General features: G+C 43.0%; 1 protein-coding gene across 2 annotated transcripts; it reads right to left on the bottom strand.

Moving 5' to 3' along the window:
- Positions 1-64,675: 64,675 nt before the first annotated feature.
- LOC126412218 (protein kibra) lies at positions 64,676-269,819 on the bottom strand. 2 transcript variants are annotated; one of them, XM_050081703.1, is made up of 19 exons: positions 269,193-269,819; positions 165,168-165,277; positions 135,848-135,942; positions 85,380-85,488; positions 83,756-83,915; positions 80,148-80,406; positions 79,692-79,840; positions 79,033-79,197; positions 77,242-77,995; positions 76,067-76,257; positions 75,882-75,968; positions 75,602-75,794; positions 75,085-75,352; positions 72,405-72,586; positions 72,063-72,260; positions 70,103-70,263; positions 69,811-70,003; positions 66,846-66,979; positions 64,676-66,637 (listed from the first exon to the last, which is right to left on the bottom strand). In XM_050081703.1, exons 1-19 carry the CDS (start codon positions 269,318-269,320, stop codon positions 66,385-66,387), a joined length of 3,789 nt encoding a protein of 1,262 aa, XP_049937660.1. In that variant the 5' UTR covers positions 269,321-269,819; the 3' UTR covers positions 64,676-66,384. The 2 variants fall into 2 exon arrangements, with proteins under 2 accessions (XP_049937660.1, XP_049937662.1); XM_050081705.1 differs by lacking the exons at positions 135,848-135,942; positions 165,168-165,277; positions 269,193-269,819 and adding an exon at positions 85,592-85,702.
- Positions 269,820-286,562: the final 16,743 nt, after the last annotated feature.

The raw sequence follows: 286,562 nt of genomic DNA, 5'->3' as shown, positions 1-286,562 counted from the left end.
GACTTCAAACAATACCTATGTAACATTTTGCATTCGTAGCATTGTTTTCTACCCAGAAAAAAAAAATTGTGAATTATTTTCTGGGCAACACTCGTACATTGGACACCACAAGATCCTGAATAAGATTCCATCAGATGGATCAAAACGTGGATTGTTTGAAGAAATAAGATGTGGCCCAACAACCCAGGAGATTTTAGTTTCAGTGACAACAGCCAAGGAAGCCTGCAGACTTGCAGATCTCTTATTTTGTAGCTCATGACAGACTGATGCTACAATGCAGATGCACTGTATCAAATAAGTCTGAGAAGGCCGTGTGTAGAACTGCAGTTTGGTAGAGGGTCTAAGTGCTTGGTTCCTATTTAGGCTAGGAACATGGGTTAGAATGTTTTTGGTTCAGCCCAGACCAGCGGCCATTTGTACAGCCATTGGAATATCTGTCTTACTGTAGCTATGTTACAGTATACTAAGCAGTATTTGAACGACAACTAACTGGAGCTGGTGCCCTAGCAAATCATGCAAATCAATTAAATCCTTTTGCAAAAGACATTAATTGGGCTGAAATTAATGCTCAGCTAATGTCACCATTTGTATCTTCACCTTTCGAAGTTTACATGCAAATACATCCAAAAAAGCATGTTTATTTGGGAGTTTTTTGAAGGGCACCATTGTTATACTTTAAACTTACGTGAAATGGTTCAAATTTGGCACTAAGGTATTCATCCATCAAGGGAATCCAGAATCACAACGATTTTTAACTGTTATTGATATAGATACTGACAAGATATCCATCCCAGGAATTCCAAGGCTGTATCAAAATCTCCACAGCATTACTCATGCTAGACCAGACATACAAGAAGAAGCCAGCATGCAACTTCAGTTTATATATGTAGACATAAAAGATTTAATAAAATATTTTTTTTTATATTTACTTACCAAAACATGATTATAATTTACATACCGTACTGCGTTTGCGTGCAGTAAAGTTAATCTATTGTGCTTTTGACAGATGATGACTGTAATGTATGTTCTAATGCCGAAAGATATTTTTAATGTGATTTAATTACAATTTAACAATTTTCAGAGTTTTTTTACTTTACTTGTATTGTGAGCCTAGCTTCTTGCAAAATTTCGTGATTCTACATCAGTGAGAAGAACCCTCTAGGTTTTGATGAGTATATGACATAAATGGCCAAATCCTTTGATTGCATTGAATTAGAATCCCAAATTTTTCCAAGGAACCATATACTTTAGTAAGTACCATAAATTTGAATTTGATGCACCAACCTGTTAAGAGAAAAAAAGGGTCATAACAGACGGACAGACAAAGACAGTAGGATGAAGAATGACAAAATAATATTTATGCATGTTATATAATTAAAGATTCCCAATTTTCGGATTGTTTCCTGTATGGGTGCTTTTAAACCTTTCTTCGTCCCAAATTTAATGATTCCAGATCAATGGGAAGTTTTGGTGATGAGTTGTTTTGGGAGTTTCAAAATATGTGACATAAATGGTCGAATCTTTTGGCTGAATTGACTTGGAAGCTTAACTATGTTAGATTGCCAAGGGGTCATAGACTTCAGTATCTGATATAAATATGAACCTGATACATCAACTTGTTCAAGAAGAAAAAGGTTTTCAATAGACAAACAGAAAGAGAAATTCAGTCTGCTTTCACAGGAACAACCTGGGGCAGAAGGTAAAAGAACAGAATGCGCCATTAGAAACAGTACGACGAGAATCATCGGGTGTCATGTTGGCCCTCACAAAAGGACTTAGCTTCGCACCTTCTCCAAGAAGCATCCCTTTCGTTGACATCATAAGTGTTCTGGAGCAAGCAGTTCGTAAGTTTCCCTGTGAAACTGCAGAAGAAGTCCGTCATGAAACGAGCCACATTCTTTCAAAATCCAAGCCACCAATCTCAGACTTTACAAGAGCTGAGCGTAATGGTCTTAACAATTTTCGCAACGATCCTCTCATCGTAGTTTTACCAGCAGACAAGGGCAATGCAGCCATCATTACGGAACGATCTGACTATGACTTAAATATCCCATTCATGCTGGAGGAGGAGATGTATTAAAAACTTTCAAGGGACCCAACATCCAGAATAATGAGGAAGATGTTGGAGCTTTTAAAGCGGTCTTCACTGGAATAGAATGTCGTTAAAAAGCTCAACCCTCGGGCACCTTGTGCACCTACTTTGTATGACCTTCCCAAGTTTCACAAGGAGCCCACTCTACGCCACATCGTAAATACCGTTGGATCACCTACATACAGACTAGCTAAACATCTGGCCAGCCTTCTTACTTGGTCATTGAGAGCATCACATCAAGAATACGACTGACTTCTTCAGTCAAATTAAATGCTTGCGTGTCGGAGAAGAAGATATGACGGTTATCTTTGATGTGGTGTCATTACTCACACAGTTTCCCATCAAAGAATCCGTAGATTTGCTCTCCCAGTTATTTACCAACACTGTTATGGAATTATTTAAACACTCTCTTACATCATCGTATTTTTGGTATGATGAAGAGTATTTTAACCAGATGGACAGCATTATTGCCAACCTCATCTTGGAGTACTTTGTGAAAATCGCTCTGGACATGGATCCTGCAAAGCCTTGTCACTTTTATCGTTATGCCAATGACTCATTAATTGTCTGGCCTCATGGGCGTGCAAAGCTGGGAGAATTTTTCAACCCCATCAACAGCATCATGGTAGCAGTAGAGACAGATGGTTCCTTGCCTTTTCTAGACATTTTCATCTGCCGGGAAGAAAATGGGTGTCTCTGCCACAGTGTTTATCAAACACCCACCCACACAGACTGATATCTGCATGCTACCAGCTATCTCCACCCTTCAGAGAAAAGTTCTGTCCTGAGGACATTGGTGCATCGAGCGGAAGCCATTTCAGATGCTGAAAGCATTCCAAAGGAACTGAGCCACTTGTAGAAAGTCTTCAAAGAAAAAGGCTACGACAACCGCCAGATTTCACAAGCCATCTTGCCGAAGAAACATAAGCAGAAGACCTCTAAAGAGGACATGAAGAAGTTTGCGTTCTTGCCATTCTGTGGGTCAATAACAGGAAAGATTAGCCAGTTTATAAAGAAGCATAAAATCGATACGGTTTTTAGGGCACTGGCTAAAATTGGACAGCTAATGAGGCCTGTGAAAGACGATGTTGAAATCAGAACACCAGGAGTATATAGAATACCATGTGGGTGTGGACAGTTCTATATCCGACAGACTCTACATACTATTGAACAGCGTCATATGGAACATGAGAGATGTTTTCGCCTACAGTATCCTGAGAAATCAGCAGTGGCAGAATATGCTGTAGAAATGGACACCATACTGCGTTTGCCGAGACATCTGTTGTTAAGGAACTACTGGCTTTTAGGATAGTGTTATAAAAGAAACGGTAGAGTTAAAAATTTCTGACAACATCCTCAATGAAGATGGCGGCCTGTATTTGAGCATAGCTTGGAATCCGGTCATTGGAAAGTTGAAGTGGGTGCGGCAAGTGCCCAAAGAAAACATAACCATATATGGCACAATAACGAGCACCAGTGATGTAACTGAAGACAGTGCGGCTACATAATGACAGCAGCAGCAATCATTCAACAGTTGCCTCTTGACAATGGCCGAGGAGAACTCAGCCGAAAGCTCATGGTTTTTAAAGCACTTGACACTGCTGGAAGCCTGAGAAAAAGCATTCGTATGTAACAGGCAAGCAGAAAGATAAAAAATAACAAAAAACGTTTTGGCTTTATATAATTACAAATTAACTATTTCTGGATTTCTTCCTTTCCTTGTGCTGTGAAACCATGCTTATTGCCAAATTTCATTATTTTTTAAGTTTTTGAGCATGAAAATGCGTAACATAAATGGCCGAGATACGATGGTTTAAAGTCGACGTAAATGCAACAAGAAAAAAACGTTCTTACTTGAACTGAATGCACGGAAATGATTTAGTGTTTCAGATAAATAAAAAAGAATGCATTCTTATGATAAAATTGAAAACTTGCTTTCAAAAATCTAGCTTCATTCGGATTTTACGTGCAAAAAATATGTTTTTTGTGAGTGTTTTCACGCATGCCACTTGGGTTTCACATGTACGCGAATCAGTTCAAATTTTGTAAGTAAGTAGACAAATACATGTATGTGATGCTCGTCCTGTTGTTTTGTGAAAGCTTTATCTGTTACCACGATATAAGCAACATGGTAAGAAAGACAATAAAAAAAGCTATGCTGGGTCTGTCATTGCCCAAGTCAACAGAACACTACATCACCTGTAGTGGTTTAATTCAAAAATCATGGTAGAGTATAAGTTGGGAACCAGAATTAAATATGCTCCTATCATATCCTGGGGAGATTTAGGGGTGTAGAAGAAGGGATCTAGCTTTTTGACGTACCTGGCCACTTCAAAGACATTTACAAGGGCTGTTCTATAAGTGATGAAACACAGTTTTTCTCAGCCATTATTGGTTGAAAAAAAAACGTGGAGTTTGTTGTGGGACATCGTGGAATAATCCCGCTTCAAACCCTTTAGTTTTATGAAGTTCTGATAGATGGTAACGCCATACATAGCCTTCAAAATGGTGTCTGAATCGGATGTATATTTCAAGCAGAGAGCTGTCATTGAGTTTCGGCGTAAAACCATATCTGCGGATATTCGTAGGCGCTTGCAGAATGTCTGCGGAGACCTGGTACTGAACAAAAGCATGATGACTCGTTGGCAAAGTATCTGTCATCACCGTAACAAGGTCGTGAAAACCTGTCCGATCTCCTGTGTGCCAGCCAGCCACACACAGCTATGCCTCCTCCAGTATCGGAACATGCAGACACTCCGTCTGAGGTGGTTGATCGATCACATCGTGAAGGGGCTCCGACATCAACCAGTAGAGTGGTACCATGAGGCCACACAGGCCCTCCCAGTGAGCTAGTGTAACGCCATCACATTGAACGGAGGTTATGTTGAAAAAGTGGCTTTTATAGCCAAAAGAGTGAGGAATAATATGGGTTATTGGAATCCTGAAAAAACTGCTTTTATAAAAAAAATATATTGCATTACTTATTGAAAGCCCCTCGTAAATCAAAATACGTTGAATTTTTATTAGTTAACGCTACTCTCCCAGCGCAGCAAACTCTCTCAGCTGTGAGGTGTTGACTGCCAGCATCTTGTGGTGTGTAGGCTAAAGTCCCTGATCTTGAGCCTAAAACCCATAAAATTCACTAGCCATGGTCAATAGTGTGTAATATCAAATGGCTGACGAGCATATAAATAACAGCTAAAGAAGTATTTCCGGTGGCTAACATTTCTGAGGGTGAATTTATTCCTGGGTGGTGACATTATATATCATGTTACATTACTTGATACGATGCATTATATTACATGACATGGTTACTAAAACTAACAGGTAAAAAAGCACAAATACTTCGAGATGTTTAGATTTATATGTCCTTGAAGCTGCCATGTAAGTCAAAAAGCTACACACATCAAAAAAAGTTTTGCATCACCTCGGTTCCAGAAGTTCTGGAATCTGTACAGAAAATTGGAATAAAAATCAACACAAACATAATTTCCGCCCTTTTTATTGCTCATGAAAACCACACATTGCATATTGTGCCACCGTACAGCGAGACCTTCAGAGGTGATGGTCCAGATTGCAGGGGAGCGGCCCCACTCTCCATTGTTGCCAGATGTAACCAAGACGATGGCAATGATGTCATCCAATATGGCGGTCTGTAGACTTGGCAACAGCGTATGACTTCATCCAAGATGGCGGCCATGACGTCAGCTGATGACGCAAGTACCATTATCCAAGATGGTGGGAAAGAGCCACGTCCCCTGCCACGCTCCCCTGGTGGGAAGTTCAAATTAGATCAGGATAATGAAACTTCTACTAACCTAAGAAAAATGACGGGGAGGAAAGGGCAGTTGGGCTACCTCCACTAACCCAAGTCATCTGACCACTACCTCTTCCTAGGAATTGGCGAGAAATTTGAATTTTGGCGGTAAATAAAGGTCACTTGGGCTATCTATACTAACCTAACAAAATGTCAGGAAAGAAAGGTCACCTCACTAACATAACCCCCCACCCCTCCCCTCCACAAGAAAAATGGTGGGAAACTCAAATTCCAACAGGATAATGCATCACACCACGGTTATCTCTACTAAACTAAGAAAATCACGGGAAGATAGGTCACTTGGTCTACCTTCACTAACCTAAGTCATCCGAACACCACCTCTTCCTAGGAACTGGCGCCAAGTTTGAATTTCGGTGGTAAAGAAAGGTCAATTGGGCTATCCCTACTAACCTAAGAAAATGGCGGGAAAGAAAGGTCACTTCCACTAACCTAAGCCACCCGACCACCACCTCCTCCTATTTATTGGTGGCATAGTACTTGACCTGTGCTGGACATATATTATTTTGCATGCAGTATTTGATTTAAACAATTAGAGTCACTACCACCATCAAGTGTGGTTGTCTCAGGGAACCACAGAAGGGGCGTCCATCAGAAAGTGGGCAGGTAAAACACAGTAAGGTAGTTGTAGAAACGATTGGTATTGTAGTTGTAAATTGTCGTAGCTGTGTTGGGAAAGAACCTGAGCTCCAAGCCCTAATAGAAAACACTGAAGCTCAAATAGTTGTAGGTACAGAGAGCTGGCTAAAGCTGGAAATAAGTTCAGACGAAATTTTTTCAAACGATCTAACAGTGTTCAGAAAGGATAGATAAAATACAGTTGGTGGTGGAGTATTCATTGCTGTTAGAGGTAGTTTGCCTTAAAGCGAAATTGAAGTAGATAGTTCATGTGAAATAGTATGGGTAGAGGTTATACCTGACAATCAGACTAAACTATTAATTGGATCGTTTTACCGACCCCCCTGACTCAGGAGACATAGTTGGTGAACAGTTAAAAGAAAACTTGAGTCTCATTTCAAATAAGTAGCCCGGTCATACAATTATACTCGGTGGTGACTTCGATCTACCCTCGATATGCTGGAAATATACGTTTAAAGCCGGTGGCAGGCATAAAACATCATCCGAAATTGTACTGAATACTTTCTCAGAAAATTATTTTGAACAATTAGTTCATGAGCCCACTCGAAGCGTAAATGGTTGCGAAGGCATACTTGACCTTTTAGCAACAAATAATCCTGAACAAACAGTGAGTGTTGTGACGAATACAGGGTTGGCGACCACAAGGCAGTTGCTGCTAGGCTGAATAGCGTAACACCTACAATCATCAAAAAGAAACGCAAAGTATTTTAATTTAAAAAATCTGATAAAAATACTCTTAATGTCTTTTTAAGAGACAGTCTTCCCTCCTTCCGATCTGATAATGTAAGGAGTAAAACAGTTGTGGAATGTTTTCAAAGAGATAGTATCAACAGCAACTGAGAGATATATACCACATAAATTAATAAGTGATGGTAGTGATTCCCCATGGTACACAAATAGGTCAGATCGTTGTTGCAAAAGCAACGAAAAAAGCATGCCAAATTTAGAAGAACGCAAAATCCTCAAGATTGGCAAAGTTTTACAGAAGTTCGAAATATGGCACGTACTTCAATGCGAGATGCTTTCCTTAATTTCCACAACGAAATTCTGTCTCGAAATCTGGCAGAAAACCCAAAGAGATTCTGGTCACACATAAAGCACACCAGTGGCAAGACGCAATCAATACCTTCACTGTGCGATAACAACGGTGAAGTCACTAATGACAGTGCCACTAAAGCAGAGTTATTAAACACGGTTTTCCGAAACTCCTTCACCAAAGAAGACGAAGTAAATATTCCTGAATTCCAATCAAGAACAACTGCCAAGATGAGAAACATAGAAGTAGATATCCTCGGTGTAACAAAGCAGCTTAAATCACTTAATAAAGGCAAGGCCTCTGTTCCAGATTGTATACCAGTCACGTTCCTCTCAGAGTATGCTGATAAAATAGCTCCATATTTAGCAATTATATACAACCACTTGCTCACAGAAGGATACGTACCTAAAGACTGGAAGATTGCTCAACTCACAGCAATACCCAAATAGGGAAGTTCGAGTAATCTGGTTAATTACAGGCCTATATCACTAAAGTCGATTTGCAGTAGGGTTTTAGAACATATACTGTATTCGAACATTATGAAGTACCTCGAGGAAAACGATTTATTGACACATTGCCGGCCGCGGTGGTCTCGCGGTTCTAGGCGCGCAGTCCGGAACCGCGCGACTGCTACGGTCGCAGGTTCGAATCCTGCCTCGGGCATGGCTGTGTGTGATGTCCTTAGGTTAGTTAGGTTTAAGTAGTTCTAAGTTCTAGGGGACTGATGACCGCAGCTGTTAAGTCCCATAGTGCTCAGAGCCATTTGAACCATTTTTTTGACACATTGTCAGCATGGATTCAGAAAATATCGTTCTTGTAAAACACAACTAGCTCTTAACACTCATGAAGTAATAAGTGCTCTCGACAGGGGGTGTCCAATTGATTCCATATTTTTAGATTTCCAGAAGGCTTTCGACACCATTCCTCACAAGCGTCTTCTAAGCAAACCGCGTGCTTACAGAGTATTGCCTCAGTTGCGCGACTGGATTTGTGATTTCCTGTCAGAAAGGTCACAGTTCATAGTAATAGATGGAAAGTCATCGAGTAAAACAGAATCAATATCCGGCATTCCCCAAGGAAGTGTGATAGGCCCTCTATTGTTCCTGATCTATATTAACGACATAGGAGGCAATCTGAGTAGCCATCTTAGGTTGTTTGCAGATGATGCTGTCATTTACCATCTTGTAAAGTCATCAGATGATCAAAACAACTTGCAAAATGATTTAGATAAGATATCTATATGGTGCGAAAAGTGGCAATTGACCCTGAATAAAGAAAAGTGCGAAATTATTTACAAGAGTACTAAAAGAAATCAGCTTAATTTCGATTATGTGATAAGTCACACAGATCTGAGGGCTGTAAATTCAACTAAATACTTAGGGATTACAATTACAAAGACCCCAAACTGGAACGATCACATAGATAGTATTGTGGATAGAGCAAACCAAAGACTGTGATTCATTGGCAGAACACTTAGAAGGTGCAACAGGTCTACCGAGAGACTGCTTACACTACGTTTGTCCGCCCTATTCTGGAGACTGCAGCACGGTGTGGGATCCACATCAGATGGGACTGACGGATGACATCGAAAAAGTACAAAGAAGGGCAGCTCGTTTTGTATTATCGCGAAATAGGGGAGATAGTGTCACAGACATGATATGTGATTTGGAGTGGCAATCATTAAAACAAAGGCGTTTTTCCTTGCGACGGGATCTTCTCATGAAATTTCAATCGCCAGTTTTCTCCTCCGATTGCGAAAATATTCTCTTCGCACCCACCTACATAGGGAGAAATGATCATCACGTTAAAGTAAGAGAAATCAGAGCTCGCACGGAAAAATTTAAGTGCTCGTTTTTCCCGCGTGATGTTTGAGAGTGAAACGGTAGAGAGACAGCATGAAGGTTATTCATTGAACCCTCTGCCAGGCACTTTATTTTGAATAGCAGAGTAATTACGTAGATGTAGATGGTCTCCAAGTGGTCTGGACTCCAACTGACCTAGTACACAGTACCACCACCAGAGGGTGCTGTCACCCCTTCTGCGACATAATCCAAGATGATGGAGGGAAATGGTGGGAAACAGTATGTTTACCATGGGGTCCGGACTCCAACTGACCTAGTATGCAGTACCACCGCCAGAGGACGCTCTCATCTGTCACGTAATCCAAGATGGCTCCCATGGCATCAGCTGATGACACAAGGACCATTATCCAAGACGGCGGGAAACAGTGTGTTCACCACCAGGTCTCAGTCTAGTACAGAGTACCACTACCAGAGAGCTCTGTCGTCCGTTCTGTGACGTAATCCAATATGGCGGTCCTGTGTGGGGGAAATGGCCAGAAAAGGACTCTGACTGTGCTGGATATAAGTCTTTATTTTTCAGACAGTGTCTCCACCACGAGATATAGAGTCCAACTGACCTAGTACACAGTACTACCACCAGGGGGGTGCTGTCATCCCTTCTTCTTCTTCTTGGTTGCCTCTACAGTCCTTGAAGAACCTTGGCCTCCTGTAACACCTACCTCCATTCTTCTCTGTCCATCACCTTCCTTCTCTAATTTCTTATTCCCATTGCCTTTAGATCTTCTTCCATATCATCCAGCCACCTTTTCCTGGGTCTGCCTCTTTTCCACCTCCTGTCAGGTTTTCCCACGAAAGTTTGTTGACACTCTGAGTTTCTGGCATTCTCTGTACATGTCCTGCCCAACTTATTCTTCCCTGCTGAATTTTCACAACGATATCCATCTGTCCTAAAAGTGTTCGTAGTTCTACATTTGTCCTTACTTTCCAGCCATCTTCCTCTCTCACTGCTCCAAAAATCCTTCTCAGTATCTTTCTTTCCCATCTCAATAACCAGTTCCCCTCCTTTAATGTCAATACCCAGCCTTCTGATCCATATGTTACTATAGGTCTTAATATGGTTGTGTGTATTTTGATTTTTGTATTCCTACTAGCATTCCTGGAATTAAATACATTCTGCAAGGCAAAATAGCAACGATTTCCACTCGGTATCCTTTCTTGAATTTCTACTGCTACTTTAATGTCCTCCGTTATTACAGAACCTAAATATTTAAATGTTTTCACTCTTTCATATTCTTCTCATTCATTACTATTGGATTCTTTCATATGTTTATATTGGGCTCCCCCAACACCATATACTTTGTTTTGTTTATGTTTACTTCTAAACCTACTTCTCTTGCTGTTTCCTCTAACAATGGGCTTCCCAACGTGTGGTCCGCGGACCCCTTACAGGTCCGCCGGCTTTTTCTAGGGGATCCGCGGCCACCTTTCACCAAATCATGTAAAATGAGTAAAAGTATTAAATAAAAATGTGAAAATGAAATTCATCACTTTTATTTCGTGTGAAAAACATAATGTACTTTTACTTCAGGTCGTATTCCCAAGCAGCCTTTGCAGTTCTTAAGTGAGAACGCATACACAGTTTAGTGCCGCGGAATGTGGCTTCTCTGATCGACTGTTTCGCAACAATACGGGGGTCGTTTGTGCGCCGGCTCACGGCGATAGATGGGCTAAAACCTTTTACGCATGCGTGGAGCGAGCTTTGTCAACCAATCACAGCGCTCGCTGGCACGTATGCAGCCCCAGGCATCATTACATGTTAAACTTGCTTTATCAGTGCACTACCTATTTCATAAGAAGATTTTTGACCAGGTTATTACTTCTAACATGGATCGGTGGCTGAAGTCAGGATCATTGAAGAAGGGTGCCGTTTCTCCATCGCCTTCACAACAAGGGAAGTTTCCAGTTGAAATGAATGAGGAGGGAGAACGACCAAAGGAAGAACAATCACAAGAAGCTCCACAACCGGATTTAATATGTGAAAACGCTGCAAGTACGCCATTGGTTGCAGTATCCTGTGGAAGTGGAATAACCAAGATGTTTAATTACAACGAAAGCAATTTGAAATGGACTTTATGGAGACAAAGGAGGGTAAAGCTCAGTGTGAAATTTGTGCGCGAGTCCTTCTGAACAGTTCAATGGTTCCAGTTAAATTGCGCCGTCATTTTGAAGGTATTCACACGGATTTGCAGGCTAAAGACATCGATTTTTTCAAAAGGAAGAGTGCTGAACTAGCTGCTTCTTAGCATTGCATGAAAACTCATTAATGAAAATTCATTAAAAGCTTCTTTCTTGGTTAGTTATCGATTGGAGAAAACAGGCAAAGCTCATACGATTGCAGAAAACCTCATAAAGACGTGTGTTAATGATTGTTTCTTTCATGCTAGACGAAAAGGCAGTAAAGCTTGTATCTCCGGTGCCATTATCAAACAATACTCTCAAGAGACGCGTTGTTGACATGTCAAATGATGTGAAAGACACTCTTGTTTCTCGCATCCAACACAATTCATATTCTCTGCAGATAGATGAATCGACTGATGTTGCAGGATTAGTAATTTTATTGGCTTTTGTCCGTTATAAATATTCTGGATGTTTTGAGGAGGACCTCTTATTGTGCAGATCACTACCTGCCAACACAACAGGTGCTGAAATATTCCATCTATTGGATTTTGTGTGTGTGTGTGTGTGTGTGTGTGTGTGTGTGTGTGTGTGTGTGTGTTGTCCTTAGCGGAAGTTAAACTTAGGTTAATACTGTGTAAGACTAGGTACTGATGACCTCAGCAGTTAAGTCCCATAGACTTTTCATATATTTGAACATTTTTCTTCAGATTTTACGAAAAACCACACACACACACACACACACACACACACACACACACACACACACACACATGACTGTTACAAAATATGCATGCTCCTTACACAACAGTAGCCAAACAGTGGAAGTGAAGAGACCACAAGTGGCAGCTTGTCAACAGTGAACAGTTTGGACGTGACGTTGATTGCTCTTGGAGGAAGGCAGCTCCAACGTGTGAAATGTCAGTTATCAAGTAATTTTAATCAGGCTATAGTGTGTTGAATAAAAGGAGTAAATTCAAAATTAAGTGTCTGGATACACTGGGAATTCAAATTGGATCGTTAATTTCAAGTTGTTTTCATTCATCTCTAAAACAGAGACTATTGATACTTCTAGGGGTGAGGGGGAGGGGTGTCATTGGGAACATGGCACTAGCATTAAGAAGCTTTCAGTTCCCATGGGTTCGCTCTGAAATTTAAAGTTATTGTGCTCTTGACTGACTAGGGGTCCGCTATGGATTTTCGACTGAAGAAGGGGTCTGCCAGCTGAAAAGGTTGGGAAGCCCTGCTCTAACACATCGTAGTTCCACTTTAGTGCTCTTAAATTCCTTGCCATTAATGCTACGTCATCTGCACATATGGTACCACTTGAACTTGCTGATTAAGTCTTGTTCCTCCTGGGTTTATTGGCATTTGCTGCATCATCTTTTCTAAAACTAAGTTAATTATCATTCTAGAGGTCACATCTCCCTGTCATAGCCCCCTCTGTAATTGGAATTCGCCAGACAGTTCTTACTCTATTCTTACTTTACATACTGTTGCTTTCATTGTCATTTCTGTTAAATTGTCCAGTTTTAGTGGGATTCTAAATTCTTTCATGGCCTGTATAATTTTATTCCTGTGTAGGCTGTTGTATGCTTGCTTAAAATCAATGTACAATTGATGTAGTTGCTTGTCATATTCATAAAACTTCTCTAGCACTTGTCTTAATAAAAATATCTGATCCATCACGGATCTGTTCCTCCAAAATCCAGTCTGATAGTCCCCCAATATCCCTTCTATCATCCCTTCAAATCTGGAGGCTAAAATTTTACTAAATATGTTACGTCCAAGACAGTGATTCCACAATAATTGCTACATCCTGACTAGTCGTCTTTTTTATGTAACGGGCAGATAATTCCCATGTTCCAGTCCTTAGGCATTGCCTCCTTTATCTGTATTTCCTTTACCAATTCATAGATTGCCTCCTCCATTTTCTTTCCCCCATATTTTAATAATTCGGCCTCTATGCCATCTTCTCGTTCTGCTTTATTATTTTTTAACACCTTGATAGCATTCTTCATTTCCTCTAGCTGTGGTACTACTTTCTCTTCCTGATCCTCTACATCTTAACTCTGATTCCAATTCTGGGTCCTGTTCCCTTACATTCTCAATCACTATTCCTTCTTCTTTATCCTCTTCTTTCCCGTCAAGCAGATCGGTAAAATACTTTTGGCACCTTTCTAGGACTTTGCTTTTATCTCCAATTACATTTCTGTCCTTATCTTTATAGAAAACTGCTTGAGGTTAGAAATCTTTCTTCAAATCTCTTGTTCTTTCATAAAACCTTCTGATCTCTTTATTGTCTCCCATTTCGTCCAGCTGCTCTATCCCTCTATTTTCATGCTGCCTTTTCTTTACCCTACAAAGCTTATCCGCTCTTTTTCTCTTTTCTCTGTATTCTTCTGACGCTAACCTCATGTTCCTTTGCAACATTCTCTGTCTTGCTTCATTTCTCTCGTGTATCACCGTTAAGCATTCCTTGTCAAACCACTTAACCACCCTTTTGCTTTGTTCTCTCCCCAGTATCTCTCCTGCAACTACGCTAAGGCAGTTTTCAATGACTCCCATTTAGTTTCCACATTATCTTCATTCCCTGTGTTTCTCCCTGCTTCTAATATCTCTTCTAGTTTCTTCCTATATTCTTCCCGTGTTTCCTTCGTTTGGAGTCCTTGTATATTGTGTTTCATTCTTATCTTATTCTTTTGGTTTCTTGCCAAAACTATTTTCTGTCTATATCTAATTCGTACTAAGTAGTGGTCTGTGTCTCTATCTGCCCCTCTGCAGCCGCTAACTTCTGATGCATGCCTTTTGTCTATGAGTACGTGATCTATTTGGCTTCTTGTGTTCCCATCTGGTGATACCCATATACATTTCTTAATATCTTTCCTTGGGTGATAGGTGCTTTTTATTATCATGTTCTTCCCACTGACGAAGTCTATCAGTCTGAACCCATTATCATTACTGTCATTGTGTAGGCTTCCCTTTCCTATTATACTTCTATATACCTCTTCTTTCCCTGTTTTTTCATTTAGCTCTCCAAGCATTATTTTCACATCATGCCTTTGAATTTTATCAATTTCTTTCTCCAATTTGGCATAAACTATATCCTTTGCATCTTCATCTGCCTCCTCCATAGGGGCGTAGACGTTCACTATTTTAACGTTAAAAAGTTTTGCCCTTATCCTTAGAGAACACATTCTGACACTTATTGCTATAAAACCAATTACCTTAGCCTTCATAGACCAATGTAGAAGGAAACCAGTACCATAAAGGCCTGTATCTCCACCACTATACATCATTAAGTGTCCCCTGACACTATCATTCCTTGTCCTTTCCATCTAGTTCCTTGTATTGCTGCTATTTTCACTTGATACTTATCTAGTTCATTCCCAATTTCTTGTAGCTTGCCAGGCCTCTTGAGTGTCCTTGCATTCCAGGTGGCTATCCGAATATTCGTGTTCCTTCTCTTTAACCATTTTTTTCACTGGGTCGTCAACAGGCAATCCTTTCTGTTCCGAGGCTTGTGTACAGTATCCGCAACAGGACTTTTTTCCGAGATGGGGTTGTTAGCCTCACGCCCAACCCCCGACTTGGAGGACCTGGATTTTTTTAAGGGTTTACTCCCCTAGGATGGTTAGCTTCCCTATGCCTATAGAACCCCCCTGCCCTAAGTTGTGGGACACACTTTGTCTGGCTCCCCCATCCAAACCAGTCCAGCTTGGGTGACCCTGCCAGTAGCTACGCTACCGCCAGCACAGCTCTCGACTTCGTCAGAGCAAGCAAACCCTCCCGCCTGGCACTGAAGGTGCCTACGCTTAGGCTGTGTCCCCTGCGAGGAGCTGTCATCCCTCCTGTGACGTAATCCAATATGGTGGTCTGGAGGGGAAAATGGCGCGAAAATGACTCAGCCTGCACCAGGTTGCTGGAGAGAGTGAGGAAGGAGTGTACTGCATTTACTTTGGAACAATTTATTTAGGGATGGAGTATATTTATCACACTGATACACATGCTTGGGGTAACGCCACACAACCCACAGACCTGTAAACTACTCCTAAATAACACTATGCAGACACGCAAACAACTCTTGATTTACCAAAATAATTTCAGTACAGACATGCAGACTCCTCCTAAATAATGCAGTACAGTAATGTGTAGACTCATTCAGTACTCGTAAACTGTCCAAATAACGCACAGCGCAGTCTACAGAACTGCTCGCAAAATAATGCAACAGACATGCAAACAATGTACGCAGACACCGCCCGCTGCCCCCTGTCCATTGGACCACACAGGAGACTAACGCACATGCTCCCAGAAGTCGGGATGCACCGACACCCCTCCTCGAAATGACGCACAGATGCCCGTTCGGGTCCCACACGCATGAGGCAGCGACATATCTTTCATACTTGCTACCTGAGAAATTCCTCTCAAAATGTGTGTTCACCTAGGCACCATTGCTGACACGACCGGACGGGAGCGAAGACCTATTTACAGAGCGCAGATGCTCCAAGGTGGGTTGTGCGTGCGTGTGTTCGTCGCTGCTGGCATGAGCCCTCCCTCTACCTGGGGTCCGATGAAGAGCTAATTGCTGAGCGACACTGCAGAAATCCAATCCAGAATAGCACAAGCTGCTTTCTCCCTAGCGATTCTAACAGACCATGCGTGATGTGTGGCTGACGAATTGCCGCGCATAGCTACTTACCATCGCAAGAACATCTAGCAATGTTCTCAATGTCATACCGAAGCCACATGGCTATCTGAAATAATAGGCAAGTCAAACTCTAGTAAACTGCATAGTGTCCCAGAAATATTTTACATGCGCTTTTGTAGGAGTTTTTGTGATGTATCAACTTGTATGTGCAGAAATTCTTGCCCTAACAGAACCTGTTTACGAAAACAGCGCAGAATAACATTGAATGCAGTCTTCCTAGTGGTCCTAACGTGGCACCCCGTCCATAACATTTTACTCGGATAGCTCCATTCATTCACGAGACGTGGAGTGTAGCGGTCTACTTCTGGTCGGTTGCAGATTAATTCAGTAACGGTGCTGCTGTGTGGCTTGGTCAATGACAGTGTGATGAGGGTCTTTCACTCTCTAATTTTACCTTAAGACGTCGAGAATGCTCTGTGACTATCATACGCAGAGAGATAGATCGTAAATTAAGCACTATGCTTGAGGTGTTAGAAATATGTATAGTGCTGTCTTATATACAACGATTGTGTATGTGTTCAAGAATTATCACTAAATGGATGTACTGAGCAGTTATCTATCCACGTTCGCAATGATACTCGCACAATTGAGAAGGGGTGATTTAGCTATGATACTGAAATTGGGAAACATGCTGGCACATCATTGGTCAGTGTTGAAATTAGTGTAAAATTGCTAAAATTGTTTGCACTATCAACTGTGATGCTTATTATTAGAGTAGATAGATGTTGATTTTTCCATCCCATTCGTGCACTGGCATGCTGTTGGTTACTACATAACGACTGACTGATATCGCTTGTTTAAGTTGGAGAAAGAGTTTTGCTGGATGGACATGAACCTTCTGGGGTGGATAGCACCGAAACAGTGATCACGTACATGGCTGCAGTATTATGAATCAGTCGAAATGGAACATACAGTCATCAGATGTTCTGTGACTGCGATAGATGAGTTTAAATGTAGAGCTCGTGAATCACTTTCGGACTGTAGTTTGGAAACTCTGCACAACTCCGCAAAAACTCCCCCAATTTGCTTCTGTTGTAACACTCTTTCATGTAAAATCATCCAGTATGTGTGGCGTGTTATGGTATCCGCAGTAACAATATGATTTACACTGTGTGACGTCTAGTTTTCTGCGAGAGGCTGTGGATCAGAATGTCTTAATGTCAGACCTCGAAGTCATGGTAGGAAAACAAAATGTATGGCAGTGTACAAAGCATGCTACAGCAGAAAAAAAATTATGTTTCAAACAATGAGACAGGGCGATTTACAGTATAGTCTGCAGGATACGATCATCCTCCTACAGTACAGGTGATGAAACTTTAAACTGGCCTCTGGAGTGGATCAATACCTGTATATTTAGTAGGATCGTCCCACACTAGCAGCAACAGAAGCAGCAGTTCGAGGTGTAAATTCGATGAGGGACGGGGTGTTCTATTAGGAATGCTAGGAGGGATGCACGCTGTGCTATTCTGGGAAGCATTGCAAAATCTCTCTCACTGTGGTGGACCGCACCGCAGCTATGGGTCATCGCCCGAGCAACAGTGCCTAGGTGAGATCTATATCGGATGAAGTTAGTGGAGCTTATATAGTTCTTAATTTTTCTCTTTTGGGGGGGGGGGGGGGGGGGGTAGAGAATAACGATGATAGTATGTTGGGCTGATAGATTTGAATGGACATGGATCTGCTTCAGAGTGTAGTATCTGTATTTAGTTTGGAGATGCACCACAATGCTTGCAGTTCCACCGAATGGTCAAAACACGCTCCTGTTGCACTACCTCAGGTCGTTCTGTTTTTACATGGGTTGCAGAACGTGGTGGATATGGATTTCTCCGACTTCTTCTCAGTTCCGACTTAAATTGGAATGATCACATGCGCTAAGCTGTAGAAATGTGATCAGTTGCATGATGCGTAGGGGCTGACTAAAACCAGGCTGGAATTTTACTGCAGCAGACAGGTTCGAGAAAGGTGTCTCGTTTAGAGATATGAGAGTGCCAGAAATATAATTCACTTGTGGCTGTGATCCAACACAGGTATGTAGTTGAATGGGAGGATTTGATTCCAAATCATAGGCATCATTTCTTGCGGATAGCATAACACTAGACATCTGAAAAGCTGGTGTACATTTCTTACGACCTCAGTCAGCACACCATCTACTGCTGTTTGTGATCTCCTCAATCAGGCATCGCCTCTAACTCAGTGGATATAGCACAATACCCCGGACGTGGTATTGAGATAGAATACGTTACACATACTGGAGAAATATCTAGCTGCGGTGGCGTCAGGGATTCGCAAATACTTGTCACATACCACGTTCCGTAGCTGAATCACTTTCAAAATTTAGCGGTTTTATCACGAGGTTGCATCGTGGGCTACATGTAATTTGACTGCTGGTCTGATAATATACACTTCAGCGATCACCATCTCGGTATTTGTCTGGAAAAACCACCTCATTTAGAGGTAATGTCATACCTAGATTTATAAAGCAAGTATAGCTTTTATCATGGACACATGTGCACCTATAGAAGCAAGACCACTTGTCTTGCTTGCAACATACAGTAGTTGTTGTGATTGGGTTTTTTAACATCCGGCCGATTACGTCTCTCTTTCGAAGACACAGCAGTAGCACTCGCAAGAAAAACTTATGAGACACGTCCACCCATCACTGCTTTTCTCTCAGTATTATTTCGTGTCATAGGCAATCACTTATTGGTGAAGTACATACTTAGTAGTAGTAGGGGATGCATGATAGGTTCACCTTGAGCATCAGGCTTGTAACGTATGTGTTTGTGTTCCGACATGTGCAAAAAGGAAGGTATGGATTTGATATGTGATACTGTGATAACAGAGGGAAGAATATCTAAAGTGATAATGATGGTACAGATATTTCTATTTCCAGAGCCAGAGCCGTCAGCATGGTGTGTTTCTGATACTTCGCTCACTGTCGAATGTTATTTAACTGAGACCTCAATCGTAACATTTAATGTAAGTATAGTGATCAAACATACAGGGTGGTCCATTGATCGTGACCAGGCCAAATGTCTCAAGAAATAAGCGTTAAACGAAAAAGCTACAGAGAACGAAACTTGTCTAGCTTGAAGGGGGAAACCAGATGACACTATGGTTGGCCCGCTAGATGGCGCTGCCATAGGTCAAACGGATATCAATTGCGTTTTATAAAATAGGAACCCCCATTTTTACTACATGTTCGTGTAGTAAGTAAAGAAATATGAATGTTTTAGTTGGACCACATTTTTTCGATTTGTGATAGATGGCACTGTAATAGTCACAAGCATATGGCTCACAATTTTAGACGGACAGTTGGTAACAGGTAGGTATTTTAAATTAAAATACAGAACGTAGGTACGTTTGAACATTCTGTTTCGGTTTTTCCAATGTGGTACATATACCTTTGTGAACTTATCATTTCTGAGAACGCATGCTGTTACAGCATGATTACCTGTAAATACCACATTAATGCAATAAATGCTCAAAATGATGTCCGTCAACCTCAATGCATTTGGCAATACATGTAACGACATTCCTCTCAATAGTGAGTAGTTCGCCTTCCGTATGTTCGCACATGCACTAACAATGCGCTGGCGCATGTTGTCAGGCATTGTCGGTGGATCACGACAGCAAATATCCTTCGACTTTCCCCACAGAAAAAAATCCAGGGACATCAGATCTGGTGAACATGCAGGCCATGGTATGGTGCCTCGACGACCAATCCGTCATAAAATATGCTATTCAATACCGCTTCAACCGCACATGTGCTGTGCTGGACATCCATGATGTTGGAACTACATCGCCATTCTGTCATGCAGTGAAAAATCTTGTAGTAACATCGGTAGAACATTACGTAGGAAATCAGCATATATTGCACCGTTTAGATTGCCATTGATAAAATGGGGGCCAATTATCCTTCCTCCCATAATACCGCTCCATATATTAACACGCCAAAGTCGCTGATGTTCCACTTGTCGCAGCCATCGTGGATTTTCCGTTACCCAATAGTGCATATTATGCCGATTTACGTTACCGCTGTTGGTGAATGACGCTTTGTCGCTAAATAGAACGCGTGCAAAAAATCTGTCATTGTCCCGTAATTTGTCTTGTTCCCAGTGGCAGAACAGTACACGACGTTCAAAGTCGTCACCATGCAATTCCTGGTGCATAGAAATATGGTACAGGTGCAATCGATGTTGATGTAGCATTCTCAACACCGACGTTTTTGAGATTCCCGATTCTCGTGCAATTTGTCTGCTACTGATGTGTGGATTAGCCGCGACAGCAGCTAAAACACCTACTTGGGTGTGGTGTCACCGCCAGACACCACACTTGCTAGGTGGTAGCCTTTAAATCGGCCGCGGTCCATTAGTATACGTCGGACCCGCGTGTCGCCACTGTCAGTGATTGCAGACCGAGCGCCACCACACGGCAGGTCTAGAGAGACGTCCTAGCACTCGCCCCAGTTGTACAGACGACTTTGCTAGCGATGCTACACTGGCAAATACGCTCTCATTTGCCGAGACGATAGTTAGCATAGCCTTCAGCTACGTCATTTGCTACGACCTAGCAAGGCGCCATTACCAGTTTATATTGAGATCATAATTATGTATCATCAAGAGCGATGTTCTCCAATTATGGATTAAAGTTAAGTATTCCAGAAGTTATGTACTATTTTTGGCTACTATAATTCCTTGTCATGTTCCAGACCTCACGCCAGTCTGCGTGAGCTAAACGCATGCCTTTCGGCTACCTCCGAGTGGCTTGGCTGTCTTACCAAGTCACTACATTGGGCATCATCATTTGTTGCAGGTCGTGGTTGACGTTTCATATGTGGGTGAACGCTTCCTGTTTCCTTAAATAACGTAACTATCTGGCGAACGGTCCGGAAACTTGGATTATGTCGTCCAGGATACTGAGCAGCATACATAGCACACGCCCGTTGGGCATTTTCATCACAATATCCATACATCAACACTATATCAACCTTTACTGCAATTGGTAAATGGTCCATTTTAATGGGGGTAATGTATCACGAAGCAAATACCGTCCGCACTGGCGAAATGTTACATGATACCATGTACTTATACGTTTGTGACTATTACAGTGCCATCTATCACAAAGCGAAAAAAGTGGTCTAACTACAACATTCATATTTCTTTACATACTTTACATACTACACGAATATGTAATAAATAATGGAGGCTCCTATTTAAAAAAAACGCAGTTGATATCCGTTTGACCTATGGCAGCGCCATCTAGCGGGCCAGCCATAGCGCCATCTGGTTTCCCCCTTCAAGCTAGACGAGTTTTTTTCTTTGTAGTTTTTCCATTTGACGCTTATTTCGTGAGATGTTTGGCCCGGTCACTATCAATGGACCAACCTGTATATATACATACATACATACAGATATATATATATATATATATATATCTGTGTGTGTGTGTGTGTGTGTGTGTGTGTGTGTGTGTGTGTGTGTGTGTGTGTGTGTATGTGTGTGACCGGTTTTTAGGTTTTAGGATGACTCTGTGTATATGTGGCCTATGGTGGGAATGATATACATTTCCTGTTAACAGTAGGAGCTGTCAGAATGGAGAGGCCTGTTGGAGTGTAGGAATATAGATGAATTAACCACATTGTCCTCTAGACGACAAAATAGCGAACTAATATGTAGTATGTGTTGGACAGCTTTCGTGATCAAGTGAAAATTTGAGAAGATTGAATATGGAGGTGCAGTTGCGCTGGGCCATTATTCCCTCTCATTTAAATTGCTTAGTTGACTGTTTCTTCATATTTCCTGTCTTTATTTAGCTGAGAGAATAGTGATTGTGGTGTGTGCCTATAGCATGTGGAATACAAGTTTGCCAGTTCTCTATACATGAGAACCACCTTAGTTGATCTTGCAAATTATACGGATGATTTGGAATCTGTTACATCACTGACATTGGTATTCGCGAGTGGAAATATCTATTTCCTCTATAGTTTCGAGTTCTCACATAAAGGTCTTCATAGATGGGATAAGTTTCCAGTTACTCAGTGGTCTAGAGCACACTCCACCTAGCTAAAATTTCAGGATTGTTGAGAAATAATTCCCAATCTGCATCTTCGGAATTAAGTTGTGTGAACAATCGATAAGATACTGCTTTGTGCGAACCATATGAAAATATATTAGTTTTTGTAATCCCAGACTCTGGAGATGGGTGTAGAAAAAAACAAGCAGGGAAGCAGGTCCGGACCAGAAACAGTAACACGTTTGTGTCAAGGGGGAACGAGCCTGAATTTGTAGAACAATTCTGAGAGTGACTTCGGCCCACTGAGGGCATTGTGTTCACACGTTGGGAATGGATGACCGCCGACCTCTCAGGGAACTATCTAGTGCCGTGAGTATATCTACGGTGCTGTCTGTCTTCGCGGTATATGTACAAATGATGTAAAAGGGACGATTTTTGTATGGCGTATGATATGAATTGTATGTCAACTACATCAACACGGTATGTGGTGATATACTGCTGGGTTGGAGATCGGTTTCACACTCTAATATTCAAGCTCCTGTCCTCAACGCGAGGGCAGTGTAATTGAGTAAGAGTGTTTCTGTATTTGACGATATGTAGGGCACATTGCGAGGTTTAGTTGCTGTTGCAATATGGCGATCAGTGTAAAATAGTTTTTTGCCGCTGAAGGTCATGTCTGCAGAAAGAAAAAGAAAAGGTGGATGGTGCTTCCATACCAATGGCATCAGTAATTCGGTGGTTAAATTCGATAAGAGCCAATCATAATCCCCCAATCATTCACAAGACATCCTTTGTGCAGAGATATTGGAGTCTCTACATAGCGGTGAGAACATTTGTGTATTTTGAAAGCAGGAAGGGTAATACATGATGGATGGGGTGCCACATTAGGACCACTAGGAAGACTGTATTCGATGTTATTCTCCGCTATTTTCGTAAACAGGTTCTGCTAGGGCAAGAATTTCTGTACCTTCGAGTTGAAACATCAAAAACTTCTACAAAAGTGCACATTAAGTATTTCTGGGACACTATGCAATTTACTAGAGTTCGACTTGGTTATTATTTTAGACAACCATGTGGCTTCAGTATAACATTGACAACGTTAGTAGATGTGCTTGAAATGGTATGAAGTTACGCACAGTGATGCCTAAGCCAGATGTCACTCATGGTACGATAGAATCATTAGCGAGAAAGCAACTTGTGCTATTCTGGAATGAATTTCTGCAACGTCGCTCGGCAATTAGCTCTTCACCGGACCGCAGGTAGAGGGAGGGTTCATGCCAGCAGCAGCAAACAAACATGCGCATGGCCCACCTTGGAGCATCTGCGCTCTGTAAGTAGGTATACGTTCCCGTCTAGTTGTGTCAGCAATGGTGCCTAGGTGAACACGTATTTCGAGAGGAATTTCTCAGGTAACAAGTATGAAAGGTATGTCGGCACCTCTTGCATGCGGGACTTTAACAGGCATCTGTGTGTCACTTCGTGGGGGGTGTTGGTGCATTCTGACTTCTGGGAGCGTGTGCGGTATCCTCCTGTGCGGTCCAATGGGCAAGGGATGGTGGGCGGTGTCTGCATCTGTCGTTTGCGTGTCTGTTGCAGGCCTGTAGGCTGCACTATCCGTTATTTGGACAGTTTACGAGTACTGAGTGTGTCTACACATCACTGTACTACATTATTTAGGAGATGTCTGCATGTCTACTGAAATTATTTCGGTAAATTAGGAGTTGTTCGCTTGTCTGCAGAGTTTTATTTAGGAGTAGTTCACAGGTCTGTGTGTTGTGTGGTGTGAACCCAAGCATGTGTTTTGTATCAGTGTAATAAATATACTCCATCCCTAAATAAATTGTCCCAGAATAAATGAAGCACACTCCTTCCTTACTCTCTTCAGCAACCCAGTGCAGGCTGAGTCATTTTCGCGCCATTTTCTCCTCCAGACCACTATCTCGGATTACGTCACAGAAGGGATGACAGCACCCTCTGGCAGCAGTACTGTGTACTGGGTCAGTTGGACTCTAGATCTCGTGCTGGAGACACTGTTTGCAAAATAAAGACTTATGTCCAGCACAGGCAGAGTCCTTTTCCCGCCATTTCCACCACCCTAGACCGCCATCTTGGATTTTCTGGTGGAGGGTAGGGGAGGGGGGGTTTGGTTAGTGGAGGTGACCTCTCTTTCCCGGCATTTTGTTAGGTTAGTAGAGATAGCCCAAGTGACCTTTCTTTACCACCAAAATTCAAATTTCTCGTCAATCCCTAGGAAGAGGTAGCAGTCAGATCACTTGGGTTAGAGAAGGTAGCCCAACTGCCCCTTCTTTCCTGCCATTTTTCTTAAGTTAGTAGAGGTTGCATTATCCTGATCGAATTTGAACTTCCCACCAGGAGGGCATGGAAGGGGAGCATGGCACTTTCCCGCCACCTTGGTTAATGGTACTTGCGTCATCAGCTGATGTCATGGCTACCATCTTGGATGACGTCCTGCGCTGTTGCCAAGTCTACAGGCCGCCATTTTCGATGACGTCATCGACGCCATCTTGGATACATCTGGTAACAGTAGTGAGTGGGGCTGCACCCCTGTAGCCCTATTACTGATTGCTGTACACACTGGTACCTCTACTAGCCCGCAGCTCGTCCTCTTGCATTGATGCATGCCTGTATTCGTCGTGGCATACTATATACAAGTTCATCAAGGTACTGTTGGTCCATAATCTCACTCCTCAATCTAGATTCAGCGTAGATCCCTCAGAGTGGTTGGTTGGTCACGTCGTCCATAAACAGCTCTTATCAATCTATCAAAGCCATATTCGATAGGGTTCAAGTCTGGAGAACATGCTCGCCACTCTAGTCGAGCGATGTCGTTATCCTGAAGGAAGTCATTCACATGATGTGCACAATGGGGGCACGAATTGTCGTCCATGAAGATGTATGGTTCAGCAATATGCTGCTAATACGGTTGCACTATCGGCTGGAGGATGGAATTCACGCCTTCCATGACCACCAGCGGCATATGTCGGCCCCACATAATGCCACCCCAAAACAGCACGGAAGCTACACCTTGCTCCACTCGCTGGACAGTGTGTTTAAGGCGTTCAGCTTGACCGGTTTGCCTCCAAACACGTCTCTGATGATTATCTGGTTGAAGGCATATGCGACACTCATTTGTGAAGAGAATGTGATGCCAATCCTGAGCGGTCTATTTCGCTTGTTATTGGGCCCATCTGTACCACGCTGCATGGTGTCATGGTTGCAAAGATGGACCTCACCATGGACGATGGGAGTGAAGTTGTGCATCATGCAGCCTGTTGTGCACAGTTTGAGTCGTAACACGACATCCTGTGATTGCACAAAACGCATTATTCAACATGGTGGCGTTGCTGTCAGGGTTCCTCCGAGCCATAATCCGAAAGTAGCAGTCATCCACTGCAGTAGTATCCCCTGTCTCCCTGTATCTCCTCCATGTCAGAACAACATCACTTTGCTTCACTCCGAGATGCCGGGGCACTTCCCTTGTTGAGAGCCATTCCTGGCACAAAGTAACAATTTGGACGCGATCGAACCGCGGTATTGACCGTCTAGGCATGGTTGAACTACAGACAACACGAGCCATGTACCTCCTTCATAGTGGAATGACTGGAACTTATTGGCTGTTGGACCCCCTCCGTCTAATAGGTGCTGCTCATGCGCAGTTGTTTACATCTTTGGGCGGGTTTAGTGACATCTCTGAACCGTCAAAGGGACAGTTTCTGTGATATCCATAGTCAACGTCTATCTTCAGGAGTTCTGGGAACCAGGGTGATGCAAAACATTTTTTGATGTGTGTAGTTTCCTTCTTGTACAACCCTTACTCTGGCCAGGATATATTCGCCTTTTTGTGTTTTAATAGGAACACTTTTCATTACTACATATACGTGTATTGCTTTAACATTATCAGTCAAAATAATGATATTTCTTATAACGATTTTTCAGTTGTTTGTGATCGCTTACATTCTTCCACATGTCCTTTTGCTCCTTGACCTTTGAGGCACCGCCAAGACGTGACGTCCAAAGAACAAGCATTCCGCCACATCAGCTGGAGAGGTTTATCCGCCATCACGCCTTGCTGATATCCAGAGCTGACATGTCTTGGGCTACACTTCACCTGCCCACATGAGGTCTGTTCAAAAAAAATCCGGAATTTTGTCCACAAAATTTTTATACGCTTAACTTTTACTTATTGTGCATGGTCACCATCCAAATACTTTCCTCCACAATTGATACACGTCTCCCAACGCCGTTTCCAGCTTTGGAAGCAGTCCTGGTAAGCTTCTTGCTGGATCACGCAAAGTGCCGTCTGTGAATTTTCTTTTATCTCGCCTACTCCCACAAATCTTCGTCCTTTCGATGGGGTTTTCAACTTCAGAAATAAAAAAATGTTCGCTTGGGGCACGTCTGAAGACTACAGAGGATGAGGCAGCAGAGTGATTTCGCTTTTTGTGCAGTTGTCACATGCCAACAGGGATGAACGTGCGGGTGCGTTGCCATGATGCAAGGGCCATCAACTGTATCGCCACATGTCAGACTGTCTCCTTCTCGCATTTTCTCGCAGGTGTCGCAACACATCCCGAGAGTACCATCGTTTAACAGTTTGTCCCTGTGGCATGAATTCATGATGAACTAATCCTTCAAAGTCAAAGAAAACTATTAGCATGGCTTTGACACTTGACATGACCTGACAAGCTTCTTTTAGTCTTGGAGAACCTTTCCCAACCCATTGTGAAGATTGAACCTTGGTCTCAACATAATAACTGTAGATCTACTTCTCATAACCAGTATTCTCTTAAGGAATATCTCGTTGTCTTCCGGACGATCCAAAAGCTCTTCACAGATTAGTTTAGTTTAGTTTAGTTTATTGAGCACCCGTTTTATCATGTACAATGATATGGGATTTGTCATATGTTACATACAGAAAAAATATGAATAACAACATATTATGTAAAAACTATCAGTGAATAATCTGAATTAAATATATGGGCAAAACAATTATAGCTTACATGATATAAATTTGTAACAATATAGGACACAAATAAGTTACATATATTCTGTGTATAATGGACAGCAACAAGAAACAATGATTATAACACTCTATATTGACAGATTAATTAATTTTTGTGTGTACATAAAAGAGTCTGCCCCACAACACAAGTTTGTATATGAGTAACTTATAAGATAGGTGAAGGCACGCTATCTTTCTGAAGAATTCATATATTCACTAACACTGTAAAACCTATTACTGATTAACATTCTTTTGAGTTCACTTTTAAAACTGCTCAGCTGCTGAATCCTTTTTATTTTTAAGGGAAGAGCACTATGGAGAATTTTTGGGTGGTATATTGCACTCTTGTTGTATTGGGCTTTCTTATGCACTTCTCTGTGAAATTCATTACTCTGTCTTGTTGTATAGTCATGGAACTCACTGTTTAAAGAAGAAAACTGGGGGTGAGACTTCAGAAAGCATATACTTTCATAGCTGTAAATGGATGGAAGAGTCATGATTTTATATTCCTTGAAAATTTCCCTACATGGATCTCTAGGTGCAGCTCCTTTTATGATTCTTATCGCTCGTTTTTGAATAATAAAGGAGCGTTTTGCCTGACTTGAATTGCCCCAAAATATGACACCATATCGCAAAAGACTATGCATAAATGCATAATATGTACACAATACTGTTTGATCACTGCAGCAATTTTTGAGCATTCTAAATACATAGCAACATTTACTTAACTTTTTATTGAGCACATCTATATGCTTGTCCCATTTTAAATGCTCATCTAACCAAATTCCTAAGAATTTTGTATTTGGCGTTTGTAGTATATTCTGTTGGCCTAGCTTCACAGTTATATTGGGCTTCATATTATTTGAAACATGTCTGTAATTCATCCATAATGTTTTCCCCTCATTCACAAATAAACTGTTGTCCCTGAACCATTTACTTTCTTCAACTGCCGTTGTTTCAATTTTGCTGTTAAGGTCAGTCTCATTCTGAGCTTTAATAAAGAGACTTGTATCATCTGCAAAAAGTACACAATCAGCTTGTGTTAAATAGTTTGGCAAGTCATTTATAAAGATCAAGAACAACAGGGGTCCCAACACCGATCCTTGGGGCACCCCATAACTAAGTTCCTTATAACCAGAAAAGTATGACTTTCCATCATGAACTATTTCTACTTTCTGGGATCTGCCAGATAAATATGACTTAAATCATGCATGAGCAGTACCACGGAGTCCATAGCAACTAAGTTTTTCGAGCAGTAGTTTATGATCAATAACGTCAAAAGCCTTTGATAAATCTAAAAAGACCCCACAATTTACTTCATTATTATCAATGGAATTTAGGACAAGTTTTACAAAGTTGTATATAGCTGTTTCAGTTGATCTATTCTTTCGAAAGCCATTTTGTTCATCGACCAATATTCCACTTTTTTTTAGGAAAGTAGAGAGTCTTCCATACATTACTCTTTCTATAATTTTTGAAAAACAAGATAACATTGATAAAGGCCTGTAGTTTTTTACATCATAATGATCCCCATTTTTGTATAATGGTTTTATAATTGATTGTTTCAGCTTTCTAGGGAAAGTGCCAGTACTGAAAGATGCATTAATTATATCTACAAGAAGAGGAGAAATATATCTGCTGTGTTTAATGATTTTGTCCGGAATGCCATCGGTGCCACAGGATAATTTATTTTTTAGTTTGCTGATGGCATTCTCTACCTCATGTACTGTTACAGGATACAAAAACATAGTTTCGGAATTCAATGTGATGTTATGACTGATGTCTGTACTACTTTGGGTTTGTATGAGGTTTTGAACTACACTTGTAAAATGACAGTTGAATATATTGGCAATTTGTAATGGATCGTTTATAGTTTTGTCCTCAGTTTTAATAACAATGTTGTTTCTTACTTTGCTTCTTCCTAAGTTACTATTGATCACTTTCCAAACTGATTTCATTTTTTTGTTGCCATTATTTCTACTGATATATGAATCATTATTTAACTTTTTTGCTGCAGGTGAAGGTCTTTCTGGTCTCGACGCATGAGCTGTGGTACGAACTTGATGGCAGTATGATGCATTCCAGGATGCTGTATCAGGGTTTCATGACATGATCCACCTGAAATGTAACACTCTTCTGCAATCTCTTGAACACAATTTCGTTGGTGTACCTGACCTGAGCATTGTCGGCAGTTGGCGAAGGGTATCCTGAACGAGAGTCACCTTTAACTTCCGTCCAGCCTTTTTTAAACTGTGTGAACCATTTGCAACCTCGAGTACAGCTTAAGCACTCATCACTGCAGGCTTTCTGCATCATTTTGAGTGTCTCTGTAAAGGTTTTCTTGAGTTTCATGCAAAATTTAATGCAGGCGCATTGCGCCTCTAATTCTGTCTCGAAATTCGTAAACTGTGCGACACAACATTCTACTCAAAACAGCACCACACAATAACTAACAGACATACAACAATGAAACTTAAGGCACTTACACATTAAACACACTCCAACACACCATTGGCGCGAAATTACGAATGTTACGGAATTTTTTTTAACAGACCTCGTACATAAAACGAGAGCACGCTCAGTGGAATGTTTTACACTTAATAACCACATAAAGTACATTTTCACTTCTCACGAAGATTTTTCATCGGTGTATGAGGATAAAATTGGACCATATTATTTGTGAGAATCCCATGTTACACCCATGTTACAGCTGCTGTGTAAGAGCACAAGAGCACGTGAACACCTTAACTTTTATTATTTTTCTTTGAATGCTGTTAAAACGTAACATAGATGCTGCAATCTGAAAGACATGACACTTAAATCTACCATGCTACTGCTCCTTTCTACTCCATGTAACTTAGCACCAGGGTCATGAGCACACCTTCAGTCGTGCACATTTTAAGGAGCATTTGCGCATGTGCAACTCGCCTGACGTAATTACTTTACGAGCCAAATACGTACGGATATGATAAACAACATCCACTGTTAATGATGTGCACAGCTATCCCTTTTCACTCACCTAGAAGTTTACGTCAGTGCCACCAGGTGGTAGCACACTGCGGCAGACTTTTATCCCCGTTTGCTCGGCATAAATCATACTAGATGATAACACACTCCTCATTGTCAGATATGCTAATTACCTCACTGTATGCTGTAGTATAATTAGACTGGACTTCAGTATATGTTATAGTTGTACTGACAGTAAACCTGTTTCACGGATTTTTGAATGAGTTATAGTATGTTATGTTATGAATTTTATCGTACAGTAATCCACATGAGACACTGAGAATCATAAGGGCCTAAACCATATCGCAGTCGATTGTGAGATTATAGCATTTATTCATGCTTCTGAAATCTGTTGATCCTGTGGGGAGTCAGATTTATCTGTGCTGTAGGCCCTACATTGTATATATGAAAATTCACGAAAGCTGTATCAACAGTTTCTCTGATATTCACTTAAATGTGCTATTGACGACGGTGTGCTTTAGGCCCTTATGGATCTCAGAGCTTCATTTCTATTCTAGTCAAGTGACCACGCTGGTAGACATTACTAACTGAGTTTAATCATTTCCACAAATAGCACTTTGTGTTTGGAATTGGTTGTTTACTGTGCGGCAATCGGCTTTCGTGTGCAGAGTAAACATGAACTATGTTGAATCTATTTTAAATGCTAACAGAAAAGTAAAGCTGTGAGGACGTGTCGTGAGCCATGCTTGGGTACCTAGCTCAGTTGATAGAGTCTCGATACGACACGCAGCTTTAAGGCCGGTTCCCACTAGAGCGCGGCGTGCGGCAACGGCAGCGTCAAGCGTTTTCCGCGTTGACGCGGCGGCTCGCGGAATTGGCGTTCCCATCTGGAAGCGGCAGACGTTAGCGGTAGCCAATGACGGACAGTCACTGAGGTACGGGGCAGGACCCACTGAAACGCGCGGTGTGTTTGATTAACTGTATCTTACACCTACATGAAGGAAAGACGAAGTTGGGTGAAGACATACCAATTTTTCATTTTCTGTACAATGTACTCTTTCACATATTTCATTATTCATGTTTTCTCATTTCACCATGAACAGATTTCATGACTATCGTTCACGATTGTTCACTATCTCCTAACACATTGAAACAATGTACGAGAAAAGAAATTATTCAGATAGTTAAGCGAGACAAAAATTTAAAATGTGATACGGTAGCAGCTACACGAAACAGTAAGAACACAAAGGCTAGGGGGAAGGGATGAAAGTGGAAGCCACCTGATAGAATTTCCCACGGAGCATAATGTAATCATCGCCAGCACCTTGCTTAAGAATCACGAAAGAATAATATATACACTCCTGGAAATTGAAATAAGAACACCGTGAATTCATTGTCCCAGGAAGGGGAAACTTTATTGACACATTCCTGGGGTCAGATACATCACATGATCACACTGACAGAACCACAGGCACATAGACACAGGCAACAGAGCATGCACAATGTCGGCACTAGTACAGTGTATATCCACCTTTCGCAGCAATGCAGGCTGCTATTCTCCCATGGAGACGATCGTAGAGATGCTGGATGTAGTCCTGTGGAACGGCTTGCCATGCCATTTCCACCTGGCGCCTCAGTTGGACCAGCGTTCGTGCTGGACGTGCAGACCGCGTGAGACGACGCTTCATCCAGTCCCAAACATGCTCAATGGGGGACAGATCCGGAGATCTTGCTGGCCAGGGTAGTTGACTTACACCTTCTAGAGCACGTTGGGTGGCACGGGATACATGCGGACGTGCATTGTCCTGTTGGAACAGCAAGTTCCCTTGCCGGTCTAGGAATGGTAGAACGATGGGTTCGATGACGGTTTGGACGTACCGTGCACTATTCAGTGTCCCCTCGACGATCACCAGTGGTGTACGGCCAGTGTAGGAGATCGCTCCCCACACCATGATGCCGGGTGTTGGCCCTGTGTGCCTTGGTCGTATGCAGTCCTGATTGTGGCGCTCACCTGCACGGCGCCAAACACGCATACGACCATCATTGGCACCAAGGCAGAAGCAAATCTCATCGCTGAAGACGACACGTCTCCATTCGTCCCTCCATTCACGCCTGTCGCGACACCACTGGAGGCGGGCTGCACGATGTTGGGGCGTGAGCGGAAGACGGCCTAACGGGGTGCGGGACCGTAGCCCAGCTTCATGGAGACGGTTGCGAATGGTCCTCGCCGATACCCCAGGAGCAACAGTGTCCCTAATTTGCTGGGAAGTGGCGGTGCGGTCCCCTACGGCACTGCGCAGGATCCTACGGTCTTGGCGTGCATCCGTGCGTCGCTGCGGTCCGGTCCCAGGTCGACGGGCACGTGCACCTTCCGCCGACCACTGGCGACAACATCGATGTACTGTGGAGACCTCACGCCCCACGTGTTGAGCAATTCGGCGGTACGTCCACCCGGCCTCCCGCATGCCCACTATACGCCCTCGCTCAAAGTCCGTCAACTGCACATACGGTTCACGTCCACGCTGTCGCGGCATGCTACCAGTGTTAAAGACTGCGATGGAGCTCCGTATGCCACGGCAAACTGGCTGACACTGACGGCGGCGGTGCACAAATGCTGCGCAGCTAGCGCCATTCGACGGCCAACACCGCGGTTCCTGGTGTGTCCGCTGTGCCGTGCGTGTGATCATTGCTTGTACAGCCCTCTCGCAGTGTCCGGAGCAAGTATGGTGGGTCTGACACACCGGTGTCAATGTGTTCTTTTTTCCATTTCCAGGAGTGTATTTCGAACAGTTTTCGAAACCAGATTTTAAATTGTAAGGCATTGCCTGGTGCAGACGCAAACCTGACTGTATGCTGTGTGTCTCAACAGTTCATAGGCGAAGTAACATTGTTAAACTGTTCGCTTTGATCCTGTGCCCATTACACATGTTGTACAAATGGAGATGATATTTTAATTACTGACGACGCCTTTTGGCATAATTGTTTCATTATTCTCCAGTGCATGATGTAATTTTAGAAGTTTACTTCTGATGAAGGTATATTTATATGTACCGAAACCTTGGTCAAGAATTTTAATAAAAAAAAATTCTATCCTGCAACTGTTTTTGGCTGCCATCCTTTATTGTGATGACTGAAGACTGTCAATAGCAAGAAAAGCGTTCTGAAAAAGAAAATTTGTTCTCGCCGAATATAAATTCTAATGGTTGGATACTATTTTACAAAGGTATTTGTGTGGAGTGCAGCCTTGTACGTAAGTGAAACGTGGATGATGAACAGTTCTGTCAAGAAGACAATAGACGCTTTCAAAACGTGGTGATTCATAAGAATGCTGAACATTAGATACGAGGATCATGTGACTAAAGAAGAGGTACGGAATTAAATAGAGGAGGAAGAGGAAATTACGGCACAACTTTGACAACAATAGGGGTTAGTTGACAGGACGTATTATGGGGCGTCAAAGAGTGAGGACAAAGGGGTTGGTTGATACTATTCTGATAATAATCATCTGTTGAAATACTATTCTACTATTTTATCTGTTAATGTAAGCAGTGAATTTACTCTTCCATGCACTCCTCCACAAAACATTTAAACCAAAACTGAAATCAGCTGAACACCAAATCTTTCAACCACTGTCTGACAACTACTGGATTCACTTTCAACTTTCTATAACTATCACCGGCTAGCCACACACACATACAGACATAAGGAGAACGAAAATAAACAAACATTAGTTTTCAGCATATAATTCTGCAGTTTGGCAACATGTACATAACCAAACCAGACAGGAAGGGACATGAGGTGAACACACTGTAGTTACGACGTCAAATCAGAGTTTTCAGTAAAACGTCTACTGCTAGTGACAGAAGAAAAAAGAGCGAACATGAAAATGTGCTTATGTTCCATAATCTAAGTTTTAGTTCAACCTCCAGCATGTGACCAGGTGAGGGGAAACGTATATGCCCGCCAAAAACTCGATTCACTGTAAGTAATCAGTCATTCACGTAAAAAAAGATGTGAACTGTTTTATAATCTGCAAGTATCACATATCAAAACAAAACTGAATCATTCTAGATTCCACCGAAGATGCCTTAAAGTAAAAGGCGAAATGCATCTTGAATCAGTAAAGTACACTGGATAAAGAAAAAAGAAAGGAAATAATCAATAGCTCTACATATTTAGTAAATTACATCTTATGACATACCAGCAAATTAGTTTCGGTTTAACTTCTCATTCGACATGCTATTAATGCCGTTTAAAAAAATTCATCTATCCCTTCTGAAAAACTGTAGTTACTTTCATATCTCGGTAGATAAACAGATTTAGGATATTTATCATGCGACGAAATACATGACTTTTCACAAGTTATCGTTTGCAAAAACACACGTTTCGATTTCTTGAAACGTTTACGAAATTTGCGGTTGGTACAACCACATGGTTTACGACGAGCAGGACGAAGTATCGGTCGCGTCGCGAGCGAGCCGCGGTCGGTCACGGCACAGCCCGTCCGCCGACATAAAATTCAATATCTCGAGAACGGTGATAGCTATCGATCTGCTCTCAGCTTTAAAAACAATTTCGATATGTTGACTAAATTTCATACGCAATAATGTATAACCTAAAATGAACTGTACGCAAAGTCCACGCAATGCGTTTTCACCTCTGCACACTCATTAAAATTTCGTGTAAAGGTTTACGTAAATGCGATACAGCAAGTAACTACGACGAATAACGAAAAGAAATTCGGTCCTTTATCGAGAGAAGATATCAGGCTATAACATGCCCAAGAATCAAATTTTTCTACCGAATAGTTTCCTTGGAATCGGATGATATGTTTTTCATAGCTGCCGCCGCGTCCGCGCCAGCGCTTCGGCGGAAGTTCGTGTGGCCCGGGGTGCCGTACCTGACGTCACGCTCAGCGCGTTCTGTGATTGGCGGCGCGCACCTGGAGCGCGTCACGCGGCAGCGGAAGCGGTTCGGCATGGGCAAACCGCGACGCAGAGCCCGCCGCGCCGTGCCGCTGACGCCGTTTCCATGGCAACCACGCCGCTGACGCGCGGTTTTGACGCGCGGCAGCCCTAGTGGGAACCGGCCTTTAATCTGCCACAAAGTTTCAGATCAGTGCACATTACACTGCAGAGTGAAACCCTCATTCTGGGAACAGAAAAGTTAATTACCAGGAAAAGCTGGCTGCAAAGGAACGAAATCAAAATAAGCATGACACAAGCGAACATTTAACGAGGAAGTGTGCAGTTAGTATTTATTTATTTATTTATTTTTATCCATCTTTCAGCACTAATATGCAATCAATGTCATCATAAGAATTACAGCTGTTTGTACATTATGTTTTACATAGAAAAATATTACATGGTAAAAATATAGCAGTGTTGTACCCTATTAGCTTATAACTGCCTCTAGACCCATTTCTATACATAACAGTAAACCTTAATTTATCAGCACTAAAATGCAATTGATGTCGTCAGAAGAATTATAGCTATTTGTACATTATGTTTCATATAACAAAATATTATATGGTAAAAAATATAGCAGTGTTGTACCCTATTAGCTTATAGATGCCTCTACACCCATATCTATACATTATAGTAAGCCTTAATTTATCAATAAATTAGGTCATTTTTACAACTATTTCGAAATTCTTCTGTACTAGAAAAGGTGTTTTCCTTCATACACACTTTGGTTTTAGTTTTGAATATATCCAGTGAAACCAATTGAGCCTGTATGGGTAAAGTGTTGAATAATTTTATGCCTATGTATTCATATCTATATTGCGTTTTCTCAAGCCTGGTTGTGGGTATATCAATGATATTTGTTTCTTGAGTATTGTGTTGATGAACAGATTTCCTTATAGTGCAGTAGTTTACGTTTTCTTTTATGTTTAATAGGCAACAATATATGTAAAGAGATGGGACTGTAAGAATTTTTAAGTCTTTAAAATAAGGTCTACATTAAGTCTTGTTGTCAGTGATTCCATGAAGATGTCTAATTGCTTTTTTCTGCCAAGTGAAAATTGCTTTGGCTCCTGGGGAGTTACCCCATAAAAGAACACCATATTGTAGATGACAGTGAAAGAAGGCATAGTATGAATGAAGTAATAAATTTTGCGTAGCACATGTGTGTAGTTTGGCTAGTAGGTAGATAACTCATGATAACTTTTGACATACATAATCTGTATGTATGTCCCACGTTAATTTCGAGTCATCGTGTATTCCTAGTAGTTTAACAGACGATAACTCAGTGTTACTCTTTGACAGACTGAAGATTATCTTGACAGTCTTTTCATGGTTCATACTTACCTCATTAGCTTTAAACCAGATATTAGATATTTTGAGACATTCTTCACTTTCTTCCTTCAATTTGTTTATATCCTTTCTGGAATTAGCTAATGTTGTGTCTTCAGCATAGAGGATAGACTTACAGGGTAAGTTACTCGGAAAGTCATTCACAAATAATACAAATAGTATAGGCCCAAGCACTGAGCCCTGAGGAACACCTGGTTTTATACTTAGAGTCTGTGACTTTTGGCCATTTTGCTTTACAATTTGTTTTCTGTTGCTGAGGTATGATTCAATTACTGAGAGTCCCAAGTGTTTGATTCCATAGCAACACAGGACGGATTGTTGTGTGAGTGCAGCGTAAGAATATTTGATTTTCAGCCCAGAAGTAAAGTTGTGAACTAATACATCTGCTACAGATCTTGTACATTTGTCTGAAAAAAATGAAAAAGCATGAAAACTCCCACTTACACAAAAATGCGAAATGGAGAGTTGCAAAAGTTTACACATTATCTCGATATTGCCCTAAATTGTACTTAATTACGTACAAAACAATGAAATTTCACAAAAACAATTCTTTTTTGTCAGACAACTTATGCATCTTATTACTATTATTACTGTTGCTTTTATTATTTGCAGTGGCTGTAATTGCATAAACTTATCGATAAGCATAACTGTTATACAGCAGATGCTAATTTCACACACCCAAATTTACCTGAATCTTAAAAATTGTGAACACCCAGAATGTATAATCGCGAGCCGCCAGTGGTGATTTTGGTTTTCTGCGTTCCTCCAGATTACTTTCGACGAATGTGTGGATGGTTTCTAGTATAAGGGTACAACCGTTATCTTGTCCCATCCTTGTCAAAGTACACTCATGAGTATGTTAAGCTACACTGTTACATAAAGAGGGCAAATGTTGTTAACAAAAATCTCGAAAAATTCTTGATTCATTTACTTCAAATTTTTACACAACGCTAGAAAAGTTCTTGGCCCAATTACTTCAATTTTTTATGCAATACTCCAACAAACGTTTGAAAGGACATAGGCTGTATATTTCTTCAGTATACGGGGTGTTGAGAAACAGCCTGAATAGCTTATAAGTGTGTTGCATGGTAGGTTGTGCTGAGAAATAATTCTTAAGAAAAAACTTCAATACGTTGGGCCATTTCCGAGTTTATGGGCATTGAAGTTAACTAATCAGGCCATTACGTTCACAAATTCAAATGATCCACTAGAGATGGTGTCGCCAAACGTGTTCTTTGATTGATTTCCGAAAACCAAACAAGCGAGTGATACAAAATCTGAACTCGAGGCGATATCTAAGTCTGATACATACAGTCATGGAACTCTCTGGTCCAAAAGTTTTTACTGTTCGACAGCTGGAGCGACACAAGCGTTCCAGGCGGTGAGAAAGCAGATAGTCGCATCCGCCGTAAGGATAATATTTGTTTTTAATTACTTTCTACGTAATAAACGAAATAGTTGTTACATTTTTGCGTTCTATGCGTCAGCAAATTACCAACAGACATGAGGTATCGTGGAACAAACATGAAACAGCCGAATCACACTGAATCAGTTACATAGACTACAATTTATTCGTGAAAAAATAGTTCCGAATATGTCTCTATTTTCAGCTTACTCCTATGAAAGCAAGAGAATACAAATACATATCTCATGCTAATGAAGCATATATTTCCGTTGTTGTCTGTTGTTATCATAGGCAATTTCCTTGACACTTAAAATTTTGCTATGAAGGTCTAGTATTGATTCACCCATTTTTATGCTTCACAGGACCTTCTAATACACAAGTATTTTTGTAAACGTAATTACTTTTGATTTAAAAGCGAATGTGTTGAAGATTCATGCCGTTTCAGGCTCAGATTTATTAACAATTGCAGAACTGGTTTCTGTTGGGGAACAGTTTTGTTTGCTTTTAATAATTTGTTACCACGTGTGTAACGTTTTCGCCTAAGCTACAGGTGTGGTGGCTTCTCTGATACATTAAATAATGCAGGTATTATATTCCACATAGGTTGTCTACGTTCCACATTCACGGATTTGGCTTAAAGTCTAGCAAAGAAAATTCTTCTTTGTCGGATAGATGTACGAGGTCTTTCTGCGAAAGGTCTTATGGTATTTGCTAGGAATTTTTTTGTTATGAAATGTAAACGACGTTATTCAGTAAATATCTGTACAGTACAAGAGTATCGTAAATAAACTGTTCTATAATTTACCGTTTAGTACCTCCCAATGTCCTTAGGAACAAGGAACTATCTTCAATGCCAATTAACTCAGAAAAGGCACAACGTATCGAATTTTTTTTCCTAACACTTATTTCTCAACACAACATACCCTCCAACTCACTGATAAGTTTTCCGGACTATTTCTGACCATCCGTACGTGGTATATGAATGCACATACATAATGTATAAAGGGGAAACATTATTATCAAAAATCTCGAAAAATTCATGACCGATTATCTTCTCAGTTTTAAACGATACTCTAAAAATGATAGGAGACACAGGAGGAAATGTTATTAGATTTTGCTAATAACATTTTTTTGTTGACCAATTTACTTCTAATATTTACACAATGCCCTAATAAACATTTGGCAGACACAGAATTATATATATAATATACAATGAGTATCAAAGAAGTCATGCAACACATTTTTGCTCAGCCAAATTTGTTTGAAAAAATGTGGAATTTGTTGTGAGACATCTTGGAATATTCCCGCTCTCAGCCAAATTTGGTTGAAAAAATGTGGAATTTGTTGTGAGACATCGTGGAATATTCCCGCTTCAGTCCCTACAGTTTCATGAAGTCCCAATAGGTGGCAACGCTATACGTGGCTTTCAACATGGTTTCTGTAACGCAGATGCGTTCCAAGCAGAGAACTGCCACTGATTTTCTTTTGGCGGAAAACCAAAGCATGGCACTTATTTATTAGCTCTTGCAAGATGTCTACAGAGACCCGGCAGTGAACCAAAGCACAGTGAATCATTTGGCGAGGCGTCGATCAGCATCGCAACGAGATTGCGCAAGCATATATATATATTAAGAATACCTACTTCATAATCTGAATCACCTGAAATTTTGTAATTCTTCACATTTTCAGAGTAAAACAACGTGAAATACTGTCATAGAAGCCACTATCTTCACAGATCCAGCAGCTGGAGAGGGCTTTTCTTACCTCATATAACAATGATTGCAACTGATTTACTCATTCATTTTAAATAGCTTCGATTCCCAGTCAACAATAATAGCCAAGGTTCAGGGCGAGAGAGAGAGGGGGCAAGAGGAAAGGGATAGGGGAGTGGGGAAATCGACTTAGAGAGGCAGAGGTATATATGGTTAGATGGTGGTGGAGGAGGAAATGGAGTGTGAGTGGGGAAGGAGGTGGTAGATAGAGTGGGGGGGGGGGGGGTCGTGATGGAGTGTGAGAGGGGAAGGAGGTGGTAGATAGAGTGGGGGGGGGTCGTGGTGGACAGAGAGATGGGGGAGGAGGAGGAGGTGTACAGAGAGAGGTGGGAGAGCGAGATTAGGCCATGTACACTGACCAGCCAGAACATTATGACCACCGACCAATTATTGATATAAACTTGTCCACGCGATAGCAGCATAACCTGGCAAGAAGTGACTGCTAGTCAGACACATGCACCATGCATGTAGTATCAGAGAATGTGCTGTCCATGTGTAGACTGAAGAAGGCACACAATCTATCTGAATTTGGCCGAGGGCAGTGTGTGAGGCCCTGGTCAGGTGTTTGAGGAATGCTCTGGTGAGTATCATCAACAAATGGACAAACCAAGCTGAAAGTGTATCCAGATGTTGTGGGTTTGGGCAGCCACCCCTCACTGCTTGCAGATGTCAAATGTTGTAGGCTAGCCATCAGCAGCAGCGCCACCTAAGCGGCCAGCGAGCGGTCGCTAGACTCGGACTCAGTTATGATTTGACTGTTAAAGTGACACATGTCTTACTCTGTTTACTTGATGTATTGCATGGCACTTATGTATTGTGTTGTCCTTGAAATATATTTGTTCAACTTGAAGTTGTAACACGGTGCATATGCTGTGTTAACACCACGACATCAGCAACTACATATGAAATGGGTACGTGACTATCTGCACTGGACATTGGTGCAATCACAGAGAATTCAATGTTCTGACGAATCCCAATACATTCTTCATCATACCAATAGGAGAGCACGAATATGTCTTCTTTCAGGTGAACAGCTCCTTGACACCTTTATGATGGGATGGAAACAAGCTAGCAGCAACTGCATTGTGCCCTGTAGAACATTCATGTGGGCATCCCTGGGACCAGTGGAGCTCATGCAAGGCATCGTGATGGCCAAGTGGTATAGTACTTTGGTTGCAGACCACATACATCCCTTCATGGCAATTATATTTCCTGATGTCAGCCGCATTTTTCAGCAAGAGAATGCCCGATGTCACAAGGCCAGGAGTGTGATGGAGTGGTTGGAGGAACACTGTGACAAGTTTCAATTGATGTGCTGCCCCCCCTCCCCCAGCTCACCAGATCTGAACCCAATCGAACATATGTGGATGTTACTGAACGTGGCATCAGAGGTCATCTGCCCTCCCTGGAATTTACAGCAATTAGGTGACGTGTGTGCACATATGCTTCCAAGGCCTCATTGCATCTATGCCAAGATGTGTCGCCACTGTTATTAGTATCAAAGGTAGACATACCAACTATTAGGTAGGTGGTCATAATGTTCTGGCTGATAAGTGTGTGCAATTCCATGCATAATCTGCAGTTGAAAAGCATTGTTGGGTTTGCTAGTGCCTGTATATGAACTATGTTGTTTGTTCTGTATCTGTAACAGCAAGACATGCCCAATATCCTTGTAAAAGTGGTCAATGGACAAAAAACCCTGCACTACTACTACTACTACTACTACTACTACCACCACCACCACCACCACCACCACCACCACTACTTCACACAACACACTACTATGGAAACTACACAATTAACTGTACAGTTTATTACGGATATTGTGGAAGAGATCTAAACTGATTTACTATACGTGCTCATTCTGAAAGTTCTTACAATTTATGTGCTTTTATTTTTAGTTTCTTACTAATTTTATATCCAAAGTTTTTCTTCCGAAACCCTACATACAAAACATACCTCAAGGGAAAAGAAATTAGTCTTTCCATGTTATTTACGTAATATTTGTTTTATGTGCATCAGGTGATGGTCCAAGGCATATTTGTCTGCTTAAGGTTTCATCTTCCAGTGCTGGAGACATCATTAGAGGCTATAATAACTCAGAGGCAGGTACAGCCTCAAACAAGTTCAGCAAATTGTACTGTTAATATGCAAGTCATGCTGATGTCTTACAAAGCTTGTAGTGGGAAAGAGTTGGTGCTTTTTGTTTTATTTTGCACTAAGGCCCACTATTTGTCTAATTTCAGTCCTCCTTCATTTCTGTTAAAGTTGTTTTTGAGCTTCTGAATTTCTATGGCCTCTCTGTACATCCTAGCACAGTAATTATTAGACGCTGATAAAACCATAATGTCAGATAAATGCATTTGGCCATTCCTTGGCCTCAATGTATGAACTAACATTACTTATTGAGCCTTGTTGCCCAGATGACAACTGCTCTTGTGTTCCTCAAGATGGACGTTAATACTTCTTTTTGTAGTTTCTGTGAACACCTGACTGCATGTGCAAAGGATTTTATGTTCTTGTGCGCTGGCCGGAGTGGCCGAGTGGTTCTAGGCGCTGCGGTGTGGAACCGCGTGATCGCTAGTCGCAGGTTCGAATCCTGCCTCGGGCATGGATGTGTGTGATGTCCTTAGGTTAGTTAGGTTTAAGTAGTTCTAAGTTCTAGGGGACTGATGACCTGAGAAGTTAAGTCCCATAGTGCTTAGAGCCATTTTTTTTTGTTCTTGTGCTGTGGAAAGTGGTAGTTGTACATGCTTTGCAAGGTTCAAATATTCTCACAAATTTTTTGTCGGTTTAAACATAGTGTCAGCGCCATGTCTTCTGAGTACTCTGGTGATGCAGTCTGCGACAGTTTTTTACAGATGGGAGGAATACTTTCCCTGTCATTGGCTCTTATTCATTGGAAGCTCCAGATCTTTTATGGCACAGTGCCCTTTTTGCCTCTATCAGAGTAGCTGTTTTTTTTCTGAAGGCAGTTGCTAAATGATTGAGTTTGTCCTCCAAGTACTGCAGTTTACAAATTTGTAACAGTGTCAGAGAGAATGAAGTGGACAAGTGGTTCTCTGCTGGAAGTGGATGGAGGAGTAGACAACTAATGCAGCCAAATATTGTCAAAGTTCTTTATTGTTAATCGAAAAGGTATATAGTGCAGCATGCTTGCAATAAGCAGATGACAGACGATGGGTGTTGAACCCTTCTCCCAAGTGCACCGATGTGGACAGCTGAGAGTAAAGCAGGCAAGTGGCCATCCTAACAGAAGATAGCTGTGAAGTCCAGATGCTGGAATGCTGCATTTGACAGCATTGGAACCCAGCACTGCAGAGCTGGGAGGAACTTCATTTGTATGTCAGACAATGAGGTGGTTGCAGGCAATCCTACAGCAGATGACACCAGAATGAAGGTGACCTGATGGCTAGGCTGTTGGGGGGGGGGGGGGCAGTCATTGGTTTGCAGTCTGGTTGATCTGATGACAGCCACATCAGAAGAACGTTAGTGGCCTCGGGACAGAGACCAGTATACAGAGGATGTCGATGTGTAGCCCAGACTTGCCCGTGACCTGATCAGCTTCCTCAGGGGTATATATACAGCCAAAGGGGACTTGTTCATGTGGAACACTAGTACGGCTGCATTCTTCAGTGCCATCAAGACTTTCTGAAGGCTGCTGATTCTGCAGACAACAGTGTCAATATTGAGGAGGCTATTGGTTTGGCGAAACCCTGCATCAGCTGGTAGCAACCCGTACCATTACAGATACTCTTAGGCTAGCCTTTCCTTGGGTTTCTATGAAGATATTTTCAGTGAGAGTGTACTTCTTCTAGACTTTATGCTCTAAAGTTCCATCAGGTTTTCTAAGAATGTGGACATCCAAAAATGAAACTTGGCCTTGTCTCCCTTTTTCCTTAGTGAACTTTGTGTTTGAATTAATATCATTCAAAAACCTTCAGAAATACTGAGAGATCTTTTTCCCTATGTGGCCATATAACAGAAGTAACAGCAGTGTACCGAGACCAACACAAAAGTGTCTTCTTTGCTGTCTGAAAGGGTGGCTCTTCGAATTTTCCTTATAAAAATTCTCTACAATTGTGCTGAGTTGGTTCACTGTAGTCATGCCATCAGTTTGCTCATAGAATTTGATGTCCCACTCAAAGTAAGTTTGTTTTCACTCAAACTGAAAGGTTTCACTTTTTCTTCATAATGACCAGAACCTTCCATATAAGTGTCAGTTTCCCCTGTAAATGGCTGTAGGAAAGTGGCTAAGTGTTTGGTGATCCCATAAAACAAACGTAACCAAACAGATGAATACCAGCCATAAGAACCTTCATTGCACAATTTCCATTGTTATTGTAATGAATTTTCACACATCTATTCATTATGCACTAGACATCGCGTGTGTGAGAACTCACCTATTCAAAATCAGAAGTAGGAACTGAATTCTCCCTCATGGCATACATATACAGAAAGTAAAGTTGATTGCAGTGTTAACAATGTAACTGCAACAAGTAAGAATCTATTAGTTACTGACCAGACTCTTCTTGTTATCTGAGCACCAAAAATACACATTAACCTCAAGATTATTAACGTTACAAATGTCTTAATTTATAGAGTAGTGTAAATATGAATTAGCTCAGATATTTGATAGTGTATCTTAGTTTCGTAGAATGACTGCAGTAGTAAGACAAATAATGCTCTAAATAGGTTAAGCAGCAGAAACGAAGTGGAGAGTAATACAAACTAAAACGTTGTTTCAGTGCACGGAATAGGAGAAAACTCCTGTCCCATTCCCTTATTTGGATCTTCCACCAAACTCAGTAGCTGGAACGCAGATTTTGGGGGTTCTCAATCATGCTGGGTACTGGTAGCTGTGCTTTCATGAGAATACGGCTCAGACCAAGCTGTATTTCATGTACTGTGTGACTTGGGAGCTTGTGGATGGCATGTTTGATGCCATTTATTATTTCACATACAGGAATGTCCCACAGTGGAGGTTTGAATTTAAGTTCTTTCTTAGGTGTTGACATTGTACACATGTCTCTATCTCTCACTGTCAACTTGATGATAGTGCATTCTGAGGTTCTGTGTTCTGCACCGTGTTGTTGTTGTTGTTGTTGTGAAAGATGGCTGAACTTTTCTTTCTGTTTCTTTGTGATTTATTCTTGTGATTATGTTTGTTGGGAAACTGTAGCTGCATCAACCGATTCCCAGTCCAAAGGTGGAAGTATCCTTGATAGTTGCACATGCAAGGACATAAAAGCATGTCCTTTTGTATCCAACTGTTGCCTGGTGTTGTGTATCCTTCCTCATATTAGTGCAAAGCTTGCACAACAAAGTACCCTCCTGGAGGTGGCAGTGTTAATGTGGTGGGATACAATAGCAAATCATGGAATAGTCTTCTCATCATGGCAAAGCAGTAGGAAGGCTAGCAAACTCACTAGATTATCCTTCTTGATACACAGCTTCCCCAGATATTTAACACTGCACAACAGTTCCTCCCTGTAGATGTATGTAAAATAAGAATGCAGAGTCTTGCAGCAGTGTCATTGAATAAAAAGTTCTTACACAAGCTTCTGGAAAAGCACTCCTTGGCCATTCTCAAGTCGTATGACTGCCAGTGGTCTGGTGGTATGCCCTTATACAGGGTGAATCACCTAAAACCTGCACCATAAATATTGCGGAAATGGAAAGTGTTTTTGATGTGCAGTTTTCACAGAATGAATTGGTAGTAAGCTACACATATTGTTAGCCAATAAACAGAGAGACTGTTTCACATCGCCGGGCACATAAAACAGCAAGTCAGTATGACAATTCTGTGAGTACCAACGATGTCACAGGCAGCAGCTAGCACATATAAGGGTGTCCCAGCAGCCCAGTGGCAGTCAAACCACTTGACAATGGCCGAGGAGTGCTTGGCTAAGAACTAGTGTGATTTTAATCACTTAGGCGGCTGGAAACCTGAGGACCTTTTATTCAACGTCACCACCACAAGACTCTGAATTGTTGTAATAAAATCATTGGCCAACAAAGTTAACTTCATAAAAGTGACAGCAAGTGCATGAATTAATAATAATCAATGACATAATAGTTAATAATGAAATTACAGCTTCTGTCAAAATGTAGATATAATGTCTACCTCATGCCCTCTTTACTGATACCTGACGATAGTTAGGCAGAAGATGACTTAGCTGTCAGTCAGCAACACACGATCTCTTGGGCCTGATGGCATAGGTTGGTTGGTAATGATCTCATACATTTACTGACACTGTGTATAACATACTCCTATTAAAGACATCACAAAAATCGTTAGACTGCCAGAAATCAGTAAAATGTCAGGTTAGAATGATTTTATAGTAGTGCATTAACGTCTTGTCCTGTCTTTTTTTTATTTAAAAAAACTTTGAACTATCTTGGTAATCATTCAAAACTGTAGGAAAAGATAGATTGCTACTTACCATAAAGATAACATGCGGGGTTGCATTGGCAGAGGGTGGCAAACAAAAAGTGTAGGAAATGGGAATGGGGAGAAGATGATAGGACAGAGGGGATGGAAACTGTTGAGTGGAGGATGTGGCAACAGTATGCTACCGTAATGGTAACCCACCCATCTTGCCCACTCCTCTCTATTTTTGCTCCATTTTTGCCATCTCCCTGCCCCACAACCACATGGAAATGGGAATGGGGAGGAGATGATAGGACAGAGGGGATGGAAACTGTTGAGTGGAGGGTGTGGGGAGAATACGCTACTGTAATGGTAACCTACCCATCTTTCCCCACTCATCTCCGTTTTCACTCTGTTATTGCCATTTCCCTGCCCCACAACCTCCTGGTGCTGTGCTTGATGGCATCCTAGTCCCTGCACACTCCACCAGACAGTGCCCTTCTCTTCCTCCACCCACACACTGCTATCCCTTCCCCTCTCCCTTCCCCTTTCCAACCCCCTCCAGACTGATGCTACAATCCCACATGATAGACGCATCTGGCCTGAGCTGCCAGAGTTGGCAGTCATGTGTGTGTGAGGTGTGCTTGCGTGTGTGAATGAATGGGGCATGTGTTTCTCTTTTTCCAATGAAGGCTGTGACCAAAAGCTTACGTGTAAATGTCTTTTCATTGTGCCTGCCTGCAACTTAGCATGTTAACTTTACAGCAGGTAGCAATCTATGTTTTCTTACATTGTTGATATTTCCACCAGAAGTTTCCATTTTTTAGTAATCATTCAGTGACTCAGGGCACAATTCTTGTGAACTTTGAAGTTACAGAAACATTTTTCCCCATGGATAGCAGAGTACGGGTGGGGGAGAAAAGAGCACTTTCTGACGGAGTGTGCAGGGACTAGGCTGTCAACAGGCCCAGCGTCAGGAAGCTGTGGATGAGGGTGGCAGGGCCCATGCCTCACCCATTTCCTTTCTTCCAAGTTTCTGTATATATTCAACATATTTGTACATATTTTTACATAGATTCATTCATTTTTGTGTACTTGTAAACATTTTTACTTAACTGTGAGTGTTTTTGCATGTCTTTGTGTATTTCTTACGCATCTTTTCTGTTATCCGGCTCACCTCAAAACCATCTAACACCTGCATTTGCCCAGTTCCACATCTTTCCCATTTCCCAACACCATCCCTGCCACAATGGATCCCTGCTCCATCTTTCTGCATCAGTTCAGAGAAGCATTTCTTATTTTGGCTAAAACCTGGTCTCACATCCTGCTTCTTAAATACTGCCTAAACCATGGAATCCCCCCAACCCCACCCCCAATGGTCTGACCACAAAAAATTGTTTTTTCTTGATCCAACCCCTCATTCCACAATGACTTTCACCTTTTCAGATTCCATCAGTCCCTGGTTCTCACAAACATCTCTGTGGCACAAGTACTCCAGAACCACCTCTGCCCCCTCTACAAGATACTGCTACTGTGCTATCCCTGCCACATACATCACATCTCTGAAATTTAATCTCATGCTCTCCGGCACCTGGAGGAGCATTCCAGACACCATCACCAACTTTCTGACATCGTACTGCCACCTCGGGGTACCACTGTTCAACCCCTATCCTACCCACAGCGTTCTTGCTCGTCAACCCCTCATAGCACCCAGTCTCTGTCTAGTTGATCTTTTCAACTTTCCACATTCCCCAAAACTCTCTACCAACACTCCACCAAATCCAGAACTGAAATAACCTTCCACCAAAACCTCCAGCCCCACAGAAGTATCAGACCTATCCAAAGGCCTCACCTTTAGCCCTACACCCAAATTTAACCATGTTGGACTTGTCAAAGATCTACTCTCCCGCTCCCGATCCCTGTAATGGAAACACTTCTTTGCCACCAGTCCCTCCAAGTAAAGCCAATCTAATCCCAACATTGAACCCTGCCTCTCACAGTTCATACCACCGTCCAACCATGATCCTCCACCCCCAACCCCCTCCCCACTCCCACCTAACCACCCCCTAGTCACCATCCAGGAATTCCTTACCTCCAGCTTGACCTCACCATTCTTGAGGTCCCTTCCTCAGAACGCCAACGTTCCAGCAGAAGAAAGGACAGCCATAACCTAATCATTCTACTTGCTGACAAAGGTTCCCCCACTGTCATTAAGAATCACACTTACTACCTGACAGAAGGCTTCTGTGAATTATCTAACTCCTCCACCTATAAACTCTACCAGAGTGATCCCATCCCAAAACTCCAACATAATCTCCAATCCCTACTTAAATCCTTAGCCCCCTCCCAGAACCTCTCCCCTGAATCCATTTCCGTTCTCACCCATATGACACCCCACACATTCACCTTCTACATGCTCCCCAAGATCCACAAATTCAACAATCCTGGACACTCCATTGTAACTCATTATTGTGCCCCTCTGAAAGAATTTGGCCCTCACTAACCAACACCCCCAACTAATTGCCCATAATCTAGCCTCCCACATCAAGGATACCAAACACTTCCTTCATTGACTCTCCACCATCCCCATCTCTTTACCTCATGGATCCCTGCTTGTCATCTTTGATGCCACTTCCCTATGCACCAACACTCCTCATGCCCATGGTCTTACTGCTATTGAATACTACCTTTCCCAAAGTCCTCCAGATTCTAAACTGACTACCTAACTAATTTTATCCTAACTCATAACTACTTCTCTTTTGAAAGGGAGGTATACAAACAAATCTGTGTCACAGCCATGGGCACTGGCATGGTACCCTCCTGTGCCAACCTGTTTGTGGGCCATCTAGAGGAGACCTTTCTAGCCTCCCAAAATGCCAGATCCCTAGTCTGGTTCAGGTTCATTGATGATATCTTCATAATCTGGAATCAGGAGCCAAGACACCCTGTCCTCATTCCTTCACAACCTCAAAACTTTCTCCCCATCCATTTTACCTGGTCCCCCTCAACCCAATGTGCCACCTACCTGGACGTTGACCTCCTCCTCTCCGATGTCTCTATCCTCAACTCTGCCCATATTAAATCCACTATCCACCAACAGTACCAGCATTTTGACAGCTGTCACTCCTTTCACACCAAAAAATCCCTCCCAATACAGCCTGACCACCCAGGGACAGCATATATGCCTCGCCCAGTATGCTGAGGATCTCACCAAGGCCTTCACACACACCCATAATTCTCCCACCTACCCCCTCCTACAAAGGAGAGCCCCCTTCATCATCCAGTACTACCCCAGAGTGGAACAAGTGAACCACATCCTTTGTCAGGACTTTGATTTTATAGCATCATGCCCTGAAATGAGGGACATCCTACCCAGATACCCTCCTACCCTTCCTAAAGTGATGTTTCGTCACCCACCCAACCTCCCCAGCATCCTAGTCCATCACTGTGCCTCTTCCAATCCTAATCCCTTTCCACAGGGATCATATTGATATGGAAGATCCGGGTGCAAGAATTGCCCAATCTACCCACCCATCACTACCTATTCCAGTTGTATCACAGGCTTGACCTACCCCATCAGAGGCTGGGCCACCTGTGAATGCAGCCATTCCATATATCAACTTTGCTGAAATCATTCTGATATGACTACCAACCAGCTGTCCACCAGGATGAATGGTCACCACCAAACTGTGGTCAAGAGCAAAGTAGAACACCCTGTGGCACAACATGCAGATGAACATAACATGCTTGATTTCAGTGGCTGCTTCACAACCAAGACCTTACGGGTCCTCCCCTTCGCCACCAGCTTTTCTGCATGGCACAGATAAGCATTATCCTTACAACACATTCTTCACTCCCAAAATTATCCAGCCTCAATGAATGGTAACCTACTGTCCCTGAACCCTCCACTCAACTGTTTTTGCTCCCTCTGTTCTATCACTTCATCCCCATTCTCATCCTCTTTGTGTGCCATCCTCTGCCAATGCATCTGCCCATCTTTCTCTTTCCCTGCTCCTTTCCTTTTTCACACCCTGTTCCGCATCCCACTCCCCACCTCCCTGCCTCACAACCTTCCTGCACTGTGCCTGTTGTCAGTCTAGTCCCTGCACATTTTGCCAGACAGTGTTCTTCTCTCTCTCTCCACCCACACCCTCCTATCACTTCCCCTTTGCTACCCCCTTCAGATTGTTGCTCCCATTCTATGTGATTGTTGCATTCTGGTCCGAACTGCAGGAGATAAGATCATGTGTGCATGAGGTGTGTTTGCTTGTGTGAATGAATGTATGTGTGTGTGTGTGTGTGTGTGTGTGTGTGAGAGAGAGAGAGAGAGAGAGAGAGAGAGAGAGAGAGAGAGAGAGTCCTTTTCCAAAGAAGGCTTTAACCAAAAGCTGTGTAACTGACATTTCATTGTGCCTATCTGCAACTTTACAAGTCATTTTTATGATGAGAAGCAATCTATATATTTTTTATATTGTTACTAGGCCACAGGTATTTTTCATATAATATATTTACCTACACCTATAAATAATATGTTCTATTTACAGAACATTGCTGCTTGTTATCCAACTTTAATACAAATGTTGCTTCTTGTCATGTGTATCACCTGCTTTTCTTTCGTCCCAGTAACTAACCAAAAAATCTTAACACAAGCATTAATAAAAAAAATTTAATTCTAGCATTACTGAGGATGAAGAACCGGGGAATATGAATCACCCACAAGCTTCACTTTAAGTTTGCATTTATTGCAACACAACCAGTTAAAACACCAACAATTACACGTTGCACTTGATTAGGTAGGTCACAGCTATACTGACAACAATTTACAGAAAACAGATTAAGGCTTGCAAATGTAGAAATTTTAAATTCCACAAAAATTAGGGAATAAACGGTTAAACTGGAGAACAACTTGGTTCAGATTTGACTGGTATACATTATAGCACTGAAACACTTTTCAATGAGATAAATCGTAGAACACTGAGAACTAAGCAAATTCACGTGTTACAGAAAGCTGGACCAGTTAGTTTAATTTGAGACTGATATTTCAGTAGGCTTACTTAAACACTAAATAAGACAGGATAAATCTAGCACCCATTAAAAGGGGCATATACATTAAATCATGGAAATAGCACAATAAATTTAAAGATATCATAAATATATATAAACAGGCCTCTAACACCACTCTGTTTCACCCTGAACAATTCAGCATATAAAAGGGGTTACAAATTACTCCTAAAACCATCAATTTGGGATCACATTGGCCGTGTAAATCCAACTTAATAAACTTGACTACAATAAGTTACTCTCTAGAGCTACATAAAACTGTATATAACATCAAAGGAATCCTAACAGACCAACACTGGCCTAAAGCTAGCTTGAGGAATTAAACCCCTGCCTAAGGCTGAGGCAGGTAAAGGAATGGTAAGATTGATCTCCACAAGGTGCTAAACTCATTAATTGAAGCGATTGGCTGAAGAACAAACAGCCATGATAGAAATCGTAACAGCCACCAGGATCCGGGCAACTGCAACGACATATAGAAAGATACCCGCCAATAAATCTTTGCAGATTACGGGCATTCACACCACTAGAATAAGGGTAGAAAATACAAGATGGCACTCAAGAAATCAGAGGACTGGAATCAAACAAATAAAATTACTATTAGTTAACTGAACGCAGGGAACAACTTGACATCAAACCAAGAAGTAATGAATTAGATATATCCCACATGAGTGTTGCAAGTGCTGAGGCACTTAACAGACCATTACGACGACATAACGTGGACTTGACCAGGACCCAAAAAAAGAGAACATCACATGTCAAAACCCCATTTCACGGGCGGGACAAGTTTTACGTCATTTAAAGTATAAAATAGTTATTTAACTACTTAACTAAAATCTCATAGAAAACTGGATAAACAAGTTACACAAATACAAATTTAAGTCACATTTATCTTGGTTGCTTGACGTGCGTCGTGAGTGGTATGGGACGTCCTGGTTATCAGTTCAAACAAAGCCAGGACTCAACCACAAGACAACAAGAATTCATTTCTAATACATTGGGCTGAATATTAACACTGAAATGAACCCAACAGCACAAAGCGGAAGAAATGGATTAGCATACTAAAGCATCTGATAGGAACAGTCAACAGTAGTCACGACGAATAACTTCGGCAATATGGCCAGGTTACTGAAACACCGTTTTAGCAGGATGTGAATGTCAACCACCTCTGAACAAAGGTGTATAATAGGTCTTACTTTGATTGATGCACACTCTGATGTATAGCTACTGGTACCGGGACACAATCTTGCTTGATAGGTCTTACTTCAATTGATGCACACTCCAACGAGTAGCTACCGGTACCGTGACACAGTCTTACTTCCACACCGAGAACATAGAGGAAACAGAACTGATAGAATTTCCATAATGTCTTGAATCAGACACCTCTATTATGACCCGAAGCCAGTAACCTTATTGAGGCCACGTCCACACTGGGCATCAAGCATTGACAACTGTCGCACTAATCACGACCACTCGCCACACTGGCAGCCCTCCGCTCCCCCATTCTGCACGTGCCACGCAGAACCACCCCACGCAGAGCACACAGCGCCCCCTTGGAATCACTAGTAAACAAAAGGTGGTTCATGGTGATGGTGGGAACTGAAATTAACGCTGCAAGCAACATTAAGAGGGAGAGGAATCAAACTGTGAGGAACACACAGTTCATCATGTAGTTAACAGGACTTTTCAATCCCTGAATTTGGATACTCAAATCATTTGTAGAAAGAGTGGCTAATGAAGAGAGAGTGTGTGTGGGTGTGTACATTTATGTGTGTGTGGGTGTGAGTGCACATGTGCGTGCATGTGCTTGTGCGTGTGTGTGTTAAATTTTCTTTTGAATTGGTATGATTCCTAATGTCTTGCATTATGTGAAGTGGGACCTTGCTGAATATCTTCTAACCAAAGAACATAACTCTATTTTGAACAAGAAGGCGAAGTCCACATGAAAATTATTTTTGTGTCTTTGTGTAAATTAAAGTTCAACTGGAACTGATCTTTATTATTAGAAACAGAAACCATTAAGGAATAAATGTATTGGAAAGTGAGCCTTAAAAAGGTTTCCATGAGATGCGCAGTTATCTACTTTATACAATATTCTCACTGTTCACTTCTGCTGAATAAACACTTTATTTACTTCAGTTGCACTGCTGTAGAAGATATTTCCATAAGACAACAAGAAGTGGAAATATGCCAAATAGCACAGTACATCTGTCTTTAGGGCAACACAACGAGAGATGCTTTCAATTGCATAACTGTCATCTTATTTATTAGTTTGTGTATTCCGAGGCATCTTGCATGTTTCATTGTACCCCAAATGGGGAATCCGCCATCACCACAGGGTGATTGTGAATGGCAGTCCGTCCGTATCACTGGAGGGCGGAGGCCAATGGGGTGGCCTCACCCATTTGCCCTGTGAGTGGACAGAGGTCCATTCCTTCAGCAGGGTCTAAGCAGGCACGTTGGGGGAAGCATGTGTTAATTATTGTGAGGTCTAATGTAGGTGCATGACAGAACCTGTTAGGAAAACAACATCCAGGACTGGAAAACAATCCATGTGTGCTCTGTATGTCTGCTGATAGGGCCTCATTTGACAGTGAGATGTGGACGACGCTCTGGCTGCAGCTATTGAGCATCCAGAGTCCAACTGTTGTAACATTATGCATATTTAGGTGAGCTAATTGGCCACCCAGTATCAGTAGGAGGTAAGATGAATTTGTTGTACTGCTGAACACTAGCAGTCCCATACAAAGACTAGTTATGTTGCCAGAAATGGGGAAAATCTCAAAGCTGGGAATTTGAACAGCTGTTACTTGCATGACCTTTGTGCAGAAGATGCTCCAAGAAATGGCAGAGTGTCAGAGTATCTTAAGGATGGCTAGGTTACAGCTATTTGAGACTCTACAACAATAATAATCACATATTAAAGCAAATCTGAATACACTGGCAATCTCAGATAAATGAGGCACATCCAGTGACACAACAGAATTTTCAATATCTTTAAAACAACAAAGGTTAATAATTTACAATGTGAAATATTTTCACAGTGAACCTCTGAATTAACAATTTTAAATGCTTCAAGTGTTTTCAAAATACAATACCTCAGATGATAGCAATGCACTGCAGCTATCATTACTGAAAGCTATGTATCTGTATCTACTTTATTTCCTGATTCATTACGTCTTTTGTATATTTTTTATTAAGCAAATGTTTGTCAGAAAATTGTATTCTCCACATTTGTGCAGCTAATGAATACAGCATGAATACCTCACATATTGTCATACTTTTGTAGTTATTTAATGAACAGTTTACTATTTTGCCAGTAACTTTATTTAAATGTTGAACGCAAGTGCTGTTAAAAAACTGTGCTAATTTAAAAGTGGTCAATCACATGTTTTAGCTGACAGCACAGTTGAAAAGAGAATCAAAAGATGCTTCTGTTGATAAGACATAAATATTTGTTTGAATAATGTTTAGTTACAATCTCTTATCATTTATTATGAGCTCACTTGTGCGAGAATATTGTGTCATTTATTTATCGACAAACTTTATTTTTGTTTATTGTGAATGGTCTGAGTGTGACTTAATGTTTATGACATTTCTTTATTTAAATACTGTCATAATATATTAGCTTAGTCAGGGAAGTGGTCAAGATGAGTCAAATCATGTCTAGAATGATGTATTTTTGCTGGGGATGACCTTCAGCCAATGGAAAAGCAGACAGTAGTTGAACATTATGTGAGTCAAGTAGAGATTGAGACTTTTCAAGTGAAGAGCTCAAGACAGCGATTTGGGACACTTTTACGTTTGTGCTGAAAGAAGATAGACCCGCCTGTGGTAATGTTTATGATTCAGTCATATAGGTGACTGATTCTGAGTGGTGAAAGGCTGCTACAATACTCTAACTTTTGAGGCTACTCTAAGTCTCGAGAGATCTGAGTGTGCTCCATGGTAGGATTCTAACTTTATGTGATTGTATTACAGAACTGAGAATAGACAGAGTATAAGTTACTATTCTTTGTATTGTGTGTTTCAGTTTGTGAATCATCATATTGAACTCTGAACTGTTTTGAGCTGATGAATAGGTCATGTATGGTGATTATGAAATGGACTTAGTTTCTGCATGTATTGATTACGATTTAGTTTGAGGATTTGCTACCATTGTAACACTATCAATGTAACTTTACTGCATTTGATAAGGATATTTCCTGTCTGTATTTTAACCGAGTATCATGGGACCACTTTCCATTTATTTGAGATGTACTTTCTTGAATAAATGTTATTCTACATAATTCTCTGTCATCTAAATCAATTACAGCCTTAGAATAGAACCCTTGTTATTAAATTAATCATCCACCTTTCATTTTATATTTCTGTGTGTTTTAGTAATTCGCAATTCAAGCCAGAGAATAGACTGTTTGACTGCAGCATCACAACTACGGGTTATTAGTTGCAGGGCGTGAAAGCAGACATGTGCAATTCAAACCTGACTGCATTGAGCTATTCTCTTTAAACAGAGCCATTTGTAGCCCATGTACCTAAAGTATGAGTAACAGTAGGTAGACATGCTATTGGTTTGCTCATATAGGATGCTGTTTAGGAAATGCAACTACACTGGCAGTAACCATTAGGTACAATTACACTGTCTGTAAGTTATGACGCACATTGACACCAATTTTGTCTGTCACTTGAGTTCTGAGGTTATCCTGAGTTCATGTGGGCATCAAGTGGAGGTTGTAAAAACTGTTAGCCTTGCTCATGAGGTGCAAGCAGAGCTCACAATTTGCAGCATCATTCCCAAAATTGATCAGGGTCCTTTAATTTGGAGTCAAGTGGAGGGGCTCAAATTCACCAATTTTCTCGCAGTCTTGGCTGTAGATTTCTATATCTGCTTTAGAGGGTGGAGAAGTGTAGGACTATGTGCGCTACACATAGGAAGCAGTGCTTGGGTCTAGGGAGTGCACATGATGGTTTTTTAGGCCGGGCAGTATTTTGAGGTGTTCTGATGAATGTTCCCCTGTTAATACACAGCGAATAGAATCAGACTGCATACAGAGTAAACACACTTTGACTGTCAAAATTTTTGCAGTAAACTGTCAAAGTATTTGTAACTAAGTTCTGGAATTTACTGCCCTCCCAGAAAGTTGTCGCACTTGGAACCAAAAGCTGGCTTAACCCAAAGTGGAAAGCTCTGTAATATTTAGCAAGGCATGGAATTTATATCAAAAAGACAGATCAGATGCTATAGGAAGGGAAGTGTTTATTGCAGTTGACAAAAATATAATGTCAATTGAGGTGGAAACTGAGTCTCACTGTGAAGTTATCTGGACACATTAATGGTTCTAACTAAACTGAAGCTAATTATTGGATATTTTTACTAGTAATCCAGTTCTGCTGTGACAGTTTTCGAATCATTTGAAGAAAGTATATCCTCAGTAGCACAGAAATACCCAGATCATGAAATATTAGTTGGAGGTGACCTTAGCCCAATAAGTATGGGCTGGGACACCTATGAATTCATTGTGGTTGCTACAGACAGCCAGTCTTTGTAAAGTACTTTTGAACATGCTTTCCAAAAACTGTCTTGAGCAGCTAGTTCAACAACCCACATGCAATGAACTTTGAAGCAACAAGCAGGCCTGACCTTATCAACAGTCTCAGTACAGAGACAGGAATTAGAGATCATGATGTCATCACAGCGATGATGGTTACTAAAGTTATTAAATGAATGAAGAAGGCTAGGTGGGTAACTTTGCTACAAAGAGCTGATTAGCAGTTGTTAGCATCCCACTTAGACAAGACATCATTTAGTTCTAATATGATGTATGTAGAGGAATTATGGGAAAAGTTTAAATTGATTGTAAATCATGTTCTACAGAAGCATTGCCGAGTAAGAGGATTAAGAATAGAGAGACTCACCATGATTTAATAACAAAATATGGAAAATGATAGGGAAGCAGAGACTGTTGCACTCTAAGCTGAAAAACATAATGCACAAATGACAGGAGGAAAAAGTTAGTAGGAATTCATGTGTCTGTGAAAAGATTGATGTGCAAAGCATACAACTACCACCATTGTACCTCAGCAAAAGATCTTGCTGAGAATCCAAGAAAATTCTGGACCTACATAAAAATCACTAAATGGGCCAAAACCTTCGATCCAGTCCTTGTTGACCAGTCTGGTGTGGCAATAGAAGACAGAAAAAGGAAAGCTGAAATGTTAAATTTTCATTTTAAGAAATCATTCACACAGGAAAATCATGCAAACATACTGTCATTTGACCATCAGTCAGCATCCCGAATGAAGGAAATAGTAATATGCATCCCTGACATAAAGAAGCAACTGAGAAAGTTGAAAGCAGGTCTGTATGGAGTCCCAATTCAGTTTAGAAAGAGTACTCTATAGCATTGGCCCCTTACTTAGCTTACATTTATCATGAATTTCCCATCCAGCGCAAAGTCCCACGTGACTGGAAAAAAAGCTCCTGTATGTAAGAAGGGTAAAAGAACGGGCCCACAAAATTACAGACCTATATTCTTAACATCAGTTTGCTGCAGAATTCTTGAAAATATTCTCAGTTCAAAGATGATAAATTTCCTTAAGACAGGGAAGCTTCTGACCATAAATCAGCATGGATTTAGAAAGCTTCACTCAAGTGAAACTCAACATGTCCTTTTTTCACACAATATCGTGTGAATAATGGATGAAAGGCAACAGACAGATTCCATACTCAGATTTTTTGAAATCATTTGATAGAGTGCCCCAATGCAGACTGTTAATGAAGCTACCAGCATATGGAATAGGTTCCCAGATGTGAGAGTGACTCAAAGACTTTTTAAGTAATAGAACTTATTGTGTGGTCCTCAATGGTGAGTGCCCTTTAAAGACAAGGGTATTGTCAGGAGTTCCCCAGGGAAGTGTGATAGGACTGCTCTTATTCTCTGTATACATAAATCATCTGACAGACAGGGTGAGCAGCAATTTATGGCCATTTGCTGATGATGCTGCAGTGTAAGGTAAGGCATTGTCATTGAGTGGCTGTAGGAGCATACAAGATGACTTAGACAATATTTGTAGTTGGTGTGATGAATGACAATTTGCTTTAAAAGTAGAAAAGTGTATGTTAATGCAAATGAGTTGGAAAAATGAACCCTTTATGTTCAGATACATCATTATTAGTGTTCTGCTTGACACAAAAGAAATCCCAACTGCATCCAGTCCCTCCCTCCCCCCCTCCAAGATAGTTACGGAGTAAAGAACACCTTCTAATTGAGAGTTTGTAATAGTAAAAGTGAAAACGCTAAAAATACAATGGGCATCAGCTGGACCAACAATAATAAAATAAGGTGAGAGAAATAATCATGTCAGTAGGTGGGTGGGACCAAGTGAGTGTAAATCAAGATTCTGCATTCAACGGGGTCTGTCCTGCCCACAGCATTATACTCAAAGTGTTAAAGATGGAAGCAGCATCCACTATTCAAAAGAGTGCTACCCTTAAAACAGAAAATAGGGTGCAGTAAAAATGGGCTAACCACTGCTAAAAGCAACTGAAACAGAGTAAAAGAGGGATCATCAAAGCAGCTGGCGAAGATGGTAAGGTTGAGGGTCCATCACACCGAGTATACAAATGCACAGACAGATTCACAGACATGACCAGAAAATGCTGACTAATGTTCTATGGAGGAAAAATTAGCTTAAAGAAATAGAAGTAGATCTTAAACAAGGAGGAATCAGTAGGGAAAGGATAAACGAACAAGCTAATTCAGAAACAAAACTATGAGCACAAAATTTTGATTAAAAGAAAGAAAACAGGGAAAACAAGGGCAGAAAAAAGGAAACAGGAACACAGTCAAAGAATGAAGTGATTTTGACAAGATAGAAAGAAGTAGGAAACACAAAGTAATTGAATAATCATCTAACATTCAAGTTTAGACACTGTCTTAAGGGCAGAAAAGTATAATAATAATCATTAATAACAATGGAAAATCTAATCCAGCAGTGTCAAGTTAAAAAAAAAAAAAAGTTGGTACCAGTCTTTCATTTCACTTTAGACAGTACTTGCATAACCAGAAGGAAATAAATGTGATCTTGAAGCCACAAGGCATTAATAATCAACTTCCAGTATTAAATCACATTTTTTATTAAAAAACAAAATCATATTATATGCAATTTGCACACATTTGGCATTTTAGATTGTCCATTCAGGTACTCAACCACTAGAAATATTCTCTGTTTTTGAGTATTTTTCATTGTTAGATTTCAGTCTTGTTTGTGTGCCTTTAAATGACAACACTTCTACCATTCAATGAATGATTACCTTTACTCCTAAATTATTTACAGGTTGGGAGTTATAACTGTGGTTGAGGATAAACAATTTAAAATCATCCTTTGGAAAATGTGTGTCAGTTTTAATTATGTAAGTCATGTTTCTAATCAACAAAAATTGTGACTGCAGGGACACCATCTCAGTTTTGAAGAACTAGTGAAATTCTGGACTTCATCGTTGATGAAAAGCTGATCTGGACACTACTCTTGAAAAACCAGTACACAAAGAGCCCTTAAAGCTCTAAACATGTTAACAGAATGTTGCTTAAGTCAGACAGGTCCCACTTCTAATTATTCTGTGGAACCTTTCCTCAGCCCAACTAGACAATGTTTGTACTGTGTGTGGTACTACTTGGCTGGTCTGCTATAAGACCTTGGAATACATCCTCCATGATGCCATACACTGACATCAATGATCTGCAGAACATCTCCCAAACCTCCATTAGCACCCCAGTGAAAATTTTTCATGACTAACATGCTTCTCTGGTCTACTTAACCCCACAGTGCCCAGCCTTTAATCTCATTGGTCCTCCATAAAGATATTGTGTTTCCACACCACAACAGAGCAATAAGGCCATTTGAAATTTGAGAAAAAGACCCAAGTATCTGATGTGACAGATCTCACTGTTTCAGCACAGAGTTAATGCCTAAAGCCTAGGCTTTTTCTAAGTTTCAAAAAGCGAAAAACCTTGAACACCACTTTTAATTTTTATATAATCTTTTTAAGCATTTACAGATTAGCATTGAACCTTTACAGTTATTTGCATTGATGGTCCATGAATGATGCTATCAGCTTTTCCCCATGTAGTACTTAAGTTCTTTTTCTCCCCCACAGAAGTTATTGTAGACATAGGCAACTTTCAAGACACTGAAACTGCTGAGTTGCGAGTGATGGTCAGACTCACCTTCACACAATTTATTAAGTGTACTGAGTGCACAATATGTCACAAAACATATAGAATACATAAATCATTTACCACAATGGAAATCAAAGGGTCACTAAGTAACATGAGTATCCAGAGAAATGAATTAATTGATATGAGAACAAGAGTCGCTTACAATAAACATTCTTCCCCTGAGCACTAGAATTTTCCTTGTGAAGAGAAAGGTGATATTTAGGTGGGAGAATAAGAGCTAGAGGTACAAAATAAGTTAAGGCAGGTTAAACCAAGAGTTCTGACATGCTAGGCATCGTAGAATCAACCAAATGGAAAATAGTGAGCTTCGCACTATTAAAAATAGGACACACGCACACCTCCACCAATGGAAGAATACAGAAGTGTAAGGTGCTATTGCGTCAGTTTTTGCTGGTGATCTCATAACTTACTGCATTTTACATTCCGACAAATGAGCAGCCTTGGTGTAGCTAGATTAGTGGCCTCTACTTTTGGTAATGAAGAGAAGAGAGTGCAAAAGATTTTGGTTTTGTCTCTCTTTTCTTGTCTCTTACTAAATTTATTCTGCGAAATATTATAAATCTGATGGAGTTCTTTTTAGATCTTCAAACCACTATTATCTTTTGCTCCTTAAAATGCTATTTATTTTTATCATTCTTTGTTCTGTTTTAACAAAATGGTGAGAATCAGTTTACCTGCTGTTCAGATGCACTTGCAAGAACCATAACATTAATGTCACTCATTCATTCATTTGCATATAATGTTCTGTAATTCCCATTATGAAGAAGAGCCTTCAGAAATGTGGAATGAGTCAAGTTATAAATTAAAAGGAAGCAGCCACTAGACTTGAATTGTATACATTGCATTTAAAAAAGTATCACCAGTGCTGATGTAGTTCATCTTCTGTTATTTATATTTCTAGTACTGTGGTTGTAAATTTCACTGTTCATCTTAACTTCACTCTTATTACAACAAATATAATTAGATGTTAAATGTATTGTTGCATAAGTGTAAGAATACTAAGGTCTCTTCCTGAAAAAGCTTCCGAAGATGTTGGTTATCAACTTACTACATGACTCTGTAGAACTAATTTCTCTTTAACCTCAGCTGCATTACCTCACAAGATTATGTTATGTAACAGCACTTAAAGAATGTATGCAAAGTATGCTGCAGTTCTCTCCTGTTTAGAAATCTATTTACTGGGCTTTTTGCTCAATTTACCCATGTGACACCTAAGTTTATTGTCCATCTGGATGTGTAGAAACTTCACCTGTGGAGACTCATCCAGTTTTGCTCACTGATCTCTTACTTTTGGTACCTATAAGTCATTTTTATTTGTTCGGAACTGCACAATATCAGACTTTGTAAGATTATGGGTTAAGGTGTTTGCTGTGAACCAGACCTAAGCCTGTTCCCTTGTTCTCCTGACTGTATCTGGTATTGATATGTTTTAGCCCTTTATTAGTATACTTGTGTCATCAGTAACTTTTGTATTTCTTACTGTACTCCTTGGAGTAAACCCAATGCACCACTTAAAGGAACTAGAACACAATTTGGAACACAAATTTATTATCAATCAAACTGATCAGGATAAAACACAAGAGTCAGAAATATGCATTGATGAGCCTGCTTAACAGTGTGTTGGTCCACTTTTGGAACGTAATATAGCAACGATTCTGCATGCCATAGATTTGGCAAGTCCCTGGTAGGTTTCTAGAGATACGTAGCATCAGATGCCTATACACAGGTCATACAATTTCCATAAATTAATGACCAGGGCATTTTGGGTGCAGAGCTGGTGTTCGATAGTAACCCAGATATGTTCAGATCAAGTTTATTCTGTAACCAAGATATTAATATCATGCCCTTCAAACCACTGTTGCACAATTCTGGCCTTGTGAAAAGGCCTGAATGGTTGCAGGCAATCTGAAATAATGTTTACTTAGACTGCAGCTTCAATTCCTATCACAGATCCCATGAAAGCTCAAGTGGATCTCCTGCATAGCATAACACTGACCCCACCGGCATGTGTCCGGAGCACAGTGCATGTTTTGAGCAGTCGTTCATCTGGATGATGGTGTATCTGGACATGACCATTGACCTTGTGCTACTAAAAACATGATTCATTTGACAGGCTACATACTTCCAGCGATCTACAGTCAATCTCAACGATCCTGTTCCCACTGCAATCCTAACAGATGATTTCTTGGGCCAATAAGGGAACACATAGCAATTGAATCTCCATTTCAGAAACAGTCATAGAGTTTGTGCCAACCTTTGAGTTAACACAGTATCAAATATAGCGGTTTTGAAGAGTTGTCCAATGTCCTAGATAAATCTTTGATGTGTACCATGAACACTTCTTTATTCTGAATTTAGTTATATTCAGTGATATCATCTGTTAGTGAAATCCTCCACTTTCTATTGTTCAGATAACACTCCATCCATGGGGAATGCATTTCATGCCATAGTATTTCAATTTTCATAGTAGAATTGTATGACCTAACGTTTGAAGACCATGCCAAGATCACAGAAAATGCCAACAGCTTCTAGAGCAGAATTTGTGAGATCACGGGTTGCTTCCACAGTGGAAGAACCTTTACAGAAGCCAAACTGAGTTGTTGTTGGAATATTATTCTCAATATTCTATTGCAAATTACCTTCTCAAAAGGCTTTGAGAACGTAGATAGCAAGCAGATGGGCCTAGTATGTCTTTATTTTTATAAATAAGTCTTACAACTGAATACTTCTTTGAGAAGATATATTTCAGCTGGTTACAGAGGTAACTCGAGGAGGGGAGAGAGGGCATTACCAATTCAGCATAAAATTTTAGCACTTCGGCTGAAATACTATCACAGCAACAAAATATTTTTTCTGAACTCTTTAATGTTTGATTTGGCAAGCAAAACTGATGTCTATTGGTGGTGCCTACCCAATTAAGTATAATGGATGAGTTTTTGATGATCTGTTATGTTTTCAGTTACTGTTAGGCAGAATTCATTGAATTTAGAGTTCAAGAATTTGAATTTATTACCATTTGTCATATTACTACTGCCCAGCAGGGAACTGACTATCATTTGCCTTGCTGAGTTTGTAATAATACTTTAAATTTCCTTTACTTTGTTCTTTGAATTTTGTGCATAATACTAGTTTTTGCCTTTTAAGTCTTGATTAAAACTAATCCTCTGCATTAAAAAAATTCTCTTGCTGGCACCAAATACTTTGCTACCAAATGTTAGCCACCCTTTCTCTTGGTTTTCATCATAACTGTTGCTGACTCACTTCAAACAGAAAACTAGATTCATGGAGCTGTAAGAATAATTTTGGAAAGAATTAAATTCCTCATCTACTCTGCATTCTTGGTAGTATTCTTCCCATTTTACATCCTGCAAATTCTCGCTAGATAGTGTGACTTGATTCAGCAGCTATGAGTCTGTGAATTAGTGTTCATTTCCCTCCTTATTTAAACTGTACTGATGGGGACACTTTATTACTATTTGACCACTATGGTCATATAAACTATTTATTATGGGGCCCGCATCTGTGCCATGTCAGTTTGTTTCAGACACAAATTGTCACTCGTTGTTGAACTATATCAGTCTTGATAATCTTGTTAGGTGTGATACCGGGGGAACAAACCAAAGCTGGATGTCAGTAACTACCTGAGTTGAAATCAAAATTGAAATCTCCACATACAATCACATCCCAGTTATTTCTAATAATTGTTATTTCCATTCTCTCCAACTGCTTAATGAAGTTTAAGACATTTGTTGTTACATGTCAGCACACGGTCGGGAAAGCTATCTTGTATGTTTCTAAGTCTTATTACTGAAGTACTGCACAGAGCTATTCAGTGCAGTACTTCTTTTGAAGCCCATCAGACTTTATTGCACTTTTTATTTACATAGCCACTGTCACTTTCTTAATATTATTCCTACAGCAATGTGATACTAACTTGTATCCATGTAGGTATATTTGTTCAGTTCCTACTAATTTCCAAATTTTTTTCTGTTTCACATGAGACATCAGTAGCAGTGCCTTTCCAGTTGTGATATGACAAGCTCATCTTTCCTGTTTAACAAACTTGATGGGTGTTTCATTATCTTTATGATTTGGTGCAATGTTTTTACCAAGCAGTATTTCAATAATTGTCAATATGCATCAACATACTGAACAATTAGACACTATAGAAAAAATGGATGCATATGGAAAAAGTTGGGAAAAAATTTAATAACATAAATAATGTTTCTATTTACTTTATCATTTGTCTCTGTTCAAATACTGTACAAGGGCAGTCAATATGAAAGCTTTGTTACATGTAAATAAAAATATTCTACAATGACTTCAGCTTTGTATATTAACAACAGATTTTTTTTAAAAAAATTCATACACATATGTACATATTCTACAAGTGAAGACATTTTTTTACAGTCTTCTGTGGAAACTTGTTATTACTGACAGACCCGAAACTGCCACCACACGAGCCATTGAAACTTAATTGTTCCAATTCTATTAAAATAAATATTTTGGTCATCTCTTTAAACTCTGCACAAAATACACAGAGGATGCATAATTTAAGAATCAATAGTCTAAACATGTTATCATATTTCACTGGAATCTGCAACTGAAAAAAAATCCAAGTTACATTATTTTCTCCCCGAATATCTAAAATTTTAAATAATAAACCATCTGAGATACATTTTTACCACACAGTCAGACTAGTAATCGATTAATAATCAACATAATCAATGTAATGGAACAGGCAGAATTCTTGCAGTTGAATGGGACCAAGAAAACTACATGTGGTCTGAAGCCAAGATCAAATGAATGGCAGAAAACTTTCAACTGTATGTAGTGCAGTTCATGTGACCATGCCACTATGGAAACATTATATCCATAATAGATTCTATTATATATATTGAGCAATATAGGACCTTCATTAACAAAGCCCTTTAACAGAAGTATATATGCTTACAAAATTTAAATACACTGGTTCGATACATATACCTTTTTATATATAAATGTATATAACATATCTGTATATATTTAACATTTGGCGAATTATCCATCACAATGTTGGAAATGAGAATACAAGCTCAGATCATAAGGAATTAAAATGAGAATTTCATTGAAGATTTGAAGATTCAAGAAAACAAGTTTAATTCCTTTCTCCCATCACACACACACACACACACACACACACACACACACACACAAACACACACAATTTACACGCAATCTATCTGCTGCCCCCCGCCCCCACCCGCTCTGGCCACTGGTTTGTAATCCGTGTATTAGCCAAGAACCGGTACATGAGCATTTTTGTTTTGTTTTATTGTGTTCTTATTCTTTGTGGCATAAAGTGAAATTACATTATTTCCATTGGATGGACTACCTCACTGAGGGGTACAGCCCAACATTTTCACATTAACTCCACCTCCTAATAGCACCAGACTTTGCACGAATTAAAAAAAAAAAAAAGTATAAATACTTAGAAGGTACAAGGCTTCTATACAGAGTTATTGTAAAATCTGTGACTTTCTTTGCTGCAAAAACATGCTTGGACAAGCATCAGTCAGCAAATGTCGTAATATACCAAAAACCTAAAGAACAGGAATGAAACTACGTCATACATATTTAATATGATGAGTAAGAGTTCATTTTATGGGAGCTTAGCCCTGATGAAGTTTTGAAGACATGAGAATTTTATGAAATTCAATATATTTTGTGATATGAAATGGCCACTAGTTTAGAAATTCGGTGGGTTTTTTAAAAAATCCACATAAGAGCCTTGTGCAATAAATATTTCAGCAACTTTTAAGTTGCATCAGTTCACTGTACATTTGTTATTTTACATGTTTACAAGTTCAGAACAATAATAATAATAAAAAAATAACAACACACTGCACCGCTCATGGCACTATAACCAATGCTCTCACAGCACTCATGTCACACTTCAACACCTAGCACTCTGTCAACAACATAATGAAACCTTTGTGTTTCACTGTTCTCTTCTGTGCATTCCCTTCCCTCCACCTGGCGCTTATCCTCAGACTGTTTTGATTCTGGTGGATGCTGTGTAGGAGGCTGTTCATGAAGGCTTTCTCCATGCTTCAAGGTACTGCATTCTGAACTTGTGCCATCATCCGTAGGCAACACAGGCAAAGGAACAGTGGCTCGCGTGAAGAAAGCCATCTTTTCCCTAAAATCATTAATTCCACATGAAATTTTCAATATATATAAGTTGTGTTGCTCAACAGTAAAGTAATTTCACATACTATACTTATGTCTCACTGCTGTAAAGAAGTAAAAACTAAAGTTTGCTCTTCTGCAAGTCAAAGTGTGTCTATGGATAATTTTGTTAAAACATGCATTGTTACAAATGTTGAACTGAAAGAAAAGTAGCTTACTTGAAAGATATGATGTCTGGTTTTCCTTTCCCAGCTTTGCTTTTGCGCAGTTTGTAAATTTCTCTGGAGGTTTTTTTAAGCATTTTCTCTATTTTCCGTTCCTCTGCGCTTTTTCCATTTTTGCTGCTTTCCGCCTGGAAAGAAACAAAATTGTCAGTGTTGAGACAAACTATGTACAACATTTTAAGAAACCGGCAAGAAATAAATCTCAACCATTAATAATGCCTTCATGAAGCAACACTTAATCAAGGACAAGCACTGCAAAACTATGCTCATTGGGCAAGATAGTAAGAAATTTTTAATGTGAGAGGCTATGGTTATTTTCGGGACACACAGATGTAGAAAATGTAAGAAAAATGTGCTGAAATTTGTGAAAATGACACAAAAAGGTAAAAATCACACAAAATAAGTAACTGCCTAGGTCATGTGCACTAGGTGATAAATTCCATCAATGCATCTTTCACTATTTCATATGTTTGTTCTTCATTTATTGTCTTCATTCAAAGAGATATCAATCACAAAAATGCAAAATTTCATCAATTTGTTTAAATTGCTTTTTGGAAGTATTCTAACAACAGTTTTTCCATTTTGAAGTATCATTATATGGCTCACAATGGTCAGAATAAATTTGGAATTTAAAGGGGTCATTATTTGTATCTACAGAAAATGTGTGCTCTCTCTCTCTCTCTCTCTCTCTCTCTCTCTCTCTCTCTCTCTCTCTCTCACACACACACACACACACACACACACACACACACACAAAATGAAGTAAACACCTGCTGCGATGAAGGCATAATAAATTATACCCACCCAATACAATATATACTACTGTTACTACTAAATAAAAGGATTTTACGGTGCAGCACCTTTCCAAAAATACAGCTGTTTTCACACAGACAGGTCAATATATGCATTTGGGGATGTGAAATGAGGCAAGATAAGCACAGTTTGTTGCGCCTCTTTGTGAGATTACTACATTTTGCACCATTTCCCTTCTGTTCTATGCTTAAGCATCTTTCCCCCATTTTTATCCGTGTTCTTAATAGATTAGACAGAATTTTTTTCCTTTCTTGAACTGTACCTTAATTTTTTTTTAATTGGAAGTCAACAATGGTCAATAAATATTAAAAATGCAATTTATGGAAAGCATCGTCTACCAGCAACATTGGCCAAACTCAGCAACAATAGTCAACCTCAGTAATAATGCTCACACTGCAGCTTTGAAATCAAATAAAATTTAAAAAATGATGCTGCAACAGTTGAAACCTAAATTAAGTCAGTGCTGGCATGGCTTTAACAGTCTAGTTGGCTGTGTTAGTGTTTTCCCAGAGTGGATTTTTCACAACAAAATCATGCCAAAGATTAAGAAGGAGAAGTTGTGTGCACTGTTACAAGAATTCAAGACTCAGTTCATCGAAACTCATGGCATTATTCTGCAATGTGCTATCTGTGAAGTAAATACTGCAATCAATGACAAGCATCAAAGAAACAGAATGAACCAGAACCTGTAGAAGAACAAATACTTAAAGAACACTGAACTTTGCAAGACAAAACCTAAGTAAACTACTCTGACACATGCCTTTACTTCAGGGTCTGAAAAGCAGTGGTCATTGAATGAGTTTAGTGTGGATCTTGTCATATCATTAATCCAGTCAGGAATTCCAATCCACAAGGACATTATCCTGCATTCAAATAATATCTTGAGAAGTACACACAAATATCAGTACCGGAAGAGAGCACTCTCAGAAAAATTTACATACAGACAATTTCTGAGAACATTTTAGAAAAAATAAAAGAGGCAGCCGGCAGACATGAAGTGGGATTCATTTTAGATGAAACTAGTGATGAGCTGCACAGGTATATTTTGAGTGTGTTGGTTTTTCTACTATCTGGTGAATGGATAAAACCTATGCTTTTTAAAATGTACCAATTCGAAAAGACAAATGCCTGCATGATAATGCAATCATCCAACAATTCATATATGAAATTGTGCCCAAGGGGCATACAATACAAAATATTCAGGCCTGTGGTGACTGATCAAGCATACTACATGCTTTCGGCTTTCCAACAATTACTTGTACCCCACCCTCAGCCACGTGACATGTACTACACATGGTCTACACTTTGTATCTGGAAGCATTGGGAATAATTACAGCAGGTCAAATTACTTCATTGCTTCATTACTTCATTCTAGTAAAGGCTTCCAGTTGTCAAGTTTTGTATCCTGTCATCAGAAGGTAGGCTACTTGGATAAGATGCACAGTTTTCTTATGCGAAAACTTTGAAAAAGTCAAACACTTTATAACTGAACTAAACTCAATGGACACAGCAGCCCTCAAGCAGGCGCAACAATTAGTCAACAACAAAGACTTTGGGTTGGAACTTTTTGCAGTGTAAGGCCATAAGTACTTGCCTAATGTGATTCAGTGTTCGGGAGAAGAAGGTATTGAGGAGGAGGAACAGTGGAAGATGCCGATGTGTGTTAGGAACATCTTTCATGGATTTGCTAAAGACATATTTGAGTTAAATTTGAAGAGCAATCCAGATGTGGAAATATTTGCAATTCTGACTGAACTTCCTTTAAGGGGGAGTTCCAAGGACATTTTCCACCACTTTCTGTTTGCAAAGTTTCTCCATATGTAAGGACCTATAGAGATCAAAGCACCAGTGACTTAAATGTGAAAAACATTGAAATGATGTATGTAATCCACTGCAACAGAACCCTGTAAATGGGACAAAGAAAGTTAATGGAACTGGTTTAAACCCAAACACAGTAATTTCATCTGCATCTTTTTTGCAACTTAAAATCCTTTCACTAAGTACTATTAGTGATGCCAGCAACAGCAACATCATCATCATCATAAATATGTGGACACCATCTAACATCATGCTTAAATCTGTATCTTTCTTTCACCAAAAATAAAAATTAAAATACCTTATGTATATTAAGATATCAAATGCTGACCTGTGCAATGAGATTCTGGAAGGCAGTGTCCTCTATAACCCAGGCTGCCATTTCTGGATCACCCTCAGCACGTGCTGTTTCCAAACGATCCTTGAGGACACGTAAACGACTCAGTTCATCTTGTAACATCTGCAGCCTACAGTGCTGTGCTCGTAAATCTAATTCAAGATCCAGTGATGTACGGGCAGTTGCACTGCAAAACGTAAGTATCATTAGGTTTTTTATTTTTATTTCTGTCAGTGTGTGTGTGTGTGTGTGTGTGTGTGTAATACTTCAGTGACTCTTTATATACCTGCTGCTGACTCCGCTACTTGAACTGCGGCCATGCTTTGTTACTACTACAGTTCCTGGTGGTCTTCTCCACCTTAGTGAACGCCTTTCAACTGAATTGCGTTGAAATGGGCCACCTTTCCGATACAAAGGCATTGAACTATCACTGTCACTGCGATTCAACTGCAAAAGCAAAGGACACACATAATTAAAATGTTGTTTATATGTTGAAAATATCATCAAAAATTGTGTTGTGACATTGTAGACAAGTGCAGAATAAGAAAATATTCATTTGTTTGTGAATCATGTAAGATACATTTAACAGAGTTTCATGGATTTTTGACTGTTGGATTATTTGAGTCTTGTAGCTTTTGTTTCAATCAATTCACATTAAAGAAGTTGCAACTTTCATAAGTTCATGCAAAAGGAGTAATTTGAATTTTAAAAACTATTAACACACTAGAGAGACCAGAGAACATAAAAAGACCATCTAAAAAGGCTAGGATCATCTATATTGGCTGATTTGATAGTGTACTTTGCACATGAATACATAGTACTGTATGTTTCATAAAAAAACAAAAACAAGTGCCAAATAAAATGATTTACTGAACACATTTTATTTACAGAATACATTCAGTTACATACATCTGTTCCATTTTGACTTAATAAGTAATGTCCATTGCACAATTCTTATCACAATTTTGGTATACTGATATTTGAGAGATTTGTCTTGTGATTTGGTTACACATTTTTGAAACTTTAGTTTTACTTTTGTTTACAGTGGCTTCTTGAGTGTTTCTCACTACTCACAAAATAGCAAAACAATGTGTGAGATTCAGTCAAATTTGAATGATTTGGAAGCCTGGAACTGGTTGAAACCCTCCTAAGTAGAATATTGAGCTTGACAGAGAACGAGCACATATTGTTCACTTATGTGTGACATAGTAGCCATGGTCATTTGAAATAAATCCTTTCACTGAAAGCACCCCATGTCATGTAGTAAGATAATAATTGCTGTGCCATCATTGAAACTAGCAGTCACTCTGTTGCATGACTGCAAAACTGTGCACTTCACTGTTAAGATGCATTTGATTGCGATGCAGGATGTAACAACAGTGTGTGAAAAATTCTCCAATTTACTTTTAAAATTTGGTACAGGAACATGCTATAAAAAATTAATCTGTTGGATAATTTGTCCCAAATATCTGCTTTATTTTAAGACTTCATCTGTTACGTGGCTGGAGAATAAACACAAATAAGAACATTTTCATGAGAGAGAAAAATACCAATACCACAAAATAACCAGCCACAGCCACTGATACACAAATATCCGTGCCTACCAGTGGGGAAAATCTGCAACTCAGTTAATAGGAGTATGCAGCAGGGCACAACTATCAATTATCTGATTACATATTTAAATTTATTAGCCAGCCACAGAGTACAATATCAAAAAACAGATTTTAGAGACAGCAAGCCAGTTTTTTGCTTCAAATAATTTATTCATAGAACATGTTCCTTAAACTCCGAATCCTCAAACTATACATTGATACTCAATATAAAGTTACACGTTTGCAGTGTAACACAGTAGAGACATAAATATTTTTTTCAGGTGGCATGAGTGTTCACATTTTTAACGTATAAACATCACTGAGCCCCAAAAACTTTGCTTCCCATTTTAAACCCATTCTGTTTATGGCGCAAGGGTGTTTTTCCATGACATTTATTAAAACACATAGGCAGTATGTGCATGAAACTCAACATTAATTTCTCAGTGAGGCTCTCTCCTGTGTTTACAAAGTTATTCATCCATGCCAAAAGTGGTACTGTTCCAAACATTAAGTATGAAGAATTTTTGAAGTAATCTGCATTGCAATTTTAAAGCTTTGATACATTCAATAGCACTATTAAATAGTTTCTTGTTTTTAGTATTCGTCACATTGTTATGCAGAACAATTGAGAGAAGACATATGAATAGCACTCACCCTGCAAATATACTGATTTCTGCCAATAGCTGCACTAGGGCTAAACGTCTGAGACCGTTTAATGACTATTGTTCGAGCTGACTCCTCTGGTCGTTTCCTAACCCCCTTCTCGGGGATAAACACACATTCTGTGTTTGTCTCCTTATCAGAAGTATCTACAGAGAAATCATTTGAGTCCTCGGGTACAGCTGTGTCCTCCTAAAACAAAGTAAGTAAATTAGAGTTTCACAAACAAGTTATAGATTTCTTCTATTGAATGTTCACTGTCTATTATATACAGCATGTTCCAGAAAATTAAATCAGACTTATAAAATCCTGCAATGGAAGAAGTTCTTGACTTACAGCATGCTCAAGTACAGCTTCTAGGAGGTCTTCTTGACAAAATTCAACAATAATTCCATCTTCTTCTTCATCATCTTCATCATCGTCGTCATCATCATCATCATCATCCTCTTCATCTTCTTCTTCCTCTTCCTCCTGGCTATCAAGTTCTTCTAATCTTGTGCTTACAGTGGAATGGAGACCTATAACAGAAGGTAAATAGCACTTCAGATAAATATATTTGAGACATTATTAGGATCAAAGTAAAATTAAATATACAGGATGAACATTAATAAAACCAACAAACTGCAAGGGCGGATTGCTGACTGGAAATTGAGGGGAAAAGGTCCTAATGAAAATGCATTGTTACCACGGTAGATGGCACTGACAAATGATAGTTTCTCCGACCACGTGCCAAGTGTTCCTTGTGTGTTGAAGGCTGTGTGATTGACGTAGCCTACTGTAAGCAGCAGAATGGTCTGGTGTTCATGTTGGGAACAAGCCAAGATGATGTTTGTGTACAGCCAAGCAGGTGGACATGGCTGAGAGCCAGCATGGCTATACCAAAACAAAAAACCTCACAGATACCGACCACATCACACAACATTTCACGCCATCTTGAGCATTTGTGTGATCATGGGGCCTTTTAGAGAGACAAACGTGCAGGAAGGGGCAGACTGCAGATCTGGAGGTTTAGGTTCTACATGAGACATACCCTAGTACAAGCTCTAAACAAGTGGCCTGCCAACATGGTGTAAGCGAAAGTACGATTGTGTGTACCCTGCATGACAACTGCTACTATCCCTATCAACTGCTATACCATGGAGGCCACTTTAAACATCTGTTGTGACATGAATGCAATGCAATTCTGTACTGTGTTCCAGGATGATTTGTTGGCATGGCCAGAAACATGTTCATAGGACCCTTTTTCCTTCACTTTCAGTCAGGAATCTATTCCTGCAATTTGTCGGTCTTATTAATGTTCACCCTGTATTTCAGCATCAACACTACTTGTTATAAACTACTGATTCTTTTATGACGCGTTCAGCTAGAGAAGAACTGAGGCACCAAATAAAACTATCAGCTGGTAATGTTAGAATGTCGATTCTCCAGAATAAAGAAAGAAAAAGTTGTACGAGAATGGTAAATCAGTGTTCTCAGTGTCTTTCACTGTGGCATGCTTCAATAAAGTCTTTTCAGTTTACAAGCCACATCACCTCTTCTAAGTTTTGGCTCAATCATTGTTATACTGGGATTATGTTATAAAAGAAGTGGATGAAATTAGAAAAAACAGCAACAATTTTAAGAGAGACCAGGAGTACGCACTTGGTAGGAAATGGAGGCAGGCGTTGGGCATCGAGTGAAAGTAAAGACAGAGGCTCGATGCTTGTAGTGATGCTGGATCAGCAGTTTCAAATGTGGCACTGGTCTCTCGTGCCTCAAGCACATGCGTCACTCTGGGCTTCTCTAAAATGTTCCAGATGCTGCCATTTCAACTATAAAGCAGTTAGTGATTTTAGCTCTTGAGGATGATGGAGAAGAGAGCTATCAAACGCTTGAGTGTTTTAGTGACATGGATTGTAAACTGGGAAGAGTTTATTGAATAACAAATCTCATAAATCTTATAATGGTGTGTTCAACTTAGTGACAAGCCATTGGAGGACTGCCGTCCCTCACAATCATACAAGTTCAGTAACAGTACTGGGCTTTCAGGGAGTTCCTGTGCACTGCACCTTCTGCTACCATCAAAGAACTGAGATTAAAGTCTCAACTCGATGACATTAAGAATTTTATGAGCCAGCTCCGACTGGAAATTCTGGTAGTGGTTGGTTTACCCTAGCCATTGTTCGTTGTGAAAACACCTCCCTTCCTGGACTAGAATCTTTCGCCGATCGAGATGTCATTGCCTACAAGACGTGGCATTCTGGTATTGACCCGAAGACTCAAAGTAGACCTAGCTATGTTTATAGTAATATGCCATTTACATTGTGTACATACTCTTGTGGAAAAGTTACTAATGATAAAAAATTTCTATCCAGTATTATCCCAGAGCAGTAAGGGAAGAAAACCATCCAACAGTGAGCTGGGAATTATAGTTATATAACTGAGACTGAACAAGGATCAAATCTCAAATGTACATAGTTTCCCTAAACCACTCCAGGAGAATGACAGAATGATTTCTTAAGTACTATAACAAGAGATTTTTTGGTATTATGAATTATGAAATAGATTAATAATTAATTAAATTATTAAATAGAAAAAAGCTGGAGTACTGTTAAAGAACTACCCTTTGAACCAATTACGAGTGATAGCAGAAGCTTTGATTTGAAATCACAAGTAACTGAAACCTTTCTGCTATTTGTTTCTACTTAAGTATTTTGTGATGGCCAGGCTTCTCACCAATGTAAATTACTGATACTGGGTTTTTGCTTCTGATGCCATGACAGTACATGGCAGTGTCTATAAAATAGTGCAATCCTGTCAACTGAAATCTCTGTCTCTCACACTCACTCACTCACTCACTCAAAATACACACACACACACACACACACACACAAACACACACACACAATACTTGGTTTTATTTGACAGTATTTAATTCCTTCCTCGTCAAACGTATGAAAGAACTACACTGTTTTATAAACGTTATCATATGCAGTTTTGTGCTTGAACTGATGTGTTGTACAGTTGAAAGACTTACCTTGACTGCGTGTCAGCGTCGATGTCTGAGATGATATTATTGTAGATTCATCAGAGCTCTCTTCCTTAAGAACTGCAATCTGCTTATTAAATACTGACACATCACTCTCCTGCTTGTCATGATTTTTTGTCAAAGCTGTACTTCCACGTTCCACAACTTGATTTGATGTATTTGTCTCTGGATGCATCAAACGGAAGGCAAGTATATTATACCACTTAATGGACACTGCTTCAGGGCTGAAGTCCGCTAGGCTCACCTGTGCACTGCCCTGAAATTATACGAACATTATTAGAGGATATGTGTCTGTGTGCTTTTATCACTATAGTAATATTTGAATTGTTTTAGTGTAGTAATTGTTCAATTGTGTTAGATGTAGAACTTCATTTAATTTAAAAGGTTTTCTGAATGTTAACTTTTCACTCAGTAATAAATTAAGTAACAGAAAATGATGTTAATGGTTAATATTGCAATTTATAACTAATAATAACAGCTCCTCTGTGTTACAGAAGATACTAACCAAACATTCTTCGTGGTTTGCCGAATCAATGTTCCACACATTGACTTGCAGAGTTTTGGTAAGGAGTTTATTCAGTGGAACAGGAAGTGGGAAATTATCTCCAAATGTTGGTTTTCGAAGATCATCAATTGTTTTCGTGCAACAGGCACTCGTCAGTGGAGGAGAATTGGGAAGCAAAGTTGCCTTGATGTATCTGTTTACAAATAAAAGCACACTGTAATTCACTATACGCCAGACACAAAGAAAATAATTTTCAGACATAACTCTATTTTCCACTCACACTCTGCTCCCATCAGGAATAAATAAGGCTGCTAGGTTACGTGCTCTCTCAATTCCAACATGAAGTAATCCATCACTTATGGAATACCTGTAAAGGGTCGAAATGTCAGTTTAAAAGAAATCACTTTTTATGCATAAGATTTAAAATGGACTGCTTTCTATATTCCAAATATATGTAGTATTTACCTCAGTTTGATTTGTACTTGAGCAGTTTCCAAGCTCATTTCATCAGACACTGTATGATCAACACCAAAAAATGAGTGCCTTTTATTTGAAGCTTCAAAAACACCTGAATCTCCTGCAACTGATTCATCACTAACAGCAGCTGACACTGATCGAGTATTTGTGCCAGAAGATGGATTTGATAACCCTGCAACCTGCAATGTGAGCACAGTTTTTTAATGAGATGACTTTTTGTATGCTGAAGTAAACTTCATTTAAGGGAAAATCCATATTTGTTGAATAATAAAATGGACTCCAACAGATAACAGATAAATGTTCTGGGAAGACCCAAAATACATAGCACTTCTTATACTTTACAGTAGTAGCAATTGCAGTTTGCCAAGAAGTGTTAGAGTGACAAAATATTTTAACTTTCAAAAATAGCTACAGTAAATCACACAACAGAGCAATGTGTTACCAGTTAGTCCACTGGATGAATGAATATTGGTTTTTGGAGCTCCTCATAGCTGTTCTTCCATTGTAGTTAGAAATTTTTGAGAAATGTAATGTTATTGAGGACAGAACAGTGGCTACAGCATTGGACTCCCCTTTGGGCCAGTAAGTTTTCGTGGGGTTTCAGGTCAGTATAAGTCAGACTTTCTTTAGTTTCCCTAGCTTGTCTAGTTTCCTTAACTCGTCTATGGCAAATGTTAGGAGGAGTCGACCACAACTAATTTGTTATCTTATCCTCTCCAAAACTAAGCTAGTGTTCCATCTGCAGTAACTTTAACAACAGTGGTGCACCAAACATGAATGTGACATGTGACTCAGAAATAATAATAATAATAATAATAATAATAAAATAATATAAAAATAAGAAAAAAACACCGTTTATTTTTCCATGTCTACATTTCAGCTCCCCAGTTTAGCCAACTACTAACTCCTAGGAAATGACTGTTTTTGACTTGCTAATTGCCTGTAAAATTTTCAGTCTGCCGTTTATAATTTTATCCAAAGTACATCTTCTTTCGTACATCTAAAGCTTTACACGACAACCTACAGTTCTCCCTCACTACAAATTACAAATTTTTCTACAGCATTTTGTAATTAACTTGCTTTGCCCATTAATGTATTTCCTTACTTAGCCCTGTACTAGCATAAACTGAAATGCCACAGCAGTTTACATGAAAATAACTCACTTGTAAGAGTTCTTGTGATGATCCCACAAGAGGAGGTGGAGTCTCCGAAATTGGAGAAAGTGGTGGTTCAGGTGTAGGCTCAAACTGACACCTTCCAGGCCTCCCTAGGCCAGAACCCTGCGACATATTGCTTCCGTGAACAGTGAGTTCCTGCAGGTCAGGTCTCGTGGAGCCAGCTGCTGCCGCAATCAGATCTCGATGACGTATCCTCAGTTCTGCTAGCCTGTCCTCCAGCTGTGCACGATCCAAACAGTGGCTTACTGCACCAGGGCGACCAGGAACAAAACGAATCCATCCTGCATTAGGAGGTGGAAGAGCAGGGCTGCCTGCTGTTGAGGCAATAGAGGGCTCATGCAAAGGTGACACAGGAGGAGATGCAGATGATGGGGACGATCGTGGTGATAATGACGGTTGTGAACGTCCGGGGGAAGGAGAGGGAGTTGCAGGATCACCACGGAGCAATCGTTCCACACGCCTGTGAAGGTCCGCCATATCAACACTTCCTACACCTGAAGAATCGACGGGTGTTGCAGTTGCTTGATACTGTGGTCCTCCGTATATATCAGTGAAGCTTAACCCAGAGCTGAGAGAACCTTTACTGCTAGTTGTTGACAGGGATCCCAAACTTGAACTGCTGCTCACTGACAAAGTGCTCGCTGACATTGTTTTGAGCTGCGATTCCAACTGGGTCATAGCACGAAGCGCATCACGTAACTGTTGCAGAAGGAGCTGCTTCTCTTCATGAAGCCGCAACCTGATAAAGAACAACCCAAAAACAATAGGTTACTGAACATAGTTTAACAAATATGAGGCCACATTTACAGGTCCAACAGTTTATAGGATCATCCTCATTAAGAAAGTGACGTTTTGTTTCATAAGTGGTCTAATTACAGATATTTTATGGGGGAAAATATCAATGAGCAGATTCACCATTTGCTTTACATAAAAAATAACATGAACTATTCCTTCAAAATTGTGCCTGTTTCCACCTGCAATTGTGAGCAAACACTAACCACAATAAATCTTCCAGACAAAATATTCAAATTGCTGATAATTTGGTAAACAGCCATTTGCACTACACTGATGTATGGTAATTTGAATTCCATAACAAAAAGGAAACTAGTGGAATATGTGGGACAGTGGCAGCTGAACACTTAAAAAGCTAATATATCTAGTTTTCTGCTATGACAATGGTCTGTTTGTTTCAGAATTTGTATGTGTTTCTTACAGTGCAGCAACATATTTTTCTATTTGATCTGTCTACAAAAATAATGTTTAACAATGAATGCTGTGATTCCAAAAACCACCCTCCAATATCGGTATTTTGTCAACAGACCTCTCAAAATAATTTGTTACCGCAAACTGTGTGCCCTTTTTCCTGGAAAGCTAACAAAACTATGTGGATTTTATTATCTATAACATTATCAGTTATATAATTGAGCTATACCCTATAGATACTGTTTGACAACACACAATTTTTGTTTTCTCCATTAACTGCCGTGAAAATACAAAATATGACAGATTCACAGAAATATTTAATAGAAATACCCCTCAGTTTTCACAAATTGCATAGGATGAATAAATATTTAAATTATTGTTTTATTGTTAGCAAGTAACTGCAATTACTAAATCTTTACACATAAAAATTGTTCACTCACTTGTAAAGACTGATTATTACCACACACACACACACACACACACACACACAGTCAGGCTAATAATCCTCTTAGTGTGCATTATGTGTTTGAACATTAAATTAAGGGTTCTATTCTGAAAGACAGTTTTCCTCACCTGTCAGCAATAGCACGATTGGACATTTCAAGTGCTTGATTTAGATCTTGTTCTAGTCGCCTGATCTCTTGTTGAATATCTTGCATCTCTTGCTGACTTCGAGAGCGAGGTGTTATACTTCGCAATTCACGCAACAACTGCTCTTTTTCTTGGAACAGGAGCAACCTGGCCGGAACATTAATCATCAGTTGTATGCAGAAACAGAGTAGTAAAAAACGCATGGTAACTAAAACATACATCTTATGGCTACCCTTTGAGTCTGTTCACAAACTGGATGAAAGCAATGTCACACTCACATCCATGTGGTCCATTTTTGGCTTACATTCTGTGTGGTATAAATTTAAATAAATACTAATGTACTCATAACTTGACCAAAAAATGTCTACAGAGAAAATTTGTTCAAAGCATCACAGTTGGATACACCTTGTCCAAATGTTTCATACTTTCCTTATACTCTACTCGAAACAGTACAGTCTAGGAGTAGAAAATGACAAGGAAAGTGTAACAACTTTGTTGGTGGTTCACTACATCAACTTAACAGAGCAGCAATAGCATCCAACAAGCCTTGCTTAAAACTCCAAAATCTGAATGAATTATAAAGAAATAAATGAAACATGCTTAGAAATGATGTGTAAATGGGTATAAAATTTGCTACCTACCTGTCCTTATCAGATTCTGCTTGTCCTGGTTGCACTTTTTCTTCCAGATCTGCTAGTTGATGCTGAATATGCTGCACCCTTTTCCTAGCTTCATCGTACTGCAACCTCATACGAGCCATTTCTGCGAGTCTTGTACCAATTGGCATCAGCTATCATGTAAAATAACAATGTTAACAAATTAAATTAATGTATTGTACCTAATCAATGAAATAGTTGTACTTTTTTTACCACTATCAATATTAAAATTATATTTCAGCACGGGTATTGTCATTAATTTTTATAAAAGCATTTAGCTGTCTAAGTCCCAAACTTATTTCTAACACTCAACGAGTAAATCTAAGGAAATAATAAAAATCAAGTATCACACAAAGCAATGACCCTGAAACCATGAACACTGCTAAATGATATAAAATTAATGCATGTTATTGAAGGTATCTAAAGAATGTTCTTGTGTACCTCTCCTGACAGATCGGTCTGTGAAGCAGTACTGAGTTTTTCTTGTGGCAAACTTAGCGTAGAAGCATCTGGTGAGCTCTCACACAGCTGAAGCCGAGTTAGGTCGTCCTTCAGTTTTGCAAGTGACTGCATCAGCTCTGCCTTTTCCTTCTCACCCAAAGAGAGAGACTTCTGGATATTTCTTAGTTCAGTCATAATTGCTTGAGCCTCTGTAATGTTATAGCAGCCTCCTTCATGTGAGCTCAGTTTCTGCTCAACACTGCAATGAAGAGACAGACAAATTTTAGATTGTTCAAATTCATAGCACATCAAAAATACATAATAAGATGTGCAACTCTATAATACAGACATTTCACTGAAAGGCCTTAGTAGTGTGGTCCTTCATAATACACATGGCATTTCTATTATTAAAATTTCATATTTGTGGGGATCCACAGCCTCCAGATATTTAATAAACTTGAACATGGTCCGTTGTAGGCTGTAATGCAATGTTTATTTAATCACGTGATTAGCTAATTTCAACTACCTGTCATTGTCAAGCACCCGTAAAACCAACATCGAAAAGCACTACATTGTCTGCATACATCGCCATGTATAAATTACACTTTACACACCTCACACTAAGATAAAACAAAGCCTAATGTTTTATTAATGTGAGGTGTGTAAAGTGATATTTATACATGGTGATGTATGCAGACAATGTAATGCATTTCCATGTTCGTTTTACAGGTGCTTGACAATGACATTACCATCTACTATGGACCATGCTCACATTTATTAATTTCTGTTATTATGGTAAGTTTATAACATCAACACATTTCACTTAATTTAGCTTTTAAACTTATCAACATTGTATTTTAATGAAATGAAAGAAATGGATATTAAAAGAACTAACAAACAGGTGAGTAAGGAAATTCAAATATTTGATAATATAAACCAAATTTTGAGAAAAGACAAATGCATTTAAGAATACTGATAATACTACATACCAAACAGCCATTTTCTGGCAGAACTCTGCCACGCAGTTCACATGTGAAACTTGGGTCATCAACATAATCTAATGTGATGGAAGAGATGCCAGTTTTGAAGATGAAAGAAATTATCATGATCGGTATTTGGTCATCAAGAAGAGAAGAGGTTGCAGCATAAAGTTCCTAATCACCACACTGTGTGACAGTATCCTGAATCACACTTCTAATTACCTTTCTGTGACACCTTATGGAATAAGGCCTTTTGACACTTCGTGATCCATGTGTCAGGTGGAGAAATTAAGCTTTGTGGCCCTCTTGATGCCATTCCTTAGTAGGGTATGTGCCAGCAACACCTTATTCTCTTCATCATTAAAATGCAAATACTTCTCTGCACCCAGTTATTGGTAATCATTCAAAACAAATATCCTTAAAGATTCAACTTCTGTCATCATGATGTGAAGAGATACCACTTGGTGTGAAGAAAAAGAAAATGTTTCCAAGGTAATCAAACAAGGCTTCTGCATTTCCCAGTTACCAATGCCATACAACTCTTTATTTACTATTACACAAATTTTGCTGAAAATTTGGGAGATTAGCTCATGCAGCAAGAAATGAGGGTTGTTAGAGCTGATCGGTCTCCTCCTATTTTCATAAGAGTGATGTGTGACTCTCAACAGACAGCACTCCAGCAGCTTCTTCTCTTGTGTACCTGCCTTTCAGCAGGTATCAACTGGATGCACTGCACTTTCCTCCGACTTGTGCCTTTTCCTTAACCTGCTGGTGACTTTGTCCACTTTTAATGTCATCTGGCTTTCTGTGTCATATTATTCTTCTCCCTCTCTTTCCTGTACTTTAATGACTTTTCCTTGCAGGATATTGTTGAGACATGGTTTAGCCAAAGCCTGGGGGATGTTTCCAGAATTAAATTTTCACTCTGCATCAGACTGTGTGCTGATATGAAACTTCCTGGTGGTCTAAAACTGTGTGCTGAACCAAGACGCAAACTTGGGACCTTTGGCTTACAGGCAAGTGCTCTGCCAACTGAGCTATCCCAGCAAGACCCACGACCCATCCTCACAGCTTTACTTCTGCCAATACTTTATCTGCTACCTACTACCTAATTACTTTTCCTCTTTCTTTTTGACAGCTCATGTTCACTGTCATATGATACTACATTCCCGACAAAACATCTGGCATCTCTTTCTTAATTAACAGCATAAAATCTTAAAATTTGAAATTAGTTCATGGCCATAACTGTTTATTAGATCTACCTCTCTCCTTCCAAATAAAAGATGTTTTCTGTATTAGATACACCGGTAGCAACAGTGTACTCATATTTTGATGACCTCACTACAAAACCTTGAAGTGCAGAATGAATGCAGATTTAAGTTCAAGGGCTTTGTTTTGAATATAAAGGACAATTTTGGGTAATAGTGTGAATACACTACAGTTTCAGCCACTGCGAAGGATTCGAAGATCGTACCACAGCCAAAATTGCTAAATCAATAATCTGAACATGTCACTTTATGTACACACTGTCAAAGTAAATTTCCAAATTTTTGCTACCTGATGAAAGAGGATACACTAAACTGGCACACAAAACATTGCACTGATTGAATGATGTCAGACTTATTTTCTCCTCATTCATGCCATAAACAAAATTATGTAGTGATTATACAGGGTGCGACAGCGTTCATAGTAGGATACTAAAAACACACCATCAGACAGTAACTGTAATTTATTTATTACCTCTTATGTCAATCAATAGTTAAAGGTATGCCATTTACTAATGTGTAAGTCATTGTCCATTGCGTGGATTAATTTTTGAATATGACTCCTGTCAAATGATGCCCCCTCTGCACAACACATTCATCTAGGTGGCATTGGAAGCTTTCCATAACTTGGCATAACGTATTCCCTGGGACATTGCTGACAGCAGTTCTGATGCGATCCTTCAACTCAGGAATGGTGGCACAATGTGTTTGGAACACTTCTTGCTTCAGGTAGCCCAAAGGAAAAAGTCTGCACATGAAAGGTCAGGTGAGAGAGGCAGCCAGGAAACGTCACCAAAACGGGGAAATTACTCTACTGGGAAATGTCTGTCGTAAGAAATCCATGTAAAATTCTGGCCACCATTCCTGAGTTGAGGGATCGCATCAGAACTGCTGTCGACAATGTCCCATGGAATACGTTACGCCGAGTTATGGAAAGCTTCCAATGCCGCCTAGATGACTGTATTGTGCAGAAAGGGCATCGTTTGACAGGAGCAATACTCAAAACGTAATCCACGCAATGGACAATGATTTACACATTAGTAAATGGCATACCTTTAACTATTAATAGACATAAGAGGTAATATATAAATTACAGTTACTGCCTGATTGTGTGTTTTTAATATCCTACTATGAACACTGGCACACCCGTTACTACTAACTAATAAGCCATAGAGCAAATTTAATAATGTAGATAACAATAATACCAGAATGAAAGTACCACTGACAATCAACAGAGCACAATATCACAAAATTATATTGACATAAAAAAGTTTATGAAGCAATAATGGTACTACGTACAGCCAGTGTTGACAATATTATGTCTCAAAAAGTGCTGACTAAGCTACGATTATTTGGTACTTACGAAGAGAGTGTTTCCACTCCTCTCTGGGTGCAGTGCATCTCTGCACGTATTTGTTCCAGCTCTCGCTTCAATCTGGAAACCCTGTTCCGAGCTAGTGCCACATCCGACTTCAGGAGGTCCGGATCATACTTTGTGCTTAAACTGCTGGAGCTGGAGCACACTGTGAAAACAAGGAGTTCCAGGTTATGCTAAACACAAACACAGTGTAAGCAATAAACTACATAAAGAATAAAATAAATGAAATAGGAAGAAAGGCACTACTAAATATGCAATGACAAATGTCAACCCTTTGGAAATGAAAACTTATTTCTCAGATAGACCCACTGGGAAGGAAAAATTAACATACACAGTAAAGTAACAGATAAAACTTTAAAGAAAATGTAGCTATTTACAATAGGACATTAAGCACTATATCTAGCTGTAGAAATGAAAATTAAATAAACACACATGCAAAGACAACAATAAGAGATTTTAAACGCACTAAAGGTGTATGATATAGTGACAGAGAAATTAAATTTAAGAGATGAAAGATAGATGAATGTAGTGTGTGTGTGTGTGTGTGTGTGTGTGTGTGTGTGTGTGTTTTCTGACAAGATGAGTGGGGAGAAAAAATGAGCAAAGGCATATCTGAGTGTCAACAGACAAAATCTGTGAAATAGGGTTTCAATGGGTTGTTACTGTGCAGGGGATGGAATTCTGATCATACCCCATTCCTTCTAGGGCACTCAGCTGGTATGTTGGAGTCATAATTTATTATGGTCTTGAAATTTATACCCCAATTTCTGACAGTATTAAAACTTGTGAGCCTGCTCATTCAGGGCAAGCCCCTGCTCACCACAGTTTAAGTGAAAATAAAGATTTCTGTGTTAGTGAATGAGCTATCTGTCTTTGAGTCTGTCAGAGGTGTAAAATTTGGTGTCCAACTCTAGCTCCAATGATATTTGCAATTTGGTGAGGGAGTGAAAGGGGCGGGGGGGGTCAAATGTGGGTTAGAGAGACGATCGGGTATGCACTATTACAATAATGTCGTGAACAATTTGGACCACTAATAGCACCCTTGGAAGTCTGCACTAGATACAATGGCAGTTGTGTGTTGCCTGTGGACCACGATTGTTACATCTCGAGTACACAACACCGCAAAATAACATCGAATTCGTAAAATGAAAACATTACTTCTAGTAGCATCCTTTAACTGTATCGTCCCACAAATGATCATATTTGCAAAGTTAAAAGAAATAGTGATGAGTGAAAGAAATGTGCCCAGTATTACGTCAGTAATCGAATCTCGAAAAAATTAGATACCTCAAAAGCATTGTTGATAAATTTTTGGCATGCAGTTATGCCTAACGCAGGGCGAATGGGGGGGGGGGGGGGGGGGAGGGGAGGAGGGGCGGGTCAGTAATCCCTCCCAATGTTCACTGAAGGCCACGTGTCTAAACTGAGGAATGTGCGTCGGCCTTCTGACGCAGCGCTCCATTCAGCTGGCCGGATGGACACTTCGAACACCGTTCTGTGTGTCGTAAACACAGAAGAATGTCACGTCGCCCTCGGTTCGCTCACTTGCACTCAAAGCAACTCACTGTTTGAGACGTCGCGACACGAAGAGAAAGTTTTGAGTACTTACAGCTCGTCCGCGACGTGTTCAGTGTGGTGAGGACATTGTGCAGGTGGTTGTACTCGTCCTGCGCCAGGTACAGCCTCTGCTGTTTGACGTCGTAGATCTCCTTCTTCGCCTGAAAAAGAATGCGAACAGCGCATTAGTGATGACAACACGGAAAACTGCAAAAATAAGCAAACAGGCTGCTAGAATGTCGAACAGTGGTGGGCAAAACTGACAGCGGGATCGTCCTCGTCGTAGAGGAGGAGGTCCCCGCGGCAGCAGTAAGGGTAAGGCGGCGTGGGCCACACGAACAGCATTTCTGCGCGGCTGGCGTGTCGCCGCTGCGCTTCCCCTGCGGCTACTGCCGGGGCCCAGCTCGCGTGCTTGCGCTGCCCGCTGCGAAGGCCTGGGGTGCCGGAGGAGGAGGGGGGGGGGCATGGATCGCTCGCTCTACAGGCGGGGGCCGGGTGGGGCGGCCCTGGTACCGTCCGTTCCAAATCCTGCAAGGAATGCACTCCGCATTCCAACGACGCGTCGGGGCGGGGGGGCGGCTCTTCTTCCTCGGGCAGCGGAAACTCGCGCACTCGCCCCGTCCCCCGGCCGCTTCATACCAAACAACTCGTCACGAATACAACGCGAGGGGCTCTCGTCGTAAACTATAAAGAACTATGCTGAGCTTGATACATCATTGTTGTTACCATATTTTATCGTAGCTCGTAGACTACTATCAAGAGTCAGTTCAATCACATGGCGCTGAGGCCTCTTTGAGTTGGCGTGCAACGTAAGATCGCTGCAGGTTTTTTCCAGTTCTGTACATCTGGAACTTCCCGTTGCCAACGGAATCCAGCTGTCATTCGCTAGTCTCCGTCCTATCTGTTCGAAGGTATTCCATTCGGTGTTTTTTGATAAATTGGGCCAAAAACGTCCGAGGGGAAGGCCACCAGACAGATGGGGCAGAGACTTGCCAAAGACAGCCTGGATTCAACTGGAAAGTGTGGAAGTGGAAAAGTTCTAAGAGTCAGTATTTTTCAAAAACGTGTAGCAGTGCTATTGTGTTGTCGGTACTCTGTTGCATGTCCCTGGACTAGTTCAAAGCGTCAAATCGCGGAGAAAAATGTTTCAAAAAGGTTGTTAGTGGAAGTCATATGGTCTTTGTAACGAGCAATGCTTCCCTCAGGAATTCCAACTGTCGATCCAATACATAAAATTGTTGCTGAACAGAAGATGTCAGTGCATTCAAGACCAGCCGTGTTTATATGTTGCAAAACAGAAGAATTGAGTTGTGTGAGAAACAGAACGCATATCGAAAAAGTTTTTCATGAATTTAATTTAATTATTTGCTTACCAAAGAATGTAAAAGAAATGAGAAATGATTTTCTACTAGTTACAAAATATTTCTGCTCCATTTATGTACTTGTATTGTAACAAAATTCAGTGTCTCTGTATTAATGGCACCTGGAACCAAAACTTTCTTATTGGCACTTAGAACGAGTCAGTTTCCCAATGTGGCACTTAGAACGTTCTTAATAAACTATTTATTTTCTAATTTGCCCCATTATTTATTGCAGTGTTGCGGTGGGCAGCATAATTCTGTCGGGCCAATCATTGGGCGTCCCAGGGAGTAACATTCTAAAATTGCCAAACAAATACAAGGTATACAGTGGATTCTAAAGCCATGGTACTGTCCCACAGCGGCCAGCCAAGTAATGCTAAAATTGGCTAAACGAAAGGTGTAGCGGGTAGCGGAATCAATGGTTCAAATGGCTCTGAGCACTATGGGACTCAACTGCTGAGGTCATTAGTCCCCTAGAACTTAGAACTAGTTAAACCTAACTAACCTAAGGACATCACAAACATCCATGCCCGAAGCAGGATTCGAACCTGCGACCGTAGTGGTCTTGCGGTTCCAGACTGCAGCGCCTTTAACCGCACGGCCACTTCGGCCGGCGGAATCAATGGAAATCACTTCTAGAAGTATATGAGAATTCCGTTAATTCGGCCTATGATAGGAGTAGACATTTCCTTTTGAGCTCCATTTTGATGAAAAATTTAGAATGTCATTTAGATGCGGCCTATTTAAATTGTCGGTATTATGTACTACAAATAACGGACTTGTATTAGAGTTCACCTCAATTACTGCATAACATTTGACCAGAAAATTTATTAATCGTAATTATACATATCACTTTTCATTGCTGTTAAAGTCAGACCGAATAGACTTGCTCTGTTTTCTTGTAATCGTGCCGCCACATCCACAGAGCATCAAATGTGCAGCAACAGCAAGTCAGTGCAACGAGTCGTTCGCGTAAACGTTTTGAATCAGCGTCCGAAATTTGCGCCATTTTAATTAATTGGCGTTAAATGTACCGAGACTGTCTTTTTATGTGCACCATGGTGCCATCTGACGATAAAATCCGAGGCTTACATTTCTACTACCTTTGAACGCTGTAGTCTACCGCGGAGTTTTGCGGAGTGAGTAAAACCATCCGCGAATGGGAAGGAGAAAGCAACACCTTCTAACAATGGTAAAAAAGCAAACGCTGTTCCTCATGCAACTGCACTACATGGATAGAAAGGATATATACTTAGGGCATCCCTCTCAACATGCGGTAAACAATACTGATATGTTTGATTTTACAATTATTACCTGAGACTGGTGTCTTATCGGGTGCAAACCAAATTAAAAATCTAATAGTAATAATTAAGCATAATAATACTACGTATGCGCTCTATGACCAGTGAATAATGACCGTGCAAGATCTGAATGTGCCTTCTACGCTGCGTTGGTGGCAGAATTGTATTGAGATGCAATAAAGAGTACGATGTCGATATGAAAGTGCTGGTGATACTACGAATGGCCGAAAATAAATTGCCCTTATGGTGCTTTTTGAACACTTTATGCACAAGTCTATTGTTTTTGAGTGTCAATACTGACCTACGGTATAATTTTCAACATCCGTTAATATTGTTAAAGGTGACTACTATAACCAGTCTAATGTAAATTGTATCATAATGAAATTCCGCTCACTCAATCCGGTTTCTGTTTCCCGCATATTTTCATATGTAACCTCGGGTGGTAGGGCAATAAAAAAATAACTCTTTCTGTTTTTAAGGGCCGGCCGCGGTGGTCTCGCGGTTCTAGGCGCGCAGTCCGGAACCGTGCGACTGCTACGGTCGCAGGTTCGAATCCTGCCTCGGGCATGGATGTGTGTGATGTCCTTAGGTTAGTTAGGTTTAAGTAGTTCTAGGTTCTAGGGGACTGATGACCACAGCAGTTGAGTCCCATAGTGCTCAGAGCCATTTGAACCATTTTTGTTTTTAAGGCCTGATGCCAAAGCTGACCAAGAACTGTGCCGGTGAGTGTCGAGGGTAGTGGTGCGAGTCTGCAATGCGTCAAGCGATTTAGCGTGTTTTGGAAGGCTCAGTGATCGAAAGGGCTGCTGGCGATTGTCTTGATGTTCCGAGAACTATAATGCAAAAGAGACTGATATCATCGTAGGGCCTCAGCAGCCATCTATGACACCTCAGACACTGTTTTTTAAATCAACGTTTAAAGAAAGTTACGAAGAAATGTTTGTAACGCACACGAGAGATTTGGATTTCAGGTTAAAGCCGCTAGTTAATATTGAGTTTCAAAACCTGGCTTACGATTTGGCAGAAAATTTCAAACTGCTTACAGATAACCTCGGTCCACAAGTTGAAAGGTTTCTTAAGCAGCTGTTTTTTTATTACCTTGTACATTGTCTATGCAAATAGATTAATTTGTTTGTGTACCACAAAAACACTTTTTTATTGAGAAACCTATATTTTGCTGTATGACCAATACTACACGACGCTTTTCTTAACATCTAGAAGTTTAAGTCTTAGAAAATATTTTTTTGCTGTGTGCAGATTTGGTTAGAATTTTTTTTTACACCAAAATAGATGTTCAAGTGGAGGATTTACACAGTTATACCATATTTAAAAACAGCAACAAAAATTTTATACCAGTTCTGGAGTAAGTATCCCATACTAGACGCCGTTTCCCTGAATATATGTCTTACAAAAACTAAGTGAGAATTCCAGAGTCACATCCATACATACTATAAAAATGTATGCATGTGAGTGTGTGTGTGTGTGTGTGTGTGTGTGTGTGTGTGTGTTTCATATCTCCTCCCAAACTACTGCAGCGACTTCAACCAAACTTTCATACTTGGTGGATATATCCTTTACTGTGTTCCATCAATCACTGTGGGGGTAAGGATCACCTGCCTAACATAGTTCAGGAGATACGACCCCATAAAAAAATTATGTGCGTGAAAAACTGCCGCATCATGCATGATGTTTTAATACATTTATTCTGTACTACTAAGGCATTCGTACAGCCGAGGAAATCCCGGACACCTGACAGCGCTTTTGATAGCTTTCAACTGCGAAGCGCAAATGTCTTGACAGCAGAGACAGTAGCGGTTACAGACGTATGACGACACATTACTCATTGAGACATTTACAAAATCGCGGTGTAGCCTCGCAAAGTAGCTGCGCCCAGCTTACAGGAACTGTACGGGATCATGTTTCTGGATTGGGACGTTGTACTTATACATTTCAAACACAGTTCCTTTTTTTCGTGTCTAATAGAAAATTGGCGAAATGAATATCCGTGCAATGCCAAGTTTGGCTGTAGCAAACTTCTCCGTCTTTTAGAGGGGAGTGAGTACATAATATGAACAGGAACGCGTGTCCGGAAACGTCTCCAATGACGCTACACAGCGTCAAAGTTATAGGAGCCGGCGCCCGTAAATGTATGTATCTACAGGGTGATGATGTCATCAACTTTCAAGGACGATGGAGAAGGATAAATGTATCAGTTTGAGGTAAGGATCCCTGTACCGGAACGAACGAATCGAAAGTTAAAAGCTAAAACCGTTCTGATACCTCTGACAGCGAAACATATGTACCGGTACTGTTGTTGCTAAGATTGTAGGGAAGTAGATATGGACCAAGACAAGAAAAGAGGTATAGTAAAAACGAGCTCTAAAATGCATATCTTAAGAGCTATCAGCACTTGTTCAATAGTGGAGATGTGTTTCACACTAGCGAGGATGAAGAAGTGCTCACAGCTCCTCAGGTATACAGTGTAGAGCCCATATGTAATGGACATTTTTTCCTTGTTTTGTCCATACTAGCACATCTGAAAGTTGCCTACTCTACATATTTGGCAACAACACTACCGGTACATGTATTCCACTGCCAGAGATACGATTTTCGATTGTAACTTTCGACTCGTTTGTTTCCAAACCAGCGACCATTGCCTCAAACTGATAGATTTACCCGTCTTCATCGTACTTAAAAGTTTTTAACACCATCGCGGAATCACTCTGCTTATTATTCATAGATTTACAGGCGCCTTTGCCTAAAACTGTGACGCTCTGTAGCGTCGTTGGATGACTTTTCCGGACATGGGTTCCCGTTCAAAATTTAATGTTTTCGCCCTCCTCTACAACCCCTAGAAGTTCGTAACGGAAATTTCCGAAACCCTATATATCTCTGTAGTGTCTCTAAAATTGTCAAAAATCTGTTCTTAATTTTTAACTGGGGTCAAGTTATGGTTTCTCCTGAAACAGGCCAAACTTTCGCGCCTAGAATGTTTCATACCGGGAAACTGACAAGTGCACCTCTTTGTGCAGCGGAAATGATAACACAGTGGCAGACGACAGTGCCAGGATTCCGCTGGTGTATTGGTGGTGGGAGGGGTAAATCCCACTAACTGTCAAATATTGTCTGTCAAATGTCGACCATCTTGTATCGGACTATAACTACGGTACTTTTCAGACTGCCTCCAGTGTAGGTGGTGACTACGACAGGCATCAGCAATCCCCTAGCCCTTCACATACAAAACGTCAACAAGACGTTTCATCACGCATGGACGCCAACCACTTCCATATCTACATCCATACGCTGCAAACCACCGCGAAGTGCACATAGCAGAGTGTACGTCCCATTGCACCAGTTATTCATGTTCCTTCTCGTTCTATTGACGTATGAAGCGCAGGACGAATGATTGTTTGAATGCCCCTGTGCGTGCTATAGTTATTGTAATCTTGTCCTCACGATCCCTATGTGAGCGATGCATAGTGGGTTATAGTACATTCCTAGAGTTATCATTTAAAGCCGGTTCTTGAAACTTTGTTAGTAGACTTTCTCGGGATAGTTTACATCTATTGTAAGATTCTGTATGTTAAGTTTCTTCAGCAACACTGTAGCACCCCCACGGGTCAAACAAACCTGTGGCCATTCGTGGTACCCTTCTCTGTAAACGTTCAATATTCCTCGCTAGTCCTATTTGGTTCGCGTCCCACACACTTGAGCAGTATTCTAGGATAGGGCGCACGAGTTATTTGTAAGCAGTCTCCTTTGCGGACTGCACTTCACCAGTAATCTACCAGTAAACCGAAGTTATCACCTGCTTTACCCACGTCTGTGCCTATGTGACCATTCCATTTCATATCCCTACAAAGATTCCAACTTTGACTCATTGATATTGTAGTCACAGGATACTACGCTTTTCGTTTTGTGAAGTGCACAATCTTACATTTCTGAACATTTAAAGCTAGTTGCCAGTCTTTGCACCACTTTGAAATCCTATCAAGATCTGACTGAGTATTCTTCATTCAGACAGTACGTCATTACAGGTAACTACATCATTTGCAAAAAGTCTCAGGTTGCTATTAATATTGTCCGTAAGGTTATTAATGTACAACATAAACAGCAAGGGTCCCAATACACTTTCCTGGGGCACAACTGAAGTCACTTCTACATATGACGATGACTCTCCATCCAAGATAACCTGCTGCATCCTCCCTATCAAATAATCCTCAGTTACAAATTCTGCTTGATATCCAGTATGATGGTAATTTTGACAATAGGCGTTTATGTGGTACTGAGTCAAATGCTTATCAGAAATCAAGAAATACTGCATCTATCTGACTGCCTTGTTCCAAAGCTTTCAATATGCCACGTGAGAAAAGTGCGAGTTGGGTTTCACATGATCGATGTTTCGACTTGCTGTCTAATTCCGCCACAGTGCGTACGGGATTCCCCCCCAATGGTTTCTCAGAAGTGTCACGTGACCATGCAGCTGACGCGTTCGGGTCAATGATTAGCTGGCATGAACGGAAGGTGTCTGTGGTGGTCCCAGCGGTGAAAGGACGTCAAACGGGGAAGATAAGGCGCAACAACAGTTGCGTGAATCCAAAGCCAGGCGCCCGCCGGGCAGCCGCCCGGAGCTGGATGCTCGTAAAAAAGCTGGCACGCCCATCGAGGCCCCGCTTTTTGCGTCCTTCCGTTTTCACTGAGGAACTCGGGATGACCTGCGAGCGCGCCACGCCGTGCCCCGGGCGGAGACCCAGGCGCGGAGAAATTTATGCCGAGCTGCCGGCTAAAAGAAAACCGCCGCTTATACCTGCGCCGCCGCCACCGGCGTCGAACGGAAGCTGGCGGCCAATTACCGTGGCCGGTGCTACCGTTTACGAGCCTTCTGCCAGCGCCTGCACTTGCGCCCGCGGCGCGGCGCGGTGCAGGACCCAACAATTAGGCAGCCGCCCAGGCCCTCCGCTGGCTATGTCCGCTCTTCAACAATTACGTCTACGGAAGCCGGTACCTTGGAAATATCGTCTTTTACAAGAACAATAAATCTCTTGGGTACGACCGAATGTTCTACATCTACATCTACATGGATACTCTGCAAATCACATTCAAGTGCCTGGCAGAGGGTTCATCGAACCACCTCCACAATTCTCTATTATTCCATTCTCTTATAGCGCGCGGAAAGAATGAACATCTACATTTTTCCGTACGAGCTCTGATTTCCCTTATTTTATCGTGGTGATCGTTCCTCCCTGTGTAGATAGGTGTCAACAAAATATTTTCGCATTCGGAGGAGAAAGTTGGTGATTGGAATTTCGTGAGAAGATTCCGTCGCAACGAAAAACGCCTTTCTTTTAATGATTTCCAGCCCAAATCCCGTATCATTTCTGTGACACTCTCTCCCATATTTCACGATAATACAAAACGTGCTGCCTTTCTTTGAACTTTTTCGATGTACTCCGTCAGTCCTATCTGGTAAGGATCCCACACCGCGCAGCAGTATTCTAAAAGAGGACGGACAACCGTAGTGTAGTCATTCTCCTTAGCAGGTCTGTTACATTTTCTAAGTGTCCTGCCAATAAAACGCAATCTTTGGTGAGCCTTCCCCACAACATTTTGTGTGTGTTCCTTCCAATTTAAATTGTTCGTAATTGTAATACGTAGGTATTTAGTTGAATTTACGGCTTTTAGATTAGACTGCTTTATCGTGTAACCGACGTTTAACGAGTTCCTTTTAGCACTCATGTGGATGACCTCACACTTTTCGCTATTTAGGGTCAACTGCCACTTTTCGCACCACTCAGACATCTTTTCTAAATCGTTTTACAGTTTGTTTTGATCTTCTGATGACTTTATTAGTCGATAAACGACAGCGTCATCTGCAAACAAGTGAAGACGGCTGCTTAGATTGTCTCCAAAATCGTTTATATAGATACGGAACAGCAAAGGGCCTATAACACTACCTTGGGGAATGCCAGAAATCACTTGTTTTACTCGATGACTTTCCTACAATTACTACGAACTGTGACCTCTCTGACAGGAAATCACAAATCCAGTCACATAGCAGACGATATTCCATAAGCACGCAATTTCACTACGAGCCGCTTGTGTGGTGCCGTTTCAAAAGCCTTCGGGAAATCCAGAAATACGGAATCGATCTGAAATCCCTTGTCAATAGCACTCAACACTTCATGTGAATAAATAGCTAGTTGTGTTCCACAGGAATGATGTTTTGTAAACCCATGCTGACTGTGTGTCAATAGACCGTTTTCTTCGAGGTAATTCATAATGTTCGATCACCATATATGTTATAAAATCCTAACGATATGGGCCTGTAATTTAGTGGATTACTCCTACCACCTTTCTTGAATATTGGTGCGACCTGTGCAACTTGGGTACGGATCTTTCGTCGAGCGAACGGTTGTATATGATTCTTAAGTATGGAGCTACGAGTACTACATCAGCATACTCAGAAAGGAACCTAATTGGTATACAGTCTGGACCAGAAGACTTGCTTTTATTAAGTGATTTAAGTTGCTTGACTACTCCGAGGATATTTACTTCTACGTTACTCATGTTGGCAGCTGTTCTCGATTCGAGTTCTGGAATATTTACTTCGTCTTCTTTTGTGAAGGCATTTCGGAAGGTTGTGTTTAGTACCTCTGCTTTGGCAGCACTGTCTTCGATAGTATCTCCTTTGCTATCGCGCAGTGAAGGCACTGATTGTTTCTTGCCGCTAACATATTTCACATACGACCAGAATCTCTTTGGATGTTACGCGAATGAAGGTTTTCACGAGGCGTCAGAGCAATAAAATCTTCTCGGGTTTCTAGCAGCGTCAACGCTCAGTGTGTCCGTGATATTCCGGAAGGCATGTTCGAACATGGAAACAGAGAGGCATTTCTTCCGAAACGTTACGAACACAGTGCCGATTGATGTGAAACGGAGCTCATTACTTTAGCTCTAGCTTACATTTCTATCTGGAATTGTGTTTCGGAAGTTCACCTCACAAAGCAGAGAAACAGTTTACTTTGTCTAGGTTCTGGAGTTTAACGAAAATGAAAATACCACTACGAGAACATGTATACGTACAATGAGATGACAAAAGCCATGGGACAGCGATACGCACATACGCACATGACGACGGTATCGCGTACTCAAGGTATAAAAGGACAGTGCATTGGCGCAACTGTCATTTGAACTCAGATGATCCATATGAAAAGGTTTCCCATGTGATTATGGCCGCATGACTGGAATTAACAGACTCTGAACGGGGAATGGTAGCTGGAACTAGAGGCATGGGACATTCCATTTCGGAAATCGTTAGGGAGTTCAATATTCCGAGACCCACAGTTTCAAGAGTGTGCCGACAATATTAAATTATCGCACAACCTCTCACCACGGACAACGCGTGGCCGACGGCCATCACTTAAGGACCGAGAGCAGCGGCATTTGCGTAGAGTTGTCAGTGCCGAAAGACAAGCAATACTGCGTGAAATAACCGCTGAAATCAAAGTAGGGCATACGACGAAAGCATCCGTTAAGGCAGTGCGTCGAAATTTGGTGTTAATGGGCTGTGGCAGCAGACGACCGATGCGAGTGCATTTGCTAACAGCACGACATCGTCCGCAGCGCCTCTCCTGGGCTCGTGACCAAGTTGATTGGACCCTAGACAACTGGAAAACCGTGGCCTACTCAGGTGAGTCCCTACCTCAGCTGGCAAGAGCCGATCGTAGCGTACGAATGTGGTGCAGACCCCACGAAGCCATGGAGCCATCTCCACAACAATAGCGTGATGGAATGGACTGGGTTCTTTGGTCCAAATGAACCGATCATTGACTAGAAATGGTTATGTTCGGCTACTTGGCGACCGTGTACAGCCATTCATGTACTTCATGTTCCCAAAAAACGATGGAATTTTATGGATGACAATGCGCCATGTCAATTGTTCCTGATTGGTGTGAAGAACATTCTGGACAATTCGAGCGAATGATATGGCCACCTACTGAACATCTATGGGACACAATCGAGAGGTCAATTCATACCCAAAATTCTGCATCGGCAACGCTTTCGCAATTATGGGCGGCTATAGAGTCTTCATGGCATGGGACTTCCAATGACTTGCCGAGTCCTTGCCACATCGAGTCGCTGCGACAAGCCGGGCAAGAGGAGGTCCGGAACAATATTAGGAGCTACCCCCTGACTTTAGTCGCCCCTGTGTAACTGGTGCATTCGACGAAAGTAAGTGAATCGTTAAATCACACAGTCTCAAAGTGAGTCCATTTTATTGAGCAGCAGCAGCTTTTATTTATTTTTTTTATTTCGGGTAAAAGTAACTTTTGATCTGTTAACGTCAAATCTGCTGCTAACGTACTAAATGAAATTAATGATTAACGAAGTGTTCATTTCTGGAAAAAAATGGGTAACTTTCAGACTACGAATCCAAAGTCTGTGTGGTTCAGTCCCAAGTCAACCTTAGGGTTTTTTAATCACTCCTTTCATATTTGTCATTCTGTTAATATGGAAAAAACTAAGTTGTATCTTGGTTCGGAGTCTACCTTAATGTATCCTCTTATGCTGACTGGATAAGCCAGATCAAAGGTCGGAGATAGAGAAGCGAGTCACTCACGCAACTAAAGTGGTATTCAACGAGTTGAATACAGACCTACATTTTTTAATTGAAGTAAACAATTATTTGACTAAGTGAGAATTTCCATTTCAATCACGAATGCCAGTAAAAAATTTTTTAAATCACTTTTCTCTTTATTTCCATATTTTTTTAAATTATTTGTGACGTAATTATAGCTGTAAGAAAGCGTATTATGAGAAATGCTTTCAGTTGAAAACAACGTGCTTCGCCCTGTAGCTTCCTTTATGAACAATGACATGTGATTTTACTAACATTACATGACTGTTGTTTCCATTGGATCCCGGCAAACGTTATACATTGCATAATTGCAATTCGTTTTAAGCAGGATTGATGCAAAACAGGAACGGAGGAAGCAGCGAATGGATAAACGTGAGGGTAAGATTCAAAGAGAAAACTGTTGTGTAGATTTCGCGAGGGTATTCATACTGTCATGTCTTCTATGATTTTAACTGAACAGTCGATGAACACTTTAAACAATAAGTTGTATCAGCTAATTTCAAAAAATTATTACGAATGTAGGTATTGCGAATATCGACACAACTTCCGAAGAAAGAGTATTGTGTGACGCTAGGATAGGGTGACCATTTCATTTTTATTAAAAAACGAGGCATTTTAAAAAGTTTACAAGAAAACCTTCAACTGTTATGAAAAAACGGAACAAAAAATGTTCTGACAAAATTTTTAATGGACACAGAAGTTTGTCGTTGCATCACGCATTCAGATGAAGCCAAAAGACTTTTTGCAATTATTCTGCTGTACTGTCACCGTATTTTTCGGTTTTATGTACTTAATCAAGAAGTACATTTTCTTTTGAGATTTTGACATAAAAGTGAGGAAATGATACCCCATTAAAGTGTGTGTTGACAGCGAGCAAAGTCTTCACCGTTTCAATCCACTGTATTAGTCTTCAGGCTGCTTATCACAATGGAACCAATCGAAAATACATATTAATATGAATCGGTATCACCATCAGTGCAAAACATTAACAGTAAATAAACAAAGCCTGTAGGGCAAGTTGTAGAAGTGGCGCTCCCCAGCGTATATATTTGCGCAGTAAACTGCTAGCGCAAAATACCTTGGCCAAGCGGTATCACAACAAATCGGGATGTTTGAGCGGCCGGCCGGGATGGACGAGCGGTTCTAGGCGCTACAGTCTGGATCCGCGCTATCGCTGCGGTCGCAGGTTCGAATCCTGCCTCGGGCATGGGTGTGTATGATGTCCTTAGGTTAGTTAGGTTTAAGTAGTTCTAAGTTCTAGGGGACTGATGACCTCAGAAGTTAAGTCCCATAGTGCTCAAAGCCATTTTTTTGTTTGAGCGTCCCAAAAAACTGTCGTGACAGCGGAACTTTTTTTGTTTTTCAGAAAGGAACTGTCCCGATAAAAACTGGACGGATGGATATCCTACGCGAGGAGTGATAGAAAACCCGCCTCTCGTCTCTGCCCAAGCAGAGTCGATGAGAAGCCGCGCCTGCGCAGTGCACACACAACCTACAAGTGTTTGGCCTTCCGCGGCCACAGGAATTTCTGGCACTCCTCCAGGAAATTCCCTTACAAAATCGCCGAGCGACGGCATGTCCACAATGGAATGCAGCCGGTCATTCAAGTTCTCGCCGCAGTATGCGCGTCTAAATCGGTCTCCTCGTCTTCGCTGTCTCACCGACTCCTTTACTACGTCGAGTTGATTTCGGAACCGTCTCGAACACGAAGGCAAACAACTGAATTACTCGCACTTGTTTCAAAACATCTGCGATTCGCTCAATTTGTATGTACAGCGCCGAAACAATGTGCTTACTACCAAAAATGTGCTTACTACCTTCATGAGTCGATGAAACGGTGATAAACTCTCTCTCTCTCTCTCTCTCTCTCTCTCTCTCTCTCTCTCTCTCTCTCTCTCTCTCTCTCTGCTATTCAGGCCGCATAAAATGCGAAATATTCGTTCTATTTTTCCTGTACATGTGTTCTTCACAATGGACAAATGTGTTTTTCATGAAATGCGATGCTATATTACACCATTGCTTCTTTTTCTTTTGTTGGGTTCGGTACCAAACTCGGTGAAAACTGACCCTCTATACGATCGCTTTGTTGTCAGTCAGTCAGTCACTCTGCCTGTCCGTCTGTTAAGAACAGGCAGCCATATCAAGTTGAAATTTATGTCGTATATTAAGATCTGCAGTCCCTGGGAGGTGTAAAAACATTAAACTTCTAAGTCAAAGTAATCAAAAGAGACGATCATCTGTGTCACACCTTTTGTTACTCGCGCTCATCATGCTAACCTTTCGAAATACTTTCTGTTGATCTAGACTCATGAAATTTGGCAAGAAGCCAGGTTTCACTGTACAAGTAAAGGAAAAAAATCTGAAAACTGTTGAATTGTAACTATATCACATACAAAATGTCCTTCTGCCATTGGAACTTACACTGCGTTCGTCATCCGCCAAAAGCATAATAGAGAAATATTACTGCTTGCAAACATGTTTTAGGTAGTAAATAAAAAAAAATTGTATTAAATATTCACTATCTACAATATAAACTGAAGTCTGGTGATCGCTTCTTCTCCTTATTTCCTGGATAGACTCTTTAAGTACTGTAGAGATTTTGATACCGTCTTGGAATTCCCGGGACCGTCTCTTGCCAGTATCGTCTATGGCGCTGCATTCATGGACTGTGCGGCTGGTCCCGCCGGAGGTTCGAGCCCTCCCTCGGGTATGGGTGTGAGTGGTTGTCCGTAGGATGATTTAGATTAAGTAGTGTGTGAGCTTAGGGACTGATGACCTTAGCAGTTAAGTCCCATAAGATTTCGCACACATTTGAACAGTTTTGAACCAATCACACCTTCTATTAGTTACAGCTATTAATCAAACAAGATCACTATATGACAGAAGTTATGGAATCCGTAGACGATACCAATCAATTAGGGAAGTTACGAAATCCTAGATCACCCTATCGTTAATAGACCAGAGTCTATATTTTTACAAATCAACGTATACCGTTCGGCACTCTTCGAAGCAAAGCGGACATTGCTTCAACACTGGGCTACCATTTTGCGGTCGTGTCATCGTTTGGGCATGCACCTATTTGGTCTACGCTTAACAGCAGTCAGATTAACAAGGGAGAGGCATCGCGGAACATCCCAAAAATTATAATCCAACACCTCTTTCATTCAAAGTCACAATGTATGATTTCCTTTATGCAATTCGCAATGGAAAAAAATTAGTATTACTCTACAAATTAATTGCAAGAACTCTTTTTTTCCGGTAAGTGGGTATTAAAACGAAAAAAAACTTTGATAACATAGACCGCTATTGCAATTTTTTGCCATTTCTTTATACGTCTGCAGTGCAGTGACCGAGCGAGGTGGCGCAGTGGTTAGCACGAAATCGCTCCAGGCAAATGCCGGGATGGTTCCTTTGAAAGGGCACGGCCGATTTTCTTCTCCATGCTTGACACAATCCGAGCTTTTGCCCCATCTCTAATTACCTCCATGTCGACGGGACGTTAAACTCATTTATGACATTACAATTGTAGATCAGATTGCGAAGCACGCAAAGGAGCATAAAAAACACACTTGCTGTCACACATATCCTTTCTTTAAGTACACATTGCACATCGAGTCCTAGGTGTCCTTCGTAAGACCTACTCCTTTTTTTTCTCATGTATAAATGAACCAAAGTTCACATACGAATGTAGCCCCGCGGTCCGAATTTCACCGCGTATTGCAATAAATTGCAGCTTTCCGCCTACTCCATACGTTTGTGTCTCTAACAGAGAGTACGCATAGTAGAGAGTACGCATAGTAGTATTAGTGAATGGTTTTGATCTTATGTTTGCGGTATAAGAGTTACTTACTTTATACCATTACGTAGTTCATCGCAGCCTCCAATTTCAACAATCGGAGCACAGTTATGCTTACAAAGTGAGTGCTTCTTGGGGCTTCTTTAGATAAAAAGTTACAATGTAACGTATTTAAGTACGCTATTCGATCAAAAGTATCCGGACACGTTTTAGCGGACATTAATATGGAGTATGGCCACCCTTCACCTTTATGACGACTTGTACTCTGCTGGGGACACTTTCAGTCGGGCGTCTGAAAATATGTGGAGGAACTGCAGTCCATTCTTCCTAAAGGTGCGAAACCAGAGAAGGTGGTGTTGGACAGCTGGGGTCTGGAGCGAAGCTGACGTTGTAACTCGCCCCAAAGGTGATCCATTGAGCTCACGTCGGTACTCTGGGTAGGTCAGTCCATTTCAGGAATGTTAATGTCCACAAAGAAATGTCTCATAGGTGCTGCTTACGACAGTGTGCACAGTCCTCCTGATCCAAACATTCATGCTCACCGAACTGTTCCTTATTATACACAGTACTGAGTGACGTGAAATGTGTTCATGTCCTTCGGAATTTAGCGTTTTCTTAAAGGCGATAAGGAGGCCACATCGTAACCACGAAAATCACCCAGATACCGTAACACCACCTCCTCCGTATTGCACTGTTGGCACTGCACATGATGGCAGGTAAAGTTCTTCAGGCATTCGGTGAACCCAAGCCCTTCCATCGGATTGCATCAGGATATAGCCTAACTCATCATTCCAAATCACTCGTTTCCTGTCATCCACTGTCTAATGGCGTTGCTCTTTACACCCCTTAACTGTCGCTCAGCACTGACTACAAAAATGTGTGACTTATAAGGAGCTTCTCGATCAATAACCCCGTTCTTTTTTATCTTCTGTTCACAGTATTTGTGATAGCTGGACTGCTGGTAGCACACTGGAAATCACGACTGATTCCTTCCGCTAATTTCATGCGACCTTTTACAACCACATTTCGCAATGGTCGACGGCCCCTGTCCGACAGTACGCGGGCTCTGCGCTGGTCTTGGTTTAGCTGTGATTCTTCCTTCGCATTTCCACTCCACAATCACATCACCAACAATCGCCTTGGGCAGCTTTATAAGGGTTGAAATATCTCTGGAGTATTTGTTTCAAATGGTTCAAATGGCTCTGAGCACTGTGGGACTTAACTTCTGTCATCAGTCCCCTAGAACTTAGAATTACTTAAATCTAACTAAGGACATCACACACATCCATGCCCGAGGCAGGATTCGAACCTGTATTTGTTTCTCAGGTGAAATCTAATGACTAGTCAACGTTCGAGGTCACTGATCTTTCATGACCGACCCATTCTGCTGTTACTGCACGTCCATAGACAACACAATACACCCCGCCACTTTTTATACTGGCGTCCCGCCTCTCGTGACATCTAATGGTCAATACTGTATCAGTCATGGGTTTCCGGATGCTTATGTTCGGATAGTGTACATATACAATGAGGTGACAAACGTCATGGGATAGCGACAAGCACATATACAGATGCCGATATTATCGAATACACAAGGTATAGACGGGCAGTGCATTTGCAGAATATTTGCGGTTCGACGTATGGGGCATTCCATTTCGGAAATTGTTAGAGAATTCAATATCCCGCGATCCACAGTGTCGAATAGTGTGCCGAAAATACCATGTTTCAGGCATTACCTCTCACCACAGACAACGCAGTGACCGACGGCCTTCACCTAACGACCGAGAGCATCGGCGTTTGCGTAGAGTTGTCAGTGCTAACAGACAAGCAATACTGCGTGAATAAACCAGTATGACGAACGTATCCGTTACGACAGTGCAGTGAAATTTGGCGATCGTGGATTATTGCAGCAGACGACCGACGGGAGTGCCTGTGCTAACAGTACGAAGTCGCCTGCAGTGCCTCTCCTGGGCTCGTGGCCATATCGGTTTGACCCCAGACGAATGGAAAACCGCGACCTGGTCAGGTGAGTCCCGATTTCATTTGGTTAGAGCTGAAGGTACGGTTCGAGTGTGGCACAGACCCCACGAAGCCATGGACACAGGTTGTCAACAAGGCACTGAGCAAGCTGGTGGTGGCCCCATAATGGTGTGGGCTGTGTTTATATGGAATGGGCTATGTCACTGACTGGATATGGTTATGTTTGGCTACTTGGAGACAATTTCAGCTATTCACGGACTTCAAGTCACCCAAACAACGATGGAATTTTTATGGATGACAATACGCCATGTCACCGTGTCACAGTTGTTCGCGACTGGTTTGAATAGCATTCTGGGCCATTCTAGCGAATGATTTGGCCATACAGATCGCCCGAAATGAATCCCATCGAACATTTTTGGGATGTAATCGAGAGGTCAGTTCGTGCACAAAATCCTGCACCAGCGACGCTTTCGCAGCTGCGGACGGCTATACAGGCAGCATGGCTCAATATTTTTGCTGGGGACCTCCAGGGACTTGAGTCCATGCCATGTCGAGCTGCTGCACTAAGCCGGACGAAAGGACGTCCGACACAATTTTAGGAGGTATCCCATGACTTTTGTCACCTCATTCTTTTGTACATAGAATGATGGCCGAAGAGCGGATGGCTTCAGTGAAGACTGAACAGGCTGTCAGGCTGCTCCACGAAATGAAAAAAAGAAATGTTTGATTTCTAAATTAGTTTCCTAGTATTTCACGATCCATTCCCCTTTTTATTTTCTTTCAAACATGATCTCTCTCTATCTATCTATCTGACATCAATCTTCCCCTGAGATATTACTCGCATTCCTCCTCTTTCGTTGTTTTGGTATGCAGACTTGGCTATCAAGTACTGCTATCTCACTGTTTGGGAAATGACATCTATAGGAGCCTCGAGGTATATCAGAGATATCGCCAGTCGGCAGAGCGTATCTCCACCTCATACGGGGCAATAAGATACAACAAGTACTCCCCCTTGGAGCTCCGCCTTCTTTTTGTGATGTACACACGGCGATGGGATAGACCGCGTAGCCGGCGGCCGCACGTAACCTTGATAGCCGGCCGGGTCCGGCTGCGGCGCGCCGCGCAGCGCCGGACCGGCTCGGGCGGGCTCGCCCGTTTCCGTGTGGTCGCTATGCGCCCTGCGTAACACAGGTAGCGTCGGCGCCGGCAGGCGGGCGCAGGTGGCGGGGAGGGGAGGGGGAGAGCGTGGCGCGTGGTGGGGGCCGCTAGCTCGGCCGCGCCGCGCCAGGATATAAAGCTATGCTATGCCAGAACTGTGGCCCCGTTGCCAAACGCTTCCTCGCGCGCGGTACAGTCGCGTCTCTGCGCCAACGGACCGTGAATCCGCGCTGGCGGTGGAATACCTCACAAACAGAGCGTACTTTTGAAGATTCCATGCGGCAGTCGTCATCAGTCATACGCAACTTTCGATTTAGAACTGGAAAATACTCCTAAAAATTTGATAAAAGAGTGTAAACGTCCACAGTATTGTCTCCGTATATTAGCGATGCATTTTAGATTTTTTTTTAATGGGGGTCAGAAATTTCCTTGAATAAAAATTCAAGTCCGCTGTGAAATGTGTTTTTGATGTAACGTTGGCAGGTCTAAAAGTGTATCGTTAGATGCAGCATGGGCGCTGAACACGAATTTTTGTATTTTGGTGGAATTCTATGAATCGAACGACGTTGTCGCACGTTAAATGCAGTAAGCTCTTCGTCTGGAGTAATTTCATAAAATCTCAAGAAGCGAAATTAAAACTGCCATCTATGTACGTCATTAAGAAGCGCCTTTCTTGCCAAGAGATCACAACAATACATCGTAGAAGTCCAACAGAATTCTTAATTTGAAACAATAACAAACACTAATCGAGGCGGCGCAATAGTTAACACGTTAGATCCGGCGTTTAGGACTGTTTAGCTGGTGTCCGCAGATTTGCGGACAGGCAGTGCCACCTAAGAATATGCAGCGCGGTAGCGTCTGCAAGTGGTATTGTTTAAGCTACGTACAACAGTAGTGACTTCCGCGCTCACTCCCGCGTGACTAATACTGACGTGCGACACGAGAAAGGTAAACTGTTCAAATAATAGTATACGTTTTCTAGTCTATAAACAAGCACAAATTGTTGTCCGGCTTCAGAACACACCTGAAGCAGCACTATATGCGTCCATGCAGGTCATCGCGCAAACACATTTCAAAGAGTTCAATCTGAGGAGCTAGGTTTTCGGCTTGTTTTAATGGTATTTTAGTACAAATTCTTAAACAGCTGAAGTCTACGCAATAATAACTACATTTAAAATTCGGAATGTGGTTAAGAAATGATTCTCTCGGACGTAACTTCCAGTTTAAATATTAAAATAACGTTTTAGCTTGTCGAATTAAAAAGCAATGTACCACACTGCAACTGCGGGAAAACTGCTTCCATTTCGAACAATAACAGGTAGTACGTACAATGCACGCCAGTCTCATGGAATTATCACAAATTATTACGGAATCTGGACATCCGTCTGCAGCAGTGCTTAGTGCCGATCAAACTCTAAATATGAATTTAATCCCCAATTGTTCAAACAGGGTACGGCATAAACAAACAGTGACCTATTTTAAATCATTTAAAAATATTGCGCGCCATTGTTGAACACGGCCGCAACCTGACAATGGTGGCGTCCGCGAGTCTCTGACAAACCCGGATGTCCGTATATCACCGTGTCCGCGAGTAAGCGGTTACAGTATTTCAGTTTCATACGTAAACACAGACTCACCCGACGGGAAATTCATTTTGAATGGCAGAATCTTCTTTGACTACATTGCGTTGTACAACAAGGTGTTTCAGATAAGTCCCCGTACCCCTTAAGAAAATGCGAGAGCAAACGTGTAACACCATCGCTCAACCAAATGAGCAGTCTGCAACGAAATCCATTCGCAAAAGAGCAGCTGAATTTCAGATATCGCAGTCGACAAGGCATGATCACATTAAAAAAAGGTTTAAAAGTGAAATGATGTAGACCACTGTTTCTGAATGAGTTATCTGACGACATGGAACAGCGGGTTGCAACCTGCGATGCTTTCTTGGCACAATTTCCGTGTGCCGATTGCCGGTTAAGTGTGTTAATGTTTGATCTGACGAGTGCACAATGCATCGAAAGTCTTACAGGACAGATGTAGTTTTCCCAGGACCTTACCACGCCAGTCAATTCATTACGGAGAATAGTTAACTCCTACGTGACTGAAAGTCCGTATGCGACTGGTGAAGAAATCTGCAAAAGTGTTGAGGAAGGCTTTCGAAGAATAACTTCTGAGATGCTCCGCAAGATGTCAACATATATCTCTGTGTAAAACACTCTTTCGAACTATGGGTACCGGGACGTCTGTGACACACTGTACAAGAATTTGATACATCAGGCCCTCATCGTAGTAACAGCTTACCTGGAGAGAGAATAAAGAACTGGTAGTAGAACTCTCGACTTGATTTTCTGCTTTTCCCAAGCAGTCGTCTACCATTAAGGCAATTCAGGCAATGGCGAAATCCCATAGACCGTCACCAATTCTCAAAGTCATTCGATGTTTGCTCCTATATGCCGAATAAATGAGGGCTTGACTCCCGATTATCGATAAAGAGTAATTTCCCAGATAACAGGATAGTGATCACCAGGCTTAATAGGAGCAAGACCCAGAATTTAATCCAGGACTATCTAGTTATCAGGAAGTGCATTTCTCCCCAAGAAGAAAAAAAAAGAAAGAACATCGGCACGTTACCATAACGTGATAACTTCGGCGCCGAGACGATACCTTTCCATCATAGTCCAAACACTGAACCAAATCCAGCGAAGGAGGCAGAATGCAGGTAAGAAACGAAGTCCAAAGTGTCATCGAATAATTTAATAAAGAAGTAACACCCAACAGTATTAGTATTTCACTGTGCAGCGTGCGTCTGACTGCCTTTCAAGCAGCACAGTACGACCCTAGCATAAGTCGAGCTGCCTTAGGAAGTTAAAAGTTACCAAGAACAGTCACGTGGCATGTGACATAGGGTAGTCTGTTTACTGAATGTTCCCACAGTGCAAAAATGGTTCAAATGGCTCTGAGCACTATGGGACTTAACATCTGAGGTCATCAGTCCCCTAGAACTTAGGACTACTTAAACCTAACTAACCTAAGGATATCGCACACATCCATGCCCGAGGCAGGATTCGAACCTGCGACCGTAGCATCAGCGCGGCTCCATACTGCAGCTCCTAGAACCGCTTTTTTTTATCTTTTTTTCCTTTATTAAAACCACCATATATGTACATAAGCACAAAAACAAAATATTGAAGTGCTGGAACTGATTCAACACGAATTGTATCCTACAATAGACTGAAGAACACATTTCAATATAGTGCCATTTGTAAGCTTACAAAATAGAACATAAATAGTAAACTGACAATTGCCTCTTCAGTCCAGACAGATACATAGATCCGAAACATATATATAATTGATTGTCTTAACTGGAATGACAGTTCTGTCATTTGATTCATAACCGTCCAAACTCAAAGTCATTTGGAGCACACAAACGGATAACAAGAGAAGCACAGGAACATAAATTAATGAAAACGTCATAATGAAGTTAATAACACCATTGAGAAGTCGGGAATAGTCCTAGGAGCTGGTATAACCCCTTATTCGTTGTGTATTTTGTTCGCTACATAGTCTTGCATGTGATTTGTGTCCTTACCGGCATCGAGAATTACCCAAAGCCTTGTTTTTCAAAAACTGTGTCTAACATGTTAGCAGACATCTTCCTGAAATTTGGGTAACGTTTCATCTTCCAGCGTGCCGTTCTCATGTAAGCCTCGAAACTAATAGATTATCTTCACTATTGTGGATGATGATATATGTCACAAACTGTCCTAACATCCACATCATTATTAAGGCAGCGCTTGTGTGCAGTAGTATACGCGAATGACACAAGAAGAAAGCAAAATTACTTCTTTTAAGAGAAGAGAGCGATCGCGATTGTGTGTGTGTGTGTGTGTGTGTGTGTGTGTGTGTGTGTGTGTGTGCGTGTGTGTGTGTGTGTTTGGGACAGTTTGTGACGACATTATATTCGACAGTGAAGCAGTGAGAGGAAGTTCTCGAAAAATTCTCGTTAACTACTAGTTTTCTTCGAACTGAGCTCCACAACGGAGTTATTTATGGTCATTTACCCTTTATTTAGCAGCAATAATTACTCGAAAATCTGCAAGCTTGTGCAATAATCTGATTTCCCCTGAAAAGTAACTTTCAAGTGATCAGTTCTTCATCATCTAATTGTTCATCATCCAACCGATTGTGAAACGCGTATAGTCTTCTGTGTGCTTATTACTGCCAAATAAAGGAAAAATGACTTAACTTAATAGCACAAAAAACAGCTCAAGGCATATAGCGAGTGCCAATTGAAACCGCCTGCTGATTCGTTTCACTCGTCGTGACTTCTTCAATACGATTTCTCGGCAGATGGTGGAGAATGAAAGGCACGTCTTGCGAACCTTCTGAGTAAGCCATTTCAGGGGGCTTGAGGGATGCGCTTCTCATGAACAGTGAATGAAAACCGATGTGATGAGACAAAAACGAGCTGTCTGTAAGGCACAAGACACGGCTGGGACTCTCGTAGCCCTGCGGGCTGCTCCTAACAACCGGCGCTTGTTCTTCGAAATTATCTTCCCGATCGCTTGACCTGGGGTATAATTAACGTCAGGCTTCTTTCAGGAGGCCACAGCTCTCGTGTTGTTTCTTTGGAATGTCTGTAACAGTCTAAGAGAACATTATTCCCGATTCTGAGATGGGGAAGCAGAGATCAACGTCAAGAGGATGTGTACCAGTAACTGGAACAGTCCATCAGCCAGGAGCAATAAGTTTTTCCGTCGCTGCAAAGAGGACTTAGCACTACAAGTGAGCGCCAGGTCAGTAGTTATAATCTTGTCCGACAGGATTCGCTTCGCCTAATCAAAAGCGAAGTACAAACTGTCGATAATCATGTTGCACACCGTCTGCTGCTATGAAAATATGTGTTGTTGCTCGTAGTTTCGCCTTGTTCTTCATCATCATCAGACACAAGAAGTTTTTCCATAAACTAGCTGTGTAGATAAAAGCTGTAATTGAAAAGAATCTTGTGCCTGATGAGTAATTTTTAAAAAAACTGGTTTTCATAGCAGCTGAGGGTGTGCAACATGATTTTCGACCGATACCTGAAAGCTATGGCTCGCTAACTAGCCTACTGAAAATATTTCGCATTACAAATATAACTTAGTATAAGTGTTAGCTATTCTAACCTATACATCACATGGTCAACCGATGTTTAGTTTGTTGGTTGTGCGGTTGCATAAAAAAGGCTTGAAGAATTTGCCGTAGAGGCATGTACCGGAAATGCTTCATACATTTTGTAATGTGTATAACACTGAAACTCACTTCTTCCACAACAATGAAACTCATTTCTTTCACAGGACTTACGTGCCGCTTCGACAGAAAATTACTCCCATGTTTTCTTACATCTATAGAAGGAATTCTGGGCTACAGAGGCTCTGTGGGTGGATCAGATCGAAAATATGATTCGAAGTTGCAGACACTGTACTTCTTCAAACCACGAGCTTTCGAAAGCCACAGCAAGTAGACGTTTCGGACAACACAGATAGAAACCTTTCCTGAGCACATCAAATATTCTTAAAATACCAACTCCATGAAAGAAAACAGCACAACGCTGAGACGACACCATGCAGAGTTTACATTCCATTTCCGAACGGCATTACAACTGATATGTGAGCTTTTTATTATTCGTTGCACCCAGTCGCTGTATAATCTGTGTGAATTAGCTTATCGAGAAAGTTAGACAGTCCATTGTCGTTTGCGGGACTAAGAAAGACGTCTCTCACCGCGGGTTTGACAGAATGTTGACAGCTGCATAGTATGCATGGCACTAATACGCAGGAAAATATACTCTACCGTGCGATTAACTTAAAAGTAACGTCTTTATCATCAAGGTTTCAGGAAAAAGGCGTTCCTGATTCAACGATTAACAATCGTACTCCATCGTAACTGACTTATCTTGATCATAGAAAAAGCAGACAAATATTCAACGAGGTTGTTAATTCAACTAAACTTTCACTTTACACTTTCCATACTTCAGCACTATTCTTCTTTGTAATAGGCCTCTGGTGGTTTACACAATTTTCACATCTCTGACGAGTTCTTAAACTCGCTAGAGCAATTGTTGCACGCTGAAGAAAGAAACATTAGTGTTTGTGTTCCGTAGACGTCGAGACCATTCGGGAGGGATCACGAGGTCAAATCGGTGTAGATATAAGAATACGGATGTGGCCTCATTCCGTCGTTCTCCTGAAGTGACTTGACGAAACCACAAACGCAACCTAGATCTGTATGTCCAGATGCAAAAAAACAGTAACTTGCTCTTCCCGTGGGCGAATCTAGTGCTTTAACCTCTGCGCCATCACCCTTGGCTTGTGCGAGTAATCTGACATTCTCGTGGCAGAGTGGACGAGACATTAAGGAAGGCAGAAACCTAGCGCAGAAACTTTCCTGAGCACCTTAGTGGAAAACCTGTGCCCGCGAATGTTTTTAACGAACTATAATACAAGCACTAAAAAGGTAGACCAGATGCTCCGAAACTGCCGTCGTTTGGCTAGCTACAGCATTATGTTTACCTAGGAACTTAGTCAAATTAATTGGTCTTCTTTTTTTTTTTTTTTTTTTTTTTTTTTTAAAAAAAAAAAGACCGAATACAAAATTTCTATGGGAGCTGTCCAAAATCACTTTACAGTGTCATCCCAATACTTGAAAACTGATTTTAATAGACTAAAATGAAACCAAAGGCATGGTTAGCAAACGTCATTTGCAGGCAATGACGATACAAGCTATACAAACTTGGGTGGCAAGGGCATTTTTTTTTATAAATATCAAAGAACCATATTCAAACGAGGATGATGTGCAATATTGTTTGATTACTTTGAGCCAGTTTTCTTCAGGAACGCTACCGATCCAATGAGTACCTCAAGTTATTAAGTCTCCGCGAAATGATGGCGTTGAGTTCCGTTCGGCTCAAAGCATCAATAGTCATTCGAATCGCGCTCGCCAAATGGCTGCAATATTTTTGTGTTTCCTCACAGCTGCTTGGGATAGCTTCATCGAATACATGCAGAACGAAGGCGATAAGATACGCAGACAACTGACCCACTGATCGTTCTCATCGTTATATATTCATATAACGTACATTTCTGTGCTATAGATTTTACAAATAAGAGTCAAAGAGGAGAAATGAACAAACAAAAGTAACTTGTTTCCAAATAGACGATGTGGCAGCAAACACACGAGTGATACAAGAACCACGGACGAGTGATACAAGAGCCAACGATTTGGCTTGTTGACTTACGGAACTGTGATGATTTCTGTGTGAGAAATAACACTTGCCCTCTCAAGTAGCAATGTCGTAGCCCTAGCTCCTCTCCCATAACTGCTGCTTTGGCACAACGAGCAAACTGGGGCGCTTCCAGCGCAGCGAACCGTCCCCAAGCAGTCAGCCAGTTAGCTGTGGCCTTCTGCATCCTGTTGCCACCGAAAATGTTAGCCTGCTGCTACTTCTTTGGCTACGACTTGCGAACACCCTCTGCCGTCATGGAGTGTACTAGAGTGGCTATCGAGAATGATTCCGAATGTAACATCCAAGGGCTACACAAAAATTATATTAGGTCTAAATGCTCTTCAGGCCGTTGGGAAAGTCTGCCCAACGACCTAGAAGTTTAATGTGGACGTAAGAAACCGCTTATAAATTTCCAAACCGCACCAAATCTACGGTGAAGCCCTTCAGCACCGTAAGATTTACGGTCTTGACACAAAGTAAACTAGGAACCGTCATCATGTCTAGAAGTGCCCTCCAGCAGAAAGATTACATCGTGAACTACTGTTGCCCTCGAAACTTAGCTCTGCATCGGGTAAATTATAAATTCCAAAGACGTAACACCTGTCTTTTTGAGTATGAACTTTTTCTTCTATTTTATTTTAAGAACGGTGTGTGCCGAACCTAATGAACATCAAGATGAAACACGAAATGCCAGTCAAATTGACAGAAAACCTCTGAATAACAAAGCGTTACAGCAAAAGTGAAAAGTCAGATTTCCTTTTACGTGCAAGCAGTTACGTAGAACGTTGCCAAAGAGGTAGAAGATGTGTGCTAGGGGCTGTCTAGATTAATGGAAGAATTACACCATAGAGTTCTAAAGGTGCAGCCTGGCGAAACTGGGAATATTCGAAAACAACTGCCTTCCTAAGAGGGAGAGCTGTACGTGGAACGTGTCAATTGAAGGAAAGCTGCACACATTTCTTGAAATTATATATTTGTGCAGCTACATGGTTCCCCTTATTAATTTTGGAAATTTGTGTTAAGGTCTTATGGGACCAAACTGCTGAGGTCATCGGTCCCTAAGCCTACACACTACTTAATCTAATTTAAACTAAATTACGCTAAGGACAACACACACACCCATGCCCGAGGGAGGACTCTAACCTCCGACAGGAGGAGCCGCACCCACCGTGACAAGGCACCTCAGACCGCGCGGCTGCCCCTTACAGATTAGTACTTGTTTACTTATTTATGTTTGAGAATCTATGGTATAGAAGAAGTTATCAAGGACAAACAATTTGTATCGGCATTTGAAAATGTTCGCCAGAAAGTAACACCAATCGTATCTGATTCTAGCATTTGTGCATGTCTCAATTACTCGAAACTTGTGAGGCTTGTTGACAACATCTTAAACCCGTGAATCAATGTTCTATGAAGGAACTTCATCAGGAAAGGTTCAGATAACCTGTCAGGCATCTAGAGATGACAAATCCTATCCCCTGGATTTTTCTGTTGCATCGTATGCGGAAAACTTTCTTAACACGACGTGTAAGACTTTGGAGTGGACCATCGATCAAGTCCAAGGGCATACGGAATGTGTTGGTACCATCAGCGATCGTTCTCTTTGGTCCTTCTTAGAACATTAAACGGGTTTTTGTCGGCAGTGGAGTCTGGTGGGCACCCGCATAGACTTTCGTCTTCAAGGTAACTTCCCTTGCTCCTGAATTCCTTGCGACAATACAAGACGGTGACAGTGGAGGGAGGAAACTCCTCAGATTGCCAAATACTGTGGCAGTGATTCGTCTTTAAACAGTTCTTTGTAGCAGTACTGCACATCACGCACTTTCTCCCGTTTAATCGCTGTGGTTAACAATGATTGGATGTCAAGAGAAACAACGCAGTGGAAGACTTTCGACTGCTTGGAACAGTCACACATAGTTGAAACTTGCAACAATATGTTAGATTGAACGCTAATGTCGCTTGGATTTGTGACACTGGGCCAATATTCGGTTATTCCTTTAAACTGTCAGGCCAGGCGTTTTCAGTCTCTTCACTGGAACTGTGCAGATCGTAATAATGGCCATGTCGGGGACAACTTCCACTGCAATCATGTGTCTGCATGCTTTCATACGAGCTGTTATTAGCCTGACGTTATCGTCACAGTCTCTACGCGTCGATATATTTAATATTTGTTGCTGTTAAATTGGGACACTCAGTGTCAAAGTTATTAGCGCATGGGAGCAACATGCACGATGCTAATTAATTTTCGGGAGCCAACTTGAACATCGCTGCTATAAGTTTTCTGGCCAGCTTTTGGTAAAATACTAAGCGTCTTTCCTCAGGTGTCTGCAATCAAATGTTGCACAATTTCTGTTACACTCTCCCTCGGAATCATTCAAGCCTGTGACCACTCACGTTACTCTTCTTCTAGACGCACGATGCTCTCTGTTACTAAAAGATAGATCGCCCATCACTCATAGTAAAGCACAAATCCTCTTTAAGCAATCTCCTTCGCATACAAACTACAGTTTGTTTGGATTCTTCTTTCTGCAACACCAATAAACCCCCGATTCTGTAAAGAATTGAACTAGCATACATAAAATAGCTTCAAACGTCTGATTACTTTACAAATGAGTTAATGTGTTAAATATTTGCTGTTAGCGAGAAAAACTTTGGAAATGGCATGAATATGTGTTTAAAGCTTATCGTAAGTTACTAAGTGCTCTCATTATCAAACTGGGTGAGTATAGTCCGAGTAATTTGCAATTTGCGCTTCGTTTTAAGCAACAGCTAGTTTTTCACACATCCCAAATGTCACGTCTCCTTAACAAGGGGTCGTACAATGTATAACTTTACAGGTACAATCAATGGTATACGTGGATACCATTTACAGAACGTGTTGTGAATAGAGTTAGTAGTAAAGAATTAATAACTTAAAACCTCAAGCCTGCTGCTGAAGTTTTGCTGCATAAACCGCGATAATGCAGTAATCGATGAACTTTTTTCCTTTCATCACATTGTAGGAGATGTGAAAAAGGGGGGGGGGGAGGTGTCAGCAGCTACAGAAAGTTTCGAAAAATTTGAAATTAAGTGTTAAGTTTATTGGAAGTTGCTAAGCGCTCTCATTTTAAAATAATGTATGAATAAAGTCTGGGTAATTTGTGCAGTCCCAAGATACATACATAGTTGCTACCTTTAGTACTTGTCTTACTGTGTTAAACCTATAACATAATATTGTAGCTCTCAATAAGTTAATTATGACACCATTTTAGATTTTTAAATTTGGTCAATAATTATATGAAATACTGAAAATCAAAGTTATGTTGTCCCTGCAAGCCATTAGATAGACAACCTGCAACTGGGGGCCCGTAACCCGGGTTAGCCATTTAAAATACAGATAGCCTCCGTTACTGTTAGTTATACGCATATGACTGTGTGAGTCAGTAATCGTATAGTAAGAGGAATCAGACAGGAGGGCAACTGAGGCACTTTTAATTGGTCGCGAAAAGAATGCTAGAACAATGAGTCTTTCGCCAAGTGTGAAGTACGTGCTATCATTTCGATTTCTTAGTGGGAGGGATTCCACCTGATTTTATGCAGCCCACATAACGTAACTGTCATGTGTGACAGCAAAGTGCGGCAGTGCCGCACGAACTTCGAAGCAGGACGTGGGGACGTTCATGATACAGGTGGTCAGGGAAGCAAGCGAGTGTCAACCGCTGATCTTGTTCACCAAGTAGATCAGGCAATTCTGGAAAATCGTCTACGGAGGACAATTCAGAACAAGCGAGGATAAATGTTGTCATCTGGCATTGTCCTTCTTCATGACAATGCTAGGCTGCACACTGCAGTTGGAACAAAGACGCTCCTAAAGAGTTTTCTATGGCAAGTGTCTGATCACACTTACCGCCCAGCATTTTGGCACAGACAACGAGCCGCAGACCAGCCCAGAGAATCAGCGTAAAGCACTGGCGGCTGGTGTCTATGGAAAACTGCCAAGCAACGACAGATGTCTACCGTCGGAATGGCGACTATATAGACAACTAGCTGGAAGATGTAGTTAAATGTTGCACATAAAACATTTTTGTTTTTCTCTGTGGTTTCTATTTCGCGATCGATCGGATCTTGAAGGGAAAAAAATAATAACACACATAGATTTAGTGTCTCTAGACTTCTGGAAAGCTATCATGCCTTTATCTAGCGCTTGCGTTTATTAAGAAAATATGTGAAGTAGAATATGTAAGCAGAAATGAGATTGCACGTGATAGAGCCATTAATGCAAACCAATTACAACACTCCTCATGTTTTGCGTAGTTTGTGTGTCTGTGTGTGTTTTTAATTGAAACTCTCTTTCTCAATACTCTTTCTACCGGAGGAAATCGCTTTGTACAGGCGTCCGTGTTATGGAGGCAAATGCAAACCTGTTACCTCATTGGAGTTCAGCAAAAAGCGCCGTTTCTCCAATCGTGAACGGGACATTGCGCTGTTCAGTTTGTCAACATGCCTCGAAGGGTCATCTCTAGCTTACATCGTGCACCCATTGTCGCTTTACGATAAGGACTGTCAGCACGAGAAGATGCTCTCCGCATTGTTGACCGTGTGAAGAGGCGCAGTGGTTAGCACACTGAACGCGCATTCAGCAGGACGACGGTTCGAACCCGCGTCAGGCCATCCACATTAAGGTTTCCCATGATTTCCATGAATCGTTACAGGCAGATGCCGGAATGGTTCTTTTGAAAGGGCACGGCCGATTTCCCTCTCCATCCCTGACACAATCCGCTCCGTCTCTAATGATCTCGTTGTCGATGGGCCGTTAAACCCAATCTTCGTTCCTTCCGAATTGTTGAGGATTTAATATGTAGTCAAATTGAAAGGCAAGGCAGCCAAAATTGGCTGCTACTGAGCAAATAGCGCCAAGTAAAACTCTCATGCCAGGTTTCGTCTTTGTTTCAAGCCTTTCGACTGTCTACTTGTTCCCATCAAAGCTCCTCACTTAAAAATGAAACTTTAAGCACATTTTCAATAGTTTTTCTAGGCCGCTTCTCATACGCTAGAAGTTAGCATAGTTGCGTTTACACAATTCGTAGCTGAGCTTGTATCTGTGTCGTATAATGTAGGGCCGAGAGGAATTGCATTTGATCTTAGCGGCGCAGGCCTGTCTTCTTGCAGCATACGACTATATCGACGAAGCTCGGCCCCACTTGATCGAGTTAACACCGCAGCAGCTAATTTTAGCACATTTCTCGGTTAGTTCTGCGAAAATTGTCAAAACCAACATTAAAAAGCGTTATATCACCATACTCGTCTTTTCAAGAGCTTTCAAATACTGTTAAAAATTACTTCCCTGTATTTAAAAAAAAAAAAAAAATACAGTGGGTCGTCGTTTATCCGGTCCTCACAGATGCGGATAACAGTAACTGTGCAGTATTTGATAATCAAGATGCTAACAGTGGCTACAATCGATGGCGACAATCATTAAATTTAAATTCAGCCAATCGCCATACATCAGTGTACAATACTATTCCGTATACTGCGAATGTAAAATGACGTCAAAGAGAAAGAAGGTGGTAGTGTCCATGGACGTAAAGTTACATGTACTGCATATAATGCATAAATGTGAATTGTTGAAACAAAACACTGCTGGCTTTGGGAGCTGAAACTTCAACGGTGTCAGACTGCAAGAGTAAACGGTAGTGAACCGAAAGACATTTGTTTCAAATTGACAATCGCTGTATGTTACTGTGAAAACAATAACGATACATATTGTTGACGGATTAGGTGACAAAGTTGGCGCTCATTATGAAGCGAGATCGTGTTGCACGTAAACGAGTTACGAACGTGGCTCAAAATAAACTTATTGATTATATCACTGCATGAAACTCACTGTGTTTTCTTCCAGTATGTTGTCAAAATTTATGTGAAAAGAATGCATAATTTGAGTGTTCATGCGAAAAATAATTTAACTCGCGTATATATAAGATTTATGTGAAGACAATGCACAATCTATCTGAAAGATAGCTCGCGTGCTTTAACATTTAACCAAAGTCATTCAATTTATTTTTCGCAAATTTCCAGATTATCCGGGTTTTCGATAATCCGGTTGATCAACGGTCCCGCCTAATCCGGGTATTACTCATACAAACGAAGTACGTGCCCCTCTGCCTACGATCATTTATTTGCTGTAACCCTTATTTCATTATTCTGTGCAGGTTTTGGCGATGCACCCTTACGCCGTCTCATCGAAAGTATCCGGATGCCCCTACGTAATGCGGAACTGACCAGTAAATGTCACGAGAGGTGGTCTCGCCAGTATAAAACGATGCGAGGAATACTTGGATGTCAGTAGAGAAGCAGTAACAGCAGTAGGTCGGTCAGGAGAGCTCGGTCACTTCGAACGGGGTCTACTGATTGGATGTCACTAGAGTAACAAATCCATCAGGGACCCTTCTAAAGCTGCCCAACTCGACCGTTGGTGACTGAGAAAGGGAAACGCGAAGGGAAGGAACTGCCACAGCTAAACCAAGACAAAGCAGACCTCATGTACTAGCGGACAGAGACCGTCGAGCATTGCGGACGGCGGTCGTCAAGAATCGCATGAAATCTGTGGAAGGAATCAGTCGTTGAGTTCCAATATGCTACCAACAGTCTAGGTTAGGTTAGGTTAGGATAGGTACGTTATAAGGGGACTGATGACCTCAGATGTTAAGTCCCATTTGTATTTATTGCAGTCTTCTATTATCCGTCTCCTCTCTCTCTCTCTATGCTCATCTCCTCCCCCTTCCCTCTCTGTCCGTCTCCTCTTCTCCCCCGTCTCTGTTGACATCCTCTCTTTTGTTTCTCTGTCCATCTCCTCCTCTCCCCTCTCTCTGTCCACCTCAACCTCTTCCCTTTCTGTGGCTATTTACTTCTCCCCTGTGTCTGTCCATCTCGTCCTCCCCCCTCTCTTTTCCTGTTCCTTCCGCCTCCCTTTCTCCATGCCCATCTCCTCGTCTGCCTTTTGTTTTCATTTACATCTCCCCCTCTCTCAGTCGATGCCCTCTTGCCCCCTCTCCGTTTGTCCATCACCCACCCAACACTCTCTTCGCGTTTCACTCCTATCCCAATAAGACATTGGTGGTTTTTACCCGCACAGTATTTCTTTCCAGATAGTAAGCAGCATGTGTACCAAGTTTGGATGAGGAGCAGCCTTTTACCTGTGACTTTACCAGCGTACGCACATATCACATATATGTCACATATATTTAAGATATTTCACACATATTTGTACTCAGAATTCCCCTGTATCTCTATCGAATTTCTCTCTGCAACTTTGTTTTCACGCAACTCTTTGTTTACGATGTCATCTCCTAAACTATGTGCCGGCACATTCAATGGTATACGTAAATACTGTCTGCAAAATGTGTCGCGAAACACCTAGTAGTAAAGAAGTAATAAATTAAAACATAAATCTCGATGTTGCAGTTTTGCCGTACGAACAGAGGATATGAAGTAAGCGATAAACTTTTTACCGTTCATCATTTTGTGGATGCTGTCAGCGAGAAAAAGTTTCGTGAAGGTCTGATGTTATCTGTAAAATTAGTTGTTAGTCAGTAATGTGCTGTCATTCCCAAATACTAGATAAATGATGATCCGGTATTTGCGCGCCATGAGCTACAGTTCTTTCTCACCCTCACTCCCCGCCCCCCCTCTGACAGGTAGGAGATTCTCAGGCGGACAGCGATTCTTTGCAGACAGTAAGTGATATGAATACTGAATTTGGCTGAAATCGACCCAGTGGTTTAGGAGGACACGTGTGGAACGCACATCCATTTTTATCATACGTATGAATTCGCCTCTGATGGGTACTGCAGTGGTGTCACGGAGTTGTCCGGCCGCGGACCGCGTTGTCGGACACTGGCGCGGAGCGGCGCGGCGCGGCGCGGCGCGGGCCACGGCGCGTCCGCGAGCGAGCGCGCGCTGAAATTTGTGGCGGGGTCGAGTGGGCGCGCGCGCGCCTCGCCTCGCCTCGCCTCGCCTCTGCTCGGCGCCGTGGCCGCGCGTCGCGTGCCCCGACTGTACGGCCTTCAGCATTCCTGCGCGCGCCTGCACCGCCCGCCTGCCGCGGTCGCGCAGGCTAGAGAGCCGCGCCGAGCCAGCCAGCCCGCAGCTGCCGCCGCCGCCGCCGCCGCCGCCGCGGAAAACACCCCGCTCTTGTTTATCTTCTTTCCGGAGCGACTGCCCAGGGGGCTCCGGCCATGCCGCATCGGCCAAAGGTCAAATGAGACTGCCGCATATCGCCGCCCACGCACGGGCGCTGCCCTCGCGAAGAAGACAGCTCCCACAGATGCACAGTGGCCGCTACTGTCGTGTGCTCTCTCTACCGGACAGACTTCTTCCGTTATAGTTTTCCTACAGCACAGCACGCGTACTTGCCCCGCTTGCGTATGCTGCTATGGCAGAGGAATGACGCGTCGCCAACTTTTAGACTTGATTAAAAGACACCGTGCTGTACGCAATGAGCTGCATGTAAAAATATTTATTTGTGACTAGCGAACCCGGCAACGCTCCGCAATTACTACATGTGTGTGGGAATTGCACACACATCCTGAATTCCTTCCTCCCCTCTCTCTGCCCATCTTCTCGCCCTCCCTCTCTTTCCGTACGCCTCCTTCTACTCCATTTCTATGTGCTTAACCCTCTTCCCCATCTGTCTGTCCATTTCCTCCTCCCCTCTCTTTATGTCCATTTCCTTCTGAATGTTCAGTAGAGAATGATGTAGAAATTCGAAGTAAATCCTTCGAGTTCTTTTCGAGATATTTGGTAACAACGTTCCCCCTTTACACATCACACGCATATTTATGTAAGTAGTTGTTGTTGTTGTTGTTGTGGTCTTCAGTCCAGAGACAGGTTTGATGCAGCTCTCCATGCTACTCTATACCGCGGAAGCTGCTTCATATCCCAGTACGTACTGCACCCTACATCCTTCTGAATCTGCTTACTATATTCATCTCTTGATCTCCCTCTACGATTTTTACCCTCCACGCTGCCCTCCAATACTAAATTGGTGATCCCTTGATGCCTCAAAACATGTCCTACTAACCGGTCCCTTCTTTTTGTCTAGTTGTGCCACAAACTCCTCTTCTCCCTAATTCTATTCAATACCTCCTCATTAGTTACGTGATCCACCCACCTAATCTTCAGCACTCTTCTGTAGCACCACATTTCGAAAGCTTCTATTCTCTTCTTATCCAAACTAGTTATCGTCCATGTTTCACTTCCATACATGGCTACACTCCATTCAAACACTTTCAGAAACGACTTCCTGACACTTAAATCTACACTCGATGTTAACAAATTTCTCTTCTTCAGAAACGCTTTCCTTGCCATTGTCAGTCTACATTTTATATCCTCTCTACTTCGACCATCATCAGTTATTTTGCTCCCCAAATAGCAAAACTCCTTATGTAAGTATAAATTACAAAAATATGTAGCCCATGTCCATCCGAATGTTCATTAGAGTATAGTGTAAAAATTAGAAGTAAATCGCTCATGAACTTTTCGAGATTTGTGGTAACAGTGCTCCCTTTTTATATTTTACATATATATGTATATATTACGTATGTTAAAAACTATGTAGCCTAGCTGCCTATGTCCGCCCGAGCTTTAGTTACAGCATCGCGTAAAAATTTGAAGTAAATCGGTCAAGAACATTCCGATATTTTCAGTAACGACGTTTCCCGTTCGTATATTACATATGTATTTATATATTACATATGTAACTGTCAAACAGACTTTTTTTGTTATGAAAATATGTGACAGCAGAACGGTCAAACTGAAGGCAAAATTTTTTATTTTCTTTCCATACCAAAAATACCATTACCATACACCATTCTCAGGTGATGATCTTTCACAACTGATTTTAGCTTCCAACTTTTCCGGTGGATCTTCGAAAAATTTTCTTTCATACTAACCTTGTCCTGACAATAACGAACACAACAACAAAAAATCAACCAAACCGGTCAAGCAGTTCTCAGGTGATGATATTTCGTACAAGCTTGTATTTATACAGGCACCTGATATGGTTTGGTGTAGGAGGTACAGCGAGATGCCCTTGACCGTCCTTTGCTGTCCAGTATGGGATCCTTACAAGATAGGACTGACGGAGGACTACGAAAAAGATCCAAGAACGGCAGCTCGTTTGTATAATCGAGAAATAGGGGAGAGAGTATCGCGGATATGATACGCAACTTGATGTTGCAATCATTAAAACAAAAATGTTTTTCACTGCAGCGAGTTCTTTTCGCGAAATTTCCATCTCTAACGTTCTCCTCCGAATCCAAAACATTTTGTTGACGTCTATGGCGCTGCATTCATGAACTGTGCGGCTGGTCCCGGCGGAGTTCGAGTCCTCCCTCGGGCATGGGTGTGTGTGTTTGTCCTTAGTATAATTTAGCTTAAGTAGTGAGTAAGCTTAGGGCCTGATGACCTTAGCAATTAAGTCCCATAAGATTTCGCACACATTTGAACATTTTTTAAAATATTTTGTTGACACTCATAGACATAGGGAGAAATGATCATCGTAATAAAACGAGAAATCAGAGCTCACACGGAAAGATTTCAGTTTCAGTTTTCCCGTGTGCTGCTAGAGAATGGACCGGCGGAGAAATCATGTAAAAGTGTTCCATGAACTCCCTGCCAGGCACTTGAATGCGAACTGCACAGTAATCATGTATATGTATTAAAAGTTTAATGAAAAATCAAACTACAACTTGCTCGTTACAGGTTTCGGTTGACTAACAAACATCTTCAGGTCGTGTTTCGTAAAGAATCAATGTCTGCGTGCAATGTTGGCCACAGCACTGTCGTTACTACGAATAACTCAGATTATGGTGAGTTACATTTAGTAAAGATGGTGTTATAGTCAATATTGTACTTAGGTACTGCAAACATGACCTGATGAGTAATTAGAGCTCATACACAGGTTTACCGCCAGGCATTCTTCCCACGCACTGCTCGCCAATGGAAGGGAAGGTGGGGTCAGACAGCGATACCAGAAGTACCCTCCGCCACCCACACCGTGCACACAGGTGGCTTTCGATCACAAATGTGGACATACTGAAAACAGTTTTCGATAGTTTTGAGTTTTGCAAGGCCGAGCTGAAAAGAAGAGTCTCTGAATTGTTTATTTCAAATCTCTTGAAGCTTTTTAAACACAACGGACTTTATTAAATTTCCACGTCTTTATTCTTCATACCTACATATCTATTTCTCAACATAGTCACTCTGACGATGAACACATTACTCCCAACGAGAGACCAATTTGTTGACACCATCATTGTAGAATGCTTGACTTTGTTGATGGAGCCACAACTTCACCTCTGCTTGCGCCGCTTCATTACTATCCTGAAACCCGCGACGTAATTCTTTAAGTTTCGGAAACAGATGAAAATCGGGTGGAGCTAAGTCGGGACTGTACGGAGGACGACAGATGACAGTGAAATCCAAGGAGCCCAACTGTTGCAGATCTCGCAGCGCTCGTGCGTGGTCTGGCATCGTCATGGTGAAGGAAAGTGTGCGCCATGTATGGACGAACTCTTCCAATTTGAAACTTGGTTATAGTACTCTGTTTCTCACGTGATACACGCTACAATTCGGAGCACTCTAGCGGCAGCGTGCTGCAAATACGTAGACATGAATAAAGACGTACGCCGGCCGGTGTGGCCGAGCGTTTCTAGGCGCTTCAGTCTGGAACCGCGCGACCGCTACGGTCACAGGTTCGAATCCTGCCTCGGGCATGGATGTGTGTTATGTCCTTAGGTTAGATAGGTTTAAGTGGCTTAAAGTTCTAGGGGACTGATGACCTCAGATGTTAAGTCCGATAGTGCTCAGAGCCAGCCAATAAAGACGTACAATGTTAAAACGTTTGTTTTATTGAAAAAGCTTTAAGAGTTATCGCATTAAAAATTCGGATGCATTACTTTTCAGCGCGCCCTCGTATTTTGTAAAGAATCGTAAGTTTTCTTCCTGCCCCTACAATAAAATTATCTTTAATTTTAGTAGGGTCTCCATCCATCGTCTGAGGTTCGAACTCGTCTCTCTCCGTTGATGCTTTTTGGCGGAAAGCTTTAGTATATGCGAGTTTCATTCACAAACTGTTTCGACGGTCACACCGTTATCGTCGGGTAGAAGATGTCCTTTTTGCATAACTGCCGTTGGTGACACGCAACGGCGATTTCTTTCAGCATTTCGCGAGGCAGCCGGAATGGTTAGGTTGCGTCCTCCATGTGCACGAAGAGCTTATGGTAATTACGCCGTGTCGGTCGAAACGTGCCGTGATTATACATACAAAACTTGTGACTGACGCAGATATTGTACTACTCTCACTAGTAGCGCCTCTTTGACTGCGTGGAACGTGAGACAGACAGCTGTGACGAGCAGCGAGCACACACACACATTCCGACGCCTTCGCCCGCGCCGCGCCGCGATCTGCCGCAGCCACCACACGCGCTCCTCGCTGCCTCCGCCTCGGCGCCCACGGGCCTTTCCCACAGCTGTTAATGGCCCACACGGCTGTTACGGCTCTTTAAACGCATCACGGCCAAAGCGCTACGAGCTAATAGTCCTGAGAGTCTGTGTGTGGGACACATGCGCTTCGTGCTGCTGGCTCGCGCAAATATTCGCACACTCACTTGCGCGCCCACACCGGCCCAGCAAGTGGCGAGGGCAAACGCAGTGACCGTCTAGGGCAGCGTTTCTTGTTCTTTTCGATAAATGAGACCATCGCTTTTTATGTACACTTTTAACGTGGGAGTCCCTTGTTTGTTTCTGTAGTGTGTTTTTAATGCGGCATTACGCAAACGTTTATTTACAACAAAAATTACTCTGTTTTTTTCCTGATTTTCAGTTCTACAAAATTTCATCGAGTTAGGAATAAAAGTGCAGATTTCTACAGGGAGGTTGATAATTGTAGGTACAAAGCAAAGGGGCGAGTAGAGAACAATGAAACAAGCAAATAATCCCAACCAACAATGGTCCGGAAACCAATGGTTTCCCCGATATGACGCATTACGATTAAATACATGAATCTTGTAACAGAGTTACCTACAATACAAATGGTTCTGAGCACTATGCGACTTAACTTCTGAGGTCATCAGTCGCCTAGAACTTAGAACTAATTAAACCAAACTAACCTAAGTCGTTTTTGAAAGTGTTTGTATGGAGTGTAGCCATGTATGGAAGTGAAACATGGACGATAAATAGTTTGGACAAGAAGAGAATAGAAGCTTTCGAAATGTGGTGCTACAGAAAAGTGCTGAAGATTAGATGGGTAGATCACATAACTAATGATGAAGTATTGAATAGAATTGGGGAGAAGAGGAGTTTGTGGCACAACTTGACAAAAAGAAGGGACCGGTTAGTAGGACATGTTCTGAGGCATCAAGGGATCACAAATTTAGCATTGGAGGGCAGCGTGGAGGGTAAAAATCGTAGAGGGAGACCAAGAGATGAATGCACTAAGCAGATTCAGAAGGATGTAGGTTGCAGTAAGTACTGGGAGATGAAGAAGGTTGCACAGGATAGGGTAGCATGGAGAGCTGCATCAAACCAGTCTCAGAACTGAAGACCACAACAACAACAACCTAAGGACATCACACACATCCATGCCCGAGGCAGCATTCGAACCTGCGACCGTAACGGTCGCTCGGCTCCAGACTGTAGCGCCTAGAACCTACAATACAAACTGCAGGTATGAAATTGAGGCCGGCCGGAGTGGCCGTGCGGTTCTAGGCGCTACAGTCTGGAGCCGAGCGACCGCTACGATCGCAGGTTCGAATCCTGCCTCGGGCATGGATGTGTGTGTTGTCCTTAGGTTAGTTAGGTTTAATTAGTTCTAAGTTCTAGGCGACTGATGACCTCAGAAGTTAAGTCGCATAGTGCTCAGAGCCATTTGAACCATTTTTTTTATGAAATTGAGGAGAAAATACATTACAACAAATATTCCACGCAGCCAGCATCCAAAGATGACAAATAGACTGTTGCGTTATAAACACGGTGATGGCAATGGTTTAATACTCAGCTAGCCTGACGGCGTAATTCAGCTAGCTGTTGGCGACAGCACTCCCTCTACTTATTTACGAGCATTCGTGGAGGGAATAAGATCGGAGTTACCTTTGCGAGACTTTTTTTTAATTGGTCGCAATGCTTAATCCCTGAAAACGAGAACGTTAACCACTTTGATTACCTGATCTCGTGGTTTACATTATTAAATTTTTAACAAGAGATTTAAAATGTGCAGCAAATTGGATACTGATTCTGGATTTGCGGCATCGGCTACCTGCATTTCAGCTATAGGATGTCCCTCTGCATAACCCACAGCTTGAAAACATCGGATCCCTATAACAAGCGGTCATCGTTCTCAAACACTCCACTGTTGAGTGAAAGTTATCAAGGACACTGGGTCTTAAAGTCTACGAAACCACAATTATGTTTTTTTCTTTTTTAGCTGTAGTGTTACAGGGTTTGCGACACTGCATCTGGAAAGATTATACGACTAAAAAGAAATCATGACAGAAAGTGACACTTGGTGCCACTTGTTTGAAAACTGGCTTATCATCATGGTCGTGGGTGGGCTTTGACACTATAGTGTAGAAAACACTTTCAGAACAGTGTTGCCCCCGCCTCCCGCCCCGTCCACATTAGTCACAATGACAGCAGAAGTTGTGCAGTTACGTTTGAAGCAGGAGAAAAAACTATATTACGGAAAGTGTCAAGTTTCCTACGGCTGCGTGTGTGGACCACTTCGATGACGAGTTTCACTGCTTATCGAATTCAGGATGCGGTACTTCTTTCTGCTGTCCTGGTAACAGGGCCTACAGTGTCTGCTGTTTGTTACGTATTCTCTATAGATTTTCCTCTTAAAAGCAAAATTACTTTCCGCTGAGCGTAAGGAGAATTTTGCCGGAGTAGTTTTCTGCTGTTTCGCCGAGGTATCTGACCAAAGCAGATTAAAATGCTGAATAAAAAAATAGCCGAATACTCTGTGAAGTACAAGACAACTGAAGACGAACATTTCACACATTTCACAAATGGCGGGGAGCGAGTCGGATTTGGTTTTATGTAAGTAAACTCTCTTACATTGAAAGGGAGCGTTGGAACGCTGTACAAAGGTAGATGATGGCGGTCAATGCGAGATCTGAACCGCGAACATCCTAATGACCAATTCCAGCGCTTGTCTCCTGCAACACCTCACTCGCACGTTACAGAAAGTCACTTACAAACAGTATTTACGAATTGCCTCATTCGCAACGAACTATTAACCTGAGCACTAACGGCTTCCATATCGCTCGTTGGCTGCTTCGGTGTCAACGTACCCTGTAACAACTCAATTGCCATCCACGCGCCACAAAAAGAAGGCAGTATCCATTAGCTTTCGAGGGACGACATTCGCAGCAAAATTTATTATTCAATCAGCAATCGTTAGATGCGCAACCACATACGCGAGCATTAGCCAGAAATACAGGGCGGTCAAGTGCGGAAACGCAATAAAAATTAAAGGAACGCCGCAACGGCAGGTCCTAGCGATAAGCGGCGCTGATTGGCCCATAAAGAAACGATGCACTTCTTTATGGCGGTGCTCCGTTAAACACAGTAATACTGTTTTTTTAATACGTTAAATGATCCAACCGCGACTATAATTACAAATCTGACGATAACTGCTAATAATAGAAATGGTATGCGATTAAGTCTTGCGCAACGGTCGCTTATAAACGGGAGGTCAAAATTAAACATTGGACGCCGGACTGCGCCACCATAATCAGCAGCGGTGGAGTGCTGTTTATTACCAAGTTATTACTGGCCACCAAGGAATAGAACTGATGAATCAATTAGCGGTCACAAATGAGAAATCGATCCCCCGCTTTTCGGTTAGACAGTCCTCCCGATATTATGGCTAAGAATACCTCTGGAAATAATGGCAAGTATAACGAATATGTGACAAAAACTAAAAACATATAAAAATCCGCAGACCACATACTCAGAGAGGGGCTTTCAAACAGTGTGTTGCAGCTTCCTAGAGCGTCGCAGCCTCAGACCAGGGGAATTTGCTTTACTTTCTTTCTGAGTAGAGGGACAACGTGTGCATTAGTAGTGGAATCTATCGGGCCGGCAAGTAATTGTTATTAGTGTGTGGCACCACGGTAAATGACAGTCGAATTGTGCTACGTGACTCATCTGTTTTTATACAGTAACAAACAGTCTAAAGGTTCGTTTTATCGAACGGGGATGGTTTTTTATTGTTATTTGTCTTCTGTGGTTTTTCTCTGTCACCAACGACAAATTTTTATATGTAAGTACAAAACCTGACATTTCAGATGTATCATGCCGTTCTAAAGGCAGGAAAAGAATAAAATGTAGGAACTATGACAACAGGCACTTGAATTCCGGTATTACCTGTACTATTCTTGATAATGAAGAACGATCACAAAGTGTCATTTGTTTCTATGTCCGATCTACTAAAAGAATGCTTCCGAATAAAATGACACTTGGTGACAAATCACGGAAGCTTGGAAAACGAGAATAATTTTCCCATATGTTACAAGAAATTACGGGAAGTCCTACCACCCACTCCTCATCTCCTTCTAGAAGATGTTAAAACGCTGCAAGTGATAAAGAGTGTAGGTCGTGCACACTAAATATCCACCATAGTCTTTTACGTGAACGCCGATATGTGTAGAAATTCTGTGTGTAGCCTACTTGTGGAAGGACTAGGTTCTGCCAACTGAATAATGTGTTCTACTTTAACCACACGCTGTTGATTCTCAAGTTCAGATGAAACATGTCTGCTGGGCACTGAACCACTCTCATACAGTGTCGTGAAAACACGAGTAAGCACTCTCGAACTAGGTACTCTGCTGTTCGGAAATTGTCTCCTGTATTCTCTACAAGCAGCAGCCGAGCCTACATTACGAAACTCTCACACATATATCATATCAGCATACTCGGCATGCGGCACACTTAAGCGGTTCAGTTTAAGTGATCACCAAATCACAATTACAGTTGAAAAGTTCAGATGTGTAAACGCAAACACAACTTAAGAACAATAATGACAAACTGTAAATAAACCCATAGCAAGTGGAATACCAACACGTGAAATGAAATCTCTGTAAACAATAAAAAGTGGGCGCATCTTATACGGAATGTTTGATTCGAATTAGTCTATTCTATAAGTTTCTGAAATATCTGCTATTCCTCCTGAAACACCCCGTATATTTCTATACAGCAACGTCGGACTGGAAACTTATCTGCCTGCGAGTTGCGTCGGGTTCCAAAGTGCAGGGAATGTGCAAACAGCTAAGAAGAAAATGTGCGAAAATCTGTGTGCGTGGGAATCCTGTTCTGACTTGTCCAGCAATTGATGTTTCTTTTGGATTGGGAGCACGATAGTTTGTAGGGTTTTTCTATTTCAGCAACTACTGAGATGATGATGATGATTAGTGTTTTAGGGCGCACAACAGCGAGGTTATCAGCGCCCGTTCCCAAAAGTTCAATTCAGAGAACTACTGAGGAAATGCTGCAGTCGAAGTCGGCTAGTCATAAAGAAAGTATGAAATTGGTTCACGAAATGCTGTGTACGAAGTGATTAGAATATTCTGCGCTCTCATATCATGAATCGCGTAGGGGTTCCATTGCGAAGTTTCGAATTTGTTGTAAGGGTGGAAGAAATTAATCGCCATCTTGTCCGTGTTCCTCGCATAAATGTAACGAGAAGAACACGCGAAAGGAAAACTGCTCGTGGTATCTACTGTGTCCGTTAGACTAGCTTGTAAACCTTCAGGAGTACGCGTAGAAGATGTGCATTGTGCAATGAATACCTGTTTCATTAGTAAAGAATCTCCACTGTTATCGAACGTGATTTAGTGGCTTCATTTTTCTATGCTGAATAATCTTCAGTGTGCTGTTTGATTGTAGGTGTGTTGTGTGTATCTTATTTCATTAACAGACCGTTCTTTTAAGTAATTGTTTAGATTCATGAAGTTTTGTGCTTTTTAGTTGAGATGTGCTATTTGTCTGCACTGTGTATAGTGTATTTACCTATCTACTGGTTTATTATGATGTGTGTTTTTACTTTGTGATGTATTATTGTCTGCGCCATGTCATACATTATCCAGATGGTATACGAGAAAAAATATTAATCAGATAGGAAAATACACTGTATGCACTACAAACAGATAGCACATCTGAAATGAAAAGAACAAAACATCATGAATCTACAGACTATGAATGATTCTTCTTTATCCGAACTGAGCCGAATGGACGCAAGAGTCGGACGGAGAGAGTAGCTATTTTTTTCAAAAAGCGTCGCAGATTTGTTTGTCGTGAAACTGGTAGTGAACCAACTTAAGTGGTTTTCGAAGCCTCGTTTGTTTCAATCACTCCACCGACAAATAATGTAATAAAAACAATATCAACAACGAAAGCACGAAATCATGGTTAACATTGCTGTCACTCTGGAATGCATGCTCTAGTCGGAAGCATTTCATTATTACCCATTCTTACACCAATACGGTGAGAAAAATCAAAAAGCAACTATACAATGAAAAATATTAGAGACAGATATAGATTACAAGCTGGCTAAGCGTGTGCGTTACTTTCTAATAAAAATCCCCAAAAAATTACTGCTAAGAACATCAAGATGAAGATACTCTATTGAAGAGAATGACTGCACACGAAATATAAATTAAAAAAAAAAAACACGTAGCTTACATAAAACCTGCTGCATGGAAATGAAAATCAGCATAACATTCGATCATTTTGCTGTGATGTACCCTTTAGTCCCGAAGCAGTTGAAGCATTAAAAAAATAATATTTTGAAATTAAATAAAAAGATGATTTAATTGGGATAATTACGTTTTCGTATTGTAAAAAAAATACATCTTAGACTACACTCCCACTCTTTAAATTTTGAAATCGCATTAACATGTGAGCACGCGAATACAGGAAAGAATACCCAAAGTGCACGGAGGAAACGGATGGTATCAAATGCAAGCAAAAAGCCTGAAACGGATCCACTTGTACTGTGATAGTAACAGCTCTTGCAGTCTTCATTCCGGTAACGCGCCTGTTCTATTGACAAGATATCAAGAGGCTTTTTACTGCAGCATCGGCCTCACCGAAGGCCTGGCCGCCGGGCGCAAGGGAGTTCCCGCGCAACGCACGTGACACGCGTGTTGCCTACTTGCCGCTACCGAAGGAGCTTTCCGAGATGACAAGAAGCGTGAAAAAAATTTCATTGATCAACGCTTGCAGCCCATGTTCGACGACACGCTCAGTGATATACTGCGTATACATGTCGCCACTAATCACTATTCCACATACGCTTACTAAGACTTATTTTTGCTGCACTCGATTACGAAGTAAAGTTATGTGCATCCGCGCAAAATGTGCTTAATGTAACAGCATCTTCACAGACTTGCGAAAGCAGAATTATTTATAACGTATAAATTGAAGTCTATTCTTAATTTATAACCGACTGCAAGATATTTCTAGATTCCTTGCACGAAACTGGAAAATGAATTTTATAAACTTACACATAAGAGCAAAATATTTGTTTTCTCTTTCTACCAATTTACAGTTTTTAACACTTTCATAACAGTCAGTCTCCCTAAAGTCAAACTTGCGAAGACCCGCAATGCTCTAATTCGAATACAACTCGTATTCCTATTAATCTCCCCTGATATGTTCGCTACATATTATAGCAATATTTCATCAAACGTCGTTCAAACTATTTACGAGTAATATCTCTTGTAGGCGAACCAAAATTACGCGAAGTCCTGCAAATGAACCTAAGATTTTCTTTTGCTTTGTACATAAAAGACCCTACGTGATTTTCATTCTTTATCCCCAAACATTGTTATTGTCTCTTGCTTTTATGATAGAATGCAGTTTGGAGTAATCCTATCTTCGAACGCCAAAATTATACATATAATAGCTCTCGTAACTTCACATTTCTCTATGTTTCTGACCAGTTGTTAACAGCTCCACATGGCTAGGAACTTCACACCGTATGGAAATTGGATTTCGATTTTTAGTTGATGACTTTATCTTCAGATAACAGTAACATTTTTGAAATATCTGAAGTCTTATATATTATTATGCGCCAGATAGTGACTTCACAATATCAGCAGTTGCAGATCTAACATAGTGGCGCTGCTGGACGTACTTGCGTGTCTGCCATTTTACTTATTCTCTCACTATCCTTGCGTAACTAGAACTGATAAAGACTCTGATAAAAGAAAAATCGTGATGAAGGAAACTAAACTGTTGCACCAGCATAAAATTTACCAGTTCACTTTACGGAAACGCGAGTAATAAGCCTACAACTCTGTACTCTTCTGCATCACTACATTTCAAAAGCTTCTATTCTCTTCTTACCTTAACTTTTGCGCTCCACCTCCACACAAGACTACAAAGACGCTACTGACAAATTATCCATTCCGTTCAACTGCTCTTCCAAGTCCCGTACTGTTTCTAATATATCCACAATGTCATCAGCAAACACCAGTGCTTTTATTACTTCTCCTTGAACTTTAATTCTGTTTCCAAATGTCTCCTTGGTTTCCCTCGCTGCTTTCTCAATGAACAAATTTAATAACACAGGGTAGAGGCTTCAAATCCTAAAGCATACCATTCTGGAACTGCTGCAGCTCTTTCATATCCTTTGACCCTTATAACTGCAATGTAGTTTCTGCACAAGTTCGGAATTACCTTTCACTCTCTTTATTTTATATCTGCTACCTTCAGAATTTTAAAGAGTGTAGTCTAGTCAACACTGCCAAAGGCTCACTCTAAATCTGCAAACGCTGTAAAAGTACTGGCTGATTTTTGCAGAGAAGAGAACAGTGACCAGCCACTTTTAATAACATTAATTATTCACATAAATAGTGCCGTTACCGGTTTCGGACCGACAGGTTCAACAGATTTATTGCTGTTTACGTTAGTTTTCACTTTTTATTCCTCTTTACGGTGAAAATTTCTCGGGGTGCCCTACCACCAAAACATGATGTGAGAAACGTCCTGTTTGACTGTAAATGTACCTAATAACAATTCAAAACAATGTAAATCAATCATTAAAGCGAAACTGTTTTAGTTTTACATTACGGAAGTCTAAAATTCCGCGCAATTACATTGCAATGCTCGCTGCTCGTATTTATGCAGTAGATTCATTAATCCGCTTGAAGAGATTGAAATATATGTATACAAAAGTAAATCACCAAAAGAACCCTCAATGAACAGACTGAGTTAGCCAATGCAACGTCTTTTCAAATTTCATTCACCTGTTTTCCTTTTTGAAACATATATTAAGCACTTATTCCTTCGACAGTAACAACACGCAGACACTACCCCAACATGAAACAGTACATAAAATATAACAGCTTGCTTAGTAGTGCATTATTAGAACAGTCTAACTGATTTAAACCTGCAACTAGCAATGGCATTTTAATATAATGTCCGTTGTCGTAATATTTACTTATGTACTACTGTCTCTCATCATTTACTTTCTTTCCAGTGTACACCGTAATATTTACGTAATGCCATTTCAGTAACATTTTTTAAAAACTAGCTTCTTTCTTTGTTTATCTTAATTATAATAAATGACCACTCACTGAATACAAATTGCATGAAATGAAACTTTTATACTCGGTTAACTTCTAGTATCACATCAATGTACCTATTGAAATATCTCTGAGAAATTCTATAGCACTGTTAAACTTGTGATATCGCCATCTTTGTAAGCATATTCCCATGTTAAGAAAATTTTGGCGTGTGTGAGTGGTGCTTTACAACATATGCGTTCATACGGTCTTTGCTACTGCATGAACACAAGCAATCTGCATCGCCATGTAATGACGCGGGATGTTCCACGCAAGTAACGTAAAACTAAAACAGTTTCTAATGATTTATTTACATTGTTTTCAATCGTTATTAGGTACAATTACGTTCTAATGTCTTCGTTGTATGGCATCAAAACCCTCAGAAATTTTCAAAAATGGTTCAAATGGCTCTGAGCACTATGGGACTTAACAGCTGTGGTCATCAGTCCCCTAGAACTTAGAACTACTTAAACCTAACTAACCTAATGACATCACACACATCCATGCCCGAGGCAGGATTCGAACCTGCGACCGTAGCAGCCGCGCGGTTCCGGACTGCGTGCCTAGAACCGCGAGACCACCGCGGCCGGCAGAAATTTTCACCACAAGGGGGGAATAGAAAGTGAAAACTGGCTCAAATGGCTCTGAGCACTATGGGACTTAACATCTGTGGTCATCAGTCCCCTAGAACTTAGAACTACTTAAACCTAACTAACCTAATGACATCACACACATCCATGCCCGAGGCAGGATTCGAACCTGCGACCGTAGCAGTCGCGCGGTTCCGGACTGCGCGCCTAGAACCGCTAGACCACAGCGGCTGGCAAAGTGAAAACTAATGTAAACAACAAGAAATATGTATCTTAACGAGGAAAGACGCCTGATGATGAACCTGTCGCTTTGAAACCGGTGTATGTGAATAAATAGCATTATTACAAGTGGCTGGTTGCTGTTTTCTCCTTTCCAAGATTCAACCAGTATTTTGTACACAGTCACGATTTCAAAATGCCAGTTTCCAACAAAATACCTATAGGTTTGCCTTTCTTCAGGCCGTTTTTTAAGATAAGTCGTAGGGTCGACACTGCCTCGCGCGCTCCTCCTGCATCTCTCCGGATCCCAAACTGATTTTCCCCAAGGTCGGTCTCTATCAGTTTTTCCGCTCTTGCCATTGTTTCGTGTACGATCGACATCCCCTGTTATAGTAGTATTTGGTACTGTAACGAGGTAGGCAGAGTCAGCGGTCGAAGTACGAGGCGGGCTCGACGGCACCTCGGGAGAGCAGGCAGGAGCGGGATGTGGAGGCGGCGCGGACAGCGGAGCTCGGGCGCTCGCCTGATTGCAGTCGGATTTACGGCCGGAAGCGGGCGCAGCGCGGGGCGCGTGGCCGTGGGAAAGCGCTTTCCCCCCCTGCTCCCCTTTCTGGGTCGCCTCGCCGCTGCTGCTTCCTGCGCCCATCTGTCTGCCGGGCGGGCGGTGATGCAGGCGGCGGCGACTCGCGTCTGCTGCTCGTCTTGCTCCAGCTGACTCGGGACTTCCGCTGCGGGCGCATCTAGCTGCATTCTCGCTTACGACCAGCGCACCGGGATCCTCCCTATCCGACCTTACCAATTGCTCTAATCATGTGATCAAATATATCCAGACAGCCCTACGTAATGTGGAACTGACCACTAGATGTCACGAGAGGTGGGCTCCCAGTATAAAAGGAAGGGGGTGGGGAATAGCAAAATGGGTCGGTCAGGAGAGCTCGATTTCGAATGTGGGCTGGTCATTGGACATCACCAGAGTATCATCAGTGACATTTCAACCCTTCTAAAGCTGCCCATGTCGACTGGTGGTGCTGTGGTTGTGAAACACAGAAACACGAAGGAACAACCGTAACTAAATCAACGCCAGGCAGACCACACGTACTGACGCACAGGGATTGTCGAGCGCTGCGGAGTGCGGTTGTAAGAAATCCCACGAAATCAGCGGGAGGAGTCACTCGTATGAGTTCCAAAGTGCTACTAGCAGTCCAGCTAGCACAATTACTGTGCGTATGGAATTAAAAGGAAAGGAGTGCAATGGTCGTGCAACTCTGCATTAGCGAAACATTACAGAAATGTCTCACTAACGCAGAGCTGCAAGCTACAAAGGACGCTTGAGCTGATGCAAAGGACGACGGAACTGGACAGTGGATGACGGGAAACTAGCAGAGGAGACAATGGTAGTCCGAGAGAAAGAGAGGGAATAAAAAGTGAAACATAGTTGACAGTACTAGAACAGTACTAGGAAAAGAGGAAAGGGGGGTGGAGCAATAAAGAGAAAGAGAAAGTGGAAATGGGTGAGAGCTAGTGATAATGAAAGACATAGTATATGACAATGACAACGAGAAAGAGAGAGACAGTAACTGTGATAAAAGACAGCAGCAGCATTAGGAAGGAAGGAATAAGGTATCAACAGTAAGAGAGAGCAAGAGGGGGACGGTGACAGTAACAGGAGACTATAGTAGTAGGATAGAACGAAGGGGACTGTAGCTGTGACAATTACAGACACAGAGGGTTAATGGCAGTGAATTCGGCTAAATAAGTAGTGAGAAAAGTCAAATAGGAGTGGATGGGTATGAGCGACTTAGAGCGATGGACTAGGGTATGTGAATGAATTACAGTTTGGGGAGCTTGTGGCAGTTTGAGGTTAGCTGAGCCGGCCGCGGTGGCCGAGCGGTTCTAGGCGCTTCAGTCCGGAGCAGCGCGACTGCTGCGGTCGCAGGTTCGAATTCTGCCTCAGGCATGGATGTGTGTGATGTCCTTAGGTTAGTTAGGTTTAAGTAGTTCTAAGTTCTAGGGGACTGATGACCTCAGATGTTAAGTCCCATAGTGCTCAGAGCCATTTGAACCATTTTAGATTAGCTGCACGTTATAAAAAGGCACGAATATATTCGCATGACAAAATATTTGGGAAAATTTTTAAAGGAGCTGAGGAAGGTAGAATGAGGCAGCGTTTACACTCAGAGACTTTTAAACAATCAATAACAGTTTCGCATTTTTTGTGCTCACCTAGGGGCATTTTCCCGCTGGTAATTTTTGAATCAGTTGTTAGCAGATACTCTGATTAGATATACGTTTAAATATTGGCACTGAGCGTCGTTTACATAGTTCACACTTTTTGGTGAGTGAAACTTCTAAGAAAACTTTTTAATTTGTTGTGGCCCGATGTTGTATGATAAACGCACCCCACTCTTTATGTTTCTGTAATCTGAATTGCAGATATCTGATTGTGGCAGTAGCCGAAACGGCGCAATAAATAAGGAAATTCATTTAACGATCTACATAGGTCTTTTTTTTTAGTATATATTGGGTATCTGCAGCTTAAGTAAGCACACGCACGTTCTAATGATCGCGCGAAGCGGAACGGAGGGTTGAAGTAGTCGCTACTCACCTCGAGGACGTCTTGCGCCGTCTGCAAGTAGTCCCGTAGCATCGCCTCCTGGATAGCTCGCCACTCGAGGCGGGGGTCCTCCAGTTGCGTGCATTCTGTAACCACGGATACAAATTATAGCGGGCAAGTGCTCAGGAACAGAAACAAGCAGATAGCGGTGCAATTGAATCAGCGAATTGCGTCTTAGGTAAAGTATCTCTTGAGGTCCACTGTGATACGATGTTACCTAGTACACTATCGATGTATTCTGTATTCTCTGGAAAGAATTGACAAACGTGTAGTGAGAGGTGTGTACACTAAATTACAAGTATATAATAATAACAATAATAATAACATATTATAATAATTTCGCACCACTTTTCTCCCCAAGGAAAAGTGACCTACAGTTTAACGTGGAATCTGAACCACACGTCGTTTCTGACATATCTCCACATCACTGAGAGGTGAATGCTAAGTTAAAAAGTAGAGTGAAAATTCCGAGTCCCGGGTGAGATTCGATCCCGCGATCTTTCACCATCAAGGCACGCACATCACCGCTACACCTCAATGCCCGACACTGCTAGCGAACAAAACTGTATGATAGTTACTTTTCGCAGAAAAATAATGACAAATAATACCATTATACGGGTTAATGCAGATTACAGTCTACACAAATAACCGAAAAGAACTCGGATAATCCAAAATACACATGTTTTTTTACCGGTGACTGTCATCTGCTTTATTTTTCACAACATGTCGTCTGGACTATTTGGTCTTATGTTGTCAGAAGTTAGCGTAGAAAGCCGAGAGGCCGCTCAAGTGAAATATAAAATAAATATTGTGGACCATCAGTACTGTATTATTCAGTTTTAACTTATTTACAAAATTACAACACAACGCATTGTATTTCGTGTCACTTTCTCTCAGTTCGATTTTGGAAAATAATCGTCCTTTTAGTTCTGTTTCAGTTTTTCATTTACTTTTTCCCCGACGACGATTCTCGTTTTGCGCAGAGTAAAAACATTGCCTATAGTCAAACGAATTTTGTCCCGCATAATCCACTAACTAATCAACGCACTCCAGTACCTCGGTGTGCATGATAACGGTTTCCTCACTCGCCTAGTTTTCGTTCTTGCTCTACCGAACGCACTTTATTCACTGTATCCGCGTCAATTAGCTGCTCAAATCTCCGCTCGTATTTAACCACTCAAGGATGTTTTCGTTACCAACCTCTTCAAAATCATAGATTTTTATTCTGAACAAAAATAATCGTGGTATAAAGAGCAATCAAAAAGTTTCGTTATGAGGGCGTTGCTGTAGCGTATATGCACCGTAGCGCAACTTCGATGCGGGTATATAAGCACCGACACGTAGGCAAGGGATTAGTGTGGGATTCGTGTCTTTCCGACGTGCGTGTGGTAAATGCGGAAAGGTGATCTATGGTGACGTTAATACCAAAGATGTCCAAACAGGGCCAACGTGCTGTTACTCTTTTCTTGGCAAATACTGGTAGACATCCTAGGGAAAATGTATATGTGGCAACACGTGTGTCGAAAGACATCGTTGTGGAACGGTACGCCAAGTTCCATGCTGGTCGCTATTCGACACAAAACGCCGGTCAATGTAGAAGGCCAGTCTCAACCAATATCAGAAGTTACGCCAACTCATGTGGGAGACACTCGTTCACCCGTCCTACAGTCTTGATATCTTCCCATGCGATGGTCACGCCTTCGGTCCCTTAAAAAAATCCTTGAAGGATCGAAGATTCCTGTCGGACGACAATGTGCAGTAAGCAGTTACGGACTACTTCACGCAGCAGGGTGCCGTGTTTTACCAAAGGGGTATGTTCAAACTGCTGCATCGGTGGGATGATTGCCTCGGTGTTCACGGCGACATTGCCTGGCCAAAAACATTCTGATCGCCACTTATAATAACACTTCAGGCTTAGGTCATTTTCTAAATCGCCGAGCTGTGCACGGACATTTCTCAAGCCGGATAATAGCATTTGGATAACAGGGACATTGCTGATTATCACACCTCCCTAATAGAGTGGCTGTAATGCGGCAAAGATCCTCATATACGGTGCGGCAAATGTTAAATTCGGTTTTTATGCGTGAACATGCTGAATTCTACAGGTGCAAATAGTGGCGCGGATGTTCGCTTACATGAACCATGCGCACAGGATCTTCGCCATGTTCGTTCAGGGCAATGGTCTCGGAAATAGGGTTTCAAGAAGGTGGGTGAAAAGTAGTTTATAGAAGTGGCTGATACGAGTTTATCTGTTTTTGGGGGTCCATGCCGGTATTCCAATCGATTATCAACCTTTGGTTTCAAACGCAGGAAGCTGTTAATTAGGAAATAATGCGATTAGAAAACACATTGAGTAACGTCATGATGCATCGGTTTCCTCTACTTGACTACTACAGGAGACAGAGAATTTGAAGATTTTTGCAACCATCCTGCAACAGGAGGACGGTGAGAGATACGGACCCACTGGTGAGCATCCACCATCCGGCATCCCTTTTTTCGGTGCGCTGTCGCAGACAAGTGTGGGCCCTTCTAACGCTACATCAGACGCGCCGCCGTCGGGTATTTTTACGGCCGGCACTTTTGAGGAATTTAAAGCCAGCAGGCGGTGTGGCGTGGCTTGGAGTGGCGGCTCGTCTGTGTCGCTCACCTCTCTCGCCCGTCGGGACACGAGCCGCTCCCGGCCTCGCGATGAGTTTCCCCAGCACCCCGCAAATGTGTACAGCTACTTCTGGACTGAGTGGCAGTAATTGTTGGAGGTTTACATAAAGCTAAGAGTTCTCCAACGCTAATGCACCATCACTACTCGGGAAAAATATCATGTGGGCGTTTCACTGAATACTGGAAACGAGCATATCATTGTTTTTGAAAATCTCGCGTTATAAATCAGTCCTTGCTGCTGAATGCATGGATGACAGAGTGTAGTTTCGATGCAGATGTAGCACTGAGACGACAGAATTCACAGGGTACCTACTAACATCGTATCGGACCTCCTTTAGCCCGGCGTAGTGCAGCAATTATACGTGCCAAGAACTCAACAAGTCCTCGGAGGTCCCCTGCAGAAATATTGAGCCATATTGTGTACATAGCCGTCTGTAATTGCGAAAGTATTGCCGGTGCAGGATTCTGTGCACGAACTGACCTCTCGATTGTGTCCCGTAAATAATCGATGGTATTCATGTTGGGTCAATTGGGTGCCCATTTCATTCACTCGGGTTGTCCAGGATGTTCTCCAAACCAATCGCGAACAACAGCGGCCTGGTAACATGACGCATTGACTTCTATAAAAATTCCATCGTTGTTTGGGAATATGAAGTTCATGAATGGCTGCAAATGATCTCCCCAAGTAGCCGAACTTCGCCATTTACAGACAATGATCGGCTCAACGGAACCAGAGGACTCAGTCCATTCCATGTAAACACAGCCCACACCACTATGGAGCCAACACCGGCTTGCACAGTGCCTAGTTGACAGCTTGAGTCCAAGGCTTCGTGAAGTCTGCGCACTCGAACCCTGCCATCAACTCTTACCAACTGAAATCGGGATTCATTTCACCAGGCCACGCGTTTTCCAGTCGGCTAGGGCACAACCGATAGGTCACGAGCTCAGGAGAGGCGTCGCTGGCGATGTCGTGGTGTTAGCAAACCACTCGCTTCGGTCATTTTACCGCACTGTCCTGGCGGATACGTTCATTGTACGTCCCACATTGATTACTGCGGTTATTTCATGCTGTGTTGGTTGCCTGTTAGCACTGACAACTCTACGCAAACATCGTTGCTCTCGGTCGTTAAGTGAAGACCGTCGGCCACTGTGTTGTCTGTGGTGAGAGGCAATGCCTAAAATTTGATATTTAGAAATACGTCCACTAGGGAGCAATCTAACGGTTGTGTTCACTTGCGGGGGAAGGTTAGTGGCTTCACTAAGTAGGCCTACAACTGAGTTTAACTTTTAGTGTCTTGGCAGAAAGTAACTGCATTGTCATTGCGCCTGGGTGTTCACACGTGCAACTACGGTGCCGCTGCAGTATGCCACGACCAGTGACGTCACTTCAGTTGCGTTTTTCAGTGCGAAGTAAGAATTCAGAACTTCCGTTGGAGCCAATGACGTGCGCTCCTAACATCTTTGAGATATTCAGACATTTTAGGAGTTGTCAGCTAGAAGATAAAGATTCTACGTTTTATACGACGAAATGGTCAAGCTAACGGAATGAAAAGACTACAAAACTACCCTGACAGAAAAAAAACCGCAGCAGCAAAAAATAAAATAATGTAGCGTAATGAAATTTCGGGAATGCATCTGTCTAGGTAATATATTTAAGCGAGTAACATTGAAAGTATTACAGGTTAATGTAAGCAACAGATAATAACCGAAGAAACCGCTAGAATGTTGAATGCAAGCACGCAAACGTGTTTGCATTTGTTCTACAGGCGTCGGATGTAAGCATGTGGGATGGAGATCCGTGGCTGTTGCACCTGGTCGGTTAATAAAAGGACAGTTAATGCTGTCTGTGGGTGACGCTGGAGTTGCCATCCGATGATGTCCCGTATATGCTGGACTGGAGGCAGATCTTGCTTTCGAGCAGCCAAGGCAAGATGTCGACACACTGTAGAGCACGTTGGGTTATAACAACGGTATGTGGGCGAGCGGAGGCATCGCCGGCCAAGTGATCCCATTACACAGGAGTAGACTAAACGACAACCCGGAAAGTTCACACTGTCTATTCTTTCGGCAACAGGCCAACATTACGGCACGTTTTTTACAAACGCAACCACAACCGGAGAGTCGAAAGGACGCGCGAACCCAGGTGCCGGGGCTCGCTGTGTTGGGACGGCCGGCGAGCAGCAGAGCACGCGACGCGTGCCGAATAAAGCGGCGCAGGAATGCCCCTTATCGAGCGCCCGTGATAACCGTAATAGCCGGACGACGGGCATTCCGGCGCTATCGCCTGTCCGCTGTCTCGTCTTTTGTTCTGGACGGGGCGCCCAAACACAAAGGCAGTCTGTTAGCGCGGCCGCAACAGGCGAGCGCGTTGACCGTTCTCTCCGGAGGGCGACGTTTTGACGAGGTCGATGGCAGCTTTCCTAAACAAAAGGAGCGCACCCATCCCGCTCGACACAACCTCTTCTTCGTGAGACAATCGCAGGAAAATCTTATGCACATATTCGAACCCGTGTGGATCTCCTATTCTTTGTCTCAAATGATAGCCAACATGGACAAATTGAACATTGGTTGACTGACGTTTCTAAATATACGACTATATTCGTTGCTGAATGACAGAACTCTACGAATTGTGGGGAGAATCGGCCACACAATGGGCACCACAGGAAAATAAAAAATCGAGAAACAGCAAGCAATGAGCCAGTCAGGAGCCACCCATCGCCGTGTCACACTCCGCCTATGGCCCACAGGATGTGTTAACTATGTCTACAAGTAAATGATTACTATACAATTCACAATTAAGTGCCTAGCAGACGATTCAATGAACAAGTTTCAATTTATTTCTCTACCGTTCCACTGTCGAACAGCACGTGGGAAAAGGAACACTTAAATCTTTCCGTGCGAGCTCTGATTTCTCTTGTTTTATTGTGATGATCATTTCTCCCTACGAAGGTAGGAGCAATATATATATATATATATATAATTCGATTTTCTCACTCTGAGGAGAAAGTTGGTGACTGAAATTTCTTGAGAAGGTACTGCCGAAACGAAAAACGCCTTTGTTTTCATGATTATCACCTCAATTCGTGTATCATATCCGTTTGGATATCAAGTAACTCTTCAACTGGTATCACGACGCTGAGCGCACCCCGTACCAGCTCTCCCACCAAGGAAAAGTCCTTGGCAGTAGCCGGAATCGAAGTATGATCCTCCAGATAACAGCCAGACTGAGTGACCACTGAGCTACGGAATCTAAAGCAATATAATAAAAACGCCTCAAAATTTAAGTTTCAAGATCAGTCATCTGAAATGTATACACATTTTAATATGTATGCAGCACTTTCAACTGCTCTACTTATCCTTCTTGGATCATATAGGCGCGTTTGGTGTCACCTTACGTCAGTAGCAAAATGTGGCGGTGCCCCATCATGCACGGACCACATTGCACAAACATGGGCCACGGTTAAGATTAGACCCCAATTACATGGAGCTTAATCGCACCGTGAAACCTCAGACATGTTTGTACTAAGTAGAACTGTATTTCATACGGAAATTAGTGTCGGGTCACAACCACACACCCGTACTTACCTCGCAAACAGCCCGTTTGTGGGCTCGTTTTTTCCAAACGGTTTTGCTTCTGTTAGCGTACGCTTTAATGCCTGTCAGTTTTCACTATTAACGGTAATACAACTCGTATGTCTGCTTACTTCACCATTATCAATAGACAGTAGCATTTCCTTTAAGTAGTGTATGCTTTCTAACACCATTTATTTGTCGAGAGTCGCATGGTCGTCTTGAACAAAAGAAATGCTACAGCCACTACAACCCTCGTTATAAGCGTATTAACATCGCCGCCGGAATATCAGTGACCGACTGCGGAAATTCTCGTGCTTGTCTCTTGTAGACTTGACCTTCCTCTATTGTCAGGACTGGAGACGCCCCTCAGCTGCTTCAGAGGACACCACAAAGAAAGAACGCGTCGCTTCACCCGGCCTCTTCGCTCGGTTGGCGGCACAGCACATTCCTGCGTCAGTCGTGACACGTGCAAGTTCCGCCATTCTAGCGTGCACGTGTGTCGGCGTGACAGTGATTCACGGAAGCGCTGCTGAACCGAGGGCACGAACGGCTTCCTCATATCAACAGACTCTTGGAATATCGTCGGTCCAGAGTGCCAGCAGCAGATAATAGCTACAAATGACGAACTTCAATAGGCGCCGAATACAATTATTGTTATATTTTATTACAGCTGCTCGAATAGAGGAGAGGATAAAGGTGGTATTGGCTGGTAGTGGTAGTAGAATAAGGGCACAAGAAATAAAAATCATTTGTTATGCTGACGATGCAGTTCTGCTACCATAGAGTGAAGATAATCTACAGAAACCTTTACATATATTTGGCATGGCAGCCAAAAACCTAAATATGGACATATCTGTTCGAGAAAATAAATGTATGACAATGTCTGTGGAACCAATTAGTTGCAAATCGAAGTTAGACAGAAAATTATTTAACAGGTAATGACATTTAAATACCTTGCCATTGAATTGTCCAGCTATGAAAATGTCGCAAAGGAGTTAGCGAAAGAACAGAAAAAGCAAACAAAGTAGCAGTGTATTTAAATGATATAATTTGGGGAAAAACAAACACCTAGGAAAAGATGTAAAGGCAAGAATATACAAAACAATAATGAGACCAATTATTAAGTACACAGCTGATACAAAATCAAAAACATCAAAAATTTGAAGACGTTTTGAAACCACGGAAATGAAAATTTTGCGGGGGAGACTGCGGGAGATAGATAGATAGAGAGAGAGAGAGAGAGAGAGAGAGAGAGAGAGAGAGAGAGAGAGAGAAAGAGAGAGGGAGAGAAGTGAAAGTATTAGAAAAGAATGCAAACTGGCTCCATTAATGAGTGGGCACATTAGAAAATGCAGTAACGTAGAGAATACATAGGCAATATGGATGAACGGAAGATTGTGAAAATCGCAAAAATAAATCACCATCCGGCCGTCCACGGGAAAGATGGAGGAGGGACAACCTGAAGATAGACTGAAGCATACTGTTATCAGACTTCAGCCTAGGAAGAAAGGAGGAGGAAGAAGAAGAAAAGAACGAACAAAAACAAGAGGCGGAGGACGAAGCTGACAGTACACAACAATCCCTACTTTGCATACATACAGTAGTCACTGGCTCAAGAGTGCTTACTTTGTCGTTATTCTATTCAGGAGTGTTTGTCTAAGTACAGATGTTTGGTTCGGGGTGAACAGAGGCGAAGAGACTTGCATATTTCTGTATTATTCGGAATCTTTGATCGCTACTTAACTGACCCCACGCTATATAGAGTTACGCTGTGTGGAAAAAGCTTGTAACTTCAGGTGCCCCTACTCGCTACTGTGTTACGGGTATGATACAAGGGTCATACACAAGCAACTATTACTGTTGTCTTTGAATATCTACCCATTGTCCATTCTCAAATTTGTGTATTCTTCCAGCTACAAATAACCTGCTTCCTCGCACATACCGAGACGCAACGAAGAAATGGCTCACCCAAACAGCAGACATCTATCTCTGAATCATTTCGTGAACATTGCGTGAACGTGCCAAGAGGAACGTTGAATCATTTGGAGAGCTCTCACTCTGAGCCCGGTTCGCGAGCACGTAGTAACGAACTGAGCCACAAAGATTGTGTTATTACTCTTCGTTTTACTTTTCTCGACAGATTTTTCAAAACAGAGGCTATCTATGCGCACCTTCAGTATCTTTTTTTTGCGAGAAACAAATAGTTTTTGCAGTGTCACACATCTGTCACAATCGTCTTTGGCCGTGGTTTATGAAACAGTCCTTAATTTTGTTGCATCAGGATTGTGATAGGACCACAGTAAGGTTTACCCTTAAAGCTGGACGTAAATCAACTACTCACGAGGCAACATGATATCTTTGTATGAAAAAAATTTGAGGGTATACTATTATTAGATAGATAAGCACATATTGAGTAGTGTTGGAGTAACTTACGGGAATGCAGCTGGGTGACGTCGTCGACAACCGCCGATATTTCAACAGTGGCACACCCTGTCACCGCTGTATGAAGCTCCTAATCGTCGGAAAATCTCCCCAACCTGAGATGTTTTGCCTCTATCGGCTGGACATTGTCACTTGTGGTCGATGTAAACGGCCTTCTTCCCCTATCAGCGTCATCTGCGCCTGCGCTGCTTTGGTCAAATTTTTGGCACCATTTCATCACTGTCGGACGCTACTTTGCATTTGGTTCTTAATAGTGCCAGAATTTCACGGTGAATTTGTGTCCAGAATTAGACGTTTCGCCCACAGGAATCATACCGTACCATGTAATTCAACGATGGAGAGCACAACCAGATGTCGCGTCATTTTACTCGGACGCTGTGATGCGCCTGTTTTAGTTATCACCCGCAAACATTTTCACGCTACTTTGACAAATAACAGAAAGAAATAAGAGTTCCGGCGCCAGGGACTCAACAGTTAGCAATTCACCTGCTGCAGGTTCCCAGTGACCTTGGTCGAGCAAGCCATCAAAGCAGGTGGCACCAGGATGGGTGGAGTTCGCAGTCACCGCCTCTCGCACGAGCGGGAACAACGTGACTGCAACTACACGCAGTAAACGAGATTAGTTCCACGCTAAAATCATAACATACGGTCGCACTATGAACATTAAATATCCAGGACTGACTACTTCGAGGAGCTAATTCTCCAACAGGAGAAGTTCTCTATCTCGTGACAAAGATCAGGTTTATGTGATCGCTGTTGCTTTCATTATTGCACTATTGCAGTACAGATACGCCGAAAGTGTTGTACACTGTTTACAGGTTACACTCGTTACGTGTGTTTTAACCACTTGCATTTGCACTTAGATGCCAAGTAGTGAAACAACGTACGCGAACACAACTGATATTTTGAGAACCATGACTATGTCAGCATTGCATATGTTCACATATATTATTTCAAGCAAATGTTTAGTTTTTTTGACAAATAACACATCACTTATGACTACGTGAATGTGATGGTCATAGCCGGCCGGTGTGGCCGAGCGGTTCTAGGCGCTTCAGTCTGGAACCGCGCGACCGCTACGGTCGCAGGTTCGAATCCTGCCTCGGGCATGGATGTGTGTGATGTCCTTTAGGTTAGTTAGGTTTAAGTAGTTCTAAGTCCTAGGGGACTGATGACCTCACATGTTAAGTCCCATAGTGCTCAGAGCCATTTGAACCATTTTTTTTTTTTTTATGGTCATAACAGTTTGTCACAGGGTGCTTCTGTTATCTTTTAAATTCGTTAAACTTCAAACATCGACTGTACGTAAGTGCAGACCTTTACAGCTGAAGGACGTCGATGGGTAATAGAGCAGACACATCTCCGTATTTTAAAATACTTACACTGTAAGAGCTATATTCTTTATCTTGACGGTGCTGCTTTACGAAACTAGAGAACTTGGGAATTTTCCACTCCCATATAACAAAAATTTTGTCGTCTCATATATATAATTTTGTCGTCTCATATATATTTCTTAAAAAGAGAAAATAGCGCCTTAAATATTTCTACAAAGACCTGGCCTACTTAACAACATGATTTTGTTGGACATAAATTGATGCAGCTAACCTTTCTACGACAATGTAGATATCGACAAAATGTTGAGCACGAAATCGGACAGTGTGGAAGAGATGAGCGGCGACGCTTGTAGGACTATTTCTTCTTGTCTTTTTCGCTGGACATCACGATTGCGGCGTAAAAATAGATCTCGAGGAGAAGAACCTCGCAACGCATCGGAGACAGACCGCAGAACTTGCGGACGGCTGCCTTCCATCACACAGAAAGAGCGTTCTGTGAGATGATACTACCAACTGCGCTGCTGTGCTTTCTCGACAGAGCGTCGAACTGTTTACGTTCCCCCTACAGGTTCGACGCAAATCATTGGCCGACATAGCTCGTTCTGCAATAGGGAGTATAAAGGTATAAAAGAAGAAATCGAATTTTGAAGTGTATTTCGCAACACTCATCGCCTGCATCCATTTTCGAATTAGTAGTTCATCTGTTTGACGATAAATATGTTCAACCCCTCCCCACTACCCTCTCCTTGATCAAATCAGAGTGAAAATTACTACACATCATGAGCTACACAAAGAGTAAGGCCAAAACAAACAAGCATAATAGTTTAACAGTTGGGAGGGAACTAGAGTTAAGTGAAAACTGCAAAGAGTGATCTATTTCGTTGAAGAGAGAGATGTTACAGATAATATAAATTCACATCTACATCTACATATATACTAAGCAAGCCATCTTACGGTGCGTGGCGGAAGGTACGTTGTACCACTAATAGTCATTTTCTTTCTTCTTCCACTCGCGAACAGGGCGAGGGGAAAACAACTGTCTATGTGTCTCCGTACGAGCCCTAAATTTCTCATACCTTATCTCCGTGGTCCTTAGACGAAATATATGTTGGCGGTAGTAGAATCGTTCTGGAGACAGTTTCACACGCCGGTTCTCAAAAGTTTCTCACTACTGTTCTCGAAAAGAACGTGGCCTTCCCACCAGGGATTCCCATCTGAGTTCCAGTAAGCATCTCTGCAGTACTTGTGTACTGATCCAACCTATCGGAAGCAAATCTAGCATCCCGCTTCTGAATTTCTGCGACGTCTTTCATTAATACGACCTGGTGGGGATCCTAATACCAGAGCGACACCCAAGAATGTGCTGCTCTAGTGTTCTATATGTGGTCTCCTTTATAGATGAGCTACACTTTTCTGAAATTTTCGCAATTAACCGAAGTCGACCATTCGCCTTCCCTATTACGATTCTGATATGCTCGTTCCATTTCATATCTCTTTGTAACGTCACGCAAAGATATTTAATCGACTTGACTGTGTCAACCAGCAGACTGCAGACGCTGTATTGGAACATCACGGGATCCTTTTTCCTACTCAACTGCATTAACTTATAATTTTCTACATTCATCACACCAACTGAAAATTTTGTTTAAATCATCCTGTGTCCTCCCACAGTCGCCCACCGACGACACTGTCCCGTAGTCCGCCCCCGATAGCTGAGTGGTCAGCGCGACAGACTGTCCCTAAGGGCCCGGGTTCGATTCCCGGCTTGGCCGGAGATTTTCTCCGTTCAGGGACTGGGTGTTGTGTTGTCCTAGTCATCATCAGTTCATCCCCATCGACGCGCAAGTCGCCGAAGTGGCGTCGAGTCGAAAGACTTGCACCTGGCGAACGGTCTACCCGACGGGAGGCCCTAGTCACACGACACTGTCCCGTAGGCCACAGCATCATCAGCAAACTGCCGCAGATTGCTATTCACCCAGTCCGTCTATCATTTATGTACATGGAGACTAACAGCGATCCTATCACTCTTTCCTGGGGCACTCCTGACGACACACTTGTCTCTAATGAACACTCACCATCGAGGAGAACGTATTGGTTTCTAGCCAGTCACATATCACGGTGAACTATTCCGTGTGCTCATACCTTCGTTAACAGCCTGCAATGGGGCACAGTGTGAAACGCTTTTCGGAAATTTTGGAATATAGAATCTGCCTTTTGTCCTTCACCCATGGTTCGCAGAATATCATATGAGGAAAGTTTCACGCTAGCGAAGCTTTCTAAAACCGTGCTTTACAGCAAAGTCCATTGTTTAAGACTAACACCAATCTCAAAAATACTTCACGATTTAAGAACTAATGAAGTTAGTGAAGAGGTTATCACAGAACAACGCTACACATCAGCATAGCTCCGTGCCCTGAGAGATTTAACAGAAAGATAGTTTTTGCGCACACCCTAACATCACAACCACGTAGTGGACACTTCCTTGCGTATACTATTATTAGTCATCAGCTGGTACCGGCTGTAGTTGCTATTACAAGTAGCTACCGTGTACCTGCTTTGAAAAACTGCTGCAGTAAAAACATTTGAGTTATAAACAAAGTGTATACAAACGAGTCCCAATCGCCTGGGGCGCAGACGAGCTGCATCGACGAGGTAATTCGTGCCCCCATTCCAAAATAAGAAATAATGAAGCACGTAACAGACATTAGACACGCGAGAGCCTCGGTTTCCAAGAGGGACGGTAATAAGAACAAGATGATAACTATGGTACACATTATGGCTCCCAAAAAAGTCTCGGCAGAGCCTCTCTGAGAGAGGTAACAGCCCATCACGAAGCGCTGCGGCAGGCGCCTGAGGAACGCCAATAAAAATATTGTGTTACTGCTCGAGTCATCTGGGGCGAATAACGTCAACGAGGAAGGTACTGTCATTAGCTGACGACTCGACACCAGAGTCGATATTTTTAAACAAAATTCCTCAAAGCATCCTGAATTATATTAGCATTTTAAGAGATGATTACGACGTACAGTAGTAGAGTGAAGTGTGTAAAACCCCATCTGTCTGAAGAAAATGTTATCAACGTTAACTATACCCGTAGTATAATAAATTTAACAAATTTCGTGTTGTTTGTGAGAAACTGGGTAAAAACGATCACAGCAATTTTAGGACCCAGGCAGAACAATTACAACAATTATTGACTTCGAACAAACAGTGCTTCATTGGTGACCGAACAACCATCAATAGGAACTTTATCAGTGGTACATGAAATACAAATAGCCAACAGAACAGTTTAAGAAGTACTGACAGATAATTTGCTGTGCTTCTAGAATCTACACTCTACACAGTTCGTCTCTCGCATAGTGTTTAGTCGATGGCATAGTGTTTAGTCGATGGTTACCGCAGTAATGAGACAACACCAGTTCTATTTCCATCTGATCTGCAGTAATATAGGGCGGCTGAAGTTGAACGCCTCACTGATAGCGACGTCATCAGAAACGAAACATACAGATGGGAAACCATACGCGAAGGAAATAGCCACCGCCGTATCGGTGAATCGTCCCTGTATGAGATAGAATTCATTTAGGAATCTACTTTTGGGCTGACGACAAAAAACTGCTATAAATATGTGGGCGGATTTAGTGAATGATTACTCAATATCAATTAAATGGATCAGTGTGGACTGTGTGGGGAAAAATGCAAGGGAACTTGTTGCTCTAATTGTTCGTTGACAAACGTTTGTTCACTTTGTTGACATAAGTAAGTTCACCATAACTGGGCACCGTCTCATTTTTTACACGGTTCTCGTGAGCCTCACAGGGTGAAAAGAAGTTCTATTCCTTCGTCAGTACATTTCACCTGATCTGATCCTGCTAGTTTTTTATTCTTACCGTCACGTAAGCTATCACAGGTTACTTGCAGCGAGCATATATGAATTCTGGCCAAGAATCGTTACTACGGCTGTTCTTGCCCGAACTACTTCAGGACCGTATGAATGGATGCACTGTACTTACTCCGCAGGATCCCTCCGTATATCAGATACGGCCAAACTTCCATAAAGTACAGGAAATTACATTCTGAGAAAATTTTCACGAAACAAACATCGGCGCTGCAGAAGCAGCTGTGGAAAAATTTTAAACAGAACATCTATGGAACAGTCTATAGTTTGGAACCACTGCACATTATCCTTTATATCCAAACAAGGATAATAAACGCACGGACACGGAAAATTAAGCGTTTATCCTCCGCTTCCTTCGGATTTGACTTGTCCCCCTTTGTTTAGGAAACCTATCGCTAAACGATTCTTCGGGATCTATCTCAGCATACAGAAAAACAGGAGTGAATGAAGGTTTTGTTCCATGTTCATTGTCGCTTACTGACAGCTTTAAATGTCGCTCGCTCTCTACCATTTCACTACTCTCAATAGCTAACACTAGGCTAACTGATTCTATCAGTACGATTCTCTTGAATGTAATAGCAAGGAACTCAATTAAATGTTTCCGGAAGAAAAGTTTGAATGGCAATGGCAAGTTTTCTCAATGATGCACGCAGAAAATACCCAACGGTGGAAATAAATTACTCAGTTTAAATTCATTGTTACAATTATTTTGAATTGAATTTTCGTAAAAATAATATTTTCATACTTCTGCCAAGAGAGAAAATTAAATGGATAAACGACCAAACTGAGCTATATAAATAAATAGTGATGGCGTGTTCCTTTGCAGGATGTCCGACGAGTCGCCAGTTCCCTCTTGACTTTGTAAAACTGGGGGAATAAACAGTTGCTTTATAGCCATCGCTACTTTGAAGCTGATAATGCAAGATCACATTACAAAATATTAGAAAATAAAATTATTTAGTCGGATATGTGTGACTGAACTATCTGATGACGTAGAGCAGCGAGATGCAGCCTATCGTGCTTTGTTCGTACCGTTTTTAAATTCTGTGCATCCGCTCTAGCTGTTATTTTCTGATGAATGTGCAATATTTCGCAGTTCACACAGTAGAGCTGCGCTCTTCTGCTCTAAAGAAATAATTATGCGATAATTGGAAAGGTAATCGCCTTCTCATGCTATGATATGTGCCTGGATGTCGTCGCGAGATATGCGTACGAAGCATTTTTTTTTTTTAAAGTGTACTCTAATAGAAATTCTTTTTGGACAAGTCGCACAGGTGGTTAATATCTCAGCTAGAAGACACCACGGACGGCAATGCATGCTCTACAAGTACGTCCCTCGCTGGTTGCAAGACTGTAAGAAGTTCTTGAGGTAGGGCGTCCATTCCTCAACCAGCGTGGCTGTCAGCTAATGGATGCAACTGGACGTGCTGCAATAAGAGTCCCCAATGTACCCCACACGTGGTCGATGCGATTTAAATAGGGGGACTACCAGACTAGACAATTCGCTGAATATCCTCTCATTCCAATAGCTCCTCTGCATGCGCTGTGCGATGCGGTTGCGCATTCTCATCCACAAAAATGAAGTCAGCGCCGAATGCACCCCATAAAAGACGTACGTGGCGAAGGTGTACAGTGCCACAATAAAACTGACGGGCGAGTGTATAGTGCTCGCACATTTGGAGGTCAGTATGACCATGCAACATTATACCTCCCCAAACAACAACACATGGCGTACGAAAACGATCATATTCGACAGTACTCCTGGGTGCATTACGGTACCTCCAGAAACAGTCCTCAGGCTGCGTCTGCTCTCTTCCGACAACAGCACGTGAGTCCACTCATCGATGGTCCATCTGTTCTTAGCACCATCGCAGACAGTTCCGCCGATGTGCGGTTGTCAACGAAATAGGACATGTCGGTTGGCAAAGAGACTACACCCATGCAGTCGCTGTGGCTCAGCGGAGCCTGCGATTGCATGCCTTGCAGTCATGTTAAATGTGATTGTTATTGCTCCCGTCGTCTGACGCAGGTCCCTTCTTACCCGTGGTGCAAAGTGGCGGTCACCTGTTGATTTAGTTGAACTCCTCTCCTTCGGGTAGCAGTTGCTACGTTTCGGAACGCTACCAGTGCACGTGAAACAACGCTGTGAGCTACGTCAAACTTCTGGCCTACATCCGCACAGTTCGTCCTACTTACAGTTCCCGGATGTGTCTTCCCTGTATGAAGACAAATGGATCTGAGCACTATGGGACTTAACTTCTGAGGTCATCAGTCCCCTAGAACTTAGAACTGCCGGGCCAGCTCTATTTGACGCTACAGTCACACTCACCTCACGCCATGTGGCGTCCAGCTTTCTGTGCACGACTGGAAGATCTCTTGCAACATGCTACAGCACTTTCATTCAATTCCACTGAGTTGTCAATATAATAAGTTAGTTTACCCATATCGCTCTTCTTTTGCAGTGCAATGTGCCATACACTATTTTGATCCAGGAGTACGGGAACTTCTTGTAGACCTTACACAACGTTTGAACCTTGAAATATGGATATATCACTGGCTTAACGGGCTCCGGAAAGGCTCAAAATCATGAAAAGTTCCATTTTTACTTTTTTGCGTTTTCTGAATCTGCAGACTATTACCTTTTAATAGATATATAATTTATTCAATTCCGAAGACTACAACTATTTTTAATTTTTTTTTGAAATGTGTTCTACATGGGCGTGACTCACTGTGGCGCTGTTAAACTGCTGTCAAATGGTGTTATTAATAACGTCCGTGTTCATCAGGTACATTTTAGTGATGTGAGATAAAGTATGTGTTGTGGCTAACCTGTGATGGTTCAATATATATCGCTGGTGTGATTGTCGATTGTTTCATGTTTATTTACTCTGTCGTTATCTCGAAAATATTCGTAATTAATTCTGTTTCTTGAGTCTCTGTTTTGTTGAAGTATAATAATGAGTAAAAGTAAAGTTATTAGAAATCCTCTGAAGGCTTTTAAGAAAAGGAGAAATGTTGGAAAGCCAAAGGTATGTGTTATTACTGTAAACAATAAAGACGATAACCAAGCGAGTGAACCTAACCTCTCAAGTACACCTGCCCATAGCAGTCAAAGTGGGAAAGAAAATACTTCACAGAAGAAGCTTGGTTCAATGAGTGAAAACTATGAATGTTTTATGGGCGAATCTGATGTGAATGAAATATTTGATATGTCGGTTCTCAAAGGAATTTTTTCAAACTGTGTAAGATGTATTCATTGTAGTGAAGTTGGTCTGGAACTCTCCATAATAAAGCACGTAGGACTTGCTAGTGAAATACAACTGAAATGTGATAAGTGTTCATACATGACCACCTTTTGGAACAGTGTTGCAGTAACTGCAACTGAAGAAAATGGTAGCAAAATCTACGAACACAACAACGAGCGATACTTGCTTTAGACAAGGAACGCCTTCGGGCTGCAGACAGGGCTGTAAAGAGTCTAGAAATACAAGCAAGAGTAAACAGGAGGAGGAACAAGAGGAAGCTGGAGGAGGAGTTTGCAGAGGATGAAGATAATCCATCCTATGGACCTGGAATGCACTAAAAAGTTAATCCAATCTTTGTCGCTCGATTCCCAAAACTTTTATTTTCTCATACTAATTACATGTTTTCTAAGGATCTTCAAACTTTCAGTAAATGTTACACAGTACCTTCTGCATAATTTAACACAGCCTTTTTCCAAAAAACTGTATATTTTTGAATATATAAACAAAAAATTGCAAAAAAATGTTGTGAATTTTCATTACAATTGAAAAAAAATCATCTTTAATAACTGAACTAAAATTTTGTAAAATCCCTGTGTTAAGTTGTAGCCCATATTCCAATAAATAATCTGTAAAAAGTTCAACTTCCTACCTCAAATACTTTGTGAGGAAAGATGTAATTTATAAGCGTTATTTTAACATTGCAAGTATAGGGCGTTCCGGAGCCCCTTAAGAGACTCTTCATACGAGTCTTTGTTAACAATCGACTACATAAAAAGCAACTTAATTCTACTTAATACTAAGCACGAATAGGTTTACGAAGTTCAGAATAAGTTGCTGCGTTGACATATGCATGTTCATTTCTCCTTAAGCTACAGCTAGAATCAAATGTCAGCAAGCCGGAGGCAATATTTAGCTTGAGTCCGGCGCTGTTACGTATTGCCGCCCAGAGCAGAGACCTCTGCGGGCTGGGCTTAACTGATGGGCAGCGCCACGTTTTGGCGTTCCCAGCTCTGAGCGGCTTGTTTTACTTGCCTGCACAGCTGCTCCACCGTCGCACCGTAAAACTGTAGCTCCACCGCCACAGCGCGAAACAACTTACCGACCCCAGCGATCCCTCAGCGAGGAAAATGCCGGCAAGAAACTAAAACAATTGCCTGAACTTAACACTTCCCATCGGTAACTGAACGTTAGGCGCAAACGTTTGTTTTCCGTACGCTTCCTTCAATAGGCTCGCAAATGGATTACAGCTGCACCTCTTTTCAAAGTGCAATAAAACGCAAATGATGCACTTTTAGTTTCATAAAATCATTTGCATATTTTCAGGTGGTCAAATTTAAGCAATGCTTCGCTTCTCTGACATTAGTTTTCAGTGCAAATACTTAATATCCTTCGGAAAGGATGGGGGACCGACAATATCTGTGCATAAGAGCAGCTGTCGCTAACCGTAAGATGTCCTGGCTATGCCGGCAGGGGTGGCCGAGCGGTTCTAGGCGCTACAGTCTGGAACCGCTCGACCGCTACCGCCGCAGGTTCGAATCCTGCCTCGGGCATGGATGTGTGTGATGTCCTTAGGTTAGTTAGGTTTAAGTAGTTCTAAGTTCTAGGGGACTGATGACCTCAGAAGTAAAGTTCCATAGTGCTCCAAGCCATTTGAAAAATTTGTCCTGGCTATTTCGATTCTGCTTCCGATTCGCGATGCTGTTTACACCAACTATTTCTTCCTTCTGAGATGCAATTCGTCAAAAACAGACCCATATGATCCAAGTATGTTACCATCGTAACATGAGAGGCTCTTCAAACTAATGCGACAAAACTTTGTAATGTGGAACTTTAAGTCTTACTAGATTTTTTTTTAGTGTTCCTAGATTTCTTTGTGCATCTGATGTGGAAATTTAAGAAACAGCATTGTTGTAAGCCTCCACTATTTCATGTAAATGAACTGGTTCTCAACAACGCTGTTCATTAACTGCTGTCATAAATATTTTCATACAGAGCACGACCTCGTATTGTCCACTTATTTGAGAAGAGACAGTGCTCAAAACGTGCCAGGGTGTATAAATACATAATAAAAATTTTATCTGTTGTTGACTACAACATATCCTTCCACAGCCCAGTACAAAGAGCACTGTGAACAGCGTACAAGTCCTGCAGTGTTGCCAAAAAATATCAGTATCAGTTTGAATAATGCCAGAACATGTAGTATGTAATGGATACTGACAAGCAGCTAGTGCAGTCACAGCCGTTTGTCGTGAAACTTGAAAACTATTTCGTTGTCCGCCGCGATTCTCCTTGTAACTAACATTCCAGATGACCCCAGGTTCTAATAGCTTCCAATAGTGTTGTACCTTCCATTAGTGATGTTCTTTGCTTTTCGTGTAGCCAGCCAACGTTAAACTATACTAAAATGTGAATATAGAAAGTATTCGCGTGTATCTGAACGTTATGTACCTGAGACCCAATTAATACGTACAAACGTCAAACTGACTGTACTCTCACAGTTAAGTACAGGGAGGCTATTTTAAAATGGTAGCATTAGTTCGTTTGGTGGTTAATAACCACAGTATATCATCTGTTCTGAGTTCCATTTTGTAAGAAATTGTGTTTCCTTCACCCCTCCCCACTCCATGAAACACACACACCCTCTCGTTGTCGACAGTTTTTGTTTGTCTCTGTTCTTGTATAATGTGCCCACTAACTAAGACAACAGCGTACAGGAATACAATTACGAAAGGTGATGCAGTTAAAACAGATATTAAGTGAAATTCAATCATAGAAGATTACTTATTCGAGTTTTATTAACTCGCTTTATCTCCGCCTCTTGTCGCGCACGAGAAACTTCGAAATCGTCGTAGGTGAGGCAAAATCGTAGGCAGCGCACACAGGAACCACATACACTGTGGCAGCAGTACGTTGGAAGTAGAATCAGTTGAGGTATGTTGCTACGTCTATCTGTAGTCGAGATACTAAGCCATCACGATTGCCCATGATACGAATCTCAGCTTTCTCTCGAGCGCGTATGATACTGAAGAAGAGGAAACACTTATAAAAGGAGAGTCGCTTTGAGATTTGTTCTTGCTTATGCTGCGCTAACTCAAGAAGTACACGACGTATTGTTTAACTACACCCCCCCCCCCCCTCCCAACCAATTAATTCGTTTCGTTCGATACGAAATACAGAGAGACTCTGAATTATGATGTCCATCATGCACATTTGTTCTTAATTATGAGCGGAACGGTTCTGAAGGAAGGCTACGACTATATTTAGCTTCCGCTATTAGGCTCGTAACAGTTCCGGTCATAACGGGGACTAAATCGATATCTGATAGGTCGTGGCACTTTGACTCCATCACTCACCACCGCGTACTTATTTGGGTGTAATGTGACACGTGGTGGACAAGGACTGTGTACCACGAGTATAATTCATGAGAGCTTTCCGCAAACTACACTTTTCAATGTTTTATTCATACACGTTCGTTGGCATGGGTGTATTTACAAGAGTCCTGTAAAAGAAGCACCGACACCAGTTATGTATCGCGTCTCCAAAATGCTTTCTACCAACTATGTCAGTCGAAAGATTTCTTCCACAGATACACTTATTAAATGTGATCCCCGTTGTCTCTACATTCTACATTTCAAGTCATTCCTCTCACAGACAGCAACTGAAAATAATGAAGTAATCAGCCCAGTGCAGTGATGACGCGTGCCGTTAATCTGAGTGCTCGAAGATAACAAGTATATCATTTCGAACATCATGTTACTTATCACGAGTAGCTATTTCAAACTGCTGCAGAAAAAGACCAACATGAGTAGCCTCACACCTAGCCTCAACAATACCTCGACATCAGTTTCACGCTGAGAATGGGACGAATCCATTCCAACGTATTACTAACATTCTGAGGACAGATGATTTATTTTACATTACCCATAGTTGCCTTTGGCGGATTTTACACACCGTTCCAGACAAAAGCAGAGCTGTCAAGAAAGGCACATACATAAGTGCTGTGACACTCACTAGCGATAAATGAAGAGAATAGAAGATTTTTACACATGCAGAAGAAACACAATTATTACTGCTTTCGTCATTAACTCACAGCCGAGAGGCCTGTAGTGCCATCTAACAAACTCTAGCCCTACTCAGCCGCTTATGCTTGCGCGCACTCGCGCTTATGTGTGTGTCTCTGTGGGCGGGTGGGGGGGGGGGGGGGGGGAGGGGGGGGGATGCGTGCTTGCGTACGTACGTGTGTTCTTTCCACACATTCGACTTTTCATCATCGAGCTACGAAAGTTAATTATCTACTTTTGGAATAAAATGAAATGTTCCGAACTTGTCGGATTTGGATGGTTTGGCTTATAATTTGTTCCGAACGCGTCAGTCTGAGTGCACTTGACTAGTCCATCCCTCGTGCATACAAATATCAGTTTCTGCCTAGTGTACGTCGGGTTGACTATTTTTCGGCAACGATGTTGAAAGTTCGTCAAGTGGATGCAGGGGAGCTACCAGAGAACTGAGCCACCAGTTTCGTTCACTTCAATTTATTCTTAGAAACGATTTCGGAACGGCAAACATTTCTGTAACCGCGGAAGGCGGCCTGATTTCAGACTGCTCGGAAGCATATGAAATATGATCTACAACTTAACTAAAGCAATTATAGCTGTTTGTGCATCAGTTTTTGACAACTACGTAAAGTAGAACCCTGTCTTCACAACAGAAGACTGAAATTCTGTTCTGCCCAGGACAAAAACATCAAGGTAAGGAAACATCTAAACTGTACGGTACGCTGTCTTCTCGCAGAATCGAATGATTGATTATGAGTACGTTCCACAAGCGCAGACGCCAGCAATGGTACTACATCTTTTTTCCTTGTATCGAAGAGATGAAATAGTTGGCATATGACCAACACTAGATGGGAGTGACGCATGGTAGTTTTACCATTGCAATGTGACTGCGCAACCACCGCGCCATTCGCAAGACCCTGTTGAGCACCGCACTACATTCCACTGTCTGACAGTCACGATAAATCTTCTATAATGAAACTTTCAAGGTAAATCTTACTCCCTCACCCACTGTCCTGCAATCAAAATTCTCACAAAGGAAAAATATATACTGGTATATTCAAATGTCAAGGCGACAGTTATGTGCGTTTTTTAAAGACATTTCGAAAATAAAACTACTATGTATGAACGGTAGGATCGCTGCCGTATTTTGCCACGAATTTAGTGACTTTAACGAATCGAAAACCATTTTCTTTGGTTCAGTTTTTTCGGCACAGTGGTCCATGTAAACTGTCCTTAGTGTACTGAACGGTTACGAGTTAAGGTCCGATGTGGCCACGTTTAAGAGTGCAAGAGGATACAGTAGTTTAGGTCTAAAATCTAATTAGTAAATATTTGTGTTTACAAGAGCAATTACATCTTAGTGTACACATCGTTTTGTTTACGATGCACTGCTTATCGTTTCCGGAACAAAGAATGGCAACGGCGATCTCAGTTATTAAAGCTTTCGTCTAGTAGTTTTCGCTCGGACTATTTAATCGAGTATAACGACAAAGACGCACCCTTCTGGAGTTTCTCCTGTTGCAACATCCGATACGACGAACATCTAAGCACTTTCCGTCGAGATGATTCGGAAGTGCCGACCAAAAAGGCAAAAATTCGATTTATTTTTTTATTAATAAAGCGCTTACGTTCAGGTACAGCCAACGTAGAAAGGCAACATTAGAACGGAGGAACTGAAACGACTATAGTTCCATCTAAGACGCTCAGCAGTAACATGAGTGACATTCACAAGACCTCTCTGGTATAAATAATTGTCCCTCGTCAATCTTCGAGCAAAGTTGCATTTAACGGCACTTGAAATATACGAAGAAATTTTGCTAAGTTTTTTAGTTCATCACATATTCTTCTTATGCCCGCCCCTCATCGGCGCATGGTTATTAACAAATTTTGCACGGTTAATTTAATGGGGTGGCCGGATGCTCTCTCCCTCCCCCCCCCCCCCCCCCTCCCGAGACACAATATGTGTATTCCAACTATTTGCGAGTAGCGTTTTCATATGAAAGTGTGCGGAAATTTCCTAAATGTCTGCTAACCGTGTAACTGAGGCGGGACCTGGGTTCCAGCCCGGTATTCAGTTGGTGGGATGTGGGAAGCCGCCTAAAAGCGTCATCCAGGGTCGCCGACACACCGACCCTCGTCGTTAATCCGCCGGGTGCATTCGATCAGGGGCTGGCGCAGCTCCCTGTACCCGGAAGCGACGCTTTAACACACACGGCTATAAGGGAACGATTTTTTTAATATATTTATTTAAGTTCACATACATTGAAGTGAAATTTACACGTGTCTTTTATCTCGGTTCCTCTTCGAGCAGTATTCTGTATGTCAACACCGGTAAAGGAGTCGGCTTAACAGGTGCCCGATATGAGACGGTACGATTGGAAATCAAGATAGCGATGCTCTTGAATGAGACTTTCTGATAGCGAAGACAATTACTCTTCAAAGGCACTCGAGCACGACGTGGAGAGATTAGCCGCATTCCACAGCCAAAGTATTAAGACAGCACAGCGATCACCGCAAGAAATAGTGCCACAGATGACGTCAAGCTACGATAGAATGAAATCAGTACGCTCTGATGGAGGTAAAAGTAGTTGTGATTGATAGGCATCATCAGGTGATCCCTATCTTTTGCTGTTGCTAACTATCACTTGCTTGTACGTGATCACTTTTGGTTAGGATTTCTTTCGTAATTGCGAGTGCTACCGTTTTAAACTGTTTGTGCTTGCTACAACCATCTCTAATATTTAAATCTTCTGCCTAGATTCTTCCGATTACACTAAGAATACTGCGATACTTAATCATGAGAGCACTAATACACAAATTTATGCACATAGCGCAAATGGAAATGAAGTGCAGCTTGACACTGAAAGTAAAATAAAAAAAAGTGTGGAGTTCATCTGATAAAACTAAATTTTGTATTCAAGAGAAAAAAAAGGGACAGGAGGGCAAATAAATATATAGAACAGGTATAAGTTGATTTCGTCAATGTGATTGTTATGCAGTTGAAATGGAAACAGGTGAAGTATATGGGGAAGGCCTAAAGGGAATTCGGCTAGGTTTCCGGAGCTAAGTGCTACTATATGGCTACGTAAAGGTCACGCAGTCCCCATAAATTACAGGCCGGTGTTTTGAGAGAGCGGTGCTAGCGTCCGAGAGCGTCCCAGATACGTTCTATTAGGCACAGATAGGCGAATTTGGTGCCTAGGCAACAAAATTAGTTCACTATTATGCTCCACAAATAACTGTAGTACTAATCTGGTCTTGTGACACCGATAGTTATCCTGCTGGAAGATGCCATTGCGGTCGGATAAGAAATCAGGCACGGAGGCATTCAGGTGGTCCGCAACAATTTTACGCAGTCCAGAGCTATCATGATTTCTTCGATTCATACCACGGGTCCCATGGAAGTGCTGGCGAATATTTCTCCTAGCATAATACTGCCACCACTATCTGAGTTCGTGTCGCGGTGAATATTTCGAACAGCTGTTAGCACTTATAACGGCGTATCCGGGCACGATCCTCGACATAATGTAACAAAAAACATTATTCATCAGACCAGACGACACGATCCGTTAATCCATGGTCCGATTTCGATGATCCCGTGCCCAGTGCAGTCGTATTTATGATTGAGCCAACATGAGAACACGTAAAGGTCGTCTTGCTGCGGAGTCCCATGTTCAACAATGTATACTGAACGGGGGACTTCGAAACACTTGGGTACTCGGTCACCAGATCTCGCGAAGATCGCTATCTACCTTGCTTTTCACAACGGGCAAGCCTCCGACTTCCACCTGTTACGAGGCATGGATGTTCAACGCCTAGTAGCCTACTCGTAAGTCTCATCATCCTTCAACCATTTAGCCAGAAGCACACGACAGTAGCACGGGAACAGCCGATGAGCTTCGTCAGAACGGATGATAGTGATGTTTGGTTTGTGGGGCACTCAACTGCGCGGTCATCGGCGCCCGTACAAAGTCCCAAGTTTTACACAGTCCACCGCGCGGGATTAGCCGAGCGGTCTTAGGCGCTGCAGTCACGGACTGAGCGGCTGGTCCCGGCGGAGGTTCGAGTCCTCCCTCGGGCATGGGTGTGTGTGTTTGTCCTTAGGATAATTTAGGTTAAGTAGTGTGTAAGCTTAGGGACTGATGACCTTGGCAGTTAAGTCCCATAAGATTTCACACACTTTTTTTTTTTTTTTTTACACAGTCCAATGTTTTTACATAGTCCAATTGAGCCACTGTCACGAATGATGACAATGAAGATGAAATGATGAGGACAACACAAACAGCCAGTCCCCGGGCGGAGAAAATCCACAACCCGGCCGGGAATCGATCTCGGGACCCAGTGATCCAGAGGCAGCAAAGCTAGCCACTAGACCACGAGCTGCGGGCAGTCAGTAAGGAGATACCCCAACCCCGGTGCCGGGATAACTGCCTGCCCTTTGTGAAAGTCGCTTACGTCCAAGAATTTCCCAATTTACTATTTCCCCATTAGTCTCTGCTTCGTTTATATACTTTCCTCACCGCTTCAAGTACCCGCAAAGCTATTAAGTGACAATCAATCTCGCAGTGGTCATCAGTGAATGTTGAGCATTGCGTTTTGCTTGATAATAATCTCACTACGCTTCCATTTCAGATTAAGAGGCAATTGTGTATTGTGTATTGAACTGGGGACCTAGAAACGACGGAGAGGCTTCGTCCCAGCCGTAGCCCTCAGTGGTTCACAACCCCACAACAGGCCACAGCAGTCCACCCACCTCACCGCCGCCCTACACCGAACCCTGGGTTATTGCGCGGTTCGGCCCCCACTGAACCGCCAGGAACGTGTCATACCATACGAGAGTAACCCCAATGTTTGCGTGGTAGAGTAATTATGGTGTACGCGTACGTGGAGACTAGATTTGTGTGTTTAATTGCTGCTACAGATATTACGCCTAACAAAACGTATTTATGAGAGTAGCGCACTGATTGTGAGTGGCAACTGGCACGTCGGATGCTGCCGCTATCTCACATGCCTCAGTCAGCGAGTGAGCGCGCGTCCTTTGGAACGCGGCCAACAGTGGCGTGACACACGCGTCATTACTCCGGGTTCGCGTGCAAGACATCAGCACTCGTCTGGCGATATGGGGGCAAAGGTCGCGTGCTACGCGGTCCTCATGATGTATCTCGCGGTACCAGTACGAACGGCAGCCAGAAAGCAAACGTAGTGCCTTTTCTTCGTCATCGACCTCTGCCCGTTTGTTCGCTCACTGCTGACGAACTTTGGATTCTTTTAATAGGGACCGATGTTGGAAGTTCTAGGAGGAATACTCAATATTGGAGGAATGCTCATTATTCAGGGATATGACAGGAACGCTCATTTGAAGCAAATAATTACATATGGACACAAGCCCTAATCCGAATGGCTTCTGAGACAGAGCACTTTAAATGTACCTCTGTTTTTGCGCTAGTGTGCGCCTGTGTGTCTTACCCACCAAACCTCCTTCAAATTTTATTCTAGCCCAACCTACCTCGGTGCTTTCAACTTCTTTTCCCGGAACGGCTTTCTGGCATAGGAAGAGGAGTGGACCCAATATTGAACCCTGTGGGACACTTATTGTGATTTAGATCCGGTCACTAACATTTTCTACCTTCCGAACATTGTTTAAATTTGTCTTTGTTAAATACGATTTTATCCATTTGTGCGTAAAGCCACCACTTCCATAAATAACAATATTTATTAAATGTGTTCTATTTCGGAAACCATACGGTAAAGGGCATACGTCCATAAGAAATTTTGCCTCAAATGAGCGTTTCTCTAATATCTCTGAATACTGACCATTCCTCCTGGGACACTCTGTACAACTACTGGTCTGACCTGCTCGTAAAATGTGACACGCATTGCGCTAGCTTGTGAAAAGGGGAAGTGGACACCACAGATAGAATACGCGCGGCGGATTAATGATCATGGGCTGCTAAACTAGCCAGTGTTAGTATGGTTTTCGACGGTTTCCCACTCTTGTTTACGCAAATACTGAGTTGTTCCTCTATCTTCCGCCTCAGATAATACGAGTATGATAGGAAAACAGTTTCAGTACGATAAAACGAGTAACAAAAGTTTATATGATACGCAGACAGACTGCGCACATGGCTTCCCTCACCTACATTGCCCTGACGAGTGTGGCGTCAGAACGTGCATCTGACAAACGCTAAGGGAAAGAAAGCACAAAAGCAAGTCGTCCAATACCTAAAACAAGAGCCGCCAGCACACAGTAATCACGATGTAGAAAACGCAGATCCTTTGTTGAATGAAACCAGAGAGTGATTTAATGCAAATAAAACAAAAATACATTAAAACAAAACGCAGCCGCGCGGCGTAACCGCGCGGCGCCTTGTCACGGCTCGCGAGGCGCCCCCCGTCGGAGGTTCGAGTCCTCCCTGGGGCATGGGTGTGTGTGTCATCCTTAGCGTAATTTAGTTTAAATTAGATTAAGTAGTTTGTAAGCCTAGGGGCCGATGACCTCAGCAGTTTGGTCCCATAGGAACTTACCACAAATTTCCAAATTCTACCACCAATCAGAATCAGGACGGTCTAGACAGGCCACAAAGTCGACTGACCAAGACACGAAATAGTGTATCAGTGATGGCCGTGATAATGTTCAGTCCCTACCAGTGAAACTGTTTAATGCAAAAGGCTTTAAAAAACACCCATTATACTCCATGAAAAAATAGTGACAGAACAATGATACCTAGTTTGTACCTCAATGTTAAAACGGTAGCAGCAACTTTTACAGGAGCACAGCGTCTTTGGGCAGCCTGGCCCGAGCCGACTAACATACTCGAAGGGTAACTTTCACTTCTGCTGGCATGTCTGTTGGTAGCGATGCCTTCCAATTCATCTATTGCAATTTTCAGCATTCATACGACAATTCAAACAGCAGTTCCTATTTCTTTTTTCATTTTTTAAGAAGTCTCGCACCACTCTTTAACAGTCCACCGAGAATACTGCACATCAACAGAGAGTCAAGGAAAAGTCTAACCCCAAAACGAACCTAGTAGGCTGCGGCCACAACTTTCAGCATGCACGGTATATCTTCCCTCCGCTATCAACCTCAAAACGTAAAAACCTTTGCCCTAATCGCAGTCCGAAAGAGATAATTCTTCCTCCGAATCTTTGTCTCAACAGGTTCATAAATTGGGTTTCGTTTGTGTGCTTACTGACGAGCTGTAAGAGACTTTCCCACGAGTGGTGCGTTTTGCTATACCAGAAGGAGATAAGTGGTCTTATTTTTGGATAAGGCTTCTAATAACAATCCGAGAATAAGCCCAGAGCAGGGTATGGGACGAAGAATAGAGCAAACTTTTCCGGATGGCCATAGGTCGCAAATACAGCACGCTGGCGCTATGGCCGTAAACGATAGTTAATCAGCGACGAATTCGCGGAAGTGTGTGCATTTGAACTACCAGGGAAAAGTTAATACTTGCTATCTAAAAGACTACAGTTACTAGTTAACTAAGCTGAAGATGAAGCCAAAGCTACACAACCTTCCATTTCCTATCCATAGCTGGTTATATTAGATGCAAATTTGCTCTGATGTCTAGTGAATACAATTTGACTATTAAATCAACTACGCAAAGCCATTCATTTGTTAGGAGAATAAGGGCAAAATTATTAATAATTAAATCTACAGAAGGCATGCTTTAATTGTTGATAATGTACAGAGAGTATGTGCGAACTTTTATTCCTATTTACAGCATATAGTTACTGGAAAATTTTGCTTATTAACACTTAATTCTTTCTGCAACCTTTGTGCAGCAGATAGAAGTGCAGTATGTTTCACATGAAAAACTTAACCCCTGCCTAAGGAGTCTCTACTCCAAACATCCTTAAAAAAGAATAAGGGCTGTTCCGTTCGAGCAGACAATAATATAAAACTCAGATAGAGCCACAAGTAGTTTTTTGGGATACTGTTTTTTTTACATAAAGCTACACATCAGAATCTGTTATAGATACCTTTCTGTTTTTCAAAAATTATTTCCATCACATCTGTATACATACGTTTATTTTACGATGAACACAGCGCCTAAATTTATGTTAACAGATATTAAAATAACAAAAAATGTTTATACTTACGATTAACATGGTTGATATAATATGATCCTATCTGTGGATCATACGCCTCCTCCCAGCCAAGAGGTAGTTCGTTCCCGATGCAGTCCGCGAAAGTCTGTGGCTTCGTATACCTGCAAGTCAAACAAAACAAATTACGGTATACACATTTTGACTGTGCAAAGCTTTATAAAGATATCTAAAAATAACAGAAGCACGTAAAAATGAATTTTAGCGCACATTCTGAAACTGTTTTCGACCGTGGGCATTACTAGACGATATTACAAACATGAGTGAAATGAAGCTTCCCCCTGATGAAAGTTCTGATGCAACAGTATTTTTTCTTGTGATGCAAACAAGTTATCTTCTGCATGTGAGCCACTGTCCTAGAAGAGATACGGTCATTGGGTCCGCAAATTCTCGGTCTCTGGCATGTGACTAAGAAATCTGCGCCAAAGATGCAAACATATAAAACACAGAGTTATCTTACGCTTATGAGCCAGTATTTTGCTTTGCGTCTGTTGTTATTTTGCTCACATTTACTTAGAAACAAACAGACAGAAACAGTCTCTGTTTCCCCGTTCCACAGGCAAGGGCATAATTTCTTAAAATGTCAAAAGGCGATGCATGTCACACGCATATGCTGAGAAGCCCTAAAAACGACCGAGCGGGGTGGCGCAGTGGTTAGACACTGGACTCGCATTCGGGAGGACGACGGTTCAATCCCGCGTCCGGCCATCCTGATTTAGGTTTTCCGTGATTTCCCTAAATCACTCCAGGCAAATGCCGGGATGGTTCCTCTCAAAGGGCACGGCCGACTTCCTTCCCCATCCTTCCCTAATCTGATGAGACCGATGATCACGCTGTCTGGTCTCCTTCCATAAAACCAACCAACCAACCCTAAAAACGACGCAAGGAACTGAAATGCATCAGTTTTCCATAAGCGCAGAGGAGGAAATGAAAGAAAGCACTCATCCCGCAATTTAGGAAAAATTAAATAGGGTCATAAGCAAAATATAATAGCAAACTGAGTCCAACCAAGTTTATTTTATCCTTTATGGCAGACGACCACAAGTGTGCATAAACTGTAAAGTTGTCTCTGTCGATGCATGAAACATACACAGTAGAAAATAAAAACTTTTTAACATTAATTGTAAAAAGACGTGTAAACTTGACTGTAGGTGTGGGCTAACGTCCCACACTTTAGGAGGCGAAGTAAGATCACGTCTCTCGTTAGACGAAAATGCCCACATTCCTGAATCAGAGAACACAGCGATAAAGTTACTGCCTTATCTCCGACATTCCAGAGATAACTCTTGGCTGGCGAGAGCTTCCTACATTCTCAACAACACGTACAGTCTGTGTGCGTGACACACACAGATGAGAGACAACACACGAAACTACTAACGAAGGACGACTCACACTATGCTATCAGAAATAATTTCATTAATCTGTGTGTGACATTACGTCAAGTGCTAAACGGGCTGGCTGAGAAAACGAACAGCGGAACTCCGTGGTATAGGTTACTACCGAGAACTACAGAAAAGTCTATGTAAACGAATAGCTTTGATTTGTTTTGCTTCAGTTATAATAACCACACTATTTATTTCTTTCTCTTCTCCTTCTTATTGTAGAAAATTGGCTGCGGCAAATATAATCGATATAAAAGTAGTAGAGAACGGCACTCCTAGTATTATACGGTTCTTTTTTTTCTTTTTCTTTTTTTTTAAGTAGGGTATACAACGTTTGCAATTCTTGGTAATGTGATAACTGTACAACCGCCACCTACAGTTAAGATATTGAAACAAAGCAGACTCAGAATGTTGTAAAATAAGTGTATTTTCGGTTAATTCGGTTGAGGATTGGGCTAAAGCGGAATATTAGCAAATCGGCGCCACCACTGTCTGTCAAAAGTACGAGTGATTCAGTCACGGGCAACATGACGATTTGAAGCCAATTTTTTGTGCTTGGATTGTAAGCAGAGATCTCTGACTAAACCTATGTCGGACAACAGTGTGTCGGCCAAAGATCATCGTACGACAAAATGTTGTCCACGTAATGACACTACAATGCAAAATAAAACACTTCCAGTTCTGCACACTGACAAGCATACAACTTATTCTGCTTTATTTTAATTTACGCTTTATTTATATACTGATAAGCCAAAAATGTAAACCAACTGCTTAATAGCAAGGTGGGCAGCCTTCGGATCTAATACAGCAGCGATTCGGGGCAGCATGGATTAGACAACCCTTTGTAAGGTTTCCGGAGATATCTGGCACCAGAGGTCTACACAATTCCGGTACAATACGGGCCCGTGGTTCGTGGATGCAGAGATGGTGCCCAACAGCGTTCCAGAAGTGTTCCATCGGGTTCAGACCAAGTGAATTTGGTGGCCAATACATTAAAGTGACTAAACTATCAGGCTCCTCAAGCACTGTTTCGAGCTGTTATTCAACTGGATGACGGCGTATCCGTACACGATCATTGGCCTGGAGTAACAAGAAACGAGTTTCATCCGGTCACGCGACGCGTCCGTTGATCCACGGGCCAGTCTCGATGATCCCGCCCCACTGCAATCGCAAATGACGATATGTTGGGTCAACATGGGAAAACGCAGGGGTCGTTTGCTGCGTAGCCTCATGTTCAACAATTTATGCTGAACCGTGTGCTAAGGAAAAAATTGTCTCCGCTGTCATTGTACTCTGTGGTCACATCTACCCTGCTCTACAGGGCGGGCAAGCCTACGACTTCCATGTTCTGTGATGAGGCGTGGATGTCCAACACCTTGTCGCATTCTCGTGGGTTCGCCGTCCTTCAACCACTTTCCACAAACACTCCCGACAGCAGCACGCGAACAGCTTCGCCGGTTCCGAGATGTTCGTTCCCAGGCTCCGGGCCTTAACGTCCTGCCCTCTGTCAAGGTCGCTTGCATCAGTGACTTACCCCAGTTGCGCCCCTCGTCGTCGCTAAAATAATTTCCCCTTCATGTCTGCTGCGCTTATGGTCTTTCATTATCGCGTCATGTGCCCGCAACGACACGAGCCAGTATCCCATCCTGCGGTGGGCAGTGCCCATAATGTTCTTTCTGTCTTATCAGTGTGGCGCGAAACGACATCAAGAGATGCAGTACAGATCGACAGATGCTGTATTACCCGAATCTTTAAGTACGTGTAATTCTTAAAATGAGGAGTCTCAAACACTGCAGAAGCCTCTTCAGCGAAGTTCACATCGTTCACTCAAACACGCCACTGCTGATGATACACTACGAAGGAACTGCGGAAGTAGTTCTTAGTCATTCATTTAAGGACACCACCATCACGATCGAAAGCGAAATATATCCTTTCATACTTTGTATCTGAAATAATGCATTGCCTCCGAGCACATACAGTATGTTGCTATTCAGAATCACAGAGAAACTTACTGCAAATGTGATAGGGTATTTCTCTCAATAGGGTATTAAATGCCAAGTTATCAGGATTTTTTTCAGGCAATTGTGTACAACAAATTTAATCGTAATTTTCATTGCCATTTACAGGAACAAAATGTAAGTGAGACCGCAAAAAAAATTAGCTTATATGAAGGAAGGAATTATTCTGGTTGTGGGGGCGTCTTCTTATGAAGCAATTTAATACTGCGCTCCCATGACGATTCCCCGTTTTAAGTACTATTTATTTATTCTCGTATAAGAAACATACATATTATAACAGTTATAACTATATTATTTTTGCCCAGAGTTGGCCACTTCCATTCCACATTCTGTTCCTTGATAAGTTCATCATCCGTGCAGAAGGCTGAACATAGCCGGTATTGAAGCATATGATGAACAGTCTGCCAACTCCAGATCTCACTCCACTGATGAACTTCCAAGGCGTACATTTCTCATCATAGCCAGCAGTTAGAATATTTCTGATATTCTTTTTCCTGCCAAGGGGAAGGTAGGCTGTCGCCCTCCATAGTTTCTTTCTTTCCTCGTTCGCAGCTATATCTCTTCGAACAGGGGGTGGCACTATTCCTGCGAAGTGGTAAAGCCGTTTGACTGGAGTGCGTTTCATGAACAGCGAGTAATTAATCCCTAATGACGTAAGGCCTGTTGGCGGTCATCTCGGGATCTTCGGTCGACGTTCAGTGGCTTTTTCCGACGTTCCGCCACCGGGGAGAGTGACAAGCGTTGTCACAGATTAATCATTCGTTGTCAACAAAATCACAGAAAAAACACTAAACTAACGCCAATGATCGCGAGATGAGCCCTAAATTTTTGACCTCAATCACTTACAGACTGATCAAAACTTTTTTCACTGTGGCTGTTATGAATATCAGTTAAAACTACAAATTACAGTCAACAGTCACAGTTATTTCATGTCCACTTTGCACTCTGGAGGGTTAAACCTCCATCGTCAGGTGGGTTTATGTCTATTAATGAGACATGCATGTATTGTATGTACGACTTTTGGGTAACCTCCGGCATTGTCTGATAGCAGAAGACAAAACAACAGAAGACTGTTTTAGTCAAGGCTCAATATTATGTGGACGTTTTTGATTTCTATGAGTGAACGGTAAAATAAGTTTGAATATCTTTCAGTGGTCAACGCCCCTGCATTCGAAGAAGAAGGTCTCCATGACCTCACATCGTGCCACCATTTCGAGCCGGAGGGCAATCGTCAAAGCCGACATTGGAAACATCCCACATCTCCGTCGCCAAGGAAATCCAAAGCTGTTCACACAAGTTCCGGTAAGTTCACGATGACTTCTTCGTCGACTGTAGAGGCCCTCTGCTCGTCGAGTTCCACGAACAATGCGCAGCGCCATGAAGACACTTTGCAGAAACTGCGACGCACCATAAAATAAAAACGCTCAGGAATGCTGTCGGACAGAATCACGCTGTTGCACGATAACGCGCATCCCACACTTCAGCGAGTTGGTTGGGAAACACTGTAACATCCTCTGTACAGCCCGAATCGTTCACCGCGTGATTTTCACAACTTTGTCGACTTAAAGAAAGACGTACGAGGACGTCAGTTTCAAACGACGAGGAAACGCAAGAGTGCGTGCGGTAGTGGATCCGTCTCCAGCCGACTGCGTTCCACTAAGGGGAATTGACGGTATCGTCTTCCACTGAGATAAATGTCTTAACGCGTGTGGTGATTATTTTTGAATGGAACCATTCCATGGTCCCGTTGTGGCGAGTGCTCGGTTTTCATTTGATTGCCTCTCATAAAACAGTGTTTTGTTTTTCGTTTTCTGCTACCAGACACTGTTACAGATTAACCAAAAATTGTATATACAATAGATACATGCCTTATTAATTGACATAAACCCACCAGATGACGGATGTTTAAGCCTTTTATACGTGTACTGGACATAAAATAACTTGCGACTGGTTACAGTAATCTGCCATTTCAATTGATGATAATTTTTTTTGCCAAACTGCCTTACAGTGTGGGAAGCTGACGACAGGCACGCAGACGTTGTACGTTCAGAGACTGGAGTTGCCCATCCAGGTAATGTTGAGATCACAGAATGACGAGCAGCTGGCAGGTAATTTAAAGAGCGTGCACGGCGGGCGGGTAGCGGAAGCTCGCGACACGACCAGTACAGCACGGCCCAGCTCTGCCCGCCGCATTACCGCGGCCAGTTGTTCAGCCGCCTGTGAAGGTCAGCGTGGGAGTCGCCGCTGCCGAGGACACAGTTTCGAAACCCTACGGCAGCCCCCATTCTTTGCCGGCACAACTCGCCTTAGGCGTCTCGAAAATCGTTGGGATTTCTCCGCCTGGCCTCGGAATCCTAACGCCCAGTGAAGCGAGCCATTGTTTTTGACAATGCCTCTACCGGAGAAATCCTCGGAAAACTGTCAGCTTGACCAATCGAGAATCCAAATTAGCTGGTACACAAGTGGATGTATCGGTGAATTTCACTCTGATCAGAAAATCGTTGTAAGTTGTGAATGGTTTGTAGGTAGTAGCCCCTTTATGCTCACACGGAAAGATTTACTTACGACGCCACGTTTCCTCGTACGTGTAGATGACCGCAAAGCTCGAGTTTGCGCACCGGAGAGTTAACCAAATAGATTCTACCCGATCCAATTGTTTCACGCTTCGTTTATAACCACGTTCACCAAACTTTAAGATGTCACCGTGACAGTTGGCGCAATGATCAAGGCACTGGGCTCACGTTCGTTAGCAGCGGGTTTAAAGTCCTCGTCCGCCTTTCTAGATTAGAGTTTTCCATGGTTTTCTAGAATCTCTAAGGCGAATGCCGGTATGCTTCCTTAGAATAACAATGCTGCCTATGTCCTTCCCCATCCTTGTTCAGTACAAAATTTGGCTCCGTTTCTAATGTACTCCACATTGATGTTAACAATCACTTTTCTACGTTTTGGTACGGCGAAAAAGATCACAGCATCTTTCATTAAACTGTGCGTTATGTAGCGTCATTATTACAGTGAGACTAATATTTATGCCAAAATCTGCACCAAACAAACGGAGACTTTAATCAATGAGGGAGCGATTAAAATCTATTAGACACTTAAAGCAACCCATCACAGATGACGAATATGAAATTCTCAGTACTAATTTCGCCTGTAAAAGAACAATGAAAACACCAAACGCTCCTCACTATGATAGGTCACATATCTATAAAGTGATTTATACAAAACACTGCTGTCGAAGTTTGCAGATGAAAACATATAAAGATTCCTGCTCAGAACGGAATATACGACGACCAACATACAAAGTTCAACAGCAACTCATGCTTTTGTAACAGATACTGTGTATGGTGCTTACAAAATCTCTGGCAGTCGGAGTATGGCGAACATCTTTTGAGGAACCGCTGAAGTTTCCATCGATTTGATTAGTATGATTCCGAAAGAGTAGATAATGAAGAGAAATTTGAAATTTGAAACTTCCGCTCCTAAATGTACCTTTCAGTCATAATATGTACTTGCATCACCCCGTTTCCAACGCCATTCCAGCTCTCGACTCAGGAATTGATCTAAATCGCTAAAAACAAATTGGGTTTGAAAGCCTGGTGGAACACCTGCAACGTTTTGCATCGTAGGCATTATCGTAAGTCTGTCTATCAGCGAACGGTTCCAAAAGACAGAAAGAGACCACGAGTTAATCAAGTGCTATGACTATGAATGAAATTATAGTTCTGTAAAAAACGCGCGCCACTCAGCTCTGGGACGTATTGTAGGTCAATATAACGCCATTTCTTCGAAATGAAAAGTTTCTCTCTGGAAAGCAGCACTAATCTGAATAGACTAAGTACTGAAAATAGAAATAACGTTACTGTTTATCATTTCGACCTGATTTCCATTAGAGACTGCGGCCTGACTACTATCGGGCTACGATCGAGAAGGAAATGGGTCGTAGCCTTGCATTTTCCTGAAACGATTTATGAAAATCTAAATAAAGACGCGCAAATGGGGTTTGAACCTCGCTATCGCCGATAAGTGGATGCACTCAATCTCATGAGCCAGATAGCTAGCTAGATGATAATTAGCGGCCGCAAAGATTGGAAACCTGACAACGTTGGGAGTGTTTATCGTACGCCCCTCCACACTGCAGCCAATGTCGCCTTTGGCAGAGGATGATTCGGATACCTTCAGCATCTGATCACGGAGCTAAGTTTTATTCCCGATAGTAGGCCATTCCCATGCCTATATCTCTGTGTACAGGAATATCGAAACAAACGGTTTAAACTAAAAATAGCAGCACATACTTCAAAACTGCACAAAGATTTCTTGTTAGAAGAAGTGAAATGTGATTAATATAGAGGCTACGAAAGCCAGCACAGTGCATGTTACCGAGTGAGGTGGCACAGCGGTTGGCACATTGGACCCGCGTTCGGGAGGACGACGGTTCAAACCCGCGTCCGGTCAAACTGATTTAGGTTTTCCGTGATTTCCATAAATCGTTTCAAGCAAACAACGGGATGGTTCCCTTGAAAGGGCACGGGCGATTTCCTTCCCCATCCTTCCCTAATCCGATGGGACGAGATGAGCCCACGGTTTGCTCGCCTTCCCCCAAATCAACCAACCAACCAACCAACCACCCAACAGCGCATATTCCGCTACGCTACCCAGTATTAACGTGGCAATGAAAGTGGGACTGAGTGGTGTTGCCTGAAGATGATAATGTAATATATACAGTGGTGTGCAAAACTTTAGGACGAAAGTGACTTTCGCACGTTGTGCCTCTGCCAAGTAACATAGCTCAAGGAAAATTGGCCCGACATAGAAAGAACTGCTACAGTATAATACAGAAGGAGTGGCCGAGCGGTTCTAGGCGCTACAGTCTGGAACCGCGCGGCCGCTACGGTCGCAGGTTCGAATCCTGCCTCGGGCATGGATGTGTGTGATGTCCTTAGGTTAGTTAGGGTTAAGTAGTTCTAAGTTCTAGGGGACTGATGACCTCAGATGTTAAGTCCCATAGTGCTCAGAGCCATTTGAACACCCTGTAATTCTTCTTCACTTCCGCTCAGGATAGCAATGTGATCAGCAAATTTTATCACTGATATTCTTTCAGTTTGAAATTTAACCCAATTCTTGAACCTTTCTTTTTTTCCCGTCATTACTATAGATTGAAGATCCCTGTTTTACACCCTTTTCAATGCGAGCACTTCGTTCATTTCTTTCACTGGTATCATTCCGTCTTGGTACTTGTACACATTTTATATCAACTGTCCTTCCCTACAGCTCAACGCTACTTTTCTTAGAATTTCGAACATCTTGCGTCTCTTTACATTGTCGAACGCTTTTTCTAGTTCGACATATCCTACGAAGGTGTCTTGATTTTTCTTCGGTCTTGCTTCTATTATCAACCGCAACGTTAGAACTGCAGTCTGGTTTCTTAAAGTCAAACTGATCGTTGTCTAGCGTCAAAATAAATCGCGACACAATACGCACAGTGTGATAGCTGCTTCAACAGTGAAGTTAAATTTGACAAATTTATCTGGTACATCTGTGTGTTTGTTTGACAAACTGAACAGCGAATTTGAAAAACAAGTGTGGTCGTTTCCATGGGTCCTTGCGCGACTCCATAGCTGGTTGTTTCCGGAGGAGTGTCAGACAGTAATTTGAAATGAAACTGCTCAAAATATTCCTTTCCTTTAACGAAGAGTTCAACTCCCTATAGAGTCTATCACGATTCCCCCCCCCCCCCCCCCCCCCCCCCCCCCCCCAGTTTTCAGAACTCCGCGAAAGTTACCAGACTTTTCCAGTGAATTCCATCTGCCGGTTATCCAGTTGGACAAATACGTCGCCTAACTTTTACGAGCAGTACCGAGTGACGCGCTAGTACGGCCGCAGAGGCGCGCGCCGCGGCTGCCGCGAGGCGAGGTGCCGGCGCTGGCCGCGCTCTCCAGAAGCCGGTGCCATTAGCCGGGCGGCGCGGCGCTACGTGGCGCGCACTGCTGCGAGCGGAGCGCGCGCATTCCAGCGAGGCGGAAACGCGCGCCGGCCAGCGGCTGTGGCGGCAGCGGCAGCCGCATTCCTCGCTCGTGGGAGAGGCTCACGTAAACACGCCGCACCTGCCGGAGCACGGCGTGCGCAACTGCGCTGCCACATGCCGCGTAGCTCGTGGAATCCCCGCTTTCCGATGACAACTACTACTTATCGGTAAACTCCCTATTGCTAGTACAAAAAAACAGAATCTAGGCGCTCGCTTGCCAACATATAAGATGCTATCTGGAGCAACAGGAATCGAAATCGAGCAAAGTGCGTCAGTCTATAACGTTCTCTTGTAGCAATTGTCCTCTTGTCCAAAGCTAGGAAATATTGCAAACGTAAAGTACAATGTGTTGTGTAGATGGCTCAAGACGTCCACAGCAGTACCGCAGTGTACCACTACACAGGTACATCACTCTCCAGGCGCCTTCTGAGTTCCGCGATGGTGCTCGCTAATAGGGTCTAAGACTGTTGATAAAATACACTCCTGGAAACGGAAAAAAGAACACATTGACACCGGTGTGTCAGACCCACCATACTTGCTCCGGACACAAGCAATGATCACACGCACGGCACAGCGGACACACCAGGAACCGCGGTGTTGGCCGTCGAATGGCGCTAGCTGCGCAGCATTTGTGCACCGCCGCCGTCAGTGTCAGCCAGTTTGCCGTGGCATGCGGAGCTCCATCGCAGTCTTTAACACTGGTAGCATGCCGCGACAGCGTGGACGTGAACCGTATGTGCAGTTGACGGACTTTGAGCGAGGGCGTATAGTGGGCGTGCGGGAGGCCGGGTGGACGTACCGCCGAATTGCTCAACACGTGGGGCGTGAGGTCTCCACAGTACATCGATGTTGTCGCCAGTGGTCGGCGGAAGGTGCACGTGCCCGTCGACCTGGGACCGGACCGCAGCGACGCACGGATGCACGCCAAGACCGTAGGATCCTACGCAGTGCCGTAGGGGACCGCACCGCCACTTCCCAGCAAATTAGGGACACTGTTGCTCCTGGGGTATCGGCGAGGACCATTCGCAACCGTCTCCATGAAGCTGGGCTACGGTCCCGCACACCGTTAGGCCGTCTTCCGCTCACGCCCCAACATCGTGCAGCCCGCCTCCAGTGGTGTCGCGACAGGCGTGAATGGAGGGACGAATGGAGACGTGTCGTCTTCAGCGATGAGAGTCGCTTCTGCCTTGGTGCCAATGATGGTCGTATGCGTGTTTGGCGCCGTGCAGGTGAGCGCCACAATCAGGACTGCATACGACCGAGGCACACAGGGCCAATACCCGGCATCATGGTGTGGGGAGCGATCTCCTACACTGGCCGTACACCACTGGTGATCGTCGAGGGGACACTGAATAGTGCACGGTACATCCAAACCGTCATCGAACCCATCGTTCTACCATTCCTAGACCGGCAAGGGAACTTGCTGTTCCAACAGGACAATGCACGTCCGCATGTATCCCGTGCCACCCAACGTGCTCTAGAAGGTGTAAGTCACCTACCCTGGCCAGCAAGATCTCCGGATCTGTCCCCCATTGAGCATGTTTGGGACTGGATGAAGCGTCGTCTCACGCGGTCTGCACGTCCAGCACGAACGCTGGTCCAACTGAGGCGCCAGGTGGAAATGGCATGGCAAGCCGTTCCACAGGACTACATCCAGCATCTCTACGATCGTCTCCATGGGAGAATAGCAGCCTGCATTGCTGCGAAAGGTGGATATGCACTGTACTAGTGCCGACATTGTGCATGCTCTGTTGCCTGTGTCTATGTGCCTGTGGTTCTGTCAGTGTGATCATGTGATGTATCTGACCCCAGGAATGTGTCAATAAAGTTTCCCCTTCCTGGGACAATGAATTCACGGTGTTCTTATTTCAATTTCCAGGCGTGTATATTTTTCCAAATACTATCGATATATACCCTCGAAATTTCCTTCCCCGTTATATAGTTATCGAAATGGCAATATCGAGTGCCGATATTTTTATTTTATATTATACTTTTTCGCAATTTTCGGTAAATAATTGGAACTGTTCCTTGGGACTCGTAGTAGAACATAATTTTACTTTCACTGTGTGAAGAAGTCTTACTACTTTTTGAGCTTTCATCACGTCCAGTCTTTATCTTTAACTCAGTAGAACGAAAAACCAGCCCAGGTTGCACTATTTACTTTTCACTCATTCGATGAGTAGTTTAGGGCCAAGACTCATTTCCAAATCATCAAAACAAAGCCAAAAATGGCATTCCCGAAGATGTCGAAAATGTGCAATGAACATTTACAGTGCATACCGATCATCTACAGTGACTACGTGAAGCAAGTGTAGGTGGCACAAAAAAGAAGTCCGATTGCACTGGGGGTGTGTTGCTGTGAATGGAATAACAAGATTTCCGATGTGAAGAAACAGCATACCAGTTGCGTAAAAAAAAAAAAAAAAAAAAAAAAAAAAAAAAAAAAAAAAAAAAGAGAGAGAGAGAGAGAGAGAGAAGAAGAAGGAGAGAGAGAGAGAGAAACAATTTCTAAAGCAACTAGCGTGCTATTTCTTCGCATCGGCGTCCTTCAAAGGCAGTTGCTAAAAATGATGAATAAAAATCTAAATGACAAGACTGGTCCCTGCAGTGGACGGAGATGTGTGAGGGGAAATGCAGACGAAATCGGCGCTACCGACAGGAACTATAACGTTAACGACGGCCGATGTAGTCGAGCGGTTCTAGGCGCTTCAGTCTGGAACCGCTCGACCGCTACGTCGCAGGTTCGAATCCTGCCTCGGGCATGGATGTGTGTGATGTCCTTATGTTAGTTAGGTTTAAGTGCTTCTAAGTTCTAGGAGACTGATGACCTCAGATGTTAAGTCCCATAGCGCTCAGAGCCATTTGAACCATTTTATAACGTTTAACTTCACTACGCAATTTCGACACTAAGCTTCGCTAGCGTTTGCAGAAATGAGAAAAAACAGAGACGACGACATGGTGTGTTCCGCACGAATCCGATGTGTGACGAAACCGAATGATGGACCCATCGAACACCTTTTATTGTGCCACTTACATGCAGCTACGATTGTTGGCAAAGTGGTTCCCATCAAGCGCGAACGCGCATCGTTTTCCTCTCATTTCTTGCTCCAAGAGGGATAAGCAGGCTGCTAGCTCGTTGATGTACAGAATATCTAACAATAAATCAATACATAACAATACAGCTCTAAAACCAGCAGTATATTTGCAATATGCAGCCGATAATTTCGTAGGCAGTCATATCGGCATATCTAAACATCGATACGTTTCCGATTTATCGATAGGCGGTAATGACATTCCTTTAAATATCGATGTATAGGATACCCGATATTTTAAAAAATATCAACCGTCCTAATAGGGACTACCTTCTGCTTCCGCCGCCATGTCTACCAGCAAGTCAAATTCATCTGTCGACAGCCGCCAACCGCCAGCGAGAGCGCTGTCAACAGTGGTCTACTTTGCTTCCGCCTAATACTGACGGGGATGCAGATCCTTCCACCAAGAGACACAAAATACGACACAATGCCGACACACTCTTAGTTCCGGCAGTTCAGTCGTTCTCACAGTCACAGCATTTCCTGCGATTATGCTGCAAAGCACAGATCCGCTAGTTCAATTCAGAAGACAACAGTTCCCACTTAGCACTCACTATTTGCGGAGTAATAGGAACAGTCAACTAGAAATGTCTTCACAAGTACTTTCAGTCATAGTGACAATATCATAGACTGCCAAGAGAGAGCGATGTTACGGAAATTGCATTGCATTTCATGCCACGCACGGAACTGTTAACCGCGTGAAGTACACATTCCGCCACTTGGACTTCGACGAAAAGGAGCTCTACTCCGTGAGTTTCCACGCATACAGGGCAACCCGCAACTCCCTACCTCCCGTAGGAATATCTGATACTTTTTCATACGCCCTCTATACTCGTATTACTGATTCATCATGTAGCCAAACATGGTATGATATGCGGGAATACGTTTATTAACTGTTGGCAACACAGTCTCTGAACATGAATCACTAAACACAACTTCGAGCAATAGTGCTATACTTCTCCTCAAAGCAGCATGTCAGCGTGCCTTGGTGATTCACGGTAGGTTATTTAAAACCTGAGCTGTGTTTTTGATCAACATTTTCCTCGTCTTTCCACTTGCCGGTATTTTGTGTAAACGGCCGTAAATATTACAGTCACATAATAATGTAGCTAATATCTCATATACCCCATATCGTTCGTGGATGACAAGTAGTCAACAGTTCGTTGCTCTTGGCTGCCAGATGTAACTAAATGATTCAGCACCTCTTTTTCAGTGATTGTCGTGCCTCTGTGGGGGAAAACATATGATTCAAAAATCCAATTGAAGTGCCTTCATACTCACAATTCATTAATCATGATTCGATGCAGACGACTAGAAAAGAACAGTGACTAAGTCTCATCCATATAAACAATGTTATTTGAATTATATTTGCTTGAAACGATGTAGAGCAAGGTTTTCGGGTTGCACAGGCTTGTACTTGGGAATAAATTTTGTCTCTTATAATTCTGGATTGAATCCACCGGTTTTCCCACTGGTGAAAGGTTGCTTTTTTTATATATAATACCATTGATTTCAACTCGTGATGGTTTGATATTATTTGTTTGTGGTGTGTTCATTGCCTCTTTGGCTAGTCTGGTTACATGTTCATTGAGTATTATTTCTGAGAGGCCAACGTCGTTGTTTTTTAATTCACTTCTTGCCTGATATCGCCTGTAAGTTTTTGAGGCGACTGGTTCACACTAGTCTACTGCAACGGTTGAAGGGTACTCTTCGGTGAGACAGTTCCACCGCACGTCACTGCTACTCGAATAGCAAATGCTTCTGCGTAGAAGACAGGCGGTACTTTAGGGAGTGATAATTTGGTTTTTTTTTTTAAACTCTGCCCTCTGTAAAACAAAATGAACTTTTTTCCTATTCTTTACCCAAATTTGTTTCGACACCTACATGCCAACTATAATGGGTCTCGTTTCATTTCTGAGATGGCATTAATTGTAAAGATGGGACTATACAGGCTGGCCTACATTTATGTTTTGTGAATTGACTGCACGTCATCTAAATCCTAGGTGAGTTCTTTTGTGGGCTGCAATTATACATGGTGTCCCAGGAGGCATGGTGAATAGTCGGGGATATGACAGAAACGCCAATTGAAAGCAGAAGAAGCCTAGTAAACATTGTCTCTAAAACGCAAGCGTTAAGAGCAGTGAGCACTTGCTTGTCTTCAATACTGTGAAACACATGTCTTCTACTGAAGAAATGGTCATAGCTCTTAATGCATGTATTTTACAGCACATGAGAAGAATAAAAATTTTTTTTGTCCATATTACCACCTACCAAATTATGGACAACAAAGAGCTTGTAGTAGCAGAGATCTGTTCCACAGCATCATAAAAGATGAAGTAGTGCTCATAGCTATTAAGGCATACATTATAGAGCCCATGTTTACGACAATTCTTTGCTTCCCATGATCATACCCGTCATTTACCTAAATACTGAGCATTCCTGCTGGGATACCATGTATACGTTGTTTTCCGTACGTTTTTCACTTCACTCTCACCTGTTACCACAAGTATTCATCGACAAAAATGGAATGTAAGAAAAAATTGGTGTCGCCTCACTCATCGAAAGTTGCTGCGATTATGTCGCTCCTCACTTGTTCCTCGTGCTGCGACACAATCGTAACGTCTTCTCATGAGTGTGGCTACACAACTTTCTTTCTTAAATTACGTTTGTCTTATGTCTCGATTTAGGGTCCTGTACACCTTTCGGTAAAAATGAAATCCCTTAGGATCATGCTGTTGTCCGTTTGTCTGTGTGTCCGTCTGTTCGACGACTAAAATTTTTTTTCTCAAGTATGGGTAGAATAGAAATTTACGGCACATTAGCAGTGTAAAAGATTTAAGCGTCTAATTCAGTGCAGTGTCAAAAGATACGGCGATGTACGTCACAAATTTTGAAACTCGCAAACTTACTCTTCAAAACCTACAGCGTACTTCGAATTTACCTGGAATAATGAAATTTGGGAGGTAGCGACTGAGACATTGGTAATGGCATTTAAGCAACTTTTCAATACCCTAGTCATAGAAGGCAGCCGCCTGTTTTTTTCCGCCAGTTCCCCACGCTGATCTGCAGCTCGTTGTCCGTGCCAAAATGTTGTTTTCATGGCCTGCGGTTCATGTGAGCAGAGATGAAAATCAGAGGAAGCCAAGTCCGGGCTGTATGAGGGGTGGTCACACACTTTGCATCAAAAACGCTGGTGGGGCGTGCTCATTTTCCCTGCAGTGTGCGGCCGAGAATTGTCACGTGGAAGGAAACGCATAACGGCTACGTTGTGTCGGCTGCATTACATCAGGCGAAACCTCTCAGACGCACTCGTACTTGGCGGGAGACACTATTCTGTAGACGTCTTTACGTGCTCATTGTGCGCTCAGAACTGAAATGAGCGACTTGTGATTGATCGATGGTTGTACGCCGGCCGATCTGGCCGAGCGGTTCTAGGCGCTTCAGTCTGGAACCGCGCGGCCGCTACGGTCGCAGGTTCGAATCCTGCCTCGGGCATGGATGTGTGTGATGTCCTTAGGTTAGTTAGGTTTAAGTAGTTCTAAGTTCTAGGGGACTTATGACCTCAGATGTTGAGTCCCATAGTGCTCAGAGCCATTTGAACCATTTTCACTGTAGTTTCCATTTCGCTATCGATCTGACCTTACTTTCTGAATAGCCCTCGTGCATAATGAAGCTCGAATGGAACCCTCGGAAAGCAACTGCAACTCGCACCAGGGCAATTTTGTGCATTTTTTCTATTCTCCGCTGCACGGCTCACAAGTAGCAGCACTTCAGCTGGAGGCGAGTTCCTGTCAGTAGAGGCCGGGACCGCTCAGCTGCCCGGGCGTCATTACCAGTGGTTGGCAGCCGTGCCGGCATGGTGCCGCTCGAATTACAGCGAGAGTGGTAAAGCTGACCGTGGTCCGCCTTACGTAATGACGGCCGGGGCGCGCCAGCGACAGGCCAGTCCGCGGGGCTGCCGCAGCGGATTGTTACGGCCAAACTCAGGCTGACGCCGCATACCTCGGCGCGGACAAGTAAGCAAATAGTTCCCGGTACAGCAGCCGCGCTGCATGCCATTCACGCTCGGCCGATCTCAGCACGTTATTCCGGGAAGCGAGCAGCGTCGTTCTCGCCGTCGGAATTCTCACTACGCGCGTTCGACGAGCGGCAGCTAGCAGCCTCCGCAAGTTTGTGGCATTCGGCACATTATTCCGAGAAGCAACGTCTCTGGTTTTTTCTCCCGCTGTATGGTAACAGTTTGAAAGCTGATAGTTTTACAGGTGATCGACGACAATGCTTGCGATCACAGGTTTTCTTGTTCTTTCTCAAATCCGTACCTATACTCTGAAAAATTGAAGTGCTGAGTGTAGCATAGCTCACTTCCTTTTGTACCATATAATATCGTTTATTCCCGTTTGTTGGAATGTTGAGAAAATGATTCTTCTTTGTATCTGTGCAGGTTGCATTTAGACTCACGTTACCTTGCACAAGTATCTTATCGCGCATAACCGAAGAAAGCTTTCTTCTGTAAAGTAGTTCTACTGATATAAAACACCGATATGGGTCTGAGGAAATAGTTCCTGGAGTTTAACGTCGAAAGCAGTCACTATGCACTAATTCATCCATGATTCCAAGAGAACCATGTTATAATAAGACACAAACATCACGGAGCATCATGACAGTTCTAGCACAGCTGAAATTTAATCATTGGAAGTTCAGCAAACACCTCTGTTGTTCAGGTCAGCCTAAGCGCTACGCCTCTATGCGTTTGCGGAGAGGATGAAGCCACAAACCACATATTTCTACTTGTCGTCGGAACACGTATCATGTAAACGGACTTGCACGTAATCTTCGGGTTCTTGGTCATGAGTTCCCAAGCAGCCTCCAAACCTTGTTAGCATCCAACAATATAGCAACGTACAAACTACCTGACGAATTCATCAATAGTGCCAACATTAATATATGGCTCCCTCGGCTGCTATTCAAAAGCTGTTGGTAATTACACTACTGGCCATTAAAATTGCTACACCAAGAAGAAATGCAGATGATAAACGGGTATTTATTAGACAAATATATTATACTAGAACTGACATGTGATTACATTTTCACGCAGTTTGGGTGCATAGATCCTGAGAACTCAGTACCCAGAACAACCACCTCTGGCCGTAATAACGGTCTCGAAACGCCTGGACATTGAGTCAAACAGAGCTTGGCTGGCGCGTACAAGTACAGCTGCCCATGCAGCTTCAACACTATACCACAGTTCATCAAGAATAGTGACTGGCGTATTGTGACGAGCCAGTTGCTCGGCCACCATTGACCAGACGTTTTCAATTGGTGAGAGATCTGGAGAATGTGCTGGCCAAGGCAGCAGTCACACATTTTCTGTATCCAGAAAGGCCCGTACAGGACCTGCAACATGCGCTCGTGCGTTATCCTGCTGAAATGTAGGGCTTCGCAGGGATCTAATGAAGGGTAGAGCCACGGATCGTAACATATCTTAAATGTAAAGTCCACTGTTCAAAGTGCCGTCAGTGCGAACAAGAGGTGACCGAGACGTGTAACCAATGGCACCCCATACCACCACGCCGGATGATACGCCAGTATGGCGATGACGAATACATGCTTCCAATGTGCGTTCACCGCGATGTCGCCAAATACGGATGCGCCCATCATGAGGCTGTAAACAGGACCTGGATTCATCCGAAAAAATGACGTTTTGCCATTCGTGCACCCAGGTTCGTCGTTGAGTACAACATCGCAGGCGATCCTGTCTGTTCAAAAATGGTCCAAATGGCTCTGAGCACTATGGGACTTAACTTCTGAGGTCATAAGTCCTCTAGAACTTAGAACTACTTAAACCTAACTAACCTAAGGACATCACACACATCCATGCCCGAGGCAGGATTCGGACCTGCGACCGTAGCGGTCGCGCGGCTCCAGACCGTAGCGCCTAGAACCGCTCGGCCACTCCGGCCGCCGATCCTGTCTGTGATGCAGCGTCAAGGGTAACCGCAGCCATGTTCTACGAGCTGCTAGGCCATGCTGCTGCAAACGTCGTCGAACTGTTCGTGCAGATGGTTGTTGTCTTGCAAACGTCCCCATCTGTTGACTCAAGGGTCGAGACGTGGCTGCACGATCCGTTGCAGCCATGCGGATAAGATGCCTGTCATCTCGACTGTTAGTGATACGTTGGGATCCAGCATGGCGTTCCGTATTACCCTCCTGAACCCACCGATTCCATATTCTGCTAACAGTCATTGGATCTCGACCAACGCGAGCAGCAATGTCGTGATATGATAAACCGCAATCGTGATAGTCTACAATCCGACTTTATCTAAGTCGGAAACGTGATGGTACGCATTTCTCCTCCTTACACGAGGCATCACAACAACGTTTCACCAGGCAACGCCGGTCAACTGCTGTTTGTGTATGAGAAATCGGTTGAAAATTTTCCTCATGTCAGCACGTTGTAGGTGTCGCCACCGGCGCCAACCTTGTGTGAATGCTCTGAAAAGCAAATCATTTGCATATCACAGCATCTTCTTCCTGTCGCTTAAATTTCGCGTATGTAGCACGTCATCTTCGTGGAGCAGCAATTTTAATGGCCAGTAGTGCAGAATGCCAGGGGAAGACCTAAGTGCAGTTAACTGACTATTCCCACGCGCTGCTCAGCACAACATGGAACGCTTAGCCCCTAAATGTATGTCACTATGTACCTCATATACGTCTGTATCTGGATTAACAAACTTGTAACATAACAATTCCAGTGTTTATAAGGCTGTGTTGGAACATTCCGAAAGCCAATAAATTAAAAAAAGTTGAGCATATGGTCCACGCCATTGTATGGACGTGTAAGAGACCGTATGACATACTAATAAGAAAAAATTGGAAGCATTTGAAACAACTGAATATTGCTCGTAAGTCACTGGTGCGAACCAGATAGGACTGATAGAGGAAACGAAGAATATTCTAAGAAGAGCACCACGTTTCGTCAGAGGGTCATTTAGAAAGCGCGATAGCGTCATGAAGATGCTCAGCTATCTCCAGTGGCAGCAGCTGCACCAGGCGCGTTCTGTTTCACAATGTGCTTCATTGTTACAGATCCGAGAGCGTACGTTCGTAGAAGTCAACCAATACATTATCTCCTACGTGTATCTCGCGGAAAGACCAGTAAATTAAGAGAGATTTGACCTCATACGAAGCCTTACCAGCAATCGTTCTTCCCACGAACCATTCGCGACTGAAACAGCAAAAGAGGGAAGCGAAGTGGTACACAAGTACCCTCCGTCACACACTGTTATGTGACTTATGAAGCACAGACGTACATGTAAATGAAACCGAAGAACGTCAAAAATTAAATGAGTCCATTAAATGAGTCGGACCTGCGACCGCAGCGGTCGCGCGGCTCCAGACCGTAGCGCCTAGAACCGCTCGGCCACTCCGGCCGCCGATCCTGTCTGTGATGCAGCGTCAAGGGTAACCGCAGCCATGTTCTACGAGCTGCTAGGCCATGCTGCTGCAAACGTCGTCGAACTGTTCGTGCAGATGGTTGTTGTCTTGCAAACGTCCCCATCTGTTGACTGAAATGAAATACTAAAAAAAACTCAGGAAAGGAGTCTATAGAATGCCCTTACCAGAAAAATGAGCAGGTTAATGGGACATCGGCTAGGGCATGCACGAGTAGTTAACGTGGCACTGGAAGGAGCAGTAGAAGGCAAAATAATAACAGACCAAACTTAAAACAAGCACAGACATCAGAGAAGATATTGGAAGTAATATTTACACAGAGATGTAAGGATTAGGACTGACAACATAAAAAAAAATCTTCAAAATCTCTATGATTGTGGCGTACTGAGCGCCATAAATTTCCTCATTAACACTCCTGTAATTCGGTTCTCGTGTTTTCCAGGCATATCTTTCCCGGCCGATGTGGCCGAGCGGTTCTAGGCGCTACAGTCTGAAACCGCGCGACCATGCCTCGGGCATGGATGTGTGTGATGTCCTTAGGTTAGTTAGGTTTACGTAGTTTTAAGTTCAAGGGGACTGATGACCTCAGAAGTTAAGTCCCATAATGCTCAGAGCCATTTGAACCATTTGATCCAGGCATATCTTCGATTTAGAGCGTCTGATAGTTGGCTTCTCCAGCTTTACTGTGACCCATATGACTCCTTTTAGTGTTTAGTCTAGCAAAGCAAACCACACGCTAATTTCCATAAATCATGTGTCCGTTGTCCCGTTATCCGTCTTTGTGTTTGTAGTACCTTTACACTGTAAGAGTTGTGTGCTTGTATACGGAATATGTCTGTCGACTTAGTAGTTGTCGTGATCGAATCCAAAATCGTCTAAAACCTATTTTTTAGACTCACCCCTTCGACACGCCACTGCTTATTGTTCCAGTCCCCGGCCCATATACCTGTATTGCAAACACTATCTAAAGCTTTGCGCCAAGCGAATGGATCGATGAATGCATTAAATATGTATTTTATGCACAGGCAAGGCACGGCAGTACGACTGGATTTTCTAAGTTACCCCAGTATAATATGTCTATAAATACACGTGTATCATTTCGAGGCCGGCCGGTGTGGCCGTCCGGTTCTAGGCGCTTCAGTCTGGAATCGCATGACCGCTACGGTCGCTGGTTCGAATCCTGCCTCGGGCATGGATGTGTGTGATATCCTTAGGTTAGTTAGGTTTAAGTAGTTCTTTAGTTAAGTTTAAGTAGTTCTAAGTTCTAGGGGACTGATGACCACAGATGTTAAGTCCCATAGTGCTCAGAGCCATTTGAACCATTACGACAGTATCTGGCGAGCGCGTTTTCTCGACATGGCAAACGCCGATCAATCATGGGAATCAGGGACAAATTTCAATTATCTATGAATCTCTTCCGCAGCTATTTAATGTGGAATAACTATGCAGATTCCTAAGGAATTTTAATTCAGTCACTTAGAAAACTTTCTTTCGACCGATACTTGAGTTTGTCTGTCGGTCCGCAGTACTTACCTATACGCATTAACGGAAGAGAGAGGGAGAGATGGAGCGAGGGAGAGAGAAAGCAAAAGTGTGTGTGTGTGTGTGTGTGTGTGTGTGTAAGAGACAGAGATAGAGAGTGAGGCAGATAGAGAGAGTCTCAGGAAGAATGCTAAATACTCAAGAGATATCGCGGGAACGATCAGCAAAGCAAAAAAGTCTAATAAACACAGGTTCTAAATTGCACACCTTACTTCGCTACTATGAAACACATCTGTTCTACTGAACAAGTGCTCATAACTCTTGAGGGATGCATTTTAGAGTCCTTGTTTACTACACAATATTTTTCTTGTTTTGGTCCATACTACCCACTCTCGAAATATGAAACGCAAAGAGCTTGCAGTAGAAGAGATTTGTTACACAGTACCGAAGATGAAGAAGTGCTCATAGCTCCAAAGATACGCATTTTAGAATCCATGTTTACTATAGACATTTTTGCTTCAAATGATCGATCCTGCCATATCCCTGAATATTGATCATTCCTCGTGGGACATCCTGTATATATAAAAAGAACATTTCAGTATGGCAATCAGATAAACAGACAAACCACCAGCCAATTATTCAATTAATTGAACCCGTTTCTTTGAAAATCTATTCGTGTCTCACATGCAGATCAGTGCCGCAAAAACTAACAGCGATGGAAAAGCAATTACTTCAACCAACACAGGAAGTTTCTTATGCATGAAGTTTCTTGTGTATGTTGAATTACGACTCCTTAATAGCAACGAAAAAAACGCCCTGTCAATAAGGATGAAGCCGCGTAATTCCCACGGCGTTAAAATTAGAAAGAACTCAGACTCCTACAGATGGGCAGCGACAGTGTTTCTGTTCGTGAACAGAATACTAAGACGACAAATGAATTTGCACACGACGTACACTCCCTTCCGGCACACCTTAGGTGACATCCAGAGTACGGTCATAGATCTATAACATGCTGTTCTGTTATCGAACACTTACTGTGTGGAAATATGGTGACATCCAAGTTTTGGGAGCAAAACGCTCGCTCAAATCAACAATAAATGTTGAAAATTCGTCCAGGTACCTCTCTACGAATGCTAATATTCCTAAAACCTCATGAGAATATGTGCCCAGTGGGAATGAACGCTAAAAGGCTGAGATGGTAGGCAAATTGTTTGTGACTTGAATTCGTAATCGTCTTGGAATTTAACAATTTCTAGTCCGGTTACTACGTATGTTAGGAACACGTAATGACTTTAATTTCATCTTAACTCGTCTCTGCATTAGCGATTTATATATATAAAAAAAAAATTAAGTTTCTGATAGCATCAAACGAATTTTACGACGTATACATGAAGAATGACCTACGCGTGTAAGCTTGCGTCCTCTCACCTCAGCTTATTCTGTGACATGTTCCGCAACGGTCTTGCCTCGCGTCTTTACCTTCAAAGTTGGTGACGTACGAACGCTACGAAGCTGACAGCAAAAGGGCCAAATCGGATAGGTGTCCGTCTCTTCCGTGTCAGGTGAGGCTTTCACTTGTCGCTTCGAGTATAGCCCTGCACTGATGATAGAGGAGGGAGAGGGGCAAAGGGCAGGGCAGGGGGAGAAACATTAGAATGCGGAAGACGCGGCACCCAAGACAAAAGCAGCTCTCGCGGACACGGAAGAGGCGTGCGTTGTCAATCATCTGTCGGGAAGCAGTATCCGACAAATTAAGTCATTTGTTGTTCAGCTGTCGTGAGAAAAAGAAAAAAAATCAGGCTCCTCTTATGTTTGAAACCTTCGGAAATAAGAGACAATATACAAGATGAAATCAAATTAAATATTTCGCTACATATGGGAGTGTTCGGCTTCGGATAGGAACGAATCGCCCAAAGACGGCAAGAGATATGAAATCATGGCTTGACACACAGTTCTAACGACTTAGAATAACCTTTACGACCCTCGATGCAGGTGAAAAGATGCTGTTGCGATGTATCGCATACTCAGTGTGGCGTAAAGATGAAATATCTACTAGAATTTTCATTTAAAATACGATTCAGTGATCACAAATTCTCAGATGAAAATACGAAATCCACTTGGAATGTTATAAACCGTGGACAAAATATGAACTCACACCATTCAACGTTTTTACATTCGAATGCAGAAATTGCGGTGAAAGATATAGGAACTAAAAGATACAGAGATGTTACACACATGGAAGTATAAAATTTTAATTGGAATTAGTGTGTGAATATGCAATATGATGCATAAAACGACTACTTTGGGGTCAAATATGCAATTACCTTTTGTAAACTCGATCTGCAAGTCAGTACATTCATCCATTCAAATCACTTTGTATATTTAATTCAATCTGCCACTTGCAATGCTTTCACTTTAATCTTCTTAGTAAACATCAGATAATTCCATTACGAATGAAAACACCGCTGATAGCTGGTAAAACTTGGATGTAATTGACAACACTACCGCTTTCACGGCTTCGAGCATCATCTTCAAGTGCAACAAAAATTATTGCATTAAATTATCATACGTGAATCCAACATTCTCAGTCAAGGTACCACCATTCAAATAATATTGTCAATATTTATAAAACTAGACGAACAAAGGCTATTAGTTTTTTTTAAATATTTACAATTTCTCTAAATAGCAATACCTAGACTAAGGACGTTGAGTTCACCTATGATGGATTAATACAAATATTTTTGTTGCACCTGAAGATGCGAACTTACGCCGTGCAACTGGTAGCGTCGTTAATTAAATCCAAGTTTTGCCAGCTGTCACCGGTGTTAACATTCATCATGACCTGCTGCAGCTACAGATGCCCTGCATATAAAATTGCTTGTGATCACCTAATTTGCCTTTTATGTTACACTGTCAACTCAAATAATGAATGTGTGAAGACGAAACTGATGTAATCACTTGAAGACGGACATACGCCTGTAACCGGCCTTTTTTTTTTTTTTAATAAACCGCCTTTAAAAGTGACTGTCAGCGGATTTTCTTTATTACTGCCCTTTAAAGGAACAAGCACGGAGTTCAACAGCAACCATTAGGGATAAAATTGACGGACGTACACGTTCATGGAGAGGTAAAGTCGTTTTATAAATGTGGTGTTTGCTTGGTCTGAAACGAGTACGCGATTGCTTTACCGCTAAAGTTTGCAGAGCAGAACACGATCGTTCTAACGTAGTCTGACGCACGAGAGAGCAGTTATCACACTCCGAAGTGCAGCGGATCACGATTTACTGTCATCTGCGAAGACTATTTCGTAAGGGTTACTTATTACATCCGCATTCCTTGGTCCTGGGAAAAGTTTCCTACGCGTCGGTTGCAATGCGAGCAGAACTGCAGAGCGAGTCCCGGCTGCTACTGAAAGGAACAGGTGTGCTGCAACCGGCGGCCTGTTCAAGGACTATCTCTGCTGCAGCAGAGCCCCTCGCGAGCCAGCGGGCTTACTCACCAGCGCCAGAGCGTGCGCGGAGTGAACTCCAAAGCACGGCCTGTCGGTACGCCGCGGCCAGCCGAGTCGGCCACCCACCGGCGTCAGCGCTGCGGAATGGCATTCCGAGGCGTCACCACACCGCCATTTCCTCCGTGGTCACGCGTTTCCGGATTTCCAAGTTTACGTACTAATCACCACCGACGAACGCTCCTGTAGTGAGATTTCGCTTGTGTGCTCCGCATAACTGCTACGTACTTCCTCCAGACACTGTATCCTCCTACACGTTTCGTAAACGCTATTAACTCATGAACGAAGAGAGTGGAAACAATGCAATGATATTATTCAATGTCTGTGGCGCTCCAACAATACGCCATTTAATTTCAAGTGGTGCCAGTATTTATTGGTGATCCCATATGTCTGAGATGCTGTAAAAATAAAAGTATGTTCTATTAGTTAAATGATTTATGAGCACTTGCGAAGGACACATTTCCATAACCTGCCAGTAGAAGATGAGAACCTTCTAGAATGGAATGCAATGAGCTGCTAAAGATACATACTCCTAGGTGCCGTTCCAGCTGAGGAGGATTTTTGTCAATGAAACTGACACCTCGATTTCTGTCGAAATGCACGTGTCGCTCATATCGAGTTCATACATGAACAGTGTAAAACTTTCGAAATGACAAATTTCAATCCACCAAAAGCTGCTATATCAATAACTTTCTATTTCCGATCTGTTTCAGTCATAGGTGATCATCAGGTGTACATACTATTGTAAATATAGGCTGCAAAGTCAGTTCTTTGACATGAGACATACTAGCGAGATGCAAGAGCCAAATCTGCTGTGGATCTACAAATGCTTCGGGGTTCGTTGAAATCTTGTGTACGAACAAGTCATTATTATTGCGCATAATGACTGTGGATGAGCTGGTAAAATTTGTAACCAGCTCTTCGCGGTTGTTGACTGGTGTCTAAAAAAAAATAAAAAATAAAAAAAGTCTAGTGGTGTTAAATCAGGCGAACTGGGAAGCTGCTCTCGGAGTCCACCACGACCAACACATCTGCGCCCCGACACTTTATCCATATATCGCCTGACTGCCGGAATGGAATGCAGCAGAACACCATCCTGTTGGAAAAACATCCTTCGGCGCATGTGAGAGGACTTTTTCAGACAGCGTGGGTAATTCCATTTGCAAAAATTGTAAATAATTGTGTCCATTTACTGGGGGAGGCAGAAGTTATCACCACCAACTCCTGCCCCGACGTTTACCGAAAACATTTCCTGGTGACCAAGTTCTTGAATGTAATGACGATTTTCATACGCCCACTGGTTACCGTTGTGACCATGAAATACTACTTCCTTGGTAAAAACAGCCCCATTCGTAGACAGGCTGAAGTACGGAAAATTCATATTGGTGGGACGCAGGCGCTATCTTAAGACCTAAACACAAAAATTTGCTCGCCTTGCGTAAACTTTCAAATCTTGGATTTTTTTGTGCACGGTAAAGATGTGCAACATTTCAAAGAAGGCGATAGTACCATCGAATTCGTGAGCTGCTGCTCTGATACTGGTTGAAGGCATCGTTTTCGAATACTGGAGTACTTCACGAAATTACAGAATCTTCACTGTTCTTCGCCTTCATGTACCGGCCCTCTGACACCAAACATGTCCGTTTCTGTCAGCCGATAATCCACAGTCCTAAAATTGTGGGCTGTTGGCGCACTTTTGTTTAGGAAATGTGCAGCATATCATCTTTTCGCACCGAGCACAGCATCCCACCACTCGGTAGGCAATGCGAGGGTTGGCTAGCTCGTTATTTGTAATACCTGTTCATAGGACACCGGTGCAGTGCAGTACCCGGCAGCACAACCACAACACAACAGCAATTTAGTCACACAAAACCCGTCCTGTTAGACACACCAACACACGGCTGCTCACCAGACAAACTTCTGCGCGCTCTGTGCATTTGTTGGCTGTGGCCATACGGAAAAATTTGCTCGATTCGACGTCCCTGTATTGCCCTGCTCAGCTATTGTTAATATAAAGCCCCAGGCTCACGAAATGGGCGTAGGAAGAGCAGATGCAGGAATCCTGCAACGTCCCTCACTACAAGATAAAAGTGGAGGTGGTTTGCCGTTGCCTTCTTCTCTGACATATTATGAAGTGTTTATCTGAGTCGTATGGATGACTGTGATGAGTGTTTGTACAATGTCGTGCTGGTTTGTGTTGTCACAGATGAAGGGAACGGAGAGGGTGAAACCGGGTGCCGGCACATAACCTGCTCCTCTCGAAAAGTACCACTGGGGGCCACCGAATTTAATGTCCCCATCAACCGTGGCACACGCCCTCACTTCATGAAATACTGCGGATAGGCTTGGAATTTAATCCAGGGCGCTGGTGCAAAGACTGGTGATCAGGAACTCCACGCCACCATGTTTCCTCTCCTTGCCAGCCAAACACTGAGAGTGAAAATTTCATCCATCACCAGGAATCGGACCGGCTTACCTCTGAGTCGAGCGCCAACGCACAGACGTGCGTTAGCGACCTCGGCTACGGAGGCTGGTTCTACCCTTGTTATGTGGTTGTTTACCGAAACTAGACATAGTCGTCGGAAAGGAGTTATCCGCAGTGTTTAATTGTAGAAAACAGAATTATTTTCCGCACGTCGGTCACTGTTTTTATTTTCTCAAACTGACCAGTTTGGGCTAATGTCGCCCACGTTCAGATCATTTCTCGTGGTTACAGATTAACTAGCCGTAACAGACAGACAGTTGGTTATGACAGTGAAACTGGTACCGTTTTGTTAACACTGGTTACTGTCTGATGAAGACAAATGATTTAAAAAATGGGCGATACAGCTCGAAACCAGTCGATTTGAGATAATAAAATCAGTGGTCGAGAGACGTAAAATAGCGTACACTACGTGACCACAAGTATCCGGACGTCTATTATTGGACATTAATATGGAATTTGTGTCCACACTTAGCCTTTTTGACGATTTTAGCTCTGCTGCGTATACTTTCAGTCAGGTGTCTGAATGCCTGTGGAGGAATGACAGCCCATTCTTCCTGAAGAGCCGAACTCTCACTCTCGCCGCAACAGTGTTATTTGATTTCAGGTCGGGACTCTGGGATGGGCACTCCAATTCAGGGATGTTATTATCTAAAAACCATTGCTCCACAGATGTTGCTTTACGACAAAGTGCATTGTCATACTCATAACAAACAACCATCGTCTCCGAACTGTTCCATTACTGTACGCAGTGCACGGTGCTGTATAATGTGTAATAATCTTTCGCATGTCGCATCTCCTCAAGCGTAATAAGAGCACCACAGCCAAATTACCAAAAACTTACCGTAACAGCACCTCCAACGTATTCACTCAATTATTATACCGCACACGATAACAGATAACGTTTTCCAGGCGTTCGCCAAATCCAGACCATATCGTCTGATCGTCACAGAGCATAGCGTGATTCATCACTCCAAATCACTCTTTCCTGTTCGCTCTTTACATCACCTGAAGCGTCCTTTTGCACCGAGTACAGAAACGTGTGGTTTATGAGGCGTTGCTCGACCACTGTACCCCATTCTTCTTAGCTACCTAAGCACATTCATTGTGCTAACAGAACTGCTGGTAACATTTTGGAGCTCAGGAGTGATTCCTTCCGTTGATTTGATGCTATTTTTTACGGCTACCCTCCGCAATACTCGACGGTCCTTATGTGTCAGTATACGGTCTGTCTGGTCGTCGTTAAGCGCTGGGTGTTCCTTTGCGTTTCCACTTCACAATGACATCAAAAGCAGTCGATTTCAGGAGAAGTGAGCTGTCTTAATCGACCCGTTCTGGTATTACTGCTCCTCTACTGACAACACAGTACTCTCCGCCTCCCTTTATACTGGCGTGTCCGCCTCTCGTGACATCTGGTGGTCAATCCCGCTTTGCACAGGGTTGTCCGGAACTCTTTTGACCAGATAACGTATTATCTACACATCTTTTCCTCCGTCTTGTATAATTATGAGCGGGCAACAGACGTTAATGAGTGACTGCGAGCCGATGGTGTGGCGTAGGTGGCGCCTGTTGTTGCGAAACGGCGCGAAGCGGCGGCAGGTGGCGTGGCTAGCGGACGCTGCTGCCGCGCCGCGCCGCGCTGCGTGCGAGGGAGAGCGGTGCAGGAATGCTGATGGCCCGAATCAATTTTGCAATGAGCCCGCAGCGCGCTGCCAAGGCCAGCCAACCCGCGGCGTGCCTGCACGCGCCGGCCCCACCTCGGCTCGCCTCGCCTCCTTTACAGCACCACACCACATTGCAGTCGGTGCTCCTCGACCACTATAGCCACCGCAATGCCGCTGTCATAATGCTGCCGCGGAAAACCTTCGCCTCCTCTTCACATGGCACTTCACTCATATCTGAACTGATAACCACTAGACCGCTTGTTCGAAAATGAATACCGGGGTTTTAAGGCTTAAAATGTAGCATTTATTACATTCTTCTTATAAAATACGGGGCAGTAAGAAACGTTGTCGTTCGAAGGCCGCACCGTCCAGAATTGGTATTTCAGTCAGCGAAAATCGCCGTAAGCACTTAGGAAATCATCCCACCGATGCACCAGGTTGAAGATACCCATTTGGCAAAACACCGTGTCCCGCTGCGTGAAGAAGTCCGTAACTGCCCGTTGCACATTCTCGTCCGACAGGATCGCCGACCCATTAAGACCCTTTTTAACGTACCGAAAGCGTGATAATCTCATGGGGAGGGATCACGACTATAGGGAGAGCTCTCGGGTGTCCATCGGTTGAGATGGCCCTCCAGATCGACCGGGGTCTTATGTAGAATCGCGATCAGCGCGGGACTTGGCGTACTATTTCACAACAGTGACAAACATGCTGCCCCACACACATTCTTCATTCTCGAATGGATGTCTACCGGGTTTGTCCTTCGGTTGCCAAGAAAAGAATAGCAACATGTTGGGCCTGTCTGGACACATTTGGTAATAATGTCGTCACGATTCAAGTTTCCCCATTTACCGCACGCACGTCGGAAAGACACGAATGTCACTCTAATCCCTTGCCTACGCGTCGGTGCTTATATACCTGCATCGGAGTCGCTCTACGTTGCATATAAGCCGCAGCAACGCCCTCAGACGGAAACTTTTTGATCGCCCCTTATAATACATCAAATGAAAGAGCAGCTCAAACTGTTTTTCTTATAAGTGTTCAATGTGTGTACCGTTCGTCACACGGCACACATCGAGTTGACACGCGAGTTCTTTCCATACCTTGATCAGTGTCTCTGGAGTAATTGTTGCAACAAATGTTTCATTCCTGTCTCTTAAGTCGGGTAGATCAGCTGGTAGGGGAGGGGCACATGCACATGATCTTTTATGAACCCGCAGAGGTGACAAGGCGTCACATCGAGTGAACGTGGACGCCATGCAAAACAAGCTGTCATATGGCCCCCTCCAGCCAATCCATGAGTCAGTTACAACATTGTTTAACAAATCGCAAACAGAGATATGTCAGTGAGGCGGCAGACCATCGTACTGTCAAAAAGTTCTGTGGTTCAGCTTCTTCCAAATGTGGGTGATGATATTTGGTTTGTGCGGCGCTCAACTGCGCGGTCATCAGCGCCCGTACCAAGTCCCAATTTTTTCACAGCCCAGTCGAGCCACTGTCACAGATGATGATGATGAAATGATGATGACAACAAACACCCAGTCCCCGGGCAGAGAAAATTCTCAACCCGGCCGGGAATCGAACCCAGGACCCCGTGATCCAGAGGCAGCAACGCTGGCCACTAGACCACGAGCTGCGGACTCCAAGTGTGGGAAGAGCTATATTCCTGCTGTATAAGAAACAGCTGCTTCACGTAAAAGAAAGGCTCATAAACTTTCCTCCGGGATAGGGCACAAACAACATTCAATTTAGGGGAGTCTCGTTGCAATTTTACCATGTCGTGGGGATACGCTCACCCGCAGGTGCGCACATTATATGTGTTCACATTTCGCTGAGGTGAAACGTCGATTAATAACTCAAGACAACACGACCCCGAAGATCTTCAAAGTGATACAGCAGTATTTCGTTTGCAAAGTTGGCACGTAAAATTTGGTCTGTAGCCTTTCGAGCTTGTAACAACTGCAAACGATAAGGAGTAGTTGCATTCGTCTGACTACCCTTCCGAACTGATTTCTTGGGTTTACGGGGGACTCTCTCACTCGTTCAACACTTTCTTCACTCACTCTTGGTCGTCCTATACTTTTCCCTCTGCAAACAAAGCCGGTGTCTTCAAACTGATGATACCTTCTACGGATGTAATATCACTTGGAGCACTGCAATAGAACTTGATGCGGAACACACATTGCACTGTTGCAACAGATTGTCATTGCAAACAGTGAAATACTAAAAGCTTTCTATTTCCTTGACGCCACCTTTGTTACTATTGTTTTCCAGCAGAAGCCACACGAATCACTGCATGTGCATTCGCACAGGTTTACAAATGAAACTGACTTGCTCTTTCATTTGCTGCATTATTTATAAGTTGAATGTAATAAATGCTACAAAGCCTCAAAAGCCCGATACTCGTTTAGAAACACCCGGTGCATTAAACCAAACAATTATTCAAGTTGGTTTGTGGACACTACGACTCTGGAGATGTACCATTAGACATTCAGAAAAATATCATCAACACAGCATGGAAGATACCAAGGACTAGGAAGTGCGAGAACTACTGCACGATCAGCTCAGCTTAACGTCCTATTCATCCAAGTTAGTGACAAGAATCATTTACAAAAGGATGGAAAAGATAAATCAGGATCCATTAGAGAGCGATCAGTTTGGCTTTAGGTAAGGTAGGGAGGCAGTTCTGGCGTTGTGCTTGGTAACAGAAGCAGGTTTCACGAAAAATAAAAAAAAACAGCACTCGTTCATGGGTTTGTCGACCTAGAAAATGCGTGCTATATATTCGAAATTGTCAAGTAAACCGCCGTAAGCTATAGAGGAAGACGGGTAAGTTACAGTATGTACAAAAACGAGAGAAAACAATAAGAAGGAAAGCTCGGCGTTAGATTACAATGAGTGTTAGACAGTGATGTGGCCTTTCTCTCCTAATGTTCAACCTCTACATCAAAGGAGCTATGACAGAAATAAAAGAATGGTTCAATTAAAATTCAGAGTGAAAAGACATAAATAATTAAATTAAATGATCGTATGTCGTTATTGGACAGGAGACCTCATCTGCGGGTGTTCGGCCGCCTAGTGCGAGTTTTTTCTATTTGATGACAGTACGGTGACCTGCGCATCGATAACTATGAAATGAAACAATAAGAACAACACAAACATCCAGTTACCGAGCGAAGAAAATCTCCGACCCGGCCGGGAATCGAAACTATGATCTCGCGGTGTAGATGCAGCGTCGCTAATAATTTGGGGGATGAATAATAATAATAATAGTAATAATAATATGGTCCATAGTGTTTACAAACAAGCAGTTTTAAAATAGCAGTTTCTTTCTCGCAGCTAACACTAGATGCATAATTGATGTAGGGCTGACTTTTGTTTAATGATTTAGTTAAGTATGGAATTTCACATCGTGCTTGATACTTTTAAGCACTCAGAAATGTCATCTGCTTGAGTTATTACATCTGAGAGTGCTGAGAGTGATTTTGGCTCATTGAGTTAGTTATGTCTCTCTTGTGGGACTCTAATGCCACTAGACTGCGAACTGCTGATAAGATTCGCTGACAGCAAGGTCATCCTCAATGAAAGCGAGGAAGAATATAAGGACCTGCTGAATGCGTTCGACAGTCTAATGGGCACATACTGTGGGTACAGAGAAAACTAAGGAAAGACGGTCAGCGATAAGCTTAACATCAAAACTGGAGGCCACGAAGTAGAGGAAGTGAGGCAATCCTGCTGTCCTCGAAGCAAAAATAATATCTGAAGCACGAAACAAGGATGACATGAGAAGCAGATCAGCTCACGCAAAGAGGCACGCCTCGTCAAACGAAGTCTGCTAATATCAAACATCGGCCTTAATTACAAGAAAAAATTTCTGAGAATGAACGCTACACAGTCACTGAATGTACAATATTCTGAGTGTCCGGCGAGTTAGGTTTCCTTCCTAACACTTACACTGTTCTTTTAAGCAGAATGAAACGGGTTTACGGAGGTTTCACCTACGTGTATATCTGTATTCAACCAAACTACTATATTGTCGATAATATTACTACACAACACAGTCGGAACATGGTTATTAAACTTAGTAAGATAATGACACAATGTAGTTACTCCCACAATATAGTAACTGGGCTCGTAATTCGAGATAGTCGGCTTGATTAATTCCCTTGGAGCCGAGTACGTCGACAGAATGCTTAGATAGAATTACAAAAAAACTGTATTTTTTCGAGCACCTGGAGACTCTGCTAGATTGAACGGGGCTTTAGCATTAAATTAGCTTTAAATATAAGAACAACTGCTCTTAAACTGTTGCTCCGTCAGCACGAGGAGTATAGTAGGTGTCGTGTGACTTAGAATGGAAGTAGCCTTTTATGTATCTCGCGAACAGCACTCTTTCTTTCCACCTACAATATATGCAGGCTACTCCTATCAATACAACGCGACAACGAGTTAGCTTATTTCTTCTAAAGATGATTTCCTAGAATTTTCTGTCGCATCAGAGTTGCCATTGTTCATTTGAGGCGTGACAAAATTAAGGTAGTGATAAAAACGGTCGTTAGCCGAAAACGACTTAAACAACTTATGACTCAGAAACGAGAGATGTAATCGCACCAAATCACAACAGCACAATCAGTCATTCGGCTGATATCGCCTTAACTGATATGTATGGTCAGTCACGCAACAAGGTCGTCACCGAACGAATGAAATCTAGATAAAATAATTTCGTAACTGGCACTGCACGTTTCTCGTGTGGAATAAGTACTGTGGAAACGTACGCGAAGCATCTTCTTTTTAAAACAACTTGTATAGAGAAATTAACTCACTAGTGAATTGCAACCTATAGGTTCCATATATTGTGCATAAGTTTAGAACCAAACTGTTATCCTTTTTCCTCGAATTATTAAAATTCATCGTACCAAATGAGACTTTCAAACGGCTTACTGACAACACTCGAAGCCAAGTAGTAGTGAAAACGATATTACGGGAAAGCTGCACGTAATATACAAGCGTTTCTATACTGTAACGTGTCGCGTTTGTAATGAAAACCATTTACTGTTCTCAATTATAAGAAGCAGAAGATGTGAAAAAATCGTACCGGCTAGGACAGTGTTCTGTCTGTGAATGCAACGAACAAATGACTTACTGTTGATGTTAGTGAAACTCCGGTAAAACGCCGTGCGTTTCAGAATACTTGCAGACTTACTGCGCTAAAAATGACTGGCGATCCTAACAAATGTAAAAGTTTCATATGACGATATTCCTGCCCGTGAAAGAATGTTACTGCCCAAAGTAAAAACTGTTTATCGTTCACAGATCTACGCTGTTTACTACGTTAACTCTTTCTCCTGTACGAAGTTATTACTAAAGCAACATGTATTTGCCTTTAGTTATTATTACGTGATACCAGCAACAGTACAGCCAGACGTGTGACATTTTTTTTCAACGCTATTTCAGGATTTTAGCTCTCGAAGAATTTCGTGCGAAGTCTCCTGCTTTCTTTGATTTTACGGAAAACATCTATACAGAACGCTACTTAACAGAAAGAGAATTATCTGAAAATGCGGCTCTTCTGATTGCTGACATCAGCAGCCATAAACACCGTGGCTTTGTGCCCAGCAATGAGTGCGAGACGTGCGAACACCAACTCTTCATTCCAGATCAGAATGAGCAGTCATTACTGGCTTCATCACAATTACCGCCTGAAAGCGCCATTGCCTATAAGCACAAATGTGTATTATGGGAGACTCGTCTTTAGGAATGACAGCCTTCCTCCTGTTTAGGCATGCACGTCCCTCTCTCCTCCTCGTAAACAAGCGTGTTAGAAAGAGAAAGAGAAAGAAAGAGAGAGAGAGAATGGGAATGGGAAGGGAGAGGAAGAGGAGGAGGAGTAACCTGGAAGAGGAGAGAGTGCCGGTCGCTACCGACAACTTTCACTGACGACGCGTCTGTAGCTGACCGATGGATAAGTTACAGAGCATTCATTTGTGATGCAACGAACGCCCACAGCGCGAAATGCCGTCGCTGAACAAACATGGCATTTAGTATACCTGTGTTTCGTGTTCTTACGGAAATCGAAAAGCTTGAAATAGCACAACGTGCTGGTGTTTTCCAGCCACCATTAATAACTTCGCAGCTCATGAGAAAACCAGCATTCATAAAAAGGTGACGCAGATTCTTTAACGGTAATTGCTGTAGAACATGAAACGTTTCTGTTAGAAGTGGCCCAATTTATGTTAGAAGTGGTCCACAATCGCGCATTAAAAACGACACACGTGACAAAAGCGATGGGGAGTATTGTACATTTTAAACGTTGTTGACTATTTGGGCAGAATCAGTAACCCTATCGTGACTTATTATTCTGAAATGATTCCTGTCAGCTATTATTTCAGTCACTGCATGCTCATCCTCAAGAAAAGGAATTTTCAGAAAAATTATTTCGTTGAACAAGAGCATATCGTCGCCAATGTTGTGACACTGGTGAGAGCAACTGAGTTTAAAGGGAGCCCACCACAACGTGCACAGTTTTGGATTAGGATCCTTTAATTACGTTCACGGCGCAGAATCCAGAATATTGTGCAGAAGTCGGTGATAAAAACCTGTCAGGCAGCAACATTCGCGATTTATTCACAAGTCCAGATTTAGCACTATGGAGTTCTACAGACCGGAGTTACGAGACGAACTACAGATATTTTAAACCTCTCTCTGCACATATTCCGACGCAACAAAAGTTGATAATAAGCTTTTCCTTTGGATGAATGTAATCCGAAATGGAAGGGGAGACGGGGTGGGGGGGGAGGGGGTGGGGGGGGGAGGAGAGCTACTGTTTGAAGATGTACAGTGAATTAAGGAATTTTTAATTTCGTACGTGGTTCCCATTTCCTGTCGGCAATCTAGTCAGCGCATAACTTGTTCTTTCTTGCTTTTAACTGTTGCCACTTCTCCCCTTTAGTGCACTGCTTTTTGAAGAATAAGTTGTTTCACTTATCAGATATTGTTTATCCTTCACCACTCTCATATTCAAGTTCACTAGTCTGAACTATTTTTCCTCTGTTTAACAGGACAGCCCTGACTGCAACTATCTCTTTATATTTAGGTCACAATACCTAAAACTGACTTTTTTTTCACCATCGATTGTAATGCAAGTGTTTTTAGCAAAAGTATTGCATTAAGATTTTGCGAAATAAATGCGAATTCTGTAGCTAATGATATTAAATGACACAATCTAACGATCAATTCGTATAAAGCTGTACTAGCGACCTTAGGAACAATGAGTTCCGTACTTGTTAGACCGCGTGATTCCGTATTACGGTATGCTGCTTGTGACTGTAGCTCCTATGTTCCCAAAGTATCTATCGAAATATTTATCATCCTTTATCGTACTTTTATTTTTCACAGATTGTATAACAATCAAAGCATTTCAAAGAAAAATCTAATTCACGTGTATTTGGCCTCGGGCCAAAAGTAATTATGACGCGACACTACCATTTTTCCCCAAGCACTGTGGCTGTCTTATGGCTCATTAATAGTCACGAAGTTCAAAGAGATTCATAGCCGATTGTATTTGCTACTGTCAGACTACTTGATACTTAAAATGCTTAACGTTAGAGTTTTAGTTGCAGTTGCAAATGACAAGAGAGCAGTATGAATGTAACAACAAACAATTTTTAAAATTTTATTTTTTTGGCACTTCACAGCCTCAGCATGCTTTGAGACTGAAAACATGGCCCAAATAGTCTGTAATCAGTTTACTATTCGCGAAACTAGCTAGTTTCAACGGTGGGTCTTTTTCAAGCACATATTTTAAGTTTTATGCTTCATTTCACATTTCACTTCGTTGCTAGTACAGGTGGACAGGTATACATTGTATTTCTGTGCGTATGTGGCACAAAAACAATGCAACAGGGTACATGATGTACGTCGATTAGCCTACTTGGATTATGTTTTCATTCTCAAAATAGTACAGGGTAATAGTTGGGAAGCACATCATAGGATAAACAGCTCGTAGAGTATGTGTCCACGATGACAGTGAGGAAAGATAATATTGTAAGGTAACTTGTAATTATGTTTTTAATGTGATATTTTGTCAAAAACTATGTGAGAACACAAGTCAGTTCTTACAAACAAAGCAACCAGCCACTATTAATAATAATATTTATTAAGAACGAATAGTAATTTATCGGTTTCGAACCGACAAGTTCGTCACCTGACGGCTGTTCACGTTGAAAATTACGTTCAGCTTGCGCTTCAGTTGAAATGTTGGCAATTTTTTTGTCGTAGAGAAAGTTCCTTCGGGTAGCGGTATCCTAAAGCAAAAAACGATTTAAAAATAGGTCTAATTTATTTGAATTTGACCTACCAATGAATTAAAAGAACACAAAACAGCTTTCTAAGTTATAATACAAATAGGCAAAATATGAACTTCCTCTAAAGCAGTCAACTGTGTAGTAAAATTGCTCAAGTTTTTCGATGTAAGATACACACAAAATTATTTCAAGTATTATCTTTGAAAGCTGTGTGCTTTAATTCATTTATAGATCAAACTACAGTAGTCATTTTTATTACATTGTATTTTCGCTGTAAGGCACCACCAACCCAAGGGCATTACGACGAAAAACAGCCAACATCACATGTACGGCAGAAGCATAAGCTACATGCCTGTCTGAAGAATAACTTCCCGGTTTCGAAGTGTTAAAAAGGCTGTTTGCTCTTAATGAAAAGGATTACTGATGGTTTTTATTTGTTTTTAAAAATTAACCTGTAACTGTACTACGGTTAACTTCTGTTGTGATTGGCTTGACATTTTCTACGCCGTTCTGAAAAAATGACGCGAGGGCAAGAAGATACGCTGCCCGATACTCTGGAGGCTGCACAGGCCATCCCATCACATCGGCTGAGAGGAGCGCACGTAACAGAAGCAGCCAGCGCGCGCAGAGCGGCCGGGAATTTGTGAGGTAGCCTGTATTGGTGACGTAGCACACGCCTGCGGCCCGAGGCCGCGTGGAAGGGGATCGGAATGCGGCGGCGGCGGCCGCGGCCCCGCCGGCCTGCAGGAGGGGCAGCGCTGGAATGGTGTGAGGGGTGGGGGGAGGGAGGTGGGGTGGGGAAGGGGCAGCGAGGGGCTTTCCTTCCGGGGACATTCCTGTGTGGCGGCCGCGCAGCCTTCTGCCGCTGCGGCTACCGCTGTGGCATCACATCGCACAGCTGCTCGCCGCCCGCCGCGCACTCGCAGAGCGCTTACAGTGGTCACTGCTGACTTCCCCAGCTCACTTCCACTCTTCGTTAGCGCCTACAGTCGGCCGCCTGACTGACTTTATACGCCTACAATGTTCAGCCACGTCCAACAATCGGGCACGGATTCAGTCTCCTGCGGCCAAACATATGACGCAACATTCCTCTCGCTTTCGGAAGAATCCTGATTTCTTCCACAGCGAAACAACTATTTTAATTAATAAGAAAGGAGAATTAATTATATTTTGATCAGCAAACTTGAATAAATTTTTCATTCTGCACCACTTGATGTAATGAAGGGCAACTCTTCTACAACTTCATATACATCTGTACTCTGGAAAGCACCGTGAAGCGCATGGTACAGGGTACGTCCCATTGTATAAGTTACTGAAGTTTCTTCCCGTTCCATTCATGTACGGAGCGCGGGAAAATGGTTATCTGTATGTCTCTATGCGTGATATAATTATTTTAATCTTGTCCTCACGATCCCTATGTGAGCGACACGTAGGGAGTGTAGTATATTCCTAGTGTCGTTATTTATAGCCGGTTCTTGAAACTTTCTTAGTAGACGTTCTCGGGTTGGTTTACGCCTATCTTCAAGAGTCTGCCCGTTCAGTTTCTTCAGCATTTCGGTAAGACTCTACCATGGGCCAAACATGTGATCATTCGTGCTGCCCTTCTCTGTATAAGCTGAATATTCCCTGGTAGTCCTATTTTGTACGGGTCCCACCACACACTTGAACAATATCCTAGGACGGGTTGCACGAGTGATTTGAAAGCACACTCCTTTGTACACTGATGGCACCAATAAACCGTGTGTGTGTGTGTCCTATGTGTTTTCGTTTTGCGTGGTGCACAATTTTACATTTCTGAACATTTAAAGGTAGCCAATCTTTGTCTACTTTAAAATCTGATTAAGATCTGACTGAATATTTAAGCACCTTCTTCCTGGCCGTATTTCATTATAGATGACTGCATCATCTACAAAAAGTCTGTAATGATTAATATTGTCCGCAAGGTCATTAATATACAACATGAACATCAACAGTCCCAACACACTTCCCTGGGGCACACCCGACGTTATTTCTACATCTGACGGTGACTCTCCATCCAAGACAACATGCTGCGTCCTCCCTACCAAAAAGTCCTCAGTTCAGCCACAAATTTCACTTGATACCCCATATGATCGAACTTTTGACAATGAGCATAGGTGAGCTAATGAGTTAAATGCTTTTCGGAAATCAAGAAATACTACATCTGCTTGAGTGAATCTTCCTGCAGTGAGAATAAATGTGAACTATAAACAAAACAACGAACGCCAAGATCTACGTTTACATAATACATGATAAACATCTCGAGTGTGTGTGTGTGTGAGAGAGAGAGAGAGAGAGGGGGGAGGGGGAGGAGGGAGGGGGGCAGCGCGCCACGAACTACGAAACGATACGATATGAACGAGCATGTGATTTATGTATTTGGAAAGGCGAGTGGATCGCTTGTTGAGGATTCTCGATGGTGTGAGCCATCTGATACAAGAACAAAACATGGGACGCTATACTTGAATAATAAAGTGATTGACAGTTAAACATGGAAGGGAGTATGCTGTCAAAAATGGTTCAAATGGCTCTGAGCACTATGGGTCTTAACTTCTGAGGCCATCAGTCCCCTAGAACCTAGAACTATTTAAACCTAACTAACCTAAGGACATCACACACATCCATGCCCGAGGCAGGATTCGAACCTGCGACTGTAGCGGTCGCGCGGTTCCAGACTGTAGCGCCAAGAACCGCATGGCCACACCGGCCGGCGAGTATGCTGTCGGTTCGCTGTTATGCAATTACAGTGCAGTTTTGACATCATTTTTGTCGTATCCTGCCCGCTCGTTTAATATAGGGTGTTTAGGAAGCTGTTTCCTCGGATAGCTAGACCAGTTCATGCAAATATTATTGAACCGTCCCGGCATTTGCCTGAAGTGATCTAGGGAAATCACGGAAAACCTAAATCAGGATGGCCGGACACAGGATTGAACCATCGTCCTCCCGAACGTGAGTCCAGTGTGCTAACCACTGCACCACTTCGCTCGGTGTTTAATACTCTGCATCTTTATTCCTCATCTTTACTATTTATTTCTCGACATAGTCACCCTGGCAACGAACACATTTCTCCCAACGTTAAACGAGTTTGTTGTGACGTCTCTGTAGAACGTTTGACTTTGTTGACGAAGACACAACCTCATCTTTGCTTACACCGCTTTATTATTATCAAAGTGATGTCGTCAAAGGTATTCTTTAATTTCTGGAAACAGATGAAAATCTGATGAGGCCAAGTCGGTACTGTAAGGTGGATGATCGGTGACAATGAACCCATGGCATCGAATTGTTATCGATGTCACAGCGCTCGTGTAAGACCTGGCATTGTCATGCTGAATGAAGGGCAGGATGCTCCGTGTGTGGACGAACCCTTCGAATTCGATAATCGATCGCAGAATTCTGTTTCTCACGCACGGACATTTTTACGTTACACACTGAGTTGTTACACACTAGAATTTGGAGCTCTCTAGCGGCAGAGGGCTGCAAACATGTAGACATGGGCCCCAAAAGGTATACTTTAAGAGCTATGAGGACTTGTTCAGTACAAGATACGTGTTTCACAGTGTCGAAGTTGAACAAGTGCTCCTAGCTTTTAATGAATGCGCCTTTAGAGCTCATTTTTATTAAACATATTTTTCTTGTTTTGTTCCATATTACCACCTCTCAAAACATAGAAATCCAAGAGCGTTCAGTAGAAAAGACGTTTCTCACAGTGGTGAAGATGAAACAGTGCTCACAGCTTGTAAGGTATGCATTATAGAGCGCATGTTTACCAGACATTTTTTTCTTGTTTTGTTCCGTAGTACCACCTCCGAAAATTTGTCGGTGGAGATCTGCTTCACCTTAGATATGAGCGTAACAGCAACTTGCAGTGGTCATAAATTCAATACAGAGTTCTGGCTAATACCAGAGAATGACCCCAAATATCAAGAGGCCTGCCACGAACAAAGACGCTTCCTCCAATGAGTAGGTGAAGTCAGGAAGCGCCTAATGGGAAAGCGTACGTAGTGCCCGCCCAGTGAACACTGCGGCAGCGAGTAAGCTCTCCAGCCGCCTCGCTGCTATTTGCGAACGAGGAGCCGCTGGGCTCGGCTTGGCGTGACGGACCGGGCGATAGCCTGTGACGCAAACGGCCGTGACCTGGTATTCCATTGCTTGCTATCATCGGCGGGGCAGAGCACGTGTTGTCCTGCGCACAGGCATTTCTTGGCGACCTTGCGTCGTGCGCTGCTCAAACGAACCGGTTCATCGACGGTGCTACGGCGATAAGCAATCCAGCATCAAAACTGCGAGATGTACGTGATACCAGTGCCAATTCAGCAGATTTGAGCACATTTTTACTTTGGGAACGCCGAGGGCACGCAGATTAGACGCTCACAGGCGAATTTCTTAGGGCACCGGCTGTTATGCAGCCGACGGAAGGGTAATACGAGGACTTGTTGAAAAGACACCTGCAACAATCCGACGCCTTGGGTTCACTGTCATCGATCAACCTCCATACAGTACCGACTTGGCCCCATCCGATTTTCATCTGTTTCCAAAAATTTAAGAACACCTTTAAGTACTTTTCTTTGATGATGATGGAGCGGTGCAAGTAGCAAAATCAAAGATTCTACAGAGATGGTATCAACAAACTGGTCCCTCGTTGGGAGAAATGTGCTTCTGGCAAGAGGGACTATGTTGAGAAATAAGTATGCAGACATGAAGAATAAAGATGTAGAAGGTTGTTGAAATTTGTTTTATTTAAACAAACTTTTAAGAGTTTTAAACACGCCCTCGTGTTACAGACGTGAGCAGTGCTTTAGCTGGAATAAAATATTTATGGGAACTCTTCTTTAACGAAGTACGTGAGCCGCCCGTTGTGGCCGAGTGGTTCTAGGCGCTTCAATCTGGAACCGCGCGACCGCTACGGTCGCAGGTTCGAATCCTGCCTCGGGCATGGATGTGTGTGATGCCCTTAGGTTAGTTAAGTTTAAGTAGTTCTAGGGAACTAATGACCTCAGATGTTAAGTCCTAAAGCGCTCAGAGCCATTTGAAGTACGCAACTGCAGATACTAATTCCGTTTCCTACCGGTACTATTAGAAGCATTCCTTGATTGTTAACTGCAATAAAATTTATGTACACAAAGTTCGGCATAATATGTCTGGGAACGCCGTTCCCACCCAACTGGAGCACTGGCGCACCCTTGTACAGGACCCAACAGACATTTCTATCGGTCCGGCTATCGCTTTTAGAGTGTCAATAGCTGCTGCCAGACACGTAGCAACTGTAAGAAGAAAACAGGTCTTCTTCTTAAGCATTTGATTTAAGAATCGATGTAGCAGCCTGCGTTAATTTCGTAATCGTTAGTATGGCGGAAGTTGAATCTGAAGTGCATTCCAAGCAGAAATTTCTCTCTTTCTTACACCTAGTAAATTCAGCACTTTGATTTCGTTTAGAGACGGTAGTATTGCTGTGTTACGTCAATTTAAACACCGAAAGATACACATAATGAAAGAATTATTTCGAACTTTTTGAGGCAATGTCATCTTTTCATTAAAAGAATCTTCCTAAATAGGTGGTCAACTCTACTCTGCTGTTGCTTGCGTGGTGACGTGATAAACTTCCCAGAATGAAAGATAAACACGAAAACAAAGATAGATATGTACATAATGATTGCCTCATCAAAACAATATCTCTTGCAACTAAAACATGACATTTTGTGTAAGTCATGAGAGGTCACTGAGTGGACTTCAAATACCAGTAAGTAGTCAGCGACAGTTCTTCCTATGGGTGAAATAGATTTTCTTGCTACGAAATATATTTTTCCTTTTCATGAGTTAAATCACAGCCAGCTGTAGCTGCTCGCAAAATTACTAAATAATTGGGACATATGCGTAATGGCAGGCAGAGGTGATGACGATCAACGGTTGTACTGTAGCATCCAAAGTGATAGCGAGCTACCACGCGACTCCGCCTACGCGCCACGAAATAGCCTACTTGCTTCGCACCCCTCCCGATCGCGTCCCAGCCGTGTTTACAAACACTTGCCGGACAGGTCACGTGACTAGTGAAAGGCTGGCGTCACAGCATCCCCGCTGTGTTCCCGGAACACCACGCACTCACCCTCCAGCCCTCCAGCAGCTGGTCGTTCTCCCCCCTCTCAACCCAACCTTTCGTCTCACACACAAAAGCGACCCCACCCCTCTGGAGGGAGAGTCTGGAGCCGGCTGCATTCCAAGAATGCTTGGAAATCCTCAGCCCTGCCTTGGGCTGTTTTCCTTTTGTGCCTGGTCTTTTTGTATACACACTGGAATAAACAACTTCTTGGGGTATATGGCTTGTCTGACACGCAATCGTCAGGACGAACGTCATGTGCAGAATATCTCCACATTAATTACACTCGTCTAGATTCTCTGTGAGAAAAGAAACATTTACTTTAGCACAATTTTCCACATAACATAATAAAGCGAAACCTTTTAACAAAGACCCAGGAGACACTTTTGCAGATTCTTTTCGTAGAATTTCTCCGTCTCTCACAGTCAAATACATCAAGTTTACATTACACTAGAAAGCAGCAAAACGTGAACAGCAAACGCATATGTTAGTGGTATTGATATAGATTACCCAAGTGATAAAGTACTACGGCAAATTTTCGATCGAAGATTAAAGTACCAGTAAGTTAGGACTACAATATTCTGTACTTTCAACGCCATTACAGATGAACCATTTTTCTGTTCAACACGAATGGGAAAAGGGAGTATCCGTGGTCAGTTGGCATCCACTGTACGGGCATTCGCCTGAAGTAATTCAGAGAACCCGTGGGAAACCTAAATTAGGGTAGACAATCGTGGATTAGAATGCCAGTTCTAAAGACTATGAGTGCAATGTCTTAACCATCGTTTCACGAAATAAACACATTCAACATGTCGACTTTGTGCACATAAACAAATACACAGGTAAACTTACGCATCCTGTACGCTTTCATATTTTTGTCTGGACCATATCATACCAGGATTAAACGGAGAGTCGTTCCCAGACTTCGGTTCGGAGTAAGATTTTCGCACGGATGTTTCCTTGCTTTGTTGTGGCGCTTCAGAAAACGGGAAGTTTCAACCCAAAGCAATACTCTCTCTTTTTCCTGCTTGAGTAGCATTACGGCTTAATCAAGGAATGCATTCACGGTATAAAAGATACCGTTTAAAAGTACTACAGTATGTACTACATATACTGTATTGTAAATAAGGAAACACTACTGCAGTTAAATTCTCCATAGGTGAGGAGCATATCTACCTTCTCTTCGTTTGGTGTAATCGCGCCAACCTTCAGCTGAAAACGGCTGACTGAACGATCAGTGTGCAGCTACTTGTGTTTCCAATTGTTAATGTTAACTTCATCAAGTTAGCTTGGTTACCTGCAGTGTATGCTAGTACAGTAAGGGCGAAAGAAAGATTGGGTTTAACGTCCCGTCGACATCGAGGTCATTAGAGACAGCACAAGCTCGGACGGTGTCAACGATGGGGTAGGGAATCGGTCGTGCACTTGCAAAGGAATCATCCCGGCATTTGCCTAGAGCAATTTAGGGAAATCACGGAAAACCTAAATCCGGATGGATGGACGCGGATTTGAATCGTCGTCCTCCCGAATGCGAGTCCAGTGTGCTAACCACTGCGTCATCTCGTTCGGTGCTAGTACAGGAGAGTCAAAGTCAATTTTGTGTCAAGTTTCTAATAACGTCATGTTTATGTGGATGGTACACTGTGAAACGTTCCTAAACAGGTCTTAAGAAGAGGAAGTGGATTACCGAAGACAAAATATAGGGTGAATTTTTAAAGGAGGTACCGCTTTTCATATCCTTGTAACGAACACAGATACAAGAAAGGCAATCGTACTAGTTAATTTTTTCCCTGATAACTAAACACATTTGTTTCATAAAACGTTATTTGCGGTGGTAAAGATAAATCGGACACCATATACTTCGGATTTCGCTCTTTTTTTCGTGTACGCGATAATATTTTGGAATTTTTGTTAAAAGTAAATCTATGCATACAGCAGAATGATCATAAATATCATGAGCTCTGCTAGGAACACAGACACTTCTTCCTAGCAGTAGCTTATCTAATTTTTCCCCTTGATCATTTTAGCACAATGCCGAAATGGTACCGTAAGCAGGACACAACACCTTCCTACCACGACTATACTGCAAACTCTAACAACTCCCCTTACTGTCCCCCCCCCCTCCCGCGCCGCACAACTAAGTGACGTACACCTTAAGCTCATTTGACTATATGTGACACGTCAAAAGTACAAGAGCAGTATTCCAACCTTGCCAGTAGCCAGTAGCGCACAACGAAACGATGTATGGAGCACGTCTGGCGAGCCTACCAATATTCTCCCCATGCTCTTCCGGCCTCGCAGATGTTGTCCAACCATTCTGTGAGAGTAGGTAGCAATAATAGATTTGCGGGGAGTTTGAGAGTGGTCTTGGGGAGCTTAACGTGACAAGCTGAGTCGAAGTGTAAGACGGTTCGGTTGACGCTATTGGCGGGGCACTTGTTGCAGATGAAGTGCCAGTGCAGCAAGGCAGGGGAGTGGTACGGCCAGGGCAGTCCAGTTACGCTCCGGGCTAACGGAGACGCGGCCAGCGACCGGCCGCCACACGTCAGTCTCTGGCGAAGCAGACGCGGCACATACTCGAGCGCTCTGCCGCCGGCTCGACCGCATTGAGGTCACTAAGCGCGGGCACATCCCACAGAGTTCACGAGGAACTACATCTACTGCTAAACGTCCCACCAACAACGATGTCATGGTGTCCAAGGGTAGAGGAGACAGGGGTTCGACGAGGGTGGGGAAGAAATCAGCTGCGATCTTTTTGAAAGTGTCCTAGTAAGATAACATGAAGTCAGTACATCATTATTGCAACCACCTCGTAGTTGTGAGTATAGCTATGAGCTGCGAAATGGGGGAGAACGCAACAGGGCAGCGCTCCTGTGTGTCATGGGTTCTACAAGCTTTTGGTGGGCTCCAGAAGCGTAAGGCAACACGCGTCTACGCACAGGACACCCAATTCCCCTAAATTACGGGCTGGTAGTTTCTGGGTGCGGAATGGCACCCGATTGCGTTCCAGGCATGATTTCACTGTCTTGCTCCTTAACCACTGTAGCACGATTCTGGTTTTGTAACACAGACAGTTATCCTGTTGGAAAATGCCATCGTCGACGGGGAAGAGATCAACCATGAAGGATTTCAGGTTGTCCACAATAATATGCATGTAGTCAGCAACTGCCACGGTGCCTTCGATCGCTACCAAAGATCCCATGGAACCCCGTTCGAATGTCCCCCACAGCACAATACTGCCGCTACCGGACTGCGTCAGTGGAGTGCCGGATATTTACCGTCGCAGGCATGAGTTCACTATGATGCTCCTCAAGCTAGTGTAGCATGATTCTGGCCTTGTGGCACGGTCAGTTAATCTGCTGGAAAATGCCATCGCCCACGAGAAGACATCAAGCATTAAGAGATGCAGACGGTCCGCAATAAAATTCACGTGGTCCACGCTTGTGACGGTGCCTTCGGCAACTACCACAGGTCCACAGAATACTATCTGAATGTCCCCTGCAGCACAGCGGTGCCCCCACTGGACCGCGCCGGTGGTGTCGTGCAAGTTCCGAACAGCCGTTAGGCTAGACGACGGCATTTCCGGACACGACCAGCGATCTGATGTAACAAGAACCGTGATTCATCCAACCACGCAACACGTTTTCACTGATCCACTGTCCAATCTCGATGTCCTCCTGTCCACTAGAGTCGTATTGACGATGTCTTTGGATCAGCATGGGAATACGCACTCGTCTTCTGCTACGGACTCAAATGTTCGGCCGGCCGGGGTGGCCGAGCGGTTCTAGGCGCTACAGTCTGGAACCGCGCGACAGCTACGGTCGCAGGTTCGAATCCTCCCTCGGGCATGGATGTGTGTGATGTCCTTAGGTTAGTTAGGTTTAAGTAGTTCTAAGTTCTAGGGGACTGATGACCACAGCTGTTAAGTCCCATAGTGCTCAGAGCCATTTGAACCATTTTTTGTTCGTTCCCAGTCGCCGAGTCATAACCATCTGCCCTTTGTGAAAGTCGCTTCTGTCAGTGGATTTTCCCATTTGAGGCCCATATCGTCGCTGGAATTACTCCCCATTCGTCTCTGCGCCGCTTAGATATTTCCCTTACCATATCAAGCGCGCGTAACGCCGTCAGGCGGCGTCCAGTCTAGCGATGGGCAGTCGTCGTACTGCTTTGGCTTGTCAGTGTGTTTTACACATTGACACATGCGAAGTCCGCCAGCCGGTCTTCCGCTGCTCAGGGACCACGCTCTTCGGCTGCGTTGCGCGCGTCGTTACGACGTACTGCAGTGACGCACGAACGCGAACGCGCTGTGGGTGTTTCCGGAATGCGGCGCGCACGCAGCGCCGTCAACTCTGACCTTTGGCGCGCACGTCGCCAGTCCGACGACTCGGCGCTCGGCCGCGCTCCTGGGCGGACCTTCGCCGGTTACGTCCCAGTCGGTGGCAGCCGCTGGTAGCGTCTCCGACAATTCGTAGTTGCGACGGTAAAAGCGGATATGAGAGACTGGCGTGGCAAATTAACCCCTGTTCACACTGGACATCAACGGGGCGGACGTCTACATTAAAGCTTCTCGGAAAGGCGTTCTCTCGTAGGCGTTGCTTGAAGAATGTGACGAGGTTTAATCGAAGCCTACAAATTCCATTTGTTTCTAGGGTGTTTTCGTAACTTCTTTTTGGCTTTTTTGTGTGTGTATCTGCGGGATGAGGGGGGGGGGGGGGGGGAGTTGCGGTTAATCGGCGGATGTGCTAGGTACCAGTCTAGTTGGAGGTGGTGTGCGGACTACTGGCGGAATGAATTTTCCAACCCAGTTGTCGGATCTTAAAATCTTACTGAAAGCGGTTACGTAATTTAAGGCTTTTAATCATTGAGTTTGTAGTAGTGGGAAGTTTAGCACCGTTTCGGGGATGAAAGTTAGGCTAGCGATCCTCATGTAGTTTGAGTTGATAATGTAGCAGTGAAGATAATCAGTTTGGTCCTCCAATAAAGATTTCCGACCAAATTAGTCTGCAGAGCAACATGTCGTGTAATTTGTCGCGCTCACCGCGCATCGTCAAGTGTGTGTGGTTTCTGGTCGCGACTATATCTCTGAGAGCGGATGGCAGAAAGCAAGGAAGGCGTCTCGTCGACATCGAGGTCATTGAGACGCAACGCAGACTGATTGTTGCAATAATGGGGAAGGAAATTGATCGTGATCTATCGAAGGAACCATACCGGAATTTGCCTGGAGCGATTTAGTGAAATCACGAAAAACCTAAGTCAGGATGGCCGGACGTGGATTTTAACCGTCCTCCTTCGGGGTCAGAGTCTACTGTACAAACCACTGCACCACTTCGCTCGGTCGGAAGGAACGTTTCAAATGTTACATCGTCAGCAGTCTCTTTAGCTCCATACGAGGATCTTATAGACTGTGCAGAACTGCCGTGTGTGCAACTAATGCTAGCAATAGGGACATAAAGGCAATCAAATTGTCTTCATTATTTACTGCTTTCCTTTTGATCTGTGGCGACAAAAATCAAACGAGAGTGTAACTACTGTTGCTAATGTATTATGCTTACCACCAGACTAATTTTCCTTGAAACGGCGACGAAAATCAACAAACGAAACGTGTGAGAATCGCTTCAAACTTGATAGCAAAATACTGCGTAGATAGCGAAACACACAAATGTAGACTTTTTAACTGCGAGGAAACACGACAGAAAGTGCTGCCAAGATCCGGATTTAACCCAAGAGTGAGTGACATTCCCACTCCTTGCATTAATTTGGTGCTGCACGATTACGGGCTAATTTTTTTTTTTCACTGTTGTAATGCTGATGACATTTGGGAATTCAGTTGACACCGACCGCCCTTAAAAAGAAAGAAGATGGTAGTGAAATGGCTTCGCGACTACGATGTCGTATAACACTAGCCCCCTTGCAGAAGGTTCACACTAGCTAAATTGTATACGCAAACCGAACGCGATTCTGTTGAAAAAATTATCCCAGCATTATGACTTGATACCAAGGAGAACCTAAATCTGGATGGTCATACGAGGATTGGAATTCCGCTTCTTTTCGCATTTCAACCCCTGCACCATCATACACACCTCAGACATAGCACAGAGTCGAGAATGTTACTTTGAGACTCTGCTGATGAGAGAGGAAGGAAGTTGACAAGTTTCTTGAGGTATGCCATATTCACCTGGAGCCACACATTTATGATTAGATCTCAAAAAGGTACCAAACAGAGGCAGTGTCCTACTATTCACCCGTTGTTCCACATAGTCTCAGACGTTTCCTGTGGAATTAAGATCGGCTTATGTAGCAGGCCAGTCGAGCTGCGATAGTGGGCCCTAGTGCTCGTCTAATAAGGAACGTACGAGTGCAGCCCTGTCAATATGGGGTTTTTTGGAAGACGAGAGTGTCCATGGCATACTTATCATGAAGACGTAGAGGAAAGGTCAACCCTAGGTTATCGGTAATGTTAAAATAAACATCGTGTTCATATTTGTAGAACTCGGTTGTCCCTCGGATCACGTCGTAAGTTCTGCACGATATTTAGGCAAACAGACTCGCTGTCGTCTCAAGGTTATGACCTTAAGATGCCAGCGAATTTTTTTGCCGAGATATCGTGCAGAACTTACGCCGTGACGTGGATGGACATCTAATTATTCTACAAGTTAGAAATACGCCGGGAAAACATCGGACGGCGTATTGTGGTATATGTCCACGGGAACCTGAATGAGCAGACCCACGTCATGGTACGAAAAATAACACGAACGCATGACAGAACCTGTACTACAGCACATTAGCAGCTCATGGGCTTGTGGTTAGTGTTGCTGACTCTCGATTACGTGACACCGGGTTTTATTCCGAGCCGGGTAGGGAATTTTCTCCGCCCGGGAGTGGGTGCGTTTGTTGCTTTCGTCATCATCGGTGCGCATGTCGCCGAAGTGGCGTCAAATAGAATGACTAGCACCAGGCGCCCGAACTCCTCAGAAGGGACTTTCGGCAGAATATGCTACACACACACACACACACACACACACACACACACACACACACACACACTATGCACGGTAAAACACTTCATTTGGCCATCGGGGCGCTCTACGCCTTGTATCATTGGAGAAGCGTTGTTTCGCCCACCGTAGACGCGCAGTTTCATGTGCTCCAGTGACCAATGACCTTTTGCGAGCACCCATGTCCATTGCATACAGTTCACCTCACTAGTTCATTCGAAAACTGGTTGAGATGGACATGTATTCACTGACAGCAACAATTCCTATGAGGCCTGAAACCGATTGTTGTTGTGAAGCCTAACACCCGTCTCCGGTCCCTCTCGGTTAGGGTGTTCTTACGACAAGGTGATCCTACACGGCGGACAGCTTGATTCACAATGTGATCGTGGATACGTCGAAACACGGGAGCTCCTTTCTGTCATTCTGCAAACGTCTCCACACCGACCTGTCTTAAGCCGTCTTCTCATGAGACGTGAAAACCTCCCATGAGACGTGAAAACGCACGTGGACGCTACCTCCTTCAACCTTTTTTTCACCTTTTGTTTTCTAAAAGATTCTGGGTCTTTCTCATTAAATAAACTGAATTATTACCTCCAGTAGTCAGTGTTATTATAAACAACGTATTGACTGCAATTCTTGTTGCATACGCCAATGACTGGAATGTTTCCCTATTGGCCATACATCATAATATCCTCTTCCATTAGAATGAAATTACCAAAAGAATCCCGATCTTGTGTGTGATGTACGTTACTTTACAGGATGGTAGTCAATACAACATCGAGAATGTGGATATCATACTTGCGAATTGGTTCAAATGGCTCTGAGCACTATGGGACTCAACTGCTGTGGTCATAAGTCCCCTAGAACTTAGAACTACTTAAATCTAACTAACCTAAGTACATCACACACATCCATGCCCGAGGCAGGATTCGAACCTGCGACCGTAGCGGTCGTGCGGTTCCAGACTGTAGCGCCTTTAACCGCTCGGCCACTCCGGCCGGCGAGATTTAGCAGTTGGTTTCAGAGCGTGCAGCAATCATGACGGACGCCACGTCTGGTGCGCTTTGTGGTGACAAACACGTCCCATGTGAAGTCGACTTTACTGCGCTGAATCCAAATAACGGACTGGCGCATACACACCACTTCACTGCCTTGACATAAGTCAGCAGTGGAGTGGAGGGTCACATGACCACATGACCAGTTCTACGCCGTCTACAGCAAAGACCAGTGTGCTCTTTTAAGGTGGTGACTAATATTTAGAGCTTAGCTACGGCTAAGCACAGACGGCCGCCTGCCTGCGAGTAGAGTGTGAGGGAGCGCAGCGTGTGCTGGTCCGCTGGCGCCGTCCGCGCACAGTGGCTGGAATGCCGGCCGCGCCGGCTGTGGGGCGGGAGAAAGTCAAGCCCGGCTCGGCTCGCCTCGGCCGGGGCCGAACGCGGCGCCGCCGCAGGCCCTCGCAGCCAGCAGCCAGCAGCTTCCCGGCCCTGCGCTTCTCTGCTCCTCGCATCAACTTTCTCGCGTGCCTCCCGCGCCACGCCGTACCGCGCCGAGTAGCGGCAGACATCTGCGCACGGGGTCGCGCTCGCCAACCTACAGCCCGTATCTGCCGTCCCTCCGTCGCCCAGCACAATGCAAGCGACACGACAAAAGTACACTGCTCAGAAGAATTAGGGAACACGAGTTTGAGCGTCTCCCACACTCTAACTGAGCAATAATAGAGGACTGGGTACGTTGCCAAATATACCTTTATCTTTCAGGAATTAAATACACAACAAAACATAATTATATTCTCGAGCGTTTACGTAAAAAGAGCTGAAACGTCCGCCCAACATGTGTCGAAAACGAAATGGAAACAATCATTCATCTCATCATCCTGGGTACTTTTCCTTGGACTTTGAGGCCTTCAGTACAGTGTATGTCCTCCGCTAGCGTTTCTCACTGTCTCGTACCTACGTGGCACGCTCCGTATAAGTCTATAGACGTCAACATCTGGTATCTGTTACCATTCTTCAATGAGAGACCATCAGAGTCTGTGGTGGAACACGATGACCACGAACATGTCTGTCAAGAATGTCCCACATATGCACTCTGGGGTTTTGGTTGTGACTCACCGCCGGCCATTCTGTTACTTCAATGTCCGCGCTTCGCAAAACAGCCCTGCTGACGCCCACCGCGTAGGGCCGTAGGCCCTGGCATTAGAAGGAACCACGGCGCGCAGTAACCACCAAATGGTCCAACGGGATCTGTTCGATGTACTGCTTGGTCGTAAAGCGACCATGGACAGCGACAATATACGTATGGCTGTCAACACTGAAGCCTCCCAACAACATCACAGAACTCTGGAAATCTGTCGATTTCCTAGACAATATTTGACAGGTACCATTCCGCAAGGGGTTCCGCATACGAACACGGCCATCACCTTGCGTCAGAGGATATCTGGACCCGTTCGTGAATAGTACTTTTCGCCTATGATGAAATCTGGAACACGGCGCCACAATTAACATACAGCAGTACATGGACACTTCGCAAAAATTGAAGCGCGGCATCAAGTCCAAACGCCCAGGAAACTGTGTTGCAGGATAATGTCCGCCAACATGTAGTCAAGGTTGTTTCGACTAAGCTGTACAAGTTTCGCTGGGAACCCCTTACACACTGTCTCCGTACGAGCTATGATTTATCTTATCTTCCTTCTCCTTACGCGAAATGTACGTTGGCGGCCGTATAATCGTTCTGCAGTCAGCTCCAAAGGCCGGTTCTCTAAATTTTCTCAATAGTGTTCCCCGAAAATAACGTTGTCTTCCGTCTTGGGTTCGCATTTGAATTCACGAAGCACCACTGTAACAGTCACGTGTTTACTGAATCTAGCGGTGAAACAGGCAGCAGCACGCTTCCGAAATGATTCGATTGAAGTCTTTCTGGTACTGATCCCAAACACTCGAGGAGGTCTCAAGAATGTGTCACGCTAATGTTCTATATACGCTTACCTTCGCAGATGAACGACACTTTCCTCAAATTCGCCCCATAAACCGAAGTCGACCATTCACCTTCCCTACTACCGTATTTACTTGCTCGTTCCATTTCATATCACTTTGCAACACCAAGATATTTAATCGACGTGACATCTCAAGCAGAACTCTGCTAATGCTGTATTCCAAAATTAGGGAGTTGCTTTTTCTCCTCATCCGCGCATTAACTTACATTTTTCTACATTTAGAGGTAGCTCCCACGCATCAAAACAACTCGAAATTTGGTGTAAGTCGTCTTGTATCCTATTGTCACTCAACAATGACACATCAGAGCATCATCAGCAAACAGCCGCAGATTGCTGCCTACCCTGTCCGCCAGATCATTTGTGTATGTGGAGAACAAGAGCGGTCCCATCACTTTTACCTGGGTAGCTCCCGACGATACCGTTGTCTCCGAACATTCGCCGTTGAGGATAACGCACTAGGTCGTATTGCTTAGGAAGTCTTCCAGAAACTTATATATCTGAGAACGTAGTCCGTATACTCGTATCTTCGTTAACAGTCTGCTTCAAACGCTTTTCGGATATCTAGGAATATGGAATCTGCCTGTTGCCCTTTATCCATAGTTGGTAGTATACCATGCGAGAAAACTGTAAGCTGAGTTCCGCACGAGCCATGCCTTCTAAAACCGTGCTGATTTGTGGACGAAAGCTTTTTGTCTCAAGGAAATTTATTATATTCTGCTGATTTGTGGACGGAAGATTTTCCGTCTCAAGAAAATTTATTATACTCAGACTCAGAATATGTTCAAGAATTCTGCAGCAAACCGACGTTAAGGATATTGGACAGTAAATACGCGGATCCGTTCTTTTACCTTTCTTATAAACAGAAGCGATCTGCGCTTTTTTCCAGCCTTTTGGGACTTTGCGTTGGGCGAGATATTCGCGATAAATGCATGTCCCGTAAGAAAGGGCCAAATGCCTAGTTGTACTCTGTAAAATCGAATTGGCATTCCATCCGAACCTGGGGACTTATTGTTTTCATCTCTTTCAGGTGTTTCTCTACACCAGGGATGTTTATTACTATGTCGTCCATACGGAAGCTTCCGCAATAGTCTAACGACAGTAGGCATGTACGAGTCTCCTGCCGTGCGTGCTTTCTTAAATGCGAAATTTGGAACTTCCGCTTTTTTGCTGTGTTCTATTGCCTGCTACTTTCACAATTTCTACGAGTGTATTCCAGACAACATCGTCAAATGCTTTATCCAGCTATTTCGCTTCTTCTATCTCTGTCCAGACACATTCACAAATACGTGGGCAGCAGAAACTTTTTCTTTTTTTTTTAAGCAGTATGCTTCCAAGTAGGAACCACTGGCACGATATCTCTGGCAGAAAGCAGCCTCGCCGAAGCCAGAAGTGTGCCTCGGACGGAGAGGATGGACGCGGCTGGCGCAGCTGCAGCTGTGTGGCGTGAGCGAGCTCGCGGCGGCTCGGCGGCCGCGTGGCAGCTGTTTGTTACACACGGCACGCGTTATCTCGACGCTCGCATTCCTCGGGTCAGCGCGCCCGCCCGCCCAGCAGATAGGCCGGCGGCAGCGCAGGCCGTACAACACGGCTGTCTGCCACCAGCGCCCGCTCGCCTGTCCTTACCATCAGCCTAAACTAAAAGTTCGCACAGAAACTACCAGCAGCTAGTGTTGTTGTCGTGGTCGTTAGAAGTCTGGTATCATGCTGCTCTCCACGGTAGTCTCCCCATCTCTATGTAGCTACCGCAAACTATATCCATAGGAGCCTGCTTAAGGCCGTCCTGTCAAGGGTCGTGAAAACATACTTTCACGAGGATCTGGTGACGTCACAGCATGGAATTCAGAGCCCTGCAACGGTGACGTCACACTAGTTGCCTTGTCTGCCATACCTCGCAAACGCTCGGCTACGTCTGGGACCAGGCGGAAAATCGGCACGCAGTGAAAAGGTACCCAATACAGTCCTTAACTTTGTCTTATGTTATCAACAGGAGCTAAGTATTAAGTTGGATTTAAATAGTAACTCGCTCCCGACTGCAGACAGTCGTGGCAACTCGTACGACCTTGTGTCACGTGCTGTGACGTACCCCACAGGGCCCATATATCTCATTGCCCCAGTGGAATTCCACGTTTCACTACATTGCGAAGTGTGAAATGAAGAATCTGGCATGGCAGATTTTTGCCTCCTGGAGAGAAACTTCGCTAATGGGATGGGCAATGGTTTTATGTCACAAGTAAAACCTACAAGACGCCATACTGTGTACGTTAAACTACGTATTTGGTATTTTTTTATTATTACAGAGAATGCGATATGAATATGAGCTGTTTCAAAGCATCAGCACATTGAGGATCACTTGCAAAAGCATCGATTTAGCTACAATTAGTTGTAATAAAATGTCAGGAAACTACAAATCCGTAGTTAAAGGGTTCCCATATTTGATGCTTTTATTGTTATAACTTGTGTGCTATGAAAGCATACTCTTTCCGTGCTACAGCACAATGTTGACTATAAAAAATGTGGCGTTTTTGCTATAATTGGTCACAGTTAAATATCAAACAATGACATTGGTAGATACATCCGTTACACACTGTATACTATACACGGTGATTCAGTTGCCCCCACCACTGGGTTTTAAGCAACCCACAACTCCTTCAGATACCGCGTGCAAGATGCCCAAACTATTAGTCCTATGGAAAAATGAACAGGACCCTCTTCAAGGAAATTTAAATTGGTTAAATTCTGTACTGGGATACGTTTTCGTTAGAGGTCATAGTTTTCGTATTATTCAAGAAAAATCTACAAAGTGACCTTCAAACGCGTTTTTCTTGAGTAACTTGAAACCCATGTACTCCAGCAGGAATGTATCCCAATACAAAATTTAGCTACATTAAATTTGCTATAAAAAAGTTCTATTCATTTTTTCTGTAGGACTAATAGCTTGCGAGTTGTATAAAGCCGATAGGTAGGGGCAGCTTATTCACCCTGTGTAACTGAGGCGCTGCTACCATATCGAAGTTGTAGCGTAGTTGATACTGTCGTGAATTATAGAGAGACAGATGAGCATTCGTCAACAGCCATTTGTAAATGATTCTGGATCTTTCTTACTAATTTAAACGAAGTATTATCTGCAATAGTCGATGTTATTTGTTATAAATCATGTATTTGCTTCAATTCTTATTGCATAGGGCAACGACTGGAATGTTTCCCCGTGGCCAGAAATCTTAACGTAACTGCAAGTCTATATCAGAAAGTAAATACCAGTTATACACTGGAAGTTTTTCCTATTTTGAAACTTTGTGTACTATGTACTGACTGCCTCAGGTGTGTATCTTTCCAGTAAATGTTGTCTTCAATGATGGTGAGCAGCTTCGAAATAATCTCCTCTTCCATTCAAATGAAATTGCGAAGCGAATCGTAAATTCAGAGTGATGATAGCCAATACATAAACTGACATTAGACACTATATTCAATTTAAAACCGAAGAGGTGATGAAGATTGAGTTCAGTTAACGAATAAAATCTACTAGTATGTATCTCAGATGGTTGTACATCATTATGCAGTGTTCCTCTATCGGCAATTCGCTGTCCATGCCATCGACGACTCCGGAAGTTTCTTCGCGATTTTCTCCGCTCTTCTTCGATAATCGCTAACAGAGTTAATGCAAATATTTTTTCACGAAGGCACTGACCGTCTCATCTCACAATGCGTTAAATGTCTTCACAGTTATCGCGGTGACTTTTGTAATAATAAACAGCTTACTTACTTTTTTTCATCTGTCTCGTTTTCATTTGACTGTCCCTAATATGCTGTACTGACTAGAGTTGTCCCCAGAAACTAACACAACCAAATTATTTTGTTCAACGTAGATATTTTTCCTAATTTACGTAATTGTTGCTTACTGCTTTATCACGATCTCTCAGGTTTCTGCCAGAAGAGTGCCGCAATAGTACTTCATATCTCCCACACATTACAGCAACCATGAAAAATGTACTAAAATAACTTTTGAATAAGAGACGATATTTCGTGCTCGATGATTAAATTATGCGAGGATATATCTTTCTAGCGTAGATTTTCCAACCAGCGAAACCGTCAGTAGAGTGAGGTGACTGCGCAACGTCATTCACTGTGAGAAATTTCAACAGCGGATTACCTCTGGGAATTCCTGAGTAATTCGTTTAAATTTCTCTGCTGCGGTCACGCCACCGGAATTCTCCCGGCCGGGCAGCTCTAGTCTGGAATGTCGATGAGGAAACTGAGTCACTGTTGACACATTAATGTAACAGGGTCTGGCCTTCAGCTCTTCGAAGCGGAGGAATGAACACAGCACTCCACTCAATTCTCTAGTTTTAAGGCTGCAACTAACAGAAGGCTTTCGGGAAAAAAAATGGTCAACCGACGACGTAGCGAAACAATAACTACAGCGTTGCTGCCGAACAGTCTTATGTCTGCGGAGCTGAGAAAATGAGTTCCAGCAACATCCGTGACAGGAAAATCTTTTCACGTCATTTATAGACAAAAGACGGGAATCTGAAACATGTTTGGGGACATGCAAAATTGTACAGAGTGGTCAGTGAGTCGCATTTTATGAAGGTGAACGTCACTTGTTTAGAACTATCTTCTAGTACAGGGAGCTACTGGCAGCGCCTCTTCATTCCGTTATCGGACTGCACACAGAGAGGTCGTGTGCGTCAGAAGATCCTTACGTGCTTATCTCAGCGTCCCAGTACAGTGCCATGGCCCTCCATATGAGCCGCGACGAATGGGACGTACAACGATTCTGCGAACGACGATGATGTGATTGCAGCAGAAAAGTAGCATGTTTAGACAGCGTACGTGTATTCATCAAAACACTGTTGCATCGAACATTCACAAGAGGTAGTAGAAAAATGCAGCCACCCATTTTATCTCGCAATGCAGAACATTTGAATAAGTTACTAACATTATAAAACGATATATTTCTGGAGGCCAAGATAGAAGTGCATATGTTGTTTTTGATACATATGTAATTTCCTAACACGTTTGGAACAAGGCGATACAACGTGTTTTCTATTACTTTCGCGGTGCTAAAATCACGTATATTATTTACGACGCAGCTGTGGTGCGTTCAAAATTTAATGACAGGCGTTTTACACCACTGCAACGAATCGGAAGGGTGCTCCGACTTCGTGAGAATGCAGGATCTGAGTAAATTTAAAGCACACGGTACTTGCTCGTCACGGATGGAAACATGCTGCGGACTTCGGAAACTGTTACAATTTGGATATCAAAGGTGCTATATAATGTAAGACCTTCTGTCAGCTGCTGACATACAAGATTTATTGCCGAGCTTCAAATGGCAGAGTGTTAACGAGTAACAGTGGAGACTCTGTGAAAGATGGGAGGGAGATGTCAGCTACTGTTTGCATTGTGTTGTGAAATTGTTCTAAATCTAAGAGGGATTGTGAGAGGTGTTCCTAGTTCCATAACAATAGGGCAAGCACTTTGATTACGTGAGGATTTTTTGATCTAATGAACAGGAACGCAGAAAACATTGTGTGTGTGTGTTACTACGTCACGCTACTGCCTTACGTGACGTAAGTAGTTCCCAAGAGAACATACATCCGCAAAACGCGGATATAAGCCGTAGCACGGCCCCACTCAGACAGGCCATATCATCTAGTACGACAATGCCAAAAAAGACAGCATCAGGACTTTGGTACAATCGCCATCCAAAGAGCCCAACTCGACATTCCAATAATTATGTTAGTCATCTCTCACTAGAAGCTGGATTAGACCACGTTCGGTACGTACACTGCAGAGCTTTCTTTCAGACGTGTGAGTGTGATATCGTCCGTGTAACTGGTTCAGAGAGTGTGAATATGAGGAGGACAAGCACCGAAGGTTTCACCAGACTTGACGTCCCTTACATGATGGGCGGAACGCCATCAATAGTTTCACATCACGAGTTACTTTGAATATGTGACGAGCATTGCCGAGGTTATTAACGTACGCCAGACTGGTGACCAGGCACTGTACGCCGCCACTTCTCATTCCCTTATCTTGCACCACGACAGTTCGAACCGTCTGCCTCTGGAATGTCAGCACGTGACAGTGTGTTAGCAACTTGTGAAGGAACGGTTCACAAATGAGAGTGATTCATAAATTACATCGCAAGAGAAACAGACAACGATGCAAATCTGTACATGTTACTAAGTTAAAGCCAGCCACCCCTGCCACGTTTTTCTGTCTCAGGCAGGAACTATTGTACGAGTTTTGACACCGTTTTCACTAATAGATAAACTGATTCAGAGACAGATTTGTGTATACAAACTGTTTATTAAAGCTACGCCAGACAAATCGACCAATAGTAGAGACGTACTGCTGCACGCGCGAAGTCGGGGCGGGTCGCTAACTAATTCTAAAGAGACAGGCACCGCATCGTACCTGATTTCCTAAATTGTTTTGATTGTAGAAAAAGTTACTGTCTTCCACATGGTAGTAGGAACATTCTAATTATTCTTTTCCATTTTATACAATTCACAGGGGCTTCACAGAGGAAGAGCGACCAGGACGAGAAGTTATTGAGATGTTCGGCTCGCCTGTGAAGTAGTCTTAAGCGTGATCATATGTGACGCGTTTCTCATCGCGAAGCACGTCAGATGAGATTTCCGTCGTGGCTGTCGCACGCTCTGAAACGACCTGCGACATCTCACGAAACGTGCTCCTCGTAGTGATTTACGACCGCGGCGCCCACCAACGGCACTTCTCGCCTGCATCTGACTCGCACATCACACAGTTTCTTTACAAATGGAAGCGCGTAGCAACCTCCGTTAATTCTGTTAGCGATTTCGAAGAAGAGAGTAGAAAATCGCGAGGAAGATTCTAGACTCATCGATGGCATGAACAGCTAATTGTTGGTAGAAGAACGCTATATAATGCAGCACGACGATCTGAGGTACCTATTAGTAGAGATTATTCGTTAACTCAATTGAATCTTCAACCCATCGTCGGTTTTAAATTCAATGCATTTAAAGAACTGTGTCTAATTACAGTTTGCGCATTCATAATAACCACATTCTCCATCTTGTTGTATTGACTACCATCATTCTGAAAAAAAAAACGTACTTTAAGTTTCAAGATCGGGATTCGTTTCGTAATTTCATTCAACTGAAAGAAGAAATTGTTCTGAAGCTGCTCACGATCACTGAGAAAGACATTTACTGGGAATATACAAACACGAGGCAGTACACAACACCAAGAGATAGATACATATATTTTCCACAATGATTCATGTCAGCAGTAACTTTCTGCATGTAACGTGTGTTTACATACTGGCGTAGGCTGGCAGTCACATGAAGATTTTTAGCCACTAGAGAAACATTCCAGTCGTTGGCCTATGGAACAAGAATTGCAGCAAATACCTTATTCATAATAAGTAACATCGACTACTGCAGATAATACTTCTATTAAATTAATAAGAAAGACCCGGAATCTTTCAGAAAACAGAAGGTGGAAAAGAAATTGGAAGTGGGTACCAGCAAACCCAGTACCTGTCTCTTTACAGTTCACGACATCATCAACCACGCTACAGCTTCGATATGGTAGCGGCGTTTCAGTTATGTAGTATACAGTGTAATAGCGGTATCTACAAATGTCGTTATCTGATATTTAACTATAACAAAATGTATCAAAAACGACGCGCTTTTGATAGATTATTAATTTACTGTAGCACTGAGACGGTATACTTTCATAGCACACAAGTTATAACACTACAAGCATCAAATACAGGAAGGCTTTACCTCCCGTTACGTAGTTTCAAGTCATTTTATTACAGCAAACAGTACCTCAAATGACGCGTTTTCGAGAGATACTCGATTTGCTGATACTTTGAAACAGCTTCTATTCAAATCACGTTCTTTATAATAAACAAAACAGCAAATACAGAGTTTAACTCCGAACATTATGGCGTCTCGTAGGTTCTGCTTGTGATGTAAAACCGATGCCGCATCTCACTGGCTACATTCCTTTCCATGAGGCCAAAATCTGACGTGCCCGATTCTTCACGTGACGTGTCGCAGTGTGACGGAACATGGATTTCCACGCTGTGACGCCACCAGCTCCTCGTCCACGTGCGTTTCCACGTCCTGTGAGAGGGCGGCTTTAAAGCTAAACTGCCCGCCATGCGTTCAACATGTATCGCCAGTGAGGCTAAGACACGGCACATTTCCTGGCAGCTGGTCGCCCCTGCTGTCGGAGAATCCAGAGGCGGCTCCCCAGTGGCTGTCTGTGAGCGCGGCTACGGGCGGCTCACCTTTAGAAAAGGCAGCGGGCGGCGGGCGGCAGGTATTCGCAGCTGCCGCGTTCCAGCGCCGGCTGCGGCTGCCGCCTGAGAAAGTCCGCCCTCCAGCTCCAGCGCCACCCGCATGCCGCAGCCGGCCTCTTCAGCGCGCGCTCTAGACCACTCTGGCTTTCCGCCTGGAGCCATACCTGACGCTGGCTTTGTAACGACGCAGTGGCCTCTCTACACAACCTGCGTCTCTCAAGGGAAGTGGTACTCATTATTGTCCAATTGGTGGTGCACCCACAAAACGCGGCACTTTAACGAATAAAAACAACGTTTATACATTAAGGTGACGAAAGTTCTGAGGCTGTGATATCGAATATACAGACGACGGTAGTATCGCATACGCAAGGTAAAAGGGCAGTGCACTGGCGAGCTGTCATTTGTACTCAAGTGATTCGTGTGAAAAGGTTTAGGGCGTTATTATGATCACACGACGGGAATAAACACACTTTGAATGCGGAGTGGTTAGAGCTAGAGGCATGACACATTCAATTTTTGAAATCGTTTGGGAATTCTATATTCCGAGATCCACAATGTCAAGAGTGTGCCGAGGATACCAAATTTCGAGCATTACCTCTCAACATGGACAATACAGTGGCCGACGGCCTTAACTTAATGACCGAGAGCAGCGGCGCTTAAGTAGATGTGGGACGTACGACGAACGTATCCGTTAGGACAGTGCGGCGAAATTTAGCGTTAATGGGCTGTGGCATCAGACGAACGACGCGAGCGCCTTTGCTAACGCACCGAGCGAGGTGGCGCAGTGGTTAGACACTGGACTCGCATTCGGGAGGACGACGGTTCAATCCCGCGTCCGGCCATCCTGATTTAGGTTTTCCGTGATTTCCCTAAATCGCTCCAGGCAAATGCCGGGATGGTTCCTTTCAAAGGGCACGGCCGACTTCCTTCCCCGTCCTTCCCTAATCCGATGAGACCGATGACCTCGCCGTCTGGTCTCCTTCCCCGAAACAACCAACCAACCAACCTTTGCTAACAGCACGACGTCGCCTGCAGAGCCTCTCCTGGCTCGTGACCATATCGGTTGACCCTAGACGACTGGAAAACAGTGGCCTGGTCAGATGAGCCCCGATTTCAGTTGGTTAAAAGATGATGGTAGGGTTCGAGTGTGGTGCAGACCCCACGAAGCAACGGATCGAAGTGGTCAACAAAGCACTGTGGAAGCTGGTGGTGGATTCATACTGGCGTGGGTTGTGTTTACATGGAATGGACTGGGTCCTCTGGATGTTTGGCTACTTGGAGACCATTAGCAGCCATTCATGGACTTTATGTTCCCAAACAAGGAAGCAATTTTTATGTATGAGAATGTGCCATATCACCGGTCTGAAGAACATTCTAGACAATTCGAGCGAAAGATTTGGCCACCCAGATCGCGGGACATGATTGCCATCGAACGTGTATCGAACGTAATCGAGAGGTCAGTTGGTGCACAAAATCCTGCACCAGCAGCACTTTCCCCATGACTTTTGTCACCTTAGTGTAAACGACCAACGTGACGGAGCCCAACAAGATTTAAGTTAGCTTGGAGGACACCTGATGATGCCACTATTGATGAGGACAATTGTGGGTTCAGGGGTCTACATGGAACATTCACAGCAAGCACTCGACGGCACAAAACATAGGGAGACTTTTCTTTCCTTTTTTTTAATCTCACCATCGACTTTTGCGATGGCTTCTCGGAGGCGCTCAGCTGCAGTGACAGGTAATATTTTTCTTTCTTTCTATCTTTTTTCATTTTCTATCAGTAAGGGCAGGGCGGACTGTTATAGGTACTAGGTACGTTCAGCAGGCGGATAAATAAAAGTGTTGTACTGACATAATTGCAAGACGTGGAGGGCAGTGTGGATGTGTATCTTTCATTATCAACTTAAAACACTAGCACTGTTTATCGCTCTAATGCAGCAACGCAGGTGTTATCAAACACTCAGCTATAACCTTTCAAGTCCATAAACCACTTCTATGTTCTTTGATAAACCTTTACCACACCCCAGCATGGACGAAAACTTCCCTGTTTGTCTGCCAAGAATCTGTGGAAGCAAGGGGGAGTGGGGGAACAGACCGGCATTAAAAACGTTATTGGTACAGTTATAAGCTTGGTAGGGAGGATGAAGATGATAATCGACGTAGTTTTGTTATTCTTAATTTGATATAGATTGTGCAATAACGTAGGGCAGTGCCAATCTGAATCATAATTTTGCGTAGTTGTATTCAAATGATGTGTAAAGTACTAATGTGTCATTACTACAACGCCAGAAAAGACTGTTTCTGGCAGTTTGTCATCAAAGAAATTTCTTTCGAAGTTGCTGAAGGTTTGTAAGAAGTGCGCAATTTCATTTTCAAGAGTCAATAAACCAGTGACTGCATCCAAAAGTGGTTGCACCACTCTTCAACACGATATACATGAAGCACTGCCGAAACAGCAACCAGAGACGGCAACATCGACGAAATCCCCAGTATGGTATTGGACGTTCGCCATACAAAAATTTGTGAAACAGTTGACATCATACGCATATTACAAGTGCTACATATTACACCATAAGAATTAAGTACAGGAAAATTATGTGCATGATGGATGCCGTATTTATTACCTACTGAGCAAAAGCAAATCAAGAATTCAATTTCTCAGAAAAAGTTTTGACTGATTACGAATGAAACTAATTTTGTGCGGCGATTCGATTTTGTGCGTAAAACGCAAGTTCCTCGCTACATGACAGAAACAAAATAGTATAGCGGTGGATGGGAGCCGGCGGCTCTGCACCGGAACAACTTACGTAGAACTGAACTGCTGGAGACGTTATTTCAATGATTTCTATGAAGCAATAAGCAATCTAATTAATGGTTACCTTGCAGAGGGCAAAACAATAACTAGAGGATACACCTCAACTCTTCAGCCCAACTAGTAAGCAAGGAGTGAGAAAAGGCGTCGATTAAACAAGGAACAAGATCTTAATTTATCAAGACTAGGCACCTACACACAAAGGTCCTTTAGGGCAGTAGTAAAACTGCGGAATCTGATGTCTCAGCTGTTGGGAGATCTCCCCTATTAACTACATATCTAAAGAACTTCGAGGCGGTAGCCGTTTTAAACCCAATGACGTGGCTATAGTACGAGTATTTTCCAGGCGCTAAGGAGTCGAATTTTAGAGATGGGAGAAACTATTGACACAAAGAATAAACTTAAAATACCCATCTGCTGACACGCCGGCAACATTTTGCTATACACTCTGTTATCTTTTGACTTACCACAAAAATATAACTTCCTATTTCTGAAATAATGTAGAAAAATGCTCCCGACTTTACATACAAATAAACGGCCGATTCACTAAGCAGTGTGGTTAAATGCATCGTGTACTCCTGCATACTTGCTTTGAAAGTTATAAACTATGGAATACAGTGCTCAAAGAATGGGGCGTGCAGCACTCTTCCCACTATTTTATGGCCGAAAGTATGCTCGAACAACAGTAAAACTGTAGGGTGGCTTTCCAGCAGTAAGAGGCGGCACAAGTAAACATATCGGCAGACTCCCTCCACAGGTCCTAGAGAGCCCATCAGTGCCGACCGACTGCCGTGTCATCCTCTGCCGATGGTGTCACTGACTGCTCTCCCGGCTGTTGACAGTTTTCATGAGCGGAGCCGCTGCTTTTCAATCACGTAGTTCCTTAAACAGCCTCATGAGGCTAAGTGCATCCCCGGTTCTGTCTTCTCATTGAGGAAAGATACATGGCAGTACCGGGAATGGAACCCGCGTCCTCCGCAAACCACTCAGCTACGGAGGCGGACAAACCTAACTGCCGCTCTAATTTTTCATCCGAATAGCATTAAAAATTTACAATACAGGACGTTTGTGCCGAGCTCTGAATGCACATCTGAAAACGATTACATTCAAAAAGGTTTGCCAATTGCTGAAATCTTAAACAATTTGTTGCAGTACAATACTTCTACTTTTCAAATGCACTTTCTATTCATTCGAGGTAGAGACCCCCTTTTGAAACACTTGCAATTAGTCAAATGTACATTCAGCACCGCATCTAGCGATTGACACAAACGCTAGCGACTGTTCGCTCTGCTGTATGTAGGCTCTCACAATCCTGTTCCACTGCCTTCTAATGTTTCTGTGTTCGAGAAATTTTCGCAGTCCTCGCCTGCTACAAAAGCGCCATAAAAGCTACTACTGTGTTACTACAGCAACTGCCATAACTCAGGGAATATTTAACAAGCCTCTCCACGGGGTGTCTGCGGGATAATGAGAGGAGCTGGCCGCTGCTGCCGAGTACGCTGCGGCTGGCCTTGGGGTGCCGACGGCCACCGGGAGCCAAGCGTCGTTCTCGCGGTCATCCAGTCGCTTGTACGGCCACTGCTCTACCATTCTATCGGCAAGAGTATACACCACGACACAATACATATTGGTATATGTACCAACGATACTGAGTTCGAGATCGCCGTCAGTTAACGTAAGGTTCAAAAATGGCTCTGAGCACTATGGGACTTAACTTCTGTGGTCATCAGTCCCCTAGAACTTAGAACTATTTAAGCCTAACTAACCTAAGGACATCACACACATCCATGCCCGAGGCAGGATTCGAACCTGCGACCGTAGCGGTCTTGCGGTTCCAGACTGCAGCGCCTTAACCGCGAGACCACCGCGGCCGGCAGTTAACGTAAGGGTTATCAGACTTCCTACAGGCATCTTTCCAATCAATATGACTGCTCTGTCACGAGTATTTCCTCAGGAGGTGCACAATTCGTTATTTAGCGTGGAAGGGGGAGATGATGTCGATTCGACGGTGCGTGTGCGTGTAGTACGGCTGTAACAGCAATAACTACTAACTTCTCACGCTCCCTGTTAATGTGTGGTAGTGGTTTCGCTCTACTCTTATATCACTGTCGCTCAACAGTTGCACTCCTCTGCATTTTTCCTATTATTTGTAAATCTCAACAGAAGCAACACGATTTTCTAAGTCCTTCGCAATAATCGGTATGATTTACGTACTGTTAGTGCATTCGATACGAAATGGGTGCTCAAATGGATGATAAAATTGAAGTGAATCCTTCATGTGAATACAATAACTAATAACATTAAAATAATAGAAACTGCAATACCCATTTAGTACGTCATACTTGTGCCGAGGGGTATTCGGTAATAACGAGAATAGTGCGAGCCACACATATCTTCAAACGGTTAACAATGTCTCTTGAAAATCGAGAACGCCACGCAACGATTATCGCGTCTCTCTTTTATAATTTTGCGCCCATTAATTTTTTTGTACCTGCAAAGGAGAGCTCTGACAACTTTTAACCAAGAAGTCTTGTCGCCACTGAATTATTCTGCCTTATAAAGAGAAAACGCATAGTTAGTTTATGGCTGAATAATGAGCAACGCATAGTTTGTTTATGGCCGGATGTTCTTCTCTCTCGTAATATCCGTATATGTGGCGACAAACAGCGTCTTGTTGGAATACGTCCAAGTTAATTAATCGTTTTTCTATCTTCTTTTTAGAAGGTGTCCGCAGCTTGGATAAACCAGTTCCTTTCCGTTCGGCACAGTATTCTTTTTACTTCCGTTAGAAGCAGTAGTTTCGCATCGTAGTCTCTCCCCACTTCGAAATATTCCCGTACCTCACAAATTCACCTGTCTGACCACGCAGAACGTGGGTTGAGCAGATCGCGGAACATTCCGCTAAGCAACCACACTTATCTGCACACTTCCTCCGCTGCAAACTCCAGACATTTTGTAGCGCAAAATGAATTCGGCGCACAGAGAAAGAAAGCACAAGACGAAAAGGGATCACGGCTGTTTACAGGTTACTGGCAGCAAGCCTATCTGCAACTGGCTATCAGAGCAGTAGTGAAGCGGTTTAACAACGGTGAGTGGAAGAAAAGGCGCGACCGAGCGCGTTCTTCGATTGGCTCGTGCTATGACAACAGCTTTGTAAACGGCTAGAGATCAGTTACGTTTTTTGGAAGGGAAACGTCTAGACTTGCTGCAACAAGTTTAATATTCTTTACAACAGTTGCTTCGGCTTTATTGTCATTCTAAAGCAACTTTTAGTTTGGTTTCCCTTCTATATTGCCTCTACAGTAAACTGCCATTGTATAATTCATAGTGATTATGTGACTTGTAGGAATTACAAATGGATAGATTACATGTTGACAGTTATTTGAAAGTTCATTTATAAGTAAACGAAAATCAAATAATTGTAACAAAAAGTACTACTACGAAGTAAACGAACCATCAAATAAGCTTCGAAACGTATTCCATTCGTTTATAATCACTACATTGCACGTAATCACTGCGAATTAGACGATGAAAGTTTACTATAATTGCAATAAGGACGTCAAATCAAATTAGACGTTACTTGAGCATAACAATAGAGCAGAAATAGCTATGGTAATGAATATTACATTTCTTCCACCTTGTCTGGACCTTTGCTTTTCAAAATGTTGTTTTATGACGTGTAGTATGCTGCGGACCAAACGAACGAAAAAAAAACATTCACTTTGTCATTCTGATGCAGGTATAGTAAGCGGCAACTGTGTTTGAGATTATGGGGATTGGAAAGTTTTGCACTATATGTATTACCCAACTTACGACAAATCTTGAGGAAATGGAACAGACACCTACGATCAGCAGTTGAACTCTGATTAAAGCATTTTGGTTATTTGACGTTTGTCACCCGGCGCTACAACGTTGCCACTCCAGTAGTCAGCTGCGCCTCGCTACAAGACCGGGACAACAGGGAGAGGGCAGACAGCTCGGACAGAACACACTTTTTGCCTGCTACGGGCGGCGACAGTTAAATAGGCTGCCGGAAGTGCCAGATAACGGATTACGCCAACACGCACCACACTACTTGGAAACCGCAAGTGGACTGTCGCTCTGTTGTGATGCGTCAGAAACAGCGGACAGTTCGCATGCGACGTTGCGAGCTCTTACTGACGGAACTAAGATACAAGGTGTGCCAAATAACAAGTAACTGTAATCGGACTTTATTACTGCAGTTTCACTGTTTCGGGGACCGAAGATAATTCCTTCAGAATTTATCAGATTCGTAGTGAACGTAGCGTCTCATAAGTTCAGTGTCGAAAAAATTAGTCACCTTTCCGAAGACATCGCGTTAATAAGGCGGGGCAACACTGCCTCTACTCTTAACACTGCCTCTACTCTTCGTAATGGCCTCGTTCCGGCAACGAACAAAGTCCAAGCTTCATGTGCATCATATGCAGCTGAAGCCCGTCGATGATAAGCTGCCACTAAACTTCCAAATAGTGGGGATCAAAAATCAAATGTGTGTGAAATCTTATGGGACTTAATTGCTAAGGTCATCAATCCCTAAGGTTACACACCACTTAACCTAAATTATCCTAAGGACAAACACACACACCCATGCCCGAGGGAGGACTCGAACCTCCGGCGGGAGGGGTCGCGCTGTCCGTGACATGGCGCCTCAAACCGCACGGCCACTCCGCGCGGCTTCGGTTGAATCAATGAGGATTTTGTTGTGGGACATTGTGAAATATTCTCGCTCTAGTCCCTCTAGTTTCACGAAGTTCCCTACGGTGGCAGCGCTACATGTAGCCTTCAAAATGGCGTCTGTAATGTAGGTGTACTCCAAGCAGAGAACTGCTATTGAGCTTCTTTCGGCGAAACACCAGAGCATCGTACATATTCATAGGCGCCTGCAGAGTGGTTACGATGATGTGGCTGTGAGCAAAAGCACGCTGAATCGTTGCGCGAAGCGTTTGTCATCATCGCAACAAGGTCACGCAAATCTGTCCGATTTCCCGCGTGCCTGCTGTGACTCCTGCAGTGTTGGAACGTGCGGACAGTCTCATTCGAGATGATGGACGGATCACAATCAAACAAGTCGCTGCTCAGCGGCACGTCTCTATTGGTAGCGCCGACACACTCGTCCACCAATTGGGTACTCAAAGATGTGTGACCGCTGGGTTCTTCGCCACTTAACAGGAGACCATAAAGGGCAGCAAAAGACAGTCTGTGAGGAATTGCTTGCGCGTCTTTTGTCGAACACCACAACATGCGATGAAACATGTGTTCATCATTTGGGATCGGAAACAGGTCATGAACTGGTGCCACACCACCGCTCATCCGAAGTTCAAAGCCGCACCGTCAGCCAGTAAAGTCATGGCTACGATCTTCTGGGACTTTGAAGAGGTCTCTCTTGGTGTAATGATCACTATCCCCAGAAAATTATGAGACGATTTCAGCCTGTTGGTCGCCACACAAATGCAAACGAACTTTTCCTTTTCTACAACAATGCAATCCCTCAGACAAGTCTGCACACACGAGAGGGGTTCTCAAAACTCCACTGAACTGTTCTTTCTCATCCAATCTGCAGCTCGGATGTCGCGCCTTCCGACGTCCATCTGTGTGTCCCAATCATGAATAGACTCCGCAAGAAGCAGTACGTGAACGATGGGGAGTTTACTGATGCAGCAAGACACTGGCTTCGACGTCGAGCAGTAGAGCGGTACCATGCACGTATACAGGCCCTCCCAGTAATGTGGCATAAGGCCGTCGCATTTAACGGACATCATGTTCAAAAACATGGTATTGTAGCCAGAAGAGAGGGAATAATATGTTGTATTGGAATCCTAAATAAAACCAAACTTATTTCAGAAAATAAATGTATTATATTACTTACTGAAAGCCCCTCGTATTTCGAAACTGCAGGGTCACATGCTCAACTGGTACCAATTCTGCACCATCTAAGGCGCTCTAAAAAGCACCCATTTTGCTCTTTTAAGTGACTAATACTTTGTGGGATGAGCAGTTTACAAAGGCTGTGTCAAAGTCTTTCCATCAAAAGTCTAGGGCGATAGATCACGTCAAGTGGAACAACTTTTGTTAAAGACAAAATGTTCGATGAAGCTCCCTGCCGAGGTACAGGTGTCTTTTATTATCTGTTATTCCCCTGAGAGGCAGCACGGCCTATAATTCGGTCCTCTACTCCGCGTGAAGGTGTGAGGCCATTCCTGGTTTGCTTCTACAACACCTTTCCTAGCTTTTGAGACACTAATTTGTAAAACACTATCAATTTTCTGCGGTACGTGGTATGCTAACACAGCACACCTCGGTAGTGGACCCTGGTAGGCCGGTGAAATCTCGTCGTCCCAGGGTAGTTGAATTCGTTAAAAAGATGGCTAGAGTCGAAAACATTTTATCTGTACCGTCTGATACAAAGACTGTGAAACAGCATGTATACAGCAACTTATACTTTCCTCAGATGCCTTGACGATTATGTTCATAAAACGTCCCAGTTGCTACATAAAACAGGCAAGTCACTTCGGACAGAAGACGGAAGAGTGAGAGTTGAGGAGAGGAGGGCGGGTGTGGGTCGCTGCGACAGGCTGCAGCTGAGGAAAAAAACTCCGGCGCTGATGAGCAGGGAGCATCCCGAGGCGGTGCTGCGCGGCGGTTCCCAGAAATCGCGTCATTTGGAGGGCGAGCCCCGCGCCTTATGACGCGGCGCGCAGCGGCGCGCCAGCCTGATTGCCGTCCCACCGCAGCCGCCAGGCCTGCCAACCGGCTACTATGCGCGGCGCGGCGCGGCGAAAGGCGCGCTACCAACCGCTAAGCTTCCGCGGAATCTTCGAGCAGCTGACGCAGTGTCTACGAACAACCGCTCGTAAATATTCCTGCCATAGACGCCCTTCCTGTGTTACAATCTGTAATCGTACAAACATTATGTAATTCCCGTGCACGCGAGGACACGTTAATTGAAATTTCCTGGCAGATTAAAACTCTGTGCCCGACCGAGACTCGAACTCGGGACCTTTGCCTTTCGCGGGCAAGTGCTCTACCATCTGAGCTACCGAAGCACGACTCACGCCCGGTACTCACAGCTTTACTTCTGCCAGTATCTCGTCTCCTACCTTCCAAACTGTACAGAAGCTCTCCTGCGAACCTTGCAGAACTAACACTCCTGAAAGAAAGGATATAGCGGAGACATGGCTTAGCCACAGCCTGGGGGATGTTTCCAGAATGAGATTTTCACTCTGCAAGGTTCGCAGGAGAGCTTCTGTAAAGTTTGGAAGGTAGGAGACGAGATACTGGCAGAAGTAAAGCTGTGAGTACCGGGCTGAGTCGTGCTTCGGTAGCTCAGTTGGTAGAGCACTTGCCCGCGAAAGGCAAAGGTCCCGAGTGCGAGTCTCGGTCGGGCACACAGTTTTAATCTGCCAGGAAGTTTCATATCAGCGCACACTCCGCTGCAGAGTGAAAATCTCATTCTGGAAACGTTAATTGAAATTCGCTGCGTAGTATCGGCGGATAAAAACTATAATTGAGTGCCTGTGTCCTTAAGAAGAAGGCTGCAGGTTCCTTCGGGCATTCTCGCTTGTCCAACAGAACATTACATCGTCCTTCTTAACCACACAAGCACTGGAATATCGTACCGTACTTATTTAGCAGGTTTATCGGAAGAGACGGAGAAATTGAACGGAATGGATAGTGTCCTGGAAAGAGATTATAACATGACTATGAACAAGAATAAAACGAGGATAACACAGTGTAGTCGAATTAAATCAGGGACCATATCAATAGCGTGTGGCTCAACGGCTGAGCGCAAGTTTTTCAATTGGACGCCATTTGGGCGACTTGCGTCTCCCGAATCTACTCCAGTTAGTCAACCGGAAACGTTTAACATGGAGTCCCGACCAAGTGTCGTTCCTGGCGACTCTTCACATCGTTGAGACGTGAAGGCTAGATTAAAGGCAGACTGAAAATTTCGATCCCGCGACCTCTCGGGTGCCAGGTATGCGATTTACCGCTAGACGACCGGGCCCAACATAAAATCAGGTGATGTTGAGGGATTTACATTAGGAAATGAGACACTAAAAGTATCAAGACAAGAGATTTTCTATTTAGGCAACAAAATAACTGGTGATGGCCGAAGTAGGGAGGGTACAAAACGCAAACGGGTAATAGCAAGAAAAGCATTTCTGCAGAAACAGTAATGTGTTAAAGTTAAATTTAACCTTAAATGTTAGAAATTTTTTTTGAAGGAACGCTGAGTTGACAAACGTCACGGCATACCGATAGGCACATATACAGATAGCGGTGGTGCCGCGTACACAAGGTATAAAATAGCAGTGCATTGCTCGAGTCGTCTTTTGTAAGCAGGTGATTCATATGGAAAGAGTTAGGACGTGATTACAGCCGCACGACGAGTATTACCACACTCAGAACGCGGAATGCTAGTTGGAGCTTGACGCACAGGGCATTCCATTTTGGAAATCTTTAGAGAATTCAATATTCCGAGATCCACAGCGTAAAGAGTGTGCCGAGAGTACCAAATTTCAGGCATTACCTCAAACCACAGACTACACAGTGGTCAACGGCCTTCCCGTAACAACCTAGAACAGCGGCGTTTCCGTAGAGTTGTCAGTGCTAACGGACAAACAAGACTACGCGAAACAGCCGCAGAAATCAATTTGTGACGTACGAAGAACGTATCCGTTAAAGACCGACGAGAGTGCCTTTGGTAATGTACATCACCTGCAGTGCATCTCCTGGGCTCGAGAGTATATCTATTGGACCCTAGACACCTGGACAATCGTGGCCTGGTCAGAAGAGTCCAGATTTCAGTTGGTTAAAAGATGATGGTAGGGTGGCGTAGACCCCATGAAGCCATGGATCAATGTTGTTAACAAGGCACTGTGCAAGCTGATTGTGGTTCCCTAATGGTGGAGCTGTGTGTACATGGAATGGACTGGATGCCATGGTCCAACTGCACCGATGATTGAATTTTTATAGATGACATTGCGTTATGTCATCGTGCCACAATTGTTCGTGATTAGTTTGAAGAACATTCTGGACAGTTAGAGCGAATGATCTGGTCGTTCAGACTGCCGCACATGAATCCCATCGAACGTTTATGGGACGTAATCGAGTAGTCAGTTAGTGCACAAAATCCTGCACCTCCAATTAAGAACGGCTTTATAAGCAGCATGGCTCAGTATTTCTGCACGGGACTTCCATGCCACGTCGAGTGTTACACTACGCAGGGCAAGAGGTTGTCCGATACGATATTAGGAGGTATCCCACGACTTTTATCACCTCAGTGTATTTGTCTGCAACGTGGCCTTGCTCCAATGTGAAACGTCAGTGCGGAATACTAATATTTCAGACAAGAAGAGAACACAAGTTTTTGCAATGTGGTAAACGAAATGTTGTGTGACTAGGGCCTCCCGTCGGGTAGACCGTTCGCCGGGTACAAGTCTTTCAATTTGACGCCACTTCGGCGACTTGTCCGTCGATGGGGATGAAGTAATGATGATTAGGACAACACAACACCCAGTCCCTGAGCGGAGAAAATCTCCGGCCCAGCCGGCAACCGAACCCAGACCCTTAGGATTCACATTCTGTCGCGCTGACCACTCAGCTACCGGCGGCGGACTTGCAATGTGGTGATAGAGAGGAATGCTGAAGAGTAGATTGGTTGATCGAATAACTAATGAGAAGATGCTGAATCGAATTGGGGAGAAAAGAAATATATGATACAACTTGATCAATGGAAGAGTCGGTTGATAAAACAAATTCGGAGGCATCAACGAATCTTCAATTTGATGACTGAGGGAAGTGTGTTTGAGTGGCGAGAGAGAGAGCGAGAGAGAGAGGGGGGGGGGGGGGGGTGTAAAAATTGTAGAGGGGACCCAAGGCTTGAACACAAATGGATGTAGGTGGTACTATTCATGCCACTGGACGAAGAGGCGCGGAGAGCTGCATCAGACCAGTCTTCACGTGAAGACCATAACAGTGGCGTGGTATTTCAGACGGGAGCGGTGACAGCGGCCAGCTGAAGCGGGGAACGGCCGGGCCGGGCGCAGCCAGCGGTGGGAGGTCGTCAGGCAGGAATGTGCGCGGCCGCCCGCGCCGCTTTCGACACAGCACGCTTCCTTTCCACAACAGAGCCCGCAGTAAACACGGCGCGCGCCTGCCGGCATTAACCCGAACTCTTCTGACGTCAAAACGCAGCTGCCGTCACCTAGTGGGTCACGGAGGACTGTTTGCGACCTCGCCGGCACCTCCGCGCTACAGAAGGAATGCGGAGAGAAGAGACACGGAGCGAGTTTTGCTTCGACACTGCAGTCTAGCTGGAAAGTGGGGTCACTCTGCTTGAAAACGATAACTTCCTATTAAAGTGTGTCATCGGGCGAAACCCTTGAATATAACAAGTCCGCTTCGTTGAAGTATGGATTTTATCACTGTATACAGGGTGAACCCGAATTCCTGCGACAAACTCTCGAATCTCTCTCAAGGTTATTTTCTGTTAAGATGAAAGGGAATCGTGCTCGCTGGTGGCTAGTAACACAGTAACGACGTAATGTTGATGTATTTGGTCTGTAACCCCAGTTGCCTTCGTTTGTATGAAAATATCTTCGCACCAATGCAAGCATCAAATCGTATAACACAAAACACAGGGTAACACAACAGCTGTCGAACGCAAAGGTACACTGCTCTGCAAAAGGGCGATATTCATAAATTAACATATTGACTACTCGATGGAAATGATTAAAAGTGCGGGAGCATGTTGCCACAGGTCTCCCAGTCTTGCACAGAAAGCAGCATGTCACACAGCGATACCGGAGCTTGTCTCGTAACACGAGGCAGATGAAGAAACGGGACATCAGCGAGCAATTACAGTGGTGGTGTTCTTCATTGCAAAATGGCCCGGAGACGAATGTGGATGACTTCACACGGGGCAGAATCATTGGGAAACAGGAAAATGGAACAAGTGTGACAAGCGTAGCTCAGGAGTTTGGTATTGCCTACCGCGTTGTTTCAAGCGCATGGAGAGCATTCCGAACTACAGGCACTACCGTCCAAAGGAGAGGAGGTGGTGGACCACGGTCGACTACAGTAACAGATGATCACTACGTTCAGGAACATTCAATTTGGGACACACGTCAAACAGCGGGTGCCATTGTAACCGCATTTTACAGGACTGCAAACACATGGTAGCGATTCTGGACGTACCATCATACGCGAGAGGTGCGAAAGCGTAATGCACCCAGGAACATTGTCGAACGTGATCGTTTTGGTGATCCAGGTGTTATGTTGTGGGGAGGTATAATGCTGCACGGGGGTAGAGACATCCATATGCTTGACAACGGTGCACCCACGAGTCAACGTTATTGTGACGCTGTAATCCTTCACCATGTATAGCTTTTCATTGATGCATTCGGCCCCGACTTTATTTTTGTGGATGACTGCGGGACCGCAACGAACAGCACAGGCGGAGGAGCTCTTGGAACGAGAGGATATTCGACGAATGGTCTAGTCTGGCAGTTCGCCCTATTCAAATCCTGTCGAGCACGTTTGGTGAGTGTCTGAGAGACTCATTTGCAGCACGTCCACATGCACCAATGATCACGGCCCAGTTGTTAGCCGCGCCGTTGGAGGAACAGAACCATAAAAACATCTTACCCACCATGTGGCCAGCATGGAAGCACGTTGAAGAGCATGCAGGGTTTGTCAATGTTCTTCGTTTGGTTTCATAAAACCGAAAAAGACAGCGAAGCAAGAATTAGGCGTGGGACGGTAGTGAGGATCGAACTCAAGCCAAAGGCTAAGAGAACAACTGAAACTAATTGTATCCGGAGGGCAGCTTGAATTTCCGAACGCAACGGTCTGAATGGGTAACTTCAAACCTAATTAACTCGGAAACGGCGCGAAGTATCGATGTTTTTTTAACAACTACTTATCAGCACAACCTACCCTGCAACACCCTTACAAGCTTTTCAGACTGTTTCTGACCATCCGTATATGTAGGAGATAAGGGCAGATGGGTGCCGTGCGGCAAGGGCTGGCCTAGCAGAGGGCGACCTCCAACCCGTTAAGCCGCGCCATGTCCTTGCGCGATGCGCACAGGGCTTTCCTTTTCTGATGCCTCGCATACCGCGCTATAAACATCCCACAAGCGCGACCACAACATCCGGCGGTATTAACGGCTCTGCGGCAGACGGGGAGCGCTAAAGCAGACCGCATGGCCACTGCCAGAAAAGGACGCCGCAGTATATTCACGAGTCTTCCGACAATACGCCAGATGAAGCATGGCCACCTGTGTCATGCAAAAACTGACAGCACTTTGGCAAGAGCAGTAGGGGGTAGTTGAAGTAGATTATTTCCTTTCAAACTTCGTTGGGCGCTAACCAAAATAGGAACTTTTCCGCTGGTGCTAAGTCTAATTGCGTAGCATGGAATCCAGATCATTACTTTTAGAAAATGTCTTTAAGACTTAAGTGTGATTGCCGTTGACAGTTACACTGTATTCAGACTACTGCCACCAGGTCAGTTCACAGCGGAAATACCTGAAGGTAGACAAAGAAGTTCAGTGGAACCGTGAAAGGTTCTTCCATGACCAACAGTCGATTAACGGTATCAAATACAGGGTTCGGCTTCAGTAAGTCCGTAACTGTAAACAGATAATGTTTGAAACGATGATGCACTTATTGGAGTACGCACAGAAATATAAAGACTGGATGAAATCATTATTTACTGTTTCCATGGTATGTACTGAATATTCAGTTCTCATCACGAACAGAAAGCTGTAAGATCACTACATAATTAACACATATTAAAGATGATCTAAAAATTTCTGAAAAAAGTTATTTGTGTCACCTGTAAGCTGTCCATTTAACGTATTATGATTTACCACGCTACTTATAGTACCTGTACTCTCCACTTGTTCTAGTAGATCTGGTTTCTTGCCTTTAACTTGTATATGTAAAATTGCTAGATCCTCAGCAATTCCCAACATAGGGTGGCCGGTTTCATGAATATGCATGGTTACGGCTGACTTCTCGAAATTGCTAAGCCGAAAAGCGTTCCTATGTCCTTTGTACCTGAATTAAAGGACCCTACCCGTTTGGACTACGTAGCTCGCATTACAGGAGTTACATTGAAATTTGAACTTATCGGCCCTGTCGTATTTTTCGGCCTCATGTCGTAAATTGTTTCTTAGCTTTAATCGGAGCGTATTGTTAAATATGGCACCGGCTTTAAAAGATTTGAAAATATTAGCCACTTTCTGAGAAAGATCTCCTTCACATTCGTGCCCTGTTTCTCGCGTATTAATTTATTCACAATGCCTTCATGGTAACCGTTAGCTCTGGCTAGACATTTTGTTTTACAATGAAATAGCTAATTATTGTTCTTGTTTATGTTTCAACTTCGCCAGTTGTAGAAATTTTTGTACAATTATTCTGATGATGAGCACTACACCTTCGAAAGAGTAAATTCTAGCACATTTAAACTGTAAATACGTCATTGCGCTGACATTTTAACATTGATTTTTTGAACCACGACATCATATCCATTGCGGATAACTTGAAAAATATAAGGGCGATCAAAAAAGTTCCTGTTTGAGGTCGTTGCTGCAGCGTATGCGCAACGAAGCGCGCCTCCTATGCTGATACATAAGCGCCAAGATGTAGGCATGGATTTAGGGTGGCATTCGTGTCCTTCCGATGTGCGTGCTGTAAATGCGGAAACATGAACTATGGTGGTGTTATTACCAGATACTGTCAAAGGATAGACCGATACACATCCATCGGAGAATGAAGAATGTATATGACACAGCACGTCTGTCGGAAACCACCGTTGTGGAATGGTGCGCCAAGTTCTGTGCTGGTCACGATTCGACATAAGACGCCGGTCGATTTGGGACACCAGCCTCATCCATTGCGGACAAGTGGGAGACATTAGCGCTCTCGCCCTATAATCCTCACATCTTCCCATGCGAATATCACGCCTTCGCTTCCTTAAAAAAGGCCTTGAAGTGCCGACTATTCCTACCGGGCGATGATGGGCAGCAGGCAGTCGCGGAATTCTTCGCGCAGGAGGACACGGCGTTTTTTTACAAATGGTATCTTCAACCCGATGCGTCGGTGGCGTGGTTACCGCAATGCTTAAGCCGATTTCGCCTGAGTGATTGGTCTTCGATCGGAAACTTTCTGATCGCTCCTTACGATCGGTTCGACGTGCTAGTAGCACCGCCTCCTTCATAAATGTGGCGTTGACAGGAATTATTAGCACGGAGAATGAGAATAACAGACAGGATCGAATAGTCGAAGGTACTAAACTAGGACTGGAAAAGTAGCTTATCGGTGGCACGTGGGAGTAGTGATCAGGACCACTACGTCAGAAGGCGCGTTGTCTTGTGTACGTGTGTTTGTGTGTGTAGAGGGGAGGGGGGAGAGGGGCCGTTTAGAGGAGACGAGCGGGCAGTGGCAGGTGAGTCACAAGGCCGAGGTATTCCGGGAATCGATGAAGCACGGAGCAGTTCAGAGCAGCAGAACGGGCACGGCTCGGTGCGAGAGGACAGGAGGCGGCGGTACTCGGCGCCCAACAGCCAGCCAGTGGCCGGCGCTGTGCTGTCGTTGCCGCTGCCGGCGACTTTCTCCGGCTTCCTCTTGTGAAACCGCCGGCCGCCGCATTCCACGCGTCCGCCGCGCAACCGACCCACAGATAAGCTGCCACTAGTATGCACTGCGGTCGCTCGCTTAGCCGCCGCTCGTCTCTCATACGACGTTACTGCGTAATGTCTCCCGCGACGACAGTTAGCGAGTCTATCGCAAAGCGCCCGTAGCCAGCTCGCAAACAATTTTTCATTTAACAACAGATTTTACATCAAGGAAAATGGGATAGCTACGGATTCAAGTATTTCGGGCACTATAGCGGATATGTTTACATGGCCCAATCACATTAATGCGACCAACGCGTACGTTCGACATCAACGTGCAATAACCACTCACCCACACACGGCAGGTTACAGGCAGTTCTGGCAGTGTCGGGGAATAAGGGTGGGGACGCAAGAAACAGGACAGTCATTGTAATGCGGAAACGGAGTGATTTACCTGTCGTCCTCGATGGTGAGTGTTCATCGGAGGTGAGGGTATCATCTGGAGTGCCCCAGGGAAGTGTGGTACGTCCGCTGTTGTTTTCTATCTACATAAATGATCTTTTGGATAGGGTGGATAGCAATGTGCGGCTGTTTGCTGATGATGCTGTGGTGTACGGGAAGGTGTCGTCGTTGAGTGACTGTAGGAGGATACAAGATGACTTGGACAGAGTTTGTGATTGGTGTAAAGAATGGCAGCTAACTCTAAATATAGATAAATGTAAATTAATGCAGATGAATAGGAAAAAGAATCCTGTAATGTTTGAATTCTCCATTAGTAGTATAGCGCTTGGCACAGTCACGTCGATTAAATATTTGGGCGTAACATTGCAGAGCGATATGAAGTGGGACAAGCATGTAATGGCAGTTGTGAGGAAGGCGGATAGTCGTCTTCGGTTCATTGGTAGAATTTTGGGAAGATGTGGTTCATCTGTAAAGGAGACCGATTATAAAAAACACTAATACGACCTATTCTTGAGTACTGCTTGAGCGTTTGGGATCCCTATCAGGTCGGATTGATGGAGGACAAAGAAGCAATTCACAGGCGGGCTGCTAGATTTGTTACTGGTAGGTTTGATCATCACGCGAGTCTTACCGAAATGCTTCAGGAACTCGGGTGGGAGCCTCTAGAGGAAAGGAGGCGTTCTTTTCGTGAATCGCTACTGAGGAAATTTAGAGAACTAGCATTTGAGGCTGACTGCAGTACAATTTTACTGCCGCCAACTTACATTTCGCGGAAAGACCACAAAGATAAGAGGGATTAGGGCCCGTACAGAGGCATATAGGCAGTCATTTTTCCCTCGTTCTGTTTGGGAGTGGAACAGGGAGTGAAGATGCTACTTGTGGTACGAGGTACCCTCCGCCACGCACCGTATGGTGGATTGTAGAGTATGTATGTAGATGTAGATGATGATTGGCTTTCGGACCAAGGGTGCAAGCATTTCCGAAATGGCTATGGTTTTACTGTGAACGGCAAAACGTCGCTATCCAAAACTGACGCCGAGGCAACTGTGATGCACAGCCTGGGCCATAAATGACAGGGATTAATGACAGCTGTGGAGATAAGTATGGGCGAATAGACATGTGATTATTGAGTAACTGACCGCCCAGACGAACCGAGAGGCTACCAAAGTGTCCCCTCAACGACCGTTCAACGAAGTTTCTGCGTCTGGTCTGCAGCAGCAGGTACCTGATTATGTACCCCCAGCGACGAAGGCTGGAATCTGCATGCCAATACCGCAACTGGACGTCCACCTAGTGGTGACAGTTGGCCTTATCAGATCAATCACATCTTATGCCGCATCGGACAGACGGTCGTGTGCGTGCACGGCTCTGCAACAATCGTCGGAAATGTCCTGGACGTAGTAAACAGCATTGTGGCCTGGGGAATGTAATCGTGGCATTCCCTAGGGTGATCTTGTCATTCTGGAAGGCACAAAGGATCAAGACAAGTATGCGTTTATCCTTGGGGACCATGTCCACCCCTCCATGCAGTTTTTCTTTTCTCGGCACGAAGGCACCTACCAGCAGGACAACGCAGCATGTCACACAGCTCGCAGTGTATGTGCGTGGTTCCAAGAGCACCAGGTTGAGTTTGTCGTGCTCCCATGGCCACCAAACACAAAGGATTTGGATCCAATCGAGAATCTGTGGGACCACTTGGATGAGGCTGTTCGCGCCGTGGATCCTCAACCGAGAAACCTAGCGCAGCTGGCCACGGAACTGGAGTAAGCATGGCTCCATATCCCTGTCGGTACCTTTCAGAACCTCATTACCTCTCTTACTGCACGTCTCGCGCTGCGAAGGTGGTTCTTCAGATTTTTGACAGGTTATCACGTTTAATCTGACTGGACAGAGTGGTCTAAAGAATGAAGTTGGCAACATGATAAGCAAATTTGAACAGGCAGGCGTTTGTAAAATACAGTGTACATAGTGTGAAGCGAAATATATAGGACATAAAGGCAGGAAATTTTCGATAACACATAGGAAGCATGCAGACGCTTTTAACCTGAGCAACTATGGGAGGACGGTAGTTCCCAAATATATATATGAGACAAGTAACCCCCTGAAAGGTGCAACAGAGGATATAGTGGTGATGCGTGTGGATAAAAGAGGTGTGGACAATTTGGCAGAGATAAGCATTAGTATGGTGTCTCGCTGTACCCTTGTAACCTCTTTGTAATGTTATGGAACGGCTGACGGGTCAGTGCAGTCTATAGGAGCCGTACGTATGTTTACGAAGTGGCGGAGCATGGGCGGGCAGCTGGTGTGACCGGTGCTCACCGCAACGCTTTGGTGGATGTGCAGTAACATGGATAAGCGGAACAGGGAATCAGGTGCTGCCATTTTTGAAGTAAGGCGAGGACTTCAAGTACGAATAAATTTGATTTGCTTTTATATTTTAACCTTGGATGCTTTTGAACTGCATTTTATGTATGATTCACTTAGACAGCCAGATGATGGGAGCTTGAACCTCGAAACGCGTTGCTTGTAGTTCTGCGCTAAAATATTATAACCTCACAAAGTATAGCGTAGCATAGGAATTTTCTTTCGCCGTATAAAGAGCATGGGAATAGTGCAGTCACTGGTGATTTATGCCCGGTAACACGCCAAGCTAAGCTGCACCTTTACTAAATTCGATTACCGCCACTAAAAGCCCCGCCTATAGATGACTTTTGACACAATCCGTTGGCAACGAGTCGAGTCTAGCATTGTTGTGATTAGTGCTTTCAATACAGTTTGAAGGGAATGAAGTTTAGATTAACGGTTCGTCGTCATAGAGGTCGTTTCAGCGTAGCATATCAACATCCCTGGGAGGGGGGGGGGGGGAGGGGGCGTGCGAGAGGAGGGAGGCACGGGGAGGGGGAGAGAGGGAGGGAGGGAGAAAGGGAGGGAGAGAGAGAGAGGCTGTGACGTAAGGCAATCAGCGCAATAACATCTATACCGTATAAGTTGATTTTCTCCCACAAAATCAATAATCGAACTTAACCATTTTCTTCTTAGTTGAGCTCGTTCCTCACCCTTTCTAGCCTGGATATCCCTGCAGATCATCTCCAAACGGGTATCTCAGTTGCCCTCGAACTTTTCACTAACTGGGATCTAACTGTCTGTAAAATGGTTCAAATGGCTCTGAGCACTATGCGACTTAACTTCTGAGGTCATCAGTCGCCTAGAACTTAGAACTAATTAAACCTAACTAACCTAAGGACATCACACACATCCATGCCCGAGGCAGGATTCGAACCTGCGACCGTAACGGTCGCTCGGCTCCAGACTGTAGCGCCTAGAACCGCACGGCCACTCCGGCCGGCTAACTGTCTGTACTTCTAATTCGTATGTCATAATACTTGCACTGAAAATATGATAATGCTTTGCGGAAATGTCTTGTGCAGTGTCTCTGGTACGATCATCGATCGCGTCACACCGCACTTTTCAGTTCTGAGCGGACAGTGATCACATACAAATGCCTAGAACAATAGCGTCTTCTGCCAAGTGTGAAATGTGGGCTGTCATTCGAATTCTTCATACTGAGTAGTTTCCGCCTTATTTCATTTAGCCCACATAACGTAACAGTCGTGTGTGACAGCAAAGTGGTGCAACAGTGCAGGACGTAGGCACCTCCCTGATGCAGGTGGTCAGGCAAGGAAGCGGGTGTCAACCGATAATCACGTTCAGTAAGTGGGTCAGGCGATTCGAGAAAATCATCTACGAAGAATAATACACAACAAGCGAAGAGGAATGTTGTCATCAGGATTGTCCTCCATGACAATGCTCGGCCGTACACTGTAGCTACAACAAACACGCTCTTGCATTGTTTTCGATGGGAAGTGTTTGTTCACCCACTTTACAGGTCGGACTTCACTTCCTCTTATTTTCGTCTGCTCACATGAACCGCTGCCCATGAGGATAGCATGTTAGCACATAGAAGACGAGCTGCAAACCAGCGTAGAGAATTGGAGGAAAGCAGGGTTTTGGAAATGTGGTACAACACTACGAGAAATCGAATGAAACTACATGCTCCTACAGATCTTTTCAAGTATCATAAATCTATTATGTATATGAGCAGACTGAAGCGACGAATGAAAAATTGCACCAAGGTCGGGATTCGAACCCGGGTCTCCTGCTCACTAGGCAGATGCGCTAACCACTATGCCATCCTGACACAATGGCTTTGTACAGCTGCTCGAATTACCCTAGTACGCCCTCTCTCCGCAGCCCAAATTCCCATTCACGCCTCAGCCCGGTTGGTATTCTCCCTAAACTCGAACAGCATTGCAGAGGTTTTCCAACTGTATTGGAATAGTACTTCAGCAGCGTACTGGTTAGCGCATCTGCCTAGTGAACAGGAAACCTGGGTTCGAATCCCGACCGTGGTACACATGTTCATTTATCGCTTCGGTCTTCATGTATATAGCTACGAGGAATGTCTAAGTCGGGTGGGCACTATGTAGTTGGAAAGTGTATCTGAATGTTGTAAATGAAACATTTTCACTGTGGTTTTTATTCGCGATCGGTCGGGCCTTGAAAAGCGAATAGCCCTCATAATTGCACTGAAGATTTTTTGTGTCTGTTGTGTCTAGATAAGACAGCCTAGACACAATGAGAGGAAGCCGAAAGGCACGCGCTGAGCTAAAGCAGGAGGCGTGAGGTCTGAAACAGGATACGTAATGAATGCTATAAAGAAAAGTACGTAGCTTCTGGAATACTTAACTTTAATCCATCCTTTTGGTACATCTGGAGATTGTGGCGATACAAGTGAGACTCTTTAGATACATGCAATGTTACTAATGGCGCCTTGCTAGGTCGTAGCCATTGACTTAGCTGAAGGCTATTCTAACTACCGGCTCGGCAAAGGAGCGAGGCTTCGTCAGTATAGTCGCTAGCTACGTCGTCCGTACAACTGGGGCGAGTGCTCGTCCGTATCTCGAGACCGGCCTTGTGCTGGCGCTCGGTCTGCGATCACACAGTGGCGACACGCGGGTCCGACATGTACTAATGGACCGCGGCCGATTTAAAGCTACTACCTAGCAAGTGTGGTGTCTGGCGGTGACACCACAGTGTCCTTTCCAATTTGTCGCTCTCATAAAATACCATTTAATGTTCCAATAGTGAACTTTCCAGCATGTACTCTTGAATTAATTTCCTTGTCGTGTTTGCCATCTTGTGGGATTTTTACTCCATGATACGTGTGGTAACAACCATTCGTTCAAATGGTTCAAATGGCTCTGAGCACTATGGGACTTAACATCTATGGTCATCAGTCCCCTAGAACTTAGAACTACTTAAACCTAACTAACCTAAGGACAGCACACAACACCCAGCCATCACGAGGCAGAGAAAATCCCCAACCCCGCCGGGAATCGAACCCGGGAACCCGGGCGTGGGAAGCGAGAACGCTACCGCACGACCACGAAATGCGGGCCAACCATTCGTCCCGTGCTACATACGTGAATTTAATAAGAAGAATTTACCAAAGGTTTGCTAAATGGCTGTAGAAGCAGATTTACAGAAGGCAAGCACGTAGTAAGTGGCATATAAGGGGTCCGCGGGCGGCTGGTGACTTTCACGAGGCGGGGAAAATAATGGCGCGCTTTCATCCAGAAGGTCGCCGTGGGTCTGCAGCGTGCAGCAAATGTGGCCCACCCATACCCATACACAGGCAGTAGTTAACAGTGCCTGCTGTAGAAATTGCTAGCATTCACAACCGTCCACATGACGACGGCAACTGTACTATCTGACAGCGCTTGCTGTACCCTGTGAGGCTTCGAAAGCGCTACTCGCTCGCTGCCTTCCGGGCAATCAGTTCTACAAAGTAGAACAAAGCTTTAGAGACATCAGCAGATGGTCTAGAGCAAACATTTAGCACAATTTTCAACAACTAGAGCTAACATTTAGCACAATTTTCAGCAACGTGCAATGGCTTGCGAATGCACGGATCATTCTCAGCTGCTTATTTACAACAGATTAGTCAGATAATCGTAAGACGAAATCATCTTACAATTTTTTATTTGCACGTGACAACTGGTGACAGAAGGAAGGAATATTTCAACTAGTACCGCAGTAAGTGGTTAAGAGAATTGACTCACTTTCACAGGAAAGGTGATTTAAAGTCCTGCCCGGTCAACTAATTTTAGGTTTTCCATGGTTTCCTTAAATCGGTAAGGCCAATGCCGAGAAGGGCACTTGTTACAAAGCATAGATTTCCTTCCCCATCCTTCTACAAATTTGCTTGCGGTACAGGTCACTTAAAGTCGTGGAGCACAATGGACCGAATACGTCTGAAGTATTTGTGTACATGGACTGGATCAGTTGTGTAGACTGTATTAAGGGCCGGATCCACTGGCTTTCTTCTGCCAGTCTGTCTCTAGAACGTTTTCGCCCCAGCAAGCACAGGTTACCTCTAACGTACTGCAACATTCTATAGTGTGTGGTTCCTAAAACTTAGATCAGGGGCGATTCCTTCATCACTCGCATTCAGTCCGAGCTTGCTCTCTTTGGATAACAACTTCCACGGAAGCTTAAATTCGAACTTTCCTTCTTCCCTTTTAGTCTAATGAACCCTCTACTGGAACAAGGAGCTTGGTAACTCCATTTAATTAAACTACTATTTATGAATCTCCAACATGATCCAGGGAAAAGAGGTCAGTGACTTACTTTTACTGAAACTGTCAAAGCTACGATAAGAAATGTGGTTTACTGGCAGTGACTAGTTTCGGACATGACGTCCATTATCAAACCATCATCTTCATCGTAAGTACCGAAACAGAACAGAACCAATACATCTGCAAGTAACCGCAATTGAAAATCGTGAGTAACATGTACGAAATCATCTACAACATATTATCAGCGCTTTTTGTCACATAGCACCAGAACAATTGACACATGAAGTTACAGCAACTTATTTTGCAAGTTTTCTGAACAATTTCGAGTAATGGCTCTTCATCGAATTAGAAATATCCTTCCATGGTATTAAACATCTCAATTTTACGACGTCTGCCGCGTCGGCGTCTTAGTAGAAACATAATTATTACTTTGCAACGAAACGATACACATCATAAAAAATAATTACATCGTAAGAAAAGTGACATATTTAAACAACTCATTGACGAATAGTCCGACTAAGCACGTTACCAAACGAGTGAATGGCTTTAATACCATGAAATGAATGAAATCTTTGCCTATTTATAACTAAGAAAAAGTACATGTCTGTAATCTACAGTCTGCCTGGTTATTGTAACGGCTTTGTTCTGCCATATAAAATATACACTGTTTTTGGGAGAGGGAATTCTGGTCTGATGAAGGTTCAACAACAAAAATAGCTACTGTAGAACCAGCTTTTGTATCGGTGATTCTATTCACATCGAACACACAGCTATATATTTCTCACACATAGACAGCGTCCTTTTATTGCTAACAGTATGTGAGTAGAGTGTGTGCGCGAGTGTGTGTGTGTGTGTGTGTGTGTGTGTGTGTGTGTGGGCATGTATGTGTGTGTGTCTACATGCCTGCACGCTCTCGCAGAGCTGAAAAGGGTAATTGCGACCAGCATTCCGAGTAGCTTACTACTCGCGAAACACAATGCAGCTGGAACGCTGACAGCGTGCAATTTTCCGACGATTGCCTAGTCTTACCGCAAGCAACTGCAGTTCCAAGAATCTTAAAGAATAAGGACATTCCAATACATCGTTTTCGTTTTACTCGTACCCTGGTTCTAACGAATTCTACGAGCAAGATGCCACCCTCTCCGGTCCCCGCGAATCGAAGAAAGGAAATGTCACAGGAACTTAGTAACACGCACGGAACTGGAAGACACGAATCTGAAGCGAGACGAGAGCAAGGGGAAGAGGTTCGATTTGAACAGCACGTATTAATTGAAGAAAGTGATCGGACGACAGGAGAGGCATTACTGAATGCACGTCTACCACTGACAATTTCTGTAAAAATAAGGGCGCCATCGGGTGTGATGAAAAAGGATCCAAAATAAATTATAGTGTAGATATTTTTGTTCGCAGCGCTCTGCCACACTCATCACGCTTCACGACGGCGTCCAATGTTCTGGAAGGAGGAGACAAGAGAGAGAAGTCGAGTCCATTCGACGTCATCTTACGCACGAAGTGGTCCGGCCGTGTGACGCGCGAGATTCTAGGCAGACTTTTAACTCGAAGGCCGCGTCCCCCGACCGCATTCCAAAACGCGGGACCGCAAGCGGGCGGCGCTGCTCCTTTGGACCCCTCTCCGTGGCACGCAGCCAGTGGTCTGCATGGGGAAATACGCAACGCAAACGGCTCGGAGCTGGACCCACATCAGCCTACTTGAGGCGCAACAACCTGGGGCTCGCTACTGGTGCAATATCTGTACAGTCAACTGAAGATTAGTGCACCTGTAAAATATTCCTACATAAAGTAAGTACTTGTGAGTGCACAAACCACACAGTGTGTGATTCGTGTTCCAAGCACATAAATCACCTACTGCGCCGGATCTTTGCTTCAACAGTTTCTTAACGATATTTTTCATTAAACAAAACAGGCGTTTTTTAATTAAACTTCCGCTATTTGAGAGGTCCCCCATGAAAAACTAGCGATCGTAGGACAATGAAAGGTTATGAAAACATTTTTAAGGAGAAGCGGAAGGGAAATAACGAATTAACTATTGAAAGAAACACATTTTAATTTCCGTATGAGAGGACAACATTTGTGAATTGCGTAAAATGTTTACGTTCCAGTTTATACGAGTTGCTCAATGTGACGACCATCTCCATCCACGACAGCCTGGAACAGCACTAGAGATTGTTCATAGAAATACTCAGCTGTCACGATACAGCTCATGCACTCTTGAAAATCGCAGACTGCGTCCACCATTCTCAGCCGTGGCAACAGTAACTTAAACAATTTGTTTTTTTTCCATAATGGATCAACGAAGTTTAAACAATTTGTGATGTAATTGGCCGTCAGCCTCTATCAGGATCAATTTCCAAATCGCCAGTTAATTCGAACTTCCGAATCATGTTCTTGAACCCAAATCATGACGCTAACACTACAAACAAAGCAAATCCTGTATTTTTGAACATCATTCCTATAAAGCTGGGTAAACATGCGTCAAATAGTTCTGCGTCTATACTGGCGCAAGCACCGAAAGTTTAATTATAACACTCCTGTAAATGAAAGTTCAGTGTTGCTGGAGCGACAGAAATTCGTTCATAAGAAACTACATCAGTTGTAGGTATGTGCACATGTAGTATGCGATTATTGGTACACAAAACTCACAAGTAACGCTAATTTTGACAATGCAGTGCGTATATGCTGAATTTTCTCGTCAAGTGAACATTCTGTCACTCCGAGTGCGTTTTCATGTAGTTAGTGGTTCGCTGGAATCCACTGAAGGCACTCAGAACTATGGGACCCAGCGTTACGTGAAATATTTATGAAAAAAATGTCCAGTCATGGTAGACGATAAGTAGGCAAGGGAAATCTGATCAGAGGAAGAATATTAGGTAGTTGTACGTAGGAAAATAAGGTACTAAGGAGATATTAAGCAGACTGTGTATGGTTATAAAGTATCTCAAGTGGTTATAAGGTTAACAACTGCGTTTGAATCATACGAAACAGTAACTGATCCATAAGTTTCATCTAAATTTTCGTGATTTTTATGCGGAATATTCCAGAATGACACAATCTAGAGTGAAAATAATACTGTGACCATAGTGACTCGTGTGAGTGCGAGTTGAAACAGCCACAAACAGTGACTATATTTACAAACTATTTACAAACTATGTTCGTCTGTGTTATTGAATATAAACCACATACATTCTACTACCTGTCTGAATAAAAAATGAATAAACTACAGCTAAAATTTAATCTAACAGATGACATGGGATTGGTACTGATCAGATGAACACAGCTCATATCCTTTCCTTGTTTATCTGTATATTGTGCGATCTTCTCTCCCCCCCCCCCCCCCCCTCTAATAAATACTTTCCGACTGCCATCAATTAAATTTGCGATCACTAATATCCTTGAAATATTAGACGAGTGGATGGGTAACCTTACACTGGACAGGATACTTCGGAAAGACTTGGCAGATATTAACTTAAGCGAATATGGCCGTTTGTCGTCAATAACGATAGGCATGAAAGGGGAGCGATAGTTGAGAAGCAAGTTAGACGGGGTTGTAGTCTAGTCCCAGTGTTGTTCAACGTGTACATTCAGCAAGCATCACAGGATACCAACAAAATAAACGGAAAAAGAGGATCAAAATTCAGGAGAAAAAATAAAATCTTCGCAGTTTGCCGATGATGTATAAGGGGCGATCAGAAAGTTCCCGTTCGAACGCCGTGAAGTCCAGAATCTATATGACAATCGGTCGAACTAGCCGTGAGCACTGAGGCAAATCATCCCACCGAAGCACCAGGTTGAAGATACCCGTTTGGTAAAACGCCGTGTCCGGCTTTGTGAAGAACTCCGTTACTACCTGCTGTACCTCCTCGTCCGACAGGATTCGTCGACCCTTCAAGGCATTTTTTGAGGGATTGATGGCGTGTTAAGCGCATGGGAGAGATCAGAACTATGGGGCAGGTGCTCGGTTATCTCCCACTTGTCCGTAATGAATGAGATTGGTCTCCCAGGTCGACCGGCTTCTTGTGTCGAATCACGAACAGCACGGAACTTGTTGTACCATTCCAAAATGGTGTTTTCGACAAACATCCTGCCCCAGACACCTTCTTGATCCTCCAATGGATGTCCGCCGGTGATCGTCCTTCGGCAGTCAAGAAAAGAATAAGAACACATTGGTCCTGTTTGCACGCATTTTGCTAATAAGGTGGCCACAGTTCCCGTTTCTGCATTTACTGCACGCACGTCGGAAAGACACGAATGCTCCACTGATCTCTTGGTTACATATCGGTGGTTACATACCCATATCGGAGTCGCACTACGTTGCACATACGCTGTAGCAGCACCCTCAAACGGAAACTTCTTGATCGCCCCTGATAAATCTATCAGAGACGCCAACGGATGTGGAAGAGCAGTGGTACGGAATGCAAAGCTTCTCGAAAAGATGAACACGAACAAAAATACAACAAGGCTAACAGAATGTCACTGAAGTAAATAGGGCGATACTGAGGGATAACGAATAGGAAACGAAACACTAAACGTAGTAGATGAATTTTGCTATTTGAGCAGCAAAATAAGTGACGATAGCCGAAGTGGAGAGAATCTAAAATGCAGACTATCAATAGCGAGAAACGCATTCGCGGTGGCCAAGCGGTTCTAGGCACTTCAGTCCGGAACCGCGTGACTGCTACGGTCGCAGGTTCGAATCCTGCCTTGGGCATGGATGTATGTGATGTCCTTAGGTTAGTTAGGTTTAAGTAGTTCTAAGTTCTAGGGGACTGATGACCTCAGATGTTACGTCCCATAGTGCTCAGCGCCATTTGAACCTTTGAAGAAACGCATTCATGGAAAACAGAAATTTGTGAAAATTAAAAATAAGTTTAAATGTCATGAAGGCTTTTCTAAAGGTATTTATGTAGAGTGTAGTAGTGTACGGATTCATAAACGCGGACGGCAAACAGTTTACGCAAGAAGATAATAGAAGCTTTTGAAATATGATGCCAGAGAAGAATGCTGAAGATTAGGCGGGTAGATTGAATAACTAATGAGGAGGTGCTGAATTGAATTGAGGGAAAAAGAAAGTTGTGGCAGAGATTGCCTAAAAGAAGGGATCGGCTGATAGGGCGCAACCTGAGGCATAAAGGAATCGTCATCTGGTAAATGGTAGGAAGTGTGCTGGGGGAGGGGGGGGGGGCAGGGAGGGAGGGGGAGTGTAGAGGGAGACCAAGTCTTGACTACAGTAAGTTTTTTTATGCTTTCGGGACGTGCCCATTCAACCACCTCAATAGTGAAACGTCAGTTATGACGATGTGAACGTAAGAAAAACATAGCATGCAGTCCCCGAACGGAGAAAAATCTGCGATCCGGACGGCAATTGCGTCTGGGCCCCTTTGCTTGTTAATCCGAGCCTAACCCCGCAGCTACCGAGGCGGACTACAGTAATTTAGTTCGTTGCATGTTCCATAGGTCATCTGAACGACTACTTTATCGAACTGATGTGGGACGAGTCAGTATAGGATATGCATACAAGATTAATGTTAACATTAATAAACAAATTATTATTTTCAGTCCCGCTCATGAAACTACACTTGCTTTTTTTAATTGGCTACCAACTTTAAGTAGAAATTCGTCAGTGAAATAGAAAGAGTTGTCCAGGAGAAATTATTTTAAATTAGATTTTAAAACTGCTTTGATACCTGTCGGAGATTTTATGTTATTGAGCAAATGTTCAAAAATGTTTGTTGCTGCATACTGAACCCGTTTCTGAGCCACCGACAGCTTTAACAGTAGGTAATAAAGGTCATTTTTCCCTCTGGTGTTGTAAGCATGTACATTACTGTTCTCCTCAAGTCGTGATGGATTGCTAACAACGTACTTCGTTACCGAATATGTATTTTGTGACGTAGCAGTTAAAGTGCCTAGCTTGTTGAGGAGGTACCTGCATGTCCGTGTGTAAACACTACATATTATTCTTACTGCTCGCTTTTGTGTAATCAGTACTTCCTTTCTAAGTAGTGAATTACCCCAGAAAATTACCCAATGAGGTTAATTGGTTTGTTTTCAAGATTAGCAATTGTACGAAGAGCAAAAGTATCGGATCTTAGTTGTTTGAGAAGCTCAGTCATATGCTTCTTCGAGTTCAATTTTTCATCGATATGTGCACCCAAAGATCTGGAGGATTCTACACTACTTACTGACTCCTGCTGGTGAGCTACATCAGTTGTTGGTTTGACTCTTATTAGTTGTACCCAGGACTGAATGTAGTGTGTTTTTCAAAAATTAGGGAGAGTCCATTTTCAGAGAACCACTCAATAATTATTTGGAAAATATCATTTACCAACTCTTCTGTTGCTTTCTCTCTAATGGGATTTATTATAACACTGTTATCGCGTGCAAAAAGTACCAATTTTGCTTGTTGAATTGTTAAGTGAAAGTTCATTCATATAATAGGAGTGGACCTAAAATTGAACACTGTGGATATCCCTTTGTGATTTTATATTTCCAGTTAATAAAATGAAGGAGATTCCAATGGACGTAGGTTGCACTATTTGTGCGGAGATGAAGCGGCCTGCACAGGATAGATAGCGCGCAGAGCTGGTCAGCGTCACAACACAACGGTGGTACGATTGGTTGCCTCCTGCTTGAAGACGCGACAGCTCGGAAATAATGGTTTTCTGAGAAATGAAGAAGCGTACACTGGTAAAGCGGGCAGTACTAGAAAACGCTATGTCGTAGGAAAAAGAGCAGAATAGTATTTGCCGCAAACTTGTGTGACGCTTTGGGTAGCCGTTCGAGACGGGTCCCCGCACGGCGCGAAGAGAACTCGGGCGGCCAGCCCGCGCGGCGTGGCGGGAGGTGGAGCGGCGGCGCAGCTGCTGTTGCGCGCGTGTTTCCCTGCAGATGGCGCGCGTCTCCTTGAACTCGGCGCTGTGCGGCGCGCCTCGCTTCGGCAGCCGCGACCTCCCAGTTCCATGTACAAGAGACGCAAGGTCGAGCGTAGGAGGCGACACCGAGACGGGCGACAGCCGGGCCGCGTCGCACCGCCTCACCTCACCGACTCCCCGACCAACTCTGCACCCACCTCACCGTCCACCCATCTGCTCAACGTTTAGCATTCGCTGCAAGCGTTCGTAACTTGAGGTCAAAATGTCATACACAATGTACAATTTCCATTTCGGCATTTTTCGAGGTGCCGGCAATTAACACGGAAACCTCATCTACTAACTAGCCAACAGTATTCCACAATAGACTAAATCTACTAACTAGCTGAACGTGGAGATTGGACCCCTCTCGTAGGTTGTGTTCCAAAAGTGAACAGCACAGGGACAGAATTGATGACACTTCCTGCAGGATCTGACCATCATTTTGCAGGTCAATGCTCAAGCATGTACAGTGCAAAACTGTTACTGATCTGTTTGACTGGTGGGGCTGCTAAGTGCTATACCACCTACTGCATTCCCCTGACTTGAGCCCTCGTAAGTTCAACTCGATTTCTAAACTGAAGGAAACACTTTACGGCATTCGCTTCAGAACTGCTGTAAATTCGTCGGGCAATAGATCTCGTCGCTCGAATTGTCAACACAACTGGCACTGCAAAGAGTATCCTACGACTTCCACATCGCTGGCAACGGGTTATACACAATGCTGGTGACTACTTTGAAGGTCAGTAAAACTTTGAAACAAGTATCTATTTCGTACGAGCTGTTGCCACTATTAAAGTTCCAACCCACGTACATATAAAAACTTCCATTAATTTCACCCTCCAAAATGTTTTAAAATCCTTGTAAATATCTTTATGTTAGCATTTTTTCATCTAATTTGGTTTTACTTGTCAAATTGGCTGAAGAGCAGATTGGCTGTATCCCTTCCCCGCCCATGTGGGGAGAGGGGGATGAAATAACAACAAAGTTACACTTCGTACGTAACATCCAATTTTTTACTGAAGCCTTTCATTACAAAAATATTACGTTCAGTATTCCAATCTCAAGCTCGTTCCACCACAGTCATTAATGCCAAAGTGGAGTACGTGACAGAAGACTCCTCGAAGGTAACGCAATAAATATCTGAACCTCACGTCCAATCCTTTCAATTCCAGAAGATATTTGTCACTTGCTGGCAGACAACATCTGTGGGCAGCTAGAAGTGATCAACTTCAAACGTTGATGAAACCAGCTGTCTGCCGCTTTGAGGTACATCGGAATGGCCCGTCTGCAGATCACTGAACAGCCTGATATCAGTTGTGGGGAAAGCCTGGGACCAACTTGTCAAATGGGGGCTTCCCAGAGGACCGACACAATACGAATGCAGAGGAGAAAGGCGCAAGGCAAAAGGGCGTCATGGCATTCTCCTTGTTGAAACTGCTGACAGCTTCGTCTAGACGAGCATTACGGAAAGACAGTTACGCTCAACATCGGTCCCTCACAAGGATCTCAAATCGACGATTAAGAAAGTTGCTTATCGCGGTTGGAGCTGTGAACGCACGTATCCCAGCACTATAAGGGCTGCCATATAACCGACGGTCTTTTCTCCTCCGTGGTTCGCCTCGGTGAAGTTCAGTAGACGTCATGTGACCTCCATCAATCGCATAAGGCAGGGACATGGGTGTTTCCACTCCCACCTACATCGGTTAAAATTTATTGCTCCTGGACACTGCGATAAAGACCAAACAGCAATGGCGGATCTGAACCACCTCGTACTGGCATGTACCAAGACAGTGGAAGCAGTCCTGTACAGGAAATTTCCTGCGATCGTTTACTCCCTCCCCACTAGCATAACTGCTTTTCTTTACCGGTTTTATATATATACTATGTAATCAAAAGTATCCGAACACCTGGTTGAAAATGACTTACATGTTAGTGGCGCCCTCTATCGGTAATGCTGGAATTCAATATGGTGTTGGTCCACCCTTAGCCTTGATGACAGCTTCCACTCTTGCAGGCGTACGTTCAATCAGGTGCTGGAAGGTTTCTTGGGGAATGGCAGCCCATTCTCCACGGAGTGCTGTACTGAGGAGAGGTACCGACGTCGGTCGGTGAGGCCTGACACGAAGTCGGCGTTTCAAAACATCCGAAAGGGGTTCTATAGGATTCAGATCAGCGTTCTGTGCAGGCCAGTCCATTGCAGGGATGTTATTGTCGTCTAACCACTCCGCCACAGGCCGTGCATTAGGGACAAGTGCTCGATCGTCTTGAAAGATACAACCGCCATCCCCGAATTGCTCTTCAACAGTTGGAAGCAAGAAGGTACTTGAAACATAAATGTAGGCCTGTGCTGTGATAGTGCCACGCAAGCCCCCTCCATGAAAAACACGACCACACCATAACACCACCGCCTCCGAATTATACTGTTGGCACTATACACGCTGGCAGATGCTATTCACCGGGCATTCGCCATATCCACACCCTGCCATCAGATCTCCACATTGTGTACTGTGATTCGTCACTCCACACAACGTTTTTCCACTGTTCAGTCGTCCAATGTTTACGCTACTTACACCAAGCGAGGCGTCGCTTGGCATTTACCGGCGTGATGTGTGGCTTATGAACAGCCACTCGACCATGACATCAAAGTTTCCTCACCTCCCGCCTAACTGTCACAGTACTTGCAGTGGATCCTGATGCAGTCTAGAATTCCTGTGAGATGGTCTGGATTGATGTCTGCCTATTACACATGACGACCCTGTTCAACTGTCGGCGGTCTCTGTCAGTCAACAGACGAGGTCGGCCTGTACACGTATGTGCTGTAGGTGCCCCTTCACGTTTCCACTTCACTGTCACATCGGAAAGAGTGGATCTAGGGATGCTTAGGAGTGTGAAAATCTCGCGTACAGACGTATGACCCAAGTGACACCCAATCACCTGACCACGTCCGAAGTCCGTGAGTTCCGCGGAGCGCTCCATTCTGCTCTCTCACGATGTCTAATGACTACTGAGGTCGCTGTATGGAGTACCTGGCAGTAAGTGGTGGCACACTGCATCTAATATATGAAAAACGTATGTTTTTGGGTGTGTCCGGATACTGGACTTTTTAAAAGACACCGGTATCCACCTTTAAATTATAAATTGCTGTGGATCTCGTCCTCATATAGAACCACCCCACTTCGAAAACCGGGTCTAACTTAGTGTTTTTATTTTATAATAATTCTTTGTCTTTGCAGGTCAAACTCTCACCATTGTTCTGTTGTGAAATTTACAAATCTGTTAACTCGGTACTATTGTAACTACTATTAGCTGTAATTGTGTTCGTCATTTTGTGTTTTTTATTTTGCATTAAGAACTTACGTTTGTACCTCCAACTCTCATTTGTGTTCTCCGTTGAAATTTGCAATTATGTTAACATGGCACTGTTGTAATTACTGCTGGCTGTATGGTCACTGCTTCCAAAGGCCAAAATAGGTAAATAAAAAAACGAACAATGGAGCACCTATGCCATGTCCATACTGCTATGAGTCATGCAGTGATCAAGAGTCGATGGAGGCGAAGGCCATCAGAGATGAAACACGGATTGGGGAAGGAAACCCTCCGTGCTTTCAAAAGAACTACCCCGATATTCACTTTAAGCGATTTAGGAAAATCACGGAAAAACCTAGAGCAAGAGAATACGAACCGCTACCCTCTGTAACATGAGTCCAATGTCTTACCAATGTGCCTCCTCGCTCGATGCTTTCGTCTTATGCCTGCAAACGAATCATTCTTGCTTTGTTAGCACGAAGAAGAAAAAGTCAGTTTCCTCACACAGATTAACAAATACGTGTCAGATTGCATCGTATACAAATAAGGGAAGTCTGAACAGCACAGTTGAATTACTCATTCTCGACAAAGTAAAACTACCTTTATACCGCTACATAACACAGCCATCTTCTCAAAATAATTTTCTGTATCAGGAAACTGACTTTGGAATGATCTTCTTCAAAATCACAGAGAAATTAAGTGACTTCCTAATTTCAAAACACAGCTAATGGCCCATCTCCTACTGCAATAGGTATCTTTTCCATGTATTTGTCTGCTCACTCTTGTCAACTACATCTCCCCCACCACTTTTGCCTCCACCTAGTGACAGAGTCCTGTAATGAAAGTCTGTCCTTTCTTAGGGCTGTTGTCATTGTCATTTCAATCATCTCTTTCTTCGCCTTCCCATGGATTCAAATGTGATAAACTAATCAATATTACTGATATTCTCGACACCTTTTATTATTATTATTATTCATTCTTTCTTTCTTTTCTCAGGCGTTATGTCTGGTCAAAAATGGAAAGTGACGCGGACCTTGATCAAGCGTGACTTCCTTTTAACTGTACGGTATATATTATATTGCATTTAGGAACTTTCGGGTAATTGAACGTGTATCAATAATTACGGACTTCTGTAGTTGTATAAACAAGTTTGGATGTAGCTGTATTGCATTGATGTACTGGTGGATATTGTGTGGTATGACTCCTGTAGTTGATAGTATAATTGGTATAATGTCAACTTTATCCTGATGCCACATGTCCTTGACTTCCTCAGCCAGTTGGATGTATTTTTCAATTTTTCTCCTGTTTTATTATTATTATTATTATTATTATTGCCCATTAGTATTATTATCCACTGTTATTGTTTGTGTTGGTAACTGTAATTGTTCTCCTAATATTTTCTCAGATGTAGATAATAGAACTAGAAGTGTGTGTGATGACTGAGAACTTTTTCTAATAAATTTTAGTATCTGTTGTTCTTGGTTTGATGTAAGAGAGGGCAATAAGAAGGCTCTGATCTGGTCATACGAAATAAACAATAAATGAATAAGTAACGTGATGCAGAAATGGTTGTATCTAGAAGGAGAGGGATTCAAATAACTGTTCTGATTGCAGCATTAGTGGTTTCCTCAAATCAATCTCCTCCACATTCTCCTAGAAGTAATAAAAGTTGTATGTGTCTTCGAGCATACAGATCTATTTCTCGTGTCTGTAAACAAAATTTTGTATTTAAGGCTCGTAGAGGCGTTATGGGTTTCATAAACAACACGATTCCTTGTAGCAGATGATCGACTCCTGCATATGAACATGCCTCACATACATCAGTCTCAGGTCTAGTCCCTTCACTAACACTGGATAATAGTGACATTACCAGAATTCTAATTCCATGAGACTGTGTGCACTCTATAGGTGACAATGGTTAACATATATACCAGCAGTAAATAACTACAATTACCATTAATAACTGTTTTTCTGCTGCTTCGTTGGTATGAATATTTACCACATCATATTTTATAGCAGATTTACAAATACATAACCAGGTTTATTGTATTCCCAAAGGGTACATCTTGAAATGTATTTCATTGTTGGGTTTGAAAAAAACCTGTTGTCATTTACAGTGTTTCTTAATGATCAGCTCACGGCCGTTACATATGGCACGTAGTAACATATGACAGCTTCATAAGGCACTCGTCTCTTCGATATTATCATAATGCGTGCGTATATGACCTTCATAAGTTGACCCGAAATTTGGAAACAAACCAGCTGGCACAGCCGAAATCAGTAAAATTCCAAGAGTAGCGCCAGGCGACCTCGACTTCAGGTACCTTGACCTGACGAAGGATGTTTTCCCGGTGCCACCACAACAAACACCGAATACAGCATCGAAGGCGACTTTGAATAATCATTTCATACGACTCGGTACTATGGTGCCAGCTATGATTACGATCGGTGATCGAGAGCAGAATAAAGGCTGATGGAATGTGATTCTCGCGAATTGGGTGTATTACGAAGACGCCAACTAATACACAATGAGTTAAAGGAAACTTCAGCAACATATAAAATGAAAGTACGTCTTGAGTGCCGTAACAAAAACCAATGTCAATTATTCCTTCCAATAAGCGGAGAAGAAAACCAAGGATGCACAGTGCAGTTTGGGAATAACGGCACTTCAGACATGAAACTCGACGAAAAAGAAGACATGAACAAAAATATAAACAAAAGGAAGACAAAGACAGTAAACATGCTTGTAAATGTATAAAGCTATCTTCACAGCACAGCAAATATAGAATTCCTGTGTTGGCTATAAGAATCGCTTGGGCAGAGAAGCATTGTACTACATAGGCTTTTAAAAACTGTATCAAACAAAAGGTTAATAATACTATTATACTGTGTTACGATCGCTTCATGCACAGGAGTTAACGTATGACTATCCCGTCAGGTTTCGCCACTTCTGCGATATCATCAGTAGTTTTCTTTCCTTTTGAAGTATAATAAATACTGTTGAAAACTAATGTTTTGTTTGTATTTACATCCTATCTTAACAGCATTATCTGGCGCAGGGCGTTTTCTACTAAGCGGCAAGAAAATCGTTTAGATAAAATGCAAATATAAAAATAAGTTTTGTGATGGTCTTGCACGAGTGTTAAACTTTTTGCCACGGTAAATTTAAGAAAACAGTGATCATTTCATAACACTTGCAAAACACTTATGGGAAACCATTAACAAACCATCATTTTTCATAAAGTGGTCATTAAATGTGGCATACTGTTATTACATGGAAATACTGTAAAGGTGTACTACTTGTGGTCCCCAGTAAGATGACTGTAAGGTCAAGTCAAGTTTTATGCTGCATCCTTCCTCCCAATGTTGTTTTCCGATGACGTAGAGTTTCTGCTGAGTTTGAAAGGTACTGATAGGATCTGAGACGAAGAGTTGAGTCGGTCGGTGAGATGCACGCTGATGCCTCAGAAAGAAACTGCAGGTGAAAGGCAGATGTCTAGTTTCGAGAGGAGATGAGGGTCTACATCCCGTCGACGACGAGGTCATTAGGGACGAACACACGCTCGAACAGGTGAAGGAAATCGGCTGTGACCTTTTCAAAACGAACCATGCCGGCAAAGTAAAGCGTTTGTGAGAAACCCCAGCGACCCTAAGTCTGGGTAGTCAGTCGGAGATCTGAACCGTTGCCCTCCGTCAGGCGCCTCCTTTCACACGTAGTTGCAAACTTCAAGACTTCTCTTATTAAAGTGGCTTCTGTGTTTGATATTAAATACTTTACTTGAACATCTTGCACCGTAGAAGCAAGAAATGCAAGGGCCGGTAAGAATCCCTACACGGTAGCGCATTCACAAAACTAATAGAATAAATTCTGTATACGTGATGACAGTACAACAAAACACACAATTCAACAGTGCCTCACACTTTTAAGAAAAAGCGTGTCTAACGCTGCACTGTACGCCATCATTTACTTCCTTCAAAAGAACACATTATTGGGAAGGTAAATCGGGATAGCTACATTTTTGTTCGTTTGACAGGGGTAAGATTACTATAACGAAATTTCACATAAAATTGTTACATGGAGTGGCTGAGTATTCCAGAAGAAAAGTTTGCAGTTTACACATGAAAACATATGATTTGTCGTTTGTCGTTTTTGTTGGACCCTTAATAAATAAACGGAATAAACTGATTTTATTCAAAGACACATAATCCTAGTTTATTGTTGTCTTTTGCTAACACACTGCTACTTATATCTACGCGTATATGCTTAAATACTAGATGAGTACACATAACTGTAAAATTTTCATGTCGATAATACTGCATCTAAAAATCCTTGAAAATATGACCTTCCATGTTAAAGACAATAAACGAAATACTATTGTATTACATGCCATAAATGAAAGATTTCCTTTAACGCCTACGTCTCATACCTACAAATCGTAAATAACTTTCATTATCACGCAGTAAAAGTTTACGAATTCATTAAATGGCCTCATAAGCTTCCCAATAGCTAAGCTCAACTCTGTCTGGTCCCCAGAATATGGTGTATGCAGCATGTGTGTGTATCGTACACGACTTCCACTAGTAACTTCAAATAGCAGATTTTTCTATTTTCTGTTTGGACAAAACCGTGAATTAAATGAATAAGAATTGAATTAAATGTGGTCACGAGGGTGTTTGTGCTTAATTTTCCATTTTCATGCGTTATCTCGGTACACAGGTAGAGAACAACTGGAGGAAAGCACTATGCTACAATGATATTTGCCTCAGGGTTGTCATAAGGGTATTTTACAAAAACAAATACGTGACTTCTCAGTATTTGAAAACCAAATTATCCAAGAGTCAGTATTCATTTCATGATGTACTTCGTTCTGATACAGTTTGGGATACAAAAAAGGCGATGCGCCTTTACTGTACGGACAGATTAGCTGTAGGTGACAGTGTTTCCTGTCATACACAAACTGTAGCCCTCTCTCATGGATATTAATGACTTCTCGATCCTATTTCGAGCATCAATATTTCATCAATGCTTACCGTAATTAAAATCTGAAAGAAATAAAAAAAAAGTTTTCAGAGCTCTTTCTTTAGATTGTACGGTCATTACGCGTGCTTCTCTTGACTTGCTCAGTGAATCTCGATTACGTTCAACCCGCACATACAAAAACGCAACGTCAGACATCAAAGCCTGACACTTCTTTCAATAAGCAACGTCCCATAACTGACTATTAGAATTCTGGGGCGTCACTATGGTAGGAAAAAAAGCTACCTGGAACAGGCGAGATCTTGTAGTGAACGAAACGTTTAACAGTCACAGCTGAATTTTATTAGACTGCTTCACACAGGTCCCTGTATAACAATTCGACAAGACCAAGTAAAGCATTCTCGATCACACCACACAATACTTATCTACAGAGATGTAACTTATTCGTTAGTCGGCGTGAGTTACGAATATTGTACATGCTGTTACAAGTTAAATTAGCACAATTAAAAACAGTATAAACGAAATGGTCGGTTATTAGCTGTTATACGCGCTGAGCGAACGGAACTGAACTCATCAATAAAAGCAGCTAGAACATTTTATCTGCTAGATATTTGATACAAATTTAAAAGAAAATTTAACTGAGACCGTCCAAAGTATTATAACGTCAAACAATTACTTGTCCTGAAATGTCTAACACTGTGATGATGGTTGCAAACAGCCAGTATTAAACACCATTCGCCTTTCATGCTGTTGTTTACTACTTATGTATCTGTACACTGAAATTGGCAGTTTCTGTTGACGCTGAAGCCTAACAAATATATCGTCGTGTGCTAATGAAGCGGTAATAAAGTTGAAAACAATTTTGTCCTGCAAGGGAGAGGTTCAATGCACAGTTGAAGGTAGCAAGTAAACACCAAATACTAAATAGCGTTTACTGTGGGAATCGAGCCCTCTGAGCAGGCCTGCCGACTGCGGTAAGGCACGCAGAATATGGGCGGAGCTACCCCGACCCCGGTGCAGAGCGACAACGCCAATGGACAAGGGTGGCGCTAGCTGCCCCCACTCCGGAGCGCAGCCCCCATCCGTCTGCAAATTCCTGTCGGACGCCCGCTCTTGCCCTTGACACCCAACTGCACGGGGTGAGAAGGGATGTAAACAAACGGCGTGCGCTGCACGGCCACACCCCCCGTTTCCCCGTGGCACAGGTTCCTGCGCTATCAACAATGGTAAGGCAACGGCAGAGCATTTCTGCGGCCTGTTGCAAATATACGTTTACATGTGGGAACCGCACGCACGGTGCTGTCAGTGAAGCGCAAATGGAGCAACGGCAAAGCAAACAGGCTTCATTTTAACTGCAATGTATCCTAACCAATCGCTATAGATTGACTTCGGGAAAAATAGCAATTCGGAGTAAATTAGAGAGCGCATTAAAAAATAATAATAATAATGTGTTCCACCCAGTGTCCGTGTTCGCCTCAGATGAAGCTGGAAAAAAAATTGTTTATTCACCGGTGAACGAAACTCTATCCTCGGAGACTTCTTAAAATGTAGTAAACGTCGCCACAATGGAACAAAAAGTCGAAGATGGCAAGGCATGAAACGGTGCGAAACCTTATGCACACTGCGAGCCCGACGAGACGAAAAAGCTAACGCCCATCCAAAAATAGAAACAAAACTTCTGGAACCTCTGGCTATTACGAGACGCTGGGACTGCGACGAATGCAGAAAACTACTTACACGTTCTTACCGCAAGACGAATGTAATCTGTGAATGCAATGAACATACTACATAATGCAGTGAAAAACCTTTTTAACACACATTCGCGAAGAATAACACTGGCGTCCAATTACAAGTTATAACAAATTGGTCGTGCGGCATCTTTCTCGAAGCCAAACACGATGTGCTAATAGTCACACACTGCGTCAATCACTATTTTCGTGGACGTGTTACTTAAATCACGAATTATTTTTTCGCGTAAATAACTGGCAAAACATTGATATTTTATATTTTACATACTGCAAATCAAATAGCAACCCTTTGTCCAAAGCGCACAGCGAGAAACACGCATCCACACACGAACGTTAATGTTCTGTTTTGACAACAATCAACTAACACCGACGAAAAAATATTTACAGTTCACTCATTCGCAAAGTTATACAGTATGTGAAACAAATGTTATGGCAACACACGGCGTGTTTCCATGGAGATGGCAGCACATGTGCTTAATCCAGACGAAATTAATCCCGAGTTTTGTATGTTATTGTTTAAATGCTTTAAATGACCAGTAACTCACGACAGCATTAATCAAACTCAGGCTGAAATAACACAGCGAATGCATTTTGCAGCGCTTCAGCGGATGACGAGACACAATACAGCAGAAACATTTAAGGAATTCGGAGATTTGACGTGGGGCTCCGCAGGGTTAAGTCGCTTTTTCAACTCACCTGTCTCGCGGGTCAATCCACGTTGTTTTCTTGCTATTATGATCGATGAAGTAGATCTTCCCATCGTAGTCCGTTCCAAAATCCCAACCGTCGGGCAGAGGTATTTCTCCATTTCGTCTCCTTGGCATATTTCACTAGTTAAATCCATCCAAAAGTATAGCAACTGGCAATTCACAATCTAGCTACTCCGCCATGTTGAATACCTCATTATCATGAGAAGCGTGACGTCACCTTCAACTCATGTTCACCAGCCAATCAGCGCTCAGATGCCTTGGCAAAGGAATGCGCGTATTAACATAACCATGAAGCAACTTGAATGACTGCTGTTCGGCCTCCTGTGGCCCCGTGGACTCCAGCAGAGACTACGAATAGCCCTCTCCAAACAAGTTGGTCGTCGAACACGGCAAAGGCGGAGACACTCGCCCTCTTTTTTCGTTCCCGCACAACGCTGAACACGTACTTTACGCTATACACGGCAAACAAATGTTAACTGTCGTCGTACAAGGTTGTCAAATACCCTTACGCAATTCAAGGCACAAATGTACACAACGAAATCACGCTCGTATGAAGTAAACACAGACAGTTCGGCGCTCGGCGCAAGAGTGCAATGGGGCACCTGCGGCCGCTTTGCGCGTCGGCTGCTCACAGTTGACGCATACCTCACCCACTTCGCTGCTGCGCCTCGAACCAGCGCCATCTGTGATGAAACATCTCAACTGCGTGCTTTAAGGCCAAACCCAACATCTGATTTCAAAACACTGCTGGCGAGTTGCTACGACTTCTCTCTGGCAAATCACGTAAGAAATGAACGTGTTGTGTTATCGAATGATACACTGCAGGCGTTCGTCTCTCTATAAGTCTACTGTTCGAGACAGCTTCGTCAGTAATTAGACTGTTGTTATAGGCGTTACGTTTACATACAATATTTTGGATAATGCAATAGAAATATGCGAGACCAGCAATTTTATTGCGAAATGAGAAGAATGAAATAGATAACTGTGGAATATTAACGATAGTTCTCTAAATTACGCGTTCTCGTCGAAGCACGGATGAAAAAATCGAAGAGCTTAGTCGCTTTTCCTGTGTCTTGAAATGCTCTATATTAATTTTGGGGGAAAATATTTTTCCAGCTTTTCCTTTTACGCTCGATCCCCTGCTTCTTGATACATTTTATCATTTTCGCTTCTTTTTTCATTTTGTTCTGAGTGAGGCGTAAAATGTGTCGCGGATTGACTCAGATTTCTGTATTGATATTGTGGTCTACATTAATACTAAGGCAAGGTAACTATAATGTTTGTTAAATGTCATTTGAATGGTTGTTCGTGCCACAAAAAAAAAAAAACGAAATGAGGGAAATTCTGAAAAAAAAAAATCAGGCCAGCAAACCGATACGCTAAAGCTGGAGGACCATATACAGTGAAGATACGTCTAGCTGTGATGACACTGCCTTAGTGAGGGAAATGAAATTGTATGAATCTATTTCGTGTATTGTTGTGGTGGTTTCATGTAACTTGATGAAGCTTAATGATACACCATTATAATCAGTGCAGCTTATAAAGCTTAGTAATACACCATTGTAATCAGTGAATGTCTGTAGAGGGACTATGACATCATCTGCGACATGCGTAGCCGAAAGTAAGTCTTACTAGGCGACCGAAGTCTCTGCTTTCACTACACTATCTTATCGATGCTTTCCCTTTCGTCCGCAGTGATGCGTCATTTGAAGGATGTGTGTCTGCAATAGCGTTCTGAAAGGACCGAAGGTGTGACTCACCGTGTCCCTTAAGAATTCCTGCGTCCATGGTTTCGTGCAAATGACACGTTCTGTTTACAACCGATGTGTTTTGACGACAGCACATGCCCTTATTTAACGCCGATGACGGCTAGGAGTGGCAAATTGACACGACCCTTTTCAGTGTGTTCTGAGGTACGGCAGGCAAGAAGGTTCTCATCCTGGAAAGAACACAAAAGAGTTGAGTGATAACGTTTCAGATGCTGGAGGGGGAGGGGGCTATGTGAGTCATGACCTATCACCCCCCCTCCCTACCCTCACCTTTCCGTCACTGCCAAAGAATTTCTATTTTTCCGTATATCAGTTTCCAAACTTCCCAGCCATCTTTCAGAGAACAAGGTAGCACACAAAATCAGAGTCACTAAGACGATAGGAAATTCAGTAAAATTACGGGCTATATTGAATACAGCATACTTTTCAGTCGGTTGCTGGTAGCCAACGTGCTATGATCTTACGGACTGACCGGCCACAGAAAACATTTTAATTGGTAGTCAAATTAAATCAGGTAATACTGGGGGAATTGGATTAGGAAATGGCACACCAGAGGTACTAAATACGTTTTTCTGTTTGGGCAGCAAAATAACTGAACATTGTCGAAGTAGGATGTAAAATGCAGACTGGCAATAGGAAGAAAAGCATGTCTGAAAATAAATGTGCCAGAAAGTGTTCTGTGATGGAATGTACCTGGAGTGTAGACTGAAACGGGACAATCGGCGGTTCAGACACGAAGAGTAAAGAAGCTTTTGAAAAGTGACGCTATGGGGGAATGCTGAATATTAGACGGACAGAACGAAAAAATAATGAGGAGCTCGAATCGAATTGGAGAAAAATAAATTCATGACACAACTTACCAAATGAAGAGTTCGGTCGATAGGACACAACCTGTCGGATCAAGGAATTGTCGACTTAGTAATGAAGGATAATATGCGAGGGTAAAAACTGTAGAAGGGGACCAAGGGGTGTATACATTAAGCAGATTCAAAGAGATGTCGGTGGCAGTAGTTATGCACAGAGAAACAGGCGGTACATTATTGAATAACGTGGAGAGCTGTGCCAAACGAGTTTCCGGACGTAAGACCTTAACAACAACAAAAAAAGCGCTCATTCAATGACCTACCCTGCTACCAGGACAGTGTCTTACGGATGTTATTTATTTATTTAAAGTAGGATAGCTTTTCGGCATTAAATTGGTCACTTCCGGAAATCGTGTGAAATTACTACAGTCGCAATCATGCTGTTACAACTAAATCATACTTTTGGAACAACGCGGAAAACATGCGCATAGCGTAAAAATTACGATAGTTATTTGCAGACCTTCTTGGCAGACTAAAATGTATGCCGGACGGAGACTGGAGCCAGGGTATTTGCCTTTAATGAACAAAATCTGTCAGGGGCAGAACCAAGAAGGTTTGGAAGGGTAGGGGGGGGGGGGGGGGAGGGGAAAGGATGTATTCATAGGGACTACGCCCACCTTCCAAAGAATATATGCATATTCGAATAAGGTGCAATAAATCAACTTTGGTTTTACCTCGTTGGTCTAATTTTCGTTGTTCCCATACTTCCTTTATTCTTCGAGAGTGTCGACCTTTTCTTCCCGGGTCCATTTTGTTCCACCTACGGACTTCTTTCTTTCCTGAAATTCTGCCTTTTGTATTGCTTCTCTAAAAAGTATTATGTTATCTGTTATATCCATTCTCATTCCACTATTTTCATATCTTCGTCAGTTTCAGTAAGCCATGTGGGTTTGGATTTGTAGCTGTTTAGTAAGGTGAAGATCTGGTCGGCAAGCCTGTTATTATCCTTTCAGTACATGTGTCCATAAAACTGTAATCTTATTCTTCTCATAATATAGTTGGCTTTTCCATTTCCGTTTCAGCTCTCCATTTGCTCTTAATTTGGATCCGGTATTGCTGTTACTTTTAGCTCCCAGTACTTTCCTTCTTTCAGTTTGTCACAGTTTTTCAAGATACATTAATCTAGTTAGTCTAATGGTTTCTGCTCCATACAGCTTTTCAGGCCTTACCACTGTCTGAGAATGTCTTAGTTTTGTCTTCTGGGATAAAGATTTTTTCTTACATGTCTTTTTTGTCGTATGTAATACCATTTTCATGTTATCTACTCTGTTTTCTATTGCTATCTTTTCTTTTGTGTTGCTTGTTATCAATTCTCCTAGGTATTAAAACAGTTTGTTTTATAAATACTGTCGTTAAGAATTTTAAGGTTGTGGGAGGGGGCATCACTGATATTTGTCATGATCTGTGTTTTTTAAAATGATATCTCTAGTCGCATTTTGTCCGCTTATTTATGTAGTTCTATGATTAACAAAGCATATTTTACTAGTAGCGTTTATATTTTTACATATACCAATTTCCAAGATTCTCAGCTAACATTCGGAAAATAAAGTAGCATTAGAATGAAGAGGAGGCGATACCGCAATCGGAGTTGTGTAACATTTTTGTAATTATGGTACGTGTGGTTTACTCTTTTTAAGAGACAAGGGGTGATGTGTGATAACACATTAGAGAAGACAAACTTCTTTGCCAAGGTCGCTAATAATAACCTTTATTCTCGATAACCGGTTTTGGTAATCAGTGTTATCATCTTCATATCTGGAAAGTATTTATAAAGTGTGACTATATACAAAACAATTGTAATACACAGTAGCAGTTACAATACAAACAAAATAACCACAAATACAACATATCTCGACAGACAAGTTATTGCATATGATAGCAGTAAAAGTACTCTTTCGCGGGAATTGGCAGGTACGTAATAGATTAGAAGACCGATGCATCGGCATGTCAGAATTAAAACAACTACATATACAGTTAGCCGCCACACGCATCTGTCTTACGTCACTCACAACGGAGCACATCATGGCAGCCAGGACTTCACTAGACTGGCAGGTGGTCAAAGGAAAAGGATAGGCGTTGACAGTTGGACCGATAGGTGTCACTAGTGTAGCATGAATTTCTTACTTAAAATCAGTTACGTGATTACATTACAATACGGGTTCCTATCATATCATTAAAATAGCAGTGTAAGCTATGGTTATTTCCAAAGTAACGACAATGTACTCATTTGAATACACTCTTATTTAACGATAATGAGGGCATTGTCGTTACTTTGGATATAACCACAGCTTACACTGCTGCTATTTTAATGGCAATGTAGTAAGCCCGTATTATAATTTTTACCCCTGGATTTTTAAGACACGTAACTTTTGAAAAACTATTTTAATGGCTTGTACGTGGGTCTGAGGTACCTGTAATGTGTTAAATCGCGTGTTAAACAATCTATTGTATATCATTTTGCAGTAGCTATATCAAATATAAATTCAGCTTCTACATAGGTCCATTGAGTAATTAAGGCTTTAAGAATATTTTTTTAGGATCTGCTTAATTGGCAATTATTTTGTTAACATGATTTTAGATTTATTTTCGCCCGGCTTTTAGCTAGCACACTGTGCAATATAATCACATAAATGATTTTAAGTAAGACATACAAGCTACACCAGTGGCACCTGTCGGTCCAGTTGTCAACGCCTATCCTTTTCCATTCACCGGCTGCCAGTCTACCGGCGTCCTGGCTACAATGATGCGTTCTGTTGTGAGGACATAATACAGATGTGTGTGGTGACTGTGTATGTAGGTATTTTAATTCTGACATGCCGGTGCATCAGTCTTCTAGTCTGTTACGTACCGGCCAATTCCTGGGAAAGAGTGCTTTTACTGCTATCATATGCAATAACTTGTATGTCGAGATATGTCGTATTTGTGGTTCTTTCTTTAGAAGTGTAGTTAGTACTGTATATTACAATTGTTTTACATATAGTCACACTTTATAAATGCTTTCTAGATCTGAAGATGATAACAATGATTACCGAAACCGGTTATCAAGAATAAAGGTCAATATTAGCGATCTTGGCGAAGAAGTTTGTCTTCTCTATGTAACTCAAATATCAATCCAGCAATTAGATGCAGCTCTCAAAAACTGTACAGAATGCAGAGTTTGAATTTATCGGAGCGTATTTTAACACCCCAAAATCTGGTCCAGTATTCGACAGGTAGTGTAGCTATGAGGCAAAATGTTCGCCTGCCGCCGTGGGCGCCCTGGGTTCCATTCCCAACTGATGTCAATTTTTAAAGACAGAAGCATGTTCGACGATCATTTCCGTGAAGCGTAAAATACACTGAAGAGCCAAAGAAACTAGTACACTTGCCTAATGTCGTGTAGGACCCCGCGAGAACGCGGAAGAGCCGCAACACGACGTGGCATGGACTTGACTAATGTCTAAAGTAGTGCTGGAGGGAACTGACACCATGAATCCTGCACGTCTGTACAAAATTTGCAAGAGTACGAGAGGGGGGGGGGGCATCTCTACTGAATAGCACGATGCAAGGCACCAAGATATGCTCGATAATGTTCATGTCTCGGGAGCCTGGTGGCCAGTGGAAGTGTTTAAAGTCAGAAGAGTGTTCCTGGAGCCACTCTGTAGCAATTATGAATGTGTGGGGTGTCGCATTGTCCTGCTGGAATTGACCAAGTCCGTCGTAATGTACAATGGACATGAATGGATGTAGGTGATCAGACAGGATGCTTACGTACGTCTCACCTGTTAAGAGTCGTGTCCAGACGTATCAGTAGTCCCAAATCATTCCAACAGCACACGCCCCACACCATTACAGATCCTCCACCAGCTTGAACAGTCCCCTGCTGACATGCAGGATCCACGGACTCATAAGGTTGTCTCCATACCGGTACACCTCCATCTGCTCGATACAATTTGGAACGAGACTCGTCCAAACGGGCAACATGTTTCCAGTCATCAACAGTCCAATGTAGGCGTTGACGAGCGCAGGCGAGGCGTAAAGCTTTGTGTCGTGCAGTCATCGAGAGTACACGAATGGGTCTCCGGCTCTGAAAGCCCATATCGATGATGTTTCGTTGAATGGTTCACACGCTGACACTTGTTGATGGCATGGCAATGAAATCTGCAGCAATTTGCGGAAGAGTTGTACTTCTTTCATGCTGAACGATTCTCTTCATTCGTCGTTGGTTCCATTCTTGCAGGATCTTTTTCCGGCCGCAGGGCTGTCGGAGATTTGATGTTTTTCCAGATTCCTGATATTCACGGTACACTCGTAAAATGGTCGTACGGGAAAATCGCTACCTCGGAGATGCTGTGTCCCATCGCTCGTGCGCCGACTACAACAACACTTTGCAACTCACTTAAATCTTGATAATCTGCCATTGTAGCAGCAGCAACTGATCTAGCAACTGCGCGAGACACTTGTCTTACATAATCGCTGCCGACTGCAGCGCGGTATTCTGCCTGTTTACGTATCTCTGTATTTGAATACACATGCCTATAGCAGTTTCTTTGGCGCGTAGGTGTATATAAGGACGGAAAAAAATGAACAACGCTCGAGATTGGTACTCTCCGGATCGCTGGTTCGAGTCTCGTTTGGGTGATTATTGCTTTCGTTTTCTTTTGTTATTTCGTTCAGTTCGAATAACTAACTCACTTAATTCGGTTATTTCCATGAATGACTGCCTATCGAACCCGCTGTGTCCAAACGATACATATCAAACATGCGATCGTAAATCGATCACGCGACTCCGGTGACGGGCGTTGTGATCAGTTACTTGTGATCGTCATTTTTATCTGTTTCCCGTTTTTCCCGTAGTTTCTCAAAATTACATACCTCCGCGAATTATTTGTCAGTTGCTAGGGAAACCCAGACGATTTATGTCGTTAGTGAGTGGGATGTCTGGTGTTCTTGATGTTTCTTGGGCGGATTCTCTCACATGGAAAAATCTAATTCCATGTTCATCCAGTGTAGAAAATTGTTCGACTTTTTGTCGCAAATATGGAGTTCAAATGGTTCAAATGGCTCTGAGCACTATGGGACTTAACTGCTTAGGTCATCAGTCCCCTATAACTTAGAACTACTTAAACCTAACTAACATAAGGACATCACACACATCCATGCCCGAGGCAGGATTCGAACCTGCGACCGTAGCTGTCGCGCGGTTCGAGACCGTAGCGCGTAGGACCGCTCGACCACACCGGCCGGCGAATATGGAGTACTACCGGACGAAGAAAGAAAGGTTTGTGTAGACTGTGGTGGTGCGAAGTGTGTAGAACTTCGTAAGAACAGTTTCGATGCTGAAATACCCTTACAATTTCATTGCGGACTGTGCGGAAAACGAAACGAATATCAGGATGAATACATGGTTCGACTCTTCCAAATTATCCATCCAGACCACTGTAATGTACTTTAACATGACGACGACACCGACGACGTGTAAGGTAAGTCGTGTCCTTTTGCAATTACAAGTATTTTTGAAACTCTCTTCTTTTGTCATTGCTGTAGTGACCACCGTAAACATACTCATAACGCCCGCCACCAGAGTTACATGATCTATTTACGATCGCACGTTCGATATGTATCGTTTGGACTCCGCGACTTCGATAAGTCAACTTTTTTGGAAATTACCCATTCATGAAATATAATTTCCAGTCACATTAATGCGACCACCTGTCAAACGCTTGAATAACCACTTCATGTAGCGTGGACCGTTGCGAGGCACGCACGAAGACAGTCTGTGATGTTCTGTAACCTTGGGGGATGTGGAGACATGGCGACTCCAGTGCCGTGGCCAGCTGCCTAAGGTTTCTCAGTTGAGGATCCACGGTGCGAACCGTCCGATCGAGGTTGTCTCACAGATTCTCAATTTGGTTTAAATGCTGGGAGTTTGATGGGCAGAGGAGTACGGTAAACTCTTCCTGATGCTCTTCGAATCACGCAGGTACTTTGTTGTGCGACACGCTGCATTGTCGTGCTGGCAGATGTCATCGTGCCGATGAAAAACAAACTGCATGTGGGGGTGGACGTACATGGTGTCCAAGGATAGGTGCATACTTGTATTGATCCATCGTGCATTCCATGAAAACATTCCCCAGACCATAACCCTTCCAATGATTGTTACAATTGTGTGCTTTCAGACGTTTTACGTTATAGAAACCAACCGCCATCTGCCAGATGGAGCATAAGACATTATTCATCTCCAAAGGCCTCCAGTCGCCCCTCAGTGGACGTCTAGTTTGTAAGTGGGCTGTGGTGGTAGTGCTGTGAAGCGCTTTGCATTGGATCTCTGACTAGGCTTTCTTTGTATGAGACTCTGTGGCTGGTTGGAATCGTTGTTGGAAGTTAATCGCGAGTAGTGTTGGGCAGTTGGAAGTTTGTCGCCAGCAGTGATGGAAGCACTGTTGGGCAGTTGGAGGTGAACAGCCAGCAGTGATGCATGTTAAATGTGAGAAGTTAGCATTGATGGAGGGTAGAGGTCTCAAGTGTTAGCGTAGGCTAATGATCTTGAAGTATCCGACTTGGAGATTGAAAATGATTCATAATTATATATCTTTGTAATGGATGTCAATGACAATTTATATTCGTGTTAGAACTGGATGTCACATTATTAAGGTAAAAAATACATTATTTGGTTAGCAATAAAATCTTTCCTTTGCTAACCACATGCCTATTAGTAGTTAGTGGCTTTAGTAGTTAGAATCTTTTATTCAACTGGCAGTATTGATGCTCGCTTTATATTGCAGTAGTTTACATAATGAATATTTTTGTGAGGTAAGTGCTTAATGAAATCTATAGGTTATTGTTAAGATTTCTTTTTAGTCGGGGCCATTCTTTTGAATTAATTATTTGAAGTCAGGTTGTAATTTTTTTGAGCAGTCAGTTTGCGTTGCGCTAGAATATTGTGGGTCAGTGTTGACATGATAAGAAAAAGTAAAGAGAGCGTGGCCACAGTAGGTTCAGTTATGCTCAGCTCAAGTGGCTCTGAGCACTATGCGACTTAACTTCTGAGGTCATCAGTCGCCTAGAACTTAGAACTAATTAAACCAAACTAACCTAAGGACATCACACACATCCATGCCCGAGGCAGGATTCGATCCTGCGACCGTAGCGGTCGCCCGGCTCCGGACTGTAACGCCTAGAACAGCACGGCCACTCCGGCCGGCGTTATGCTCAGCTGTTTCAGAATCAAATAACCTAGAAGTTTCATCTTCTCAGTCATTCAGCAATTTAAATACAGACACACACATTTAAATAAAGAAGTTTCAAGTTTCTGTACTGCCATGCAATTCCAGCCTTCGTCGCCGATGAATAGCAGTCAGCAGGGGAGTATGAACCAGAAGCCTGATGCGCAGGGCGATACGCAGCAACGTTCGCTGAACAGTCATTGAGAACACAACGTTGATACCCCTTTGGTCCATCTGGGCGATCAGTTACTCAACAGTTGCACTTCTATTCGCCCGTCGACATCTCTGCAGCCGGAATTCACCGCTGTCATCCATGACCCGTGGTACACCACAGTCGGCTCGAGGACAGCTTTGGACAACTTCATTTTGCCATTCACGGTATGCTTTAATACGCCGGCATGCGAAGTGTTTACAATCTTAGCTGTTTCGGAAATGCTTCCACCCTTGGCATGAAAGCCAATGTTTCCTTTTGGACGTCAGATAGAACGCTGCGTTTCCGCATTACGACAGCGACTGCACTGTATTCCGCCCCCCCCCCTCCATCCCGACACACTATGTACCTTCTACTGCTAGTGGTACCACCTGCAGGCTGTGAGTGGTTATTGCACATTAACGTCGAACATAGGCGGTGGTCATATTAATGCGACTGGGCCGTGAATGATCGGGCTCTTCCTGAGCATTTTGTATTCTAATGTCGTTTTTAAATTGATTACTTGCTCTATAACATTCCGACCAGGGCAGAAGCGTTCAGATGGTTCAAATGGCTCTGAGCACTATGCGACGTAACTTCTGAGGTCATCAGTCGCCTAGAACTTAACCAGCTAACCTAACTAACTGCTGCGGAGGGCGATACGCAGCAACGTTCGCTGAACAGTCATTGAGGATATTGGGCTGGAAATCATTAAAAGAAAGGCGTTTTTCGTTGCGACGGAATCTTCTCGCGAAATTCCAGTCACCTAACTAACCTAACTAATCTAAGGACATCACACACATCCATGCCCGAGGCACGATTCGAACCTGCGACCGCAGCGGTCGCTCGGTTCCGGACTGTAGCGCAGAAGCGTTCCCCAAGGTAATGTTATAGGCCCTTTGCTGTTCCTTATCTATATAAACGATTTTGGAGACAATCTGAGCAGCCGTCTTCGGTTGTTTGCATATGACGCTGTCGTTTGTCGACTCATAAAGTCATCAGAAGATCAAAACAAACTGCAAAACGGTTTAGAAAAGATATCTGAATGGTGCGAAAAGTGGCAGTTGACCCTAAATAACGAAAAGTGTGAGGTCATCCACATGAGTGCTAAAAGGAACTCGTTAAACTTCGGTTACACGATACATCAGTCTAATCTAAAAGCCGTAAATTCAACTAAATACCTAAGTATTACAATTACGAACAACTTAAATTGGAAGGAATACATAGAAAATGTTGTGGGGAAGGCTAACCAAAGATTGCGTTTTATTGGCAGGACACTTAGAAAATGTAACAGACCTACTAAGGAGACTGCCTACACTACGCTTGTCCGTCGTCTTTTAGAATACTGCTGCGCGGTGTAGGGTCCTTACCAGATAGGACTGACGGAGTACATCGAAAAAGTTCACAGAAAGGCAGCACGTTTTGTATTATCGCGAAATGTGGGAGAGAGTGTCAAAGAAATGATACAGGATTTGGGCTGTAAATCGTTAAAAGGAAGGCGTTTTTCGTTGCGATGGAATCTTCTCACGAAATTCCGATCACCAACTTTCTCCTCCGAATGCGAAAATATTTTGTTGACACCTATCTACATAGGGAGGAACGATCACCACGATAAAATAAGGGAAATCAGAGGTCGTACGGAACGACAAAAGTGTTCATTCTTTCCCCGCGCTATATGAGACTAGAATAATAGAGAATTGTGAATGTGGTTCGATGAACCCTCTGCCAGGCACTTGAATGTGATTTGTAGAGTATCCATGTAGATGTAGAAACAGATCAGGGCAGCAGAATATTGTGATCGAGTTGCTCTTGAATTCTTTGGAGGATACATATGTGGAATGTTAAAAGTAATCATGACAGCAAGTTACATTGGATGGTGGGGACGAAGGAGGGGGGACAGAGTGGTGGTGAGGAAGGAGGAAGTCGAAACTGTGACCCGCCAATAACGTAACAACGGATCCGCGCCTCCTTGTTGCCAGATGAGCTAAACAGGCAGAACACTGCTCAGTCTACATGCGGGACATTAGTGGGAAGCATCTCTGCTAGCTTAGAAGAGTAAGTTGTCTGAAGTTTCTACTTTAGAGGGTCATGATATGGGGCAATAGCTGTGTAGTAGGACCCACCGAGCTGCCAAGCACTGCCACAGACTAATAAAACATCACAAGTAAGCACTTTCAATAAATTAGAACTCAAAGTAAAAGCAGGCAATGGCCTCATCAGTGACATGTCTCGTTGTGTTCTTGTGCATAGCGACTGTGTTGATTTCACATCTACGCCCACATATATCCTCTGCAGACCACAGTTAAGTGCTTGGCACAGGGTACTTAGCATGATAACACAAGTTAAAGAGTCATCACATTACAATCGCGTATGGAGCGCAGGAACAAAGGCTGCTTAAATTAGTCTCTGCGAGCTGTATTTAATTTTATCTTCATTGTTCCCGCATGAGTGATACGCAAGGGACTGAAGAAGATTTTTAGGTTCATCACTTAATATTGGTTCTTGAACTCCTGTAAGTAGGTGTTCATCGGATAATATGCGTATGCCTTCGAGAGTTTGTCAATTTAGATTCTTCAACATTTCTATGACTCCCTTCTGTGAGTCAAACAAATCTGTGACCATTCGCGTTACTCTTCTTTGTATTCGTTATCTTAGAATCACATATCGCTGTGCTATATTGTCTTATTCTCTGCCACTACGTCATGGTTATTATTTTGTGAGTACTGGAGCTGTCTGCTTGGGAGAAGAGCTTTGCGTTTTTCGCACTGGGACGGTTTCGTCGTGACCTCATTTTTCTGTTGCACTACAAACCGCAAAAATAAAGTTCTTACGAAGTGTGGCCCGGGAAATTGATTTCTGGTAAGAAGTACATTTTAAAAGTAAAGTCCGATCGCTAGAAATTTACCGAAAGATTCACACAGAAGAATTAGTATAAGATTCGCGGTCATAAATTTCTGTTCATTTTTCTGTGCAACTACGTTTATTCTTATAACGTTTGGTGCCGACGAACTTGTCAGAACAGCCCTCATAGAATATGACGCAGGGGGCTTCAGCTAGTCCAGTATTGAAGTTCTCAGTAACTCATTATCTTCAGAAGATAAAGTCATTGTTCAGATGTTCAAATGTGTGTGAAATCTTATGGGACTTAACTGCTAAGGTCATCAGTCCCTAAGCTTACACACTACTTAACCTAAATTATCCTAAGGACAAACACACACACCCATGCCCGAGGGAGGACTCGAACATCCGCCGGGCCCAGCCGCAGAGTCCATGACTGCAGCGCCTAAGATCGCTCGGCTAATCCTGCGCGGCATATAAAGTCATTGCTTGCTGCATTTGATGAGGTTACTGTCATTGTGTGCGAAATTCGTGTTGGAGAGAACTGCTGTAAAAGCTTCCAACGGAAGTTCCGAACTGTCTGATCAGCGCATGCCGCAATGTAGAGGCATGCGTTGTCATGAGTTCGATTTCAGTTCACTACATTGTTCGTTATCGCTTCTGTTTAGCACGTCTAAGTTTCGAAAGTGTGTAGTAGGATACCTTGGGTGTTATTGAGATTCCCGGTCTCGTGAAAGCCAGCAAGCCAGTTTGTTCCCAAAATATTATGGGCAACGGGGAGTCTCAACGATGCTACTGAAAGAAATTTCTATTAGCCTTCACAATAAGTCAAGGAGACCAGGATTCATCATCAGTCACTGCTTGAGAGAAAACGCCCCTCTCTCCTTCTAATTTCGGCCCAAAAATGCTGCCGGCCAGTGTGGCAGAGCGGTTCTAGGCACTACAGTCTGGAACCGGCGACCGCTAGTGTCCTGCCTCGGGCATGGATGTGTGTGATGTCCTTAGGTTAGTTAGGTTTAAGTAGTTCTAAGTTCTAGGAGACTGAGACCTTAGAAGTTAAGTCCCATAGTGCTCAAAGCCTTTTGAACCATTTGAACCAACAATGCTTATCTAAATGTCACGCTTATTGTTTTATGTGCCAGTGCCAACATCTTTGCTAAATCTTGTAATTCTTATTTGTGGAACGATCAAAATGGTTCAGTTTGAAGATTTTGCTGCAGCATATATGTAACGTAGCGCGATTCCGATGCGGGTATGTAAGCACCGACATGCAGACGAGGGATTAATGTAGCATTCGTGTCTTTCCGACGTGCGTGCGGTAAATGCAGAAACGTGAATTATGGCGACGTTTTTACCAAATGCGTCCAAATAGGCCCAACGCGCTGTCATTCTTTTCTTGGTTTCCGAAGGATAAACACTGGTAGACATTCATCGGAGAATGAAGAATGTGCATGAAGCAGGATGTCTGTCGAAAGCCACAGTGATCGAATGGTGGTCGATGCTGGTTGATTTAGGAGACCAATCAACTCAAGTGGGAGACACTCGAGCGCCCGCCCAAACGTCCTGACCTCTACATCTACATCTACATCTACATGGGTACTCTGCAAAACACATTTAAGTGCCTGGCAGAGGGTTCAACAAACCACCTTCACAATTCTCTATTACTATAATCTCGTATAGCGCGCGGAAAGAATGATCACCTATATCTATCCGTATGAGCTCTGATTTCCCTTATTTTATCGCTGTGATCGTTCCTCCCTATGGACGTCGGTGTCAACAAAATATTTTCGCATTCGGAGGAGAAAGTTAGTGATTGGAATTTTGTGAGACGATTCCGTCGCAACGAAAAACGCCTTTCTTTTAACGATGTCCAGTCCAAATCCTGTACCATTTCTGTGATACTCTCCGCAAATTTCGCTATAATACAAAACGTGCTGCCTTTCTTTGAACTTTTTCGATGTACTCCGTCAGTCCTGTCTGGTAAGGAACCCACACAGCGCAGCAGCATTCTAAACGAGGACGGACAATCATATACAGGCAGTCTCCTTAATAGATCTGTTACACTACTGGCCATTAAAATTGCTACACCAAGAAGAAATGGAGATGATAAACGGATATTCATTGGACAAATATATTTTACTAGAACTGACATGTGATTACATTTTCACGCAATTTGGGTGCATAGAACCTGAGAAATCAGTACCCAGTACAACCACCTCTGGCCGTAATAACGGCCTTGATACGCCTGGGCATTGAGTCAAACAGAGCTTGGATGGCGTGTACAGGTACAGCTGCCCATGCAGCTTCAACACGATACCACAGTTCTTCAAGAGTAGTGACTGGCGTATTGAGACGAGCCAGTTGCTCGGCTACCATTGACCAGACGTTTTCAGTTGGTGAGAGATCTGGAGAATGTGCTGGCCAGGGCAGCAGTCGAACATTTTCTGTATCCAGAAAGGCCCGTACAGGACCTGCAACATGCGGTCGTGCATTATCCTGCTGAAATGTAGGGTTTTGCAGGGATCGAATGAAGGGTGAGCCACGGGTCGTAACACATCTGAAATGTAACGTCCACTGTTCAAAGTGCCGTCAGTGCGAACAAGAGGTGACCGAGACGTGTAGCCAATGGCACCCCCTACCATCGCGGCGGGTGATACACCAGTACGGCGATGACGAATACACGTTTCCAATGTGCGTTCACCGCGATGTCGCCAAACACGGATGCCACGATTATGATGCTGTAAACAGAACCTGGATTCATCCGAAAAAATGACGTTTTGTCATTCGTGCACCCAGGTTCGTCGTTGAGTACACCATCGCAGGCGCTCCCCTCTGTGATGCAGCTTCAAGGGTAACCGCAGCCATGGTCTCCGAGATGATGGTCCATGCAGCTGCAAACGTCTTCGAAATGTTCGTGCAGATGGTTGATGTCTTGCAAACGTCCCCTGTGTTGACTCAGGGATCGAGACGTGGCTGCACGATCCGTTACAGCCATGCGGATAAGATGCCTGTCATCTCGACTGCTAGTGAAACAAGCCCATTGGGATCCAGCACGGCGTTCCGTATTACCCTCCTGAACCCATCGATTCCATATTCTGCTAACAGTGCGACCAATGCGAGCAGCAATGTCGCGATACGATAAACCGCAATCGCGATAGGCTACAATCCGACCTTTATCAAAGTCGGAAACGTGATGGTACGAAATGTTCAAATGTGTGTGAAATCTTATGGAACTTAACTGCTAAGGTCACAAGTCGCTAAGCTTACACACTACTTAACCTATAGTATCCTAAGGACAAATACACACACCCATGCCCGAGGGAGGACTCGAACCTCCGCCGGGACTAGCCGCACAGTCCATGACTGTAGCACTTAGACCGTTCGGCTTATCCCGCGCGGCGTGGTGGTACGCGCTTCTCCTCCTTACACGAGGCATCACAACAACGTTTCACCAGGCAACGCCAGTCAACTGTTGTTTGTGTATAAGAAATCGGTTGGAAACTTTCCTCATGTCAGCACGTTGTAGATGTCGCCACCGCCGCCAACCTTATGTGAATGCTCTGAAAAGCTAATCATTTGCATATCACAGCATCTTCTTCCTGTCGGTCAAATTTCGCGTCTGTACCACGTCATCTTCGTGGTGTAGCAATTTTAATGGTCAGTAGTATACATTTTCTAAGTGTCCTGCCAATAAAACGCAGTCTTCTGTTAGCCTTCCCTACAACAATATCTACCTGTGAGTTATCATGCCTTCAGTTCCTTGAAAAAGGGTCGACGATTCTTGCCGGACGAGGATATGCAGAAGACAGGTACGGACTTTTTCACGGTGTTTTACCAAGCGGGCATCTTCAACCTGTTGCGTCGGTGGGGCGATTTCCTCAACGCTCACGGCGATTTTGCCCGACTGGATAATCGGTTCTGGATTGTATGGCTTTCGAACGGAAGCTTTTTGATCGACCATTATAATTCAGATACTCTGCAGCACTTAAGCACAATGGAAATTTCACATCAATTAGACGAATTGTAAAGCGGCAATGTTCCAGATCTTCTTCACTTGTAAGCTCTAAAAATTACGCTCCATAAACGCTACGTCTTTCACTTTTCCCTATTGTATTGTATTGTACTGGGACCTAGAAACGAGGGAGAGGCTCCGACCCCGCCGCAGCCGCTGTGGTCCACAACCCCACGACGACTACCGCAGTCCACTTCACCCCTCCGCCGCCCCACACCGAACCCAGGGTTATCGTGCGGTTCGGCCCCAGGTGGACCCCCCCTAGGGAACGTCTCACACCAGACGAGTGTAACCCCTATATTTGCGTGGTAGAGTAATGGTGGTGTGGGCGTACGTGGAGAACTTGTTGGCGCAGCAATCGCAGACATAGTGTAACTGAGGTGGAATGAGGGGAACCAGCCCGCATTCGCCGAGGCAGATGGAGAACCGCATAAAAACCATCCACAGACTGGCCGGTTCACCGGACCTTGACACAAATC

This window comes from Schistocerca serialis, chromosome 7 (assembly GCF_023864345.2).
Source record: "Schistocerca serialis cubense isolate TAMUIC-IGC-003099 chromosome 7, iqSchSeri2.2, whole genome shotgun sequence".
In the NCBI taxonomy this organism is placed as follows: domain Eukaryota; kingdom Metazoa; phylum Arthropoda; class Insecta; order Orthoptera; family Acrididae; genus Schistocerca; species Schistocerca serialis.
Note: the sequence above shows the minus strand (reverse complement) of the source record. Positions and strands in the feature narration are given on the sequence as shown.

What these genes read in the sequence shown, in the direction of transcription:
- LOC126412218 (XM_050081703.1), bottom strand. Translation starts at nt 269,320, where the DNA reads ATGCCAAGGAGACGAAATGGAGAAATACCTCTGCCCGACGGTTGGGAT. An exon ending in GGAGTGGAAACACTCTCTTC is followed by an intron (nt 80,407 to 83,755) that starts GTAAGTACCAAA and finishes TCTTCATTGCAG; the next exon opens with TGTTGAGCAGAAACTGAGCT. An exon ending in TCCAGAATCTCATTGCACAG is followed by an intron (nt 66,980 to 69,810) that starts GTCAGCATTTGA and finishes GTTTCTTTCCAG; the next exon opens with GCGGAAAGCAGCAAAAATGG.